This window comes from Canis lupus, chromosome 16, assembly GCF_003254725.2.
Source record: "Canis lupus dingo isolate Sandy chromosome 16, ASM325472v2, whole genome shotgun sequence".
Classification (NCBI taxonomy): Eukaryota; Metazoa; Chordata; class Mammalia; order Carnivora; family Canidae; genus Canis; species Canis lupus.
Genome location: NC_064258.1, coordinates 9,578,399 through 9,821,822, shown reverse-complemented (window position 1 = coordinate 9,821,822; position 243,424 = coordinate 9,578,399). Strand labels below are relative to the sequence as shown.

Genomic DNA, 243,424 nt, shown 5'->3' with positions numbered 1-243,424 from the left:
AAGCAGGCTCCATGCACCGGGAGCCCGACATGGGATTCGATCTCGGGTCTCCAGGATCATGCCCTGGGCCAAAGGCAGGCGCTAAACCGCTGCGCCACCCAGGGATCCCTAAGATATATTTTCTTTAAGTCTCTTTGATAGTGGTCTATTATTTTCTGGTTTTTAGGTCCAAACTCTCCTTTTTGGTTGATCCTTTGACTTCTTCATGGAGGTTTATTTTCTGCCAAGACTTACAGTTGTTAACTATGGTTCCAACTTCAACAGGAGCTGGCTTCTCTGAGAAGCCTGGCAGATGCTGGGTGGTGGGTGCCCACAGCAGGCTCACATTAGCTTCTGCACAGGGTCTGGTGGCCTCATCTGTACCAAACTTACTCTAGAAATTTAAAAATAATTTTAGATTTAGAGAAAAACTAAAAATAGAGTGCTTCTGCATATCATTTATATAGCACCCCCTGAGAGAAGTCTTAGTAATCACAGTAAAATTAGCAAAACCAACAAATTAATTTTCGCACAATACTGCTAACTACCCTATGGACTTTATTTGGGTTTCATTACTTTCTCCTCTAATGTCATTTGTTATTGTTCTTGCTGTTCCAGATCCTATCCATGTTTCCACATTTCATGTCATTGTTATGTTCCACATTTTGTTCCTTTTGCTTTTCTCAGTTTCAAGGCCTTATTGTCTTGGGTTTCATAAACAACTCCAGGTTTACCCTATTACCTTTCAAGACTGTGCAGACTTTGATCCTCTCCTTTCTCTTTCTAGATTGTAGAGTCTAATCCTTTAATTCCAAAATGAATATGCTCTGACTTGGAAGCATCAATTTGACTAGTGGGTGGCAGAAAAGCAAAACACGGCAGAAGGGGTGGCACCAGCCAAGGTAGGAGTGAACAGTTCTGCAAATTCCACAAGCGGACTTGACTCCTTTTGACTTAACCCTTGGAAAATGAAAGTCCCGGGTGTTCTCACGAGGGACACAACAATTAGATATCTTTCAACCATCACACTTTACGAATGAGAAAACAATCATGTTACACAGGAAATAAAGAGAGAAGGTCTTTGGACACCAATTCATAGCATTTATTGACATTTCCATTTAAAATGCTAGGAAAGCAGTATAAATTGTAAACATGGAAACCAAACACTTGCATAAATTATTTCAAAAACTCTACAGCACATTAGAAAACAGGGCAGCTAATTGAAGGGTAGAAACATAACCAACAAATAGAAAGGAGGGTTCGATTACTAAATCATATACCCACACTGAAATTTAAGTGCCCGTTTGAGACCAGCAAACCATGATTGTCAAATTCAAGTTGCAGTACTGATGCCACGAGTGGCCTCAATTTAGTCTGCATATTTTCGTACATTAGCACTCACAATTCAGGAATGAGAATGCAGGAAGAGTCAGAAGAACATGGACCTTGACCAAGCAGGAGACAAGTAGGCATCCTGGAGCAGCTCTGCCGAGCCACCTTTCCTGCAAGGGCAATGGGCCCAATCTCCATGCTCCCTCGAAGATGCTCTGGAGGAAGGCCAAGATGAGTTCTTACCCCCTCCTTCTCAAATGAGCCCTCTGGTGTTTAGAGCAAGTGCATTAATCAGTGGAGCCTCCTCTCCTTCTTTCCCAACATGAACAAGAGGAATAGTACTGGGTGTCTGCCTTAAACTTGGCCCTGTACTATTCCTAACTTGCATACTTAGGGAGTCAAGCCATGAATGCTTGAAACAGCGGCATGAGACCCTTCATGATACTCCAAGATGTCCAGAAAGGTTTTGTGGAATTAGGGACCGAGCGATTCATTTCAATTTTTATCTCTGTCCCTTCTACCATTCACTCTTTCTTGAAATGTGAAATGGCCCGAGAGCATTAAAACCTGGAAGAAGGATAAGCAAGGAGCCTGCATAACTACCCTGTGGGAAACTAATTTGGACTAGACCACCTCAGATTGAGAAATTCATTCCTTCTCTCACTTGTTCGCTGGTTCCTAACTTTGTTTCATGTTTCCAAAAGCATTTAATATTCTTGTCCTAAATTTCAATGCTGCTGCATGTTAAGATAAATTCCCAAATGTACTGTTAACACACACAAGCATGGAAATAGGATCGTACCGTGAGGTTTCAGTTTTCAAGTCTTTTTAATACTAGAGAGAGGAGTCCTAAACACTCAAAAGTCACCTCCAAGAATATCAAAAGAAACCTAAAACATACACATTCCTTATTCATTAGGTAGTAAGTGTGAGCCTATTACATTTTATGAGTATATTACAGCAGTTGCTCTTAGGAACCCCTCTCACCTGTTATAAGAATATCCATTAATGTGTTGGATTAAATGTAAAAACGAAGTTCAAGTTACCATTCCATAAAAATGTGTTTTGTGATTAAATGGTCAGTGTGCAGGTACAGAAGTGGACTCCCTCACGCTCCTGTCAGGGACAAATGTGGATAAGCAGGCTCTGGAGACTGGCTTTGGAGGTAGAAATGGAATGGCTAAAGCTCACCTCGAGCTGAAGTTAGTATGGTAGTTAAGACTGGAGCCCCTCTTCTCGCCTGCCCAGAACCTTAACCAGCTTTCCTTTCAACCAGCAAATTCATTCATGTCTAAGAATCTAGTATGAAAAGGGAAAGAGACGTTAATGATTAACATGGATTACTGCAAATGCAAATCAGTGTCCAAGTGACTGGGTTGCCACTGGAGCATGAAGAAGTACAATGCAGTAAACACTGACCCTGTACACAGTTAAATGGGAGGCTCATAAAAGCACAAAATTACCTGCTTTGGCCCAAAGCCTTCAGGTGCACCTTCACCTGTGCTTTGCATCACAGGCCTCATGTCCTGTAAATCCGGTTGGCAAAACCCGCTCAGTCTGCTGCTGCTCAAAAGCCATGTCCCCCCAAAATCAAAACATATTCTAAAGTTAAATAAAATTCGGAGAAAACTGTATAGATAGCTACAAAGAAGTGGAACATGTTTATTTATAACCTACTATGCTCCACAAAGGATTTAATGTGTTTGAATGGCTGACCACAGAGAGCTGCCCTACACAATAAAACCTTGGTGGAATTCTTACAATATTTTCATACTTTACAATTGATCCTCCAGCAGTTCTTGGTATCCTGCTCTTCCCTCCTTCAGACTGGATCTCTTGCTGTGCAGACTTTCTTCACAAACTCTTGCCATATTATTGTGAACACATCCTCACAGCTCCTTTTCCTCCTCTTGCACTCCCTAAACAATGCAGTTTGGGATTCTTTTTCCATATTGCACTGGATCAAGTTCATTTTCAAGGACAGCTTTGCCCACTTTTCCATCCTTACCTAGACTCACCCCCAGCTCTTCCCTTGCCATCTCACCAGCTCCCCCATCTTCATTATAGTAGCTTCTGAAGTAGGCTTCTCCCCAAGGAGCCCATGGTTTCCAAATGTGCAACTTCCCTTCTTCTGAGTACCCAATGCACCTGTGTATTTTCAGTAAATCTTTTTTTTTCCAGTAAATCTTATTGATGTTCACACCATATTATGTATCTGTAGCTTCTGTCTTTTATACCCAGCCGTGCTGTCTTAGATTCTAAGCTCTAGAAGACAGGGCTCATGTTGACTTTTTGGTGCTAGAAACGGCAAAAAGTCAGGTGCAGAAAGATGTTTGATAAATGCTGTTTTAAAGTTAAGGATGAAGAATGTGAATTTCAAGCAAATTGGGAAAGAGGGAGGAGTCACATGGAACCCTTAATTTTGCTCTGGTTACCTCCATGCAAAGTCACTCACTGGTGGATCACAGCATATCAGACTAATTCCAGTGCAATCATACAGATAACGTTTTACATTTCACCAAGCTTTGTGCACCCTCCTCAAGGGTTATTTGCTCATAAGATCACATCTGAATCTTGAAAGAAGAAATTCTGGGAGGTAGACAAAGAGAGTCTCTGTCCTCATTTGGCTGATGGGGAGAAACATGTTCAGGAAGGTACCTGACGTAGCAAGCTAGTGACAAAGCAGGCTCTGAAAACGATCTCTAACCTTCTCTGAAATTCTGACTCAACTTTATAATCTGCATTATTACCACCAACTTTTAAACTAGGAAAAGAGAATACACACAAAACTTTTCACTTTAGGGTGCTTCAGTTAATGGAACTCCAAAGCCATACGTGATCAACATGAGGACCTTTCTTTTAAATAGATCACGTTAACTGAGTGTTCAAAGACCCATCTAGGTGTGGTGCTCCCCATGACAGTTAGTCTCTCCCAAGTTTGGTGACAGGTAAAACTGCTGCAGGTATTTAGAGAAAACAAGTGCAGAGTGTGCTTTATAATCAACACAAGAGTGCTGGTGATCCCATGAGCCTGCTCACACCACACCACACACCACTGGTTATCATATGCTATCTTTGGTCATGACATTCGTTGAAAAGCCTATCAATTCTAAGCTTAACAATACAGGTTGAACCCTTTCATGCTAGTCTGAAAGGCATCAAAATCACTACCACAGCCCTCTGGAAAAGAGATGCCCATTTCTGTGATGTATAGAGGAAGTAACCATTCTTAGTACACAAGTGTGCGAAACATGAGACTGAGCAGAATGGGAGGAGGGGCCTGCATTTATTCCACTTGCTGTCACAAGATCTGAATTCACTGTAAGGTGTCCACAATGAGATTCTGCTTGGGTATCTGAAATTCTTAACATATTCAGGAAACCTGGTATTTTTGAGTGACATGCAAAGATAATCCTCCACTTTGGGGAGAGTCTGATATTAAACCAAGACCAAGAGATAAGAAATCAAGTTCAGAAAGTGGTCTTATCTCCCACAGTCCTTGGAGCCTGCGAGGACTGCCTGAAAAGGGATTTCCATTCCTTTCACATCCATGAAAGACTTACTCTCCTGCATCCCTCCCCTCTTTCAGAGGGCACAGATAAAAAGAGGCTACATTTAACTGCCCAGAACCAACACTGCCTGTAACAGAAGACTGACAGGCTTCATTGAAGAAGTGCTAAAACATGATTCTGGTCCCCAACAATTACCCTATGGAAACCTATTTTAGCTGTTACGGGGTTCTTAGAATTCAATACAGATTTTGATTTGTCAGAGCCCTGAATTGTTAATTAAAAGTATTAGTGGGCCTAACAAGAAAGGATTCATAGTAGAAACCCCATTATCTGTTTTTCTTCTGAGCTTCACTAGGTATCATAAAACAGAAAGGCCCTTGTTATTATATTCTTTAACTGGGGAAGTAAGGAAATGCTAACTTCAGGAGTGAATCTCAAGACAAGATGATACCCTCTGTCAGGCCCCAAGTGCATAAGATGGTTTTAAGAGTCACCCAGTGGTCATGCACAATAAAATCAGAAATCAGAAGCAACTCTCTCCTTTCCCTTGTGGTCCTCAAAGCTCTTCTTTACATTTCTTGATGTATTACAGAGGCTGGACTGAACTCTTTTTCATTTTCAGGTCTTGAACACAGAGAAGGTGATTATTAGAAATGTACTCATGAATAACAATTTGTTGGCCCTGGTGGTTTTTATAAATAACTTTTGCTCATGTAAGATTTCTCATTCAAACATAATTTTTGAGCAACTCATCAGCCAAGTGCAAGGCTTAGTAAGGACCTCCAGAAAGCCTCCTTCTATAGGACTGATCTTAATAATGGCATGCACTGAAATGGGATGCTGTCTGTAGTTGCATGCGCCCAATTAATAACAGCAAATACAATTAAGAATGTAAATCTAAACTCCAATATGTATTTTTTAATAACCAAATAAATATTAAGCTTTCCCCTGGAGCCCCCCATTTGGGAGGTTCGTTCATTTGTTCTTTCTTTTTTCCTTTCTTTCTTTCTTTCTACGACAAAATGAAATCTTCAACATATTCTTCCATTGAAAAAGCCAAAGTTGCATTTCATAGACATAAAGGTGAAGGGGCCCTCGGAGCTATAGCACCAGAAGTAGAAGGAAAAAATGCAGATGATGGCTTCTTTTGGAATCATCAGGCTCTACAATCTATCATTTGGTTTCTCACTAGTAGCTTTTTAAAATTCCCAAACAGTCTTAGTATTTTTGTTGTTAATGTGACTATTAAAATAAGTTCCTATGGAGAAAAAGAGGGAAATCAAGCCGTTAATAAAATGTCTTCAAATCTCTTTTCTCATAAAACAAAGCAGCAAGTTCATCATACAAACCAGGCTGAAACACATCTTCCCCCAGAAATGCTGGATTCCATTAATCCCTATGCCATCTACACATTTCCATCTTTTACCTTTAAAAAGGAGACTAATTTAGTGATTTTTGTTAGTTTCGGTTTGTGGTTTGCCTTCACGAAGTGCTGCTGGCTTTTGGCCAAAAGTACATAAATTTCGACAGAAACCCAAGTGGTCAAAAAACTGCCAACTTATTGAAAGCATCATGACCTGTCACATGACTATGGCATCCTCTAGAATTGCACCTTGCTCCCTTACATGGGCACCTAGCCCAGGAGATGTGCGTTCTCTTACAAACACCCACTTGGTTGATTTCCATTTAGTCTTGCTTCCACAGGAAGCAGATACTTGGCAAATTTGCAAGGTGAGGCCGATCAGCTGTGGAAGTTCTGCACGGCGGTCTGTTTCTGGGAAAGCCGGAGCAGCTCCTCTCGGATTGCTTTGATGAGTGAAGCCGAAGAGTGGCCGGGTTGGAGGTCTTCTGTGGAGCTGGTGGTGTAAGTCAGCCCCGCACCGGGCAGCCCCCTGTGCGGGAGGTTTCCGGGAGGAGCAGAGGGCTCCCTGCCTGAAGTCCTTGGCACCTGGAACAGCGGTGAAGAATACTCTTGATGTCCAAGCACATGCGTCTGAAAAACCATGGAAAACGTTACTGTACTTCCCATGTAAGAACAGGAGGGAAAACCCATTCAAACTGGTGGTGGGCACCATCTCAGGACTACTTCTGCCCACCCCCCACTGAACTGGACCCGCCAATGAGGCCCCCAGGATGGAATATAGAAACCGTGGAAGAACTGTGGGAGCAAGAGCAATATAGTAAAGACACCTTGGACTTAACAGGTCCTAATAAATACTTGCTTCAAGGCAGACAGAAAGAATGATGAGGTTGGTCAATTCTCTGTGCCTATGTGTGTGGAAGTAAGTGGCCCACTGGGAGAAGAGGAAGGGACCTGGAGCATTGGGGTGCCCTGTGGAGGTGACAGGTCAAATGATGGTATCTGAGAGCTGGAAGAGATGAGCAGACAGACAAGAACTGCTTCTGCTCTGGGGCTCAAGCCCTGGGAGGCTGTGCAGGCGACACACATGGGACCCAAAGAACATCAACAATGTCACAAAATCATTCTCCATTTTATTTATCTGGGCATCTACTGACTGTTCTGCAAAGCCTTTTATCTCCACTGGAACATATAATAGTTTTGCTTATATTTGCCTAATATAAGTTAATTGGGCATCCATTTGACCAGAATTATTGTACTTTTCAATGATTTTTTCCCTATCTTTTCAGTGAAAAAAAAAATCTCTCTTTAAATACATGCATGAGTACTAAATCCGTGGTTTCACTTATGCTAAAAGTAAGCCTCGTGGTAAACATGGCATTCAAGCCCTAGAATATTTCTACATTTCATGCTTCCAAACAGTGATAAAGAGGCAGTGTGAACACCGGATTTAATAGGAAAACCCAAAACACCTCATGAAAATAAGTTGGGCACGATGAAGGCAGAAAAAGGTCAACAAGTATAAAGCAGATACCTGAAATCCTAAGTATAAAAATGTATCTATTAGAGGAAAATTATATTCTAAAGTTAATTTTCTTTCACTGAGTAGTAGAAGCCTCCAGTCATGAAAAGAATTTAGTGTTTCTGCTGGAAAAACATGTAAATGAATATAAAATTCTTGAGAAAAACAAAGAAAAGCATTTGTGGAAATGACCTGTGCCCATATTGATTCTGTTCCTATAAAAGAGTGATCAATGTAATGAGAAGATACTGAGAAACTCTGTGCCTTGGAACCCAAACTGTGAGCTTGTGGCAGAAGCACCTTGTGGGGGTCATAACATAAATGACATGGATAAACCCACAACAAAGCATAAACAGTGAGCGAGTAGGTATGTAAGCTCATGCATATTTACACAACAATAATGCCAAAGATCAAGTCCAGATTTTAGTCACCTACAGGTTCAAATTCACTACTTGAAAGTCAAAATCATGGAGCCAGAAAGAAGAACAAAGTTGCCTGGTTCTGGGGGGATGGGCACGTGGCACTTAGTGTTTAACTAGCACAGACTTTCCATTTTACAAGATGAAAAATACTAGGGAGATGGAAGGTAGGGATGGTTGTGTAACATCATGAATGTATTTAAAACCACTGAACTGTATACTTAAAAATGGTTAACATGGCAAATATTATGTGTGTTTTATCACAATATAAAAAAAAAAACTGGAAAAAATTTTAAAGTAGCTGTTACTTAGAGGTCTCTGTCCAGATTTTCTGTAATGAGTTATCACTTTTAGTATTTTTTTTAAAAGGTTATTTCCAAAAAAATCACTACTTTAAGCCCGAAATCTGCCTCAGGAAAAATTATACACTTTCCAAAAGTTCAGTGCAATTATTCTACCACTCCAGGTGGGTGGGAATTTACTATCTGAAAACTGCAAGCAAAAATACATTCACGGAGAAAAAAGTGAGAGAGGTTAGAACTCTTACTTATGTAGGCTTTAAAAAGCGGTCCTCAAAGCAGAAGCAGCTGAATTAAGTGATTACATCTGAATTTTCAGTGATGACCCAAACACAAGATACTTACAGATTCTCTACGGCCAGCTTCATCATCCCCATATGAAGTCCAGCCAGGTCCTCCATACTGGCCACCTCTGGTTGGTGGGATTTCCGCTGGTTGGGCTCCAATTCTGCTTGCAATTCCCACCTGTGTCAGATGCTGAATCTGGGAACCTGAAGGAACATAGTGGGGCAGCCTGGTCAACACTTGCAAGGAAGTGAGGCTACCTGGCAAGACACTTTGGTGGTGGTTCTTCTTCTTCTTCTTCTTTTTTTTAAGTTTTATTTATTTATTTGAGACAGATAGTAGAAGGAGAGGGAAAAAGAATCTCAAGCAGGCTCCATGCCCAGCAATCCTGAGATCATGACCTGAGCCAAAACCAAAAGTCAGATGCTTAACAGATTGAGCCATCCAGGCACCCAAGACACTTCGGTTCTGACCACGGTTCTCCCTTAGGGACAAGGGATATAAGCACTGTTCAAATATGGCACCAATTCTATCTCCAGAGAATGTCATTTCCTACGAGAAACAGACCTTGGGCTTCTTGGTTCATGGGCTTTTACTTCCATTTAATACAGTGGCTAACAGTGATGTTCTTATTTTCCTGGCTAGACATCAAAGGATGGGGAATAAAGGCTATAATAGAGGGCCCTTCCATTCATTTCTATAGAGGTTACATGTAAGGATGATCTTACTTACTGGGGAGAAAGGAGAGAAAGGTTTTGGAGATGTAAAGAAGGTAAAACCTGGCTCCTGCTTGCTCTGGCTTTGAGACTTAGAAGGAGAGAAAATACAATATGCATTTTTTTAAAAAAAGGTATGTGGCATAAATCAAAGAAATATTTCAGAATGTTTAAGTCCATTTATTTTTAACTACATTTTTTCCCATAATTTAGCTATGTCATTATTAAAACTTTAAGCCACCCACCCACAGCTTCCTCAGTGAGGTATACTGATGGCAAAGCCAGGAATCTCTTTCAAGCTCATTCTCCACACTTGGACACACTATAGCATTGGATAGCTATGAAGGCTGGGGTATAAATGACATATTTTCCTCCTCTATCAACTTTTGGTATATATCCATATATATATATATATATATATATATATATATATATGGGTATATATCCATATCCCTATTCCATAGATTAAGGGAGAAAAAAGTGATCTTTAAGCACTGTGAAATAAAATACTTGTTTCCAAAAGGGCCGAGAATCATCAAATTCACCTGTGCTGTTTAGACCAGTCCTACAAGGTTCAAAGATTTCACAGAGGTAGGAAAGGTAGCCCTCTCCATCTTCCAATACTCTCCTACTCAACTTGTCAAATTAATAGCCTCCATTAACCAAATACATTTTAAAAAATAAGGAATACTACAGTTTATTTGGATATCTTAAAACTAAAGGTCAGAAAAAACCTGCCAGGTTCCTATCAGAGCAATACACTATGCAGAAGCTCTTGCCAGTTACTGAAGTTTTATAATAGTCATTAAAATTATTGGGACCATCAGTACTCTTTGCTCAATATACATTGTTTGAGCAAATCCTGCAAAGAATAAAAATGCAGCACACTGTTCCCCAGCATTTACCAAGGTGCAAACAAGTGCATAGACAGAAAAGCATACCACAGTGTTAAAACTACTGTGGTAGTTGGAATCATAATTCAGACACAATTCTGCACCTTGCTTTGTTTACATAATGATAGAAGACAGGCTTTCTCCCTGATTCAAGTGGTGCATCACACCCAGGAAACATGGGTTTGCACTCCAGCCCTGCCATTGTGACCTTGGGCAGTCGGCTACAACTCCCACCGAGCCTTGATGCCTCAATTCTCAAATGGGGATAAAAAATCAACTCCATGATGTTATTTCAAGAATTGAAAGAGATAAAATAGGTCAAGTACCATAAAAGGAAGAGGCAATTGGTAAATCCTAAATCCTCTTTTTCTGATTCTTTCTGAGCTCTTCATTTTATTATTTTTTAAAGATTTTATTTATTTATTCATGAGAGACACAGAGAGAGGCAGAGACACAGGCAGAGGGAAAAGCAGGCTCCCTGCAGGGAGCCCGATGCGGGACTCGATCCCATGACCCCAGGATCATGACCTGAGCCAAAGGCAGACACTCAACCACTGAGCTACCCAGGTGTCCCTGAGCTCTTCATTTTAAATAGCTGGACAATTGGGGCCTTCCAGAGAAGAGGGTGAAGTAGGACCTTAAGCTCACTCCATCCCACAGATACAGCTAGATAACACCCACATTAGTGTAAATAACTAGGAAATGACCTGAAGATTGGCAGAACAGACTCTCCATAGCTAAACACAGAGAAGAAGTCACATGAGAAAGGGCAAGAAGGGCAAAGACATGGTCAAGAACCAAACACATCTTCCAGACAGCCCTCAAGAGGGAAAGTCACTGCCAGCATAGAGAAGGGAGAGGAGGAGACCCCACCCCAGACACCCCAGGCATAGAAGACCTGCACTGGGAAAACAAATCCCCCATCATTTGGCTTTGAAAACTAGAGGGGCTCAACTTCATGAATTCTTATAAACAGTGGGGTTTAACACCTAGAACTTTGAAAATGAATAAGCTTAACTCTGGAAGCCAGAGGGTGAGAAGAAACTGAGTTCCCACTTGAGACAATATAGAAGCATCAGTTTGAAAAATGCCTGGGTACAGAGATGCCATTTCCCTGCCCAGCACCCCCAGCCTACGTATAGGTGACACCTGCAGGAACCAGCGCAGCACAATACTCTCCACCTAGTTTGCTATAAGTGCACTCTGCCCCCACACACTCCTGTGGACCCAGCCCCTCCAGCCTGCCCTCAGCATATCTCCAAAGAAGCTCCAGGTTCCTCCCAGGGCAGAACTGAGAAGCCCTGCTAACAAGGGGCACCCTGTTCCTCCATTCTTCTGTAGACAGGCTCCCTTCACCCTTGGCAGGATCCATCCAAAGAGCTGTCATAAGCATGACAGAGTGCAAGCAGCCATGACTAGAGTCCGCACCACTCAAAAAGTGATTCCTGTGCTGAGGTAAGAGGAAGGTAACCACAAACACACGTCCAACTGGGGGCTCCAACAGTGGACTGTTGGGGCAAACATCTGGTGTGACTATAAGCCCTGCCAATCAATGAAAGCTTCTCAGGGGACAACAAAGGGAAAGTACCCTGCAGTTCAGTGCTACTGTATCTCTGGCAAACACCTGGTCTGACTCAAAACAAGCCCAACATGACCCCAGAGTGGCCCACTAACAACAAGGGACCAAACCCTGCCCACAACAGGCAAATAGAGCCATCACAGACAACTGTACAGCCACAATAGTAGGGTGCATGCAACATACACAGGAGATATCACTTAAGCACCAGGTTCTGGTGAACAGGGACATTGCACTGCAGAACACTATAGGACCTCTTCTTCATAAGGTCAAGAGCAGGAGATATGGCTGACTTTCCTAACACACAGAAACAGACACAGAGACTTACAAAATAAAGAGACAGAGAAATATGTCTCAAATGAAAGAAAGAGAATGAAAAAAAGAATAATGAAAAATGAGATAGATTAAGGGAACTCAGCAACACCATCAAGTACAACATTTGCATTATAAGGATCCCAAAAGAAGAGAGAGAAAAGAGGACAGGAAATTTACTTGAAATAATAGCTGAAAACTTCCCAAATCTGCAGAAGGAAAAAGAAATCCAGATCTTGGAGGCACAGAGAGCCCCCAACAAAATTAACCCAACGAAATTCATAACAAAACACATAGTAATTAAAATGGCAAAAAGTAGTGATAAACAGAGTTTTAAAAACAGCAAGAGAAAAGAAAAGAGTTGTATACAAAGGAAGCACCATAAGGCAATCAGTGGATTTTTCAGCAGAAACTTTACAGGCCTGAAGAGAGTGTGACATGATATAAGCAAAGTGCTGAAAGAAAAAACCTGCAATCAAGAATACTCTATGTAGCAAAACTATCATTCCCAATAGAAAGAGATAAAAAGAATCTCCTAGACTAACAAAAGTTAAAGGAATTCATTACCACTAGTTTTACAAGAAGTGTTAAAGGGGACTCTGAGTAGAAACAAGAGATCATAAGCAAGAAGAAGAAAAGTAGGAAGCATAAAAGCAGTACAAATATATATATATATTTTATATACTTTATATTATATAATAATTTTATATATTTTATAAATAATTTTATATTTTTATATATTTATATATTTTATATAATTTACATATATATATATAAAACAATCAGTCAAAGGATTCACAGAACAAAACGATATAAAATATGAGACCATATACCTAAAACATGGGAGGGTGAGGAGTTAAAACTTAGTGCTTTTATAATGAGTTCAAACTTAAGGAGCCATCCATTTAACACAGACTGCAATATGCATAACATGTTATATACAAACATAATGGTAACCACAAGGAAAAACCAGTAATAGAACAGCAACAAATACAGAGAAAAGAATTCAAATATATCACTAAGTTAAGAGCAACAGAAGGGAATAGAGAAGAACTACAAAAAACCACAAAACAAGTGACAAAATGACATACCTATCAATAATTATTCTGAATATAAATGAACTAAATGCACCAATCAAAAGACACAGGGTGACACAGTGGATAAAAAAAGCTAGAGACTCATTTCAGACCTAAGACTCATGCAGATTGAAAGTGAAGAAATGAAAAAATATTTATCATGCAAATGGAAATGAAAAAGAAAGCCAGGATTGCATTACTTATATCAGACAAAATAGACTTTAAAACAAAGACTGTAACAAAAGACAAAGACACTACATAGTTATAAAGGGAACAATCCAAAAAGAAGATATAACAATTGTAAATATTTATGCAACCAACATAAGAGCACCCAAATACAGAAAGCAGTTATTAACAGATACATACAAATATCGATAGCAATGAAATAATAGTAGGGAACTTAAACACCCCCCTTACATCAGTGGATAAATCATCCAAACAGAAAATCAACAAGGACACAATAGCTCTGAGTGACACAATGGACCACTTGGATCTAACAGATATATTCAAAACATTCCATCCTAAAACACCAGAATACACATTCTTCTCAAGTGTACATGGAGCATTTTCCAGAATAGATCATGTTAGGCCACAAAACAAATCTCAACAAATTAAAAAAAGACTGAAGTCATATCATGCATCTCTTCTGATCATAGCACTATGAAACTGGAAATCAACCACAAGAAAAAATATGGAAAGATCACAAATACATGGAGGTTAAATAACATACTTCTAAATAATGAATGGGTTGACCAAGAAATCAAAGAGGAAATCAAAGAACACATGGACACAAATGAAAACAAACACAATTGCCCAAAATCTTTGGGATGCAGCAAAAGCTGATCTAAGAGGGAAGTTTATTGCAATACAGGCCTATCAAGAAGAAAGAAAAATCTCAAACAACTTAACCTTACACCCAAAGGAGCTAGAGAAAAAAGAACAAACAAAACCTAAAACCAGTAGAAGGAAGAAATTTAAAAATATTAGAGAACAAATGAATGAAATAGAAACTAGAAAAAACAACAGAATAGATCAATAGAAACCAGGAGCTGGTTCTTTGAAATAGCTAACAAAATTGATAAACCTTTAGCCAGACTCATCGAAAAAGAAAAAAAGACTCAAATAAACAAAATCAGAAATGAAAGGGGAAAAATAACAACCACCACCACAGAAATACAAGAGATTATAAGAGAATATTATGAAAAATTATATGCCAACAAATTGGACAATCTAGAAGAAATGGATAAATTCTTAGAAACATACAACCTCCCAAAACTGAATCAGGAAGAAATAGAAAATTTGAACACACCAATTACCAGTGATGAAATTGAATCAGTAATCAAAAAAACTCCCAAGAGACAGAAGCCCAGAACCAGATGGCTTCACAGATGAATTCTACCAAACATTTATTCTTTTTAAGATGTATTTATTTATTAGAGAGAAAGAGAGCAGGAGCCAAGGGAGAGAGAAAATATCATGCAGACTCTGCTGAGCATGGAGCCCAATGTGGCGCTCAATCCCACAGTCCTGAGATGATGACCTGAGCTAAAATCAAGAGTCAGACACTTAACTGACTGAGCCACCCAGGTGCCCCAAGTTCAACCAAACGTTTAAGAAAGTTATTATCTATTCTGGTCAAACTGTTCAAAACAACAGAAGAGGAAGGAAAGCTTCCAAATTTATTCTATGAGGCCAAATTTATTCTATGAAGCCATTACCCTGATAAAGACATAACAGGAAAAAAAAAAAAAAAGAACTACAGGACAATATGTCTGATGAACTTAATGCAAAAATCCTCAACAAAATAGGAGAAAACCAAAAACAACAATGCATTAAAAAAACACTGACCACGATCGAGTGAGATTTATATCTAGGATGCAAGGAAACAATATTCCCACATCAATCAAAGTGATACATCACATCAACAAAAGATAAGAACAATATGATCATTTCAATAGATGCAGAAAAAGCATTAGACAAAGTACAACATCTACTTATGATAAGAACCCTCATTCGGGATCCCTGGGTGGCTCAGTGGTTTGGCGCCTGCTTTCGACCCAGGGCGTGATCCTGGAGTCCCGGGATCGAGTCCCACTTCGAGCTCCCTGCATGGAGCCTGCTTCTCCCTTTGCCTGTGTCTCTGCCTCTCTCTCTCTCTCTGTCTATCATGAATGAAAAAATAAAATCTTTTTTTTTAATCTTTTTTTTTTAATTTTTATTTATTTATGATAGTCATACAGAGAGAGAGAGAGAGAGAGGCAGAGACACAGGCAGAGGGAGAAGCAGGCTCCATGCACCGGGAGCCCGATGTGGGATTCGATCCCGGGTCTCCAGGATCGCGTCCTGGGCCAAAGGCAGGTGCTAAACCGCTGCGCCACCCAGGGATCCCCTAAATCTTTTTTTTTTTGAATAAATAAAATCTTAAAAAAAAAGAACCCTCAACAAACTAGGTTTAGAGGGAACATATTTCAACATAATAAATGCCAAATATGAAAAATCCACAGGTAACATCAAACTCAATGGTGAAAAACTGAAAAAATTTCCCCCAAGATCAGGGGAAACAAAACAAGGATGTCTACTCTCACCACTTTTATTCAACATAATACTGGAAGTCCAAGCCACAGCAATTATAACAAAAAGAAATAAAAGGCATTCAAATTGGTAAGGAAGAAGCAAAACTTTCACTATTTGTAGAGATATGATACTATATATAGAAAACCCAAGACTCCACCAAAAAAGTGCTGGAACTGATAAATGAATTCAGTAAGGTCACAGGATACAAAATCGATATACAGAAATCTGTTGCACTTCTATGTACTAATAATGAAGTATCAGACAGAGAAATTAAGAAAACAATGCCACTTACTATTGCACCAAAAATAATAAAATACCTAAAACAAAGTTAACCAAAAGAGGTCAATAACCTGTATTCTGAAAACCATAAAACACTGATGGAAAAAAATGAAGATGACACAAACAAATGGAAAGACATTCATTGCTAAATGTCTATACTACCCAAAGCCATCTACAGATTTAATGCAATCCCTAACAAAGTACTAGAACAACTAATCCTAAAATTTGTATGGAACCACAAAAGAACCTAAACAGCCAAAGCAATCTTGAAGAAGAAAAACAAAACTGGAGATATAAAACCATATTTCAAGATATAGTACAAAGCTGTGGTTATCATAATAGTACTGGCACAAAAAGAGACACACTGATCAATAGTACAGAATAGAGAGCCAGGAAATAAACCCACAATTATAAGGTCAACTAATCTTTAACAAAGGAAGCAAGAATATGCAATGGGAAAAAGACAGCCTCTTCAGCAAATGGTGTTGGGAAAACTGGACAGCAGCATGCAAAACAATGAAACTGGACCACTTTCTTAAACTACACACAAAAATAAACTCAGAATGGATTAAAGACCTAAATGTGAGACCTGAAACCATAAAAATCCTAGAAGAGAGCTCAGACAGTAACTTCTCTGACATCAGCCAAACCAGCATTTTTCTAGATATGTCTCACGGGGCAAGGGCAACAAAACCAAAAATAAACTATTGGGACCATATCAAAGTTAAAACCTTTTGCACAGCAAAGGAGACAATCAACAAAACAAAAAAGCAATCTATGAAATGGGAAAAGATATTTGCAAGTGATATATCCAATAAAGGGTTAGTATCTGAAATACATAAAGAACTGATACAACTCAATAACAAAAAACCCACAAATAATCCAATTAAAAATGGGCAGAAGACATGAACAGACATTTCTCCAAGGAAGACATCCAGATGGCCAGCAGACACATGAAAAGATGCTCAACACCACTCATCATCAGGGAAATGCAAATCAAATTCACAATGAGATATCACCTCACACCTGTCAGAATGGTTAAAGTCAAAAACATAAGAAGCAACAAGTGTTGGTGAGGATGTGAAGAAAAAGGAGCTCTCATGCACTATTGGTTGGAATGCAAACTGGTGAAGCCACTCAGGAAAACAGTATGGAGGTTCCTCAAAAAATTAAAAATAGAACTACCCTACAATCCAGTAATTCCACTAGTGGTATTTACCCCATGGAAACACTAACACAAGAAGATACACGCATCCCCTATGTTTATAGCAGCGTTATTTGTAATAGCCAAATTATGGATACTATTTAACCCAAGTATCCATCAATAGATCAATGGATAAAGAAGACACAGTGTATGTATACACAATGGAATATTACTCAGCCATAAAAAAGAATGAAATTTTGCCATTTGCAACAACAGAGATGGAGCTAGAGGGTATAGTGCTAAGTGAAATAAGTCAGTCAGAGGAAGATAAATACCATATGATTTCACTCCTGCGGAATTTAAGAAACAAAACAGATGAACAACAACAACAAAAAGACACAAACAAGAGACTCTTAACTATAGAAAACAAACCAATGGCTACCAAAGGAGAGGTAGGTGGGGGATGGGTGAAATAAGTGAAGGAGATTAAGAGTCCACTTATCTTGATGGGCACTGCGTAATGTATAGAAATGCTGCATCACTATATTGTATGCCTAAAACTAATATAACACGGTATGTTAAGTATACTGGAATTAAAAAAATACTAAAATGAAATTAAGTAATTAATAATAAATGAATAGATGTACAATTTACTAATTCCCTTATTACTAAACATTTAGGGGGCTCACAATTGTTCACTATTATGAATGCACTGATAAATATCTTTGCACGTGTATTTTTTTCCTCCAGTATTTGGATTTCTTTGGGGAGGAGAATCCTAGATTCTCCAAAGTGGAATTACCAAATCCAAAGCTCAGTAAGTCAAATTGCCCAGCTGCTTTCCAAATGTTTACTGATTTATATCATCATTGAAAATATAATAATTGCAGCTGATAGTCATTCAAAGTTTACAACATGCCAGGCACCATTTTGAATCCTTTACATCTGTTATCTTCTGTTAATCCTTAAAACAACCCCAGGAGGTTAAATACTAATACATTATGCCCACTGTAGAGAGAAAGAAAGTGGATACTAATGTTATTTTGCTACATTACTATGAAAAGCTCCATGACTGAAATGGTGTCTCACCATGGTTTTACTGTGCATTTCCTTGGTAATTTTCAAAACTGGGCATTTTTCACAGGTTTACTTTCACATGATACACGCCTCACACAAATACTCCTTCTGTGAATTCACTCTTCCTGTCCTTTGCCCATTTATGCTCCGAAATATGCCCACTTGTCAATTTATATGAATCATCCTCTAATAAAAATACCTCGTGGATATATCTATCTGCTGAATACACCTCCCTAGATACTATTTTCCTTTACTTTTATACAAATTTTTATACAACTTAATCTCTTATCGAAATGATTAGAAAATAAAGGCCTCTTCAAATGTTTTATATATACCATTTCTCCATTCTTTTAGATTAAAGGTAAGTATGTCTGAATTCTGTTTGGGATATGTAATGCAAAACCGACATTCAAATAAGCAATAATTTGCAGAAGAAACAAAACTCATTGTAAGCACAGCATGTGTAAAATATATGAAATCCTATAGGATATCCAGATATATCATTTGTTTTGTTGATTGACAAACAATGCAACATACAAGAACCTTATGAGGAAACCGTAATGCGTAATTATCCACCAACTATTACTAGTTTTGAATTGGCTTAAACTAGTTCCTTGATGACTTTATAAAGGTAGGTATTACCCAGAAAGTTAGAAAATAGTAAAAATACCAACTATTTAACATGTAACAGCTCCTCTTATTAAAGCTTCGGTCTCTTATTAAATCTTCCAACAGGAAGGTGAAGAAATGAAAATAAAATAAAAAGGAAAATAAAAGAGTGACTTTGAGCCCTCGTAATGAAACATAGGTAGGTAGGTAGGTATAATGAACTTGGATTTTTCAAGAGTATGCTGAGCTGTACAAAAAAAGAAAGACTGGTATCCACAGATGTTTAAGAACAATGAACAGCACCAAACAGAGCATTCAGAGTATCAACTATTCATGAGCTGGAGTTTCATGACACGAAACAGCAATTTTTAATTCTGGAGTTCAAGCCCAGATCTCAGGTAAACTGCAGGGGCAGACCAGCCAAGTGCCATATAAGAACCTCAGCTCAGCCATGCTGGACCCTGCCTGGCACCTATGAGCAGTGTCCCTCTCGTCACCAGGACTAGAAACAAAAATCTCCCTCAGGTCACTGGCCAGCAACGTTTAGAGTTGCTTATCCCAAGCTGGAAAGGTGCCTTCTTTAAAACACACACTTGTTTTGACAGCATATCAAGTGCATGGCAATAGATCTTTCCGTTTACCATAAGAATTTAGAAATGTTTTTCCCTGGAAGAGTTCTGCTGTGACTTCCATGCGAAGGGACAGCTTCTGAGACACAGACTTAGGGACAAATCAAGAGGGTGTCCGTCTTGGGATCTCAGCCACTCTCTCTTCCCACATCCCCTGACTACACCTCCACCAGAATCCAGGGGAACAAGGTTCAGACCAGTGCGGATGTCACCGAACGCTGTGACAGCAAAAAAACCCTAGGTAGTCTGAAATGTACTCTGCCAGAATGTAGCCAAAAAAAGCAAGGGTTGTCCAGTTCAGAAATGCAAGCTAAATAGCCACACATACCTGTGGTGCCCCCGACGGGTCGTGGCCGGGCCACCGATGGCACGTCCTCAGAGTAGATCCCTCGGGTGGCAAACGGGGCTTCAGCCGATGCCTGTGGCTGCTGCGGCTCGGGAGGCAGCAGCTCTGAAGATTGCAGTAACCCGGGGCCAAAACCTGGTCTGAAGGCAAAGCAAGCCCAAGCATCAGGACCACATCTGACCCTGGCTCTGGTACTTTATTAATAAGTTCCACCTTCGGCCCTACAGAAAAATAAGACCTATCTGTCTACTGGTGTATTTTCCATCTCTTCTCCTAGAACATAAGCTCTCAAAGGACAGTGACATTTTCTGTTTGCTCACTGATATATCTCCAGTGTTAAGAACGGTGCCTGGAATATAGCTGATGCTTGATCAATCTCTGCAGGGTGACTGAAGAAGAAATGCCTTAGTTTACAAACCCCGTGCATCTCCAGCATCGAACTAAAGTGATTCCCAACCTCGGCGGCATGTTATCATGTTCTAAAAACCCCGATGTCCATGCTGTACCCTGGACCAATGAAAACAGAATCTCTAAAGGTGCAACCCAGATATGGCAGTTTTTAGAGTTCCACAGATGATCCTGATAGTCATCAAGGCTGAAAACCAGTGCTCTAACAGGGGTTCCCAAACTTTTTGGTCTCAGGACACCTCTAAATTATTGAGGACTCCTGAGAACTTCTGTTAATGTGAATTATATCTATAAATATTTCTTGCATTCGGAATTAAAAACATTTTTAAATACCTATGTTTAAAATTAATCTAAAAATAACAATATTAAGCATCTTAGCTTAACATTTTCTCATGAAATCAACTATATTTTCTAACCCCCTTCCTGCAAAAGAGCAAGAAGAGTTTTGAATTTTTTCAAATTTCCCTAACAGAAGACATCTGGATTCTCATATACTTTGTATTCAGTCAGTTGCTGTAAGTTATTTTAAGAAGAAAATCTGAACTCACATAATTACATAGTTGGACAAGGAGGACTTAGTAGTCTTTACATATAATATTCAAGTAATATTATAGACAAATATTCTTCTTTGATACACCAAAATTCAGCAGTTTCCTTAAGGTTTAGTGGCAATATGGAATCTGAAATAGTATCAGTTAACTTTTTATACTCTGTTACATTAAAACCCACTGGTCCATTTTGCACTTTGAATGGACCCATGCATGCTTTTACCATATGAGTCATTTGGAAAATATTAGTTCATTGAGTTATGCAGACTTTCTAGATATTGATACATTTCATTTGGTAGTATCCAAAAAAATGACATTCATTAATATTACCATTGAGCTCATCAGAAAAGTCTTCTAAATAGTAGGAAGCTGTCAAGTACCCAGGGGCAGACCAAAGTTTTCAAAATTCAAATTTTCACTTGAAAGCTCAATTTTATCACTGGCAACAAATCCTATCAGTTATTTTTCTTGAAGTGACAGGCTCACTTCCTTTATTTTCAAGACAGTGCCAAACAACCCAAGTCTGAATAATGATGTCTGCGACTGATCTTTCAGACAAAAAAACAGCAACGGTACAGACCAGTTCTTAACACAAACAACTGAACAGGTGCTTTTCCTTCAAAATTCCATGCACAAAATGCTTAATACGTAATTCCTTTTTTGTCCTACAAACTACTAAGGACTCAAGGGCTTAATGTTTTTAAAATTAGTAATTTTTACTACTTCATTAAGGACATGCTAACCTAACTAACAAACTGGAATTTTTTAAAAACTGTGATTGCACAGTGGTGAAGAATATGATGACTACTCGGGCCATTTGGTGCCTCTGTCTTGATGCATGCTAAGGTTCTAGCAGTTTCATCCACCACTGTTTCTGCCCCTCAGTATAGGCATCAACACAATAAAAAAAAAAAAAAAGTCAAATAATGCTTTCATATTATTATGAAACAGTTTTGACTTCATAGGCTCTCCCAGCCTCCTAAAAGGGTCTCAAAGACCCTCTAGGGGTCTGAGAATCCCACTTTGAAAACCATTCTCTGAAGAAACTCAAGAAGGAAAAAACATGATAGTCCAATTACAGTTCTTTGCAAATGACAGTCAACCAGTAATTAACAGATCAAACTAGTTTGATGAGAACATAGATGGACTTGCCCCTATTCTATAGTGTTATTTCTAGAGCACATCTTGTAAATTGAAACCTACACTATTTATATTGCTCTTTTTAGATCACTGTTACTTTTTAAGTTGAGTTCAGAGAGAGAGATGTCTGACATCTCTGACCTTACAGACCTCAGAGTGTAACATAAGGCATGTTCCTCCTTCAGTGTCTACATACTGGAATTCACCTAATCAAATCATACTCTCTTGACCATCCATCCAAGAACCAGCTTTTGCCCTTTAGTTATTTCTACTTTACCCAATTATCCTCCTCCAGCTACATTTACATCCCTTTTTTTTTTAAAGAGATGCTTTTTACATTTAAAAAAATATTTTTTTTATTTATTCATGAGAGACACAGAGAGAGGCTGAGACACAGGCAGAGGAAGAAGCAGGCTTCCTGCAAGGAGCCTGATGTGGGACTCGATCCCAGACCCCAGGATCGTACCCTGAGCTGAAGGCAGACATTCAACCACTGAGCCACTTAGGCGTCCCGATTTGCATCCTTTTTATCCTAAACTGTGTGTTCATAGTTCAGTGTGATCCAAATCCCCCAAAATCCTTTAACTTAAGTAACCATAAAACTGGTCATCAAAACCAGACTGCTTTGGAGAATTACATGTTATTAATAATTCCACTAGAAAACAGGTGTAAACTGAACTGAACTGGGCAAACAAGATCAGATGCCCCCCCTTCCCCGTCATTAACTTCTGCTCTGAATCACCTCATCCTCAGGTGCTCTCTTTACCTTTGTTGTTTTTGGACCACAAAGCAGTGCCTGGGTTGGGGAAAAATAAAATAAGCCCCTCGGAAAATGAGAGCAAATAAAGAAAAGAAAAAATGAGGAAACAGATAATATTCCTACTCCTGTGTGACTTGTGGTCATTGAAAGGATAGTGGAGTATTATTTCTGAGATTAACTCTGGTTTTCCACAATTCCTTCTTTGTAATAAATCACTTGTCTACTCATGTGTGGGTCTGTTTATGGACTCTCCACTCTGTTCCTCTGGTCTATTTGTCTAGCTTTACAGTGACACCGTATTGTCTTCATTACCTTACAGTAAGTTACAATCTTCAGAATAGTTCTCACACACTATTTTTCTTTTTCTCAAAGTGTCTTGAATATTGTTGGCCCTTTGCATTTCCACATGTTTTTTTAAAGACAATAAACTACTAGGATTTTGAATGGGATCACAATGAATCTGTAGATCACTTACTGGAGATATATATTTTTAAAATACTGAATTGCCCAATCCATGAACATCTTCTTTAGAGGGCTTGATCATTTTTGGTGAGATTAATTCTGAGATATTTTATATTTTTAATGCTAATTTATGCAGTACCTTTAAAAGTTTTTGTCTGTTGCTCATAAACAGAAATAAAACAAATTTCTGTATATTGATCTTATATCCAGCTATTTTATAATTTATCTATCTTTGCTAAATTCTCTTAATTCTAACAATTTATGTGTTGACATTTGAGTATTTTCTACCTGAAAATATATAAGAATAATAACATTATTATTTAATTCCTTGAATTCCTTCATCTCTCTCTTTCTTTCTCTCTCTCTTTCTTTCTTTCTCTTTCTTTCCTTTCCTTTCCTTTCCTTTTCTTTTGTTCATTACACTATCTAGGACTCCCAGGGCAATGGTGATCAGAGGTAATGCAGGCATGTGTCTTTGTCTTGCCCCTGTTCTCTAAAGAAGAGCTTTCAACATTTCAACATGAAATCATTTGCTGGGATAACTGTTACCTGATTAGACAAGTTCACTTCTATTCTTTGTTTGCTAAGATTTTTACCACAAATGGATGTTGCACTGAGTGAAGTAAGTCAATCGGAGAAAGACAAACATTATATGTTCTCATTCATTTATAATGAATATAAATATAAATAATAGTGAAAGGGAATATAAGGGAAGGGAGAAGAAATGTGTGGGAAATATCAGAAAGGGAGACAGAATGTAAAGACTGCTAACTCTGGGAAACGAACTAGGGGTGGTAGAAGGGGAGGAGGGCGGGGGGTGGGGGTGAATGGGTGACGGGCACTGGGGGTTATTCTGTATGTTAGTAAATTGAACACCAATAAAAAATAAATTAAAAAAAAACAAATGGATGTTGCGTTTTATCAAATGCTGTATTTATGAAGTGAGATTTCCCTCTTTTGTGATCATGGTATCTCCCCTGCCAGGTAAGTATGAGATTTCCCTCTTTTATTCTCTTCAGAGTTGTGAATTGGATTGGTTGATTTTTCAAAATATTAAATTACCCTTGCATTATTGGAATAAATCCAGTTTAGCAGTGACATGATATCCTTTCATATACAATGCTAGATATGTTTGCTATATTTAGTTTCAAGTTTCTGCATCTATGTTCATGAGTTTTTTAATGTTTTCTTTCCTACAATTTCCCTATCCTTGTCTCATCCTTGATATTAAGGTTAAGTAAGCAGTCTCAAAGAATGAGGTGGAGAACAATCTCTGTTTTGATATTCTTTAGTTAAATTTGAAGAACACTGGCATGTTTCTTTCCTTTGGTGTTTTTGGTAGAATTTACAATTGAAGCCCAAAGTTTTCTTTATGGGATGAATTTTAGGAATGATTTCAATCTCTTTAATAGTTATATAACAATTCAGGTTTTATCTTTCTAGGAATTTTTCTACTTTATTTTGAAAAAAAGAAATTTCTACTTAATTTACTTTTTGGAGTAAACTCTACCCCCAAAGTGGGGCTTGAACTCACAACCCTAAGATCAAGAATTGCATGCTCACTGACTGAACCAGCCAGGTGTTCCAAAATTTTTCCATTTTAAATCTAACAAAAATGTGTTCAAAAAATTTTAACATCTGTAAAATCTTTTAAAAATCTGTCAAAATCTCTTTAATTTCTGAAAGATCTGGATTAATATGTTCTTTCTCATTCCTCTTATTGATAATGATACACAAATTACTTGATCAAGCTTTTCAGGGATTTATCAATTTTATTAGCTTTTTTCAAAGAACTAACTTCTAGCTTTGTCAATCTTCACTACGGTATTTCTATTCTGTTTCATTTTTTTTTTTTTTAAGATTTTATTTATTTTTTTGAGAGAGAGAGTGAGCAAAAGAGAACATGAGCAGGGGCAGAGGGAGAAGGAGAAGCAGACTCCCCACTGCGCAGGGAACCTGAAGTGGGGCTCCATCCCAGGACTCCAGGATCGGTACCTGAGCTGAAAGCAGACGCTCAACCAACTGAACCACCTAGGTGCCCCTAATTCATTAAATTCTCTTCTTATTTTTATTATTTCCTTCCTTCTACTTCCTTTAGGTTTAATTAGATTTCTTTAGACATTGATATGGATGCTTAGATCATTGATTTTCAGCCATTTTTCTTTTCAAATATGTTTTGATTCATTTAAGGCATTGAAGTCCCCCCAAGCATGCCTTGAGATGTGTCTCACAACTTTTACTATGTCGAATTTTCAAGACTCCAAGCCCCATGAGTCTGTCCAAAGTTTTGCTCAGCTTCTCAGTCACCTCCTCCACAATTAGCAGGCACACTTAGGAGAAAGTTCGCTCAAAAGGTAGGGCTCCTCACTCTGGATTTCCTGGATCTTGGCCCCATACCATTTCACTGCCCTGTTAGCTATCTGGTTTTGGTTTTGCTTTATTTTAAAATCTTCTCTAGCTTTTCCAGTTACCCTCAGTAAATTATCTAGTCTGTCATTCCTGGAAGCAGAACTTAAATTCCACCTTTCTTCTCCTCTTCAGATTAGCCCAAGAGAAACACACAACTCAGAAGTTTTACATCTGCTATTAGCTCAAAGAACTGAATTTCCAAAATTTTTAAAAACAACCTATGTGAGGAAGTCCTAATGCATTTTCTCCTGAAAACTTTACCTTGGCAATGGACCTGATGGAGGAGTCATTCCATAGTCTTCGTATCTCTGGAAGAAAACCAAAAGAAAATGATAATCAACATTCAACATTTATTAGAAAGTGACAACAGCAAACTTACAAATTTAGGTTGGCAGCATCAACTTTCAAGAGAATTATTTTCTCATAAACAGCTGGCATGCCATTGAGGCATCATGCCATCCAGTAATGCCAGAAGTTTCAGTGTGGGAAACTGAGCTGCCATGCTTTAAAAACACACACAACTAATTTCTAGACCTTTCTTTTATAAAAATATGAGTTAACACACAGCCTTCCAGCATCTGTTCTTCCCTACAGGGTCATTCTCGACAAATCTGTATCTTCTGCTGAAGGCCTTAGTAGCCACACTTAGTAAATGACTTTATCAACATGGGCCATGATGGTCATCAGAGCCAGCGGGCGTCCAGCAGCAATTCAAATACACTCACAAAACTAAAGTATATGAATGCTGTACTGTGCTGTGGAACACTGTAAAAAGAGAAAATACAAGGAGAACCAGAAATTAGAGAGACTCTTAAAGATGAAGCGAACACCTTCAGTTTTTGAGTTTTCTGGTTCCTGGGAGGTCCAGCCATACTCCTGCCCTTATGTTCCAACTGATGCCCCATATCCTTCAACAACTCTTTTTACTTGAGCTTATCTCAGCTAACCAAGTGTTCTTTGGGTAAAACAATCAATATGGCATCAGATTTGAAGAAACATGTATCCATGTTGTGTTCCTCATGAAATTGACACATCCTAACCCTAACATTTGTGGGACTCCAATTTCAAAACTTCTTTCAACAACTGTGAATCACTATCTGGGAATCAGATATCTTAACAGAGCAGGAACTGTGGACAGAGTCCATCCAACTACAGTCAATTTGAACCCACTGGTTGTCTGGGATCCAGAGCTCCAAGTGAAGTTACTAATTACTAAGTCAGCCTTGCTTCTGGACCTGCTCTCATATTAGATTTTTTCTAAGCTTCTTTTTAACGAATTTGTATTTTATGGTAAGAACTATGAGCACTGACTCAGGCCCCAGTAACAGTAACAAAGAGATGAAATCAACTCACAAGGAAGTTAATTTCTTCCTAATCAATCTTTCTGATTCAAAAGACCATGCTCTTAACCACTGCACTGTACTTGGTTCCCAAACCAGATTTCCCCCCTTGAATAAATCTCTACTTTGTGAAGAAAAGTAGAGGCTTTGGAGTCAGACTAGCCAAGCTACTCAACTTCCCTGGGTCTATTTCTTGATGCCAAGAAGGACAGAATGAACTCTACCCCTCATACAGTTTGAAGGGATTATTACATATGAAACTGCTCAGATTACTTCACCTTCTGACCCTCTCAGCTTCCACCCCCGTGGCAGAGGGAGGGAGATGAGAACCATGTAGAGCTCCTCAACTGAATTAAAACAGCCAAAGGAGATTATAGAAGAAGGGAAGAATAGAAGGAAAAGGAGCTTTGATTCCTTTTCAAATAATTAAAGGGAAATCTGAGACCAGATAAAGATTATTCACAGTGACCCCTGTGTTTTTCAGCAGTTTGATTTTTTAAAAAATACTCATAGGCAAAATAAAACAAAAAAAGATCAAAGTTTACATATCAGGATTTCAGGAGGTCTGGTCAGTGATAAACTAACAAAAAAAGTGAAAAGTAGCTGTCCACTCTTTACCTGTTTTGTTAATGTGGCATTTAACTAGGCATTTCAACTCTACTATAATCAGAAAAAGGAAGTGATTTTTCCAGATACTGCATGCCCCAATGAAAAGGATTTAAGAAAAAAAAATCACAGACATAATGACAGGTGTTTACTTTAAGTGGGTCACATTCATATAAAAGTTTGGGCAAGAAAATAGAATTTTAAGGTTTCAACTAGTAATGTCAAATAAAAATCTCATTTTAATGCATCTCTTCCTTCTATTCAGTATAAAACAGGTCAACAGAGCAAGACAGTCATGTTAAATCGTTGGTGGAGTCTGCGATAGGGGTGCTATACTGAAAATGTCCTGGTTCAGGCATCCACACTTGGTACTTAGCAGACTGTTCCAGGGAGGTTAACTTTACTCAGGGATACAGAAATACCACCTATGAAGTGGCCTACTCACCGATGCATAACTAAAACTATCACACTGGCAAAAAAAAAAAAAAAAAAGAGTAAAAATGTCATTAGACGGTACACAAATGTTCATGTGGTAACTGGTGATAACTTGAAATCTACATTTTTGTAGTTTTTACTGTAGTCAGAAGAAGGGAATAAAGGATGATCAGGTTCCTCCTGGCAACAAATAGTAATTTACAGCCAATTTCAGAACATGATAAAATTATATTAGATATGCACAGATAGAGCCAATGCTTCTGATTTTCCACTAGATTAAACTGTTATTATCATCAAAACATATAAGGGTAACATCAAAGGCTGATGATGAGAAAACCACACAGTAAGAGTGTTTATAAAAATCTTGCTATTGATTGGAATTTGGATTAAGGCATTATTACGGAACTGTTCATTTCCAAAACCTATGAACAATGAACAAATAAGAAAAATAGTAACACAAATCAGTCAAAAATTATTGCTAAAATTCATCAGCAGAAACCAAACAAGGGAAGAATGGAGCAGATTCATGCCATAAACTGAGAAAAGTAGTAGCCAAAGGATGAAGGATTATGGCTGCATAATGGTAAATATGAATAGCAATTCCTTTTTAAGTTCAAAGATGAGATGATAAAACAACAGAATCAATGGAAATGAGAGATCACAGAACTGAAATAATTGGGACCAGATTATTGGTAGAAATGATGTGAGGACTGAAACAATGCCATTATGACTCTAAGAAATCAACTAGCAGGGAAAAGAATAGATATGGCTTAAAATCGAATCAACTGCCACAGAGAAAAAGGCCCATGATAATTATAAAGAAGGCAGAGAAACCAGGACAAAGTAGCTAAAGTCATTAGAGAATAAAAGGATAGATATAGAAACCAAAGATGAGCCAACACAAAGATAATTGGTATCTTTGACTCCAATAAATAGAAGAGAATAAGAAGATTATTTCAGATATAAAAGGAAGTGAATGAAAAAGCTGAATCTGAAGATAAAATGGACACTGGCTATTCAGGGAGGAAAATGATTCCGAAAAACTGGCTGAGTGCCCAGAATTATTTACGCTTCCTAGCAGGTAAGGTACATACATCCCTTACCAGGAGAGGGGAAATTAAGATGGCTACAGATTTCTTCACAGAACAATTTAAAAAGCATTAGGAGCAGTGAGAAGTAACATACAGATGCCAGCAGCAAACGAGGTCACGTAGAAAGTTAGATGAGAACTCTGCTTTGCAAAATTCAACACTAAGTCAAACGGCTACTGAAGGTCTCCCTCTTTGTGCCAAGCACCCCCATCCTCCATAGGAGGCATCTCCTACGTCAGCCTCTCTGCTTCCCAGCCTGCTCAACACCAATAATGGTATTTTACATGTGAGCCACCCACTCTGACAACCTGCATTCAAGACCAGGGGCAGACGGACAATCAGGAAGCTCTTGCAATGGTGGTGAGAGATGATGGTGGCTCCAATGCAGAGGATTAGAGAGAAGAATCTACAAAGCTGCAGCATGTTTAATGGACTCCAAATCCTTGACCTTGCCCTTCAGTGTATGGTCTACCCCCCTTTCAACTGCACCCTCTAATCTGCACATCTCTTGTCCACTGTCCTTTCATCACATTTGCCTGACAAAGCCCAACTACTCCTGGATCAATTCAACCGCCCACTGTCTCCCTGTCTCCATTTGGGTATCTGAATGCTCATCAACAAAACTACAGATTTTAATTTGTCCCACTAATTTCATGATAGTCAATCTCAACAGGGGCTACAATGCCGCTAAGTAATTATTCCTATGTTCCTAAGCAGTTGTCTTTCATTCTCTACAATCAGTAAGTACAACCTCTGCTCTCCCTCACACCTCTTGCCCTGCCACACTTCCTTCATTCTCAATAAATAACTCTGCTTTCTCCACTGTGAACACTGAAGCCACAATGAGATGGAAGGCCCCTCCACTTCCTGCCACCTACTACAAACAGGACTGCATCTGCACCCAACTCCTTCCCCCTCCTGCTATTAAACTGGAAGAAATACATCCCCTTGTTTCTAAAGATACCTCCTCCCTTGTTACTCGGATCCCCTTTCCTGTATCACCAAACTCTCCCACTGGACTGGGTCAGTGCCATCAGCAATTAAACACCCTGAAGCCATAGAGATTCTTCCTCTTGAATCCATTCACTGCATCATGCTGGTTGGGGCTGTCAACATCACTCACCAAAGATTACTATGACAACTTCCTAAATGTCTCCCTTCTTCTGGTCTTGCACTCTGACAAACCATTTTCCAGCCTACAATGAGAGCAATCTGTCAAAAAGGCACAATGAATTATGTCTTTAGACTGCTCAAAACTCTTCAGTGTCCAGCCATGAGGTCTCAGGATGAGGTCTCAGCTCTATTCCTGTCAGCTTCTTCTTTTTCTCTCCTGCCTCATGTCTCACCACTCAGTTCTCGCTCTGTAACAAGTCAACCAGAACTAATTTCACCGTTAAGAATGTTTTGGGACAATAATTTCAACAGCTTTATTTCATTATAATTGACATACAATGAACCGCACATATTAAAGTATACAAATTGTTAAGTTTTGGCAAATGTTGGTATCCACAAACCATGCTCATAAACCAGACAATAAACATTTCCATTATCATCCAAGTTTCCTGGTGCCCCTTTGTAAGCCCTCTGTCCCACACCCTTTCCCAAATTCACTCCATCCCTAGGCAACTACTGATCTGCTTTCTGTCACTATAGATTAGTTTGCATTTTCTAGAATTACATATAAGTGGAATCATACCATATGCACTTTTTTTTGGTTGGGAGGGTGGCTTCTTTCTCTCAGCATAACTATTCTGAGACCCAACCATGTTGTCACATGTATAAATAATTCATTCCTTTTTATTACCGAGTAACACTGTAAAAATACAGTACAATTTTCATTTAGCGATTTGCATATTGATGTGCAGTCTGGGTTGTTTCTAATTTGAGTCTACTACAAATAAAGCTGTTACAATGTACAAGTCTTTGTCAGGACACACGCTTTCACTTTTCCTCAGTAAATATTTCAGAATACAATGACTGGGTCATAACGGAGGCAGAGGCTTAATTTTTTTTAAGAGATTGTCAAACTATTTTTCAATAGGTTGTGCTATTTTAGATTCTTAGCAACAGTTTATAAAAGTTTCAGTTGTTCATTCTAATAGGCATATAGGGGTATCTCATTATGATTTATTGCACTTCACTAATGACTAACGAGGTTGAACATCTCTCCATTTCCCGATTTTTTGTATTTGTCTGCTTATTATCTGTATTTCTTCCTTGGTAACATTTGTATTCAAATCCTTTCCCATTTTTCATGGGATTGTTTAATAATATGAAACTTGTTCAATTTACTGAGATTATAGCCCAGAATATGGTCTGTCTTGGTAAATGAGAGTAAAAAGAGTCCCATGTACTCTTTTTTAAAATTAATTTTTAAAATTTAATTCCAATATAGTTAACACAAAGTGTTATATTAGTTTCAGGTGTACAAATATAGTGATTCAATAATTCTATACATTACTCCGTGCACTCCTCGTAAGTGTACTCTTTACTCCTCATCATCCAAGTACCGAAAGAATGTACATTCTTTCTGCTCCTCTTGGGTAAAGCACTTTATAAATGTCAATTAGTTCAAGCTCATAATCAGTATTAATTCAAGACTTGTTCAAGTTTTCTCTACCTTAATGATTTTCTATATACTCATTCTATCAACTTTTGAAAGAGAAGTGTAGCCACCTATAACTGTGGCTTTATTTACTTCTGCAGGCAGTTTTATCAGTTTTTATTTCACATATTTTGATACTCTTTTCATAGGCACATAAACATTTAGGATTTTAGGTCTTCTTGGTGAATTGACCAATGTATTATTATGAAATGGTCCTCTGCTTAATACTCTTTACTATGAGATCATTTTGGCTAATATTAATATAACCACTCTAGTTTCTTGTGATTAGTGTTAACATGGTTTATTTTTCTTCATACTTTTTCTTTCTCCACACTTTTAACCTATTTGTGGGTTTATATTTAATGTGTCTTATAGGCAACAGATCATTCGATCTTGAGTTTTATCCCATCTGATAATCTTTTCCCTGTAATAGTAATATTTAGACCATTCATATTTAATGTGATTGTTGATAGGGTTGAATTTAAATCTACCATTTAAATTGTTTTCCTTTTGTTCCATCTGTTCTTTGTTCCCCTTTTCTTTTTTTCCTGCCTTCTTTTGGACTGCAAACTATTTTTTTTAAAGACTTGATTGATTGATTGATTGATTGATTAAGAAAGACAGAATACACATGCCAAAGAGGGGCAGAAGGAGAGGAGGAAAGACAATCTCAAGCAGATTCCACACTGAGCATGGAGCCCAACACCAGGCTCAATCTGGATATCACGACCTGAGCCGAAATTCAGAGTCAGATGCTTAACTGACTCAATCATCCACGGCCCCCAAGACTGAGTATTTTTTATTATTTCATTTTTCTCTTTTGTTAGTTATTAGCTATTACTGTTTTTGTTTTTTTAGTGGTTGCTATAGAGTTTTTTTTTTATTTTTAATTAATTAATTTATTTATTTATGATAGTCACAGAGAGAGAGAGAGAGGCAGAGACACAGGCAGAGGGAGAAGCAGGCTCCATGCACCGGGAGCCTGATGTGGGATTCGATCCCGGATCTCCAGGATCGTGCCCTGGGCCAAAGGCAGGCGCCAAACCGCTGCGCCACCCAGGGATCCCCTGCTATAGAGTTTATACTCTATATTTTTCACTCATCACAGTCTATTGTCAAGTGCTATTATTCTATTTCATGCATGGTATACGAACATCAAAACAGTGCACTTGTATTTCTCCTCTCTTAGCCTTTTGTGCTATTGTGTTTTCATACATTTTACTTTTATATATGTTATAAACTCCACAATAAACTGTCATCCTTTTGACTTAAATAGCCAATTATCTTTTTATTTTTATTTTTGCCAATTATTTTTAAAAAATGTAAATAAAGAGAAAGTTTTAATTACCCATGTATTTACATTTACATTTTTACTCATTTATGTAGATCTACATCTCTATCTAGCATCATTTTACTAGTCCCCAAAGAATATCCCATAACATTTCTTAAAATGTAAGTCTGCCAGTGATACACTCTTTCAGCTTTTGTGTGTATGAAAAAGTTTTTGAAAGTTATTTTAAGCTGCTGGAGAACTGAGTTTTTTCCTTCAGTACTTTAAAGATTTATTTCACTGTTTTCCGGACAATTAGAATTTTGTTGTCATCCTCACCTTTGTTCCACTACATTACAACGTCTTCTTTTTCTCTGGATAATTTCAAAATCTTTATCACTTATTTTGAGCAGTTTAATTATATTTTTTGGTATAATTTTCTTCATGTTTGTTATGCATACGGGGTCATCAAGCTTTGTCGATCTGCAGATTTACAGTTTCTGTCAAATTTGGAAATTTTTTGGCCATTATTTCTTTTATTATTTTTTCTAACTCTCCCTCCCTTCTTCTGGGAATTCATATTACATGTATATTAGTCCACTTGAAGTTGTCCCCAGCTCACTAAGCTCTATTCATTTTGTCAGTCTACTTACTCTGTTTCATGTTGGATAATTTTCATTACTATATATTCAAATTTACTAATCTTTTCTTCTTCAAAATCTAATCTGTCACGAATCCCACAGTATATATTTTATCTCAGACATTACAGTTTTCATCTCTAAATTGATTTGTATTCTTTAATGTCTTCAGTGCCTCTAATTAATGCATTCAATTTTTCCTCCAGCTCCTTGAACATATGGAACTTCATTAATATTACTATTTTAAAATCCTTGTCTACTAGTTCTGTGTGATTTTCCTGCCTCTTCACTTATCTGGTGAGTTTTGATTGGATTTCAGGCATTATTAATTTTGCCTTGTTAGATGCTATATATTTTTGGTTTTTTATAAATATTCTTGAGCTTTGTTTGTGTTCACGTATTGCATTTATCTTTGTTGGATAGAATTAAGGAAGCTTTAATCTGGAGCTCATTTTGCCCCACTGCTGAAGCAAACCAATGCTCCTTCTGGGTAATCGAACTGGTGCTCCATGAATTAGCTCTCCACTATGGAAGGAAAGTAACTATAATAATCAGCTTGGACTGTCATAATAAAATACCACAGAGTGGGTGGCTTAAACAACAGAAATTTATTTTCTTGGAGTTCTATAGGCCAGAAAGCCCAAGATCAAGGTTCTGGCAGGGTTTTGTTTATGGTGAGAGCTTTCTTTCTGCCTTATAGACAGCCACCACCTTCCTGCTGTATCCTCTCATGGCAGAGAGAGAGCTCTAGTGTCTCTTCTACTTATAAGGGCACCAGTTCTATCATTAGAGTTCCAAACTTATGATCATTTAATCTTAGTGACCTCCTTAAAGACCCTAGCTCCAATATAGCCACACGGGGGCTTAGGCTTCAACATTTGGTTTTTTGAGGTACACTATTCATTCTATGGTAGGAATTTATTTCACACCTGAATGAGCTCTGAGGACTGTTCCCTTTCATCTTTTTAGGTGGTTCTTTCCTCACTCTTGGATAGTCTCCTCATACTATTAGACTGATTAGTACTCAGATGAAGATTCTCTGCAGATCTCTAGAATTCTCTCTGCTTTCTTGTACTGTCTAGTGTGAAAGCTAGCTATCTTTTCCTCCCCAGCCTCAAGTTCTGTCTCTCTCAACTCAGGAGAACAGTGCTCTCTGCCTGAAGTCTCCCTCCCTATACTGCAGCTAGAAACTCTCTCAAGATAGTAAATTGGGACATATGTAGAGCTCAGCTCACTTCTCAGCAACCCTTCCTTTTGCTGCCTAATGTCCAGGTTGTGAAAACCTACATATGTGTGTGTGTGTGTGTGTGTGTGTGTGTGTGTGTGTATATTTTTCCCCCCAGTGTTTTAGTTGTTTCTGGAAGGAAAGTAATCCAATCTTGTTCCTCCATCCTCTCCAGAAGAAGTTTGTACTGGACACTTTAAATTCTGTTTCTGCCATGTTTCTCTACTACAACCACTAATTAACCTTCAGACTTCTACTCAGATGTCATTTTATCTACAAAATCCTTCCAAACACCTCACAGCTCAGGTAGGTGCTCCCTGGCTGTACCTTCCCCCTGTCAAGGCATCCACCACATCGTTTTAAAAATACTCCTTCAATTTTCCACATACCCTAGCCATAATGCAGAAGTTGGGAGTGTGTACTGTGCATTGCAGTACCGACACTTAGCAAACACCAAACACACCAGGTGCTCCATATATCTACCCAGATGAATAAATAAATGAAAGAAGCTTAAGGTTCTTTCATAAGAAAGAACCCTGCTGTCTTGAGAGAGCAGCTAAAGCTACATCCCCTTTATCAAAGAGTTTGTTCAGTATCAACCATTTCCTTTAAGATTATAAACTACCAGTTACAAACATGAAGTATTTAATATTTATATCTATAACATTAAAAACAATAATGAGATGCAATGGTATTTTTCCCCACACTGTAGCAGTTATTGAAGCAAACAATCTATTTCTAACAGCATACTTTGAAAATTCAAACCAATTTCAGTGATAAGGATTCCTTTAACATATGTTCATTATCACCCAATTTCATCCTAACATGGGTAATGGGATCAGAGAACCCCATATAAACACTTCTTGAGAAATTCGGTCTAATGAGTTTCCTTCCAAGTCAAATGCTTTAATCCAATCATTTAATCTGGAATTAGCAAAGAATTTATTTATATTTTTTAAGATTTTATTTATTTACTTAATTGAGAGAGAGAGAGAGAGAGAACACAATCATGGGGGAGTGGCAGAGGGAGAGGGAGAAGCAGACTAAGCAGGGAGCCTGATGCAGGGCTCAATCCCAGGACTCCAGGTTCATGATCCAAGCTGAAGGCAGATGCCTAACTGACTGAGCCACCCAGGTGCCCCTAGCAAAAAAGTATTTAATGTGACATCTTTCAGTTTTACTTCTCTCCACGTGTTTTGAGAAGGTACATTTGAAAGGAATGATGGAATATGAAAAAAATAAAGGAAGATGAAATCCTGAAATGTTAAATCCCAAGATGAAAACAGAATATTTGAAATGGTTGCCTTTGCTTGCCTATAGGCTAGCTGCCTATAATCCTGGAGCCTCAAGGACTGCTTGAGAGAGTAAGTGGCCTTCTAAAAAGAATCTTCATGATTTGGTACATTCTAAACTGCACCTTTTATAAATACATCAATGAGAATATGCTTTGACAGTTACCCCACCTCCATTTCATGACACTGAAGGGAACCCAGGAAGGGACTCCCATAAAATATTAGAGTTGTATAAAAGGATGATTCCAACATTAAGAATAAACTTAGGGAAAAAATAATAAAAACTGAGGCCGCTAAGCCAAGTTTCAATTCTTATCAAATGAAATCAGTATTATTGTAGTGATTCTGCAATTGAAGGAGTCAGGCAACAAGATTCCAACATCTGGCCCATGAGAGCATTCTAGAAGGCCAGTACTTACGCTACACGGGTTGTTGGCCGTCTGAGCAGAGCTGTAGAAGGACCCCCACTGGGAGGCTCGCCTCTCATCCCGGGAAGGGGTGCTGTTCATGGGCAGGACAGCTGGGACCCCAGGGCCTGTGACCGTAGCACTGGCAGGCTGGCTGCTAGGAGCCACAAGAGCAAAAGCATCGTCCAGGAGGGAGTGCATGGTCTGGCGTGCCTCCTCGATCGACGGCTGGGGCGGGATGTACTGGGAGGCTGGGAAGGGTAGGCCTGGATACCTCCCCAGCTCAGCTGAGGATGGTGTCTGCACATCAGCCGGCAGGTCGGGATCGGACTACAGCAAGGCAAACAGGGAAGGGAACAAGGATCAGACATGAGCTTCTGTGGTGACTTGAAAACATTCTGTGGCCAAAATGGAATTTAACAATTTTCACTGACACTGACAGAAAAGTTTACCATAAGAATTTTTTAAATGACAGCTAAGGGGTCATGGTGGCAGGTGGAGATTAACCAGGATGAAAGAAAAAAAGTGAAAATATTCAACAATTATTTGTCCAGCAAAACTCAACCAATTATCTGAAATGCATTTCAATACCTGCAAGTATATATTTTTATTAAATTCCCCTAAGCAGCCAAAATATGTCTGAGTCTTATACACTAAAATATCAAGTCAATTTTCCATAGATACCAAAAACTAAAGCAGTCTATTGACTATAATAAGAAAAAGTCACCCTACACACCACTAGAAAAGTTCAAAGTCAACACCATATTGCACCTGTGTGTGCATAAACAACTTTAATACTTATTGTAACAACAACTTACAGTAGTAAATAGAGAATGTATATTCAGAAATCACATCTTTCAAATGGAGCTACCTCTGGGTAACATGAGTCATCAAGAAATCTTTAAATAATATTCTATACCTACTGCCAAAGAGGCAGGGATATAACTAATAATTAAGGTTTCTTACAATCTCATTTCATGATACTGCTTTATGAGCAAAGTGCTGTCGTAATCTATATGCAGTCAACTCTAAGAGACAAAAGAGGAAACCGATGTAAGAAGAGGCCTTCCTGGGGTCAGCAGTGCTGGAAGCACATCATAGTACTTCTATGACATCCTGAAAAAGAAAAGGGGCTCTGCACGAGGGGCTGGTGATCCCGTGCCCTTCGTGAGGAAGGGTAGGCACCTTTTTATCTAGAATGCTCTGCTCTCTGACTGGCCCACAGTTTAGCTCAGCGTCGGATCACTCTACTCAAGGAGCCAAAGAAGACATTTCTATCTGGATCGATGCTCGGATCAATGACTCTATTACAAAGAAAAATCTGTTCTACAGACACATCCTTACTCTCAGACAATTGTCTTAAACGCTTCCGCATGATTAGGTCCTGTAAAATGGATGATACATTATTCGTGCCAGAGTCAAACACTAAAAGGCAGCAGCTGTTCAACTCCAAACAGACATAAAACCATACTACGGACTGGCAAACCACACACACAGCCCACAGCCCTGTTTTGCTTGGCCTGTGTAGTCTAAAAAAAATAAAGAGGCAGTATTAAAAAAAAAAAAAACCTGAAAATTTCCTATTAAAACTCAGATTTCTGGATTCTCTTGGCAGAATCTGAAGCTCTGGCATCACCAGGCCCTCTACAGAAATGACTATTGTTGAGCAGTGACTGCCCTCCTGAGATGAGGCAGGTGCTCTTCCCCTCCCAGCAGCGAGTGGGTGGTCTCCTGCTCACTGCGGTGTGTGGGACACCTCGGTCCCAGAAGGCTGTTTTTCTCTAAAACTGGGCTATCCCAGGAAAGGTTCTACTAAGTGACATCTGTCACCTAGGAATCCTAAGTAAGGATTCGGGGCCCCATCTATGATAGGGCCCTGGGAGAAATCAAGGTTCCTTTCCCTGAAAGGTGGATAAAAGGTCCGCATGCAGGCCCTTCTCCCAGTCTTCATTTTCCTGGAGAGCAGAGAAGGAAGACTGTGGCCAGCAGTGTGTCACGAACCTAATGGTTCACAGTGCAGCAAAGGAAAAGTGTGTAGTGAACACATCCCACTGGTAAGTGACAGGGTCTCTCCAAAGACAGAAGCGATGTTCCTGGTAGGTTCCAGTAAATGACTAGGTAGCTATTCTTCAAAACAACAAAAAAGAAAGCAAGAAAGCAACAGTCAGCCCAAAATGGAGTCACTGACCCCAGAGAACAAACCAAGACTTCCTTGCACTTCCAGCCTCTCACAGGAATGTGACCTTCCACTAGTCAATCTGGAGATTCCTGATCACTGCTATTGAGGTAATAATCTGCACAACAGACCCCCACCCTTTCCCCAAAGAAAGGGGAAACAATCTATTCTTGCCTAAAACAATCTATTCTTTGTTAGGACACTTCTTCTCCTACCCGCTTTGGTCTATAAAACCTTCCATTTTGTATCGCTCCTTGGATTGCTGGGTGGGATGCGGCCTGAATCATGAACTGCTGAATAAAGCCAATCAGATCTTCAAATTTACTCAGCTGAATTTTGTTTTAGAACACTGTATGGCAAGGAAGTGTGTGGCCACAAAAAAAAACCAAAAAACAAACAAACAAAAAAAAGCGAGCCTGAACTGAGATTCCAATGGTTCAACTTTTATAGCAAGAAATACGCTATGAAGCTGTGAAGGCAGGACTCATGAATCCTGCCAAGAAGGCAAAGAGCTACGGAGCCATGACGTCAGAACTTCCTGTTCTTTCTTCCTCTTACAGCCTCCTCATACGGCGGGCTCTGCTACCAACAACTTATAGGCCAAGAAGAGGTCTTGTTCGCATCTCTCTATCCCAACATCTGCACAGTGTTTCACACATAGATGGTACTTAATAAATGGATAATAGTGGTCTACAGAAGTTAAGATTTATCCAGGATCCCTACTGGAATTTGAATTCTGCGCTCTTGAATCTCTGTCTGATAATTTCATGATGAGTCAATTTGCTTCCTTTGTACAGATACGCACCCACCTATCATTCCTTAGAAATACAGAGGAAGGTTTTTTTTTTTTAACCTTCAATCATCAGAGAGGATGTATTCTGATGCCTATTTTTCAATCCTTTGTAGGTAATTATGAGAGCGATCAGATACACGGGTTGGCCCAGGACAAGCTCAGTTAATGCCTGCTATCCCAATATAATCATTAACAGAGTCTTCTATCATTCTCTCAGGTGTCAGGTTTGGATGATAAATTAGATCAGCGGTAGACAAACCTTTTCTGTAAAGGCCAAATGGCAAAAATCTTAGGCTCGCTGAGTCATGTAGAGTCTGTGGCTCTGTAAGGGAACTCTACCACTCAGCAAAAACAGCCAGAAAGAACACGCAGATGAATGGGTGTGACAGTGTTCCAATAAAACTTCACAAAAACTGGTAGCTGGCTGGATTTGGCCTGACAGCCATAGCATCCTAACACTGAAATTATCATGGTAATGCTAGTTGCCAAGAAATCCAGGAATATTTCTTTCACCCTAGGAAAACAGAGCTTACAACGAGAAGATACTTTGAGGGTAAAATGTACAATTTAAGAAAAAAACATGTAGGTGTCATATCATCTTCAAGATGAAATACTACCTAAGAAAAAGTGAGTTCCACAAAAAGGCATTATCTTTGAGCGCATGTGTTTCAGAATTTGTTCAGAAACTAAAAAGTCCATCTGAGAAAAATTTCATTTTAGGGAATCTCTGAAAAAGGAAGCCAGCTGACTGAGGTGGCGCGCTCCAGGGAAGGGTTTCTTTCCACCAGCTGAAGGAGGAACTTCTGCACTTGCTGCTAAGAGAAAAAGCAAAAAGTGAAAAGATGATCCAGGGCCCCCTGAAGGCAGCCAGATTTCAGATTACCAATGAAGACAAATGGAGAGTAAGGGGAAGACACAAGACCCAATGGCATCAGATAATGGAACTCACAGCTACTTAAAAAAAAAAAAAAAAAAGGGAGGGGATTGAAATACCACTTGTGCAAATTTGCTTTAAGAGAATGAGCTCTGGCTGGCTAGGGAAGAGAGGGGGAAGGAGGAATGTCCCCTTCTTCTATTCATTGGTTTCACACATCAGGCCTGAAAGTCCCCTTGGGAGACAAAAGTCAAAGCTTCAAGTGACCAGTCTGGGGAACCAGGGGACTGTCCTCCCCAAATGAAGCGAAGCAACACAGTCGCCCAGACAACCACCTGCCCAAAACACAAGAGCAGTACAAGAGCACCATCTGCTGTAAGAACTGCCAGTGCGGGCTCCCCTATTTTAGAAATTCATTCACAGCCTTCCAAAAGGACCTGATTCATCCCATTCAGGAGCAAAGCAGCCTAATCTGTAGAACGTTGCAACCCTCTGGGACTGCACCAATCCTGACAAGCAGGCTTACCCAGTCTTTACAGATACTAGAAATACACAAGGCTGCCAAGGAAGTCTGGTTTTTTTTCCCAGATGATCATGATTCAGTGATAGTTAGCCCCAGTATCAGTATGGTGTTTGACATATTTGTGTAATTAGGTTTCACAACTTTCAGGGTTAGTTATTTGTGTAATTAGCAGACAATGGCTGACTGCACAAGCACTATCCAAAGTGATCACGGACATCACAAACCCCTTCTCCAAGGATGTTGTTGGGTTTTTTTCTTTTCTCGCTAATTTCTCTCTAAACAAGGATGCCTCTGTAAGTGTGTCTCCGGAAGGAGGAAGGGGTTTTGTGCAACGAGCCGGGACTGCATCCTGCACAAGGCTACAGGTGTCCACTGTGTGTCCTGGCACTGCTGAAGTTAGCCACATCTGGCATTCCTGCTCTGTCTTGGGGTGTCCTTGTGTCTGTATTTCTCACAGACTCTTGGAGAGGCTAGCCCTTTCTTCCCTACTCAATGAGGTCTGTGTATGTGTGTGTTCATGCTATCAGTGTCTGCCTTTAACACTTTAAGCAATTCGGAGTGTGCCTCTTTCAGTTTGAAAACAAAAATATTTAATTCTGTATTTCTTAATTTCCATTAAGCTTTTTCTTCCATTAAAATTATATATATACACACATACACACACAAATCAAGTATCTTCTTAGCACTCCAGTAAATATCCTTCCTATTACCAAGAAACCCAAACAACTCTCTGACCAGGGGAAGATAAAAAACAAACAAACAAACAAACAAACAAACAAACAAAAACCCTTCTGTTTTCCAGTTAACTTCAAGGAATGCCCATTCCGAAACATAAGAAAACAGGGCCTGCATACAGAAAGGACAGAGACAAGAGTTGCATTTCCCAGGGGGCTCACTCAGCAGCCCACTGGTCTCTGTGACTCCCCTCTCCCCTCAAAGGGGCAGCCCACCAGCCTGCCACGTCCCATGCCTCACGGCCTAGCTGGCTCTGGAGCGCCAGTCATCTGGCAATGCCACCACACAGGGCTATAGCCACCACTGTCCATCCTCCTTTCCCTAAGAGTCACCCCACCCTGATTTCAGAAACAAGAGGCAGCATTACATACTGGGCAACCAATGTAGGCAGAGTTATGGACACCGGGGGGCCTTTTGTAAGTGCCATCACTGTCTGTGGTAATGAGTCTATCCTTCTCAGCATCTCCCGGGCAGCCGTTGACCTGGTGTTTCCGGCGTGGTTTGGGAGACCGTTTTATCCTGGAGCTTCCAGGGGAAAAAGAAAAGGTTATCTTCATAGGAAACAAATCTTCCAGTAACTTATTAACTAAACACTCAAGTATTTTCTGAGCATCTGGGATATGCTGGCCACTGTAGTAAAGACCTCACAGGATATAAACAATGTGTAAGACTCAGACTCTGCTATAAGGACGCCATAGTCTACTGAGCATGTTAAACTCATGGAACAATAGAGAATCATATGAGGTAACCTAGAACCATTGATTTTCCCAGGCATTCAGAAAAGGGCAAGGTCATTGCAAGCTACTGATGTGGCTGGCTATACGGTGAATGAACTGGGTCTTGCAGAACAAGCAGGATCTGCAGAGGGGAGGGATGTGGGGAGAGGGTGTGAGGTGCAGACTCCACCATCCTGAGAAACAGGAAGCAGATGAATGTTTGGAGAGACGTTGTCTACACTGCTGGATGGCGAAAAAGCAGACAGAATGCAGAGCCTGGGTCCCCCACCCCCCCACCTGTTATAGGAACACGGGTTCCACATGGCAGGTAACCAAAGCCATTATAGGTGATGAACAGAGCAAGATATAAATGAGAACAATGATTAGAGAAAATGCATGTGCCTTGGGGGGTAGGGGTCTGGAAGACCAAGAGCCCAAGACTCTGAGGGCAGCTACGGGACAAGAAATGGACCTGGACCCAGAACTGACCTGGGTGCATGTGCAGAGGAGGTGAAGGTACTGGGAGAGAGGGAGGAGAGGACCACCTGAGAAAGGAAGGGTGACTGCCATTTCCAACTAGCTGACTTCAAGGAGGCAGAGAAAACCCAGGGACAGGGTTCTGAGGCCATTGGACAGGCAGGCCAGTGAAGGAGCAAAGCCACAGGGGCTCCACAGGCAAACCTCGGGGAGCCCTGCTGGGGATGCCCACCTCTTCCTAGGCTCTATGAACACTGAGGGCACACTGGCCGTGGGGTCCAGGATCTTGTCGATCTGCATCTGAGCCCTGCGATACACGCGGTGCCGCTCGCGCGTGTCACCCGAGGACAGGTCGTCCACCACTGGGAACTCGTAGTGCCCGCGGCGCTTGGCACGGAGACGGATCTTGTTCCGGTGGTGCTCAATCTCGGACTTGTGCCGCAGCGCCGTCTGGATCTGTGTGGCCAGGGAAGAGAGGGGAGACACATGGCATGTTCCCGAAGGCTTCTGGCCCCCATGCAGAGATAGCATCTTGGGAAGGCCTTCCTGCGGGCGTTCTTTTCCCCCAGACCACCATCCCAGGCTCCTGAGGCACCAAAGGGTGTGACATTGTCAGCCACACCACACATGGGGGCCCCATCACCCCGGGGAGTTGGGTCCCGTAGCCTATGTTTGCATCAAATACCATATTTTAAAAAGAGAGTTAAAGAAAAACATGAAGATGTATGCTATCACAGGCCTGATGAGCACATTTTCTTCTTTCTGTCTGCCAGATGGAGAATCCACTTTGGGGTGCTTACTCATGGCAGGCACAGAGGCACAGGCCTCACGGGACTGATGGAGACAGGTCTAGGTTAGGACTGGGGCTGTGCAGGGCTGGGGCTCCCCAGCACTGGTGAACAGAGAGCACGCACACCATCCTAAACCCATAGCACACATTCTTAGCAAGAAGACAATGAGGTATGGAGAGGAAAAACCCTAAGAACTCTTGACAGGACTTCTGTAAGATGATGGACTTCAAGGATCACCTACAAAGTGGGCAGGGGGTTGCAACTGTACCAGTTTCTTACTACTTCACCCCAGCAGAACTCATAACACCAGCAGGTATTTCTTAGAGGCAGGAAATGGACAGGCATGAAGCTGCCTTATGCACAATCCTAAATGGCCTTCGCTCTACTCATCATCCAGCCCAGGTCAAATCTCTCAAGTTCGAGTTAATGGTGACCTGGCGTGGCCTTCTGGTTCCCAAAATCTTAGGGGGGAAGCAGATCTAACTCACTCTTCCAGGATTCACTGGAATAGGATTTTACTACATATTACTAGATCCTTAGGGCCAGAGTGGATCTATCAGGGATCACAAAGTCTACAGTGGTCCTAAGACCACACCAAGTTCAAAGGTTCATCAGGAAAACTCAAAGGACTCTGGAATTAGTCTCATCTATTACAGCCCAAGATGCAAATCAAAAGAAGCAACAGGAAATGGCACATGGGATAAAGTCTAGAGGAAAGCAGGTGCCAGCTTCTAGAAGACCTTTCCCAGGAGAGTCACACAGAACATGCCTAATTCTTCCAGCAATGAATTGTGACAACGCATGTGACATGTTGTCCACCAGGGAAGCCCATTAGAGATGCAATGCCCAGGATTCATACTGGGGCTGGTCCAGCAGGCCCCCTCTGCCTAGCCTGTACCAAAATTCCAGAGTCCCAGAAGGAAAAGAGATGTTCAGATAAGTCATACTGTTTGCATCAACAGTCTAGGAACAATGGGAATGTTTCAGAAACGTAAGTTCCCAAACCCCAGCCAAGGGCCACAACAGGACTTCTGAAGGATAGCAGTCTTGGGTTTGCTACGTTAACTCCCTCTCCGTACATCTGCCAGTATGCCTGACAGCGTCCGTGAATAGTATCGAGCTAAACAAAAGCTACATTTAATATTTAAAATGAAGATACTTGTCAGCAGCTCCTACCTTTATTAACTTCCCGACACCAAAATTTCCATCTGTTTTTAAGCACTTATCAAAGCAGAATGTGACTTTTTAAAAAAATAAATGTACTTTTTAAAAAGAACAAATACCTCTTTGTTAATTTTGTTGGTTTCTGCCACCCGGTCGGCCAATACAGGGTGCTGAACCGGAGGTGCGGGGATGGGCTGCATGGCAATCAGTTGAATCTTATTGGGAACCCGCCGGCTGGCCTCCGAGGACCGGGAGAGCCTGTCCACATGCTCGAAGATGGAGGCTGACGAGTGCTGCTCATTGCTTGAACTGGGCAGCGGTGGCCCTGGAGCAGAAGGAAAAGCAAAAGCCTAAATAAATAAAGCCATCCTAAAGAAATAGCAAATAATTGGTCATTATACTACTTGGTGCCCAAACTTGCCCTATTTTGGTTAAAGGGGGTTAAAAGTCTTCAGGAAGGGAAAGGAAAGGGCAGGAGCCACTCAGTGTGTCACTACCCAACTTATACAACTTTGAGGGAAACACTGACAGCAGATCTGAATTTCTGTGCTCATTTAGAGAGAGAGACATTTAGTCACCAATATAATTATACTGGTGAAAAGGGAGAAGATGGAGGGGAGTGTGGACATGCAGGCATGTGCTGCTTTGCCCTGAACACATCTGGCCTTTCGGTTCTGATGCAGAAAGAAAACTAAGCTGAAGAGCCACGAGAAGAAAAAGCTGCTGCCTGCGGGGCATTCGTTCCTACTTTAAAAAAAGAAGAGTAGTAAGTACCCTGAAAAATTATCAAAGGGGGAAACTGTAAGACATGTATATTTTACTGTAACTTGAACTTTTTAGAAAAGTAATCAGAACTTCAAAAAAGAAAAGAGACTGGATCTTGGTATAATGGGTGATGGTCTTCAATTTCTTGCATTTTTTCATGTGAGGATTTTCTCTAATGAGTATTACTTTTATAGTAGAAATAATCCCGGGATCCCTGGGTGGCGCAGCGGTTTGGCGCCTGCCTTTGGCCCAGGGCGCGATCCTGGAGACCCGGGATCGAATCCCACGTCGGGCTCCCGGTGCACGGAGCCTGCTTCTCCCTCTGCCTGTGTCTCTGAGCCTCTCTCTCTCTCTCTCTGTGACTATCATGAATAAATAAATAAAATCTTTAAAAAAAAAAAAAAAAAAAAAAAAGAAATAATCCCAGTAAGCTTTAGTTTTAAAAAGGCAAAATTAGGGGGTTCCTGGGTAGCTCAGTTGGTTGGACATCTGCCTTCAGCTTGGGTCATGATCCTGGGGTCCTGGGATCAAGCCTCATGTCGGACTCCCTGCTCAGTGGGTACATAGCCCTCTTGTGTCTGTTGCTCCCCCTGCTTATGTGCTCGCTCACCGTTGCACTCTCAAAAAATAAATAAAATCTCTGAAGGAAAAAGAAAGGCAAAGAGAAAGATGCAGAAGGGCTGAAGAGATGGAGAGAGCACAACAGAGCTACTTGGAAGTGCTCCCTCTGATAAGCCACAGTCGCCCTCTGAATGCTCTGGACACTGCTTTAAAATAAATGACCAAGAGGCCATGAGAAGGAGTGAGAGCATGCGGAATCTGTTTTTAAACAAAAGCGTGAAGTTGGAAAGCTTGAGCACAAGTAAAAATATAGAGGTTTCTCCTTGATGTAAAACAAGATAGAACTGAGCCAAACAGTAAGAAATAGTAGCGGCTATTTTCGTAAGGAATACATGCACATTAGTGTATATAAGTCTTTGCACTTCCTCTCCACGTGAATTATATTCATTCATTACCCTATAAGATTTACTGAACTGTGAATGAAGGACGCTCCTCTTAGCAAGGAGGCATAGTTGTCTGGATTCAGGCTATTTGGGGCTTTCTTTCCTTGCCCTGGGCCCAGAGGGAGCCTACTTGTGCAACACAAGCACAGTCAGGCACCACCATTCATCCAGTGGCAGCTACTCAAATTGCAGGCACAATGCCTAAAAGGAGGTAATTAGCTTCACCAGATAGCCTAGCCTGGCTAACCCAAACTTACAGCAACAAATGTCACAAAGGGGGGTCCATTACGCTACTGACACTTAAAGGTGAGACAATTTTTTCCTCCAGGAGGGTGCATCTGATTTCCTCCAGGGCACACAGATGACAAAGAAAGAACATGCACCCCTCCCCCCCCACAGTGCTATCTGCCTGCCTGGGTACCTAGGAGCTGCAGGCCTGTGACCAGCTCCAGTCTGTGCCCCATTCCAGCCCCCAACTTGGTCATGGCTCGTCACTCTGTAATTCACCAAGTGCAATCACAGAAGCAGGAGAAGCCCAGGAAATCCTCAAGCTTTTTTTTTTTTTTTTTAAAGATTTATTTATTTACTCATGAGAGACACACTCTGAGAGAGAGAGAGAAAGAGAGAGAGAGAGAGGCAAAAACACAGGCAGAGGGAGAAGCAGGCTCCTAACAGGGAGCCCGATGCGGGATTCGATCCCGAATCTCGGGATCATGACATGAGCTGAAGGCAGGCACCCAATGGCTGCGCCACCCAGGCATCCCAATCCTCAAGCTTCTACACTACTCAGAACCCAACCATTCTAATATACATAATTCTAAAATATATAGAGAGATACATATCTATATATCTCTATGTATAGATATCTGGGTTATTTTTATTGTTTGCTACATATTGCATAATTTTTTAAAATGACCTGGACAACAATAACCAGTGGAAAGTACAACTGTATACAGAGAGATTAATCTGTGTGCATCTTCCTTGAGGTCAATTAGAGACTCTGGATTAAAACCCATTTCTATTCCAATATTACAAAACAAAACAAAAAAATTGTCATGATAGAGTATAGGATAACATCAACAATGCAAAATGGCAGAGGGTAGGAAAATATGCACTGTTAAAATGCTGAAGCAACAGAATACTCTTAAATACTAATTTCATTATCCATAGGTGAATATAGTCCAAGTGCATTATCACTAAGGCCCGTGGCCCCCGTTTATATCCTGTGAGGCAAGGATCCCATTTCTCTTTCTGTCTTCATCCTGTTCTGGCACCTCCCCCAACATAGGCTCTGAGCAAACATTTGCTGAAGACAGGACTAAATGACCTGGACTAAGTTTATAAAATGTTACCTCAAAAAGCCTCTGGGAATCTGCCATAATGCAAAGAATTCTCATTTATAACCTCAATCATTTCATGAGTACTCCACGATTATACCTGAAAAACTTAGATGTTACAGGTAGTCAAAACAGCTGCCCTGCAATCTCACTAAAACTATCAATTTGCTTTGAAAACTCCTTTTTTAAAAAGATTTTTAACTTATTTTTTCAAGAGCAAGCAAGTGAGAGAGAGCATGAGTTGGGAAGGAGCAGAGAGAGAAGTAGACTCCTTGCTCAAGCAGGGAGCCCAAAGTGGGCCTCAATACCAGGACTCCGGGATCATGACCTGAGCCGAAGGCAGATGCTTAACCAACTGAGCCACCCAGGTGCTCCTGGGTGTTTTTATTTTTAAGATTTATTGATTTATTTGAAAGAGAGAGCAAATGGAAAGAGGCAGAGGAAAAGAATCTTCAAGCAGATTCCCTACTAAGCATGGAGCCTGCTGCGATGCTCAATCCCAGGACTCTGAGATCACCACCTGAGCCAAAATCAAGAGTTGGATGCTTAGCTGACTAAGCCACCCAGGCACCCCCACTTTGCAAACTCTTTAGCACTTGCCAAAGTAGATGTCAGCTTAGTTCCAACTGAGACCTCTATAATTCCATTCTAGAATTCGGAATTTGTGGAACTCTCATTAATGATGTTCCAACTACTCAAAAATCACACCCTTGCACACACGTTTCGTAGCCCTTACCTACTGGGTGGATTCCTGATGACAGAGGAGGGGGAATGGAAATTACGCAAGGACACCACAGACAGTAACAGCCTGAGTGCCACTGCCTTTACTTGAGGAAGGTACATCATTGCCCTATCTCATCTCGCTCTTCACAACTCTACATGGGAGCCCATGGTAGCAATATGACTTATTCTCAAACCTCGATAACCAAACACAGTGACAATCTGAGTTGATAACCTCGTAATGGTCCGTGGATAGTCATATATGCGACATGGTTTAGCCACCTTCCAAGAATAAAGCACAACCTCTAATAGACCAAAACCAAAACAATACTCTTTCATTAGCTATCACTGCAATGTGGGTCCTGAATATGTCAGATGACTTGTGACATCCACGGAGCGCCTCGCCAAGGAGTTGGAAGGGACCCAGTGACTATGCCACCTGCTGTGTGAGAGAGAACACTGGTCCCAAGGCAACATGGAGGATGGGACCATATGGTTCTCAAGCAACTATGACTTGCCACAAAAGAAGGATTTTTACATGATTTACAAAATAATTCAAAAGCTATGATTAAAAATGCAATCTTTTCTATAGGGTATTCAACTAAGTTCTATGCAAGCTAAAGTGCCTTCATGGCAGCCTTCAAGAAACAAATAAAATCTTCTAAGTGAATTGATATGTAGAGTGAGAAAATCCTCTTCCTAAAACATGAAAATAACATAGAGATTATGGTGTCTCTCCAAATCATAATAGCAGCAGTTAAGCTTCTAGAACTCACAAGAACATCTGGTGCATTTGCCTCCTTCCACAGGCAACTCAGCCCCACACCTGACATGCTTTACTACCTGGATTCTGAATATATGTTGATAGTGATTTTTTATTTTTGTTAGCCATGCAGAATATACTAATACTGTCAGGGGTTAAATGTAGGAACTAAAAGAAAGATTTTCAAAAAAAAAAAAAATAAAAAAATAAAAAAAAATAAAAAAAATAAAAGAAAGATTTTCTCAGATAAGCAATAAACAGAAACTGAGAAACTCCAGAGCTGATCCTTCCCCCCCACCCCTCAAATATTTCCTTGCTGGGATCAAAATTAGATTTTAGTCCAGTCTATCTGAAACAGAACACCTGTTACCATGGTGCTAAATAACTTCTAAGATTCTGTGAAACTGGATCCAAAGAAAAAACTCTTCCCTTATTCTAAAGGGATTTTCTTTAACATCAAAAAAGAGCTGGAAGGAATTTCAAAAATGAGCTAGTTTAGTCCCACAGAAGCCCCAAAGGCTAAGGGACTTGCAAGGTCATAAGCATGACAGTGATAGATCAGGCCCTCTGGCTTCCAGCTAGATTCCGTTCGTTTATAGAATATAAACGTTCATTCTGTACTGCATTTCAAACAAAGAAATTTGTGATGACAAATGTTTAAGTATAAAAATTACTATTAAAAATAATATCCTGAGGCATCCCCACTTTTCTTTGCATTACCGAAACACTCCTGAAATATAAATAAAACGCCAGCAAATACAAGAGCTGTAGTTGCACATTTATTTAACAGAACCTATTAAACTAAATCCAAACTACCTTGCCATCACACCAAAAAATGCCTCTAAGTCTAGTTAGACCTATGGGCTTAGTTTTATCAGAGAGCATGAGGTTGTGCTCGCTTCAGCAACACATATAGAGAGCATGAGCTCCATGGTAAAGCCCTTTGGGATGGACATGAAGTTTGTTTCAGACCTGGCCTTGAAAGCCACTGACTACAGATACAAGTATGCTACATGATTCAATCACACTGAAGTACCTGCGGGAACAGTGATGTAGGAAAAGGACCAAACACAATGTATTTGCTCACCCATGATAAACGACTTTCTGTCAGTGACAGCTGAGAAAAATCTAGAACTGGATCCTCAGAAGGTCACTAAGTTCCAGAGGCAGTTCTTGAGACTCTGGTTTTACTTTGATTCCTCCTTCTTCAGGGAGGAAAACCATTAGGACTCTAAACTAGAATGGAATGTCGCTATTAACCTCAAAACATATTTGAATGAATCCCTAACTCCTAGCATAATCTCCTGCCTCAACACAGACACCAGTACAACATATTAGATGGTGACAGTCGATGCTGAGAAATTCACCATATGGATGATGAATATTCCACTGCAGATTTTTTTTAATGTTTTAACATTTGAAGTAGCATAAAGTCTTATCCTATTGGAATCTCATAATTAACTATGTTTAACGTGGAGAATGAGAAGAGTCACAGACCGCTCTGTGGGGCTCTGTGGGATGGGCCATCGTTCACCGTTCCTGGCGTCTTGTCTCCTGCATCCCTCTCACTGGACTCCTCACTTACAGTAGAGTCAGCATCCGAGGGAGAAACTCTGCAGTCACAAAACAAATGCAAACATTAGGAAAAAGAAAGAAAGGACCTGGTCTCGGTGGGGGCAGGGTAGGGGGGAGAGGTCACATTAATTTCAATGTAGAAGTCAGGCTTCCAGGTTAAACAGACAGAAATGAGACAGTCTACAAAATCATCTTCAAGGAACACATTGACAGCACATGGTCCCCTCTAGGAGACAGTATAACATGGCTTATATGGCTTAATAGGCTGCATTCCAACAAATGCTAGGAAGCTAAGTGCCCTTCTGGAGGACGGTCCCTGGAGGATGGTTACCAGGGCCCTGGATTCCAGTCTGGGTCTGGCAGAGGCTATATCAGAAGATGTGGAGTTCAGGCCTGGTTCCAGGTCAACTGGGACTGCAGAATTCCTAGGAACCCAGGGTGGTCCTACAGTCACCCCACAGAATCCCACAGCTCTGGGAGACACCTATACTTACAACACAAAAGCAACAATCACCCCTGAGCTTTGAGTCTATATATAAAAAACCAGGTGACATAGCACCAGGCCGCACTAGGCTAATGAGAATCATTAACAGGTTAGCACCCCTTCTCTTTGTGCTCCTGAGGGATGCTACAGTCCTACATTAACAATGCAGACTATTGAAATGTTATGTCTAAATGTTGAGGATGAGATAACCAAGGGAGAGGGAAAAAAAAAAAAACTTGGCAAAATTATACTAACATATTCAAGTCTTTAATGATTTGATTTATTCTTAGCCTGAAGATGATTAAGCAAATAACATCTCTCTACATAATTCATTTTCTTTTGTAAAGATCATGGTGTAACATCCATTCAATTGTTAAAACTAGGCCAGAACCCCCGGGGTAGGTTTTCTGGTAAGTCAGAAATTGTGACAGCATTTCAAATGTTGGTATGATCACACATTTCTTCTCTCTTCGCAGGGAATCAAGATTTGGAGTTCAAAGCTCAAAGGAAGGCTGATAATTTGAGGCTTCCATACCCTCGTGTGATTGTGCTGAGATCTAAAGTCACCTGCATAAAGCCTGATTCTGAACTTTGACCAAGCTACAGCCCTTCTCCCAGGATCAGAGGGTGATAGGGACTTCCAGGTGGGTGTTAATACACAGTCCTTCGTGCACTTTTCTTTGATAGGAGGAATGGAAATACATTGGGAATGGGGAGCTGGGCAGGGAGGAGTGGGGCTGAGTCCAAGGAAACATGCTAACGAGGGTGACAACACAGACAGCCAGAGGAAAAGCAAGCAAAGAAAAAAGGATGTGATGAAAGTCACCTGCAGACAAAGCAACGAAGTCATAGCCAGACGCTAGCATAACAGCAAGGGCAAAGCCACTATACTGACTGAGCGTGTATTATGTGTCATGCACTCTCTATACATTACTTCTGGTATCATCTCCAGAGGGCCCAGAATGATCACCCCAGAATACACACTCGAGCTAGGCAATATAATAATTGTCAGGGGGAACCACCAAAGCATCTGGCCTCCCTCCTCTGGTAGTCCACTGGAGCGGACTGGGAGCCCTTGGGTTTGTTGACTTTGGACAAGCAGTTGCCAGTCTCCTGGGCTGTAGACCCAGGGAATACTCACCATCAGTTCTTCTGATACTGGAAACTGACAAACTGAAAAGGGAAACATGCTCTGTGATAGAGAACAATACAGAAAGACCGATAAGAACCTTCCTCTGTGACGGACATTCTTAGAAGGGATCTTTGCCTTCGGGCTCGGCACATCTCCATTTTCAGAAGGTGTGGTGTGGTCCTTCACAGGTCCCGGCAGTGGCGCTGGCTCATGAATAATCAATATGTCGTCTTTATTGTGCTGACCCAGATGCTGCTTAGCAAAATCAAAGCCCTTCACACTAGGGATCTGCAACTAAAACACACACACACACACATACAAGTGAGACAGACCATCTGAAATCTGAGGACTGTAAAAAGGGATCATGAGAGCTGGCAAGATCACTGAGTGCCAACTTCGGACCCGAGATCGTGTTTGCCATCTCACCATTCTAATTCAACAAGCATCTCTAAAATGTCAACTGTGTGCACAGCACCATTTATACCTAGAGTTTGCAGAAAAGACAGATACTTTTGAAAGATTAAAGAAGAGTACAGGATCAAATGGCTAGACCATAATATAAAAGACATCACAAGACGATACCTGACTCACCATCACAGTAGCATGATCATGACTATGCAGTTCCAGAGGGATCGGCACGAGCGAGACACTCTTTACAGAGAAATGGAGACTTGAGCCAGGACTCACAAGGCAGACAGAACTGGGAAATGAAAAGGGGCAGCTACACAGAGAATGTTCTAGATCATGTCAGGCACCAGGAAACACTTGAGGGCTGGGAAGAGATCACATCAGGCACCCTAGAAGGGTCAGAATGTGGGGAGGGAGAGAAGGCTGGCTAACAACAAATGTCAGTTTCTGGAGCAGGAAACCACCAAGTATTTCTGAAGAGGCAGATTTCTAAAATCCAAGAAGACAGGACACAAAGAGATGTAAAAGGGCCAACAATACCCATGCAAGCAATAATGAAAGCCTGAGCCCCAAATCCTAGCAATGAAAATGGGAAGGAATGAATAGTTCTAGAGACCGGGCTGAAGGATCTGGAAGCCAAAAATAGACACAAGAGGCAAAGGAGGGAAAGCAGCCAGTGATGACTTGAATGACTTATACAGGCAGGCATCCTGAACAGTGGAAGGGACATTCATCACGAAAGAATGGTAACCTGAGGAGATAAAAAGACAGGTTTCACTTTAGACATGCTGAGTTTGAGATGGCAGGAAAAGCTCCAAAGGAGAGTAGCCCCGTGTTGCTGGATATGGAGGACAATGGCGTGGAGGAAATTCCAGGCTGGAGACAGGACTTTGAGAGAATCTATATAGAAGATGACAGGTAGGGGACCTGAGATTTTTTTTTTTTCTCCTGACATTTTTCAAGATGAAAACAGAGTCTGTGGATAAAATGTTGGGGAACATCTAATAGTTTGGGGCTCAAAGGAGAAAAAGGAGGAAAAGCAAAAAATAGGTGACTTCAAAGAAAAGAATTTGCCAAGTTCAATGTAATAGAAGGCAAGGGGATAGAAAATTTCCAGGAAGGAGGGACCAATGGAAGTAACAGGGATGCAAAGAGGAAGCAGAAAGGGGTCTTTGAAAAAGTCCACCTCTCATGCTGGTGGACACAGAAGTCTTACCTGAGCACCTGGTAGCAACACCAAACCCTCAACCAAGACCCCCTGAACCTGCCACCAGAGTCCAGACCTCAGCTTCCAGGCCCATGTAACACAGAAGTATACAGAACTGTGGGCAATAAAGGTGAGGCACCCTTTGTGGTGTGACACTAAAAAAGTGTTGGGGTGGGTGGGGGGATATCATGTGTCATTAATTTGAGCTTGAAGAGTATAGGAAACTAAACTGCATTTCAATAATTGTCCCAAGGGACAATTTGGCAGGAAGGCCAAATGCACAACCAAAGAAAGCCCCTAGGCCATATTTCACCCCTAAAGAAAGTCCATCAGTCAAAGACAAAGGCCAAACCAATGTAAGGAGTTATTTTAGACAACGTGCTATACAGAAGCAAAAGGTTTTGTCATATGTATGTTAATTTTATGCCAAATGAGTGACAACACCAATAACCTACATTTGTGATCTCGAAGGTCTTTTTAGCACTGCAAGTCTAAAAGTCAGTGAAAAGCAAAGTAGTCAGCAGTAATTACTTATGCCAGCAGAGGGGGACAAAACTTACTATAAATGTAGTTTAGAAAGGCGTTGCTTGGAAACAAAAGGCAAAGCCCCGGTGTGGCTGTATTTTCTAAATTAATGATGTCATGTGACAAGAGCAGGCTACCCCACCTCAGGGGGCCTTTGTGATTTGCAGACAGTCCTTGGCTCAGGAACACTGTTTCACATATACAAACCCAAACCTGTCCCTCTCAGGTTCCCCACTCCCTTCCAACCACTCAGGATAAGCTTATCTCATCCACAAGACTGTGATCTTCAGTGGGACTCCCCGAATCCCTGGGGGTATATGTTTTCCTAGGGGTATGCAGCTATTTTAAGACCATCACAGTCCAGATGGACAAGCTCTGCATGTGCTCTTCACTAACCAGTGATTTTCCTGAGTGTGTGCCTGTGGTCTGGGCATTGCGCTGATTCCCCTTTCCTGCCTCCCGTCATAAGGGTCCTTCTCCTACTTTACAGAAGAGAGGCGCACCTCTCACCCCAGCTGTACTTCATGGTAGTTCCATAAACAAGCTGCCTCTAAATGAAAGAATCACAGACATAATCAATAGTCACTGAGTCAACATCATTAACACCATTTAATAAATCTTGGTAAAATCTTTTTTAGTGTATCTCTCAGCAAGAAACTAAAATGCCTCCAATGACCAAGGATACAATCACTTTTGCAAGGTAGGTGGTCTGCTTTACCCAAATTGAAAGAGGAGCCACAGACTGCCTCCTCCAAGTAGAGATCTCCAAGTGATTAAGGGAAAAATACAAACAGCACCACTTCTGTGGTGCCTTCCGTGTACCCCAAGTCTAGGAGTTAATACTACTGGTCTACCCTGACAAACTCTCAGAGTTCGTGCAAGAAACAAGCATCTGAATATGTTAAAATGCTTCATTATTGTTGCTGTTATTGATGAAATATCAAACAGTTAATATAAATAGCTAAGCGTTCTCAGGCATCAGATAAAACCCATGAAGTTAGATATAAAACTTCATAATTTAGCAACAGGGTGTGACACATGGTCGACCATCTGTAAATATTTGATGACTAAATGAATTTTAAAAAGTCAGTTGAAGCTCCAAACTTATTGGATCTTTTGGGGAGCCAAGACAATGGCTATATGTCATCAATAAAATATATGTCCATCAAAGCCCTGTTGGCTTACTGTTGATTCCCACTAACATTTTTGAATATATCCATTAGATCCTTGCACTTCTCACCGGCAGTGTGAGTCACCACCTTTTACAATAGAATTTTGGCAACTACTCTGTGCTTCTGCACAAAACAAAAGCTATCTTAGAACACACAGAAGGAAGAAATTAGAGGAAACCTTGCCCACTTATGGAATTAGCTCCTTTTGTTTCATCCTTACTTTCCAGAATGCTTTTTCTTTCCATTTCTTAAAAAAAAAAAAAAAATCTAGAGTTAAGTCTGGATGTATTGTATCTCTGGCTTCCACATGCAGAACAAGTTTCAATCAGTAATTTATAAAAGAAGAGCCACGATTAATTACTGCCTTCAATATTTCCATTAGGACTCGTTATTTCTGAGGAAAGACGGCTCTTTTGTTCCTTCTCTCTTTAATATGTCACAGAGGGGACAGGCCTCATTGTCCGTGCCCCACTGGAATACATCACCGACAAGTCAGAGTGGGCTGGTAAAGCAGGTCAGCCAAAGAACAGGAGAGATGCCTGATGAATTTTAAAACATGTGAGCCATAAATATAATAAAACCTGGGTGGAATAAGAGTGAATCTCTAGCACTCCAGTTAGCCTGAACTCCTGAGAAGGAGCAGTTAAGGTGACAATAGAAATCACAGAGCAAACCCCAAATGTGCCCAAAATGAAAATTTGCAATCTCAAAGACAGTAGCATTGTCTACCCATTTCTTATTTGGTGGATGTGATCTGTGAAAAGCCCCCACAGTTGCCGTGCTGCTTCCATTCAGAAGGTGAAGAGAAGGCAAAGTTACTGCCGTGTGTGTCTACTGCAGCCCCAGGGCCTCTGGTCACCCTGTGGTCTAGGAGTTAGAGGAGCAGAACTCCCAAGATTCTCCCGCCCGCAGGCCACAGCAAGTCACAGCCAAGTGACCACGGGGGTCCTGAACTCTCCACATAGTAGACACCACAGGGTCCTTGCAGAGAATCAAAGAGCAACCACAGGAGATGAGATGAACTGGGCTGATGGGAGAAAAGACCACGGAGCCTCTCCCTTCGATCAGCTGTCCACACAGCCTTCCAAAGAGGCCATTTGAGGGCAGCCCGGGTGGCTCAGCGGTTTAGCGCTGCCTTCAGCCCAGATCCTGATCCTGGAGACCCGGGATCGAGTCCCATGTCGGGCTCCCTGCATGGAGCCCTCTGCCTGTGTCTCTGCCTCTCTCTCTCTGTCTCTCATGAATAAATAAATAAAATCTTTAAAAACCAAAAAACAAACTGGTTGTTTGAGACCTAAATACATTCAAGCTGCTCTCCCTGCTGAAAATCCTTCTGTGGCTGCTCCCCACTACCAACAGCACCACTGCTGACCCGATATGTCCTACAACCCCTCCCAACCTGGCTCTCGCCTACTGTCAACTCAGCTTTTGCCGCGCCCTTCCAGACAACCTTTCCTCCATCATTCCTGATATATAGGCCATTCCCTTGACCTGTGCCCACTGTAATTACCTGGCTTCATCTCCTCAACCTCTGAGCTTCAACCCCAGCATCGCCTCTTTCCAGAAGACAGAGGCAGTCCACCACCTAGAAGGCTGCCTCTCCTCTCTGCTTCCAAGACAATCTACACAGACTTATGCTGCTATGTGTCAGCATCTGGGTCACTTGTCCTTCTCCCCTACTGAAGTGCTCAAAGCAGGGATTGCATGTTATCTGGGCTTGTAACCCAGCCTGGCCCTGCTTGGCTCAGAGCAATTGTTTGGTGATACAGTGACTAAGGCAGCTCTTTCTGGCTGCCCACTGGTCAGGAACCACGGTCCCACACCAACAACAGAGAGTGGACTGTCCCCATCGGAAGGAACAAGTTTTCATGGGACCAGCAGCATCTAGCCAATGCCATTCATATCTTTAAACAGAACCTCAACAGGGCAAGGTGGGTCCAAGCCACAGTTTTTCTGATACCAGTCAGCAGTGATTATTTTGGGCCACAAGCTAAAGGGACTACAGATAAAAGAAAGATAAAGGTAGAATTGTTTTTTTAATTACTGGAAATAAAAAAGGACCCTGTCTCAAAATGTGACAGAATGGCTTCTACCTCTTGTATGTCAAACCTAATCCACTCCCAGAGAATCTGAAGAGATTTCCTGCTCATTACAAGGGGTCAGGAGGTGTGGATTTTTGGTCGGCACAATTATTGTTTGTAGCTCTGCGATTTGCTCAAGGATCGGGGAAGAGTAGTAGTGTGGCAGCATCAGGGGGCAGGGTAAGCAGGACACACAGAGAAAAAACATAGAGCCACACAAGGACAAAGAACTCTTGCAGTCCCAGGGGAAACTAATTATCTTTTCAGCTTGTCCCAAGGGACGGGCTAGAGGCCCTTCCCTACTGCCAGGTATGTCTTAGAAGACACACTTGTAAAGTAGATATGTGTTTCTAAACTAAACAGAGATCATCCTTTTCCTGTTATAAACATCTGGGTTCCCATGCAGGCAAAACAAAGACCACACTTCTGAAATGTCACAGAGTCTGCTCCCCCAGCCCTGACCCGCCTCAGAAGATGCTGACTCCCTCAGGGACTCCTCCACACAGAAGACCTTCCCACAAACATGTTGTAAAGATGTATGTACAAATCCTACAGCACATGCAAAGCAAGAGCAAACCCCAAGGGCTGGAGGTTCATATGAAACTCTGTCTGATTTACAACAACATCTGGGGCACAAAGATATTTCAGAAGTAAAAGTGGGAAAAGGAGAAAACTTGGGGGAATATCCTGTTTTGAACTCAAGGGATGCTACCCTCTGACAGCTGAATGAAGTAACAGATGATGGATGGGCTTCACAAGGATGGTTTATGTTAGGGAACCTGGAATATGAAAGACCTGAATATATAACCATCTACATTGGATCAATCTCGCTGTAACAATACTCTTTCACCAGAACAAAAACATTTCCAAACTTATTGTTGATTTTACTACAATGAAATTCACAGTATAAATGATTTAGTACCTTAAGCACTTTTTCCAGGCGTTTCCATGGCATTATCTACTCTAACAACAAAACAGTCTTAGCACCACGTAAATAATAAATGAAGATAGGTCATAAATATAATTTTAATGTGTAACATGCTTCCATTACACTTGATAACCATAAGCTTGCAATTTAGTCACGATTTTGCATTTTTAGTTAATTCATAAGAAAAAGAATACTCTTCATCTACTTTTCCAAAAGTGCAATAAATTAAGAATACCTATTTTTTCATCTAGTAGGTGTATGTTTGTAATGGGCAGATTTTTTAGACCCAGGCAAAATAAATTTAAAAGATTAACAGGTAGCCCTTTGTTTCTTATTCATCTGTTTCTTGCTTGCTTTTTCTTATCAAATTTTTAGAGTCAAGTGAGTCCTCTGTGTGAGACCCATGGAGGGTACACATTCACACAGTTGACGAACTACCACTTTCCACTCCTTTGTTAACGGCTAATCTGCATGATGTGCTAGATGTGTGGCAATACTGAGTTTTTCACTGGTACTTGGCATGTTTCTGCTCACATCAGATCAACCAAAACTAAGCACTTACCAAGAATCAATGCCTTTGCTCTGAAACTGGTATGTGACAATTAAATATTGCAGAAATCATTGAAACATAAAAGGGAGAATTGCTATTATAAAACCTAAATCGAATGTTTTGGTATGACATGAAAAAGATGTTTTTAAAAAACTGCTGTCAAATTAGGTGTAGGTGAGTTAGGTCTAAAAGATTACAGAGCTGGGGTGGGTACTGGAAAAAATCTGAAGAATTTTATACTCAGGTTGCTTGCTCTTCTCTAAAGAAACCCAAACTGGAAACTGCAGCTGATGCATTATAGGTGTTGTTTCTTTTTTAATTCTTTTAACTTTAGTTTTTATTTTCGAGAAGGAGAGAGAGTTACAAGCAGGCTCGGGGCTCAGTACAGAGCCCAATGTGGAAACTTGGTCTCATGACCCTGAGATCATGACCTGAGCCTAAATCAAGTCGGACGTTTAACCACCTGAGCCACCTAGGCACTCCTAGGTGTATTGTTTCTTACAAGAAAACCACACAGAATCCTCTTAAGTAAACCAACTGTTCAAAAAATAAAATATATTTTTTAAAAAGACTCAGTACATTGAAAGATTGGTGAATACAGACCTACTCATATATTTAAGTTAAAATGTTTAAGGCATATAGTATCATTTCTCAATGATTAAGTGGTCTTGATCAAAGTGGATAGTGGGTTTCCAACATGGTGGATGGAAAATAAAGGAGCCGTCCAGTGGAGCTCTGTATGAAAGAAATAGACACACAAATCTGATAAAACCTCCCTTGGCTCCTGTTCTTGGAAAACATCCAGGGTTAAAATAGATCAGAATTCATACAAAAATGGATGTGATCTTTGAACTAATCATCTTATAAATAAAATCACAGAACTCAGAACTCATAACATTGCTAAGCCCTGATACAACTTCATCTTCTTGGCATATAATTAATACTACAGAAGAATCGTGGTTCCAGTAAGCAAACATGAGGCAAAGAGATACCACCATTAAAGCCAGAAAATGTCCCTATGAGCTCTGTCTCCCGTCTTTCAGTATCAAGAGCCTGAACTCCGCGTAACTCCAGCCCGTAAGTCTGCCTGTGTGCCGGCTGGGGGGTTAAGCTCTTACCTTCTGACGCTGCTGGATGTTGGCCACCGTGTCAGGTTGGAAGTCTAACTTGTCCGTGCGGCAGAGTTTCCAGTAGAGGATGATGACAATCACCATTACCACCAGCACTGGAATGACCACCCCGACAATGACCCAGAGGTTGTTGCTCTGGGACGCTGGGGACGGCCTCTTCACTCTGTCCAAGGCTGCAGACAAAGAAGACAGGCCGTTCACTAATTCCTCTGCACTCATTTACTGGACAGCCCTTCTGTGCCTTCTTCGATGAGAAGCCTGGGACATCCCTGTCATTTCAGGTCAAGACAACTGGTCAGAGGCTGTGATCTCCTGGTGACCAGAAACGTGACGCAGTAAAACAAACACAACATAGAATGCTACATCCTCAATGCATTACGGACCATGGTGACATATGTGACGTGTCTAAATGAACATGGCTCATCTGATGGCAGAGCTAGGTTGATTCCAGGTCTCCTGACTTCTATCAGCACCACCCTAATCTCAATGCAGGAACGCTTCCATACTAAAAATCAGAAATCCCAGTAAGTAGTCTGCAAGCACTGTCTTAGTTTCCTTACCTGTGCCTCTCTCTCTAAACCCCCTGAAATAAGACTTAAGGTACCAGGTGTCAGTTTTAAAATTATATTATATCCAACTTCCTTACTCTGAATCTGCTACTCCCCACCCTCCTGCCCACCCCAAACACTGCCACCGACTCCCATCTTGCATGGCCTTGGATGAATATGTCTCAGTCACTCTGTCTTCACTTCTGTCGCTAGCTCTTTTCCCTAATCTCACCTCCTGGCCCTGGGCCCTCATCCTCTTCATTCTGCACTCATCTTCTCAAAGGACTCAGCTCCTCTTAAAGTTCAGGTTCCAATGACCAGATACCCCAACCCAAAACATCCCCTCCCCTCTGCCCAACCTTCTCATCTGTCATGATCACTTCATAAAAACTGCTCCATAACAAGGCTAGTGGCCTCCTCGTATAAGTTCTTTTGTTCTGGGTGCCTTTGCCTTGCAAACGGTACCTTACTATTTTAAAATGTATTTTATTACATAAATGTGTCATCTTGATATGCTGTACTACTTTGCTCATTAACATGGTCATGACTCTAAGTCTTGTCTTTTCAAATGCAGTTCAGTCTTCAGAAGCAGGGGGCTAAGTTTTAGGCTCTTTTCATATTCCATAATGGTTCACACACACTATGGGATCTAAATGTTTCTGCTCAAAGATGTAAGAACAAAAAGATCCTTAGTGCTGGTTTAAGTGAGGGCTCAGGCCTCTGGGAGACTGAAAAGGGAGGGAACAAGCACTCTAAGGCATAAGCACTATGAAGGAAGCACAAATGACACAGCAGGGACCATGCAGGAAATGGAAAAGGGGACAAGGTGTTAATCTTATTTTTAAATCTGGCCTGAACAGAGTCTATATATTAGTTCATTTTGCATGAAAACAACTGACAGTTCGTGAGGAGTGACAGAGTCAAAGTGAGGAGCTGGGGAGACAACTGTATGCTGTTCTTAGTTCTAACCTAGTAACACCCTGGGAGAGGCATAAATGGACCAAACAGGGCTCTGCTACCAGGATCCACAGCTGCACGGGGGCTGAGCCTGATGTTGGCCGAGGAGGCTCCCAACCACAGGATCCTTATCCGGTGGTTTTTAGAAGGAAACTAAGGAAAGAGAGGTACAAAGACGAGAGGGGGAAAAAAAAAAAAAAAAGAAGAAGAGTGAAGTAACTTGAAAGATGCCTATACCCTACTGCAATTCATCTTCTTTCAGAGGGGAAGTGCTTAGCTGGACTGGGAGGCACCTCTCCTACAACCAGAAATGTCCCAGGTGAAGACATAAGTACGCACTGCTTTGAAACAACATACTGAGATGCAATCATATCTCAAATACTAGCAAACCATCAACAGATTATTTGCTTAAGCTCTCCCCCACCATCATCTGTGAATGAGACAAAGTATGCCCATGGGCCCTCACCCTGCTTAGTTTCCAGGGACAAGTACAGATTTCACAAAGAATCTTCCATTACCAAGAATAACTGTGAAGCTGTCGTTTTTTAAAGGTGCCTTTACATCTTATGTGTTCTCTCTATAAAGAATTTTTCAATATTCTCTGATGCTCAATTCCCTTCTAAACACTTACTTATCACTTTAGTGTTGGGAGCAAGTATCACCAAGCTCCTATAGGATTGCTCTCTGGCTCATAAGCAAAAACATCCCCATTAAAATAGCAGTCTGATTCACAAAGGAACATTTAGAGAAATACACTCTTCTGTGACTCTCCTTTTTCTTAATTTTCAATACCCAAAATCTGGGAGTTGAAAAATAAGGCACTGAGAGCAACCACTGCCAGGGGCAGGAGCCAAGTATCTTCCAACAATAATACAGAAATATCCAAATACCTCTTTCTAAACTATGAAGTACTGTGAGGATGGGGAGGGAGAGAAACAGCACTGAAAAGGGTGAGGATCAAGGACTTCTTTGTGTTAAAAAACTCAGCAGGAAGCCAGTAAATGCAGAGGGCACCTCCCAGCTTCCTGTGTGACTAACTGTCCCCACCAACATTCAAAATATGACAGACACGGTTTTGGAATAAATACAGAGAAAACAAGTTCTTTTACGTAAGACAAGATTTTTAAAAAGAGGAATAGTACAGAAGTAGGGGAAAAAATATGACAGTTAACTTTAGCTACTAGAACTCACTCTAACCGACACAAAATGCTGGGCAGGAAAACAGCTACAAGCACAAAGCAGCTGAAATGGAAGAAAGACTTTGGCAAGTGAATTTTAACAACGGACATTTTATACAAGTGCCATGTAAGAAATATTAAGGGTCGAACATATAAATCTACTCTGTGCACCTAAGCATGCTTTAAATTCAGATTTCATTGTCCGAAAAAACAAAACAAAACTGGCTTTTGATCCCAGCATAGCACAGGCACTACTTAGGGTCTATGCCTCACACACTTACGTTGGGCAACAGCGCCTTGAATTCGATAACCCAAGATAATGGCTGCTCTCTGGATATCTATCTTGTTAATCAGATCTGAAGACTTGACTGCACTGAGTCTTTCTCCATCTTGATCCTCCACAAAGTAGATGAGCTGCACAGGATTGTCATCTCCCTCCAGCCTTGACACGTTTACCATCTGAAAGATAACAGAAACCATTAGCATTTTCAAAGCTCCTATTTCCAGATGCCCTGTCTCAAGGTACTCAATCTTAACTGTGTTATTCAGGATTCATTCCAACCCTCATAATGAGCTTGTTACACCATCCAGAACACCATTCTGGATATATTCTGGATCCCAGAATCCCCACAATGCTCTCTTGGTGGGAAGAGGGACAATTAAAATGAAAGTTACTCTATACGGGATAACAGACGTGCTTCATCTGCTCAGTCTTCCCTAAGACAAATAGGCAAGTAGGATACAGAGAACACAGGGTTGCCAGGTCCAGGCAGTCTAGAATTGCTACCAATTAGCTCCAGCATATCATGGGAGAACACTGTTGTCCTCCCAACATGAATCATAAGGGTTAGGTACATCACCGATTCTAAGAAATGATCACTGCTTCTATCCAATCTCATCTTGAATCTAATCAGGACTTTCTCTTTTTTTTAGGGCAAGGTTTCTCAACCTTGGCACCTCTACCATTTTGGTTCAATGGGGCAGGGGAGCGGGGAGGGCTATCCCAAATATTGTAGGATATTTAGCAGCAACATCACTGTCTTCCACTCACAAGATGCCAGTACCAACAGCCACCCCCTCCCTCACCAGTTGTGACAACCAAAAATGTCACCAGACATTGTCAAATGAACACATGTGGGGAGTGGGGAGGGGAGGGCACAAAAACCACTGCCACTTGAGAACCACTGCTCTCAGGATGATAAATCTCATAAATGCTTTAATACCTCACTCTCAACAATGGATGGATCACAGAGACAGAGAATCAGTAAGGCAAGCGTATATTTGAGCAACACTATAGACTAAAGGAACCTGAGATTTACAGAACATTCCATCCAATCAACAGAATACACATTCTTTTTAAGCACATGTGGAACACTCTCTAAGATACAGTATATGTTGGGCCACAAAACAGTTTCAACAAATTCAAGAAGATAGAAATTATATCAAGTATCCTTTCTGACCACAATGGTATAAAACTACAATCAATAATAGGAGAAAAGCTGGAAATTTCACAAAAACAAGGAAATTAAACAGCACATTCCTGAAAACATCAATAGATTAGGGAAGAAATCAAAAGGGAAATTTAAAAAAAATATCAAGACAAATGAAAACAGAAATACAACTTATCAAAACTTTTGGGATGTAGCAAAAACAGTTATAAGAGGAAATTTTATAGCTATAAATGCATGCATCAAGAAAAAAGAAAAACCTCAAATAAAAAACTTGGGTATCTGGGTGATTCAATCCCTTAAGTGTCTGAATCTTGATTTTGGCTCAGGTCATAATCTCAGGGTTGTGGGACTGAGCCCCACATCAGGCTCCACACTCAGTAGGGAGTCTGCTTAAGATTCCCTCTCTCCCTCTCCCTCTACTCCTCATTCCTCTAGTAAATGCACATGCTCTCTCTGAAAAAAGTCAATAAATCTTTTTTCTTTAAGATTTTATTTATTTATTCATGAGAGACACAGAGAGAGAGAGAGAAAAAGAGAGAGAGAGAGAGAGGCAGAAACACAGGCAGACTCCATGCAGGGAGCCCGACGTGGGACTCGATCCTGGGTCTCCAGGATCAGGCCCCGGGATGAAGGCAGCACTAAACCACTGAGCCACCCAGGCTGCCCCAAAGCCAGTAAATCTTAAAAAAAAAAAAAAAAAAAAAAAAAACACAAACCTAACTTTACACCTCAAGGAACTAGGAGACAAAAAGAAAAACCTAACCCCAAAGTTAGCAGAAGGGAGAAAATAATAAAGACTAGAGTGGAAATAAGTAAGATAGAGAATAGGAAAAATTAATAAAACTAAGAGTTGGCTTTTTGAAAAGATAAACAAATTTGACAAATCTTTAGCTAGACTAACAAAAAAGAAAGCAGACTCAAATGAAAGTGTTAAGTGAAAGAGGAGACACTACAACATATAAAAGAAATACAAAGGATCATAGGAGAATATTCTGAAAAATTACACACCAACAAATTAGATAACCTAGAAGCAATGGATAAATTCCTGGAAATATACAACCCACTGAGACTGAATCATGAAGAAATAGAAAATGTGAACAGATCAATAAGGATTAAGTAGACTGAGTCAGTAATCAAAAACTTCCCAACAAAAAAAGCCCAGGACCAGATGGTTTCACTAATGAATTCTACCAAACATTCAAAGAATTAATACTAATCCTTCTCAAAATTTTCCAAAACAATCAAGAGAAGGGAACATTCTCAAACTCATTTTATGAGACCATCATTACCACGATGCCAAAGTCCACTAAGGACACTACAAAAAAAAGAAAACTACAGGCCAATATCTCAGATGAATTAGATGCAAAAATTCTCAACAAAATACTAGCAAACCAAATGCAACAGTACATTAAAAAGATCATCCAACATGGGGCACCTGGGAGGCTCAGTTGGTTCAGCATCTGACTCTTGGTTTCAGCTCAGGTCATAATCTCAGAGTTGTGAGATCAAGCCCCATGTCAGGCTCTGTGCTCAGCGCAGTGTCTGCTGTGGATTCTCTCTCTCTCTCTCTCTCTCTCCCCACCTCTGCTCCCTCACTTGCACTCATGCTTTCTCTCTCTCAAATAAATAAATACAATCTTAAAAAAAAAATCATGCAACATGATCAAGTGGGATTCATCTTTGAGATACAAGCATGGCTTAACATATGCAAATAAGCAAGTATGACATATCACATTGATAAATGAAAGACAAAAATCATATGATCATCTCAACAGATGTAGGAAAAGTATTTGATAAAATTCAATTTCCACTCATGATATAACCTCTCAACGAACTGAGTGGGGAAGGAAAATATATCAACATAGTAAAGGCCATATATGACAAACCCAGAGCTAACATACTCAGTTGTGAAAGGCTGAAAGTTTTTCCTGTAAGATCAGAAACAAGACAAGAGTGCCCATTCTCATCACTCTTGTTCAGTACAGACTAGAGTCCTAGCCAGTGCAGTCAGGCAAGAAAAAGAAATAAAAGGCATCCAAAGGAAAAAGAAAAAAAAAAAAAAAAAAAAGGAGAAAAGAAGTAGAATCTGTTACCATTTGCATATGACATATTACGTATAGAAAACCCTAAAGGCTCGACAAAAATACTGTTAGAATAAATGAATTCAATAAAGTTACAGGATACAAAATTAATATATTAAAATCTGTTGTGTTTGGTGGTTTTTTTGTGCTTGTTTTGTTTTTTAAGTAGCTTCCATGCCCAGTGCAAAGCCCAACGTGGGGCCTGAAATCAAGACCTGAGCTGAGGGATCCCTGGGTGGCTCAGCAGTTTAGCGACGCCTTCAGCCCAGGGCATGATCCTGGAGTCCCAGGATTGAGTCCCACATCGGGCTCCCTGCATGGGGCCTGCTTCTCCCTCTACTTGTGTCTCTGCCTCTCTCTCTCTCTAATTCTGTGTATGTGTGTATGTCTCTCATGAATAAGTAAATAAAATCTTAAAAAAAAAAAAGACTTGAGCTGAAATCAAGAGTCAGACCAACCAACTGAGCCACTCAGGTGCTCCCAACGTTATCTATATACTAATAATGAAGTATTTGCAAAAAAAAAAAAAAAAAAAAATTTAAACAGTCCCATTCACAATAGCATCAAAAATAATAAAATAGGGACACCTGGTGGCTCAGCGGTTAAGCACCTGGCCCAGGGCGTGATCCTGGAGTCCCAGGATCAAATCCCGCTTCTGGCTCCCTGCATGGAGCCTGCTTCTCTCTCAACCCGTGTCTCTGCCTCTGTCTCTCTGAGTTTCTCATGAATAAATAAAATTTTTAAATAATAATAATAATAATAATAATAATAATAATAATAATAATAAATACTTAGGATAAATTTAACCAGGAATTAGAAGATCTGCACACTAAAAACTTTAAGACATTGATGAAAGAAACTGAAGACACAAATAAATGGAAAGATACCCCATGTTCATGGTCTGGAAGAATTAATATTGCTTAAAGTTCATACTACCCTGGGGTATCTGGGTGGCTCAGTCAGTTAAGCATTGGCCTTGGCTCACGTCATGATCCCAGGGCCCTGGGATGGAGCCCCACATTGGCCTTCCTGCTCAGCCATGAATCTATTTCTCCTTCTCCCTCTGCCTCTCCACCTCTTGTGCTCTCTCTCTCTCTCTAATAAATTTTTAAAATCTTTTTTTAAAAAAATGTCTATACTATCCAAAGCCATCTATAGATGTCATCTATAGCCCTCTGTAGCCATTAAAATTCCAGTGGCATTTCAGAAATAGGAAAACAATCCTAATATTCATATGGAACCAGAGAAGACCCTGGTGACCTAGGAGCCAAGAATACAAAACAGGGAAAAGATAGTCTCTCCAATAAATGGTGTTGGAAAAGCTGTATATTCACAACCAAAAGAATGAAACTGGGCCCCATCTTATATCACTCACAAAAAATAACTCCAATGGAAAGATTTAAATGTAAGACTTGAAACCATGAAACTCTTAGAAGAAACCTTAAGGGAAAGGCTCCTTGACATTTGTCTTAGCAATGATTTTCTGGATATAACACTCAAAGCACAAGCAACAAAGCAAAAATAAAAACATGGACTATATTAAACTTAAAAGCTTCTGCACAGCAAAAAAAAGATTCAACAAACTATGGAATGGGAGAAAATATGCACAAGATATATATCTGATGAGGAGTTAATATCCAAAATATATAAGGAACTCATAAAACTCAATAGCAAAAAAACAAAAACAAACAAACAAACCCAAACTCTCTAAAAGTGGGCATAAGATCTGAATAGACATTTTTCCAAAAAAGGTATACAAATGGCCAACAGATATATGAAAAGGTCAACCCCACTAATCATCAGAGAAATGTAAATCAAAACAACAGTGAGGTATCACTTCACACCTGTTAGAATGGCTATCATCATAAAGATAAGAGATGGGTGCTGGTAAGAACATGGAGAAAAGGGGACCCTTGTGCATGACTTGGTGGGAATGTAAATTGGTACAGGCATCGTGGAAAACAGTATGGACATTCCTTAAAAAATTTTAAATGGAACTACCATGTGACCAAGGAATCCCACTTCTGGGTATATACCCAAAGGAAATGAAATCCACTATATCTTGAGAAGATATCTGCACTCCCCTGTTCACTGCAGCATTATTTATAACGGCTAAGACATGGAAGCCACCTAAGTGTCCACCTATGGACGAATGGATAGAGAAGATGGAATGTGATACACACACGTGCACACACACATATGGAATATAATTTGGTCATAAGAAAGAAGGAAATCCTGCCATTAGAACTACATGGATGGACCTAGGAGGGCATTATGCAAAGCAAAACAAGTCAGACAGAGAAAGACAAATATTGTATGATCTCACTTATCTGTGGAATCTAAAAAAGCCAAACTCAAAAATAGAGAGTAGATGGTAGCTGCCAGGGGCAGGGGATGGGAGAAATGGATGATGGTGGTCAAAGGGTATGAAGTAAGATGAATAAGTTCTAGAGATCTAACATACAGACAGCATAGTGACCGTAGTTAACAAGACTGTATTATATACCTGAGAGGTGCTGAGAGTGTAGATCTTAAAAATTCTCACCACATCCACAAAAAAGACAACTATGTGAGTAATGGATGTGTTAATTAATCTTGTGGTGGTAATCACTTTGCAATATGTAAAAATATGTGATATTTATTTGATATATGTAAAAATACATATATCAAATCATCACATTGTGTACTTTAAACCTATATGGGGTCATATGTTAATTATCTCTCAATCAAGCTGCAAAGTTGTGCATAAATTCACAATCTCCTAGGTCAAATAGTACTTTGCTTTGTCCCAAGTTGAGCTCTCTCTGGTGTTATAGGTAGTCCTTTAACATTAGGACTTCAGAATCTGGTATACTTGCTGTATCACAGTTTTAGATAAATACACATTTCTATTTTGCTGTTCTTTCTCTAATAATATGCCACAGTTTTACTGCCCCTTGTAACTCCAGCAAAATGCAAGACTGATGTTCTGGGGAAATACCAAAAATGAGTCCAAACCCTCTATTTTGTACAAGCAATTTGAATTTCTGGTCTCTACATTTGCCACTAGCAAAATGCAGTTGCTACTTTTCTAGCCACGTGTACAGAACTGTAATACTGCCCCGTGTTTTGGACATGGCTGCTGGACTCCTCCTTCACCACTGGAATCTTTTGGCAAATCAATAATTTCATGATTTCACTGTGAATGCCTTCTTCCAGATTATTTATAAAGATCCTTATCAACACAGGTCCAAACTCTCATCCCTAGAGAATCTGTTCTTTATACCTCCCATCCTGAGAAGGGCTCATCTATCCCACCCTTTGTTTGCTATTTCTAGGCTAATTTCCTGACCACTTCTATTCCCTAACCACCTACTCCCTCCCCAAACTGAGCTGTAGTCATTAATTTTTTATTAGCCCTTAGAATGGAATACTACTATCAAAGGACTATGTGAATGTTTATTACACTGAAAAGTTCTGATATATTTTAGAAATAGTTTCATCTTGCAGAAACCAGGTCCCCATATATTTGGGTATGTAATTAAAGATTCTACAAACTTGTCCAATCAGAAAGGAACAGTCAATAAAATCTAATTCTAGCATCCTTTTTAGATGACTTCTTATCAGATTCATATCTGGAATCCATACAACCATTGTAGGATAAAGTCATCATTTTGGGCAACATTTTCAATTTCATTTTAAAAATTACTTTCTGATTAAAATCACATGTTCATTGTATAAATTATATGCTCATTGGAGAAATTTTGAAAAACACACAGAATGTATAAAAAATAAAATGAAAATCACCTAAAGTTCAATCAAGTAAATTATTATAAACATTTTGGCATATTTCCATTATTATTTCATAGGTTTCATATTAATATTTGAATGGCAGTGCATGCATTTCTTGGTAATCTCTATTCATTATATCACTCAATATGTCACTCAATTTTTATTTTTAAGAGAAAGGGATGGGGCAGCGAGGAGAGGGAAAGAGAATCATAAGCAGGCTCCATACCCAGCTTGGAGCCTGACCTCACACCCCTGGGATCATGACTTGAGCTGAAATCAAGAGTCAAACATTTAATTGACTGGGCCACTCAGGTGCCCCTCAATAATTTTTTTTAAATGACAATGGCTACATAACATTCCAACATCTAAAGATTCACTATATTGATTCATTCTTCAACTGCTGGACATTTAGGTTGTTTTAATACTTTCACTTGTACAGATTATATTTTGATGAAGAATCCTACACCATTGTACATGAATTCTTGTCTACACCTCCACACTGGGTCACACTCTAAGGGGGAAGAGATGTAGGGCACAGTCCATATGCAACCCATCAGATGGCACCACCGGCTGGAATGCCTTGGTTAATTTCCACAAACCTTACATCCCCACCTGAGGGAGCTTGTACAACTAATGGAACACTTCCTTATGTAGTTTTATGGTGCTCTATAACTGTTTTATGTGCATAAATTAACCTCCACCCTGACCTTGAAATCTCTGAAGCCAAGCTTGCTAAATAAGGCAAGACTTTCACAAGTCATTTTAATTTCTTCTTTGTTTTATGCTTATTTAATGTTACTTGCAATTTTTTATTAGTTTATAAATTTTCTTTATACTACAACTGGCAAAGGAACTAGTCTGGAAGAGGGAATCAAGAGCCATTCTTACAGAGAAAACTTGGTAAGGGGATCACAGGACAATGATCCCAGCTCAAGGCAAACCCCCACCACTATCCACTAGGTCAGTTCTGCATCTTTCTCTCTGATACCTCTCAACCACCCACCTCTCTGCCCCTGCACTTCGGGTTTCATCCTGCTAGCTTGCATCAGCAACGCCATAGCTCTAAATATCCCATTTTCCAAGCTCTGTAAGTTAGCGGTCAATCAAGAAAAAAGTCCAAAATAACATAATTCACATTGAGATGGGAATAAATAACAGCCCAAACCTCCAACTCTCTGTGAGCATGTGCAGTTTTAGTAAGTGACTTTTCCATTCAAATGAATCTTTTGTTCCTAATCTTGCTAGTTTACAAAACAGACTCTGTGAAGGTTGGTAACTAGACTTACTGTGGTAGTCACTTTGGAGTGGATGCAAATATCAAATCATTATCTTGTACACCTGAAACTAACATGATGTTATATATCAATTTTATCTCAATTAAAACAACAAAAAGTGGAGACAACTGGGTAATATGAAACAACCAGGGCAGCCGGAGTGACTCAGTGGTTTGGCGCCGCCTTCAGCCCAAGGCCTGATCCTGGAAACCCAGGATCGAGTCCCATATTGGTCTCCCTGCATGGAGCCTGCTTCTCCCTCTGCCTGTGTCTCTGCCTCTCTCTGTGTCTCTCATGAGTAAATTTTTTAAAAATCTTAAAAAAAAAAAAAAAAAAAAGAAAGAAACAACCAGGGTTGGCAGGAGGCAGGGAGGATGAAGTACTAGGATAGAGGGCACAGAATTCTCCTCTCTCCTGTCTCTTAAGGTCTCTTCCAGCTGGACGATTTATGGCTATGATGCTACTAATAATACCTACCACTGCATGAAACTGGCTATAGTTTTGGTAATTAAAAAACTACTCCAAAAAATAAGGTCATCTTGATGGCATGGCAACCCAGTGACACAATTCTTTTGCTGTGCTCCCCAATGGGTCTATTTGTCTAGACACTAGTCGAACTCAAATGATACCACATTCACTTGCTACCTGATACAGCCATCAGTCTAAATTAGAATCTTCTCATGGCATTTCCCATTTGCATGAAAATACAGCATGTTTTGGGACGCCTGGGTGGCTCAGTGGTTGATCCCAGAGTCCAGGGATCGAGTCCCATATCAGGCTCCCTGCAAGGAGCCTGCTTCTCCCTCTGCCTATATCTCTGCCCCACACTGTGCCCCTCTGTCTCTCATGAATAAAGAAATTTAAAAATCTTTCAAAGAAAAAGAAAATACAGCGTGTTTTCAGACAACTCGCTGCCCCTCCTTCCCTCCTCCCTTGGCCTTCTTAGGGTACCTGCACCACACTGTTCCCAGCAGCAATAGTGGCCCTTCTCCACATCCGCCTTCGGGTGGACACCTCACTGAGCAGCTGGGCCAGCTTGCGCTCCATCTCAGCCTGAAACACTTCATTCTGGAGCTGCTTCTCAACGACGCCCAGGAGAACTACATTTACAAAACGAAACATGCAGGCCCCAAAACAAGTTAGCAGTGGAGGAAAAATGAGTGCATGTAGAGGAGAAATTAACACAGGACTCCTATAAACTGCCAGTCCTTCAGGAGGAGGCATTAAGAGGAGAAAAAGCAAACATGAACGGGGTCATGGGGAGCCAGGAAGTGCCATTTAGGGGTCTTATTTACAGTTCTAAGCTCTATTACACAGACTGGTGGCAAGAAGTCCCAGGAACTCAGCAGCATAGAAGCTTTGTAGCTAAGAACTCCCACACAGGAGCCAACATTTAATCCACACTTCTGTCCAAACTTTTGGAAATGGTCTGAGTTCATATCTTATCTTGACTCAAGACTCAGACTCATAAACTGACCCAAGATAAGGGTGCCTGTCTTAAAACATCTGCTGTAAACAAGATTATCAAACAGATAATGGGCTTGTCAGCATATCATCGGAAAAAAAAAACCCTTGCGTATTAGCCAGAGACCGTTCTGAGACAGGACTACGGACAAGTCTCTGAAGTGCTATGAAAATCATCTGGAAAATGGGGCCACCATACCATGCAAAAAGGCAGAGCCTTTACACAGGATGTTGTATGTGAAGGAGAACCTGCAGGGTATGCGAAGCCATAAATGATGATCATGACCATGGCACATGCTTCCAGCCCACAGACAGCTACTTACTGTGCTGCTCACACACTGGGCACAGTGAGTGTGTAACTAACTCTTACACTTTTATTACCCAGTTAGAAAGCCTTTATCTGCAATGCCATAGCTATAAATATCTGACCCAGGTCCACAAGACTTTTTTAAAAACCTCCTTATTTGATCCCTGAGCTACCTTATTCATCCTCATAAAACCAAACAAATATGGCTTTTAGGGGGAAAAAATAAAGAGAGAGAGATTCTTGCTTTGGAACTCCATCCTGTTCTGGATCAGAAGACTGTTAATTCTTGTTAGACTTTCCCCTGGACTTGATGTATGAATTTTAAAGAAAGCCAATCCTTTTTGTGCCATAACTCAGTGGGACACATTCCCACAGCTGGATCCGAATTCCCTTCTCATTCATTCTTTGCCAAGAATTTAAGGGACATTATGCCCTGAATTTAGGACTCAGAAACAAGAAAGGCGGTATCATGCTCAATATGCCTGCACAGATGTCTTTATTCTTACAGTTCCCAAAACATTATGTAAGTTAAACATACCTGTTCTCACCCAGGAGGACTTCAACAACTGAGATAAGTTTAGCTGTGGGTACTGGAAGGCTATAAAAAGGAAAAGGAAAGGAGGGAAATCTGTAAAAGCACGTTTGCACCCATCAGGAAGGTAAAGTCTAGGGAGTATCCAGTATGTCACACTACAATGCCATTCCTATATCTTTTATGGATATAAAACGTATGTAAGAACAAAACGCCACACTGGTGTGAAGTCATGGACAATATGCAGTTTCTGAGCACAAGTGTCTCCAGTAGAAAGATGGAGGAAAAAAAAGTAAAAGTCTTGCTTGAGTGACACCATGGGACAGACACTGCTTCATAGAAAGCCCGCCTGCCTGTTCGCAAGCTCCCCTTGAAATCTCATTGTTCCAGAGCAATGAGTTTTCACACTGTGTTCCCCAGGGCCCTAGGATTCCCAGCAATGACTCAGGGTAAAATGACCCTATGTCCCAGCTTGCATGGGACAGTCCCAGTGTACCCCGCTGTCCAGCACACTTATTATTTTATCCATACCTGCACAGAACAAAAAGGTGCTGTTTGTAAAGAACAATATTTATCCCTGCCACGTTTGCATCTGATAAGTTATTCTTTTTAATTTAATTAACAGCACACTAAAATGCATAAAAGTCATTAGACCATTTGGCTGCTCCACTTTTGAAAAAGAATTTGATGGTTTTTGGCCTGACTTCAACCCCGGAATCTACTTTTTGAAGTGAATGTTTTCCCCACCCCCACCCCACTCCTTTTGCACCGTGATTCTAATTGCTTCAGCCAGGAAGAGTGGTTTTGTTTGTTTTCATTTATTGTTCTTTTTTTTTTTTTTTTTAGTTTTATGTGTACATGTAGTAAAATTTACTCTTTCTGGTGTACAGTCTTACGGCTTTTGACAAATGCACGAAGTTGCATAACCGTCACCACATTAAAGATATAAAGCAGGCTCATCAGCCCCTAAAAATTGCCTTCTGCTACTCCTCTGCAGTCTAGCTTTCCTTCCAGCCGTCACCCCTGGAAACCACAGGTCTGTCCTCTGTGCCTTTGGTTTTACCTTTCCCAGACTGGTGTAGTCTTTGACAATGCCCTTTATTTTCAAAAGACAGTAAGAAAGCAAGGCTAGTGGGTGAGGAGGGGGCCTGGAGGCCCACCCTGAACTGACTGTGAGAAACTCCAATTTTATCTGATTTACAGCCTGGACTTCAGCCAAATATTTCATGTGGAAAAAAAGGTCTAGCGATGAAAACCCTTGTGGCCACTTTCCCAGCACTTCGCGAGAGAGCAGTACTCACGTTCGGCGATCTGGAGCACAGGGTATCCCAGGTAGAAACTGAACTCCACCACGCTCAAGTTCCTGAGCAGCTGGCTCACTTCTGTACCATTCAAAAACCCCTGCGCACCTCTGACGGCAAAGATGATATTGACTGGGCCCCGCCGAGGAGCGGGCCGTGAAGCACCCATGGTGATATTCAAGATCTGAAAGAAGGGAGGAAGTTTATCCACAAGAAAGCAAAACACTATGCAAAAGGCCTATAATTTCTCTCTCACCACTTCTCTCATTGATTTTTTTTTATTATTATTCATGATAGTCACACACAGAGAGAGAGAGAAAGACAGAGACACAGGCAGAGGGAGAAGCAGGCTCCACGCAGGGAGCCCGACATGGGACTCGATCCTGGGTCTCCAGGATCGCACCCTGGGCCAAAGGCAGGCCAAGCTGCTGTGCCACCCAGGGATCCCCTGATTTTTTATTTTAAAGGAGGTAATGGTTTCAAAGGAACGAACTGGCTCCACAACCTGATTCCCGTTTGCAACACTTTAAAATTCTCAGTTTACTGAAAATGTTTTTTACGTGAAGGGAAGAACTGAACGTGTGTATTGTATCGTCCTCCCTACCCCACCCACCCCAAATCCCACTGAAATAACCATACACTGAACAAATGGGAATAAATCCCCAACAGCTCTGACAATGGAAGAAAATCAGGGATTCTGTTAAGTTGCTGGAAAATGGAGAGAGCATGGGATCACAATGATATAGGCCAGCATCAAGGGAATTGGGACCCACATCATACACAGGCCTGGAATGCAGGGGCCCTGGGACGGCCCCGTTCTTTGCAGGAACGGACAGCAGGGGAGCCTGTGAACAGCTATCAGTGCAATTAATCAAAGCTCGTGTCCCAAAGAGCTTAGCTGACTTTCACCTCTTCTTTCCTTTCTTTCTTTTTTCCTCCTCTTTCCTTTCTAACTGCCACAGGCAGGCCAATACAGAGGTGATGGTAGCAGCCACATCTTTACCTTGACCAGCCCTAGGGAAAAGGAGCTCCCCATCAGCACAGGCACAACGATTGTGTGGGTTTGGCCCCAACAAGAAGGTGGGTAGAGACTCTTATCGGTCAGAGCACACAAAAGACAGGGAAGGAAAGAAAACGAAAGAAAAGGCAGCTTTGGGGATACCTGGGTGGCTCAGTGGTTGAGTATCTGCCTTCGGCTCAGGGCATGGACCCGGCATCCTGGGATCAAGTCCTGCATCGGGCTCCCCATAGGGAGCCTGCTTCTCCCTCTGCCTGTGTCTCTGCCTCTCTCTCTCTCTCTGTGTCTCTCATGAATAAATAAAACCTTTTTAAAAATGAATAAATAAATAAAACCTTAAAAAGAAAGAAAGAAAGAAAGAAAGAAAGAAAGAAAGAAAGAAAGAAAAAGAAAGAAGAAAAGAAAGAGAAGAAAAGAAAAGAAAAGAAAAGAAAAGAAAAGAAAAGAAAAGAAAAGAAAAGAAAAGAAAAGAAAAAGCTTTGTTGTGAAAAGAACACTAAAGCACTCCATTTCCAGGAATCCATATCCTGCACTGGTGAGGGAGGTGGGGGTGAGGGTGGTGGGGGTGAGGGTCCCAGTGCTCCAGTGAATCCTCCCATCGGAGAGACAGGGCGGGTTTAGACACAGATGCCACAGCTGAAGGGGCAAGTTGCCAAAATTAACAACCTGCTTCTTCACTCCTAAGGGCACCTAACCAACGGTCTCCAAATATTTACAGAAAACTGAGAGCATGAACGCCAAGGACCAAGATCAACAAAGAACAATGGGTGCAGAGAAAACCAAGACAGCATGGGCACCAGAAGGCAACTTTTAAGAAATTCTCATTAACGTCCTCAGAGACTTTCCGGGTGGTATCACATTATCATTCGAGATAATCCTGCATTTTTGCAGGAGAAGCCACCATGAAAAAAAAAAAGTCAAGAACAAGGGAAAAATGACAGCTGAAAGCAAATTCAGCAGAGGGGCTGAAAAACATGATGGATGCAGCTGAAGATGAAATTAATGACAAAGTTTAGAAAATCTGTAAAAATAGGGAATTTTTTAAAAAAGATTTTATTTATTTATTCATGAGAGACACACAGAGAGAGGCAGAGACATAGGCAGAGGGAGAAGCAGGCTCCCCCTCCCAGGAGCCTGATGTGAGATTTGATCCCAGAATCCCGGGATCACGCCTTAAGTCCAAAGCAGGCGCTCAACCACTGAGCCACCCAGGTGCCCCAAAAATAGGAAATTTAAAAAGAGATGGTATTATTAGAAAAAAAATATGAAAGGTGGCTCCAGGTGCACAAAAATCTATTTATTATCAATTCTAGAAAGAGAGAACAAAGAATATGGAGGATAAAATATCAAAGAAATATAAAAACGTCAGTAGTTTCCATACAATACACACAAAGTCTGCTCAGTGAGTGGCTATATTCTCTGTTTTTGAGTGAAGCACTGCATTTCATGCTATTCCATAACATGAAATACCAGTATATTCAGGCATCCCCCCCCCACTGGATATTTAGGCTGATACCATTCCTTCATAGAACATTCTTGAGGGGCATGCAGGTGGCTCAGTCAGTTAAGCATCCAACTGGTGGTTTCAGCTTAGATGGTGATCTCAGGGTCATGGGATCAAGACCTGCACTGAGCTGCATGCTCAGCAGGGAATCTGCTTAAGATTCTTTATATCGCTGTCTGCCCCCCCCCCCCACTTGTGTGCTCTCCCCGTCTACCTAAAATAAAATCTTTAAAAAAAAAATTCTTGGATTTCGGGCATATGCTCATCTCTGTCCAGCTCACCACACCTGAGCTCCCTGGTCATCCGACTACTCCACCATCTTCAAATATGACTACCCCATTCACACTATGTGATCTCAGTGCCCTGGAAAGAGATAGACCTTGACTCATGTGAACTAAACTTCTTCTATAAGAGGGAATTAGTAACAGTGACTTGTGGCCTCAACAAAACATGTGAAATTAGTTCATCTTCAAAGGACAAAGCACCCTGTTCTGCATTCAGGGCTATTCTCACCTGCACAGTGAGGTTATGCGTCCCCTGGTGGTGTTTTCTCACTTCAGAAAGAGCTATCATCAGGCCTTTCTCGATGCGCTGGGTAAAGTTGCAGAAGCCAGTATCCACACTCTGAGGCACGAACTGAAGAACTGAGGAGAAGGCAGCAATCACAGGCCCATGAGCCAGGCACTGTTTTAGGATTGAGGAATGAGGACGCGAAAAATACTAACTCAACTAACGCATCCACAGCATGGGATTAAGTAGTGAGAGGTATAATTTAGGGGTCTCATAGCAGGGAAATGTTGAAAGCCAACTCTACACCAAATGAATATACATAACATGGAAGTGACTTGTATCACTTTAAAATGGAAAAGATACAATGTGAGCATCAAAAGATGCGAAATGCAAAGTCTCAGCTACAGGCGAAATGACGCGGTATCTGGTATTCCTTTAAAACACTCAACTCCTCAAAAAAACACAAGGGATAGATGTACAAAATTGGGGATAATGTCAATAATTTCTCAAGTAAGGATGTGTGTGTGTGCATGTACCTAATGGTCTTTCATCTCTTAGAGGCTTGGGCTGAAATATTTATGGGTGGGATGACATGATGCCATATCCACATAATGTGGGAGGAGGGCATGCAGGTGCCACAAGTTAGACTAGGAGGTGAAAATCGTTGAAGCCATACGATGAGTATGTGGGGGCTCATTCAACTACTCTGTGCACTTTTGTATATGCTGGAAATTTTCTGTAATTATACAAGTTTGGGTTTTTTTTTAAATTTTAAATAAATTTTTAAAAACCCTCCCGCAATTCTTTTAACAACATAAAGAATAAAATGAAATTTTATTTACAAATCAATCAAAACAACTATGCTCAGTTTTCTCACCCGTATGAACTTGGAACCTGGACTCTGGCACAAGGAAGGAAGGTTTCACAGCCAGGATTAATGGAGTTTGGTCACGTACAAGCTTACTATTTATAAGTACATTTATGACTGATATTGCCGTGTAAACGAAAGGCCCAGATGTTACCAGGAACGTGAAGTCAGCGAACAGTTCATAAACCTATGAAAATTTAAAAATACAAAAGACGGTAATTACCTTACTTCAGAGGACTAGAACTCAAAATGAAAGGAAGTTGTACAAAGTAGAAAAGCAACACAGCAAGTAAGGTGAAAAATAAACAGGTAGCTTTAAATGAAGGGGGAGGGCTGCACAGATAATGAAAATCTTATTTTAGCTATGCCTCTTACAGATCCACCAACCTTCTCAAAAACAGAATAAAACTGTAGGAGCAAAGGCAGCGAGAAAGAAGAACAGCCAATAATATGAACCGAATGGGGAGTTACGTAGAATTCAAAGTTGTTGTATTTAATCCACATAAAAAGGAGCATTTAGTCCACTGAGCAGAGCTGCCCAAAGGAAATTCATGAGCCGCACAGACAATTTTAAAATTTCTAGTAGCCAAATTAAAAAGCATGAAAAGAAACAGGTGAAATTAATTTCACTTAACCCAATACTTCTGAAATATTTCAACGTTTGGTCAATGTAAAAAATTATTAGCGAGATAGTTTACATTCTTTTTTTCACTGTCTTTGAAATCCTGTGTAAATTTTGCACTTACAGCACATCTCAATTCAGACAAACCCTGTTTCACATGCTCAGTAGCTATAAGGGGCTCGTGGCTCTGTTCTGGATGGTGCAGGTCTAGAGCATGGCTTTCTGTCCTCATCAGGGGAGAGGAGATATTAGCACAGACAGGGTCCACGGTAAAACGTATGGAAATTTCTCTCTAGCTCACTGAGTATACAGAAATATGCATACGTGCTCACTTTAAAATCACGCCATAATCCCCAACTCCGGTCTCAGAGTCTTTTTGTTCCAAATCTGTCAACACATTCCTCCAGTGGACTAAACCCGGCCTCATGTGGGATCAGGGCTTCCCTGACAAAGTGATGTTTAAGTGGCCAGCCAAGAATGAGCACATGTTCATTGAGAGGAGGAGGGAGGAGAGGAAAGAGAGCATTCTAGAACCATGATATGCCTTCAACCCAAGCTCCCACGCCACAGGGACCCACCTTGAGCTCTACCGCACGGTTGAAGTGAATCCTCAACACCTCTTTGATGGATGTAATTATGTACTCCTGCACAGCTCTTCTGGCCAGAACTACAAACCAAAGCCAACCATCAAATGCAATTTAGTTTCATTATGAAGAACATGGGCATCCCATTTCTGGTCCCCAAAGCAGAGAGCCTGTGTTATGCCACACTGTGACAGCAGCTCCCCAAATCACTTTTCAAAATAAGGCCCAGACTATGAAAAGGCAGAGGAACAACAGCAACAACAGAGGAACAACAACAACCTGCTGTTGTTGACATTACTAGGTTTTCTCTTGGCTATGCCTCTAACAGTAAAACACAAAGTTTTAAAACTCTCAGCAGTAATATTTCAAAACGCCTCAAGATGTTGCTCAACAAAACTAGAAGACATCTTCCCCTCTAGAATGTGGTCTCCTACCCGAACTTTTCAATGTAGTAAGTGAAGGGTATGCACCACTAATAATGGGGCAGAAAAGATTTTCACAATCCTCATGTATTAAAATTTTATGTAGGAAATAAAATCTTTCTTATAACAAAGTCCAGCTATATTTAACTCTCCTTCCACATCTAAGAAATTCTATTTTAAAATCTATAATAAGAGAACCTCTTCCCCAGTGTTTAGTAAACATGTCCTGCTCCCCTTTCTTTTCCCTATTATTTTTTCTTTCCTCTTCCATTAACTTCTCATTGTGCAGAATCTAAATACATTTGAAATTACTATCCAGTTTTCCTCTTCCTCTTCTTAATTTTTAAAACTGGAGACAGAATTACTCTGTATCTTTCAATCTTTTAGAAAACAAACGTTTAAGTTACAGTCAATTGTTTTCTCTACTGATTAGTGACCTTGATAGTCACTAAATGTGGGGAAGGGCTTCTTCATTTCACCATTAGAACAAACCCAGACTGCCCAGCTGAGTCACACCAATGGCCAACTTGGCCTGGCCTACATGGGCTCCAGGAGGACTAGACTACAACATGAGTTTTAAAGGGAAAGACAAAGGGCAGCCGGGGTGGCTCAGCAGTTTAGTGCCTCCTTCAGCCCAGGGCATGATCCTGGAGACCCTGGAGTCCCACGTCAGGCTCTCTGCCTGGAGCCTGCTTCTCCTTCTGCCTGTGTCTCTGCCTGTCTCTCTCTCTCTCTCTCTCTCTCTCTCTCTCTCTCTGTCTCTCATGAATAAATAAATAAAATCCTTTAAAAAAATGAAAGTAAAGGGAAAGACAAAAATGAGTGAGAAGGAAAAGAAGAAAAAAGGAGGAAGGGAGGGAGGGAGGACAGAGGGACATAGGAATAGAGGGAGGGAGAGGAAAAGACGGAAGGGAAGAGAGGAAGGTAGGGAAAAATTAGGGAAGAAAAATCTCAAAAGCTAAACTTGGGAAATGTAAAGACAGAGTGGAAATTCAGAGACAGAAAAACTCAAAAGAGGAAAGAAGGAAGCCCACGTTGTCCTAAGTAGCCCCATCTAAAGAAAGAACCATCCAAGTATTATTCTGAATCGTCTGCATAGCCCACCATGAAAACCTCCACCTTCTCTATTTAATCTGAGTAAGACCTAAACTATAATGTCAGGATATGAGCACAAAAGTCTTTGGGGAAAAAGGATCATCAGCAACAAATATCTCAGTTTCTTCAAATATCTAGTTTGGGCCAAGAAAGGCAAAAGAGCCCCACTGAAGAGGCCAGGATCAGGCAGGTCCTGGCTGGGAAGCCCAGCCTCATCCCTGAGAGGATACACACAGTGAAGGGCTCTCCCAAGAGTCCCCAGGGATCAACAGAGGGCTCTTACTTTTATGACAGAGCTCCATAAAAAAAAAAACCCTTTCAGGGTACAAGTAATCACCCCAACCCCCCTCCTATCTATCTCTCACTCTCTCTCTCTCTCATAAGTAATTACTAAAAAGAAACCATGGCCAAAACTAAACAAAGATTCTTATGAATGAAGTGATCCTTTCTATGCTCAAAGATACCACTGAGCCCAAACGACAGCATTCCTCTCCACTTAAAAATACAATATAACAGTAGGGATACCTATGTAAAACTCCATATGTTTACTAAAACCGTTGCAGTATACATTTTCAGTGGGTAAATTTTACCCCAAAAGCTATTTAAGATGGATCCCTAAACGAAGGACACCAAATTCCTTAAATGCATATCCTATATGACAGTTAATCCATGCTATACATACCTGATATTCTTAGAGGTACTTCTAAAATGGTTTCTAATTATGTGTAGAAAAACTTGAAAAGACACATTATGCTTTTAAGTATCATAAATGTGGGCAGCCCAGGTGGCTCAGTGGTTTAGCGCTGCCTTCAGCCGAGGGCGTGATCCTGGAGACCCGGGATGGAGTCCCACATCGGGATCCCTGCATGGAGCCTGCTTCTTCCTCTGCCGGTGTCATGGGACCTGCTTCTCCCTTTGCCTGTGTCTCTGCCTCTCTCTCTGTGTGTCTCATGAATAAATAAATAAAATCTTAAAAAAAAATAAGTATCATAAATGTCATGGAATCCAAGAAACAAAGGAGCTTTCAGTAGTTCTTTTAATAAGCTTCTTGTAGGGATCCCTGGGTGGCACAGCGGTTTGGCGCCTGCCTTTGGCCCAGGGCGCGATCCTGGAGACCCGGGATCAAATCCCACATCGGGCTCCCGGTGCATGGAGCCTGCTCTGCTTCTCCCTCTGCCTGTGTCTCTGTCTCCCTCTCTCTCTCTCTCTCTCTCTCTCTCTATCAAAAATAAAAAAAAAATAAAAAAATAAGCTTTTTGTAACTGACCATTTTGTAGTTACTGTGCAATCATTTTGCAGAAAGGAAGAAAAGTATTCTATAAGCAATAAAGTCTTCTCTCTCCTCTGGACTACTGGTACCCCTCAGATGAAAGTTCACCACTTCTCCCAACTTCACCTCCTAGCATAATTACCCCCTCCTCCCAAAACACAGTCTAATTCTCAGCCAAGCTGAACAGCGTTGGGCTGTCTGATATCTCCACCTGTGCTCACACCTTCCACCAGGACAACACACTTCCCTCCATCTCCAGACGACAGCCCTCTTGAGTGTGTCCCTCTAATTCACATTCTTCCAAACCCATCCCTCATCATCCAAAAAGTCACTCTTCTAGAACTCTACTTCAACCATTTTCACCACAGCTACCAAGAGAACATGGCTTGTGTCCACGCTACTAGAATCTAAGCTCCTTGAAGGTCAGAACCACATCATTCATGTGGGTGACCCTTAAACCTTCTAAAGGCACCCGCACATACTCAGTGCTCAACAATCTTTTGTCAGGGGATCCCTGGGTGGCTCAGCGGTTTGACGCCTGCCTTTGGCCCAGGGCGCGATCCTGGAGTCCCGGGATCGAGTCCTGCATCGGGCTCCCGGCATGGAGCCTGCTTCTCCCTCTGCCTGTGTCTCTGCCTCTCTCTCTCTCTATCATAAATAAATAAGTACATACATAAATACATAAATCTTTAAAAAAATCATTTGTCGAATTAATAAATGGTTCATTATTTGGGGGAGGGAGGGAGTTAGGAGAGCAAAGATTCAGCTGCACCCCACAGCCCCAGAGGGTAGTGGCATCTCCATGATGAGCAGAGGACGTATGGCCCACCTCACAGCCATGACCTCCTCCTTCCTCATCTCACCTTTCTCTGTTCTCCTCTCTCCTTGTCCACTCTACTCCGTTCCTCCTCTGCTTCTCTTACCATCTTCCTTCCCCCTTCTTCATTTCTATCCTCCATTCCCACCAAAATCAACACACAGAGGCAGGCTGCACATCCAGTATGATACTGTATTCAAGAATACAGTAACAGGTCATAGAGCTTAACACGCAGCCTGTCATTCCTGATAAAGAACAAGTTGGGAGAGCCTGACCAAGCAGGCGACAGTCACCAGCCATGTACCGACATGCCGTCAAGTGTGCTCCAATTTGAGTGACGAAAGCAGCTGGGCAGGTACAAGGGAAGCTGCTGCTTGTCAGCCCGTCACTCAGGCTGTGGACTGGGGCAGAGATCAAAGTTTGTGACTGGGACCAGAGAACAGTTAGCAGGCCCTGTTTCTTTCTTGGATTCTCAGGATCCAAGTGACATTTACAGGAACACGGAGTAGTCAAGTGCTCCCTCCTTTCAAGGAAAAAGAATAATATATGGGCATGAAGTTGTAGCAGGTGCCCTTACATGTTTGCCCAACTAACTGCCTGCCTGAACTAATCACAGAGGTTTTCGTTTTAACGATGCCGACTACGCATCCACTGGATTAGCATTTCCAAAGACAAAGATCCCAGCAAACGTTTCTAAGGCTCCACTTAAACCTTTTATTTCTCTTATTGCTACTACTAATATGTAGCACTTTGTGGGTGCTTCCTACGTGCCAGGCACTGGAGTAAGTACTTGACGTGCAGTCACGCATTTGAATCTTTACAATCACCCAACCAAGCAGGTGCCACGATCCTCCTTGTTCGAGAGTTGAGGAAGCTGAGAGGTGTCCAGAGAGCTCACAGGAGAAAGGCGAAGGAGTGAGGGTCACCACCCAGGGGCTCGCCGGGGCCCAAGGCCATACGCTTTCCCACAATGCTGTATATCACGGAAGCATTTCACACAAACACCTTAGAAAGATCACCCCAACCGAGAGGTGGCTTGAAGCAGGACCTTACCAGTTGTGATCAAATAGGCATCGGGAACTGTAATATCACACACATATGGCGGCTTGGTGGGGACCAGGGCTGGAGCATCCACTGTTGCTTCAGAAGTGGAGGTGGGCACAGGATACAGGGACGGGGGCGGTCGTGCCGAACTGCTCTCCTGGGAGTTGTGACTCGAAGCTGTGCTGCTCGGGGTGCTGCCAGCAGCAGGATCGGGGGCAGCAGTGGTGTTGGCTGTGCTCGGTTCAGTGGGGGTGTTCACCGGTGAATCTGTGGGTGTGAACGATGAGCCCACAAACATGGGCTCCGTAGGAAGAGGGGAGGGGATCGCCTCAGGAACAAGGGAGGAGGCGGACAACGGGTACACCTCGGTGACCAGTGGTGCGGTGCTAGGAATGGCTTTGGAGAAAGAGGGTAAGACGGACGTGTGACCATCTGTAGCACTGACCTCGTCGCTGGACGGCGTCGGAGTTGGAAAGAGAGGAGACTCCGCTAAAACGGGTGTCGTAGGGAAAGCGGTCAAAGGGGACGGTGAGGGAGTCCCACGAGTCAGAAGGTCAAGGGCGGGCTCCGCCCTGGAGGGCACCAGGGTGGCGACCCCAGAGTCACGCGCAACGGGTGACAACCCAGAATAGGAGGTAGTTTCAGTGAGGGCTGAGGTAAAATGAGCTTCGGGACCTGCCAGCGAAACTGCTGACGCCTGGGAGAACAGGAGAGAATCGGAAGGGAAGCCTGAGGGGAGTGTCGCCTCAGAGGAGCTGGGGACGGAAGGGAATGTACTCGGCGGAAGGTCTGCACTGGGCCAGAGCGGGGAAGACTCGGGGTCTGTGGAGTGAGGGACGGCCTGCGCAGCGGCCTCAACCAAGGTAGAGAAGGCCCCAGAAACCAAGGCTGCCACAGGGCTCGGTGTCCCCCAGGGCGGAGAGGCGGGGACTTCTGAAGAGGCGGCCACAAAGCTGCTGAACTCCAGGGGCGGAGTTGAGGAAAAACTGGCCCCCGAATCCAAACCCTGGGCCGCATCGGGGCCCGGAGAGCCACCGGGTTCCCGCTCAGGGACGAGTGAAGGCTCTACTGAGGGCCCCGGAGCCTCAGACGGGGGAGGACGGGGGCCTCTGCGGGCGGGCGACCGTGTGGCCTGTCCTGCGGCGCCCGGGAGGGAGGAGGCGGGGAGTGCACGGCTGGTGGCCCAGGGAACCGCGGCTGTCACCCCCGACGCTGTGACAGCGGTGTCGGTGTCGGGGACAGAGGAGGAGCCCAAGGGAGCGGGAGTGGGGGACGCTGGCGTGGCGAGGTGGCCACCGGAAGGACACGGCCGTGTGGTCCCGACGCTCCTCAGGCCCTCCTCAGCAGAAGCTGCCGGGACCGGTCCTGAGGCGCCCCCGGAGGGAGAGGACAGCGGGACGACGGGCCGCGAGGGGAAGAGGGTGTTAAAGTCCTGGGGCTCTTCTTCGAGCTCCGAGAAGCCCGCCGCTCCGCTGCCCGCGGGAGGGGGGCCGCTGGCTCCTGGCGGGCTCAACGTCAGGGGCTCGGCGCCGTCCCCCGACCCCGCGGCCTCCCCGTCCGGCAGGCTGGCCGCCGGCCTGGGCCCGGGCGACGCCACAGGGCAGCAGGCGCGCCACGAGTGCGGCCCGAGCGACGCCACGGGGCTCGGGGCCTGGGTGGCCAGGACTCGGGAGAGCAGCAGGGACGGGCCGGGCAGCTCTGACAGCTCTGACGACTCTCGGGAGCTGCCGGCCGGATGGGGGCCACGAGATACCTCAGCCAGCGGCGGCGAAGGGGCCAAGAAGGCGACAGCAGAGGAGAGGGAAGGCGAGCTTGTGCTGCTGCTGCTGCTGCTGCTTCTGGAAGCCGGCGCCGTCGGTGCCACAGCCGCAGCAGGGGCTGCTCCCGGAAGGCCGGCCTCTTGGAGACCGAGACTCAGAGCGGCGGCCGCATCGGGGTATCTGTCCAGGCCTGGGCCCAGGCCGTCCTCCGGAGGCAGGGAGGCCTCCTCCCAGGGCGGAAAAGGTTGCTGGGTGCCGCCGCCCAAGAGCAGAGGCCCTGCAGCCAGCGAGCTAGAAAGAAGGCTCTCTGCCTCCTCTGCTCCCCACACCGCGGTCCCTGGCAAAGTCCTGCTTGCCGAGCGCCCGTAAGGGTCAGGAGGATACAGCACCAAATTCCTACTGGGGGTCGGAAGTAGGCCCTCGGATGCGGGAAGCGCTGACCAGAAAGCACTGAAATGACCGGTGGCATCGTCGGTGGACGTGGCTGGTCGTTGCATCGTGTTTGGCCAGGCCGATGTCACCTGTTTGTCTTGTAAAGAAGAAATGGGGGGAGACGGGGTCAGCAGTAGCGGGCTGCCTGGGAGATCCCCAATCGGAGACACCACGCGGGAAGTGGTCCAGGGCGTTTCTGGCAAAAAGTTATCCATTTCGTCGTCATCTCTGACCACCGCGTGGCTCGTTACCGACACATAATTTGCCACAAAGATGCTGTGATCGGCTATACTCTGGGTCAGGGCTCCTTGGTTAAAAAAGATTGTATCAAAAATAGTGGCGGATGGAGATGATATGGCGTGGAGAGAACTGCTTTGCTGGGACCCTGGGGCAGTTTCTGTTAAGGCCACGTGTGCAGTGCTGTGCACGGTGCTTTTCTTCATCATGAGCTCCACGGAGGATAAAGAGAGGTTTTGCTGTTCCAGAAAGAGCTCATCTACAAGGGAAATAAAAGCTGGGTTACCTGCAAGGCAATCAAAAGTCATACAACCAACACTTCACTTCAGATATAAAAACGGACTCCTTCAACAAATATCTACTCACTGTGAATATGCGCAACTCACAGTTAGAAGTTAAACAGCTAATTGGGAGCCAGAAATTGTCAGAATGACTGTCAGGATAATATCTGCAAATACTCATAACCGTGAGCATCACCTTTATTCAAGCTTCTGTGTAAGCAGACGTTGACATTTTTTTCTCCTACTTTCAAACGACACCACAGAATACCAGGAATGGGGGAGGTTCTTAGAAGGTTGTCTAGTCCATTCTGTCTCATTTATCACACAAGAGAGAGAGTTCAGAAAAAAGAAACTACATCAATTACATGATCACCCAGACAGAAGTGGAGCTGGAATGTCAGCATAAGCCTGCCTTGATTCCCAATGTGATTCCCACATTCCTTCTCTTCCACAAGAGCTGACTCGCAAGAGAAATGTACATGACAAATTTGACAGCATCATTCACTACCCAGGTAAGAGTTCAAAAGATCCTAGTTTCGGACTGCCCACACTGAGGCCCCAGACTGCCTCGAGGCTCAGCTCTCGCTCTTCCCTGCTCCACTCTCATACCTTTCTGACTTCACTCTGGCCAAAGGAGCTACCTGCAGGTTCCAAATCCAAATTTCCTCTGGCTTAGTGATGCTGCACATTTTTTTCCCTCTGCCTGGGATGCCCTTCCCTGGCCCTCCACCTGGATCACCCCTACTGGTCCTGCAGATGCCACATACAAACCACCTTCCTCCTCAGTACTCTAAAGTTGAGTTAGTGCCTCTCCAAGGCTTCGACCTGTCATATCCCTTATCATGTCTCATTGAAATTAACTGTCTGCTCATCACATTATGACCCTCTTGAAGACAAGGACTGTTGATTTGCTTTCCTGGTGCCTAGACCAGCAAATGACACATAGTGAGGGCTCAAAAATTATCTGTTAAATGAATGAATAAATAAAGGAATGAATGGTGTCTGAGGACCAAGTTCTGATATGTGCCAAAAGCATCCTAACACCCTGTCAAAACTTTCATATTTTTTATCTTTGTGACAGCCGTCATTATCAAAGAAGTAGTTGAGATGTCCCCATCTGTAACTCAAATACAATGTAGAGAGGCAGGATATGTAATGGCCCAAACCACTAATGAAAACCCAGAGCAAAGGGTACTGTCCACTGCAGCACAGGCTGGGGACCGAGCAACTATCAGGACCCATAATAATACCCTCCTTCTCTTGCTTATCCAAACAGTCTGTAAGAACACGAGTGTGTGAGACAGTATAGAGATCATCTTGAATTCAGTCTTCTAATTTTTTTAAAGTAAACTATCTCTGTTCTATTCCTGGCAATAGGACAAACTAGAAATCTCGAAGTCTTCCCACATTGCAACGCTTAATTATCCTTAATGAATGTTTAAAAACATCTTTTACATGACTAGATGAGCCTCCAAGACAAAAAGGGACATGTGTTGAACACAGGAGCAAAGCAGAAGATGGATTAGGAAGCACTACAGTCATTGGATAAAAAGACACTAGACCAGATAGCCCAATGATCAGGCCACAGGGGAATAACGGATGAGTGCTATATCTGAACAGGTGAAGAACCCAACAGAAGACCATCTTCAAAAAATGGAGACCTGAGATGGGCTGTACTCTCAGGGAAAGAGTTAATCAGGAAGAAAAATATCCACATCTCAGAATAGTAAGAAAAAGTGTATGTCTCAACTTTGACTCTGCGCAGATACTTTATAAAAAGCATTCCCAACTTTGGAATCTATGCTATTTGTGTGGTCCTAAAAACTGTACGTTTAGAATCATCATTGAAAGTGGACCAGGAAAAAATAAAAATTAAAAAAATTAAAAATAAAGTGGACCAGGCTCCAATGCCTATCAGAAGTTAAATCATCTCCAGAACACACCAGAAAAACAGGTATCAAGGTAGTCCTGCAGCCAAAGCTCCAATAAATATGAGTGCAAAATTTAAAATTACAAAACATGTAAGGAAGTAAGGTACTATGAAAAAAGTCCAGAGAAACCCATACAAATAGTATTAGACTTGTGAAGACTTTAGATATTGTAATGTGAACTACATTTTTATTTTTTATTTTTAATAATAAATTTATTTTTTATTGGTGTTCAATTTGCCAAAATTCAGAATAACACCTAGTGCTCATCCCATCAAGTGCCCACCTCAGTGCCCGCCATGCAGTCATCCCCACCCCCCACCCTCCTCTCCCCTTCCCCCACCCCTAGTTCGTTTCCCAGAGTTAGGAGTCTTCCATGGTGAACTACATTTTTAAAAGTGTGTTTAGTCCACTGAACAAAGAGGAGACTGAAAACATGAGTAAAAAGCAGAAGACTATATAAAAATAGCCAAAAAGATGTGAAAAAGAATTAAAATAATATTTAGAAATGAAAAAACAAGAGTGCCTGAGTGGCTCAGTTGTATCTGCCTTCATCTCAGGGTCCCAGAATTGAGCCCTGTGTCAGGCTCCCTGCTCAGCGGGGAGCCTGCTTCTCTCTCTCCCTCTGCTCCCCCACTCATGCTTGCTGTTTCTCATGCTCGCTCTCTCTCAAATAAATAAATAAAATCTAAAAAAAAGACAAAAAAAACAAAATGAAAAAATAAAGGGGCACCTAGCTGGCTCAGTCAGAGGAGCATACAACTCTTGATCTCACAGTTGAGAGTTTGAATCTCACGCTGGGTGTAGAGATTACTTAAGTAAATTTGCAAACTTTTAAAAAATACATAATAGTTAAAATTTTGAAACTCAATATGCAATACATAATAATAAATAGCAATTTAGACATAACTAAAGAGAGATTTAGTGAACTGGAAGACAGATCTGAAAATTACACAGAATAGAATACAGAGAAACAAAAAGATGAGAAACATTAAAAAGAGAAGTTAAGAAAAGAGAGAAGTTAAGAAATATGAAAAATATAGGATGCCTCAATGGCTCAGTCAGTTAAAGCATCTGACCCTTGATCTCAGCTCAAGTCTTGATCTCAGGATGCTGAGTTCAAGCCCCCATCGGGTCTGCACTAGGCACAGAGCCTACCTAAAAAAAAAAAAAAAAAAGTATGGGGAACGCCTGGGTGGCTCAGTGATTGAGCATCTGCCTTCAGCTTAGGGTGTGATCCTGGAGTTCTGGGGTCAAGTCCCACATCCGGCTCCCTGCATGGAGCCTGCTTTTCCCTCTGCCTCTCTCTTTCTGTGTTTCTCATGAATAAAAACATAAAAGTATGGAAGACAGAATGAAACAGTCCAACATATATTTGATCCAAGTTTTTAAAAGAAATAATAGAGCTGAGTAGAGACAATATTCAAAGAAACGGTGCTATAAATTGTCCAAAATCAATAAGAGACATGAATCCTTCAATTTAGGAAGATGAAGAAATCCCAAACCAGGTGAATTTTTAAAAAACTCATATCCAGAGGTGCCTGGGTGGCTCAGTTAAGTGTCTGACTCTTGATTTCAGCTCAGGTCATGATCTCAGGGTTACGAGATTGAGCCCCACATCAGGCTCCACGGTGATGTGGAGCCTTCTTGGAATTCTGTCTCTCCCTCTGCCCCACCCCTAAAATATAAATAAATACATACATACATACCCTTATCTACGCACATGATGATACCACAGAACACCAAAGATGGAGAGAAACTGTAAATGAGTCAGAGGAAAGAACTGGCAATTATACTATCAGATAACTACCTCACAGAACTAGTAGCCAAGTGACAATGAAATAAAATCTTCAAAGTGCTAAAAAAAAATATCTGACATCTTGGATTTGAAATATTAACAATACTCACTATTTGTTAAAATAGGGGCATTTTCTGGTAAACAAAAAGTGGTTATACCAACTAAAGGGCTTCAGTAGAGGAGCCTCTCTAAACAAGGATATATTTCAAGAGGAAAGGTAATTATCCCAGAAGGAAGATCTGAGAAGAAGAAAGGACAGAAGATAAATAAATGATAAAGATATGGCTAAATCTAAACAAATACTGGTGGTATAAATGAACAATACTACTACTACGTAATTTGTGAGGTTAAAAAATATACTACAGAATTAAAATAGCTTACTATGATCACACAGAAGCTGAAAGAGGGCATTCAGAGGTATTCGTGACTCATTAGCAGAAACAGCAATCAAAATTAAGATAAAATTCCGTTAACAGATTTTGTGTGTACACCTAAAATTAATAAACAATACTTAGTCATGTATTTATTTAGATAAAAGATTTCTAACTGGTTCCATTAGCATCTGAAAGTCATAAACTCACACCATATATAAGCAGCTTACTTAAAAGGGTCACATTCGATTTTATGTAATGTGACTCTGAGAAATGAATAACCAATAAAAGAAGGAAAGTATTTCGTAGAGATTTCAACATTATTAGGCATCGGTTGTCTTCCTTACAACCTCTCTCTAGGATGTCTTGTCTATGCACTTTTACTATTTATCACATTCCAAGCATGGGCAAAAAAGTAATCCAATGCTTCTCACAACCGTGGTAAAGTCATTTGCAGCTGTTCTTTTCCACAGTAAAGGGTAAATAGTTATAAATATATTTATAGTAATAAGATTGATAAAATCAACATTCTGTGCATCTATAGAACATAACAGACTTTAAAGTTTTTCTAAGGAGAAATCTTTTTTTTTTTAAGGAGAAATCATTTTATGTGAGCTTTAAAACTGCTGTGTGGGCGCCTAGGTGGCTCAGTTGGTGAAGCATCTGCCTTCAGCTCGGGTCACGATGTCAGGGTCCTGGGATCAAGCCCCGAGTTGGGTTTCCTGCTCGATGGGGAGCCTGTTTCTCCCTCTTCCTCTCCCTCTGTGTGCTCTCTCTCTCTCTCAAATAAATAAATAAACAAACAAACCTTTAAAAAAATAAATAATCCGCCATGATATAATTTATTTTGAAATATAAGATCTGAACAGAGTAAGATCTCTTTTAAAATGAATCAGAAACATATTTGAAAATCACTGGAAGACTGCAAGAGATAAAACAGCAAAGAAAAGCAACATTTTTGGCTAATGTATGAGCCCAACTATCTGATGCAAGTTAGAATTCAATCAACTCTGTTTACAAAGGACAGGGAACAAGGACGGCAAAGTGGTCAAAGAGATGAAAAACTCTTCAGCTAGTGAAAAAAGAACAACAAACACTTCCCACTAAGAAATGTGAGGTACACCAAGCTGCGATATGGGTTTTTTTTTTTTCTTTCTTTCTTTTTGGCCAAGCCCCAGGAGGGAGAAACCAGCTCTGAAAAGACAGCAGCTGAGAAGTTATGGGAATTACTTCTGTAGTTAATTCAGGAAGAGGTTAGAAAACCCAAGTGAGGCTCTCCCAGCAGAAAAGACTTCATAGACTCCAATTTCAAGCCCTGGAGATCAATTTTCAAGTTCTAAAGTGTTAGCTCATCAGAGTGAAAGGCTGTCTCTGTGACGATAGAGAGAAAGGAAGAGGGCTGGGGAGATACCAGTGCTCCTCAGACTTCATGCTCGCGAATGATGCGGGAGGCACTGCCCAGCAGGGCTGGCGTGGGTGCTGAGCTTGTCGCTCTCAGGTGATGCCAGGTCTGCAACCACACTGAACAGCCAGTGTTGGGGCACTTTCTCCCATGGAGACTACACAACACACACTCATTGGGCACCTACCTTGGACCTCGACCCGGGCTAGGATCTTGCCATGCTGTACGCAAGAGAGTAGCTACTGTCCTACTGCTGTGCGGATTCACGGTGCTTAAAAATTCACAAGACAAACCCGCAGAATGCATAACAGCAAACATGAACCCCAAGGTAAACTATGGACTTTGAGTGACAAATGATCTGTCAATGTAGATTTATGCTTTGTAACGAACATGTCACTCAGTGGGGGATGTTGATGACGGGAAGGCTACGTGGAGGTAGAAGACATAAAGGAAATTATACCTTCTGCCCAATTTTGCTGTTCAGTGAACCTAAAACTTCTCTTTGAAAAAGCAAATCTTTTAAAAATATGTATTAGAAAGCTTTTTAAGAACTTTTTAGAAATCCATGAGGGAGGAGCAGCCCCGGTGGCCCAGCAGTTTAGCGCTGCCTGCAGCCCAGGGTGTGATTCTGGAGACCCAGGATCAAGTCCCACGTTGGGCTCCCTGCATGGAGCCTGCTTCTCCCTCTGCCTGTGTCCTGCCCCTCTCTGTGTCTCTCATGAATAAATAAAATTAAAAAAAAAAAAAAAAAGAAATCTAAGAGGGAGATGCCTGTCTCTAGGAATTACTGGTCTTACACACGCATGATGTTTTTTTTGGTTATTTTTTCTTTTTAGTCATATTGTTCTATCTGGGAATCATCCCCCAATACAGTAGTTGATCATGGAATCATGGACTTTTCAACCTGAAAGGATCCTTTAAGACCTTAGCCAATCCCAATACGTGGCAAAGGAGCCTCAAAGGAGTCTAAGCTGACTTGCTTAAAGTAGCACCCGGGTCCTAGGCAGCCTTAGAAAGGCAGGTTCATAAATACTCCTCACAACACCACAGCACATTTAGTCAAATCAGTCCATTTAATTACAATTGCTAATGAAGAAATTACATTGGAAGGCATGCAAAGTTATCACATTGTAAACGAGCTGAAAGCATACACTATTATTTTGTGCTACTGAAGCCCACGCAGAGGGCTGCCTTCGGAGATGTGAAGCACCATCATCCACCTGGGGAGAGCTCAGAAGTGTAGGCCTGGGTGATAGCAAAACCCAGGAGGGCTGACTTGTGAAACCCAGTGGTGAAAACCTCTAAAGAGCTTTAATCCAGATACAACCACTACTTTTGCTTGTTTGTTAAATTGTGGAATTTCCAAAACATCATAAATCATCTCAACTCATGGATATTAAGTCTACTACCAAACAAGAGCCCCCTAGAGTTTCTAAGAGTTTAGGAAAAAAAAAGCTGATAGTTAAACCACTACTCAATTCGGTCAACTTTAACAACTTCTATTGTTCTTATAGTTCACAGATTATCCTAAAGAAGATTTTGCTGCCACTGCCTAGGTGGCTCAGTTGGCTGGGCCTTCAACTCTTGATTTTGGCTCAAGTCATGATCTCAGGGTCAGGGGATCAAGCCCTGTATCAGGCTCGGCACTTGTTGGGGGTGGAGGTGAGTATGCTTGGGATTCTCTTCCTCTCCCTCTGCTCCTCCCCCCTTCTCTCTCTCTCTCTTTGATAAATAAATCTTTTTTAAAAACTCAGGGCACCTGGGTGATGCAGTCTGTCAAACAACTAACTCTTGGTTTCAGTTCAGATCATGATCTCAGGGTTGTGGGATCAAGCCCACATCAGCCTCCATACTCACAGTGAAGTCTGCTTAAGATTCCCTCTCCTTCTCCCCCTGCCTCTCCCACGCATATGCACATGCTCTCTTTCTCTCAAATAAATAAATCTTTTAAAAAAATCATCTTCCCCCCTTCCCATTTTTCTCCCTGGTTTAGAAAACAGTATCTTTCTACCCTTACTTTTTCCAAACCCAACTGTATACTAAGACCTTCTATCAGATTATTCTATCCTCCAATTGGCACTGGTTTTGTTATCAAATTATCAAGTACATAAGAAATACTATTTATAAAAATATATCAAGTACATAAGAAATACTATTTATAAAAACATATTTGCTGGGTATATAGACAATAATACAAAGAACACCTGAGTTCCCATAACTCAGTTTCCCCTGGCATCCCCTTGGGACCCCTCCCACTCCCTTCCCTTCCCTTCCACTGAGAGAATCACTCTTGAACTACACCTTTCTCACAGTCTTGATTTTCTTTCTAGTCTTACCACATGTGTGTATTGCTAAAGAGCACATATCCTCCAGCTTGGTGTGTTTTCAAACTTCATCAAAATGGAATTATATTTCATGTATTCTGCTGCAAGTTATTTTTCACTCCCTATATTTTAAATTCATCCAAGTGTATTTTTTGCATGTAATTATTACTTTCCTTTCATGAATTCCATTGTATGAATATACTAAAATTTATCTATTGTTGATGAACAGTTGGACTACTGTCAATTTTGTTATTACAAACATTGTTCTTTTTTCTTTTTTTTTAAATAGGCTGCATACCCAGTGTATGGAGCTCAACATGAGCTTGAGCTCACGACCCTGAGATCAAGACATGAGCTGAGATCAAGAGTCAGATGCTTAACTGAGTCCCCCAGGCACCCCAAACATTTCTGATAAGAACTTCTTACTCAGGGACACTTGGGTGGCTCAGTGATTGAGTGTCTGCCTTCTGCTCAGGTCGAGATCACAGGGTCCTGAGATCAAGTCCTGTATCGGGCTCCCTGCAGGGAGCCTGCTTCTCTCTCTGCCTATGTCTCTGACTCTCTCTGTGTGTCTCTCATGAATAAATAAAAATTTTTTTTAATTTTTTTTTTTTTTTTATTTATGATAGTCCTACAGAGAGAGAGAGAGAGAGAGTCAGAGACACAGGTAGAGGGAGAAGCAGGCTCCATGCACCGGGAGCCCGATGTGGGACTCGATCCCGGGTCTCCAGGATCGCGCCCTGGGCCAAAGGCAGGCACCAAACCGCTGCGCCACCCAGGGATCTCAATAAATTTTTTTTAAAAAAAGAACTTTCTTACTCATCTTTTGGTATACAAATGTATATATAAAATACAGATGTTCATTTGAGTATGTGTATGTACATATATGACGTATGTGTATTGTTTGTGTGTGCACACCTTTGTTTTAAGAATGTTTGTTAACAGGGATCCCTGGGTGGCGCAGCGGTTTGGCGCCTGCCTTTGGCCCAGGGCGCGATCCTGGAGACCCGGGATCGAATCCCACGTCGGGCTCCTGGTGCATGGAGCCTGCTTCTCCCTCTGCCTGTGTCTCTGCCTCTCTCTCTCTCTCTCTCTGTGACTATCATAAATAAATTTAAAAAAAAATTAAAAAAAAAAAAAGAATGTTTGTTAACGTTTGTGGGGAAAAAAAAAAAAAAAGAATGTTTGTGCAGGTGTCCATGCATGAGAACAGAACTGCTAGGTCATGGGGCACTTCGGTAGCTCAGTTGGTTAAGTGTCTGACTTCGGCTCTGGTCATGATCTCGGTGTCCTGGGATCAAGCCCCGCATCAGGCTCCCTGCTCAGCAGAGTCTGCTTCTCCTTCTTTCTCTCCCTCTGCCCCTCCCCCTACTCATTCTCTCTCTCTCAAATAAATAAATAAAATCTTTAAAAAAAAAAACAAAACTTCTGTGTCAAAGGAGATGTTCACCTGAAACTTTAATAAATGATGTCAAGTAATCTTTCAAAGTAAATAAACCAATTTATACTCCCACTTTTGATCATTGCAAATTCTCACCAATACTTAGATTCCTAGACATTCACATTTTTACTAATCTGGCTAGTGTGAAGCCTTATAGTTTAAGGTTTTAATTTGCATATACCCGATTATAATAGACTGAGCACCTTTTCTGTATTTGTTAGCCATTCATGTTGCCTCTTCTGGTATTTTTTCAATTCTACTGCCATTTTGCTATGGCTTTTCCTTTATGATTTAAAGGCATTTTTGATATATTCTGGATACTAATCCTATGTCAGTTATAACTTCTCCCAGTTTTGTGGCTTGTTGTCTGATTCTCTTTTTGTGGCCTTTTGATGAACAATAGGTCTCAATTTTAATATGGCCAAATTCATCAATCTTTTGTTATTGATCTGAGGTTCATGGGCATTGGTCTTAAGACAGAAGGTTTAAGAAATCCTGCCTTACATCAAAACGCATCACAATGTTCTTGTATTCTACAAGTTTTAAGGTTTTGCCTTTCTCATTTAAAGCCATGTGTGCCTGGAAGTGTAAAGGCTGTGCACGTACATGTGTGTACATGTGCATATATGTAGTATGAACATGGACAAGAGTATCCCAGACTGGTGTTACTCAAAGCAGTTGCACTTTTCATTACTGGCCTGTGGTAAGAAAAGGTGCCTGAGTCAGCATGTAACTCAATGCACTGCTTCTTCAGAGAGTAGGTCGCAGTACAAAAATACGTCAACTGAACCAGAAAGCATGCTCCACAAGGGGTCAACTCGTGCTGTAGTCTAAGTTCCTCATCTCATCATGGATAGAAGACAAGACTTTGCAGGCCAGCATATTGCACAGTAGCATCTGGGCAGAGGATGTGGAATCTGTACAAGGTCCAGTGGGGTGGGATAGAAGGAGGAAGAACGGATAATGCAGGACCCGCTGCAGAACGAGGAGGGGAGGGGAGGGGAGGGGAGGGGAAGAGAAGAGTGCCCCAAGATGGAGTTAGAGGGAGGTAGGGGATCAGAACATGCAAGGCTTGGAAGCCATGATGTTGAGGATAACGATTCCATAAATGCAAAGGGAAGCCATCGAAGGCATTTAGAAACTTGAGAATGACATAATCAGAAGAATGGTTTTAAAAATCCTCCTACTGCAGTGTAAAGAGCAGGTTAACAGGGGGCAAGAGGAGATGTGGAGAGACTGGTTATGTGCTCATAGTAGTTGAAGCTTGAGATGATGGTGGCTTACATTACAGCAGTCCTTCCAGAACTCTACTACTCAGTATGGCCTGTAGACCATCATCATCACTGAGGGTGTTTCAGAAATGCATCCCATTGGTCCACTGAGACAAGGCTTGGTCAGAAACTGCTTTCAACAAGATTCCAGGTGATTCATGTACCCCTTAAAGTTTGAGAGCACAAGCCTGAGATTTTTTTAAGAGAAATCCACATGGAGATATCAAGTTTGCAAACAGATATATGAGCCTGGAGATAAACCTGCAAAAGTAAGGAGAAATTTGAGAAGCAGGGGGAACCAGGAATATGAGATGACAAGTAGACAGAAAAGTCAGCAAGGGGTCACCTGTGTTGAACGATACAGGGAGGTCAAGAAAAGGAAAGCTTGGGGGTACCTCCTAGACGTGACAACTGGTGTCTGGCCCTGTGGTAGCAGAGCAAGGTTGCCGTGGGTTGAATGACAAGTGAGGAAACAGGGATTATGTGCAGGAACTTTTTGGGGAGGTTTAGCTGTGTGGGGCAGGATCAGACAAGACGGTAACTGGAAGGTTTCAAGGGAAGTCGTTTCTCAGACAAAAGGTAAGAATCACGAGGAGCTCATTAAAGATGCAGGCTTCCAAGGATGCAAAATGCCAATCTAATCAAGAGAAAATGTCAGATAAGCCCAAGGACATTCTATAGCAGACCTGACACTTCAAAGATCTCAAGGTCGCAAATGACAAGAAAACAGTAAGGAACTGTCACAGACTAGAGAAGATGAAGGAGAGGTGACAACCAGATGCAATACAGGAGGATTCTGGACTGGATTCCAGGACAGAAGAAGTGGGAAAACTGGTGAAATCCTGTAAAGTCTGTAGTCTAGTTAAAGGTACTGTACCAGGGATCCCTGGGTGGCTTAGCGGTTTGGCGCCTCCCTTCGGCCCAGGTAGTGATCGATCCTGGAGTCCCGGGATCAAATCCCACATCAGGCTCCCTGCTTGGAGCCTGCTTCTCCCTCTGCCTCTCTTCTCTTCTCTCTCTCTCTCTCTCTGTCTCTCATGAATAAATAAATAAAATCTTTTTTTTAAAAAAAGGTACTGTAGGCGATCCCTGGGTGGCGCAGCGGTTTGGCGCTGCCCTTGGCCCAGGGCGCGATACTGGAGACCCAGGATCGAATCCCACGTCAGGCTCCCGGTGCATGGAGCCTGCTTCTCCCTCTGCCTGTGTCTCTGCCTCTCTCTCTCTCTCTCTCTCTCTCTCTCTGTGTGTGACTATCATAAATAAATAAAAATTAAATAAAAAAGGTACTGTACCATGGTTAATTTCTTAGCTCTGATAACTCTACTATGATTATATAAGACCTCAATATGTGAGGAAGCTAATTAAAGGGTATATGGGAATATTAAAATAAAATTTAAAATATATTATATTAAAAATAAAATAAAAACTAAACTCATGTTCTCACTCAGTAGACCAGGCACAGGGCTTAGGAACTGGGTGTGTTGTATTTGCTGCTGCTGTTGTTTTGGAATCTAGGTTTTGAACCAGTGCCATAGGTAATTCCAACACAAGCACAGGGACCTTTCTTTGAAAGGTACTGGACTAGAGCAGTGCCAATGGAACAATCCAGATGAGGGGAAGAGATGGGAGACGCAGTGGGTAAACGAGGAACCCAGGTGACTGAGACTGAAGTGAAGGAAGAAGAAATGGCCTCCAGAGAAGAAATGGCCTTTAATCCTCAATTGGAGGACAGACTGAGGTAGGGAGCAGAGACTGGTCAGCTGTACAGACATGCTGGTGAGAATATAAGGGAATTCTGGTCAGAGGTAGCATGGGGCAGAGAGTACTGGGACAGGGGAGAATTGTGAAAGAGACATGGAGCAAGGAGCAGGGCTGCCTACAGACATGCACAACACGGCCAGGCTCTATCTACCATGGAGCTACAGTCTAAAACCAGAAAGCAGGTTTCATGTACCATGTGAGGAAAAGCTGCTGTTCCTAAATCAGCATTTGAGGCTACAGTTGGCTATGGGGACTTGCCAAAGAAGCATCACTGATTGAGCTCTCTGTACAGAAAAGTAGCAACCTCAGGGTGAATGGTAAGTGCTTGACTGCACAGTCCCTATATTTGAAGATCTCTACACTACGCAAAACTTCTTTTAGAAATCTTCCTTTGGGGGTACCTGGGAAGCTCAGTCGGTTAAGCGTCCAACTCTTGATTTTGGCTCAGGTCATGATCTCAGGGTCATGAGATCGAGCCCCACGTTGGGCTCTTGTGTTGGGCATGGAACCTGCTTAAGATTCTCTTTCTCCCTCTCCATCTGCACCCCCGCCCTGCTCTCTCTCCTTCTCTAAGAAAGGAGGAGGAGGAGGAAGAGGAGGAGAAGGGGAAGGAAAAGGAGAGGGGGAGTAGGAGGGGGAGAAGAGGAAGAAGAAATATTCCTTTGACATCTTTTGTTGCTCAGCTTTATTAAGTCACAGACGACATGAAAATGTCCATATTTCTATATTTCACATCTGGTATGGGCTGAATTGTGCACCCCCCCCCAAATTTACACGTTGAAGATCTAACCCCCCATAAGGCTGTATTTGAAGACAGGGCCTCTACAGAGATAGATGTGGTTAAATGAGGTCATAAGGGTGGGGGTCCTGATCCCAAAGAACTGATATCCTTGTAAGAAGAGGAGAGACACCAGAGCTCACTCTCTCTGCACACAGGCATGGAGAAAAGGCCACTTAAAAAAACAGCCAGAGATGCCTGGGTCAGCAGTTGAGCGAGCGTCTGCTTTTGGCTCAGGGCATGGTCCTGGATGCCGATCGAGTCCCACATTGAATCCCACATCGGACTCCCTGCAGGGAGCCTGCTTCTCCCTCTGCCTGTGTCTCTGCCTCTATCTCTGTCTCTCTCATGAATAAATAAATAAAATCTTCAAAAAATATTTTAAAAAGGACACAGCCAGAAAGTACCATCTACAAGAAAAAGAGGTCTCACCAGAAACCAACCCTGTTGGCCCCTTGATCTTGAACTTTTAGCCTCCAGAACTTGAGAAAATAAATGCCTGTTGTTTAAGGCACGCAGCCTGTGACATTCCGTTGTAACAGCCCAGGTAGCCAAGAGACATCTTTCCTTTTTTTTTTTTTTTTTTTTGACATCTTTCATTCCTCACTCCAACAACAGGTGCTGGGGTGGAGCAGGGATTACCAGAAACAAGAGCCCGTGGGCTGTGGGCTGTGAGCCTTACCCTGGTCGACCACAGTTAATTAACTGCCAACTTTGAGTAACTTGGGTCACATTCCTGGGTCTCAGCTCCCTCTTCGGCTTAGTAAGATAAAGAGTTCCTGAAAATCACTATCTGAAAAATGAGCATTCAAGGGTTGACTTTCTATGGATAGGCCTGAAACAGGACCCTATGCTTATGCTAGGTTTTCTCAGGGTTCTCTGTTGTTTGCAATGGCAATAATGTTGACCACATAAGCAGGAGGGGAATTCAATGGAAGGATACCAGAGGGTCACAGAATGGACAAGGCAGCTCAATTTCAGAACACAGACAAGAGCCAAGTGTGACCGGGCAGCAGAGAAGCCTGCTACCAAGAGTGTCCACTGATGGATGACACTAAGCTGGGACTCCACTGGCGCAACTGCCAAAGGACTCTCCATTCCTCTGCTTCATGGCAAAACATCCTCAAAGTCCAAAGTCCAGCTGATAGGGTCCCACTGGCCATGCCTAAATCACATGCCACATTGCTTCATCAACCCTGCAGTCTCGGACCCTCACACAATGAAAGATTTCCTGAAAAGGTAAAAGGTAGCTCCCAAAATGACAATCCACCACTATTAAGGGGGGCGGGGGAGGGAGCCTTCAGCTTTAGCTAATCAAAAGCACAGCTCTTCAGCACCAGTATAATACAATCCCAGTGAGAGAGGGAGATGACCGGGCCAAAAGCTCCAGAACATTCCACAGAGAAATGGGTTCTATTCTGTCTCAAACTTGCTCAGTTCCCCTGGAGAAATCCCTTATAATTAGCCACTTTCCATTTCCTCCTCCAGCGATGGGGACACATAACAATTAGTGACTTCACTAAAACATGGAGAAAACTAATGAGTAACTTTAGAAAACAACTACACACAATACTGAATAATGGTACCACAAAGCGTTTTTTGTTGTTGTTGTTTGTTTGTTTGTTTTAAGATTTTATTTATTTATTTGAGAGAGAGCACAAGCAGGGGAAGCAGCAGAGCAAGAAGCTGAGCAGGGAGCCTGATGTGGGGCTCGATCCCAGGACCCTGGGATCATGACCTGAACCAAAGGCAGACACTTAACCGACTGAGCCACCCAGGTGCCCACCACAAAGCTTTTTAAAAAACCCATACTACTGCAGCTTAAACACCAGCACCACACTGGTCCTTTCCCCCCTTATCCACAGTTTCGCTCCCCAATTTCTGTTAGCTACGGTCCAGCAGCAAATGATCCTCCTCCTGACGTAAGCTCAGAAGGTCAACAGTGCCCTAACGTGACATCACAATGCCTAAGTCATTCATCTCACTTCACCTTGTCATGTGAGAATTTCGTCATCTCACATCAACACAAAAGGCTGAGTACAGTACAATAAAGATATTTTGAGAGAGAGTAGATTCACATAACTTGTATTACAGTGTATTGTTATAATTGTTCTCTTACTAGTTATTGCTGTTAGTCTCTTACTATGCTAATTTTTAAATTAAACTTTATCATGGGTATGTACAAGCATAAGAAAAAACATGGGATGTCCCGGTGGCTCAGTGGTTGAGCGCCTGCCTTCCGTCCAGGGTGTGATCCTGGGGTCCCAGGATCGAGTCCCATGTCGGGCTCCCTGCATGGAGCCTGCTTCTCCCTCTGCCTGTGTCTCTGCCTCTCTCTCTGTCTCTCTCATGAATACATAAACAAAATCTTAAAAAAAAAAAAAAGTGTATATAGGGTTCAGTACCATCCACAATGTCAGGCATCCATGGAATGGGTCTTGGAATGTATGCCTCGTGGATATGGGGGGGGCTACTATATCAGCTTCATGTTGGGTCCTAGGGACTCTTACTTTTTGCATGATTTTCTTATTTGAGCAGATAAAGAGATGGAAATGTTGGCTTCATTCAAAGCGCGGCACACAGAGCATTTATTGGAAGATGCCGTTTTGCTTTGCTCTGTTCTTTCCTAAATAAAATGCAAGGCTCTTTCACCGCCCGGCAAGGCAAGACTGCCAGCGCTGCAGGTAACCAAAACAACAGAACCAAACTCTCAACTCCTGGAGAACAAAGGCAAAAAACTCTCAGTCAGCCATCTGTTTCTAAAATAATTTAATTCAAAACACGGTCCCGTAACAACAGGGAAAAGGACACCATCGGCTTCAAGATAATCTCCTGTCTCTGGTTACACTCGGGCTGGAATGGCACACGACATCCCCTGACTCAGCAAGAGGAGGCCCTGGGCCTCCGGCCTCCCACGTTTGCACACAGATGCACTAAGTGCCCGGAGACGGCACTGCCTCCCTGGGTGGGTCCAATTCCAACAGACAGTGAAGAGCTTATGCGACAGGCTCAATCCCTTAATTCAGCTCTAAATTAAGCTTTTATATTATATCAGGGGAGCAGGAGGCTTAAAAGACAGAGAGGAGCCATTCCGGCTGGAAGCAGCAGCAGAGACAAAAGGCTCCATGTCTGGACAATGTGGGATGTGTTTGCGTGACAAACACTGGTGGCTCCGGCGGGTTGGGGGGAATACTAGAAAAGTCGGCTGAGGAATGTGAGAAAAGTCCACAGACCATGAGGATCCATTGGGTATTTGGAGCAAAGCGGCCCTGTTAGCAGTTCCGCTGCAGGAAAACGGACGTGGCAGCAGCAGGGAGGCAGGACCCCTCCGTCCTACACTCAGGTACACAGTGGATGGGGGCCAGCAGCCAGCCGGGCATGATGGCCCAGGAATGGAGAGGAGGCCACAAGTCAGGGAGACCCCGGCAACTGGCGGGATGGACCGGGCAAGAGAGAAGTCCAAGGTGATTCTGAGTCACAGATGCAACTGCCCCCTACGGACAGCTCCCCTGAACGTCTAACAGGCCCTGAGACTCCCCTGTCCAGCCCTCCACGCCACTTAGGACTCATTCTCCCATCAAAGTCTTGTAGGGAGCTCTCAGATCCCCTACTCCCCATCACCACTGCTTAGAGTTTTGAGTCCTGATCACGCCTTGCTCAGAACTCCACCAAGACAGAAAGGTCCCCTGGCTCGGGGACTTTACAGGAAGAGAGAGAAGACAGTAATTACAAACTAAGAAGGCTGCTAAGGAAAGAAGCAAGGAGCTAGAGAACCAGGATAATGGGCAAAGGTCAGGACAGTGGACTCTGAGGAGCTGTGTCTGTTGGGGTTCAGGAGCCAGGAGAAAGAGGGAGTAGGAGATTGCTCCAGGCAGAGGGGAGGGTGCGTGCAAAAGCCTGAAGTGCAAGAGGTGTTGACAGATGTGAAAATAGCTGGTGTGCCCGGCACAGAGCCAGGCAGGGGAGCCTGGCTGGGCACGAGGCTGCACAGAAGGCTGGGAGCCAACCCCAGGTGGGGAGAAATGTGATTCTAGTGCTCAAAAGAGCCACTGGGGCTGAGGATATAGATTTGGTGATTATCTGCGGAAAGATGATGATTGAAGTCAAATGACCCCATCAAGGGAGAGAGAGAGAGAGAGAGAGAAAAAAGTTCAACTCCCAGTAACTCTAGCTCATGTAAGGAACAGCAAGAGAACCCTGTGTTCCGCAGCAATCAGAAGGGGCCACCTTTAGCAATCATACCAGACAGTGCTATTTACATACACTTCTACAATCCGATTCAGTCAAACACACAAATTATTCCTATCCTTACTTAATTTATTTCCATTCACTGACAATCTTTCCCAAACCCCCTTCTTCTGCTTGCTTATTGGTTTGAAGAGCCTACTGATTAGCAATTATCCATAGCATTAACTCTCTAAGTATCTATAATTATGACTTCTCTTAGTTTATTTGAGGGCTCCATGGGACTCCAGGATGGGGAATAACATGAAGTTAATGTAAATACTAATTTGCCAAGAAACTAACCAGACCAAATATGTAGATAAGCCAAAAGGCAATTTTCCAAAATTGAGGCTTTACCAGTATAAAGAGTTCTATATTTGTTTTTGCTATTTAAAGTGTCTACATGCCAGCACGAAACCAACTTCAGCATTTTAAACTTTCTATTATGAAATTTTTAGACATACACAAAAACTAGAAGACTAGAACCCAGGACCAGGCTTCAACACCAACCTTTGGCCAATGGTCACTTCATCTATTCCCTCCTCTTTTTTTTTTTTTTTTTTAGTGAGAGTAAAGCAAATCCTACATACTATTCATTTCACCAATAAATATTTTGGTATCTCTGATAAAGACTTTTTAAAAATCATAACCACAATCATTATCACAGCCAACAAAATTAAAAATAATCCCTAATATCATCTCATTATACATTCCATACTTAGTTCTCCCTGCTGGCCTCCAAATATTTTTGGACAACTGCCTTTTTCAAATTAGGATCCAAACCAGGTACACACATTGCCTTGGGTGATGTGTCTCCTAAGTCTCTTTTACTGTCTAATAGTTTTCTCCTCCTTTTTAATTTTTTTTAAGCTCACACAATTTACTTGTTAAAGAAAATGGTCTTCTGTCCCCGTAGCCAGACCACATTCCATATTTGGCTAACTATATCCTCATGGTGTCATTTAACATGTTCTTCTAACCCCAAGATTTTCTATAAACTGGTCATTACATCAAGAGTCTTCATTAGATTCAGGATTAGTATTTTTAGCAGGAATATTTTCCAGGTGGTCCCACTGCATCACATCAGGAGGTGCCTGTGGCCTGGCTCTCCCATGCTGAGTGATGCTAAAATTTATCAGGGGTTTTAGGTGGTGACATTCTGCTCTACCCGTGATAAGACTCTTCATCCACTTTTCACCTAGTGATTAAACAGCCAAGATGATTATTGCTTACATCCATTATTTCATTAGGGAGGTTGGAAGTTTTTAAGCTTGTGTTAAAAGATATTATATTAAAAGATATTCCTAACACTTCTGAGATATACTCACAGAAGAAATAATAATTATTTGGCGTCTGAAACAGTAACATGATTACATAATAACATATTTGTGTTTGAGAACATTTCTTAATCACCTGATTAAGAATTCAATACAAAGATGTTCATTTCTGCACTGCTCTTTAGAAAGATTACAGATAAATTACTACCTCTGCACATAAGAGAATAAACTCTTATGTCTGCCTGCCTGGCTCTCAAGTTCAAAGTCTAAAAGAATAAAAAAAATAATAAAGGACATCTTGGAAATTATGAGAATAATGAAAGAGGAAGGGAGGAGGAAATAAAATGTCAGAATATCTCCAAAGCAGTACATTTATTTTAGTCCCTTCCCAAAGGAGAGATGAATGAAGTACTAAAATAACCTTAAAACATGATGGTCGATTTCACTTTTTCCCAAACCCCTTAACTCGAGTTTCGAGAAAACAGCAAAAAAGAACCTCAATCTTTTTCTTCCCTGTCCCATACTCAAAGAAGTCAATAAACAGTATAATGCCTCTGAGAACCTACGCAAGAATCCTTCCAGCCTCCAAAACTGGAGACTAGTTAATACCTCCTGCAGATCATTTAATGACCCTGAGAAAGCCTCTATTAATAGCCAAGCCTCCCAGGCCCGCCTACATTTCCCCTGGGGCAGGGAGCCTGCAGCTCACTGAACAAGCCTTCCTGGCCCAAGTGGTAGGGGAGGCAGGTGGGGAGCCCTGCCAACAGGTGTGACCTCTGGGGATGAGGAGGAGGGAAACCCTACTCCCCAGTAAGAAAATATTTAAAATGTTGCAATGAATGCCACTAAGCCGTATACTTAAAAATGATTAAAATGGGGATGCCTGGGTGGCTCAGTGGTTGAGCACTTGCCTTTGGCTCAGGGCATGGTCCTGGTCCCGGGATCAAGTCCCACATCAGGGTCTCTGTGAGGAGCCTGTCTCTCCCTCTATGTCTCTGCCTCTCTGTGTCTCCCACGAATAAATAAAATCTTTTTTAAAATATTTATTAAGATGGTAAATTTTATGTTCTGTGTATTTTACAGCAATAAAGAAAAGATACTGCAATGGTCAACTGAGCCTAGAGGACTGTGTCCGCATAGACCACCACTCTGTGCCAGGAGATCCCTCTGCCGCCAAAAACCCCTTGCTCTCTCCATAGCACCCCACTGCCTCTCTGGGGAGATGAGTCTTACCTTGCACCCAAGAGTTTTCAAGGGACACTTCTAGGTTATAATTTTTTTATTATTATTTTTGAATAGCTCTGCACAAAAGTCTTTATAATTACACAACAAACAAGAATTCTGTATAAAATGGCTTCCCAATGTGAAAACTTTGCTCATTGCAAAGAATGACACAGGGGATCCCCTGGGTGGCTCAGCGGTTTGGCACCTGCCTTTGGCCCAGGGCATGATCCTGGAGGCCCGGGATCGAGTCCCACATCAATCTTCCTGCATGGAGTCTGCTTCTCCCTCTGCCTGTCTCTGCCTCTCTCTCTCTCGTCTCTCATGAATAATAAATAAAATCTTAAAAAATAATAAAATAAAAGAATGAAGGGGGGTGGGGGGTGGGGGTGACTGGGTGAAAGGCACTGAGGTGGGCACTTGACGGGATGAGCACTGGGTGTTATTCTATATGTTGGCAAATTGAACACCAATAAAAAATAAATTTATAAAATAAAATAAATAAATAAAAATAAAAATAAAAATAAAAAATAAAATAAAATAATGACACAGCAAGGGAATATCTCGGACACTGTATCCACAGGGGCATGAAACTAGCGTCCAGGGTCAGCTCTGCATCAGGACCACATAAGAGTAAGGCCACGGGAAGACCCTGTACTTGGTTCATTGGGGAGGCCCAAAGTGGGAGAGCCCAAAGAGGGGATCCGTGAAAGGGTTGGGACTTTCCCAGTGATAAGCTGTCCTGGGCACTGTGCCAATGACACATTCACTGCTTCACCTGCAAGGGTAAGTGGGAGGTGGGGCCTGAAGCAAGAAAACCTCACACAGGAACACAAAGGACCTGCTACCCCTAACCCCTCAAAAATGGCTCCCGGGAACCCCACAGTAGATGGGCAACTAAAATGTGTCTCTCTGGGTGGTCCACCTTCAACCACTGAGGACTGCTTTTAGACTCACAAGAAAGAAGCAGGGATATATGAAGAGATCTCCCCAGCTGTGAAAAGGGAGGCACGGAGAGTTCTAGCTTGCCCCAAACCCCGCAAGAGAGTCAGGACCAGGACCCCCCCCTTCATCTGTCTGCAGCTTCAGTCACAACATACAAAATAACTACCCTTAAAAAAAAAAAAAAAGACTACCCTACGTGAGGAAAACACCACCCATCTGAATAAATCTTTTTTTTTTTCAATTTTTATTTATTTATGATAGTCACACAGAGAGAGAGAGAGAGAGAGGCAGAGACACAGGCAGAGGGAGAAGCAGGCTCCATGCACCGGGAGCCCGACGTGGGATTCAATCCCGGGTCACCAGGATCGCGCCCTGGGCCAAAGGCAGGCGCCAAACCGCTGCGCCACCCAGGGATCCCCCATCTGAATAAATCTTAACTTAAAAGCAATGTAATTGCCAACAAGCGCAGGAAAAGATGTTCAATGTCATTAGTCACTGGGGACACCACAATGAGATGCCAATTCACACCCGTTAGCAGAGTCCTATTTTTTTTAAAAAAGGAAAAAAAAAAAACCAACACCACATGTGTTGGGAAGAGGGTGCAGTCATTGGAATCCTCATACACTGCTTGCTGCATCCACTGTGGCAAACAGTTTTGCAAGCCTCAATAAGTTTTTGTTTCCTTTTTAAAAAGATTTTATTAATAAATAAATATATTCATGAGAGACACACAGGGAGAGGCAGAGACACAGGCAAAGGGAGAGGCAGAGACACAGGCAGAGGGAGAAGCACACTCCCTGCAGGGAGTCTGATGCGGAACTCGATCCCAGGACTCGAGGGTCACAACCTGAGCCAAAGGCAGGCACTCACCCACCGAGCCACCCAGGCAACCTGGTCCTCAACAAGTTAAACACAGAATTACCGTATGACCCAGTAATTCCACCCCTAGGTGGAGGCCACCCAGGTGTCCCACAATTACTGGAGACAGGTGTTCAAGCAAAAAGGTACACGGCAATGTTCACCGCAGCTCTATTAACAGCAGCGAAAAGGTGCAAACTACCCAAACATCCGTCAACTACTGAACAGACAAAATGTGGCACATCCATACAATGCAATATTATTCAGCCATAAAAACAAATGAAGTACTCATACATTCTTCAACACAGATGAACCTTGAAAACATTATGCTAAGTGAAAGCAGCCAGACACACACACAGAAAGGCACACTGTATGATTCCATTTGCATGAACTATCTAGAATCAGCAAACCCAGGGCAACAGAGCAGATCAGTGGCTGTCGGGGGTGGGGGAGGGGGGAGGGGGGCAAAGAACCTAGACCTCAGTGCCTGTTGTACAACACTGTGACTATCCCCAACGCCACCGAATCGCACGCTCTCAAAATAAATGAAAATGGCAGCTTTAGGTTATGTGTATTTTACAATAATTTTTTAAAGCCATCAACTCAAGGGCTCAAATACAAAAGCTCCCGGGTACAAATGAAACATCCTTAGCCAATTTAACTTTGGTGAGCTTGCTTCTCTGAAAGCTGACTTGCCTATCTCACCACAGAGTGGTCGTGCTCTCAGAATCGCCTCAAGATCCTTTAAAAATAGGGATTTCCAGGCCCTTCTCCAGAATTTCCGGGGGGGGGGTGGGGACCCAGGAACTCAGAGCCTTAGCACCCCCTCTAAGACTCCCATCCTTCCAGCCAGTTCCCGGAGCTTCTCACGAGGAAGGTGTTAATCATCTCCTTACTACATGCTGACAGCTGCTGTCTGGGTTCTCCCTCCGAGCTGTTTAGCATCTGCTGTGTTAGCACTCAGCTGCATTTGCTAAGTCAAGCCCCTCCACCGGGTGGAGGCTGACCTTGGCCCTGCTAACCATTTGCACTCTTGTGCCACTTCTGATCCACAGAAGTGGTTCCCTTGCTTTTGAGACGGATGACACTCTTTTGGTTTGCTATGTTTGTACTTCATCTGTTAAGTTTATGTATTCAGAGTACAGTTCATATTTACAGCATGAACTCACATGTGCCATGTGGCCCAAAGACTGTGCCTGGCCTCTGACCATCTCCACTTTAAAACCAGATTACTAACATGGTTTCTTCTAGACCTATTAAAATCCTTCTTTAAGATGAGCCAATTTCCTTTTTCTTTTTTTTTTTTTAAGATTTTATTTATTTATTCACGAGAGACAGAGAGAGAGAGAGGCAGTGACACAGGCAGAGGGAGAAGCAGGCTCCCCGCAGGGAGCCCAAGGTGGGACTCGATCCCAGGACCCCAGGATCACGCCCTGAGCCAAAGGCAGATGCTCAACCGCTGAGCCACCCAAGTGTCCCTAAGATGAACCAATTTTAAAATAAGATTATATATATATTTTTTAAAGAGTGGCAATTTTGAAGTATATCTACAGTCTGGGTCAAAAGCAATCTTGGCAAGGAACACAATTTTTAAGAGTGTTCCCCCATCTCTTACTAACCTCCCTCCCCCATCCTCCACCAGCTTCTCCCCAGGGCCTGTGTTCTTATCAGCCTCTTGTCTTCGCCCTTCCCTCAACTGGTTTAACGTAGGACTGGAACCAAGTAACATATTATATTCATTGTTCCATTTACTGAGTGGGGCTTTTTATTCTCTGCGTTTAGACACTGGTTATAATTTGCTCTGTAAAAAACTTTTTTTCTGCTTGTATGTAAGCCTCGGTTGATTTCTCTAGAGGAATCAGTGGCCTCTAAGAGAAAAAGAGACTTGATTACTGACACTACTTAAAAAAGGAACACAGGGCATCCTCAGTGAGAATTTTAAACCACTCTACTGTCATGATACAATTACTCCTTCTTTTGCTCGGCTATAGGGACAGGAAGAAAAGTCTCTCACAGACCAAAGATATTCTAAAACAGAACTTTAGCAATAAATAAATAAATTAATTAATTAAATAAATAAATAAATACATAAATACATAAATACATAAATGCCTCATAGTAGTCCTACCCAGAGACCTGTAGAGGCCCCCAGGTGTTTGGAATCCCTGACCACACCGGCTGTCTGTAATGATCCTGTATTCTGATAGTGACAACAGACACCCCTGCAGGTGACACCACCCAGCTGAGAACTTGCAAGCATCTTCACGGGGGCAGCCTGGGGAGAGCAGCTGACGAGGACAGAGAAACCACCCAAGTCCCTCGGCAGCCCTGCTCCCAAGTGATACAGGAAAACCACAGTAGTACTTTCACTTGGGTTTATCCACACGCTTACATCAAATGGGAGGGAATAGAAGTAAACTCTCTCACTCCCTTCTATATGACCTCACTGTTTTTAAATCAAAGATTTTATTTACTTATTCATGAGAGACACACACAGAGAGAGGCAGACACGTAGGCAGAAGCAGGCTCCCCACAAGGAGCCCAATGCAGGCCTCGATCCTGGGACTTCAGGATCACCCCCTGAGCTGAAGGCAGACGCTCAACCGCTGAGCCACCCAGGCGTCCCCAGGATCAATCTTTATCTAGTTGTGTTTCTTGTGTAATCTGTGGACTCTGCATTGATCGGCGTCCCTGAGATGAAATGAAAAGCAACAAAAAGGGGGATCCCTGGGTGGCTCAGTGGTTTAGCACCTGCCTTCAGCCCAGGGCATGATCCTGGAGACCCGGGATCGAGTCCCATGTCAAGCTCCCTGCGTGGAGCCTGCTTCTCCCTCTGCCTGTGTCTCTCATAAATATATAAAACCTTAAAAAAAAGGCAACAAAAACCCATTTATCAACTTCATCAGGGATAGCTAATATTTACAGACTGCCTACCATAAGCCAAGTTTTGTGCTAAGTAAGCATCTTTTGGGGATTAAATCACTTACTTTTCTCAACAACCCATCCTGCAAATGAAGAAACCTAAAGCTAGAGAAGGTGAGGAAACCGCAAGGGTCATCTGTCAGTAGGACACAGAACGGGAATCTATACGTGGGTTTGCCAGCCACCAGCCCTGTACCTCTGACTCCACCAATCAGACGGCCCAGGTGGTGGTATCCAAACTGGCAGCTCATATGCTCTATTAAAAAACTTCCCGGGCAGCCCCAGTGGCGCAGCAGTTTAGCACCGCCTGCCGCCTGCAGATCGAGGTGTGATCCTGGAGACCCGGGATCAAGTCCCACGTCAGGTTCTCTGCATGGAGCCTGCTTCTCTCGCTGCCTGTGTCTCTGCCTCTCTCTCTCTCTCTCTCTCTCTCTCTCTCTCTCTGTGTCTAAATAAATAAATAAATAAATAAATAAATAAATAAATTCCCAAGTAGGGGCACCTGGGTGGCTCAGCGGTTAAGCCTCTGACTTTGGCTCAGGTCGCAATCCCGGGGTTCTGGGATCGAGTCCCACAATGGGGCTCCCTGCAGGGAGCCTGCTTCTCCCTCTGCCTGTGTCTCGGCCTCTCTCTCTCTCTGTCTCTCATGAATAAATAAATAAAAATAAAAATAAACCCACACACAAAGCCTGTTTTAATATTATGAATCTTACAAATCATACACATAACCACATTTTTTAAGTAGGCTCCACCCCAGCCGGGAGCCTCACGACCCTGAGATCAAAACCTGAGCTGAGATCAAGAGTCGGACACTTAAGTGACTGAGCCCCCCAGGGACCCCACACGTAACCATTTTTTTAAAGAATGATGTAATCGTTAGATGACATTATTCGGTATCAGTAGTCAAGGGCCAATCTCTTACCACATCTGATAAAATACTCTTGTGGGTGGAACAGTGTCCCTCCCCAAAAATACACTTTAGTTCTTCTTATCCCTAGTACCTCAGGACACGACCTTCTTTGGAAATAGGTCGTGCACAGAGGCAACGAAGTTACAGTGAGGTCAGCCCAGCGGCCCTAATCCAGGACAACTGGTGTCCTGATAGAAAGGGGAAAGTTAGACACAGCCACGCTCTGTGGGAAGATGGGTGAAGACACAGGGAGAAGACAGCCGTGCAGCTCGAGTGCTGGCATCTCCAAGCCAAGGAAGACCAAGAAGTGCCAGCAAATGCCAGAAGCCAGAAAAGGCCAACAAGGAGCCTTCGGAGGGCACACGGCCCAGCTGACACCTTGATTCAGACTTGCAGCCTCCAGAACAGTGAGCTAGGACATTTCTGTGGCTTTATTTTTTTAAGATTTTATTTATTTATTCATGAGACACACAGAGAGGCAGAGACACAGGCAGAGGGAGAAGCAGGCTCCATGCAGGGAACCCGACGTGGGACTCGATCCCAGGTCCCCAGGATCACACCCTGGGCCAAAGGCAGATGCTCAACTGCTGAGCCACCGGGGCGTCCCCATTTCTGGGGCTTTTAGCCAGTTTGGGGTACTTTGTTTGAGCAGCTCTAGGAGACCATACAGATTCTGTCCCCGTTCCTGCTCCTCCCTCTGCCTACTGCCCCCCTGCTTGTACTCTCTCTCTCTCTCTCTGTGTCAAATAAATAAAATCTTTACAAAAAAAAACAAAAAAAAAACACTACACTCTGCAAGTCTCCACCCCTCAAAAAAATTTCATTTTAAGCCACTTGTCTACTAGAGCATTCACACGCCTCCATCCACCCCATTCCACGGCAAACAGAACAGACCCACTGCTAAAGCCTCCATGCCCCAGGGATCCTATGTGCCCCTCAAGATACTTTATGTTCCATGTGTGACACAAAACCCTCTGTCATACCAACCACATGAGGGTGTCAGGATCAACCTATACATGATCTATTATAAAACTCAATCTTGATTCTTATGTACAAAATAAATATTTAAAAAAATAAGTAAAAGTTCTCATGTATTTCGCCTGCCCCATCTGGAGACCACAGGCCTCTACTGCTGTCTCACCATACAGTAAAGAGACAACCTGTAGGACTCCTCTGACATCTTAACTCTGAGTTACAAAGATCAAATAATCTAGTCTCATTGGGTCAACACTTATTTATTACCTACCAGGTACCATGTAAATTACTAGGTGCCACAGAAACATAAAAAAATAGTCACAGAGAAACCTGAAAAATCTTGGGGTGGCAAGACAATTAAATGCAATTGCAAGAGCAGCAGAATTTCCAAAAATACCGTGAGCTACACCTGGGGAAGGCCTCCAGTTGAGACTGAAGAATAGCTGAACTTACAGAGCAAATGCATATATGCCCAGCAGGACACACCACCACAAAGCAGCAGAGAGGGAGGCTCTAGGGAATAGTGGCGCTTTGGGCGACCTAGAAAGTGCACACCTGACCTCAAACATCCAGATTCAAATTACTCTAAAACTTCTTCCAGAAGTACAATATATACAACAGAATATGAGGAGGCTTAAGTATTACTATAACCTCTAAGATAGGTTGTTAAGGGATGCCTGGGTGGCTCAACGGCTAATCACCTGCCTTCGGCCCAGGGCGTGATCCTGGAGACCTAGGATCGAGTCCCATGTCAGGCTCCCTGCATGGAGCCTGCTTCTCCCTCTGCCTGTGTCTCTGCCTCTCTCTCTCTGTGTGTCTCTCATGAATAAATAAATAAATAAAATCTTAAAAAAAAAAAGATAGGTTGTTAAACGAAAAAAGGTACAGCCCAGTGAATATGGTAAGTCGCCTGCATAAAGGGATACACACATGCACGCGCATGCACGTCCACACACACGTCTGTTTGTATTTGCATTAATTTTTGGAATGATACAGAAGACACCGATACCCTTCAAGGAGGGGAATTATGTGGCCAGGGAACAGGGTGGAAGGGACACTTTGCTATTTATAATTTCTGCCTTTCGAATTTATTTGAAGTTTATCTGATGACAGTACCCATCATGCAGCCACTACCCAAAGCAAGATTCAGAACATTTCCATCAGCCCAGAAAGTTCTCTCATGCACCTAATCAATCCCACATCCCCAATTCGTTACCTCTAGGCAATCCTTTGGGACTCTCACCAACATTTGCACGCAGTTTTAAAAATTTGAATGCAGAGCATCTGGGTGGCTCGGTGGTTGGGCATTTCCCTTTGGCTCAGGTCATGATGCTGGGGTCCTGGGATCGAGTCTCACATCAGGCTCCCTGCATGGAGGCTGCGTCTCCCTCTGCCTGTGTCTCTGCCTCTCTCTGTGTGTCTCTCACGAATAAATAATTTTTTTTAATTTAATAAAATTTGAATGCCTAAAGGGGTATTTCTCCACAGGCCCCACTATCCCCTACTGTCCTTTGATTGGCAGCGTGCCACCAGCCTGCTCCATTTCTTTATTTTCTGCCTGGTTCCTCTCTGTAGGCATCCGAGTTTGTGACCTCTGCCTTTTAAGTTCTGAACCATGTGAAAGTATGACCTATTCCATAAATTAGATTAATAAAAATTTTTAAATAACAAAATACAATACCATGTCTGCCGATAGTGGCTGTAAGCTTGCCATCCATGATTTAGATATAGATTTGCTGAAAAACAGTTAACTTGCTCACTACTGAGAACACCCTAAATCAAACTCCCAAAAAGTTGTAACATTTCTTCAACTCTGCACTTTGCAACCTCAGAAGGCTCTTAGACACAAGTGCCTACAGAAGCCAGGGAGAAAAGTGGGCCAGGAGTGAACCTCGCAAAACAAGCGGTGTGAGGTCAAGGAAAGGGAGCTGCAGACCTCAGCATGGCACCACAGTCCATAAAACCGGGCCTTGGTGAGGCTGGGTATCCTGTTAGCCCAAGATGAGACTGAAATCCATGCTTTGATGTGACATCCCTCAGTTTTTAAATGTTAGTGATTTTGACAACGTTTAAAAATAAGTAAGTTTGCAGGCCAACGAACCCCCTTCTTCAGGCTCAAATTCAAAACAGGAGTACCAGGAAATGTTTGCCTCAAGATTGAAGAGTTCCTCCCTTATGCACCGTTGGTGGGAAGGCAAACCGGTGCAGCCACAGAGGAAAACAGTCTGGAGGGTCCTCAAAACATTAAAAATAGAATTACCATATATGATCCAGTAATTCCACTACTGGATATTTAGCTAAGGAATATGAAAACACTAATTTGAAAAGATATATGCACCCCTGTGCTTATGGCAGCATTATTCACAAGAGCCAAATTATGGAAGCAACCTAAGTGTGCATCAATAGATGAAAAAGAAGTGATACACACACAACAGACACACACAGACTATTATTCAGCCATAAAAAAAGAAATCTTGCTATTTGCAACAACACGGACAGATCTAAAGGGTATACTTTGGAGTGAAATAAGTCAGGGAGAAAAAGACAAATGCCATATGATTTCACTTATATGTGGAATTTAAGAAACAGACAAATGAATAAAATTTTAAAAAGAGAGAGAGAAAACTAAAAAACAGACTCTTAACTAGAGAGAACAAAGTGATTACCAAAGGGAAGGTGGGAGGGTGAGATGGATGAAATAGGTGATGGGGATTAAGAGTACACGTATCCTGGTAAACACTGCAGGATGTACCATTGGTGCATCACTACATCGTACACCTAAAACTGGTATCAGGCTGTACGTTAACTACACTAGAATTAAATTTTTTTAATTTAAAAAATAACAAAAGTATTAAGAGTTCCTCAAGTTACTTAACAATCACTTGTGTTCCCTGGAAAGAATAGAGACCCAGGGGCACTGAGGACCGGAGACAAACCCCATTGCTGCCTCTAACACCCCAGCCTCCCAGAGGCCCATGGGTGTGTCACACACAAACCCATGTGAGCCAGCCCCCCGACGAGCCAGCACAGGAACCAGGGGCAGCTCGTGCAAGGTCGAGGGAGCACCAAGCAGACCGAGCAGACTGTGCCAAGCCACAATCCTCCTAACTCATGCCACATTTTCAAGAAGACGGCTAAAATCATCTTATTTTAAGATCTGCACAAAAACAAGTTACCCCAGCAACATAAACACTTGGGTTGTCTCCATCGTATTCAAATTTGCGTCTGACATGATTACACGCCCAAATGTAATACTTCAGCTGTTATAAATCAGGATGAGGATTACCTTGCTGGGAGGGGTTTGAGACCAGAAAAGGACAGAGTAGGGCAGGGACATTTGAAGGGAAGGTAATGTTCTGTTTCTTGATCTCAGTATTGTTATTGTTATATAGCTGTATTCAGCCTCGGCAAATCCATCGAAGAGCACTTAGAGATAGATATAGATATCTATAAAAAATAGAGCACTTAGCAGTTAGAGATAGATATGTATATATGTATATATCTATAAAAAATACTATAATGTATAATAGTTCATTAAACAAGTAAAATACAAGTAAAAGGTGTAGACATATTCTATAAAATTTCAAAAACTATATTCTATCAAATTTGCAAAACCCTTAAAACCCTTCTAACAGATCCACCAAACACTCCAACTAAGCTGGTCAGTTAGTTAAGCCACTCAACTAAGCTGTTCACAAAGGGAAAGGTTGCCTATAATCTTCCCTCCAGCCTTACTAGTCTTCTAGAAAAGAGACTATGCTTTGTGAGCCTTAATTCTTTGCTGAGATGAATTCTTAAAAACCTGCATGGGAACCACCTCTGGAATCTGAATTATATTTAAATGCCTTAGGCGGCTCTTATCAATCCAAAGACTGTTTAGCACAAGAATAATCACTTCCAAATTACCTTCAGGGCTGCTCCTCCCCACGCCTTACGGCAGGGCTGAAGGCGGAGGCCACCGGCCCACCAGCTTCCAGACCCCCTTCCTCACTAGGGCTGCTGTCCTTGCTGCTCCCCGGCTGGGGCTGAAACCACACCCTCTCACCAGATCATCTCTCTCACTCTGCTAAATTATCCGCACCATCTCACATGGTGTCCCCACCACCTTAACCCTCACCTCAGCCCATGTGTGTCACCACAGTTACCTCCCCATCACTCCTTCATTCCCCAGGTCAGGAGCACCTCTCCCCTCCCCCCTACACATCTTCCTCTCTGAACCCAAACGTGGCATCACAGAATGTGGCCTCGGGGGATCTTCCCCCCCACCCACAGCTTCACGTCTCTTCCTCCTTAAAATCTCTCCCCTTCAAACATCAGGGGCCTTCCTTCCTAAAATATTCTCTCCTTAATCCTGCTGCTGTCCGAGCCTCTACTTTTTCCTTGGCCTTTCCTTCCCCGGGCGTTCTCTGGAATGCCCGATTAGCCTCTCTTCCCTGCATTTCCTCTCTGATGGGTTTACACTCACAAGGCTGGCCCTAGGGACTGTTTATATCCAACCCTGGAGTTCTGGGAGCCACTCAAATGAACTACCACTGGCTCACTCTAGTAACCCACCTGTAAGACGGTAACACTGCTTTCTCCACCAAACAAGCGACTGAAATACCACAAACTCGAACCAGTCATTCCTCCAGGATCATTCAGGACAATCTGAGTTAATAAAATACCAATTTGGTGAATACTCCTGAACCAATGGAAATTTAATATAACCTGAAGAGCACATTACAAGAGAAAAGAACTGGGGCGCCCGGATGGCTCAGTTGGTTAGGTGTCTGCCTTCGGCTCTGGTTCTGATCCCAGAGTCCCAGGATAGAGCCCATGTTGGGCTCCCTGCTCAGCAGGGAGCTTGCTTCTCCCTCTCCCTCTGCCCTCCTCTTGTGCCCGCTCTCTCACTCTATTTCAAATAAACAAATAAGATCTTTTAAAAAAAATTTTTTTAAATGGGGGAGGGGGAAAATTAAAAAAAAAAAAAAAAAACAACAACAACAACAAGAGAAAAGAACACAATATAGATGCCTGAACAATGGCCAGGACTTTGAAACTATTCATGAAGTAATGTTAAAGGGTCACCTTTATAAATACTGCAGAACATAGCTGCTTTGTTTTAATGTAACAAACTAGCACCAATGCCCAACTAATACCTGTGGAAAGAAGAGTCTCTGGAATCCGACAAACTGGATTTGAGTCACCACTCATGCTGGGCTAATCAATCTTGCCCTCAGTGTTTCTGTCTATAAAATAAGGAAAAGAATATCTATGCCTCACAGGGTCATCAGACAGATTAAATGAGTTAATGTATAGCTGTGATACTGATGCCCGGGTTCCACTCTGAGATTCTAATTTCATTTGTCTGAGTATAGGCTGGAAGTTTAAAATTTCCCAGGTGATTTCATATGCACAAGGTCAAGAGCCACTGAACAAAAACAGGGCAAGCTTTCAAAACACATGCCGGCTATTCGTATCATTATGACCTAGAAAAATAAGAACTCAGGGTCTGGGTGTGAAGATTAGGCACATAAAAGAAATCAAGCTAAGGCAAGTGAGTTAATAATCAAGAAGTTTAAGTGGAAATAGGTTTGAAGGCACATAAAAACAAACATGCTTTTTTGTTCCTGCTCTTCTCAGCAGTAAAAATTTTTTTTTTTTTAGAATGTAGTTCACAGGAATAAATTAAGGATGCTATATATCAAGTGGTGTTCATGAAGGTTGCCCATAGTTAAGCAGTAGGAACTGTAAATTGTTGATACGAATTCCCAGGACCTGAAGATCCAAGCAACTACTAATATAATCATCATCTAATGGGCCACTTTAGCAAAATACTCATACTCTAGTCTAAAAACGTATTTTTCAGCCACTGAAATTTGCACTTGACATTAACAACACTAACACTTGATCTTATCACTTTTGTCACTTTGTGATAATTGTAAGACTTTTTTAGAGCCTGGAAAAATGTTCTAGAAGGTTCTATGAGACCTTTAAAACAAGAGTCACCCTTCCTACAGGAAACACTGCCTAAGGGGGGAAAAAAGACCCACAATGAACTATCTGAAAAATCCATAGTAAAAAAACAAAAATATGATAGAAAACACAAGTGAAACAAAATGAGGACAGGCACCTTAGGAAAGAACAGAGTGTTGAATTCAAAAGGAAAGTTATGTGATTTTCATTCTCAATAAGAGAGTCCATGGAAATTTAATTAGGAATTTTCATGAAATAAAACTTTAAAGCCATTGCCTATAATATTTGTAAATGTTCTCATCTGTCTTTCACATGATACAAACACAGAAGCAAAACATGAAACAAGCCCTTATTTCTCACTTACTGTGATTCATCCATTCAAAAATGCATTTTTTTCACATTCTAAGATATCTGAAATTAGGGTGCATTTACAACCAATGGTGTGTCATGGTTAAGTGGCAGTGTTTTCTGATTCATGATAATGCTTTCTCAGAAGTGCAGGGAAAAAATGGCCCATCACGCTGCTGATGGCTTCTTAGCTTCAATGAACTATTATATTAGCAATCAGCTGTAATATTACCATGTGTAAGGTTTTATGCTGGCCAGGAGCTAACAATCTTAGCAGAGAAGTAAGACGTACATAAAAATTTCAATTGATAATAAAAATTAGTTCCTAATAACGAACTAATGATTGAAGTAGACAGAAACTGCTAGAAGACGGAAGCAGGAGCACCTGGGTGGCTCAGTGGTTGAGCGTCTGCCTTTGGTTCAGGTCATAATCCCGGGGTCCTGGGAGTCCCTGAGTCCCTCCCTCCTCTCCCCTCCCACATCAGGTTCCCCAGGCTCCCCGCAAGGGACCTGCTTCTCTGTCCCTCTCTGCCTGTGTCTCAGTCTTTTGTGAATGAATAAATAAATAAACGGAGGAGGAGGAGGAGGAGGAGGAGGAGGAGGAGGAGGAGGAGGAAGGGAGGGAGGGAGGGAGGGAGGGAGGGAGGGAGGGAGGGAGGGAGGGAGGAAGGAGAAGAAGAGCAGGAGGAGGAGAAGGAGGAGGAGGAAGCAGAGGCCACTCATGCAGTTTGATTCTATAACAGCAGAGTCAGGGAGCCGTGGGAGAGGCTGACCACTGCCACACAGAGCAACAGGGAAGACCCCAAACAGTATGGCCAGGACTCCGATGAAGTCCCTACACACACTTCCCTCTGAAGTGCCCTCAGGTGGCTGTGCCATCTCTCTTATGAACACTGACAGGCTCCTACTATGTACCACACACAGCACCAGATTTCTGACCCCAAGCTGTTCAGAATTAAAAATAAGTCACTGTAAGAGTTTTGGTACAAGATGATAATTCTGGAGATGGCTGTATGACAACAGTGGTACTAATACCACTGCACTAGGGATGCCTGAGTGGCTCAGTAGTGGAGCGTCCACCTTTGGCTCAGATTGTGACCCCGAGGTCCTGGGATCCCTGCAGGGGAGCCTGCTTCTCCCTCTGCCTGTATCTCTATGTCTCTCATGAATAAATAAAATCTTAAAAAAAAATCACTGCACTGTGCATTTGAAAATGGTTAAATGGTAAATCTTGTGTCGTGTATATTTACCACAATAACCAATCGATTGATCAATCACTAGCACAACAGGCAGGACAAAGACAGTGGAAAGAGTTGCTGCACAAAGGAGGGTCAACACTGGGTGACAGCAGACAGGACGCCCCAGAAAAGAGCCTCATTCTCCAGCTCCCATCCTCTCACCTCTAGATCACACCATCGGTCCCCAGAAAACAACATCCCCATATCCCCAGTGTGACCGAGATTCCCAAAGCCAAACACCTTCTGTCTCCTGGGCTCTGGATCTTTAAAGGTGTGTGTGCAGGGTAGTGACCTCCTTCCGGGGAAACACTGCTCACAATAAGAGATGAAACTGAACATGACCAGACAATAGGGCTGGGAAAAACATCAGTCCTGGAGAAATATACTCTTTCTGGATAACAGCTCAACTCTACAAATTATACATTTATATTCTGAAATTCCCAACACAACTGTTTTGTAATAGCTGGATAGCTGGAATGCATTCAGATTCACACACACACACACACACACACACACACACACACACGAGGGATTTTCTCTTTTAAAGTCTATCCTTTGGGGAATCCCTGGGTGGCTCAGCGGTTTAGCACCTGCCTTTGACCCAGGGCATGATCCTGGAGTCCCAGGATCGAGTCCCGCATCGGCCTCCCTGCGTGGAGCCTGCCTCTCCCTCCTCCTGTGTCTCTGCCTCTCTCTCTCTGTCTCTATCATAAATTAATTAATTAATTAATTAATTAATTAAAATAAAGTCTATCTTTTTCGACTGAGTTACTCTCTTGCTATAAACCCATCCTAAAGGAAATAACTAGAAGTTCAAACACCTACGTAGAAAGTGGTTCATCATAATATCATATGTAATGGAAACCTAAGTGCCAATAAAGATATCAAACGATTAAAGAATGACTTGAAAAATCCTGCTCTACAAAAGAATACGATGCCTTCATCAAAAAACATTTTACAGAACATGTGATAGCACCAGGAAATGTTTGCCAGAAAATGAAAATTGCAAAATGCAAAATTATATAGATAGTATGATCTCATCTTATGAAAAAAGTATATTATATACACACGTATGTACATTTCCTAGAAGACTGGAAAAATACATATCAAACTCTTTACAAAATAGGTGGTAGAAATAAAGATGCTTATTTTCTTCTAAATACATTTCCATATTTTACAAAGTATACGTGAATGAGTATTATTTGTCATCAGAGACAAATAAACCTTTCTTACCCCAACACAGAAGGAATGGGCATGTCAGAAAAACTCTAACTAGATGCTACTGAGCATTTGTTGTTGTTGTTGTTTTTAAGACTTTATTTATTTATTCCGGAGAGACACAGACAGAAGTCAGAGACACAGGTAAGGGGAGAAACAGGATCCATTCAGGGAGCCCGAGATCACGCCCTGAGCCAAAGGCAGATGCTCAACCACTGAGCCACCCAGGTGTCCCGATACTACTGAGTTTTAAATGACAATCAGGGCAGCCCTGGTGGCACAGTGGTTTGGCGCTGCCTGCAGCCCAGAGTGTGATCCTGGAGACCCGGGATCGAGTCCCACATCGGGCTCCCTGCATGGAGCCTGCTTCTCTCTCTGCCTGTGTCTCTGCCTGTGTCTCTCGTGAATAAATAAAAATAAAATCTTTAAAAAATAAAAAAATAAATGACAATCGTCTCCAGGGATTTAAGGTAAGATGTAGTTTTGAGATTCGACCACACGGAGTTGACTGATTAAGATCTTCAAGTAAGGGATCCCTGGGTGGCGCAGCGGTTTGGCGCCTGCCTTTGGCCCAGGGCGCGATCCTGGAGACCCAGGATCAAATCCCACGTCAGGCTCCCAGTGCATGGAGCCTGCTTCTCCCTCTGCCTGTGTCTCTGCCTCTCTCTCTCTCACTGTGTGCCTATCATAAATAAATAAAAAAAATTAAAAAAAAATAGAAATAATTAAAAAAAAAAAAAGATCTTCAAGTAAGAGGAGAAGGTATGAAGAGAGTTCTGAATCATGATTCAAGAGGAGAAAACACGGCACACCTGGGTGGCTCAGTCAGTTAAGCGTCTGCCTTCAGCTCAGGTCATGAACTCAGGGTCCTGGGATGGAGCCTCACATCGGGCTCCCTGCTCAGTGGGGAGATGCTTCTCTCTCTCCCCATGTTCCTCCCCCAGCTTGTGCTCTCTCTCTCTCTCACACACTTACTTTCTCGTTCAAATAAATAAAATCTTTTTTAAAAAAGAGAAAAAACAGATAAGAGGCAGTGAAAAATAACAGGAAGCCCAGCTTTATGAAGTTCAGATTCCCAAACTCACCAAGTCATTATTTATTTATTTGCTCATTTATACAATCATTCATTCGTTCATAGAATCATACTTTCAATCATCCATTTAACAATTCAACAAATGTTTATTGAGAGCTAGGTACAGTGCTAGATGATGAGGATACAAATACACATCTCTATCTTCTAGAAGGTTCCAATTTAGTTAAAAACAACTATTGCACAAAGTAGTCAGTGCTATAATAGGGATGCTCAGAGAGGGATGGTGTCTAAACAATTCTGGAATTTTCAGAAGGCTTCCTGGAGGAGGTGATATCTGGCCTGCCATTTTTGAGAGACAAGTAGAACCAGGCAAATGAGAAGAAAGAGCATTCCAAGCAGAAGGAACATATAGGAACAGCAGGTGCAAAGGCACAGAGGCATAAAAGAAGAGAACATGGTTTCCCTTATGGGCAATGGCCACAGAGCCAAGATGGTATGGTAGGAGCAGAGGCAGAAAACAAGGCAGGAAAGGGGGAAGAGGCCAACCCATTAACACAGGCAGAACAAAGAAAATGAAGATAAACAGGGAGACTGCCATTTGTGGCATCACATTGCCCTTCTGATCAAATGAACCTACTGAACATACTCACCAGGACCAGAGCCAAGAGGCCTATGAAGAACACATGCAGAAATCTAAGGTCAACGACTTTGTGAGAGCAGGTAACTCTGTTGTCCCTTTACTCTCTCTCCTTTATCCACCCTCTACTATTCAGTCTCCTTTCCTCTGCTTGTTTGCTCTCCAAGCACCGTACATGCTATGGGCATGTACTCATAAGCGTGTCTATATTTATGCACGTATTTCCACATATATATCCACAGGTGCACCTCCGTGTGTACCACTATTGCCCTACACATCTATACACACATTTTTTTATATACTCATGTATCTTTGCATATTTTGTACTTGTGAAAATATCTGTGAATGCATATTTCTGCCTCTGCTCATCTTTGCATGTCTTCCTCTGGATATACAGGCATGTTTATCTCTGATTATAGGTTTGCACATTTGCACCTGCATGACTCACCCATGCAGGCCATGGGAGTAGACGCTCGTTCCAGACTCCCCCAGTCTTGCTGGGGGGAACGCTCCCTCCACCATGGTGGATGATCTAAATACATCTGTCACCCAAGAGACCCGCTCGTTCCTGCCCAAGGAATGGGCACCAATCCTAAGCCACAGGCTCTCTCCCCAAAATTTGAACCTTGACAGAATGATAAAAAGGCTGAAATTCATCCTGTTGGCTGTGCCCTGAAGGAAGAGTCTCCAATTCCTATGGTCTGGATCCTGAAGATGCAGGCCCTGGGGCATCTTGTCAAGGCCACAGAAGTAGAAATTGACATATATATATATATATACACACACACACACACACACACACACATATATATATACACACACACATATATATATATATGATTATTTATATAACTCCCTAGCTGAAAAGTTCTATGACTCAGGAATTACTTTACAGTCTGTCACATTCGTACCATGATGACAACTTTGCCTGAGACTGTCATTTAAAGCTATATTTCTCTCGTCCCAGTTCACTTTATTGCTGCCTATCATCCCACCACGTCAGCCACTCTTCCTCTCCTGGACCCAGAGGCCCAGCTTCTGCTTAGGAACCCCCAACCAGCATGGGGTGCAGACATTACTGGATCTCTCAGGAGCGATCTAATATGATCCAAACAATGTGGTATGATCCAGAACCTCCTCCTGTCCAGGTAGGTGTACAAGTACCCTATTAAGGAAATACAGATTTGTTTTTGTGCTACTGTTAAAAGTTCTAATACATAGTTTTTGAACCAAACAACCCTAATTGTATTATAAAAACCTGGTGTGTATTAATTCATTCCCTCTCAGCAATTAACCAATCATCAAAACTAAAAGACAGCCACAAATCATGACTCCAAACAACTAGAAAAAGTACCATTCACCCATTCACTCAATCATTCATGTACTAGTATAAGACACTGAGGTGGGCATTATGGAATAAAAAGATGATTCTAATGCAGTTTCCACTACAAGAAAAAGGGAGGGGGGCTGTTCATAGTGCAGAGGCCCAAACTGTACAGGGTGAAAGGTCTTTATATTTATTTCCCATAAAAAGCCTGCAGTTAAAATCCAGATTTAAGGGCACCTGGGTGGCTCAGTGGTTGAGCATCTGCCTTCAGCTCAGGCCATGATCCCGGGGTCCTAGGATCGAGTCCCACATCAGGCTCCCTGCAGGAAGCCTGCTTCTCCCTCTGCCTGCGTCTCTGCTTCTCTCTGTGTCTCATGAACAAATAAATAAAATTAAAAGAAAAACAAACCCAACCCACATTTTATAAATGGAGAAATTCTAACCATTGTTATGATCATTTTTAACTCTGATGTGGGTTATCAGTTATTATAGCATGAACTAGGTCTTGAAAATTTGGTTGCAAAATAAGATTTAAATTTATGTTAAGTTAGAGACATTAATTGTTCTTGATTAGAGGATCCATTAACAAATGTCTTTATAGAGTTATGTAAATTTTACTGTCAAAGAGTCATATGTTGGTTACATTCCTAAGAGCTGACTTGCTGTGTCAAAGGATATGAGCCAACCCCACTTGTAAAGATCACAGACCAACTGCAGGGAACCGTGCCTCTGAATTAGATATGAGCCTTCTTAAACACAGTCTCAAGGACTAACCATTTTCCACTCCAAATGTCATGGCCTCGTGGTTTCGGGTCAGTTCTCTGGACTATAGTGCAGAGATCAAGAAGACTGCTGTTCCCCTGATGTGGATAAGATCTGGTCCGGCTACAGGCTTCAGCTTACACCACAGAACTTAATCCAAGATAGAGGAATCAAAGCAGTTATTAGACCGATGTCCCCACTCCAACTGTCAAAGGTTCATTGGGCCACTGGGGTCCAGGAGAAACAGAATTTGTCCCCTGGAGCCCTGTGGCTTAGGAGATGGTATGATACATCAAAAAATACAGACTAAAATGTTTCCAACACCAGCAAGAGGCTGAACCTCCCAGGCACCTCAGGCTGGAGCCCAAGCAACCAGGCAGGCACCTCACAGTTGATCTGGAACCTTCTGAGATAAAGCTGTCCTTCATACTGAGTGTGCTTTTCTCTAGAAATGCTTTCTAAAGCACTGTAAGACTAGAAAGACATGTGGAGATGTCATCTGGATATTCCAAAGAGATCAAACTATTACGAGGATATACTCCTATGAATCAGTCTCCAAGAACATAAGTGATAAGCACCAGGAAATTGCAGGAGCGTGACAGATCCCGCAGTATGGGCAAATCAAAGGGGTGGATGGGACACTTTGTGTGGTGGTCTCTTCCTCAACCCCCTCATAACCCCAGCCTGTGCAGTTCTGTGGAAAGACTGGCCCCTTACAGGCCACCGGTATGGCCCGAAGAGCAGGAATCATCTGCCCCTCACTCTGATCTGGGTAACAATCAATCCCCACATCCTTCACCCCACCAAAAAGAGTGGAGTCTCTTCTGGGAGGACGAGGATAGGGAAAATCCCATTCTAAGTTCTCCTAGGAGCAGTCCCAAGACTTGACATTTGGCACTTATGGGGTATCTTGACTAAGCACCCAATGAAAGGTCAAAGAACATGTGTAGGATGGACGCGGGGAGTCAGTCACTTGGCACTCTTCTTTTCAAATCTGTGATGAAAATGCTGCTTTCTGGGAGCCACTGGGGACACCCAGTGAGACTGAGGCAGTCACAGCAGTTAGAGAGAACACAGATCCATGAGACTTTTATCATGGGTTCAAAGAGCTGCTCTGGGATCAGCCCCACAGTGTCCCTTCTCTACCTGACAAACCTTGCCACAGAAAACCCCACAGGGCCCCGGGAGGGTGCTGCTGCATACAAATGGGCCTCACCTGCGTGCACCCTTGACCACTCAACAATCCCTTTATAGCTTCCTGCTCTGCCCCTCCTGTGATGATGCACAGATACTACAATTATAAACAACTTTCTTCCTGGAGCCCAAACCGTTCCTACCCCATCGCACTTATGTGATGACCACACCAACAACAAAAAGGAAAAAGAGACAGTCGGACTTTAGCTTCCTCAACAGCATGACCCTCCCAGCCTCACCTGCACCCACCACCTGTCTCAGTGGAAGAGGTACCATCCTTTCCCTCCAAGGAGTCTGAATCCCCCTCTCCCAGGTACTAGCTCTGTGACCTGAGGCAAGTTACTTCATCTCCTCATATGTTGACTTCTTCATCTGTGAAAGGGAGTTCATAATTGTACCTGACAGGGTTGTCATCAGGATTAAATAAATTAACACAATGAATACATGTTGAGTGCCTAGAAAATACCCAGCATATGGGAAGTGCACAAGAAGGACAGTTAGCTGTTATAATGCCTTGTGATCATTTATTCCTGTCCACTCTAAGAGTTTCCTCCAGTAACTGTTCCTTTCTAGGTCCTCTCCCTTTTCAACTATTTTGTGCTTGTGGTAGGTCATCCCCAAAGATGACCGCCATCAATTCATAAGCTTATACTATTCCATCCATCAATGGGTACCTCCTGTTCCCTCCCAACCCCTGAGTCTGGGCTGGCCTGGTGACTTGCTCTGACCAACAATATGCACAAGAGGCAATATTCTGGTTGCTTCTCTGGGTAGCTTTTGAACCCAGGATCTTAAGAGAACTGGCAGCTTCTGCTTCATCCCTCTTGGAAGCCTCTTGCCAAGTATGAAATGCTAGTACCCTGAGACTAACAATGCTTTGAGAAAGCCCAAAACAGTCACATGAGAAAAGAGAGAGAGGGAGGGCATGTGGAGGAGCATCAAGAAACTGCACACATGAGTGACACCCTCTTAAACCTTCCAACCCAATCCCAGTACCAATCACAAGCAGCCAAGTGAGTTACCTCAGTATTGGCTACATGGCAAAGAATCACCCAACTGAGCCTTGTCCCAATTCCTGACCCACAGAATCATGAGAAATAACAGATCACTATTGTTTCGTATCATTCAGTTTTGGGGTGATCTGTTACGCAGCAATGGATAATTAAACAATGCTCCCTTTCAGCACTAAAAGGACGCTCCAATCTTATATCCTGTCTTAAAACAAAATATCCCCCCCAGTTCCTTGATCCTACATCTACCACCAGTTATTGCCTTCTTTTTATCATCACCGTAGTCCTCCATTATAGCACTGGCAACACTGTTGTATAGTTACTTATATATAGGACTGTCTCTCCTGGGATCCCTGGATGGCTCAGCAGTTTGGCGCCTGCCTTTGGCCCAGGGCACGATCCTGGAGTCCCAAGATCGAGTCCCACGTCAGGCTCCCGGCAAAAAAAAAAAAAAAAAAAAAAAAAAAAAGGACTGTCTCTCCTCCTTGACAGAGCTCATTGAGGGCCATGACTGCCATATTTATCTTAGTATCCCAGCATCTAGCACATGGTGGTGAGCGCTCAAAAAATGTTAGCTGAAGGGGCGCCTGGATGGCAGTCAGGTAAGCATCCAACTCTTGGTTTGGGCTCAGGTTGCGATCTCAGGGTCATGAGCTCCGAGTCAGGCTCCACACTCAGCATAGAGTCTACTTAGGACTCTCTCTCCCTCTGCCCTCCCCGCTAAAATAAATAAAGAAATCTTCTTAAAAATAAAATAAAAAGTTACCTGAAAAATGCACACATGCATGAATGAATGGGACCTCCATATAAGTGGTCTACTCTCAGCCACACATTCTGGCACTGTAAACCCCAAGACAAAGACAGAAAAGCTAAATTTCCAGAACTACACCAAATCCAAAAGGTACAGGAAAGAGATAAAGGGAATTATCAGAATGGGGGAGTCCGAAGCCACAAGCTGAAATCCACTGAGATTTGAGGGTTGTTTCTGCAACACAACGTGTCTATCCGGATTAACAGAATACATATTCTACAGTGGTTTTCCTCTCAAGGGGACTTGAACCCTGCAGTTGCAAGAGGGGGAAGAAAAACCTGAAGGCTGTCAATGAGTAAAGTCAATATAAACTGTGATGAAAAAAAAAATAGAACAGTTTCAGGCCTAAAATTTCTGGAAATTATTTAGAAGGTTAAACTTTAACGCCAGACCCAGGCAAGAACTCAAGGTGTTAATACACTGCATTTTATGAAGAACAAAAAAGGCTCAGGGGCATATAAAACAATGGAAGCAGGACAGCCAGGTGCACTGAGTTTGGAACAAGGTATTTATTTTAAGGCATCGACTTCCTCCCACCAAAATTTCAAAGTTAATGAGAAATTGATTTTAAACCAGTGGTATACACCGATTTATTAACAAAGAGAACGTATTACAACCACATGCTTTCCTGTCGGAAACAAGCCACAGAAACAGTGTAGTCGAAACAAAGAAGAAATATCATCAAACCCACAAGGATATGGCCCAGAATATAAGAGAGGAAATGCAGTACAAAAATGTCACTTGGTATTAAGGAAAATGTGATTCTCTGTGCTGGAGGATGGGCGATATAGGTTCCTAAGATTAATTTTAACTTTCTGAATCTTTTTATTTTTAAAACTTTTAATTTGTAATCTGCTGGGACCGAATAAAATGACAGCCCCACACAACACTGTAGTGTTCAAAAGGCTGCTTCCTTCATTTCTCTTAGCCAATACAGTGAGCACCCTTTACGTGAGACACTTGGTCCAAGGCACTGAGCCCTGAGTGAAACACATGCACGTGGGGTGCTTAGTGTTGGCTCTTACATCACAGGTGCTTCTCTTAGGGAGCCACCCAGAAGGCCGCTTCCCAGGCACATCGGAGTTAAAACAGAAGACCGGGCACCTGGACACCTGGGCGGCTCAGTGGTTGAGCATCTGCCTTCGGCTCAGGTCGTGATCACGGGGTCCTGGGATCGAGTCCCATGTTGGGCTCCCTGCACGGAGCCTGCTTCTCCCTCTGCCTGTGTCTCTTTCTCTTTCTCTCTCATGAATAAATAAATAAAATCTTTAAAAGGGGGCGGAGGGCAGCCTGAGTGGCTCAGCGGTTTAGCACCACCTTCGGCCCAGGGCACGATCCTGGGGACCTGGAATCGAGTCCCATGTCAGGCTCCCTGCATGGAGCCTGCTTCTCCCTCTGCCTGTGTGTCTGCCATTCTCTCTCTGTGTGTCTCTCATGAATAAATAAATAAAATATTTTAAAAGGGGGGGGGCAGGGGCTCCTAAAAGCACCAATGAGCTACCTCAGTTGCCTGCTAATATCACCAATCAGGAGGAGGGAACTGTCCCTAGACCAGCAGGGCCTCCCCTCTGTTCTGGGAGGGCAGCCCAACTACTCTGTTGGTGCCATGTTTCTCTTCAGCACAAGATGTAGCCCCAGTTAAAAAAAAAATGTAGCCCCAATAAAGCCTTGTCTGTGCCTTTGACTTTTGGGGTCCGGCCTCATTTCTATCAATGTGTGGGCCCTTGGGCAAGCCTTCCCAGCCAGGGCCACCGATGACCCTGACTGCAGGGCTCTATCCAAAGAGTTCGCTCTACCAAGCAAGCAAAACCCGTGAGTGGGCATTTTAATGGTAGGGATCATGAGAGTCACCCTCTAAGTACGGACCCAGAGCAAACGAGACCCTGCCTGGGGTGCACACCCCCACCTTGGGGGTAGGAAGACTCTTGCTAGTTGTGTGACCTTGAGCAAATAAGTGAACCTCTCTGATCTTTATCATCCCTCTCCCTGGAAGGGATTAATAATAGCACATACCTCCTGTGGTTACTGTATAGACTAAAAATGATACACTGTAAAAAAAAAAACAAAAAAAAAACAAAAAAACAACCATACACTGTGCCTCCCACAATGTGTGGCACCTGGCTAGCTAGCACTCTGTGATTATTGGGTATTATGATGCCCAGGTCAGCCCCGAGATTTCCGCAGAAGAGAACCAGAGAAGCAGAGCAAAGGGGACCTCAAGGATAGGCCCGAATGCCAATCAATAGTCAAAGAGGGGGTGCCTAGGTGGCTCAGCAGTCGAGCATCTGCCTTTGGCTCAGAGCGTGATCGAGTCCCACATCAGGCTCCTTGCATGGAGCCTGCTTCTCCTCCCTCTGCCTATGTCTCTGCCTCTCTTTCTGAGTCTTTCTTGAATAAATAAATTTTTTTTAAAAAAAAGTCAAAGAAATGCATCTTTAAAGGAGCTGTTTTTACCTATGAGTTTGGCAAGTAAAGATTGGTACCAGCCAATAAGATGGAGAAAAGAAGCAAAACAGCCACTCTGATTCATTGCTAGAGAAAATGCAGGCTGCTCCAACCTTTCTAGAGCAATTTGGCAATATGTATCAACATCTAATATATGAATACTGTCGAGTCCAGCAATTCTATTTCTGGGAATTTATCCTAAGGAAATAATTAGAAAAGTATGGAAAGACAGATATACAAAGATGCTCATAGCAGTGTTTTTTATCACAGCAAAAGCTGAAAGCAATATAATTACCCATGAACAGAAAGCTGGTTAAATAAAATATAGAACATCCACAGCATCATACAAAATCATAATGTGGATTTCTATTTCCTGACAAGATTCTAGGATAAAGTGTGAAGTGCAGAAAAGCAAGTTAGCAAACAACATGGCGAGTATCATACCATTACTTTGTATGTGTATGTGCTTTTATGTGTGAACAAGGAGTCTGAAAAGAGAAACACCAAAATGTCATAATGGTTATCTCTGAGTGGTAGGATTTGGGGTGATTTTCACTTTCTATCTTACATCTTTTTGTACCATCTGAATTCATTTAATGTGCAATAAATTTTACATTTTAAGCCTCGTCATATCACTCCTCTGCTCAAAACCCTCCAACTGCTTCCCACCTTCACCTGGAGTAATGCCAAAGTCCTGCAGAGGGCCTCTGACGCTCCATCTCAGCAGCCATTTCCTCGACCCCCAGCACCCACCTGAGGACCTGCTGACCCCCACCCCTACCCACTCTGCTTTGGGCACACTGGCCTCCTCCCCATCCCCCAACACCAGGCACGCTCCCGCCTTTATGCTGGCTACTTCATCTACTGGGAACACTGTTTCCCCAAATACCTGCTTGGCTCACCCCCTTACCTCCTTCAAATCTTGGATTAAATGCCACTGTTCTGCGTGAGCCATGTCCCTCTCCACCCTCGCCAAATTCATATGCTGAAGTCTTAACCCCCAGTTACCTCAGAACGTGACCTTCTTTGGAAACAGGGTCACTATTAAGGTAATTAGTTAAGATGATGTCCTACTGGGGTAGGATGACCCCAATCCATATTTATGAAAAGGAGAAATTTGAACCCAGACATGCACACAGGGAAATGGCCACATGAGGACCAGACAGGTGCTGCTGCAAGCCAGGCAACAACCAGAAGCTAGAAGAGACACCTGGAAGAGACCCTGCCTTAGCGCCTTCAGAGGGAGCGTGGCCCTGCCGACCTTGACCTGGGCCTTCTGGCCTCCAGAACCATGTGACAATAAGCTGTTCTTTAAGCCACTCAGTTTGTGGCATGTTGTTACGGCAGCCCTGGCACACTGAGACACTCACCTTCTCAGTGAGGCCTTCCTCATGCCCGAGCCCTTTCTCTGCCGGGTTCCTCCCTGGCTCTGACCATCTAGGAACACAGCATACAGTTAACCTCATTCACATCATCCCGACGCCCACCATGGAGCCTGCACAGAGCAGTCACTCAAGAGACATGGGAAGAATAAATGAGCAAGCAGCACAGAAGAAAACAGATATCCTGCCCTGATGAAACTTACTGTCTAGTGGATGCAGACAGGGAAAAAACAGACATAGAGAAGATGGCGCTAAGCACTATGGGGGAAACAAAGCAGAGTCGGGAGCAAGGAATTAGGAAAGAGGTCGCTGCATTTCTAAAACTCAGTTAGAAAAGGCCTCTCTGACTGCATGGGATCTGAGCAGCCCTGAAGGAAGGGTATAGTAAACCATGTAGATAATATCAGAGATAAAAATGTTCTCAGCAGAGGCAACAGTACTTACACGTCATCACAATGAACACATATTATATTTATAATCAGGAAAAAAAAACAATAAAGCTATTGTAATCCTGAAAATGCATAAAAATATTTAAAAGCCACATTCCAAGGGCTAGGGAGAAGAATCAGATTGCATAAATTCCTAAGACTAAGACACTATGCAGTCTCCATTTAGGCCCAGGGTGAACACTCCACCCCTTCCCCCAGACCAGGCCCAGAGACCACCCTCTATCACGACTGTCCGGGAGAAAAACATTCAATAACATGAAGATGGTGAGGTGAGGTGAGAGGCAAGATGAGGGAGGATGGGTGAGGTGAGATAGAGGGGAGGGGGTGAGGTGAGGAGTGTGAGATGAGAGGTTAAGGGGGAGGTGAGAGATAAAGGGTGAGGGGAGAGATGAAGACTGAAGGGATAGGTGAGGTGAGAGAAGAGGTAAAGGGTAAGGAGTGAGGTGAGAAGCATGACATGAGAAGTAAAGAGTGGAGTAAGGGGAGGGGTGAGGTAAGGAGTGATGGGTGGGGTGAGGGTTGAGATGAGAGGTAAGGTGAGGGGCAAGGTGAGAGGTGAAGAGCGAGGTAAAGGGTAAGATGAGGGGTAATGGGTGACGTGAGGAGTGAGATGAGAGGAGAGGTGAGAGGCAAGGTGAGAGATGAGATGTGAGGTAAGAGTGAGGTGAGAGGTGAGGGGTGAGATGAGAGATGAGGTGAGGGGTGACGTGAAGCAGTCCTGAGGCAGAGAGGCCTGGCAATCCTAGCTGGTGCCACGAGCCACGTGCAGGAACTGTGACTCCTCTCCTGGCCTCCAGGCCCTGACCTCTGAAGGTCTGCAGAAGCCCTTGCATCCCTGTGTCACCTCAGCCCACCCACCTGTCCCCACTGAATGCCTACTGTGCGCTCCTGCCCTGTCCCCAGTCCACTGTGGCTCCCAGCTCTTACAAGCCTTCACTTCTGCTATCCAACCAGCTGGCTCTGGGGTTGTGTTGTTTTTTTTATATAGTTATAGTTAAAAAAAACAAAACCACACACCATAAAATTCACCATGTTGACCTCCCACTTCCACGTGTACAGTTCAATAACGTACGTATGTTCATGTTGGTTGCGTAACCAACCGATCTTCAGAACTCTCCATCTCGCAGACCGGAACTCTGTCCCCATAAACGCTAGCCCCCCCTTGCCCCCCTCCCCTGAGCCCCTGGTGAGCACCTTCTCCTCTCTGTGTCCCTGATCCCAACAACTCCAGGTACCTCATGCAAGTGGAATCATACAGTGTCTTTTTGTGACTGGCTAATCTCACTTAGCAGGATGTCTAGGTCCAGCCACAGGGCGGCATGTGTTCCCAAAGTCCTTTTTTAAGAAGGAATAATTGCATTGTATGTATAAGCCGCATTTTGTTAAGCCGTCCAGCCGCAGAGGCACCTGGGCTCCTGCCACCTCCACCTCGGCCTTGGCCTTGACACCCGTTTGTCCCACCGATCCCGGCCCCACGTGCTTTCCTGACCCTCGCAGCCAGCAGCCCTGCCTCCCGGGCCCACGGAGAACTTGAGAGACTAGAAGAAAGGCTTCCGAAGGTGCTCAGGCTTGGAGGGGGGGATGCGGAACAGGACCGACGGGGACCCCGCAGCTGGGCATCGAACGCGCTCCTGCTCCTGCTCCTTCCCACCAGTCTCCCAATCAGCTTAAAACCTGCACTGCATTTTGGCAAGTTCAAGACCCCTGGAGAGGGGGCATCTGGGGTGCTCAGTGGGCCCAGGGCGTGATCCTGGGGACCTGGGATCGAGTCCCACATCAGGCTCCCTGCAGGCAGCCTGCTTCTCCCTCTGCCTGTGTCTCTGCCTCTGTCTCTCACAAATAAATAGATTAAAAAAAAAAAAAAGAAAAAGACCCCTGGAGAGGGGACATCTGGGTGGCTTAGCAGTTGAACATCTGCCATTGGCTCAGATTGTGATCCCAGAGACCCGGGATGGAGTCCCACATTGGGCTCCCTGTATGGAGCCTGCTTCTCCCTCTGCCCGTGTCTCTGCCTCTCTCTCGCTCTGTGTCTCTCATGAATAAATAAATACATAAAATCTTTAAAAAAAAAAAAAAAAAAAGGCTCCTGGATAATTAGGTAACAAGCAAAGATCTCTGACATGCATCCAACCTCCAGAGACACCACCATGGCCTAGCAGGCTGGGGCCTCCTAGACCTGGGTGTGCAGGGCCTGGTGGAGCAGCCTCAGGAGAGTGGGGGGAACCCAGAGCCTCTGCCTCTCTAACAAGTTCCCAGGGGTGGCAGGGGCTCAGTGGGCCACCCCTGGAGGAGTAGCAAAAGCCCAGCGACTTGCCACCAGTTCCCACCTGTCCCCTGGGCTTTGCCCACATTCCTCAAAGCTGGCTCCAGAACGGGCTTGTTTCGGGGCTGAGGCTTCCCTCTTTGAAAGCTCCCCAGCAGCACTCACCCAGGGTGTGAAGGCAGCGCTTCCACAGGCCCCAACAGGAGACAGGAGAACAAAGAAAGAAGCAAGGAGGGTTTCTAAAGGACTCCCCGGGCTGGGCACTGCCCCCATCACCCAGGCAGCCTCCTCCGGGACCCACCTGGCAGAGACTTGCCAGGAGAACAGTCACCCGCTCCCTCCCCACCCAGGGCTGTGGAGGGGCAGGCACGCACAGCCTTCACCTAGTCTCCGTTTCTTCTGGAAGCCAGCTGAATTTTCTCAAGCCCCCAGTGCCACCCCTGCTTGCCATCCTCCCGAAAGACGGTCTTGTCTTCTCATAGCACCCGGGTGGCTCAGCGGTTGAGCGGCTGCCTTTGGCCCAGGGCATGATCCTGGAGACCCAGGATCAAGTCCCGCATCGGGCTCCCTGCATGGAGCCTGCTTCTCCCTCTGCCTGTGTCTCTGCCTCTCTCTCTCTGTGTCTCATGAATAAACAGATAAAATTTTAAAAAAAACCCTGGAGAGGGGACCTCTGGGTGGCTCAGCAGATGAGCATCTGCCAATGGCTCAGATCGTGATCCTGGGTCCTGGAGTCAAGTCCTGCATTAGGCTCCCCACAGGGTGCTTGCTTCTCCTTCTCTGTCTCTGCCTGTGTGTCTCTCATGAATAAATAAATTTAAAGAAAAGATCATCTTGTCTATCTCTCTCCACAAAGCAACCCTCCTCAATGCCTCTAACTCCAAATGAAGCTATTTCTCCCTCCTGCCCCCTTTCCACCACAAGGGGCCCTTACCTTTCCACCCACTCTTTTACCACCCCCTGGCTTCCTGCCTTATTTCACTTCTTAATCAAACACCCCCCCACACACACACTCCTCCCCAAAGTGGAAGGTGGCCCTCTGTCAGCTGCTGGTCTGTCACCACGAGGCGCACCCTAGGGTTGAAAAACCTGTGTGCACTGACCCTCCATCTAAGGAGGGTACAACTCAGTCTTCAAATCTTGAGCTCCCGAGGGAGGGCAGGGAGACCCTAGGCACTTGGAGGGGCTGCAGATGCTCAGTATAGCAGTGATTTACCAACTGGTATGGCGTTATTCCAGTATTTTCACAACCAGCCAAATGTCCCTAATGAATGAATGGGTTACACATCAGGTCTGGGCACCTGGGTGGCTCAGTGGTTGAGCATCTGCCTTTGGCTCAGGTTGTGATCCCGGGATCCTGGGATCGAGTCCGGAAGGAGGGCGCCAGCTTCTCCCTCTGCCTGTGTCTCTACCTCTCTCTGTGTCTCTCATGAATACATAAATTGAATCTTAAAAAAAAAAAAAAAAAAAAGAGAAATCAGTGCAGGTCTAAAGAATCATTCTGTTTTAAAGTTGCCTAGTCAAATGCAATAGGGCTCTTGCCCACTATTCACACAGACTGAGTCCCTCAGGTGGGTGCATCTCAAGGTCTCTGAAGATCTGGAATGGCTCCAGAGTAGTCTGGGCTGACTCAGGCCCCGGTGATCCAACACCACTTCTCCCCAGTTGGGACAGGAGGCACTATCTCTAGCTCCGTGCTTCCCAAACTTCAAGCGTAGGTACGAAATCAACAGAGGACCTGTGAAAATGCAGATTCAGACTCAGAACGTTTGGGGTAGGACCTGATATTCTGGATTTCCAACAAGCTACCAGATGGTGACGATGCTGCAGGTCTGTGGCCACACTTTAATGGTTAAGTAGCAAGCTCAGATTTTCACTAATGAGAAGCAATGCTTGAAGCTATAAGCCGCAGCACTAGCATACCTAAGGCATTATCAATGAAAGTGGATAAAAGGAGGAGACAAAAAGAAAAAATGAGAGAGTAAAGTATGTGTCCCAGGAGTGGGGATGCAGAAGGGAAGAGTAGAGGAGGATTAAAATGAAGAAGGGCAACCCAGGTGGCTCAGCGGTTTAGCACCGCCTTCGGCCCAGGGTGTGATTGTGGGGACCCGGAATCGAGTCCCATGTCGGGCTCCCTCCATGGAGCCTGCTTCTCCCTCTGCCTGTCTTTGTCTCTCTGTCTCTCTGTCTCTCTGTCTCTCTCTCTCTGTCCCTCATGAATAAATAAATAAAATATTTTTTTTAAAAGTATTTAAAGAAAAAAAGATGAACTGCCTTCAGCAAGTCCCTGGACATCTACAGGACAGGCAGACAGTGCTACAAACATTCAACAGACACAGGACTGTCCCTCTCTATAACAAGTGTATTCCACGGTACCCAACATGTGAACATGAAATATAAGAGCTAAAAGGGAATTTAAAGATCATCTCAGCGACCCCTTCTTACACTGCTGAAGAAGCCCAGAAGCAGGTAACTGGCCCACAGTCGCAAAGCAAGTTATCAGCAGAGAAGGGCACACTTGGGTCAGCTAGCTCACAGTTCAATGGGCCCTCCAACAAATCATCCCACTCAAGCACAAGAGATCAGTCACTGGGAGGTGCAGATGAAAGGTGGGTGGTCACAACTTGGAAACAAATTAGATCAGTTACAGCAGCATCTTCCCATCTGAGAGAACCAACCTAGTGTAATTCTAATTACAGTAACTAGCTGCCTCAAGCACCCAGGGCACTGATAGAAAACCTGTGGCTCCCAGGTCCCTGGTGAGTTTTAACAACTCCCTGGCTGGGTTCTGTTTTCAGGATTAAGTGAGGCATTTCCTGAAAGGCGGCAGCAGCTGTTCCCCAGTGGCCAGGACTGAGAATTTAAAATGAAGTCCTCCATGCCCTTTGACTCCCAACCCAAAGAAAAAACAAAGCAAACAAGATAGAACAAACAACTGCAACAACACAATTTTAAATCAATTGTTCTAATAGTGAAAAGGCGACTGCAAGATATTAAAGGGTGTGTCCCCCAAAATGCTATTAATTTTCAGTTACTGGGCGTACAGTCTCTAGATCAGAGGTTCTAAAGTTTAAAGTGCCTAACAGGGATCCCTGGGTGGCGCAGCGGTTTAGCGCCTGCCTTTGGCCCAGGGCGCGATCCTGGAGACCCGGGATCGAGTCCCACGTCGGGCTCCCGGTGCATGGAGCCTGCTTCTCCCTCTGCCTATGTCTCTGCCTCTCTCTCTTTCTCTATGTCTATCATAAATAAATAAATCTTAAAAAAAAAAAAAAATAAAGTGCCTAACAATCAGCGGTGAACTTGTTAAAAATGAAGATTCCCAGGCACCACCACCAAAGATTCTAATATAAATGGTGGGCCCCAGAAATCTAAATTCTTTTTTTAATTTTTTTTTTATTTTTTTTATTTTTATGATAGTCACACAGAGAGAGAGAGAGAGAGAGAGAGAGGCAGAGACACAGGTGTTGGGAGAAGCAGGCTCCATGCACCGGGAGCCCAATGTGGGATCCGATCCCCGGTCTCCAGGATCACGCCCTAGGGCAAAGGCAGGCGCGGTTCAGGCGCTAAACCGCTGCGCCACCCAGGGATCCCCTAATGTTATTGATGCCGGAGGGCTAGGGAATCACACTTTTGAAACATTTAAAGTCTTTGTTCAAAAAAATAAACAAAAAAAATAAATAAATAAAAATAAAGTCTTTGTTCATAGGCTACTAAACTACTCAAAAAGTACAACAAATGTTCACGTCAAAATGGCTAATAATAAAAAAATGGCTAATAATAAAGAAGTACATGAAGATACAAACTTAACATGCCATGAGAATAAATGCAATGAAAGAAGTTACAGAAAGAAAAGCAAAACAGCAAATTTTGCTAATCAAAATACTCAAAACTTCTGATTTTCTAAATTATATACAATCGAAGAGAAAATCCATTGGAAGGGGGGAAATGCAACAAACAGGAGAGAAAGAGTTGCTATCCGTAACATATAAAGATTTAAATATATGCCCAAAACATACACATGAGCAAAAACACAGAAAAAATTCACAGCATACAAATACAAAATAAACCAAAAAACAGCCAACCCAAAATAAAAAAAAAAAAAACTAACAGATTACAAATTTATTCTACAAGAGTTTTAAAAATAATATCCCATGCTGATGATGATGAAGTGAAACAGGCCATGGCATAAATTGCTAAGGTCAGCCTTACAGCTTTACAGAAAAAGTTGATTCTGTCAACAACCACTTACAGAGCATCTAACAGGCACCCAGTACACTAAACATGCAAAGATTCAGCCCGGTGGGTCTTAGATTTAAATTGCATTCTAATCTCCTTTTAGAAATGTATGCTAAACACACACACACACACACACACACACACACACACGCAAAGAAATACAAAGCCTTATCTACATAGCTATTCATCATAGCATTATTTATAACAGTCAAAAAAGATGGAAATAAAAGAACAATTAAGGAAATTATTAGGATGGAACACTGTGTTTTCATACACTATTTAATGATAGGAAAATGCTAAAGTTAAATATTGAGTGAAAAAATTAATGAAATTGTGCATATAATTCAATTTGCACTTTTTAAATGTTAACAAAGAAAAGAACTACGTGTTATCTACGGATTGTGGGATTATGGGTACCTGTTTTCTGTACCTTCTAGTAACTCCAAATTCTCTGCAAAGTTACCAACTTCATAATAAGTATTATTTTAAGAAAGATTTATCCCTGAATGAGATGAAGAAAAGGAGAGCACAGTTCTTTCTGTACACTGTGGAGGTACAATCGCCTAAAAAAAATCCAGTCAAAAGCAAGTCCAAAGTACTCCAAGTTGTTTCCACAACAGTGAACAGTCAAGACCAAACTTATAAATGTTTAAACAAACCAAAAAAAGGGCACATTCAAGCTGAATGAAATAGAAATAGACAAGAAATTGATAAAACACAGAAATTTAAATAAAGACCAAAATGAGAGGACCCACTGAAAGGTGGTGGACTCCATTTAACGGAAGTCAACAAGGAAAAAGAAGCCTGCGGAAGGAGGAGATCCTTCCAGCCAGCCACGAAAGGGACGGCCGCCTGGCCCGGGAAATCCCACACAGGGTTAAGACAGGCCATTTTCTGAATAAGGCTTTTTAGAAAGAGAACCACCACAGGCTGGGTTCTGCAAGCCTCCCCCAAACCTCACTCTGATGGTGAAAAGAGCGCGCTCAGGATGGGGAGCCAGAGGGTCCTAGTGGCACAGAGAGGACACGTGGGCCAACCTCTGCCCAGGATCAAGCAGCACTCGCCCGGCCGGGTCTCCTCCATCCGGAAGCTACCCTCCACGCCGACGGCTCCGCACAGCCTTCCAGCAGTGGGTTAGGGGCCACCTTTAAGATGTTCTTCTCTAAGAACACCTTAGATCTTAGATCCCCTTAGGTGCGAGGATCTGCACCTGCTCTGAGTTTCCAACTGGATCCCTGAGGACAGATGCGGTGTCCTCCACTGGTTCACGTGCTATTCTATGACCCGTCCTGGAAGGAACTATCCAAACCGGAGGAGCTCAATCCGCTAATGAGCGAAAGGACCAAGTCTCCACTTCTGGGATGTCAGCTCTAGTGCCGAAATAGGACGAATTTCATGTGTCCGGGTTGAATATTTGTACTGGGGGTTGATGGGAGCCAGAAACAACTTCTAAAGGCAAGAAACTTCCAGAGGGGCAGGGCAAACAGCTGCACTATACACTTTCAACGTATCGAAAGAATTACCTATTCTCTCTGCAACACCTGCAGAGTGTCCAGTGGGCCACATTCCCACGGGGAAGCTGTGCAGAAGCGAAGTGCACAGTTTGGAATCAAACTAACCTGAACTCCTGAATTCTTAGTCTCCTCATCTGTAAAACGGGGCTAATCATGCCGAACTCCTGACATGACTGGGTCATGTCTATGAAATGCAGCATCTGGCACAGAGGAAGCACTCAAGAGATGGAAACGAATAGTGTGCCGATTCGTGTGCCAGTGCCAGTGTGTCGGGTCCCCTCGCAGGCGAGTCCATTAGCATCAGCTGGGCCCCCAGCTCTGCTGTGGCTCCTTGAGGCCGAGTTCCACCCCGCTGCGGGGAAATCTCGGGGCGGGGGCTCAGGTGTGCATAAGCCTACAGGCCACAGGGCCGCAGGGTGTCACGGCAAACCAGGAGTCTGCACCAGCGACCCTGACCAAGCCAATTCTCCATAAGAGGAGTGGTTCCACTCCATGATCCGTGAAGTCCCTTCCAGTGTCTCTACTGTACCATTCCCTGTGTGGCACTGCTGATCATTCCGACAGGGATGTCCAGGGGACACCCTCAAATGCGTTCCATTTCCTTCCAAAGCCACTTGGCAGTCCTCTGGCCCTGCTCCCGCGAAGGGAGGATTTGGAGGAGCTTCCATGGCTCGGTTTGTGTTCACTGTGCAGCAGCTCGCCACCCAGGGCTGCTCCTTCCACCTTTCCTTCTCTGCCCCCAACAAAGTGGTCGAGTGTGTGTGTGTGCTGGGGCGGCCACTGGCTTAGAGTGCGTCAGCTCAGAGATGGTTTCCAGACCATCCTGTGTGTGTGTGTGTGTGTGTGTGTGTGTGTGTGTGTGCTCAGGGTGGACAAATAAACATTTCAGAGAAGCAATATGAATTAAATCATTTCAACAACAAAACCCGCCCACATGCTCCTTCCTAAATGATGCCTCTTAATTCCATGCTGAGGAGGAGTCAGTAAACTGCCTCTGTTATAAAGCCACCCTTACCCCTTTCATGCCCTGACACTTCAGAATCACAATATTTTCACACTCTATTGTACTGATGCCTTTGCAGAAGTAATAGCACTAGCTGTTTCCCTGGAAAGATGCACGGCCAGGGCGCTTTCCAAGAGATTTTCTTTGAATGTTCTTTGTGTCCTGGCGCACTGGGGGACACGGCCAGCCGGCCTGCATCTGGGGGACGCGGGGCTACTCGGAGTAATGCACTAGTGTTCTTAAAGCCCCCACCCCCCCTCCAGGGAACGTACCCCTTCGCCCCTACAATGAAGTATCCCCAAACATTCGACAGACCACACGGATCCAGCCATGCCCCCAGATAACAACCCCGGCGCCCGCATTTTGCAGAGAAAATAAAGGCACCTTCGGGGAAGCCACAGACCCGCCTCGGGCTCCGTGAATAGCAGGAGAGCTTTAGCAGACCTTTAGCAAGACCGGCCGGAATCCGTTCCCTTTCTCGTTCTATTTTCGCCGTGCCTTTCATTTGCTGGGCCCGAGAAGAATGGAAAAGCATCTCCAGAAAGGAGGGCTGGGGAGCGGTGGAGAATAAAAGAGGGCGGGCGGGGAAAGCAGGATTTTTTGAAAATAACAGCGATTTAAAAAACGGGGGGGGAGGGAGAGGCAGGGTCGCGGCCGAGGGTCGCGGCGGGGCTTACCTGGGGCGCACGAGGCCGGCCGCGCCAGCAGGAGCAGCAGCAGCAGCAGCAGCCGCCGCCGCAGCCAGAGGCCGGGGAGCAGCAGCCCGGGGCGGCGGCGGGCGCGGAGGGCGGAAGGGCCGCGGCCGCTCGGCCCCGGGAGCAGCGCGACCCCGGCGCGGGGCTTCCCCTCCATGGCCGCGCCTCGGCGTCGGCGCCGCGCCCCCGGCGGTCCCGGCCCGGCCTCGCGGCGCGGCGCTCTCGGGCCCGGCAGGGGCGGCCGCTGCGGCTGCGGCGGGGACGGGGACGGGGACGGGGACGGGGACCGGGCGCCGCGCACCGGCGCGGAGGGAGGCCGGCGAGGCGGGGGCGGGGGCGGGCCGGGCCGGGGCCGGATCGGCGGACGGGGGCCGCCAGCCGCACGCCGGCCTCGCCGCTCCGCCCCCTCCGGAGCCTCGGGGCGCTGCTCGGCGACGCGCGGGCCCGGGCGCGGGGAGGCGAGCACCCCCTCCCGGCCGGCCGGGCGCCTGCTGCCTGCTGCCTGCCGCTGCGCGCGGGGCGGCGGCGGGGCTCCCCGGCACCCGCCTCCCGGGAGGGGGCGCGCGGGGGCCGGGAGCGCGGGAGCCGCGGGAGCCGCGGGAGCCGCACCCCCGGGGGCGCCGGGACGGACGGGCCTCCGGGTCCTGGCCGGGCGCGGGGCGGCAGGTGCGAGGGGGCGCCCGGCCCTCCCTCCGCGAGGGCCCGCCGTGCAGCCCAGGGGTGGGACGAGCGCGCGGCCGCAGCCGTCCTTGCTCCCGCCTGTCCGGGTGGCTCTGGAAGCCCCGGGAGCCCCGCAGCCCCGCAGCCCCGCGCGCACGTAGGAGGCCTCCGGGAGGCGCCTGCCGAGCCGGCCGCGGAGCTGCCGGGAGGGCGCACGGCCAGGCCCCGCCAGGGAGAGCGGCTCTCCTTGGGGACAGTGCCCGGTGTCCGAGGAGAGGCGTCTGGGGGTGGACGGGGAACCGAGGAAAGCCGACGAGGGACTGGACGTTTGGGGAGCACCTGCTGCGTGCCAGGCGTCGACCTCTGAAGACACCTGCTGACGGAAGGGCCGCGCCCAACGTGCAATTGGCGATTTGGGATCTTTGCCTCCTGTTAGGATGCTCGCACCAGGCCGGGGACTTAAAGGTGTGAGTCGGGGACACTATTGTCTGGGAAACTATAGGGGTTGGTGGAAAATGTGGATCACCTCCGATGACCAAAGGGCCCCGGCTGCGCTCCACCTGGGTTCCTCTGCTAGGCCCAGGCGCGCAGCTCCAACCCACCCAGGCACCTCGGCCCCTGGGGACGTGGAGAATCAGTAATAGCCCTTCCTCTGAAGCAGGCTGCAGCACCCTCCCAGAAGTACCCACCTGTTAGCTTCACGGAAGATGGTTGACAATAAAAAGTTAAAGATAGCTCTTGTCGATGTTCTCTTTTGTTGTTGTTATTGTTGTTGTTTAAGGTTTTATTTATTTATTCAGGAGGGACACAGAGAGAGGCAGAGATATAGGCAGAGGGAGAAGCAGGCTCCCCATGGGGAGCCCAATGTGGAACTCGACCCCAGGACCCTGGGATTACATCCTGAGCCAAAGGCAATCCATCAACCACTGAGCCACCCAGGTGCCCCTCTTGTTGATGTTCCTAATTTGTCTTGTGCTTAATTATGCTTCCCCATCATAAGCAGCAGCCGTTCTTAACAACTGATTCCCCACCAGCTTGCGAACGGAGGATCTTGCATACCTTGCCTTCAGCCCGCAATCCCCAGGTTGAGTAGCCCTGTGAAAACACTGCCTATTCAGGCACATCTGGCCCGGGGATACCCTGGCCCTAGACCTAGGACGTCTTGTTCGTGCCTTTCTTCACCCTCTGAACTCATTGTATGAACACATCACTTGCCTCCAAACCACTGCCTTGAGGTGATCCTTATATTGTCTTATCCTATTGTATTATCTTTTATGAATTGACCCTCTGCCTCTCCAACCAAATTAATACGAAGTTCGAAGATGGTGTCATCCTGCTTGGGAATTCCCACAGCACTGGTAAAACGCTCATTATACATTTGTTGACTTGAGCCAGAGTATCCACCTGCCCAGGGAAGTGGTTCAACCTTTCAGATTTGGCTCCAGTCTGCGGTAAGCTCGCACCTACACTCGTACCCAGGTCCTAGAGGAAGAAGGCTCCCTCTCAATTCAGAAAAAAATAAAATGTTTGCTGAGCCGTAAAGAAGGGATTGACATCCGTGGGAAATAAAAATTGCAACTTTGAGATATTAGAAATGACTCAAGGTCACCAACTCTCTATAGAAAGACCCCTAGGAAGGGAGAAGAAATGTGTGGGAAATACCAGAAAGGGAGACAGAACATAAAGACTCCTAACTCTGGGAAACGAACTAGGGGTGATGGAAGGGGAGGAGGGTGGGGGTGGGGGTGAGTGGGTGACAAGCACTGAGGGGGACACTTGATGGGATGAGCACTGGGTGTTATTCTGTATGTTGGTAAATTGAACACCAATAAAAATAATTTTATTACAAAAAGAAAGACCCCTAGGGTCTCCTAGTTTCCAAGCTCTGAAGGCATAAAACTGAATGTTACCTCTGTTAGGAGTGAATGCATTCTGCTGGAGTGTCTAAGAAGATGTCTCCTGGGGCTCTAACCATCCAGCTAAGCGGGTTGTGTGGTATGTAAGTCCAAGACAGAGTGAGTGGTACAAGTACGGGCATATGCATGCCCCCACATGTGTAGACATGTGCACCCATGCACACTTCTGTCTGAGAAGAGAGATTAAGACAAGGCCTTGGGGCATTCAGACCAAATGATGCAAAAAAACAAACTGCAGCAAACACTTCTGAGCACCTTCTATGACCTGTTAGTGCTGGGGGGAGGCTGTAAAAGAAGATGGAAATAGTGATTTTGGAGATTACCTCATACAATTTTCGTTGTATAGATAAACAAATCAGAGAGATTAGTTTATTTACCTGGGGCTGAGCTCCAGCTAGAATTCTCCTGTCCTGTTTTCCAGTAAAATACAATCTCTCCCGGGAGGAGGGGGGAATTAGCCTGGGTCCTCGAAAGGTTTGCTGTCTGGTTTGGGGAGGGAGAGAGTTAGGATCAGTGCCACCCTTAGACCTAGGCACAATGGGCCCCAGGTTTCGGGAGGCCCCCAGAGTGGGTCTCCTCCAACTGCACCTCTCCCCGCAGGACAAGGAGTCTGAGAAGCCAAAGGAACACCCCACCAAGAGCCCACATCCCTCCATGGTCTGGTACCCACGACCCCAGAATTCCCTGCCAGCTGGCCCCATGCTCACTTTCAGGGCCTACATGGCCCCTTCCTTCCAAAGTCCACGGGGTGTCTGGTCCCAAGAGGCAGCTGTAGGTAGTTGTTTGCAGGGGAATGATGGAACTCAGACATGAAGGTAGGGTGAGAGGAACACGTGAAGCCCAAATGAATAAAGCCAAGAACCAGGAGTAGGGAAGAGATAGTAGAACAAGCTCCATATTCATATTTATATGACTTGGCTGCCATACTATTGCTCAGAACTTCAAGGAGTCTGGGAATTCTGCTTTTAGTTTCTTGGGTGTTTTTTTTTTTTTAAGATTTTATTTATTCATGAGAGACAGAGAGAGAGAGTGAGAGAGAGAGAGGCAGAGACAAAGGCAGATGGAGAAGCAGGCTCTATGCAGGGAGCTCAACGCGGGACTGGATCCCAGGTCTCCAGGATCACAACCCAGGCCGAAGGTGGCACCAAACCAATTGAGCCACCTGAGCTGCCTGTTTTGTTTTGTTTTGTTTTGTTTTTAAGATTTTATTTATTTACTTGAGGGAGAGAGAGGGGGATAAAGAACAGAGGGAGAGGGAGAAGCAGATTCCCTGCTGAGCAATGGGCCTGATGCAGGGCTCCATCCCAGGACCCCAAAATCACAACCTGAGCCAAAGGCAGCTGCTTAGCCGACTGAGCACCCAGGTGCCCCTCTGCTTTTGAAGCTAGCCTACCAGTTCGTTACGAAGGAATGTTCATCAAGGGTGGGTGGTAATATTTAATAGATTGCTTGTGTGGCATATAACTTTCTGATATTTTAACGAATGCTATGTGAGCCTCCCATTGTATTTTTGACCTAGGCCCCTTCATTCTTTTTTTTTTTTTTTTTAAGATTTTATTTGTTTATTCATGAGAGACACAGAGAGAGAGGCAGGGACACACAGAGGGAGAAGCAGGTTCCCCACTAGGAGCCCGATGTGGGACTCGATCCCAGGACCTCAGGATCATGACCTGAGCCAAAGGCAGACGCTCAACCATTGAGCCACCTAGGCATCCCTAGGCCCCTTAATTCTGAGGAGCAGAATAGATATGGGAAGGACGGACTGACAACCTGAAAGGTTGGAGATGGCTGGAAGACAAGGCAATAGGGGCTAGTACGGAGAGCCCTGGACTGGGTATCAGAATTGCTGAGTTCTGAGCTCTGCTCTGTCCCATAAAAGTGTATCATCTTGGAGAAAAGTTTACTCTCAAACCTCAATCTTTCTTATCTGATGACAGGCTTGATTATGCCTACCTTGCCTGATACATCCGTGTATCAGATCTTCACATTGTACACCTTAAACCGGTACAGTGTTCCGTGTCAACTCTACCCCCAAAAAGCTGGAAAGAAAAGGGAGTAATGACCATTGAGCTAGAGGTTTGAGTCAACATTTTCTGCTAAAAATGAGAAGACAGTAACAGAAGAGAGAAAGTAGGAGCTGGGGTAGAACAAGGACTCAAATATCTGGCTAAAGGGTCTGGACATAATTTTGTAGGCAATGGGGTATCGTTAATAAATTTCGTGATATTATTAGAACTAGGCACAAGAAGGATTAGTCTATTAACAATATATAAGATGATTTGGAGAGAGAAAAGGCTGCAAGTGGAGAGACCAATTAGGACAAGATCTTAACTGTGCAAGCCTGAAGTATCAAGATCATAACATTTTTCACCATCAAATAGACAGAACTTCTAAAAAATTGATTATATCCATTTGTGCCATAGCATGGGAAAATAGGCACTCTCAGATTCTATTGGTGTAGGTATAATTTGGTATAGCCATTTTGGAGAACAATTTGGCCTTATCAAAATTTAAAATCAAAAAAAAAATTTTAAATCAGCTCACCATCTGGCATATAAATTCTATATATAGATATGCTTTTGCTTATCCCTCTTTTCTTTCTACCTTTCTTTCTTTTTTCCTTTCTTTTTCTTTCCTCCTTCTATTTTCCTTGGTGTTTTGTTTTGTTTTGTTGTTATTTTTTAGTTAGGCTTACTTCAGACAGGTAAATTCAATCCAGTAATTCAATCAGATAAAATTCACCTTTTTTCAAGTTTATACTTTAATGACTTTTGGAAAATGTATGACATCCTACAGCCACCACCATGTATAGAACATTTCTATTGTACTCAAAAGTGCCTTTAGGCCAGCTAGCTAGTTCACCCCCTGCCTCTACCCCAATCCCTGATAACCATTGATCTAATTTCTGCTTCTATAGCTTTGCCTTTCCCAGAATTTCATATCAATGGAATGATACAGTATGTAGCCTTTTGGGTCTGGTTTCTTTTACTTATTATGTCTTGAGATTCATCCGCCTTGTTACATATATCAGTAATTTGTTCCTTTCTATTGCTAACTGGTATTCCATTTAATGGATGTACCATGGTTCGTTTATCCATTCACCAATTGATGGACATTTTGGTTGTCTTCAGTTTATTGTTTTGGGGGGGTAGTTTTGCTTGGTTATTGGCTATTATGAATTCAGCTGTTACCAATGTTTGCTCTCAGGTCTTCACGTGAACATATGTTTTCATTTTTCTTGGGTAAAATATCTAGGAATTGAATTCCTAGGTTATGTAATAATTGTATATGTGACTTAATAAGAAACTGCCTAGTTGTCTTCCAAAGTGAATATCTTACATTCTTATACATTCCAGCAATGTATAAGAGTTCTGGTTGCTCCACATCCTTGTCAACACTTGCTTTTGTCATTTTAATTTGAACAATTCTAGTAGGTGTGTAGTGGTATCTCCTTGTGGTCTTAATTTGCATTGTCCTAATGATGAATAACATTGAGTGCCTTTTCATGTGCCTATTTGCCATTGATATTTCTTTTTTGGTGAAGTGTCTCTTCAAATCTTTTACTCATTTTATAATTGGATCTCTTGTCTTCTCCTTATCAAGTTGTATGTATCATTATAAATCCTACATACAAATCCTTTCAGATAAGTATTTTGAAAATATTTTCTCCTGGTCCATAACTTTTCTTTTCATTCTCTTAACAGTATCTTTCACAAAGCAGAAGGTGTTTTTTTGTTTGTTTGTTTTTTGTTTTTTGTTTTTTGTTTTTTAGCAGAAGGTTTTTAATTTGATAAAGCCCACTTTTCATTTTTTCCTTCTTTTTTTTTTTTTTTTGGCTCATGCTTTTTGTGTCCTACATAAGATATTTTTACTTAACCCAAGGTCATAAATATTTTCTTCTATGTTTCCTTCTAGAAATGTAATTTTTAGCTCTTATGTTTAGCTCTGTGATCCATCTAAGTCAACTTTTATATTTTTGTGAGATAAGGGTTGCAGTTAATTTTTTTTTTTTTTTTTTTGGCGTATGTCAGTTGTTACAGCACCATTGGTTGAAAAGACTACTCTTTCTCCATTTAATTGACTTTATACCTTCTCAAAATTAATTGCTATATTTGTGTGGGTCTATTTCTGGACTTCCTATTCTGTTCCATGGAAGATCTATATATTACATCTGGGAGGGAAAAAAAGCAAGACATTGTATTGTATAATCCCATTAATGAGAAAAAATTTGATTATAAATCCACTATTTTAAAAAAGCATATGTGGGGATCCCTGGGTGGCGCAGTGGTTTGGCGCCTGCCTTTGGCCCAGGGCGTGATCCTGGAGACCCGGGATCGAATCCCACATCGGGCTCCCGGTGCATGGAACCTGCTTCTCCCTCTGCCTCTCTCTCTCTCTCTCTCTGTGTGTGTGACTATCATAAATAAATAAAAATTAAAAAAAAATAAAAAAAATAAAAAAAAAATAAAAAAGCATATGTGGATCACTGGGCAAAGAAACAGAATTTGGGGAGGGGTTGGGGAATAAATATATGAAAGGGAAACATTTGCTTTTTACACTCTATATTAATGCATCTGATTATAATAATATTACACCATTTGCATTTTTAACACAAGTATGTACTACTTTTGTATTTAAAGTTTTTTGGGAAAGATAGGCCTCATGTAAGCGGGGTATGGGGTAGGGACAGAGGGAGAGGGAGAGAGAGAATTTTAAGCCGACTCCACGCTCTGCACAGAGCCCCACGCTGGGCTCCATCTCACAACCTTGAGATCATAACCTGAGCCAAAACCAAAAGTCAGTCACTTAACCAACTGAGCCATGCAGTCCCTCATGTATTTAAATTTTTTTAAGATTTCATTTATTTATTCATGAGAGACAGAAAGAGAGGCAGAGACATAGGCAGAGGAAGAAGCAGGCTCCCTGTGGGGAGCCCAATGTGGGACTCCCGGGACCCTGGGATCATGTCCTGAGCCAAAGGCAGATGCTCAACCACTGAGCCACCCAGGCGTCCCTAAATTTTTTTAAAAAACATTTTATTTATTTATTCATGAGAGACACACAGAGAGAGGCAGAGACATAGGCAGAGGGAGAAAGAGGCTCCATGCAGGGAGCCGGACGTGGGACTCAATCCAGGGTCTCCAGGATCATGCCCTGGGCCAAAGGCAGCACTGAACCGCTGAGCCACCCAGGCTGCCCCCTAAATGTTTTTCAATAAAGACTTTGTGGGTTTGAATGGAAATTATAAAACAGATGAGACATATTCTGGATATTATATCAACTAATAATTATGAGGAGAGAAAAGAATAAAGGATAGATGATTCAGAAGCTCTGAGGCCATGACTTCTCAGCCCTTTGGCTAAGATCAAGTGCAGAGGGTCTGAGGCTATATATGTAAGGATAGATAACAGGAAGTCAGTTGGAGAGTCTGGGTTAGGGGGAAAGATCCTCGAGGGCAGAGTGGTTGGCTGTGGGAGCTTGGCCAGCACCCAGAGAGCAACATTAATACAAGTAGTGGGTAGTGAGGGTGAGCACCAGGCTAGGGAGGTAAGGCAGGTAGGGCTCAAAATGTATATATGGAGGGCAGCCCTGGTAGCGCAGCGGTTTAGCGCTACCTGCAGCCCAGGGCGTGATCCTGGAGACCCAGGATCGAGTCCCACGTCAGGCTCTCTGCGTGGAGCTTGCTTCTCCCTCTGCCTCTCTCTCTCTCTCTCTCTCTCTCTCTCTGAATAAATAAATAAATAAAATCCTTTTAAAAATGTATATATGGAGATCATGTGCACAGAGTTGTTAGCTGCAGATGTGAGGGTGAATGACTGAGTCTGGAAAAATGGGAGAGAAGAAATGAAAAGGGTTGAGGACAGGCCCTTGCTAAAGAATTTCATTATGGAAAAGCTGAAAGGGAATAGAAAAAGGCAGAGAGACTCTGAGGAAAGCTGAGGAAAATAAGGGAAGTGTGTTGTCACCACCAACACCCTGGATGGAAGCTTCAGAAGGGAATGGTCAGTGCCAGGGTTGACGAGGACTGAGAAAATCTCCTTGGGCTTGATGACATGATCACTAAAAAGAGACTTTCCATTGAAATGGCAAGTGTGAGGGGCAAACAAGGGGAAATGAATGAGCTGAGCTGCTTGGGAAATAATGGCAGTCAGAGGATGGTACATAGCAGGGTGAGACAGATTTTAGGATAGAGAAGACTGAACATCCCTGGTGACAGAAGAGAAGGTGTCTGAAGACAGTGAGAGAATGAAGTGCAAGGGAGGGATCATCAAGTACATTCTCAGAGCTTAGAGGAGATGGAATCAAGAACAACATGGATGTCTTTTGAAAAGGCAGAGCCAATGACCCCATGTCCAGTATCATGAGAACGGCTTGATAGAATCATATTGCAGTAGGAGGGAATCCATCCTTCTGTTACAATAACTGTAAAGATGCAGGGCATGTTTGGTTATAATGTTAAATGGGGAAAAATACTAAATATAAAATATTTTGTGAGTTACTATAAAATAGGTATGACTAGAAAGGAATTGGACCACACTTTAGATTGTTGTAGTAAAATAAGGAATTATGAGCATTTTATCCTTTGATGATGTTGTTAGATTTGTCTTTTCGGTATAAAAAATGTTTGTAATGTCTTCCTCTAAGAGAAGATGGTAACGGATCAAGATGGAGGTTTAAGGTGCTTTCTCCCTCTTCAACACCATAAGTTAGATGACAGGATTTGGACTTGAAGTGTGAAAATCCAAAAAAGGAAAAGATTGGCAGGAGCTACAGTAGGTAGGGAAGGTTTCACAGACTGCATGGGTCTTAAGTTGGGTCTTGAACAATGGGAATGATGGGTTACATTTGTTTAAAAAAAAAAGAAGGAGAAAAGGAGAGATGGTTTGGCAGAGAAAAGAACAGTAGAAAGGCAAGACACAAGCATAGAAATGAATAGAATGTGGACAGGGGCCACTTGCCTATCTGGAAGAAAAGCTATTTAGAAGGGATCTGGGGACACCAGAACAAATACATAGGATATGGTGAGATTGTAGCAAGCAAAGAGTTCAAGTCAGCCATGATCTAAATGAGATAAGGTTTCCCCCACTATTCAAAAGTAGGGCACTGCTATGAAACCTTTCTTTTTGGAAATGGCATAAAGCGGAGAATATATCCCACTCTCAGAAAACTGGAAAGACATACATTAGTACTGTAACAACTATTTTCGTGAAAGTGAAAATCCTCTTTGGATTTCTTTCCATTAGCAAAAACAGGTACTAATGTAAGTCTTCCGTAAAAGCCAAGTGGCCTAACATGAACTTTCAGGAAGTGTAGGGTACCTGTTATTACCTTAATTTACCTATGGGGGACCTCCTGGCTATCAAAGGGAAGGCCAGTGCGGGGAGTGACATTGTTAAGCACTGATGACCACAAGTACAATGTTTGTTTGTTTGTTTGTTTGTTTGTTTGTTTGTTTATAAGAGAGAAGAGTTTGGGGGTGGGGCAAAGAGAGAGGGAGAGAGAATCTCAAGCAGACTCCCCAATGAGTGCAGAGCCCAACATGGGGCTTGACACGGGGCTCAATATCACAACCCTGAGATCAAAACCTGAGCAGAGATCAAGAGTCACTTAGCCAACTGAGCGACCCAGGCGTCCCCACAAGTACAATGTTTAAACCCAGGATCCTTGTCCTGGATGGAATGGGCTGGAAATGTCTGTCCTTCTTGCACAATTTCGTGGCAAGTGAGAATGTTCCTAAGGCACAATCCCAGACTTGCCTCACTGTCCATTGCAGTTTGCCTCACCTCCTCTCCCCCAATTCCTGCCCCACCAATATACAAGCTGCCACAGATCAACTGGCTCAGTCCTCTGCCCACACTCTCTGTGGTCACTTCCCACTATAGCCCCAAACCCGGCAGCTCTCCTGAGGCATGCCAAAAATCCACATAAGAATCACGGCAACAGTTGGTGAAAGCTGTTTTTAGAATCATCCTCATTCTCTGGCATTCCACTAACTCCAACTCACATATGACTGTGTTCTAAAACTCATCGACTCTGGCTCCAATTCAGAAGGAGAAGAATGATGATAGTAGTCTAGCTCAGTCTCTTCTTCCATCTTGTCATGAGTTCAGATGAATTACATGAATAAACAAAGCCAAACCACAACAATTAGGTATCTGTCCTGATTACCCTGATTTTCTAGAAAACTCCTTCTTCACTCAAAACCTTCCATGGACACCCTTCCAAGGACAGATCTCTGCTCTTGAGTCTCTTGGAGTTGTTGGCAGAGCACTCCTTCTCCAGGAAGTCCTCCGTGACCTGCCGAAGCTGGATCTATTGTCCCTCCTCTGTGCTGCCATGAGTCCCTGTCATGCCTCTGTCACTGCATTGACCACGCAGGATAAAACTTCATGTATCTCTACGTTCTTCAAGGGCAGAGACCTTCTTATTTTCATCTCTTTATTCCCTAGTGTCTGGTGCGGTGCTCGGCAGATTGCAGGGCTCAATTAATGCTTGTTGAATGAATAAGGAGAAAATACAAAAAATAAGCTCCAAGCCAGCCTCTTCCCTCACCTCATCCCTCCCTTCTCCCCGGTGAACAATTAACCTAATTAGCTAATTAGGTTAACTTAGCAAATTAATCTAATGGGAGCATGAGTTTGCCCACAGTTCTTTGGTGCCAGGGCCAGAAGGGATGTTCTGTGTGACATCTACTAAATCACCCTTACACTGACACAGAACTTCTCAGACTTCAAAGTACATCCAGAAATGCCGGATTCCTCTGCTATGCACTTTGAAACACCGATGGAGAGTGCATGAGAAACATAAAAGGTCACTTCCGATATGACATTACCCTGGTCTTACACGGGCTTCGTGAGCTATGGTAATTGGCACCAGCAAACATTTATTAAATTTAGTGAACTAACACTCTTCACAGAAGTAGAGGAAAAACACAATCTCTGCCCTTTAGGATATGGCAATCTCCAAACAATAAAATATGCTTACAAAATTTGAATTTCATAGGCTCTGGGTGACAATTGTAAGAAGCTGGATAAAATTATCTGCCCACAAACAACTCTTTGTGGAACTCATCTGCCATTTAAAAGGGCAAGTTAAGACATTTCTAGACCAGCACTGTCTAGAAGATAGAACTTTCTGCGACAGCGCAACTGTTCCACTGAAGTAGCCCCTAGCCACAAATGGCTATCAAGCACTTCAAGTGTAGCCAATGCAACCAAGGTACTGAATTTTTAGTGGGTTTTTAAATTTTTTTAAGTTAGTTTAACATTAAATGTCCACATGTGCCTAGTGGCCATCATATTGGAGAGCACAGCTCTAGACCACTGGAACAAAGTGCGATGACTGCCATGTGATAAACTAAATCTAGAAACTGCCAATTTGTAGCACAGAATTCAGATGTGATCACAAATCCTGGACGTGGCACGGATATCCATGACAAACACAACTTTCTATACCAGAGTTTCCTCATTTGTAAAATGGAAATGATCATAGACACCTCGTACCACCCTCAGTGCTGTATCCCCCTAACCTTCTGAGCATCAACTTGAACTTCAAGGTTTGGGTATGATGGGCCGTCTACCTGACTCGCAAATCAGAATTGAATGCAGCCACCATCACCCATGACCACAGATGTCTGAGGGACTTCCACGTGCAGTACAGATTAGGCACCAGGTGGACAAAAAATAAATCGTCTGCAAATAAAGCATCTCTAGTGAAGACAAATGCTTCGTAAATATTAAAACTTTGAAAGCTCCCCCATCACGCTTCAAATAAAATCCATTGCTCAGCACGCCCTGCAAAGGTTCTCAGACTCCTGCAGGTAAGTTGAGCCACTGAGACCATCCTTCCAGTGGCTGCCCCAGGGCTTCTGCACCTGCTCCTCTCCCAAGGCCCCTTGTCCTTCACGCCCCACCCCCACTGTGATCTGAACGGCTCCCCTCCATGCCAGCTCTCCTTGACTGTTCTATGCCCATCTAAGGAGTCATTTTTTTATTTTTAAAAAAGATTTTATTTATTTATTCATGAGAGACACAGAGAGAGAGAGAGGCAGAGACACAGGCAGAGGGAGAAGCAGTTTCCATGCAGGGAGCCCGATGTGGGACTAGATGCCCTAAGAAGTCATTCCTGTTAGTTTCTTATTCCTTAGCACTTACTACTTGAAACTGCTGATTTCACTCTGGTTTCATGTCTATTTTGCCACTAAACCATAATCTCCATGAGGACAGACACTATTCTGGTTTAGAGAGTGTTTACACAAAAAACTGATGCTCAGACTCTTGGGCCAGGACTATGTATTTGTGTTACAGCTCCACTACTTACGTTAGCCCCTTTGTGCTTCAGTGTCCTCATCTATAAAATGGAACAATAGGGATCCCAGGGTGGCTCAGTGGTTTAGCACTTGCCTTCAGCCCAGGGCGTGATCCTGGAGACCTGGGATCGAGTTCCATGTTGGGCTCCCTGCGTGGAGCCTGCTTCTCCCTCTGCCTGTGTCTCTGCCATTCTCTCTGCATCTCTCATGAATAAATAAATAAAATCTTAAAAAAAATAAAATGGAACAATAATAGTAACTACCCTATGCAGTTGTATGAAGATTAAATGAATTCACATACATAGAAAAACAGCCTAGCACATAGGCTGTACATCAGTGTTAGCTATCAGCATCCTTTGCCACTATTGGATCAGTACCTGGTACAGTGCCCGGCATGAAGTAGGGTTTCAGTAAACATTAACTGAATGATTGAATTTCCATCAGGCTACTATCGTAAGGTTTTGATCTTTTTCTTTCCAACCAGTTTTGCTATCTTGAAGCAATGACAATAATCTCTAAAAGCATGCGAAATAATTACAACAGTAACCAGTCAATTTATAAAGTGATTTTCCTGGTTTTTAAAGATACAGAACACCAAGTTAATGAAGTATCTACTTGCTTCTAGCTTCTGAGTCTTTTAAATATTACACAGTGACTTTGCAAGATCTACAAAGTAATCTTCTGATGTTCATTATTCATTCTGTTGACATGATGAATATATTTGGAGTTCTGTGATCTGCTAGTCTTGTATTTTGGGAAGTAAGTTCTACTTAGCCATGGTGTAGTTTGGAACACTGGGTTTAGATGAAGACAAACTTGACTTTAAACATTGGTTTACCCTTTATTAACCATGTAACTTTGGCCGTGACTTTTCTGAGCTTTGGGTTCCTTACCTAAAAATGGAAATGTTAGTAGAATTCCCACTTCACAGTGTTATAAGAAAGTAAGTTAAAGAACTAGGTAAATCACTCAGTAGAGTAATTGGCACTAATGATATATCAGGATAATTATTATTGTTCAGTTCTTTGCTGGAATTTTATTTAAGAATTTTGTAACTACATTCAAAACTGAAACTGGCTTCTAATGGAATTTTTAAGGAATTTTCCTTGTCGGTGTTAAGAATAGCACCTATTTAACTCACAGAATTAATGTGGGATCATGCCATAGTCCTCATTTTTCTAAAAAGAACTTTAATTTTTTATTACACATTGTAGAAAAGGTAGGATATACAGAGAATCAAAGTCATGAATAGTAACATTATCTGTAATCTCACTTCCCCAAAAGCAGCATTGTTGGCATTAGACTCTATGTTCTTCCAGACATTTTTTTAATTTAAATTCAATTTGCCAACATATAGTATAACACCCAGTTCCCATCACATCACATGCCCTCCTTTATGCCCATCACCCAGTTACCTCTTCAGATACTTTAAATGCATAAATGCGTACACATACATACCCACATATAATGCTGATAAAAAGTTGGGATCGGACTGTACATAAAATTTCATTGCATTTACCAATATATTACGAACACTTTTCACTTTAATAATACTCTCAAAACATCACTTTTCATGGTGCCATTCCAAGATATAGACCTATCCATAAGTTGTTCAGCAAATTCCCTAATGCTGGACAACTAGGTGATTTCCTTTATAAGTAGTGCTGCATTCAGACATTGGGCTAGATATACATATTTTTTAAAGATTTTATTTATTCATTCATGAGAGACACACACAGAGAGAGGCAGAGACACAGGCAGAGAGAGAAGCAGGCTCCACGCAGGGAGCCCAATGCAGGATTCGATCCGGGAACTCCAGGATCATGCCCTGAACCAAAGACAGACGCCCAACCACTGAGCCACCTGGGCATCCCTGAGCTAGTTTTTTTTTTTTTTTTTTAGTTTTTTTTTTTTTTAAGATTTTATTTATTTATTCATGAGAGAGGGAGAGAGAGAGAGAGGCAGAGGAGACACAGGCAGAGGGAGAAGCAGGCTCCATGCAGTGAGCCCGACGTGGGATTTGATCCTGGGTCTCCAGGATCACGCCCTGGGCTGAAGGCAGGCGCTTAACCGCTGAGCCACCCAGGGATCCCTGGGCTAGATATTTTTATTAGCCTGCAGTTCATCCTCTACCTTTCTCCACCATACTGTTTGCTTTCCTGATCCTTGCAAGACTGCCTCATCAGGCTCCCTCCGTCTTTGGCTTCTGGTGCATTTGTCCAAATGTGGGGGATAGGGGTGGGGAACATCTGCAAGAAATCTGATCATGGTAAAAAGAAAGGCAAGGGTATTTGTTCCCCCAGCTCTTACCCTGAAAAGACTACTGGTTGGCTGTGTCCTTGAACATAAGACCTTGAATGCATTTGGTGGGAGGTTCTCTCACATGGCTACTCTCCCTGGGTTCCTGTAACCTCACCCCCCTACCTTATGCCTTCATGCTTAGGGTGATACGGTGTCCCCATCACTGCTAGCCTGGGATACACCACCAACCTTTGTCCGTTTCTCTTATTCCTGCTCACCTCTTCATGCAAAGTACTTCATTAAATTCCAGTTTAAGTATACCATCTGCTTCTTGCCAGGACCTGAGCAAATACACACAACTTTGTAAGTAGATTCCTCTATACATCTTTTATTATTATCATATGATAAATGTCTCAGCTGGAACTATTTATCTAAGAGCATGCATATTTTTAAGACCTTTTATGATATTGCCAACCTGTCTTCCAGTATACCTTTCCTCCAGGAGGGCAGGAAAGCATCCACCCTCAGGCCCTGGTTCAACTGGATATTGTAACTTCATTTTGTCTTCTGCTATGTTCATAAGCACTCCTATACTATAGAGATCATCTCATCTATGAAATTCTGTGTTGGGGAGAGATTACCTAAGTAATCATCGCAGTCTCTTTGTTTTAGTTTTCCCTGCATCTTTCTTGGTGTTTTCTTCTACTATTAATTTTTATAAATTGACGTGTTTGGTCTTCTTTTTAATATTTTATTTAATCATGAGAGACACAGAGAGAGACAGAGAGGCAGAGACACAGGCAGAGGGAGAAGCAGGCTCCATGCAGGGAGCCCAATGTGGGACTCGATCCCGGGACTCCGGGACCATGCCCTGGGCTGAAGGTAGGTGCGCAACCGCTGAGCCACCCAGGCTGCCCACAAATTGACATGTTAACCCATATTTGGCCTGTAAGAATTCGTTAAAAATATACCTGATTTCATCCTACCCGTTTGTAAGGGGAACATCTCACCCCCATGCTCTATCAAAGCTGAAATCATTTTTATGTTACATCTCTCTGTTCAGAACCTTGTCATTTTTTGGATTTCAGTGAACTTGATTTATGACGGTCTCTTATGGGCTCGAGGAAAGTTACAATTTTGTAGGTTATCTGGTTGTTCTTGTGACTTTCTACATCCAGAGCTGAAGCCTAACTCCCCCTTTAATTTTTTGAAAATTTAATTAAATCAAGAATATTTTTGAGGGTAGGCCAGGTGGCACAGCGGTTCAGTGCCACCTTCAGCCCAGGGCGTGATCCTGGATACCCGGGATTGAGTCCCACGTCGGGCTCCCTTCATGGAGCCTGCTTCTCCCTTTGCCTGTGTTTATGCCTCCCTCTCTCTCTCTGTGTCTCTCATGAATAAATAAATAAAATCTTAAAAAGAAAAGAATATTTTTGAAAAGACATAAAACCATATATCCAGTACCACATTTGATATGCATACACTTGCCAATGGAGGAACTAAATCCTGCCTTTCACATGTTACATGGAAAATGGCTTATATAAATATTGAAGAGTAATAGGAGTTGTTTCATAGTGCAAAAATGGTCCCCCGCTGTCATGTGTACCTGTAGCAAATACTATACAATTTGCAGGTACCCTCAGAGCTACCAATTAGAAGACAAAAAAGGAGGGAAAATGGACACCAGAAACTACTGGGAAAGACATTTTATTTAGTAAAAATCTATCATGTCCAAACTCTTGGAAAGGCAGGCCTAGACAAGTGAATTTGTTTTTGCTTACCCAAATGTTTCTACCACAGAAACCCCCCACAAAGTCCAAAAGTCTATCTGTTTCCAATGATGACAGTGGTTCAACCCACAGATCTGCCCAGTGTTCAGAAGCAATCATGTTTTGCATTGAGGATGTAGGAGTAAGAGACATGAAGCATTTCCCTGGGGCTTGACTGGCATAAATCATAAGCAGAGAAAGCCTTCTAAAGCAGAGGCCCAAGGCAGGGTCCCCTCTTGCCTAGGTCAGGGCAGTACTGATTTAACTCACCTCTGTTTTGATGACTAAGCAAGGTAGTCTATCTAAAGAACTCAGAAAAGTACTATACAATGGTATTATGGGGATTACTACTTCCTTCTGAATACAATTCCTGTAGACTCCTCAATTTCCATAATGATATGTCATCGTATTTTCCAAAAAATGTTTTAGAAAAATTTTCTTACATAAGAATAGAGAAATTCAAGAATACAGTAATGTATTACTTTAAAAATAATAATCAGGGCAGCCCTGGTGGCACAGCGGTTTAGCGCTGCCTGCAGCCCGGGGTGTGATCCTGGAGACCTGGGATTGAGTCCCGCGTGGAGCCTGCTTCTTCCTCTGCCTGTGTCTCTGCCTCTCTCTCTCTCTCTCTCTCTCTGAATAAATAAGTAAATAAACAAATCTTTTTAAAAAATAAAAAATAAATAAAAATAATAATCAATGTGAGGTGATGGATGCACTAAATTTATTGTAATAATCATTTGACCATGATATACATGTATGAAATCCTCACCTAGTATGCCTTAAACTTATAAAATGCTCTATGTCAATAATACCTTAATAAAGCTGGAAAAAAATTGTTAAAAAATGACATTATAAATCCATCTGCAGAACTCAAAACAGCACTTAGAATAAAATGTATACTTTGAGCATATAGCAATAAAAATAAAAAGGAGGGACCCCTTGGTGGCGCAGCGGTTTGGCGCCTGCCTTTGGCCTAGGGCGCGATCCTGGAGACCCAGGATCGAATCCCACGTCAGGCTCCCGGTGCATGGAGCCTGCTTCTCCCTCTGTCTGTGTCTTTGCCTCTCTCTCTCTCTCTGTGACTATCATAAATAAATAAAAATTAAAAAAAAATTAAAAAAAAAATAAAAATAAAAATAAAAATAAAAATAAAAAGGAAATGACTACATACACATATAAAATATAAATGAATTTTATTTATGAATGTATAGATGCATAATTATAATAAAAATAACCAAATAGGGAAAAGCAATACATTGAAAGAGCATATGCCATAATCAAGTAGTTACTCAAAATTTAAGAATGTGTTAATATAGTAACGCCAGTAATATAATCATATTGATTTAAATGATAAAAATTATGTGATTATACAAAAGATACCAATTCTTACTAAAAGCTTCTAACAAACAATAAATGTAATTTCCTGTATTAAATAGAGAACATTTTTTAAAAACAATAATTAACTTCATATTTAATGACAAAATATCAAAAAATATATTTTCTAGCCACAATTTTATTTAACACAAAACAAATACATAAGACAAATCTTTTTGTAGCCATGATTTTATATTTAGAAGGAAAAAGGCCATCTAACATTGTTAGAACAAAGATAATTCAACAAAAGTCAAATATTTTTTTTTTTTTTTCATTTTAAAAAAGTCAAATATTTTAAAAACCAATAGCATTCTAGAGATTCCCATACTGAGTAGCAATACAGATGTCTTTAGCTAAGAAAAAAAGATCAATGTAATGAGGAATATACATATATATTTATATATATATAAAGAACAAATTTATAATGAAAGAAACCAAGGAACCCATTAGCAATGAAGAGCCTTAATTTTTTGACAGAAAGATTAGTATCATAAGTCTTAAACAATTAATTTTAGCCCTAGATGATTCAAATTGAAGCACCAAAAAAATATTTACCTTAAATAACATATTCCTTAAAGGAAAAAGACTTCTTGAAAATGAAAAATATATTATGTGGGGAGAAAAAAGAACAATAAAGACCAATATGGTACTGATAGATTCACAACACAGTTTGATTCATTATATGGCAAAAAAAAGTGTCCAAAAGAAGAAATAATGGTTTTGCTTTTGCTCAAAGTTAGGGAAGAAAAGTAGAAAGCAGGGCAAAGTAAGTGCTATGCTAGAACTTTGAGAATGCTAAGTGAACCGCCTTTTGTGGGGTCAGAAAAGACTAATGTAGCATTTTAAAGAATCTGATTTTGCCAGATTTTGAGGCAGGAAGAGGGAGAGAGTGGCACTTAATGGGAACGTCATTTATAAACACAGAGAGTCATAAAATAAAACAGCACATTCCAAAAATTGCAAGTAGTTCAGTACATACACTATTGTTCTGCATTTCTAAAACTCAATCTAAGCCAGTATTTCAAAATCTGAAAATGTATCATAAAATCTGGATCGAGCTTCTTTCAACTGATTGGACACCATGACAAAATGGGCCCACATCCCCACATGGGCACAAGAGGCAGGAGGGACCCCCAGAGCTACCGATTTAAGTAGCTGGTGGGACAACTTGCTAGGACACTTCCTCTTTCCCCCCATTTCTCTTATATCCAGCTCACATCATCCACTTAGCTCACCTTTCTCATCTAAGAAGGCATCTGAGTTTATGACTCCTACGTTGCATAATGGGGACCAATGAAATTATGGCAAAACAAAGCAATGTGATTATGTCTGCATTTCAAAAGATTGGCCAGGCACAGGATGGAAGGGAGGGGCTAAGGAGATCAATGAAATCCGTAAAAGCCTATTTTATAAAAAAAGATTTTTTTTTTAAATATTTTTTTAATGGGACTGTCGTCACTGAAGGAGAGCAGGGGGCCACCTAGCACCTGCTATAAAAATACTCTCATGAGACACGACTAGGAAGCCGCTGAATCCACCATCTGTGCAATAATGCAAGAGGTGCTGAGGGTTAGAAAGAGGGCAGTGTGTCAGGGATGTAAAGAAAGAGGCAGAAAAGGATCAAAATTTGAGATGTTAGAAGGGAAATTAATCTCCAACATTGGGTCACCGGTTTGACATCAGGAACCGGCGAAAGAAGAGTATGTGGCAATTTGCAGGGCTTTGGTTTAAGTCAGTAGGTGGTAACACACCAAAATAAAGAAACCAAAGGCAAAATGAGTCTGTAGGAAAGTTAATCATTTAACTTAGGATATGCTGGATCTATGGAGCCTATCGATGTGCCGCTTCACCTCAGAAGCCTTGATAGATGACCAAAGAAAATTCATCCCCAATTTTAATGTGATAACTTTCCCACAGCTGTATAATGAGATGAAAATGAGGGTCAAGTAGGATTATATAAAATATTTTTACAGAATGAATACTAACGGAACTAAGCTTTATTTGGAATATTATAGAATTGAATAAAATATTGTAACAAAGATTACAGAGAGTCATTTTTTATGTGTATATAAGCATATCTCAAAGACACAATACTGAAAAAGTCCACCAAGTCTCTTCATGTATAGGATATACATTTATACCCTACATTGCTTCTGTTAAGAATTAAAGATGGCTTATAGCAAAAATACACATAGTAAAAGGATAAAATGAAAATAATAATAATAAAATGTAAAAATAATTCTTAAAAAAATTAGCACCAGGAGATATGAGAACAAGGAAAAAGAAAACAAGTTATGCAGAACATAAGGGTTTTCAGATAGACAACCACTTTGGACAAACAAAGTGAAAAGATTCATTGAAGCTGCAGGGCTCTTACTGTCCATTAGGAGAAAACACAGCGATTTCTCACTTTGAAAAGGATATTTAAAAAAAAAAAAAAAAAAGGATATTTTTGCACACCTCCCCCAGTAGAAAAGACAGTGTTTCATGATAAAACATTGTTCTAAACTAAAGTAATTCAGCTTTATGAAAAACTCACTACCTTGTCCCTCTTTCCCAAATGTTGTGCTCTTGCAGCAAAGTTAAAATTAAAAAAAAAACAAAACAAAAAACACAACACTTTACACACCAACATTTGGGGATATCACAACAGCAAACACAGAAAAAGATTTCATCACACTGCTTCTCTGTGGGACTCTGATGAAAACAAAGAACCAAACATCTAAGTGTAACTGGATGAAGGAAGCCACGTGTTGGGGACAGGGAGAGGAAACCTGAAATGGGCAAGGTATATAGGTTTCTGAGGGTCCCTCTCGATCCACAGAAAGAATGGAGACGACTTTGAGGAATGGATGAGGAATGGATGAACAATACTAGAGCAATGGGGCTTTGGTGAAAAACTGAGTAAGAAATGCAGAGTAGACACAGTGAGGTAGAAATCTTTGGTGAGCACGCAAAAGTTAGAAACTCTGTGGTGCTGGCTGAGGATGGATCCAGAGGATGGATCCACGAGAGCTGGATATCACATGAGCACGGTACAACTGGTATCCTTTTATGAAAATTAAGGAACCTATTTAAAGGCCATCCCACATCACACAGAGGAGGCCCCAGGATTTGAAGGGCAGGCACAAACCGCACACAGAAAAAGACAAACAGAAAGCACGCACACAGAAAAACATTCATTTGCATATATTTAAGGAAATGCAAATTAAAAGATGTTATCGTTTAGCACCAACGGGCTAGGCAAAGGAATACCCCAGCTGGGTCACAGAGCAAGTCAGCAGAACCCTGCTCGTGTCAGAACTCCCGCCAGCCTGGGGGAAGCTGCCAGGAACTACAGGCAGACTGTGCCATCTTCAGAGTTTGCCCTGGACTGACCCCCAGCCACACTCACGTTCTCCCCTCGCCACCGGCTCGGTGTCCAACCACGTCCCCAACCACCCATCCCGTGTTATCCTTCCAACCTGATGTTTTCCCCTTCTCCGTCTTCTTTAATTTTTACAACAACTTGTGAGGTAGGTAGTGCTATGACCATTATTGAAAAGTGATTAAATGAATGAACTTACAAATCAAGCTCAACAGAAGCTTTGTTTTCAGATCTTCCAATTGGATGAGCTTCATATTTCACGGACATTCTTTACGGTTTACCTGTGTGTGGCTTCTTGGCTGACTGAGCAGGGACAGACGCCAGAGGACTGGCTTCTGCAGCGCCAGCTACATGTACTCCTTGTTTCTCAAGGCCCTGTGCATACTCAGCAGAAGAAGCTGAATTATCTAAAAGGAAGAGGAAAAAGATGAGCTTTCCTGAGACACCCCTTTTATTTATTTTCAGTGCTTTCAGCTAATGGCATCTATCCAAGGGTTTGCTAAGCTAGGGGCCACGAAGTAGCTGATAGCACTGAAAATAAACTCTATCCCTTCCCTTCTTTGGTTAGAACCACAATTTATTATTCTCATGAATAAATAATAAAATTAAAAAAAAAGAAAAGAAAAGAAGGAAGAAGAAGAAGCTGATTCATGAGAATACACAGAGAGGAGACAGAGAGAGAAGCCGAGGCACAGGTGGAATGAGAAGCAGGCTCCATACAGGGAGCCGGACGTGGGACTCGATCCGGGGTCTCCAGGGTCACGCTCTGGGATGAAGGCAGGCGCTAAACTGCTGAGCCACCCGGGCTGCCCTTTTCTTTTCTTTTCTCTTTTCTTTTCTCTTTTCTTTTCTCTCTTTCTTTTTTTTTCCTTCTTTCTTTCTGTTTCTTTCTTTTAAATGATGTTATTTATTTATTTGACATAGAAAGAGCACAAGCAGGGGGAGGAGCAGAGGTCTCGAGAGGGAGACTCAGGCTTCCCACTGAGCAAGGAGCCTTGGTGTGGATCTTGGTCCCAGGACCCTGGGATCATGACCCAAGCCAAAGGCAGACGCTTAACTGACTGAGCTACCCAGGTACCCGCTCACCTTGATTTTCAAGCATCTTGTGCAGCTTCATGTGCTTGTAGGTGGAGATGATCTGAAAATTAATGACACTTGGAATATTCAGTCCTTGGTCCTGCAGCAGTGTCAGGGCTGAAGCATGAGTGAGTTGATGGGACCGTTTGCATTTCGGAAGTCTGCACTCCCCTCTGACGAAGGATTTGCACACATGGAACTTGTTGCATTTGTCCTTGAGGTTGCAGTAGCCATAGAGTGCTTCACCTTTGTTGTACAGTAAACAGACCTGGTCCAGAAATAAAGCAACACTTAACACATTTGTTTTCACTGTTTTTTAAGGCAATTGTAGAAAAAAAATTTTTTTAAGTTTTTATTTTTGAGTAATCTCTATACATCGCATGGGGCTCAAACTCATAACCCCAAGACCAGGAGTTGCTTGCTCTACCCACTGCGCCAACCAGGTGCTCCAAGAAATAATTTTTTTATTTAAATATTTTATTTATTTGACAGAGACAGCGGGGAGTGGAGAGGCAGTCTTCTCACTGAGCAGGGAGCCTGATGCAGGGCTCGATCCCAGGGATCATGGGATCATGGGATCATGACCCCAACCGAAGGCAGACGCTTAACCAGTGTGAGCCACCCAGGGACCACAAGAAATAATTTTTGAAAAAGATGTGTAATTGGCACAATGACTTGTACCATTATATATTAAAATACAAACTACTTTAATTGAACAGTATGATCCTGGTTTAAGAATGTGTAGGAAATCAAGAAAAAGAGATCCTAGACCTAGTTCCCCAATCAAAATAATCTATTCTTTAAGATTTGATAGAGCTCAACAAACTATATGAGCCCAATATTTTCTTATAGAAGATTTCTAAAATTTTTTAACTTTTTTATTGTAGCAAAATATATATATAAACATAAAATTTACCATTTAGCCATTTTACATTTGAGTGTGCAATTCAGAAGCATTAAGTACATACACACTGTTGTTCAACCATCACTATTCTTCTCTAGAACTTTTTCATCATTCCACACTGAAACTGTATCCATTAAAAAGTAGCTCTCTGGGTGGAGGGGATGGGGTGACTGGGTGACGGGCACTAAGAAAGGCACTTAATGGGTTGAGCACTGGGTGTTATATATGTTGGCAAATTGAGTTTAAATTAAAAAAATAAAAAATAAAAAGTAGTTCTCTATTCCCCCCTCCCACATTTGCAAATATTTTTTATTTAAATTAAATTAATTAACATACAATGTATTACTGGTTTCAAAGGTAGAGTTCAGCAATTTATCAGTCTTATGTATCACCCAGTGCTCATTACATCACATGGTCTCCTTCATGTCCACCACCCAGTTACCCCATCCCCCCACCCCCTTCCCTCCAGTGACCCTCATACCTCCAGTTTTTTTCTCTTATGGTTTGTCTCCCTAAGTTCATTGTGTTCTATTTTTTCCTCTCCTCCCCATGACTAGTACTCTAGTTTTATGATGTTTTAAAATTTTCATGTTTAATGCTTTTGTCACTCAAAAATAAAGACTATTCTGGATTTCTATTCTTTCTTGAATCAGTTTTTTCTTTCTTTCTTTCTTCTTTCTTTTTAATATTTTATTTATTTATTCATGAGAGTCACAGAGAAAGAGAGAGAGAGAGGCAGAGACACAGGCAGAGAAGCAGGTTCCATGCAGGGAGCCCGATGTGGGACTTGATCCTGGGACTCCAGGATCACTCCCTGAGCCGAAGGCAGGTGCTAAACTGCTGAGCCACCCAAGGATCCCCTCTTTCTTTTCTTTTTAAGATTTTATTTATTTATTCATGAGAGACACAGAGAGAAAGAGGCAGAGACACAGGCAGAGGGAGAAACAGGTTCCCATAGAGAGGCTGATGTGGAATTCTATCCAGGACCCTGGGATCACACCCTGAGTGGAAGGCTTCAACTGCTGAGCCACCCAGGCGTCCCCTTGAATCAGTTCTGATGAGTTATACTTTTTTTTTTCTAGAAATGTGTCCATTTCATTGAAATTTTCAAATGTATAAGCATCACATTGTACATATTTCCGAAGTCAGATGCCTTATCCATTAGGCCACGCGGTCCCCTCAACATTGTACATATTTCCAATGTGTGTTTCTTTCAACACCACCAAGTAATTCTCCGCAGACAACAACCAGGTGTCCCATGTGGAGCTTCCATGCTCTCTCCTGGGTTCCCACTCTCCCAGCACCTCCACACGCTCAACCTGGAAGCTATCTGAAAGTCTGTCCTTTGGTTTTTTATTTTTTAAGATTTATTTATTTAATTAATTAATTATTTATTTATATATTTATTCATGAGAGATACACAGAGCGAGGCAGAGACACAGGCAGAGGGAGAAGCAGGCTCCATGCAGGGAGCCTGACGTGGGACTCGATCCCAGGTCTCCAGGATCACGCCCTGGGCTAAAGGTGGCGCTAAACCCCTGAGCCACCCAGGCTGCCCTGTCCTTTGGGGTTTTTATGGAGACTTCATAACATAGGTACAATCGATTCAATCAGTTGGCCGCTGGTGAGTGAACTCAATCTCTAGCCCCTCTGCCCTCCCAGGAGGTGGAGAGTAGGTGGCAGAGGGGTAAAAGTTACCATTGTCTAATCACAAGATTGGTTCTCCTGACAACCAGCTCCCATCCTCAGGTTACCTAGGGGCTTTCCAAAAATCACCTTTATAAAGGTGTTAACAGACACCTTTACAGCTCTCATCATTTAGGAAATTCCAAGGGTTTTAGGACCTCTTTGCCAGTAATGGGGATGAAGACCAAATATATTATATTTCTCATTATAAATTACAAGATCACAATATTTGTTCCTATTATCTTTTTATTAAGTGGTTTATTTGTATTATGTATTGTGTCTTTTTTTTTTTTAAGATTTTATTTATTCATGAGAGACAGAGAGAGGCAGAGACATAGGCAGAGGAAGAAGCAGGCTCCATGCAGGAAGCCCGTTGTGGGACTCGATCCTGACACTCCGGGATCACGCCCTGAGCCAAAGGCAGACGCTCAACTGCCTAGCCACCCAGGCATCCCTATGTATTGTGTCTTTAGGAGAGTGATGGTAAAGGGTCATGGGGCATTTTTATACAACATATGTATAAAACATATATGAAGCATCATTCCTGCCTCATTCACTGTTTGTCCATCATCCCTGCTACCTAAGTGGCCGTGCTGTGTGCCACATAATACACACCTCCAGTCCTGGGTGATAGGACCAGGGGTGGGCTGCTGGCATAGATGCAGCCAACCCCACTGGCTGCTCATGAAACACTGCAGTAGTCTGATATGACACAGTGAGGCTGGACCCAGGACAGTAGGTAGAAGTCATAAAGAAAAGGGTTCAATAAGTTAACAACGTAACAACATTAAACTTCCATAAGTCAAACAATATCATAAAAAAACTAAAAGGTAACTAGAGCATCACTGCCCCTTCTCTCTGAGAGAGGAAGGACTGGACCCAGTTGCTGCCCTTCCCCTCTCCCTTCTTGCCAATAACTTGCTCCAGCTGTTGCTTGGAGTCTTTTTGGCAACATGGTTGGAATGTATCTGCCTTATAACCATGCCTGACCAAGCCCAGCTTCAAAGCCCAAAGAAATTAGAAAAGAGACGGATGTGAAGAATAAACCTCTTGGCTCTTAAGGCTGACACCAGCACTATCTTTTGCATACCGATTCTGCTGCCTTGAGGGCTAATCACAAAGGCTCCAGCTCATATCTTGTGAGTCCCTTCCCTTCCAAAGCCTAAAATACCTTAGCATTAACAGAGGACTAGAGTCACAAACTACCCTCTATTTTCCCAACATCCTCCTTTCTTCCTACTCCTCTTATGGCAACTTGAGTGTCTATGATGGCATCATTGTGCCAGAGTAGAAAATTCTACTTTCAACGGGTGGGCTCTTGTAATATTTTATTTTTGGATTCCAACTCTTTTGTTTTTAAGAATTCTTTGTGGAGGGGCACCTGGGTGGCTCAGTTGGTTGAACATTCAACTCTTGGTTTGGGCTTAGGTCCTGACCTCAGGGTCATGAGATTGAGCCTCGTGTTGGGCTCTGCACTCAGCAGAGTCCATCTGAGATTCTCTCCCTCTCCATCTGCAACCCCGCCTGTCCCCACCCCCATGCTCTCTCTCTAAAATAAATAAATCTTAAAAAAAAATTCTTCACTTATAGCTAAACAGATACAAACATGCTAATTTCACCATGATAGCAGTTCTAATAGGCACATGTTAAGCATTTGCAACCAAATCATTTCAAAGCAATTAAAATTAATATCGAAAGCCCCAAGAAAGTAAATAGAGGAAAATACTTACAACAAATGTAACCACAAAAGGGACTGGTATCCTTAAAGACATCTTATAAATTAATAGAAAAAGACAAATGCCTCAATAGAAAAATAGGCAAAAGCATAAGCAGGCAAGTAACAAAACACAGGCTTCACAGACAGATTTAGATTCAAATCTGCCATGTACTATGTGACCTTGGCCAAGTTAATATATCTGAGCCTCAGTTTCCTCATCTGTAAAATGGGGACGTTATTTTTTTTTTTATTGTAGTTCAATTTGCGAACATATAGCAGAACACGCAGTGCTCATCCCTCCAAGTGCCCCCGTCAGTGTCCATGACCCAGTCACCCTAACCCCCTGCCCACCTCCCTTTCCAACATGGGGACAGGTTATTAATGAAGTTATATGAATGGCTTAGCTTTCAGTAAACAACCAAAAACTAATAGGAATTATCATCATTTCTTTAGCACACACGTTCATCACTCCCTGTGTATCAGAGCTTGGTAAAATCACAAAGACTCCATAAAGGTCAGCACCGCACCATTACCTTCACGCATACACCTGCTGCCCTCTTTAAGCAGACTTTTGATGTTCTCCCCTGACTTCTTCCATCTTGCAGACAACATGAGGGTGAATTCTTGGTAACTCACCTCTGGTAAAAGGCACGGGTCATTCTGTAAAAGCAGGATCCGTAGCTGGGCCTCATTGAGGCCAAAAAGCCCATGGTTTTTCAGTACTTGCATGTTGACAGGTGTGTGGATGTCATGGGAAAGGGTGCAGGTGGACCTAGGAGAACGCAGAGCTCTGGATCAGAGGCCCGGGTGAAGAAGGGGCCAGTCCGCCGAATGCCTCGCCTGGGGTCGCTTGTATCTCGTGAAGCTGAACAATTTCCCATGAACCTATAGATACTGCAGCCTACTAGGAGGCACTGATGCCGAGAGAGGGGAGTTGAAGCAACTCTCCTCCCAAGGTCATTTTCCCCTTCAATCAGGATGCTTTAAAGCCGCAGGTTGCTCTGCGGGGGCCTATGCTCGCCTTCCCCACCCCAGGCACCGCCCACGTCGGGGGAGACCCCCCCCCTTCTGCTGTTGGGTAAACCAAGGAAGGCCAGAGCAGGAAGCAGCCTTAAAACGCCTCCCCCAGGGCAGCCCGCAGCCCGGGTGGCGCAGCGGTTTAGCGCCGCCTTCAGCCCAGGGCGTTGATCCTGGAGCCCGGGGATCGAGTCCCGCGTCGGGCTCCCTGCACGGAGCCTGTGTCTCTGCCTCTGTGTGTGTGTGTTCTCATGAATAAATAAAATCTTAAAAACGCCTCCCCAAGTCCCCCAGCTCCCGGGGTCCCTCTAGATGGGCTTTCTAAGCCTGGAGCCGCACGGACTCACTCCGGTAAAACTCTGAGGAGCCGCGGAAAGGCGAGGGGCTCCCTGAAGGGGCCACGGACCTCACAGCCCCCCCCGCACCCCCCCCCCGGGCCCGCCGGAGGGAGCGAACCGCCGAGTCCCAGTGCCGGCTTTCCGGCCGGGCTGCGGACGGCCCCGCGGGCAGGGCTGGGCTTCGAGGGCCCTAGTTAGGAGGGGCAGTTGCATCCGGGCTGACCCGACTGTGGGCCTCCCTCTGCCCGGCGCTGGAGGCTGGGGGGGGGAGGGGGGCTCCCGGGGACCCTGCGGGGCTCGCCCTCTGCCCTGGGGGCGGCGCGGGTGGAGGGGTGCGGCCCCGAGCCAGCGCTCCCTCCCCCAGGCCCGGGGGACGCCGCCGCCCCGCCTCACCAGCAGTCGCGGTTCGGGCACTTGCCCAGCATGTGGCGGCGGCAGAGGTGCAGCTGGTCGCAGGCCTGGCAGTCGCCGCGCTGGTAGCGGGCGCAGAGGCGCGCGGAGGACACGGCCACCACCCGCCAGGCGCGCGGCCCGCCGCCCGCGCCCCCCGCGCCCCCCGCGCCCCCCGCGCCGCCCGCGCCGCCCGGGGCGCCCTCCGCCTGGGCCTGGGCCTGGGCCTCGGCGCGGGGGCCCTCCGTCTCCTGCACCTCCTGCAGCAGGAAGCGCTCGGGCCCGGCCTGGCGCAGCACGTCCCGCAGCCTGGCCTCGGACAGCTCCACGTGGCCGCGCAGGTCCTGCAGCAACATGCGGCCGCCGTTGGCGCACAGCACCTTGGTGAGGAAGGAGCACACCGTGGGCTCCGCCATGGCGCGGCCCGCCCGGAGCCCGGGGCCGCCAGACTCCTCCCAGCCACGTCCCCGATCCGGGCCCCGGCTCCCGGGCGCCGCGGGGAGGAGCGGGGAGGGGGAGGGGGAGGGGGAGGGGCGCCGGGAGGGAGGGGGAGCGGGGGAAGGGGTGGGGGCGCCATGGGGGGAGGGGAGGGGAGGAGGCGGGGAAACGGAGGGGGGAGGGGCGCCGCGAGGTGAGTGGGAGGAGGGGGGCGCTGCGGGCCAGGCCGGGGAGAGGGGAGCGGGGAGGGAGAGTGCGGGAGGGGGAGGGGGCGCCGCGGGGGGATGTGGGAGTGGGGGTCGGGGAGGGGAGGGGGGCGCCCGGAGCCTGCGGTGGGGGGGCCCATGCGCACGATCTCCCCGAGCACCCCCGCCGGGAGGGGCTTGCTGGGCCAGTGGGGAAGTCGGCGGGCGGGCGGGCAACTGAGAGAATCCGGGGTGCCCGTAGGACGTAGGACGGAAAGGTCACACGGGGAAGCAGGGCGAAGGGGCAGGCTGGGCTCCAGGGAGTTGGTGGTGGGAGGCCTTGGAATGCTGACCAGTTCCACCCGAGATGTGATGCCTGCATCTCGCAGATCTGGGATGGGAAAGATCTCGTTAATAACTTCGATCGGGGCGCCTGGGCGGCTGAGCCGTTGAGCGCCTGCCTTCCTCCGGCTCCGGGCGTGACCCCGGGGTCCCGGGATCGAGTCCGCACGGGGCTCCCCTGGGGGAGCCTGCTTCTCCCTCTGCCTGCGTCTCTGCCTCCTTGTGTGTCTCTCTCTTGAATAAATAAATAAAAATCTTAAAAAAAAAAAAATAGCTTCATTAATCATGCTCGGTTGATGCTGTTTAAATAAAATGTTCTTACAATTTCATCTGTTTCTTTACTTTTCTAGTGTACCTATGAGAAAATGTGAAATTACCTGTAGGGCTCACACTTTATTCCTGTTGGACCACACTTGTTTACTAGACCTGTTTACTAAGCAGCGGGCCTTTCTGTCCCCCACCCCCTGCTCATTCCATCCAGGGCGCTTGAGCCACTGCTAATGAAAGGACAGTACAAAGACACAAGAGACCCAGTGGAGGAAATCAAACAGCTACCTTACAGGGTGGTTGTGAGGATCAAGTGAGTTGATGTCATGTAAAGAAGCTAAAGAGGAAGGCAACTGATTGGCCAGGTGCCAGATGATCTTCTCCGCCAGGATTAGAAGCTTGGACTTACACACTGAAGACCTGGGGAAGCCACTGATGGAATTTCAGCCCAGAGTGGCCCAGAATGTTTCTCCCTGCTCTGGATGTCTCCCTTTCACCTCTGAGCTTCGATGTCTTCTCTTCAGCAAGACCTTTCTGGACCTCCCAATCAGAAGTAGTTCCCCAGTCTCTGCATGGAACTTACCACCCATAGTTTTTCTCCTTTTTTATTTCTGTATTTGTAGAACTCAAGCACGTGAAAGCAGGAATGAGGTTTGTCTTGTTCATTGTTCTATCCTCGAATCTGAAAAAACAGTGCCTGGCCATACTTAGCAGAGGTGTTTTAGAAATATCCCTGGCAGCCATGGGAAGAATAGATTTCTAGAAAAAGCAAGACATGGAATAACAGAAGAGAACTTGAAGGACTATAATCCCAGCTTTTATTGTGTTAAGTTTGCAGAGGACGATCCAAGGGAAGACGCTCAGTAGGCAGTTATATTTAGAGATGTAGAGCTGACAAAAGATGGGAGGAATATAGGTTTGAGTGACGTCAGATTATTAGATCATTGAGGCAGTGAGGGTTGATCATCCAGCAAAATGGAGCATGTGTAAAGCAAATGTGGGAGAAGAGAACCTTGAGGAATGGCAACAAGAAAGGCAAAGGGAAGAGAAAAATCAGAAGGAAACTGGAAGTAGCTCTTAATGCCTCATCCATGTCTTGTGACACTTGGCATTTGCACCTGGACTCTCTCTCCTCGAAGGAGCAAGCTTGCCAGCAATTGAGGGAGGCTGGAATTAACCAAGGCATTGACACTCCAGGAAGAGTCCCTGATGAGTGATGTTAGGGCAATAGTGGTGTGGGGCCCACTCAGACCCCCCTGAGTTGGTATGAAGATTATTTTAAACTAAAGACCGTTGAGATTCAACAGATGTAGAGAGAAGCCTTCTTGGAGCTTCCCTCCCTTATTTCATGAAAAGCAGAGAGTTCTGGAACTGAGGTTGTCATAGATCCTCTCTGGAGAAGTCTTATGGCCATGAAGAAAAAAAAAAAAATAAAACGGAGATCACTGGCACCTGCATAAACATTATCACAAACTTCCGTATCTTGTATGTTCCTCCAGAAACCCATTTATTTGTCCTTAGCACAGAAGCCTTTTCTCTCCCTTCCTCTCCCCTATTAATTAAGTATGCAGACCCCCATCTTTAACCATTTAGGGAGTCACTTTGTTTCCAGATGGCTGTGATAAACTTTGAGGGGTTTTGTCCTGTTAATCTGTTGTCAGTTAATTTGCACTCCTGAACCTAAGAGAAAAAAGGAAGTTTTTTCTCCTAGTTAGTGGATAAATATCCCAAGGCATTATTATTCCTCAGATAGAATGACTTCAAGGTGTATGTATATTCCTTAGTCTCCCTGAGGTTCTTCAGTGGCATCGAGCTTCAGTTGCCCACAGCTCTAACTTGCTTGTTAAAATGCCTTCCTTTAAAAAAAAAAGGAAAAAAAAGATTTTATTTATTTACTCATGAGAGACGCAGAGACACTGGCACAGGGAGAAGTAGGCTCCCTGCAGGAAGCCCGATGTGGGTCTCAATCCCAGGACTCGATCATGACCTGAGCTGAAGGCAGATGCTCGACCACTGAGCCACCCAGGTGCCCCCTCTATAGTGCCTTCCTTTCCCTGTCTTACCTCCCTACTTCTCCACTGGTGTTTCTTGGGCTCATCTCCCAAATCAACTGCTTGCCTTCAATCCTCTACCTGCTTCTGAGGGAAGCCAGCCTAACATATAAACCAATAAAGAGATGAGAGAGAAAAATGAGTCACTCAGGGATGCACAGAGGGGAAGTTTCAAGATCTTCAGCATTACAAAATGCTGCAGGAAGTTGCCTTACAAAGGTGTTGATAAACTAGGTGAGTTTATTTCAGAGGTATAACGAGAAAGGGCAGATTGCTGTAGGCTAAGAGGGGTAAAAAATGGGAAAGTCCAGCTTTTTAAGATGAGTTATCATAAAAGGTAAGGTGGTGATAAAATGATTAGAGAAAGACGTAAGGTTGAGAGCACTGTTTTATTATAGGAGGGGCAAGCATAGTTCTACAAGTGAACAGAGCCAGTAAGAAGGGAAAGTTGAAAATTTGGCTGAGAAGAATGATAATGCAGCAGGTGATTTTCCTAAGGCAGTGGGAGAGGACAGGACCCTGGAAGAATTCATCTCAGGCAGAAGGAGAAATACCTCTTCCATTTAGGCAAGAGGAAGAGAAGCAAGGATAAGTACATGGAAAGACAAGTTTTAAGATGAAGTAGAAAGGTCCAATAGCCATTTGTGTTGTTAAGTATAAGACAAGACTGAGAATGGGTGGGGAGTCCTGTGAGGAGGTTGGTGGAGGTTTAACACAGCTATCCTGAGGGGATGGGGGAATGTGCACCAGGAGGACAGGTGGGCGGTACAGAGGGCTTTGCCAAAGTTGAACACCAGGCATGTGGAGTGGTATTCACCAAAACAGCTCTGCTAATTCTAAAAGTACTCAGTGTTAAGAAAAAAAAAAAAAGATAAGAAAGTACTCCATGTTCATAGAAACAGAATTTGATGAACCTTCTGCTAGGTTTGGCAAACGAATGGGACATTAAGTCCAGGGATTCCAGGGGATTGAAAGTATTAACTGAAGGAGCGGTCAGGGGCCTCATGGGCTCCGGGGTAAAGTCAGGAAGGAAGTGAAGACCAGAAGGGGCTGCATGTGTGTGAGAAAGTAGATACAGGAAATGTAAGAGCAAGAGAGCTAAAGGGCTCAGTAGAGGTAGTATATATTAATTTGCAATTTCAGAAAGAGTGGTTCTACAGCAATTTTCCCAGCAGTAGGGCAATGGATATGGATGCCTAGAAGTAAAGATAAAGATGTTGGAGACAAGAGTTACAGACACCTCTGAGACTAGGAGTGTTGGCTGGGCTTTCCACAAGGAATGTTTGAAGGAAAGATGGGGGACTTGAGTGGGGAGGTAGGCTGTGAGCCAGAACAAGTCTCTCCCTCTGGGAAGTGAGGAGGCGGGACCAGGAGTCTGTGCAGGAGTTAATGGGAGTGTGGGAAGTCAGAGGGAAGGGGTAGCGACTGTTCCCTAGAGAGGAAGCCTAGCAGTATGGTTAATCTATAGGTTCTAGAGCTAGACTCCAGGGGTTCAGAATGCTGGTTCTGTTCCTCATTAGCCATGAAACTTTGGGCAAGTTATTTGAGCCCTTAGCAGAGGTACAGATTCTGGAATCAACAGTGTGTGGTAACTAAAGTATGGGAATAAATGAGCTTCATGGGGAAGCGTGTTAAGGGGTCGGGATGGGGGGATTGGGAGAAGATCCCAGAGCAGACTACTGGGGAATGTAGGGTTTCAGGGAGCAAAGGGAGACGTCAGGAAATGGGTGAAGAGGACAAGAAGATTCACAAGAGCATGGAAAAGAGAAACACAGAAGGTTGAGGTTGGAGTGGTATTTTAGGAGTTGAGTTTTTAGGATTCAGGCAGTTCCTTGTAAGTTCTGATATGTCCTCCAACTCAGATTCTGAAGCTAGTTCTCAAGGAAACTGCTGACCCCTCCAGGCACACTCGTCTGGCACAGGCTTTTATGAAGTCACTCCACTGGTAGGACAATTTTGCCAATACCCATTGATATTTTTAACTTTTGTGTTTCAGCCAGGCCTTGTTGCCATGCCTGGGGCCAAAGGGAAAGGTATATTCATAGTTGCCAGCCTCTCTTTCTCTAAGCCCCTAGGCCAAAGATGTGCCGACCAACCACGGTCACGGGTTCCTCCATCACCATTACCCTGCCTCTCCCTGGCAGTGTATTGACAGCTCCTTGGTCAGCAAGTCCTGGAATGAAAAAGCCAGAAGGAAAAACCACATCCTCTAACCCCCCATTGAATAAATTAGTGTCTGCAGCTGATTATCTTTTTGGAGATACCTAGAAATAAAAAGTCAATTCAGGCAGCAAGGCAAAATTAATGTTTCTCTTTATTGGAGAGTCTTGAATTACACTTGAAGAAGAAGAAATACAGCTCAACCCCTGAAATGTAAATAGTTGAGCTTACTTTATTCGACAAAATATATCCAACGTATCAAACACTCAACTAAGTATCAGGTATGGCACAGTGAACAAGGCTGTTGACTCAGCCCTCAAGGAGCTTACATTCTTATGCAGAAAGCAGCCAACAAGTTGGACAGATGCCAAAAAGTGAACAAAGGAAGGCACAAAGTTTTTTAAAGATTGGGTGTTTGGGAAGCAAGCATCGAATCTATTCTACAGAAGGACTCCTTACGAAGGTAAAAGTAAACTAATCTGGGGATGCTAGACATATAACTAAGTCAGTGGTTCTCACTGCGGTATTTTGGAAATGGATGGGTTATTGGCTTCATAATCAGTGGGAACGATTACTACCATTGAGTAGATGCAGCCAGGGAGAACGGATGACCTGTATTGGATGGGTTAGTCCCACAAAACGAAGAATTATTCTGTACTCTATTCGCCTTTTTAATGTCCTTCTAGACATTTATGAAGGACTTGCAGCTCGCCAGAGAGTATCATTCACTTTCTCGTCTTAGACCATCTGTTATCCTTCTACCAGTTAATTTTGCTCTTTTCCTAACCACATACCTTCTCAGTATGTTATGACTTACCCTAACACTGATTTTCATCCTAGTGTCACCCCTACCTCTCACCTTTCATTTTCCTGTACTTCTTTATAAGAAGTAGCCTCTGAATGACTCTGAAATTCAAACCTATTCACTGAAAGTAGGAGTAAATGTCTATTACATGATGTCGTAGAGCATACTCATGCCTAAGCATTTACACACTGAAATTCATTTTCATTACAAATTTTTTTCCTGATGAATGGATAAAGAATATGTGGTCTATACATACAGTGGAATATTACTCAGCCATTCAAAATGACGAATACCCATTTGCTTCCACGTGGATGGAACTGGAGGGTATTATGTTGAGTGAAGTAAGTCAATCGGAGAAAGACAATCATTATATGGTTTCATTCATACGGGGAATATAAAAAATAGTGAAAGGGATTATAGGGGAAAGGAGAGAAAATGAGTGGGAAAAATTAGAGAGGGTGACAAAACATAAGAGACTCCTAACTCTGGAAATGAACAAGGGGTAATAGAAGGGGAGGCAGGTGGGGATGGGTGACTGGGTGACGGGCACTTGGGGGGGGGTACTTGATGGGATGAGCACTGGCTGTTATACTATATGCTGGCAAATCAAACTCCAATGTAATAAAATATATGTAAAAAAATTCTTTCCTTCTGTTTCTCCATTATAATTGAGTCGGTGTGTTAAATGGGTTTGTAAAGAAATTCACGTGTATAGGTAGGTTGTATCACCTAGGAGTCCTCTCAGGCCAACAAAGGGGATGTGACAAAATGTTACTGCTCTGGAAAGGGTGAATAGATCTGATGGGGTTTGCAATCGCCCTATAACTGGGGGGAGGAAAGGGTGCTATCGGCACTTTGTATATGAGAGCCAAGTATGCGGAACATTTTGCAATATACTGGACAGTTCCCCATGATAAGAAACTATTCTGCACCCTACACGAATTTTGAATGTCTCGCTAGACATTCTTGTATGACCTACAGTTCGTCTGCAAAAAATAGAATATTTCCTCATTTTCTCCATTTCGACAATCTGTAGATTTTCTTGCATAGTATCTTTATTTCAATTAAGGCTATTTCGATATTTCTCTTATAAGTACTATCATATGTAATAAGTTATGCATCACTAGTTTTTATTCTAAGGTCCACTCCTATCCCTGCTTTTTCATTTTCACATACTATGTATAAAATCAGGTTTGATCTACCTTCTTGTAAATTTGCTCATTATAGGTAGGTGTAAATATCTGACTACTTAATTAGGTCTTCTAATAGGGTCGTGCCCAAGTAACGTACCTTTTGTTTTCCTTTTATGTTCATGTTAATTTTGATTCATTTTAAATTTACTTCCAAAATTATATGTACGTAGAGTATATTACAATTGGATTGCACTTTGAGGATAATAAAACAGATGTTACAATGTATTTGTCCAAAAAAAAAAAAAAAAGGCAGGCTTACTCATTGAGAACCACTGAGCTAGGGAAAAGGAGTACTAAAGAACTGCAAGTAAACTAGCCAAGAGTGGCTTGGGTGGAAGAAAATAAATAATAGAGGGCAGGGAAGGGTGAAATCATGTGGGGCTGTAATAATGATTTTGAACTTTATTCTAAAGGCATGATCAGATTTGTGTTTTTAAAGATTGTTATATAAAAAATGTTAAAATACGACCATTCTTACTGCTAAGTAAAGAACACCTCAGAAGGGGACAAAGAAATATCTGAAAAACTGGACTTCCCCCAAGCTTGGGGGAAGGAGAGGAAGAAGTCAATGATGACTTCTGGAAACAATACTAGGGGAGAAAATGATTCGTTTGAAGGAGGCTGATTGAGAATTCCATTCGGGACATGTTGCTTTAGAGGCATCTATGAAATATCCAACTAGAGATGTCTCATGGACAACCAGAGTTGGACAAATTGCATCTCTGAACACATGAGAACCGAGATCAAGAAATCAAAACTCCAAAGCATACCACCATTTAAAAAAAAATAATAAAGTGAATGAGAGTAACTATTTGTGACAAGCCTCCCAGAAAATAACTCTGCCTTAAAAAATCTCTATACATTTGTTGCTGGTGGAGTCCTTTAAACCAAGGGGTTGTGGAGATGTTTGAACTGATCTACAATCTGATATAAAATCAACTCCAATGCTAAGTAACTTTTATAACATGTCTGCTGGCAGGAGCCATAACAGGAAACTGGTGAATGCTGAAAAGGAAAACCGGAAGGAAAAACCTGCTTCATGATAAGGAAAGAACTCTTGGTCCAGGAACCTCAACTGCTTTGAAAACTGATTGTACTACAATGCTGTACAATCCGTTATATTTAGAAAAAAGCCCCTTTGCAGGTGCAAGACCTGTTTGAGGCATTATTCTCTTTGTTCTGATTCCGTGCTCACCAGGAAACAAATCTCGACTCCTTAAGGAGCCCATCCTTCAGTGGGGATGGCTTGCTCCCAATTCCTTGGTGAGCCTCATTTGCTACAGCGAACGACTACAATAGCACTCAGGTTTATCAGTCACGCTTCTGTGAATCTGGTTACTGCAACTCAGACCTCCCAAAATACAGACGCTTTCATTAAAGTTGAACCTAAAAACCTTCTCTATAATCATATATTAGGATATACATGTCTACTTTGCCATAATTATATAAAGAACCCAAATGGGCAATTAACTCCAGTGGGTCGCTTTTCTCTGAGCCACACTTTGCGGCTCTTTTTATTGCATTCTGGACAATCAACCTGGATGGAGCCCCCTAAGTAAACGTAGAGATAAAGAAATGTGTGCCCCAACTCAGTCTTATCTCGAAGGTACAGTACAGTTATACCTGTAATGGCATTTATTTTGTTTTGTTTTCTTTTTTTGTAGTGGCATTTAAATGATCTTTTCTTCTCCCTTCCCCCAGCATTTTTCTAAACCCCACCCCCACCCCCAGCTTTCCATAATCTTCTATCCAAGGTGGGACGGTCTAATGTGCTTACTTACATAGGCAATTTTTAGATTTCTCTCAAATTGCCCAAATTAATTTTCTTTCAATTAAACCAAGACAAAACCATGCCATACAGTAAACGAAGAATAAGTAGCTGGGAGAGAAACTTGTTGCAGTTAAAGATGTTTTAGAAATCCGACTTTTCCCAGTTCTATCTAAGACGGTGATTCCCAAACTTTATGACACATTCGAATCCTTGCAATTCAAAGATTAACACTGCCCAGCTCTCATACCGGAAACAGTGGTTCAGTTGGCACAGGGTGCAATCTGAACACTGGAATTCTTAGCCTCCCACATGATTCAAATGGGTAGCAAACTTTGGGAACCACTGATCTAAAGCAGTTGATAACTAAATGAGAAATGTAAAAAGTGTACTATTGGGGCAATCTGGCTCTGTAAGTGAACAGAATGGTGATGGCCTCCTTTATGACACTGTATTCATCATTTCTAACTAATCACACAGGCTTTCTCTGGTTCAGTATATTCAATCACGTATTGTGGGTAAATCTGATCTTTCTCGTAGATGACAAAAATGGAAGGATTCAACCTTACATCCACATAGCTGTCATACGGTGGTGGAGGAGGGTTTAGGCTTTCCCTATATCCTTGAGTAAAATCTCCAACCAGGACTCGAGCTACAAACATAACCATGTTTTTGGTATCATCCTGCTGATCTTTATGGGAATAGATGGCATCCTTTGTGAAGTAAATTCCTAGAAATAATCAGAAGAAGAAAAAGGGTAAGAATTATTATGAAAAAACATATATAGTTTGCAAGATTATTTACGTACCATCAGATGATGGACATTAACTAAGCACGTGGCAGTAACACCTTACTGGTACTTAGAAACTTTCCTTCATACTTAAAAGTGTGTTTTGGGGGATCCCTGGTTGGCTGCTGGTTTGGTGCCTGCCTTCGGCCCAGGGCATGATCCTGGAGTCCCAAGATCGAGTCCCACATCGGGCTCCCTGCATGGAGCCTGCTTCTCCCTCTGCCTGTGTCTCCCCCCCCACCTCTCTGTCTCAAATAAATAAATAAATAAATAAATAAATAAATAAATAAAATCTTTTAAAAAAATGTGTTTTATGCAAGTTAATTTGAATCCAGTATATAACCCTACTGAAATAACAGAAACATTTGCTACCATGCAGGGGCTCTCAGTGAAGGTGTGGTGTGAGCCACTCGCTACAGTGAGTAGCGATGATGTCACAGCAGCCCAACTCATGCAAATCATGCAGGGTGAGTTGAATTGTAACCTGATGAACCAAAGCTACTCCAGCAGAGACCTTTTAATATTATGTACATTTTAAGGGACAAAGGTCATTTACTACTGATGGGAAGGTCCTAGAAAATGTAAAAGAAGGATGTGTAGCATAAGCAACCAACTGACCCTGGTAGAGCTTTTCAAAGCAGTTGATCTATTGTCCTCCTCGAGCATAAAACAACCTCTCTATCACGGAGGTCTCCCTCCCTTTTATTTTTTTTACACTTTATTATTTATTTATGAGAGAGAGAGAGAGAGAGACAGCATGTATGCATGGGGGGGGGGGGAGAAGGAGAATCCCAAGCAGGACTTCACAGTGTGGAGCCTGAGGCACGGCTCCATCTCACATCCCTGAGATCATGACCTGAGCTGAAATCAAGAATCAGACATATGGGATCCCTGGGTGGCGCAGCGGTTTGGCGCCTGCTTTTGGCCCAGGGCGCGATCCTGGAGACCCGGGATCGAATCCCACATCAGGCTCCAGGTGCATGGAGCCTGCTTCTCCCTCTGCCTATGTCTCTGCCTCTCTCTCTCTCTCTCTCTCTCTGTGACTATCATAAATAAAAAAAAAAAAAAAAAGAATCAGACATATAACCCACAGAGCCGCCCAGGCACCCCCGCATCACTGAGGTTTCTATACTCAGCAGAACAATGATTTCCTGACAAACTGAAATTTCTTTTTTTGTTTTTGTTTTTAAAGATTTTATTTATTTATTCGTGAGACACACAGAGAGAGAGAGAGAGAGGGAGAGAGAGAGAGAGAGAGGCAGAGACACAGGCAGAGGGAGAAGCAAGCTCCATGCAGGGAGCCTGATGTGGGACTCGATCCCTGGTCTCCAGGATCATGCCCCGGGCCAAAGGCAGGCTCTAAACTCCTAAGCCACCCAGGGATCCCTGAAATTTCTTATATTAATTTTTGTCACTGCCAGATACTTTTCTCTATATTTTTTATTGAAAAGATTTATTTGAGAGAGACAGAATAGTGTGGGGGCGAGGGTTGTGCAGGGGGAGAGGGAGAAGCAGACTCTTGCTAAGCGGGGAACCTGACACAGGGATCCATTGCAGGACCCTGGGATCATGACTGGAGCCAAAGTCAGCTGCGTAGCCAACCATGCCCACCCAGGTACCCCATTTTCTCTCTTTTTAAAGAAATGTGGGGGTGCCTGGGTGGCTCAGTGAGTTAAGCGTCTGACTCTTGATTTCAGTTCAGGTCATGATCTCAGGGTTGTGAATTCGGGCCCCAACTCAGGCTCTGTGCTCATCAGGGAATCTGCTTGAGATTCTTTCTCCCTCTCCCTCTGCCCTTACCCCCACTTACATAATAAATAAATAAATAAATAAATAAATAAATAAATAAATAAATAAAATATTTAAAAGGAAAAAAGAAATGTGTATGGGGCACTTGGGTGGCTCAGTCAGTTAAGTATCTGACTCCTGATTTTGGCTCATGACCTCAGGGTCATGGGATGGAGCCCCACATCTGGCTCCATGCTCAGCAGGGAATCTGCTTAAGATTCTCTCTCTCTCTCTCTCTCTCTCTCTCTCAGGAATGCCTGGCTGGCTCAGCAGTTGAGCATCTGCCTTCGGCTCAGGGCATGATTCCAGGGTCCTGGGATTGAGTTCTGCATCAGGCTCCCCACAGAGAGCTGGCTTCTCCCTCTGCCTATATCTCTGCCTCTCTCTCTCTCTCTGTATCCCTCATGAATAAATAAAGTCTTTAAGATTCTCTCTCCATCTCCCTCTGCCCTTCCCCCACTGCTTGCACTAAATAAAATCTTTTAAAAAATTAGATATGTGTGTATATTTGCAAATTCTGATTTTCTATGAAAAGTTAATTAGTAAAATGAATTTGTTTCATTTATGTAACAAGTGTTTAATATTTTTTCATGTATCTGGTTTATTTTTTTATTACTGATTTTAAAAAAATATTTAGATGTTTGAATTCCAGAAATACTGCTTATCCTGAGTAGATCAGATGCTGGATATTCTGAGTAAATGATGTTCAAATATTTGGAATAAGAAATGAAAGTCCAGGGTGCCTGGGTGGCTCAGTCTGCTTTTGGCTTGGGTCATGATCCTAGGTCCTGGGATTGAGCCCCACATTAGGATCCCTGATCAGTGGAGAACCTGCTTCTCCCTCTCCCCTCTACCTCTCCCTGCCCCTGGTGCTCACGTGCACTCTCTCCCAAATAAATAAATAAAATCTCAAAAAAAATAGAAAGAAAGAAAGAAAGAAAGAAAGAAAGAAAGAAAGAAAGAAAGAAAGAGAAAGAAGAAAATGAAAAAAAAAAAAAGAAAGAAAGAAAATGAAAGTCCACTTATACTGACCTACCATTTTCCTGCCTGCAGTCCCTCAAAAACACAGTCACCAGCTTGGTGGGGATCCTCTGACCCATTTCTAGGCATTTACATACATATATAACACATTTACTCTGGTAGTTTGATGTTCTTTTATTTGTTAATTTTAGGATTATACTGTATGAACTGTTCTGCATTTTTCTACACTCTAGTCCTGGAAATTTTGCTGTCACTCCGTTTAACTCCACCTCATTCTTTTTAATGGCTGCACAGGATTCCATTGTATGGATGTTCAATTTAACTACCTTTGTATTGATTAAAATATAGGTTGCTTTTACTTTTTGCTATGTTTTTTTTTTCAAATATTTTTTTTAAATTTATTTACGATAGAGAGAGAGAGAGAGAGAGAGGGAGAGAGACAGGCAGAGGGAGAAGCAGGCTCCATGCACCGGGAGCCCGACGTGGGATTCGATCCCGGGTCTTCAGGATCGCGCCCTGGGCCAAAGGCAGGCGCCAAACCACTGCGCCACCCAGGGATCCCTTTGCTATGGCTTTGAACCAAGAACAGTTCTAAATAAATACTTTTAAGACATCCTAGTAAACATACCTTTGAGAGCCTGTATAAGCATTTCTATAGAATAGATTGCAAAACTATAATGGCTGAGTCAAAGGACATGTGCATATTATATTTTGACAGAGATTACAAATTGTCCTCCAGAAACAGTTTATTTTTTATTTTTTTTTTCCAGAAACAGTTTAAAAATTTTACCAGCAATGGAGAAAGTCCCATTTCTCCAAACTTTGCCAACATTGGATATCAACGATCTTTTTAATTTTTGTCAATACGAAGTGTGAAAATTTTTAATATGTGTTTCCCTCAATACTAGTGACATTAAGCATCTTCTCATATGCTTATTGGCATAATTCATAAGCTCTTTCTTGCAACTGCTTTTCCCTTTCTTTTTTTCCTGTTGTATTTTTGTCTTTCTTTTTTTACTGGTGTGTGACCAAAATAAGCTTACATTTAAAAGACAGTGTCCATACAGATCCTTTTTTTTCATACAGATCTTTTTATAATCTTATTAAGTAGGCCAGTAGATGATTGGAAAATGATCAAGGACAAAAGCAAAAATCATCATCCCACCACACTTCTATTGGGTCACCAGCCTTCCCTCCTAGCCGGTTCCCACTCTCAGTTTTACCAGATGGCCAAATATAGATGTATTCTATACTACTCTGCTATCCCCTGAGTATAGAGGCTGTGCCTTCTTTATTTTGCTTTTTAAAAAAGATTTTCTTTATTTATTTGAGAGAGAGAACTTGTGCACAAGCCAGGAGAGGGAGCAGGAGAAGAGGGAGGGGAAGAAGTGAAGTTCCCACTGTGTAGGAAACCCAACAAGGGCTTGATCCCAGAACCCCAGGATCATGATCCAAGCCAAAGTCAGATGCTTAACCGACTGAACCGCCCCGGCACCCCTGTGCCTTCTTTATTTTTATTATTTCTCATTTGATGGACGCCCACTACAAACTCTCGATCACACTACCCACCTCTGTGCATCATAGTATAATCATAAGTCATTTCTTTTTTTTTTAATTTTTTTTTACTTATGATAGTCACAGAGAGAGAGAGAGAGAGAGGCAGAGACACAGGCAGAAGGAAAAGCAGGCTCCATGCACCGGGAGCCCGACGTGGGATTCGATCCCGGGTCTCCAGGATTGCGCCCTGGGCCAAAGGCGGGCACCAAACCGCTGCGCCACCCAGGGATCCCAATCATAAGTCATTTCTAAGTGTCTGCAAAGAGCCATTCCTAAAGCCATTCCTCATAGGTCAATTTCTGGAACTACTAAACAATTTTTTTTAAGATTTTATTTATTTATTCAGGAGAGACACACAGAGAGAGGCAGAGACACAGGTAGAGGAAGAAACAGGCTCCCCACAGGGAGTCCAAAGCGAGACTCGATCCCGGGACCCCAGGACCATGCCCTGAGCCAAAGGCAGACGCTCACCCACTGAGCCACCCAGGTGCCCCACTTCTAAACAATTTAAGCTATTTTGTAAGGAGATCTTTCTAAAACATATATATTTCTCTGATTTAAAAAATAGAACAAGTCATTTTGCTCTTTTCCTAATGCATCAGATGTAGATATTAATTTTGATATACGGTGTTACAACATAGGGGGCCCTCTTGAGTTACTAAGGGGGACAGAGCCATTTACTCCTTTACTAATGGTCTATACACAGCTTGAAAACAATGTTAAGCTGTGTTTGTGTCTCGTAGATCATTTCCCCTCTCATTCTCCACTTAAAACTGCTAACTTTCTTCTTGCTGCCACCTCTAGCATCTCTCGACTCCCACTCCACACTTGCTAGGCTGAGAAAAACAAAAACAACAACCACAACCACTGTTTTGAAATAAGACCACATGATTCTGCGAAGCTCCCAAGAAAAAACATACATAATCTTCAGCACAGGAATTTTATGACAACAACTCAGGCTATTCATAACACAGTTGTTCACTCTTTCCAATTCCAAGTTATCTTTCAGAAAGCGAATATTTCCAGATAAGTGAAATCCAGCTATGCATGTAAAAGGTGTCAAATAAATAGTATGGATTTACTGGTAAAAATATATTTGACTTAAAGCAAATGGAATAAAATCAAGAGACAAAAATTTCATCCATATTTTTCTTGAATGTGCATTTTTATCGCTTCATAAAGCCATAAAACTTATTTGCAACATTCAGAGATAGTTGTGTATATTTCAATGGCACAAAGTTACTTTTATACTTAAATTAATTTTTTCTATTTTATAATAAAGTCTGAGTACTAATTTGATTATTCAGCTATTTTTTAAAGATTTATTTTTTAAAGATTTATTTATTTATTCATGAGAGACAGAGAGAGAGAGAGAGAGAGAGAGAGAGAGGCAGAGACACAGGCAGAGGGAGAAGCAGGCTCCATGCAGGGAGCCTGATGTGGGACTCGATCCTGGGACTCCAGGACCACGCCCTGGGCCAAAGGCAGGCACCAAACCGCTGAGCCACCAAGGGATCCCCCAAGATTTATTTATTTATTTTAGAGAGAGAGAGAGGAGAGATAGAGAGAGAGGGTGGGGAGAGAGAGAGGAGAGAGAGCACACGCAAGCACAGGGAAGGGCAGAGAGAGAGAGAGAGAGAGAGAATCTCAAGCAGGTTCCACATCCAACACAGAGCTGGACCTGGGGCTTGATCTGATGGCCCTGAGATCATGACCTGAGTTGAAATCAAGAGTCAGACATTTAACCCACTGAGCCACCCAGGGGCCCCCAACTATTTTTTAAAGTAATCTCCATGGTTAATGGTTAGTATGGGGCTTGAACTCACAACCCCCAGAAATCAGGAGCTGCACACTCTACCACCTGAGCCAGCCTGGTGCCCCTATTCAGCTATTTTTGTTTACCAGTGATAACCAAACGAAAGACAAATGAAGCCAATGACAAAAGATTCTTTATACAGGTATTCTAGGTCTTTGGAGGACAACTTTATCATTCACCATTCAGAAAAGAGTAGCCATTACCCTAAAGAACTGATTTTTTTTCCCAAAGGATCATCAGTTGTTTTTAAAAATCACATTTCTATAATGTGGAATCAATATTTAAGTGAGCCAACCCTAAGACCAACCCTGTAGCCTGCTCTCCTAAGACTTAGACTCAGTCTTCTTGCAAATACCTCTTTCAAGTGATAGAGTTCCTGAACCCCAGTATCCTCTTCATCCCTCTACTTGCATCTAGACCACCCTCATTTCTAGCCTGGACTCTTTTTTTTTTTTTAAGATTTATTAAGAGAGGGATGTCTAGGTGGCTCAGTGGTTGAGTATCTGCCTTCAGGTGGGGTCGTGATCCCAGGGTCCTAATGGCTTATATCCTCCGTGGGGAGCCTGCTTCTCCCTCTGCCTAGTGTCTGACTCTCTCTCTTTCTCTTTCTCTGTCTTTCATGAATAAATAAATAAAATCTAAAAAAAAAAAAAAAGATTTATTGAAAGGGAGGAGAGAATGGCCGAGGGAGAAGAGAGCATCTTCCACAGACTCCACGCTGAGCACAGAGCCCAGAGTGGGGCTCAAACTCATAATCTGAGTTGAGGAGGATGTGAACAGAAACCGAGAGCCAGTTGCTTAACCAGCTGAGCCACCCAGGTGCCCCATGGACTAGACTCTTAAATTGACCTCCTTACCTGCTTTCTCTCCTATAGGCTTGGTCCCACCTATCCTTTCTCACAACGCAGCCAGAGTCATTGGTACTTCCTTCTCAAAGCCATTGGTGGTTTGTGATTGACCTCTGGATAAAAATCCCTCCCCTTAGCATGGCTTCCATGGTGTTTCAGGAGCAGACACTGACTTCCTGCTCCAGCCTTATCCTCAGTCATTCCCACCAGATCTTAAATGTCCTGTGCTGCTACAGCCTCCCCAGCCTTTGGCATCTCCAGTCTTCATAAACGCTCTTCTCCCAACTTGTCCGTTTTGTTTTGTTTTGTTTTCTGCCAAGCTAGCTTTTGTGAATTGTCCTACAGGTCATACTTAGGTCATACTTAAGACTTCACAATATGCTGTCTTCCTGTAATCTACTTTATTCATTTTTTTCATTTATTTAGTATAACTGACATAATGGTATAACATTGTGTTTTTTCTTTCTCTTAACAATTCTTTATACATAACCATCTTTTATTTTGGCCAGGCATATTCTTTGTCTCAGAGAGGATAAGAATCACTATGGAAGGACTCTATAAGGAGAAAGAAAAAATCGTTACCAGCTTTTGACTACTAAAATAGGACCTGGATATACATTGTAAAAAATGGACTTTGTTAACTAGAACTCTGAATAACACCAGGGAAAGGAACATTCTTCTAGGTTGGGAGTCAGAACAGGTCAAGTTGGCTCTAACTCAGTTATTCGGGCATCGTGGGCTCCATCCACCATGCTGGGCCTGTCAGGGATAACAGAGAGGAGTCCTGCGGCAGAGGAATGCATGTGTCCCACTTCCTATGTGGAATGCCAACCTTCCAATTCCCCATAGATTCTTTTGGGTTTTCTACATAGACACTCATATTACCAAAAATAGTATTTTTGTCTCTTTCTTTCCAACCATTTAGCATTGAGAGATACCTGGGTTGCAGAATCTTGGGAGATGTTATAGATGTCGATGCCTGCAGCACCCTGGATCCCAAACAAGTTACCTGGCCTCCTATGCCTCTCATCGGGCCTCTTGAATCCAGTTTGTAACCAGGACAGGTCCTTGTTTGCTTAGCTACCTTAGCACAAACATGTGCTTCTTTTGCTAACTTCACCTCACTTCCACTTTTTATCCAAATCTGAGTTTTTATCATCTCCTTTGACTGTGAAGTTGGGTGGCTTTTACCTAACTGTTATTATTCTCAGTCCAGACTGCTCAGCAGGTCTGGTTCCGCTTCCCAGCTTTTACCAACTCTCCAACTAACCCGTCTTCCACTCTGATCTTCCATCTCCCAACAGATGCCCTCTTCCCACCTCCAATTTATCAAAAGGTAGCCCATAACCCTTCTATCATTCCAGGCACATCTTACTCTCCTGACACTCTCCTTAACACAGTCACATACAAAATCATGCCATCTAACAGCCTAACTGGAGTGGTTTCACACATGCAAAGGGGGGTCCTTTGTTTTCCCTCAGAGAGGAGCAAGATCTCTAAAGTCTACCAGTTGGCTTCTTTTAGGACAACTGCCCAAACTTTTTAAGATTGTGGGCCCAGTGAGGTTGCCACCTGGGTGGCTCAGTCGGTTCAGCATCTGCCTTTTGCTCAGGTCATGATTCCACATCCTGCGATCGAGCCCCACATTAGGCTCCCTGCTCAATGGGGAGTCTGCATCTCTCTCCCTCTGCCCCTCCCCCCGACTCATGTTCTTGCTCGCTCTGCTCTGTCAAATAAATAAATTTAAAAGAAAATCTTCAATAAACAACAACAACAAAAAAGATTACAGACCCAATGGTTTGTATCTATCCAGGACTGATACCATCAGTGGATATCAGTGATAGAAGTGAAAAGTTGGGGCAGCCTGGGTGGCTCAGCGGTTTAGCGCCTGCTTTCTGCCCAGGGCATGATCCTGGGGTCCTGGGATCGAGTCCCACGTTGGGCTCCCAGCGTGGAGCCTCCTTCTCCCTCTGCCTGTGTCTCTGCCTCTCTCTCTCTCTGTCTCTCAAGAATAAATAAATAAAATCTTAAAAAAAAAAAAAAGAAGTGGAAAGTTGATACTAAAAATAAATACAAACAAAACAAAAACACCTCCCAACTCTGTGAAACAGGAGGCAGGCCAAGTGGAAGGATCACTGTCTTCTTAAGGGGAGGTGGCTTGGGAACACAGGGCAGAAATCCCGGACAGACACCTTGTCTATCTGTGAGAACTGCAGACTCCATCTTTGCCCCCTTGTTCCACACCACTCACAGGGGTTTTTCCTGGCTCTCAAGAACTCTCCTCTTTTGCCAACTTAAAGGAGAAGTGATAATAAGTAACATGATCAAACTGTCAAGATAAATTTCAGAGGGTTTCAGTGCTCTTTCACATACAAAAGAGGAAAAACAGACTACACGCCCATGTATGCCACTATCCCAGCCAATTACAGCCAAGACCTATGAACACTAATGTACCATGTGTCCACTTCCTCTGATAAATATTCCTTTGCGTTCTAACATAAGAAACATATTTCACTCAAGGTGGACATCCCTCTTTCCCCAAACATTTCTAGGTAAGTTTTAGTGATGCAGTTTTTTTTTAAGTTTATTTATTTAAGTAATCTCTACACCCAACATGGGACTTGAACTCATGACCCCGAGATCAAGAGTCGCATGCTCTTCCAACTGAGCCAGTCAGGTATCCCTTTATTGATGCATTTAAACCTAATAAACATGAACTTCCTATCAAATCATTCCCCAGCTTAAAATCCTTCATTAGCTTCCTGTGCCCTCAGCATCACGTCTCAACTGTTTCCTGTGTAGCCATACATTATACCATTCATTGCTCAGTCTCCACAGGGACTCTACAATGTAGATGATCCTTCCTGTGCCTTTCCTTCGGAATACCTCTCCAGCCAGGTTCGGTGTCCACAGGACCTGTTCACTCCCTCTACGGTAGTTGCACATTTGCAACCATTTAATTATGTGAAGTAATTTTGCTGGGAGGCCATGTCTACTTTGTTCACTGCTATGTCTTCAGTATCTAGTGTATAGAAGTCACTCAAAAATATTTGTTGGCTGACTGACTGGTCTCTTGCTTTCTGCAATGTGTGTGAATGTAATCATAATGAGTTAAGCACACTTCAAAACTTGATATACTATTAGTTGTTCTCTTAAGATGAGTGATTCGTTGTGTTTGCTTGTTTCAAGAATTACATGGAAGGTATGACCCAACACCAAAAAGTAATCTTATTCAAAAATGAGCAGAGGGGGGTGGCTCAGTCAGTTAAATGTCTGCCTTTGGCTCAGGTCATGATCCCAGGTCCTGGGATCGAGCCCTGAGTCGGGTTCCCTGCTTAGTCAGGAGTCTGTTTCTCTCTCCCTCTGCCCCATCCCTCCTGCTCATTCTCTCAATCTCTCTTTTTCTCTCTGGCTCTCTCTCACAGTAAAATCTTAAAAAAAAAAAGAAAGAAAGAAAGAAAGAAAAGAAAAGAAAAGAAAAGAAAAGAGAAAAGAAAAGAAAAGAAAAGAAAAGAAAAGAAAAGAAAAGAAAAGAAAAGAAAAGAAAAAAGAAAAGAAAAGAAAAGAAAAAAGAAAAGTGGCAAAGGCAGGCTACTTATAGCAGCGTCACAGGGTTGGACTTAAGTCAGGAAGAGCCATAGGTAGAAATGAACAGTAAATGGTAGACAATGTAGCCAACAGTTAGAAGAGTTTGCAAGCATGTAAGAGACTCTCCCATACTTCCACCCCCAAAAAAGCCTAAGATGGGAGCAGGGCTCTGATACAGCAATCAAGTCCCAAGCCAATGTGCCACTCTAATTTGGACAGTTAAGGTGAACATAAGCTTAACTCTCCATGCATGCAAAATCCACACATGCTGGTTAGTAAAGAATCATGACATATACCTCATAACAGAGCCTGAGTTATGATTCTACTAGTTAGGTTTCTCTATTCCAGCACAAACCTTTTCCATATTTGGTATCAGAAGATCCATGTATGATCCAGTTGAAGTTATCCTTACAGATAGACTCCACATAGGTGCGTCTTGTTGCACAAAACAGGATTTTTTCCGTTCTGTTGTTCATCTTCAATTTTTTCCTAATACAGGAAATGTGAAACACCCAGAGCATTCCTCTTCCACTCCAGTTAATGACATTAATCCCAACTAAGGTCTAATCATCTTAAAATTTTATTCCACCCACTTTCAGAATGGAGCTTCTAACATTAATGCTCCAGAGGCAAAAAAGTTAATTTATGACTTTTAAATGATAGATAAATTAAATCAAAGAGTCATAAAACTAAAGCTGAAACAGAGAAGTTGGAGTTTACAAAATGAACAAAACAACTAGACACTGAAGAAACTCTTGACTTAAAATAAACCAGTGGGTAGGTTTTAAAGTGCAGCTCTTAATGAATCCTTTCAAACTTTACATTAAAAAAAAAAAAAAAAAAAACCCGAAACCAAAAAACAATCCAATAATACAGCCACCAACCTTTCAAAAGCATTCAAGAGCTTGGTGTTCTTGATCTTCTTTATGTTTTCAATCTTGAAATTTTTCATGGAAGCTTTAAAAGACTCACTTATCATGACATATTCCGGATTCTGGTTATTGATCTCTACCAACTAAAAAATTTCAAAAATATGTAAAATGTGAAACAGGAGACATTTAAAGCATGCTATGTCCACACACGTGGCCCCCTATGCCATGGAGTACCCTTGCCAGGCCTCCGGTAGCAGGTGGGATAAGCTGGCTTAGGGTTTCCACATCTGGCAGGTCATCTTAGTAATGAACTAGCTGGCACTGGGCCCATCTGCGCAGGCTGAATTCTGGCTAGCGAGGCATTATGCCTAAAGGCAAAAGGATGCCCCCTGGAGGTGTCCGATTTAGTCTAGGGACCTGGTGAGTTCCTCACACCCACAGAAACCTGCCCTTTACCTCCAACTACCAGACAAGGCACTTTTACTCTCTGGTTTTCAGCTTTGTCCTCCATAAAGTGGAGATGATAATATCTATCTCGTAGGGTCTTTTGTAAGGATGTGCCCATAAGAGACTGTGCGTGGCTAGACAATGAGGTGCCCTGTAGAGGGCAACCATTCTCTGGGAAGGTAACACCGTTACCATCTGGATGCCTTTGAATCTTGATCCAAGAATTTTACAGAAACCATTCATTCTTTCATCCAAATACTATACATCTATGGCTAGGTACTTTTCCTCACCTTGAAACAATTTACACACCAAAAGGCAAAAACCAAGTACCTCATATCCATTCAAGCTAAAGTCTGGCTGAGGAGGTAGTGTTGAGATTAAAGGCTCTGACAGGGTCTGCATCAGCTGATAGCTACAAAGAAGACAAAGAATTCACTTGGTTCCCTGTTCCATATGCCGGAGTTCCATCCCGAAATTCCAGCCACTAAACCAAGAATTCCCAGAGAATTTATTCTTTGTACTTTATTTTGGATTATATTCTTGCAATATTCCTGGTACAGACATCCTCGTAACCATAGTTCTTTAAAAAAGACAGTCATAAAAAAAAAAGTCATTATTCATAATTTGGTAAATTAATGTTATTTTGGATAAAAATTTATATAAATTTATATAAATTTTATAAAAATTTATATAAATTAACTATAAAGATCTCATACTTGATTTTACACCCATTTTGGGTTTTATAAATTTATTTTTTATGGGGTTCAATTTGCCAACATATAGAATAACACCCAGTGCTCACCCCATCAAGTGCCCCCTTCAGTGCCCATCACCCAGTCACCCCCACCCCCCATTCACCTCCCCTTCCACCATCCCTAGTTCGTTTCCCAGAGTTAGGAGTCTTTCATGTTCTGTATCCCTTCCTGATATTTCCCACTCATTTTTTTCTCCTTTCCCCTTTATTCCCTTTCACTATTTTTTATATTCCCCAAATGAATGAGACCATATAATGTTTGTCCTTCTCTGATTGACTTATTTCACTCAGCATAATACCCTCCAGTTCCATTCACGTTGAAGCAAATGGTGGGTATTTGTCATTTCTAATGGCTGAGTAATATTCAATTGTATACATAAACCACAGCTTCTTTATCCATTCATCTTTCGATGGACACCGAGGCTCCTTCCACAGCTTGGCTATTGTGGCCATTGCTGCTATAAACATCGGGGTGCAGGTGTCCCTGCGTTTCATTGCATCTGTATCTTTGGGGTAAATCCCCAGCAGTGCAATTGCTGGGTCGCACGGCAGCTCTATTTTTAACTCTTTGAGGAACCTCCACACAGTTTTCCAGGAGTGGCTGCACCACTTCACATTCCCACCAACAGTGCAAAGAGGTTTCCCCTTTCTCCACATCCTCTCCAACATTTGTGGTTTCCTGCCTTGTTAATTTTCCCCATTCTCACTGGTGTGAGGTGGTATCTCATTGTGGTTTTGATTTGTATTTCCCTGATGGCAAGTGATGCGGAACATTTCTCATGTGCTTGTTGGCCATGTCTATGTCTTCCTCTGTGAGATTTCTGTTCATGTCTTTTGCCCATTTCATGATTGGATTATTGGTTTCTTTGCTGTTGAGTTTAAAAAGTTCTTTATAGATCTTGGATACTAGCCCTTTATCTGATACTTCTTTTGCAAATATCTTCTCCCATTCTGTAGGTTGTCTTTTAGTTTTGTTGACTGTATCCTTTGCTGTGCAAAAGCTTCTCATCTTGATGAAGTCCCAATAGTTCATTTTTGCTTTTGTTTCTCTTGCCTTCATGGATTTATCTTGCAAGAAGTTACTGTGGCCAAGTTCAAAAAGGGTGTTGCTTGTGTTCTCCTCTAGGATTTTGATGGAATCTTGTCTCACATTTAGATCTTTCATCCATTTTGAGTTTATCTTTGTGTATGGTGAAAGAGAGTGGTCTAGTTTCATTCTTCTGCATGTGGCTGTCCAATTTTCCCAGCACCATTTATTGAAGAGACTGTCTTTTTTCCAGTGGATGGTCTTTCCTCCTTTGTCGAATATTAGTTGACCATAGAGTTGAGGGTCCACTTCTGGATTCTCTGTTCTGTTCCATTGATCTATGTGTCTGTTTTTGTGCCAGTACCACACTGTCTTGATGAGCACAGCTTTGTAGTACAACCTGAAATCTGGCATTGTGATGCCCCCAGCTATGGTTTTCTTTTTTAATATTCCCCTGGCTATTCGGGGTCTTTTCTGATTCCACACAAATATTAATTTTGAATGTGTTTTATATAACCACATATCATCCAACAGTGGGGAATCCATCTCCAAAACCGTTCATGAACAATATAGATTTTACTGAGCTTCTTTCTTTCATTCATTCATTCATTCATTCATTCATTCATTTATGACAGACACAGAGAGTGAGGAAGAGACACAGGCAGAGGGAGAAGCAGGCTCCATGCAGGGAGCGCGATGTGGGACTCGATCCCAGGACCCAGGAATCATGATCATGCACTTGATCACTTCCGGGGCACACCCATCAATCCAGCCATTCACAGTGAAGATGCTGAGGCCCAGGTAGGAGAGGCTTGCCCGAATCCCCTGTGAGTCAGAGGGAGATTGAGTTCCTGCTCGCCTACACCTTTGGACAAGCTATACTGCTTCACGAGTACAGATGATGCAAAAGGAAACTGCCATGTAATGTAAGCAGGAAGATTTCAAGAAAACAGATTCAAGAGTGATTTGGTGAGATCAGTGGGTGAATATCTTAAACATCTGCTGGTAGGCAGTGCTTCAGAACACTTACTTGCTTTTAATCTGCTCCACATCCTTGTAAGACATAAAGGTTGGCCTTCTGACAACATCCTTTTGGGTCTTGGAAGCTACATTTGTCTGAATCATCCCTTTAGACAGAAAAAAGACAACAAACAAAAACCAAGAATTAGTCCTAGAAAATGATGTACTGTTATTTTCTGTAGGCTAGTAACACAGCAAATATTCACAAGTGAGCTGTAACATGCATGAATAGAGAAAATCCTTCCAGAAGGGGATTGCTCATGATTAAAAACTCGTATCCTTTGCTGACTGCCCTTATGATAAGACCCAGAAAACAAAGAGGCAATGAGATGAGCAGTCAGCAATTAATCTAATCTTTAAATCAAGGTCAGATAGTAAAGGGAAGAACTAGGGCAGTCAGATAACAAGACATCATCCATGTAAGCTGCCCTAAACCAGGCATCAATGATTATGGGTTGGAATGTGGTAGCTATATATTGAAGGATCTTTCTAGATCAAGTGTGAAATGTCATTTTCAATTGATGCATGTTGTAGACCCAGGCCAAAGTTACAGCCAAAGGAGGTTTTTACTTTTTATTTTTTAAAGATTTTATTTATTTATTCATTAGAGACAGAGAGAGAGAGAGAGAGAGAGAGAGAGAGGCAGAGACACAGGCAGAGGGAGAAGCAGGCTCCATGCAGGGAGCCGGATATGGGACTCGATCTAGAGACTCCAGGATCACACCCTGAGCTGAAGGCAGACGCTCAACCGCTGAGCCACCCGGGCATCCTCAGAAGGAGCTTTTAAAAAGTAAATCATCTGGGGTGCCTAAGTGGCTCAGCCAGTTGAGTATCGGAGTTTCAGCTCAGGTTGCGATCTCAGGGTGGTAGGATTGGGCCCTATATAGGGCCCTGTGCTCAGCGAGAAGTCAGCTTGGGATTCTCTCTCCTTCTGCCCCTGCCTCCCCCTTCGCAGACAGACTCATGGTCTTTCTCGCTCTCTCAAATTAATAAATAAGTAACATCTTTAAAAAAAAAAGAATAAAATAGGGCAGCCCGGGTGGCTCAGCAGTTTAGCGCCACCTTTGGCCCAGGGCCTGATCCCGGAATCCTGGGATTGAGTCCCACGTCGGGCTCCCTGCATGGAGCCTGCTTCTCCCTCTGCCTGGGTCTCTGCCTCTCTCTCTCTGTGTCTCTCATGAATAAGTAAATAAAATCTTAAAAAAAATAGAATAAAATAAAAAGTAAATCATCTTACATGGCTATAGAAAATACAAAATGGCATAGCCACTTTGGAAAACAGTTGGGCAGTTTCTTATAAAGTCAAACATACATTACCTATGTGATCTAGCATTCCCATTCCTTTGTACCCACGTAAGAGAAATGAACACTTAAACCCACACAAAGACTTGCATTGAAATGTTCCTAGTAGCATTATTCTAATAGTCAGAAAGTGAAAACAATCAAAATACATCAACAGGTGAATGGATAAACAAACCATGGTATAGCCTTATAATGAAGTGTTACTCGGCATTGAAAAGGGAAGAATTACTGTATAAGCAACAACATAGGTGGGTCTAAAAAACATTCTGAGTGAAAGAAGTCAGCCACATGCAGAGTACATGCCACAAGATGCTATTTACATGATGTTCTAGAATAGATACAACTAATCTATGGTGACAGAGAGCAAATGGGGGTAGGAAGAGACCAGTTGCAAAGGGGCATGAGGAAACTTGGACTGATGGGAATGCTCTAGATCTTGATCAGGATAGCAGTCAGGGATCCCTGGGTGGCACAGCGGTTTGGCGCCTGCCTTTGGCCCAGGGCGCGATCCTGGAGACCCGGGATCGAATCCCACGTCGGGCTCCCGGTGCATGGAGCCTGCTTCTCCCTCTGCCTGTGTCTCTGCCTCTCTCTCTCTGTGACTATCATAAATAAATAAATAAAAAAAAAAAAAAAAAAGGATAGCAGTCACATGGACTTTGTCCACACTCATCCAACTGCACACTTAAAATGGAAGCATTTTATCGAAGCAATTGTGCTTCAGTAGAGTTGATGTAAAGTGAAACAAACATAAACAATAAAAAGATAAAATGAGATGGTGTGGAGCACCTGGGTGGCTCAGTCAATGAAGCATTTGACTCTTGATTTCGGCTCAGATCATGATCCCAGGGTCACAAGATCTAGCCCCAGTCCAGCTCCTCACTCAACAGAGTCTGTTTTACTCCCTCTCCCTCTGCCCTTCCCCCTGCTCATACACGTACATTCTCTCTCTCAAATAAATAAATAAATCTTTTTTAAAAAGATTTATATATTTATTTATGAGAGACACATAGAGAGAGAGGGAGGCAGAGACATAGGCAAAAGGAGAAGCAGGCTTCTTGCAAGGAGCCTGATGCGGGACTCTATCCCAGGTCCCCGGGATGACCTGAGCTGAAGGCAGATGCTCAACTGCTGAGCCACCCAGGTGTCCCAAAATAAATAAATCTTAAAAAAAGAATAAAGAGGAAGAGAAAGATGTTGCCACAATTCTGCTCCACACCTCTCAGCACTCCCATCTCTTACCAGCCTTCCCACTGTTCTATGAAACCAGCTTGTCTGCAGGTTTGGGGGGCCCTGCTTCCCATGTGCATGGGCTGCTCCCTTCCTTCCACAGTCTCTTCCTGGGATAAAACTAGATACTCTCGGGGATCCCTGGGTGGCTCAGCGGTTTAGTGCCTGCCTTCGGCCCAGGGCATGATCCTGGAGTCCTGCGATCAAGTCCCACATCAGGCTCCCTGCATGGAGCCTGCTCCTCCCTCTGTCTGTGTCTCTGCCTCTCTCTCTCTCTTATGAATAAATAAAATCTTAAAAACAAAACAAAACAAAACAAAACTAGATACTCTCCTAGATTCTCTGGCTTCTTCACCACACTGCTTCATTTTCCCCAGAGCTATTATCGCTTTCAGAAATTGCCTGCTGCCCGCATCTAGAACAGGGCAGAGCTGCGACTCCAATACTAGTTTAATGAATGTCAGAATATAAGAAATGGGGGGAAATTCACCCGGAATACCAAACTGCTCTGGACTAGTTTCTATGAACCAGGTGAACAAAATTGCCAGTCAAATTTCTTCAGATTTGGGGAACAAGGTACATTATTGGTTCTCCCCACTCCATCACCTTCTTTTTTTTAAAGATTTACTTATTTATTTATGATAGACATAGAGAGAGGCAGAGACACAGGAGGAGGGAGAAGCAGGCTCCACTCCGGGAGCCCGACGCGGGACTCGATCCCAGGACTCCAGGATCATGCCCTGGGCCGAAGGCAGGCGCCAAACCGCCGAGCCACCCAGGGATCCCCTCCATCACCTTTTTAAATTGCCAAAGCAATAGAATAATATCTAAAGAAAAAAAATTTATTTAAGCCATTCTTAATCTCACCATCCAACAGAAGATATTTCTTTTTTTTTTTTTAAAGATTTTATTTATTTATTCATGAGAGACCTAGAGAGAGAGGCAGAGACCCAGGCAGAGAGAGAAGCAGGCTCCATGCGGGGAGCCTGATGCAGAGTTCAATCCCAGGACCCCGGAGTCACATCCTGAGCCGAAGGCAAACGCCCAACTGCCGAACCACCCAGGCATCCCCAACAGAAGAGATTTCTGTTTCTTCCTACTCTCTTCTGCTCTTGGTCCACATGCATACATTGTTGCATTTACCATGCATATTACATTTATTTATTGATTTTTAAGATTTTATTTATTATTTATTTATTTATTTATTTAAGACACAGAGAGAGGCAGAGACACGGGCAGAGGGAGAAGCAGGCTTCCTGCAGGGAGCCTGATGTGGGACTTGATCCCGAATCCCGGGATCATGCCCTGAGCCGAAGGCAGATGCTCAACTGCTGAGCCCCAGGTGTCCCCATATTACATTAAAAAATATATATTTTATTTATTTATTCATGAGAGACACAGAGCGAGAGAGAGGCAGAGACACAAGCAGAGGGAGAAGCAGGCTCTATGCAGGGAGCCCGACATGGGACTCGATCCTGGGACTCCAGGATCACATCCTGGCCAAAGGCAGGCGCTAAACCGCTGAGCCACCCAGGCTGCCCCCCCCATATTACATTAAAAAACAAACAAAAAAACTTTCCATTTGAAAAAAAAGAAAACCTTTTCATTTGAATACAACATCTAAAAAGAAAGGCACAAAAACATACATTTGGAGGTTTGCCTTTTTCACTTAACAATATTAAATTTTGCTTTTACTGTGCAGGTTTCATAATCAAAAATTTTAACCAATACTCTACTAAAATTTAATACCTAATTGGTTTGGTCACTATGCTAGTACCCTAAAGGACATACCTCTACTGTAGTATGTCAAATAGGCTTTACTAAAAATCTTCATGCTCATCACTTTCCTTTTCCTTCTGGTGAATTCACCAGAATTCTAATTATTCCCTTAGAAAGATTCCTAAGAGAATGAAAAGCAAGCATAGTTTAGCATTTTTTAAGTAGGCTCCATGCCCAACATGGGGCTTGAACTCACAATCCTGAGATCAAGAGTCACATGCATTACTGACCAAGTCAGCCAGGTGCCCCAAAGCAAACATATTTTAATATCTCTTGATATGTAGCATCAGATTGCTTTCCAAAATACAGCAGCTGGTCTGATGTCCTTCAAAGCTATATTACTTAATACACAGTAATTGGCACAGGGCCCGAAGCAACCTGGAATGTCAAGGACCTGAGAAAATCTTCTTTACCTCTTTCAAAGCACCTGTAGGGATCCTGAAAGGGCAACTATCTGACCATATGCAATGAAGTGTGCCAGGGTGCAGCTGGTGAGACAGTATATTCGGAGGGAGGCCAGTTCCTGCTCTGATTTCTTACTAAACACAATAGATTGGTAGAAGCTAAGCTGACGGCCTTCCCATGGAGCTCAAATCAACATGGTGGAAGGGAAAGTCTTTAGAAAAGGTGATGGATAAAACCACTAATCTAGATGATGAAGCCCAAAATGAACAGCAAGGTTCTACAATTCTGAAGGCACCCATTGGACCAAGGTCTCTATTGGAGTCACCAGCCCCTGAACTTCTGCCTCAGCCTGGGATAGAGCCCATCCAGAATCAGAAACTTAGAATGGCCGAGCTAGAAGTACCCCTTAGAGACCACTTCATCCCCTGCCCTCATTTCATAGAGAGAGAATGGTGGCCTAGAGAGGCCAGGTGCTGTTCCCTGTGTTACATACTACTATGTGGTCAGAGCCAAGGCTCTCGAGCACAGGCCTCTGCTGACAGCCACTGGCTTCCACCCCATCATACTTCATACCTTACTAAAAAGAATCGTGATCCTGGGTACAGCATGCACCTCCACTCTGCTCCCACTCCCACCACATGCCAGATTCGAGTAATAGGCACCACTGCCAAATGCGAAGTCTCACCTATAAAACTCAGCTCGTAGTTCCGTGAACCCGCCTGAAATGGCACAATTCCCCTTGGATACAATAGAAAGAAGGACTCCAGGTAGGAAGAGTCGATGTTTGAAGCTTCCTGATTACCAGCCTAAAAAATAAATAAATAAATAAATAAATAAATAAATAAATAAATAAATAAAGTAAAGATACTTCAGGGTAGGCTTTTAAGAAATCTCTATCATATGTCTTATACAACTGTACTTCAGCCATGGGATTTGAACTGGAATGCATCTTGCCTCCCAAACCAGACTGTAAAGGCTGCCAGGTGGAGGCCATGTCACATCCTCTTGTAGTATCCCCATCATGGAGCTAGAAGACAACCGTCTACCTTGCAGAAATGGACTATACACTCAGGGGATGCCTGAAAAATGGAGCTCGTTGCAATATCCTTTTTATACCTTCTATAAAATATGACCTTAGCGTACAGAGCAACTGACACCCACGGTACAGAAATCATGTCTGCCCTTGCCATCTAACAGAATCCAACACTCTGGCATCGAGTAGAACATGGTAGCTATTTTTAGGATATCACATGTGAGAATGCAGTTTCCAGTGGGTGTACTGCTGTCCAAATGTAAATGACCTCCCTCTTCTCTGCCCTGAACCAGAGTAAGCAAATAAAATGGACCGATCCCCCAGTCAGTCAATAACACTGCAAAAGCATCTGGATTTTCCACTCACTGTGGCTATTAAGAAAGAGGCACGGAACACCACCCCACAAATGTAAGGATACAATCTCTGCTCTCAAGGTCTGTACAAAGGGTCTAAACATCAGGATGAGTGGGTAAAGGTAAGTGTTGATTCTAGCAGACACAAGCTAGGCCACCACTCCACGGTCCACACGGGAGTGGCAGACCAGGGCAGATCGGATGTAAGCCCTAATAGCACGGGTTCCCGATATTTCATGGCGAAGAGACACTCGTTGCTTATGATCTAGAATGGAGGAGCTAATGACAGCAAATTCGCAGCTGGTGGCAGGGAGAGGCTCCCTGTCCCTTTAATGAGACTGTGGGCTCTGCAGCTTTCAGCTACACCTCTGCCCCTTCCCCGGTGAACATGCCGGCTGGATGTAAGGGGAGGAGGCCGCAATGAAAGCCTCCGAAGGAAATGTCCTGGATGGAGAAAGGCCTGAACTAGGTCTCTTCAGCCTGGAGAGGAATATGGTGAGGGCAGATGTCTGCACAGTGTAAAGTGGGAATAAACGAGAAAGGGGTTCAAAAGGTAGAAATGGGACAAACAGGTGGAAGTGACAAGAAAGCTACCTTTAGTAGAACTTTCTAAGCTATAGATCCTAAGTCACACCATGAAGAGGTTTGCTGCAACAGCTGCTGGGACATTATCCACCAGGATAATTGTAAACGAGATTGGCATCCTCAGGGGGCAGGAGGAAATGAGGTGGCTGTGATTAGATGATGTGTGGGTGAGCCACGTGCCTTCCTAGGACCCCAAAGAGCAGATGATGTGGGCAAATGCCTACAAACACAGGGGGCAGTGAGTCACCTCTGGGGACTCTGGGCTGCCATCTCAAATCACTGTCCTGATTTCCCTTTTTTTGTTGTTTTGAAAGGTTTTATTTATTTATTCACGAGAGACACACAGAGAGGCAAAGACATAGGTAGAGGAAGATGTAGGCTCCCCCAGGACCCTGAGATCATGACCTGAGCCAAAGGCAGATGCTCAACCACTGTGAGCCACCGAGGTGTCCCCTAGCTTCCCATTCTGACAGCTGACGTTATGGGACATCCGAAGGCCAGCTCAGCAGAGCCAGTTCCAGGCTGGAAGGATAATCTACAAACTCTAGGCCAGGCCTTTCAAACTCTAATTTGTGTGTGAATCACCTGGGAATCCAGTTAAAAAGCAGATCACAGAATACAAATTCAGGGAAAGGGTATTTAATTCTCCCAAAGGGCTCCCAGGGTGCCCACGTTGCTAGCCTGAGGGCCTGACTTTGCTGGCAAGGCTTTTGGGTCTAGATCAGGGTTGTCCCCTGGAATTTTCTGGAACATTTCACTGGACACATCCTCTATGTTTTCCTATATGAAAGCCACTAGCTCCATGTAGCTGTAGAGCACTTAAATGTGACAAGTGTGACCATGGAACTGAAGTATTCATTTTATTCAAATTTAATTAACTGAAGTTTAAAATGAAATATCCGGGCAGCCCGGGTGGCTCAGCGGTTTAGCTCTGCCTTCAGCCCGGGGCCTGATCCTGGAGACCTGGGATGGAGTCCCACGTCGGGCTCCCTGCGTGGAGCCTGTTTCTCCCTCTGCCTGTGTCTCTGCCTCTCTCTCTTTCTCTCTGTGTCTCTCATGAATAAATAAATAAAATCTTTAAAAAATAAATAAAAAGTTTAAAAAAATAAAATAAAATAAAATAAAATATCCAAGGGATCCCTGGGTGGCTCAGCGGTTTGGCTCCGGCTTTGGCCCAGGGCTCGATCCTGGAGTCCTGGGATCAAGTCCCACCTGGGGCTCCCTGCATGGAGCCTGCTTTTCCCTCTGCCTGTTTCTCTGCCTCTCTCTCTCTGTGTCTCTCATGAATAAATAAATAAAATCTTTAAAAAATAAAAAATGAAAATAAAAAAAATAAAATGAAATAGCCACCACAAGTGGTTGGTGGTTGTCATACTGGACAGGACTAGGCAATTCCAGTGTCTGAGCATGTGGACAGCCTAGCGTGCTTCGGGCCCTTCCTTCACACTGTACTCCAGTTCTGAATAAGTGAAGGAGTGATGATGAGTGGTAGAGACCTCAATTATTTATTCTCCCTAAAGACATGAATGTGTGTCTCCACTGCAGTAACCAAGTCTTGGCTTTTGTCCTGTTCCCGCATGACTGCCTTGATCTTGGTTTCTAGAGCTCTCATCCATGGACTCCTGCCCCTCAACACCAGCTATCAGAGCTACTAAGCTCAGCTCCCAGCTAGTAAACATCTCTGGCAGGCTGGATCTGCAGGCACTGCCTGATGCAAACCCCAGGAAGACCTGCCCTGCCGTCACTCCTGCTGTCACTCTGTCCTGCACCACTGCTGCCCACCTGCCCAACTACTCAACCATCACTCTTCCAATGCCACATCCTCTCCCTGCCTACCATCTATGTAGGGACAAGTCCTGGCTAAGTGCCTTAATTTCCATAAAATGATATCAAGTCTACATTCCAGAGAGTTCACAGTCAAAGCATATGTACTTACCCTTGGCTGGCAAAAGCTGTTCTCCCAGTTTCTACTAGGGAGGTTCCTGACCCAGAAATCTTAGCTGCCCCAACTCTTACTAAAAATTCAATTACAAGAAATAAAACCTGCAGGACTCTCCCTGTCTGAAGGCTATGCAGTCCACTCTTCTCTTCAAATATTCTAACCTCTACACTGGATCAAACCACACTATCAAAGAGCTGCAGACTTGACCCATCCATACACACTGAACTCTGAAAGAAACCAGGCTGCTCCTTCTCTTGTGGTTCAAATCTCCTAGAACGATCAATTTTTATGTCATTGGGACAGACAGCAAGGAAAACACTAAACCTACGGCCTATTTTCCTTCTTCTTTTTTTTAAATAGCAGAAGAGCCAACTCAAATTTATGTAATAATGGGTCTAATTAATATGAGACTATAATAATTTATTCAAATCACCCAGAACATGTGCCACAGATTAAATGAATCCAACAACATTTTACGTGTTTGCATCAAGTTCCAAGTTATGTTCTAGGACTTTGCATTTAACACAGATTGAATGTCCCATGGAGAACTTTGTGTCAAGTAGTTTGTTGCGGGGGATCCCTGGGTGGCGCAGCGGTTTAGCGCCTGCCTTTGTTTGGCCCAGGGCGCGATCCTGCAGACCCGGGATCGAATCCCACATCGGGCTCCCGGTGCATGGGGCCTGCTTCTCTCTCTGCCTATGTCTCTGCCTCTCTCTCTCTCTCTCTCATCATAAAAAAAAAAAAGAGTAGTTTGTTGCGTTCTAAAAAAGATTTTATTTATTTATTTGAGAGAGATAGCGTGAGAGAGAGCACGAGCAAGGGGGAGGGGCAGAGAGGAAAGCAGGCTCCCCTCTGAGCAGGGAGCTCAATCCAGGGCTACGTCCCAGGACCCCAGGATCACGACCTGAGCCAAAGGCAGATGCTTAACTGACCTACGTGCCCTGTATCAAGCAGCTTTATCGGAAGTTGCTTGATATTTTACTAGGGAACACGAGCAATGGAATTTGTGTACGTTTAAATATCATCTATTCCCCACCGGCATTCTTCCTTGGTCTCCAGGACCCCTGAGGTCACACAAATGTAAATCTTTTCCAACCTTCTTCCCATCTTACTGAAAAGTATTTGCCAGTATTTGACACATGAACCACCGAAGCATATAGTTTATTTTTATTTTAACCAAGACTAATTGAGTTTATAATATCTATTTCCACAGTCAACTCACAGGATCACATTTACAGAACTGCCCTCTGACATCATCCTTGGCTTGACCATGGAAACAACCTGTACGATGCTCAACGTCAGGGGGGTTGTCACACCATATTGCTCCACAAGCCACCACAAGAGAGAGAAGAGCAAAGGGGACAGACACCAAGAGACCAGGCTCTGAGCCCCTCTCCCCCGTGCCACAGGCAGCTCTGCTCTACTCCCGTCTGTCTATCCGGGTTCTGTGAATGGTTGTTTGATGGCATAGATGTGCTGCTAGGACAGTGGGGAAACCACTGCACTACGTGGAGTCAGTAGGGCTCATGGGGAGGACCTCACTGGCTGCAGCATATGTGCTCTCCTCTCTGTAGCCCCAAAGGAGAGGTCTTCCTCAGGCTCCACCAACAGAAAAAAAGCAATGCTTCTCCTGAGGAATTGGTGTGTTCTTCCCATAGAGGCACAGGTGAGCCTTGACAGATGGCGTTTCTCTGTGTGCTTTGGAAGCAAGGCGGCTCACAGCCAAACTCAGGGCCCATCAGCTTCTTTTGCTGGCATTTCATTGTTCTGCTTCAGCTTTGGTTGCATTTTTTTTTCTCTTCAATTTTTGTTTATTTACTTATTTTTAAGTAGAACCATACCCAGCGAGCCTGACACGGAGCTTGAACTCATGAACAAGACCTGAGCTGAGATCAAGAGCTGGGTGGACGCTTGACCAACTGAGCCACCCAGGCACCCTGGCTTTGGCTTCATTTTAATCTCTCGCTTTCCTTTTTTCTTTCTTATCGCTCTCATCTCATTGCCTTCTCTCTCTCTCTCTCTCTCTCAATTTAATCCTGTGAATCAAAGAGAGGAAGAAACACTAGATAGAAGCCGTGCTTATCTGAACTTCTATGGTCTGTTACTGTGTCCTTCTGTGGATAAGCCAGTTCCAGCCTTCAAATCCATCTGAATCCAGAATCCTAATGACCATCTACCAGTCTTCTGATTTCTCACCCTGCCTGCTGTACTCCACCGGCTGGAAGCAGTAGTCTCTGTACATTTACGAACTAACACAGAGGAAGCTAGCTCAAGGTTCCACCTCAGTCCCTGATCATGAAGAAAGAAGGGTACTGAAAATAATTCACAGATGCTGTCACTTATGACAGCAATCAGAGTAGACACTTGCTGGGGCCCCTGGGTGGCTCAGTGGTTGACCATCTGTCTTCAGCTCAGGTCGTGATCCAGGTCTGGGAATTGAGTCCCACATCGGGCTCCCTGCAGGGAGCCTGCTTCTCCCTCTGCCTGTGTCTCTGCCTCTCTCTGTGTGTCCCATGAATAAATAAATAAAATCCTTAAAAAAAAAAAAAAAAAAAGAGTAGATGCTTACTAAGCAAAATGCAAATAAAGCTGTGTATAACGTGAAAAAGTATGACTTCCTCTACTATATCGGTGCTCCATGGGTAACCAATTAGGCATCAAGCATTTTATCATTAGTTTTTGGGGTTTTTTTGGATTTTATCATTAGTTTTATCTGGAAGTATCAAGTCTAAACTAGAGCCTCCACAAAGAGGAATGGTACTCACCTCCTCCCCATATTGAACCCATATGTCTGATTCTTTCTTCCAGTACCAAATCCATTTTGTGGCAAAGACAAAATTGGTCAGCGTCGTGACAGATGAAGGCGTGGAGATGCGTCGGATAGGAATAGAATTACAAGTCATTTTCTGGAAATCGATGCTTTTATTTCCAATAGAAAAGCTGAGAGGGAAAAGTTGAAAGTTAACAGCATACTTTACTGAACTTGATCTTCTACAATCTGGTCTTCCCTAACAAAAGCACAGAATTAAGATCTTAGAGATGACAGGGAACTTCAAATTTTCTTTATACAACTCCAGGTCTTATACACCAAAGAAGAAAAAAACTGAAATGCAGAGAGGATGGGTAAGTTACTTGTCCCATAGAGTTAATCATGTCACAAAATATAATCCATCCTCAACAAATATGTCAGGATAAAATGTGCCCACAAAGCAAAGGATTGGCTCAATGTTAGAAACTCATGTAGGTAAGTTTTCTCAAATATTATCACTTAATTAGTTACACTATGTGGTCTGAGACCTTTGCAGGAAGTTATTTTCATAATAACACTAAGACATGGGGATCCCTGGGTGGCGCAGCGGTTTGGCGCCTGCCTTTGGCCCAGGGCATGATCCTGGAGACCCGGAATCGAATCCCACGTCGGGCTCCCGGTGCATGGAGCCTGCTTCTCCCTCTGCCTGTGTCTCTGCCTCTCTCTCTCTCTCTCTCTGTGACTATCATAAATAAATAAAAATTTAAAAAAAATAGTGAAAAGTTGAGGAAGCCAGCTTCAGATTTACCTGGGGGGTGCGGGGGAAACACACCTCCAAACAAGAAAGTGGCTGATGCTACCCTCTAGTGGCAAAATGCAGTAACACAGAATCTCCACCAAAAATTCACTCTAAGACGATGGAATGTACGCAATCCTTCCCTCCAATATATACACAAAATTTCCTTATTAGAGAAAGGAAAAAAGAAGAAAAGAGGAAGAGAAGGAAGAAGAGATGGAGGAAACAGAATTATAAATATAGAAAACAAAATTAATGTTGCCAGAAGGGAGAGGGTTGGACGATGGGCAAAACAGGTGAGGGGTAGTAAGAGGTACAAACTTCAGTTATAAAATAAGTAAGTCACGAGGATGAAAAGTACAGCATAGGGAATAAGGGAAAAAAAAGAACTTACTTTATAAAACTAGGATGCACCTTATAAATATAATCATATGTGGTATCACCCAGTTCATCACTGGCAGAAACAGAAATATAAGGTATCCCCTTAGATACCTCCAAGATAGAGAAAATAGCAAACATAAAGAAAGACATAAAATGCTCAAGTAGACAACATTCTGCACGACAACTATATGAAATTACTCAACTCGTGTTCTATAGCTATCAAACTAAGCCAGAGGCTCTTTTGACCTATAATCACCATACTTATAATAGTCCTGTTGTGAGTTTACAGTATTACAAACTGACCTCTGCAATGTGTTTTTCTGCAGGACACACTCGTGTTCATATCACACGAGTCAGCAAAGAGTCTCAGAACCCCTAGTATATCGGCCAGGTTCTTTGTGACTTCAAATCTGGCGTGTTTTGTTTGTTTGTTTGTTTTTCCTTCCTGAATTTAGGAGGCATCTGCCATTTTTTATCTCAAGAGTTACCTGAAACTTGAATGGGATTCTGAAGGAAATTTTTTTTTCCTCTTGCCATATGCCCAGCACTATGCTTTCTTTTGATGATGTTGTGGATCTCAAAAGCCAGTCTGGCCCCCAACTTACATGCGGATTTGGGGGTCACAATAGGCCTTCTCAATATTTTCCATGGGCTGGAGGTCCATCCAGGTGTTTGCAAAGAACATCTGCCAGCGGTAGGGCAGGTGGAAATGAACTTTGTTGCAGTTCTCTACAAAGACAGAGAGGAAGTCTGAGGGTCTGTTGAGTGGCGGTTCTTTTTTTTTTTTTTTTTTTTTTTTTTTTTTTATTTTTTTTTTTTTTTATTTTTTTATTTTTTTTATTGGTGTTCAATTTACTAACATACAGAATAACACCCAGTGCCCGTCACCCATTCACTCCCACCCCCCGCCCTCCTCCCCTTCTACCACCCCTAGTTCGTTTCCCAGAGTTAGCAGTCTTTACGTTCTGTCTCCCTTTCTGATATTTCCCACACATTTCTTCTCCCTTCCCTTGTTTTCCCTTTCACTATTATTTATATTCCCCAAATGAATGAGAACATATAATGTTTGTCCTTCTCCGACTGACTTACTTCACTCAGCATAATACCCTCCAGTTCCATCCATGTTGAAGCAAATGGTGGGTATTTGTCATTTCTAATAGCTGAGTAATATTCCATTGTATACATAAATGAGTGGCGGTTCTAACCAATTCAACCAAGTTCACTGCTGCCTTTCCCCCATTTAGGGCTGCCTTTCCCGCCATGCTGCACCTGCATGCGAGCACACTTCCTTCCAGTCTATGCCTTTGCCCATGCTGATTCCTGCCTACACCGCCCCATAGCTCCAGCTTCCCTTGTCACCAATAGAGACTCACCAGAAAACAAAGCTCCCCACTCCCCAGAGTCACTCTATCCACATGGAAATCTGACGTCATTACAAATGTATGGTTACCCCTCCTGCACCCCCAAGGGGTACATGGAGACAAATTACTCTCTAGTGTCCACAGCTGTATGCATTTTCTTGAAGCCCTGGCTTAAGATTTGGTTCTTCCAGAAAGATTCCCTCACTCATCTCACTCTGTCCTGATCTGACTTATAATTTGTATTCCCTTAGCCAGTACTCAGGACCCAGTTGGTACTTAGGTTAATTTATGTATCTACTTATCTTATACAGTTTTCTCATTAGTGGGTGCTTTGATGCCACCTCGACCACAAACCCACTGAAAAAAAGTTGGCATCATTGTGCGACAGGACATGAACTGTGAAAGCATGTTGGCTGGATACTTTTTTTTTTTTTTTTTTTGTCTTTCATTTGTTTGCTTTTAGTATATGAAAAGATAGGTCCTTGACTAAGTACAATAATATTGCACCTGAAACTGAACTGCAAAAGGAGAAAGTATAATACTATACCGGGGCAAAGAACACAGGCTGGGTGGGCAATTGAGAGTCAAAAGTCAACTTGGCCACTTGTGTATGTGAGGTCTTAAGCTCTCTGTGCCTCTAGTTTCCACATCTTAAAATGGGTTAACCATAGAACTTACTTCCAGGCTTGATAGGACATTTAAGGGCAATACACCTAGGGTTCTTGGCAACGTACCAAACATACAGTAAATGCTCAGGAAATGTTGGCTTCTAGAAAGCGCTTAAGTTACTCACCAGTTTGACAACCCTTACACAGGTGGTCAAGACAAATTTCCTGTGGGTCACAGTCATCCATCCTGGAAGAGCTGGTACTACCAACGTCAAATGCAGAATCTATAAAACAAAAGGTGTGTGTATGCTGATCTTAGTGTTTAGACCAAAAATCAAGAGAACCTTATCTCATAATGGGAAAGAGTATCTGTAACTGGCCCCATGTTTAAGAAAATTGCAAATTCACGTGTTGCTCATGAGAGCCTAGACAGCCCCTCCATAAAAGCACACATGGACCATCAGAAAGGATGAAATACCTGCTACTTGCTTCAACGTGGATGGAACTGGAGGGTATTATGCTGAGTAAAGTAAGTCAATCGGAAAAAGACAATTATCATATGGTTTCACTCATATGGGGAATTGAAGAACTAGTGAAAGGGACCGTAAGGGAAGGGGGAGAAACTGAGTGGGAAAAAATTAGAGAGGAAGACAAACCATGAGAGACTCCTAACTCTGGGAAACAAACGAAGGGTTGCAGAAGGGGAGGTGCATGGGGGATGGGTACTAAGGACGGCACTTGATGGGATGAGCACTGGGTGTTAATACTATATGTTGGCAAATTGAATTTAAATTAAAAAAAAAGCAAACGTGGATCTTAGGGTCATGTGAGAGTTATGTTTATTTTTTAAACCATGACTAAACTACTCCTGTGCTCAGGAAATGTGGCAGCTAACTCCCCATGATTCAACTGTTGACACTTTGGTCTTCAGGTCAGTCTCCTCACCAGTATCACCCCTCAACCAAACCCTCCAACTCTCTGCCCTTTAGTGACTACTGGGGAACGTCCAGAGAGAGGCCACCAGCCGTAACTGTTCTGCAGCAGACACAAGACCTGGCCCCCCGCTTCGTCCCTCAGTGACTTACATGGAGCACATCTTGGGGTCCTTGCAAACTCACTGGCAGGGCTAACTGGGGTCTGGGCAGAGTTCTGACCATGGCTTGCATAGGCTGCAGCTCTGGTGCCTGAGGAGGACATGGAAAGTGGCATCTCAAAACGAGTGCGCACTTGTACTGTGGGGACAGTGGTCTCCTGAGGTGTCGGCAGGACAAGGGTGTACAGGTTCTGACTCCCAAAGCAGAATGCATTTTTATCTCCTCTGAAGGTCAGTGTTATGTAAAAACCAGGGGATCCCTCGGTGGCTCAGCAGTTGAGCACCTGCCTGCCTTCAACCCAGCGCGTGATCCTGGGGTCCCGGGATCGAGTCCCACATCAGGCTCCCTGCATGGAGCCTGCTTCTCCCTCTGCCTGTGTCTCTGCCTCTCTCTCTCTCTCTGTGTTTCTCATGAATAAATAAATAAAATCTTTAAAAAAAAAAAGTCAAAACCAGAGGCACCAGTATTGACACTGGGGGGCTTCCCCCCACAACTTGACTAGAGCCGTCTGGTATGCCGTGGACAGATTTACTGGCCCAAGGTGGCTTCACCTTACCGTTAGCAGGTGCCGCTGCTGGATCATCACCACCCATAATTGTGCCAGTGGTCTGGACATTACCGGGAGGAGTTCCCGCGTCCTGATTCCGAGGTAACGATTTTTCTCTCTGTCCTCTGGTTGTGGTTTTGTAATTTAAAGATCTTGCGGAAGTTCCATCCGTGGCCATTCCATCAACGTTATTATTAAAAAGCGGGAAATACTGGGCATTTTGATTGCTACCTCTGGCCTCGGCGCTCATGCCGTCTGGGGAAAGCAGGCCTGTGCTCTTTCTGGTGGTTATGGTTTCAGGTGTTTGCAGAGAACCTACAGAGCCAGAAGTGGCCTTACTCCAGGAAAACACAGACTCTCTACTGGTGCCTTTGTCATTCAGCCCGGAGTCAGGGCCCTTCCGGTTGGAGGCAGGCGTCGAATCAGAAGGAAAGAAAATGCTATCTTGATGCCCATAAAAGAGATCCTCTGGACTGCCGTTCTCTGAAAACCGCCGGCTTCCTCCCACTTGACCTGCTCCTCTGAGACTATTGGCCTTAGGTGAGACCGGGGAAGGCTGAGGGCAATCCTGACTTCCCAGACGCCCAAACTTGTGGGCCAGATCCTCGACGGGCACATTATCCAGGGGAGGCCTGTGGCCCACTGGATCTGGACTGGACGAGCAGGACTTCTGAGCAGGAGCTGGAGCAGATGGAAGAAATTCTGTACTACCCTGAAATGATCGGTCTCTGCTCTTGCTTCTACCTCTGTATGCCTTGTCTCTACGATAGGAGGGAGGAGCTAGGAAAAGAAAAACCAAACAAGGAGAATGAGCATTAGCACGTTTGGGTTCTCGCCACTGTTCCTCCTCAGCTTTTCCAAGTTTGTGATCTACATTCCATCAAAATCACGTGTCCCAATCTGGTGTGTAAAAGTCTTGGGAAGGATGTTAAAGATGAAGGAGGAATCTGCTATTCTGCTAGCAGAGCAGGAAACACCCCCCGCCCCATGGCCCAGGATGAGAGTCAGAGTGACCCTGGCTGGTCTCAACTTCTCTCCTGGGCCTCAGATGTAACCCCAAGCCCCCAAGCTCTTAGCTGGGGGTGTCCACTATGCTCTGGTTCCCGTCAACATTCACCACTCTGAGGAATGGAGATGCAGACTAGTGCAGGTCAGGGAGTATTTTCCAAGTCATTTAGGTTTTGCCCATGTTGTCGAAGGTCCCCCAACAAACTAAGGATTCACACACACACAAGAAATAAATTAATAAAAATGAAACCACAGTAAAAAGGTCTGATTTCATTTAAACTAGAAATCTTTCCAGAGTTCTTCATCTAGTCCCCAAATATCCAAGCTTAGGTGAGAGATATCAAGAAGAATTAGCCTCTCTCAAGAAACTTGATGAGTCCCTGGGGAAGAGGAGGGAAGGAGTGGGCACGGGTGCTTGCAAGTGCGTGTGAAGTGTGTATGTGTGGTAGGCACGTCTGTCACATTTATGTGTGGTGTGTATTGTTCTGGGTGTGCATGCACACATGAGGTGTATATGTGTATAAGATGTACATATGCAGTGTACGTGTGTGAGACATTGTCAGTAAGATGTGCATGTAGTGTGAAGTATGTATGCATGTATGGTGGGAATGCATGTGTGTTTGTGTGTGGTGTGTACAAGTGTGTGGTATGTATGCCTGTATGTGGTGTATGTGTGTTGTGTGTGCATGTGTGGTATATAAGCTGGCTATTATATGTGTGGGGAAGGGCAGGAAGAGGGCCCTTCTCTTCCAAACTCAAAGGGCAGGGGTAATAGAGTAAAAGCAAACATACTTCTCCTGCCAACAAAATAGTTAATCAAGTAAATTAACCAGAAGGGATAATACATAAGATCTCTCTCACATACCATGAATTTATATTGGGAAACTACACCAGAACACATCCCTCCAGGTGTTCCCCTGTTCAGAGAGCATTACAATGTGGGAGAAAATACACCAGATGAGGGAGCAGAACACGTAAGCTCTGCCACTATCTAGTGGTGTGAGGCCTTGAAAACATCTCTTCTATTTATTCATAGTAAAAATGATTTAAGACTGCTTACAATAAAAGTCATTTAAGAGACACCTGGGTGGCTCAGCGGTTGAGCTCTGCCTTTGGCTCAGGATGTGATCCCAGGATCCCGGGATCGAGTCCCGCATTGGGCTCCCTGCGTGGAGCCTGCTTCTCCCTCTGCCTGTGTCTCTGCCTCTCTCTGTGTCTCTCATGAATAAATAAGTAAAATCTTTTTAAAGAATAAATTAAAATAAAAGTCATTTAATATTTCTGACCCTCAGTCTCCTTAATCAATTGAGGCTAATAATACGCCTGTCTTCATGGCTTTGCCATCAGGAAGAACGATGAGATATTTTGGGTGAAAAATTCCTGGTTAATTATAAAGAATTTCTCAAATATAAAGAGGTGTAATTGTTTATTACGTATTATAGAATCTTAAAATTATGTATTCTATCCGCTTTATAAAATTCACCTCCTCTCTCCCTGCTCTCTCTCTCTCAAATAAATAAAATCTTTTAAAAATTTTTAAAAAATTAAAAAAGGGGTGCCTGAGTGGCTCAGTCAGTTAAGTATCTGCCTTTGGCTCAGGTCATGATGCCAGGGTCCTGGGATCCAGCCCTGCACTGGGCTCCCTGCTCAGCGGGGAGTCTGCTTCTCCTTCTCCTGCTTCCTCTGTGCTCTCTCTCTCAAATAAATAAATAAAATCTTGACAAATAAATAAATAATAAAATCCACCTCTTTAACATCCATTTCAGAAAGGCATAAAAAATTGCAAGTGTTGATATTATTAAACAATGTGAAAATGATTAAGGAATAGAACTGACCATTTCATACCCATTAGGATGGCTGTTAACCTGAAAATCGAAAATAACACGTATTGGTGAGGAAATGGAGAAACTGGAACCCTGGAGCACTGATGGCGGGAATACAAAATAGCGGAGCTGCTATGAAAATGGGATGACAGTTCCTCAAAAATTGAACATAGAATGACTACATGATTTAGCAACTCCACTTCCAGGTGCATACTCAAAAGAATCGAAGGCAAGGCCTCAAGCAGATATTTGTACAACCATGTTCACAGCAGTATTATTCATAGTAGCTGAAGGTAGAAGCCACTCAAGTATCCAACCACAGATGAATGGATAAACAAAACATGGCATATACACACAGTGGAATGTTATGCAAAGTGAAATAAGCCAGTGTCATAAAAAGACAAATCTCATACGATTCTATTTGTATTTGGTATCTAGAGTATTCATCTTCATGAAAACAGAAAGTAGAACGGTGGTTGTCAGGGCTGAGGGGGAGGAGGAAATGAGGTATTGTTTCATATGTATAGAGTTTCAGTTCTGCAAGATAAAGTGAGTTTTAGAGATGGGCCTCAAAACAAAACAACATAAGTGTACTTAACACCACTGAACACTTAGAAATGGTTCAGATGGTAAATTTTGTTATGTGGGATCCCTGGGTGGCGCAGCGGTTTGGCGCCTGCCTTTGGCCCAGGGCGCGATCCTGGAGACCCGGGATCGAATCCCACGTCGGGCTCCCCGTGCATGGAGCCTGCTTCTCCCTCTGCCTGTGTCTCTGCCTCTCTCTCTCTCTCTCTCTGTGTGACGATCATAAATTAAAAAAAAAAAAATTTGTTATGTATATTTTTACCACAATGTTTAAAATTGTATGTATAATTTTGTATATATTCCTTTTTTTAAAAAAGGAAGGATATGCTATCACATGGGTGGGTTGAACCTTGAAGACATTACATGGAAATGAAATTAGCTCATCACAAAAAGTATAAATCCTGTATCACTCCACCTCTATGAGGATGTTGGAGAAGTCAAATTCATAGAGACAAGAAAATACAACGCAGTTGCCAGGTGCAGGACAAAGAAGGGGGGTCATTGTACTGGGGTACATAGTATGCATTTGGGAAGATGGAAAAGTTCTGGGGATGGATGGTGGTCGTGGCTGGCAACATTGTGAACGTAATACCACTGAAGTACCACTGAACTGTACACTGAAAAATGGTTAAAAGGGTCAATTTTATGTTATATCATAGACAATTTAAAAGGTAAAAATAAATACATTTTTCAAGAAATAGTACTGAGGGGCAGCCCCGGTGGCGCAGCGGTTTGGCAGCTGCCTGCAGCCTGGGGCGTGATCATGGAGACCCGGGATCGAGTCCCACGTTGGGCTCCCTGCACGGAGCCTGCTTCTCCCTCTGCCTCTCTCCCTGTCTCTCTCTCTGTGTTGCTCATGAATAAATAAATAAAATCTTAAAAAAAAAAAAAAAGGAATAGTACTGAGGACTACGAATTAAATTGTGTATAGTTTTGCATTAATGCTAGATTTCCTGTATTAATTGTATTGTCGTTATGGAAGAGGGTGGCCTTGTTTTATTAAGGAAGTGCATGTTTATATATAGAGATGTGGAGGTATGACTGCATACCTCAAATGCTCTAACCACAAAAATGTTATGTGTGTGTGTGTATCAGTGTGGATATGTGTACAGATACTGAGAGAAAGTGACAAAACAATCGCAACAAAATGTTATTGGGACAAAATGCTAACAGTTGGTGGGGGGGGGAAAGCTTTATGATTAGCTTTTAGAAAAATTATAAACATTTTAACAAAGTGGGGTAAGTGGATAGTGCTTAGCATGAAAATCAAATTGCAAAATTGCATACATACTGTGATTATAATCAAGTAAAAATTATGTATCCATAGAGACAAGGTCTGCAAGCAAAAATAGCTTGACATGGGGAGGTAGAAGGATTATAGGTAAAGATACACTTCCCTTGTGATTTCTGTTTATTTCTGTTTCTTCTGTTAATGAAAAAGGAGAAAGCATGTACCTCTGTACCCGGAGTGTTTCTTTCGGCTGTGCTTGTTGTTGAAGATGTCCTGGATGTTCTGAACCACGCTGGGGCTCAGGCCGTGCTCCCTCATGATCGCCAGCACCCTTCTATCCATCAGGTTATGGGACCTGAGGCAGTTGGCATACCCACAATTCCCTCGGGTAAAGTGCTCACAGATGTGGAGCCTTTCACACTGTGGATACTTGTCACAAATAACTCTTCGACCCTCTCCCTTATAATTTTTGCATATCTGCAGAAGAGAGAAACAGAGACAACTATGTTGCCAGAGACAATACACCTTCCCGCACCTGCCACATATTCACTAGGGAAAGCCTAAGTATACAAAAAAGTTAGCTGTAAGCAGAGATCTACTGAAGGAAAAAAATATATGTGTCTTCCACAACCTGTGATGAGTTGTATTCAACTGATTTTTTTTTAAGATTTTATTTATTTATTCATGAGAGACAGAGACATAGGCAGAGGGAGAAGCAGGCTCCATGCAGGGTGCCTGATGCGGGACTTGATCCCAGGATTCCAGGATCACGCCCTGGGCCAAAGGCAGACACTAAACCACAGAGCCACCCAGGCATCCCGTATTCAACTGACAATTTATTTGCAGTAGAAGAGGCCTGCAAACTAACTGAAACACGAATTTAATAACTCTTTGGAAGAATTAAAATAAGATGGCCATGGCCAGCCACAGATAGGACCAAATAGGACCCAAAGGGAGCCCTATGTTACAAAGGAACCCCAAGGAGGAAGACTATCAAGTCATTTTACAATTAAAGGGACATGTGAAGGGCACCTGGCTGGCTCGGATGGTGGAGCATGTGTCTCTTGGTCTGGGGGTTGTGAGTTCAAGTCCCACGCTGGGTGGAGAGAGGACTTAAAAATAAAAGCTTTGAAAAAGGGGCGCCTGGGTGGCTGTCAGTTAGATGTCTGCCTTCAGCTTAGGTCATGATCCTAGGTCCTGGGATAGAGCCCTGTATCGGGCTCCCTGCTCAGTGGGGAGCCTGCCTCTCCTTCTCCCTCTGCCTCTCTACCTAGTAATTTCTCTCTCTCATGAATAAATAAAATCTTAAAAAAAAAAAAGCTTCAAAAAAAAAAAAAGGGACATGTGGGTCTTACCGCAACCGTTGTCTCTGCTAGGCAAAACATGACAAAGTCTCTTAAAAGGTCAACTAAAGAAGGTAATTTTCACATTCCTATGTAAATAGATATATCTACCCAGCTAGCTCTGCAGACATAGAGTCCTTGCTGAAAAGAAGGCATAAGTTGGGGCCCTGGGTGGCTCAGTTGGGTAAGCGGCTGCCTTCAGCTTAGGTCATGATCCCAGGATCCTGGGATCTAGCCCCACCATGGGCTCCCTGCTCCATGGGGAGCCCGCTTCTCCCTCTCCCTCTGCCTGCATGCTGCCGCTCCCCCTGCTTGTGTGCTCTCCCTCTCTCTTTCTCTATGTAAAATAAATAAATAAAATATTAAGAAAAAGAAGGCATAAGTATTTCTTACTGAAATACTGTCCCAGAGGCCAGACCATATGATTTTAAAGTCCACAGGCACAGAACCAGCTGTGGGGACCTCACCTGAATTATTACTCCCAGTCTCTGTTTCCTTCACTGTGACGGAGGAAAATAGTTGCTCTGTCCACATAACCCAAGTTATTGAGCAGATTAAATAATAAAATATGTAAATACATTGTGTAAAATATAAAATGTGCTGCAAATGTTTGAATCACTACATAAAAGAATCCTAAAGATCAAAACACGTATACATTGTTTCAACACACTGAGTACATCAGATCGTCCTGGTTCACTGTGATTTCTCTGGGTGGCAATGACATGAGAATCAGACTCCAGCAACGACAATTTAGGTACACCCTAACCCTAACCCTAACCCTAACCCTAACCCTAACCCTAATGAGAATCAGACTCCAGCAACAATTTAGGTACACAGACGACTTTGAAAACCTGATTCAAACAGGCATCATTGCCACGAAGCCTACTATACAGATTCTAGGCTCTAGAACCACCAGGGCTCAAAGTGTGATTCCTGGGGGCACCTAAGTGGCCCAGGTCATGATCTCAGGGTCCTGAGATCCAGCCCTGCATCCCATCCTTCCCCCAGCTTGGGCTCTCTCTCTTTCAAAAAAAATAAAGAAATAATCTTTTAAAAACAAAAAGAAAGCCAAAAAAACCAAAAACAACAACAAAGTGTGGTCCCTGGACTGGCAGGGTCAACTCCACCTGGAAACTCAGCAGAAATGCAAATCCAGGGCAGCCCCGGTGGCTCAGCAGTTTAGCGCCGCCTTCAGCCAGGGCGTGATCCTGGAGTCCCGGGATCGAGACTCACATCCGGCTTCCTGCATGGAGCCTGCTTCTCCCTCTGCCTGTGTCTCTGCCTCTCTATATATATCTCTCATGAATAAATTTTACAGTCAGAGCCCCCAGAGGTGGGACCCAGCACTCTGGTTCAACAAACCCTCTAGATGATTCTGATGCTCACTAAAGTTCCAGAACCAAGGCCCTGGGAGAAGAATAATTAGCGGCTTCACAAATGACATTCTGGTTAACAATCCTAGGACTGTCCTAATGAATAAGTAAGAGTGCTCCTGCCTTTATTAGGCTAGAGCAAATGACAGCATTTCTACCTTTAATAAGCACATTTAAATTTTACAAGCTTATAAACCAAGAAGTCTGGTTTGCCTGATGCTTTTATGTTCTCACAGGTCAAGGCAAAATGAAAAAGTGAGGACACTTTCAGGTGTTAGGGCAGGAATGTGTCTTGTCCACAGCTGCCCTCAGGATTTAACTCCATGCCTACCACCTGCAGGCACTCCTAAATGTTAGCTGAACGAATGTAAAACATCAAATGAAGTGAGACCCAGGATTACATGCTTTGTCCGTGATCACAGAAGTAGTTGGTAGCAGAATCAGGACTTTTTTTTTTTTTTTAAGATTTTATCTATTTATTCATGAGAGACACACAGAGAGGCAGAGACACAGACTGAGGGAGAAACAGGCTCCCTGCAGGGAGCCGGATGTGGGACTCGATCCCAGGACCCCAGGATCATGCCCTGGCCTGAAGGCAGGCGCCAAACCGCTGAGCCACCCAGGGATCCCCTGAGACACCCCTTTAGAGACTTCTCTTGCCCAGCTTTTTCAAATACACATCCATGCTACCAATGTTCTTGTCGATTTTCCACTATAGGAACCAGCTCCTCAGACCTCTAGTCCGGTAAACATTGCAGTCTCCCCATCTACAATCTCAGCCCTGACAAGTGGTAAATGGTAAACAAGCTATTAGCTAAAAAGTAAACCAGGCATGGACCTCCCCACCCCACTCACTAATTCTGAGTACTCAATTCTTCCAACGAAAAGGCACTCTCTTCTTTGGACTCTCTACGTGGTAAAAGGGTGGTAAGAGGGCCCTCACAGAGATTTTGTCAATAGGTTCTTCTAGGATCCCTCAGCAACAGCAACGTCTAGTAGGTTCTTTTTTATTTTTTAAGATTTCACTTATTTATTCATGGTATCTCTTCCATTCTCTGGGAAGCAGGTCAGCAATTAAGAACCTACTAGATTCGGGCACCTAGGTGGCTCAGTGGTTGAGCCTCTGCCTTTGGCTCAGGTAATGATCCCGGGAGTCCTAGGGAGGCTGCTTCGCCCTCTGCCTATGTCTCTGCCTCTCTCTCTCTGTGTCTCTCATGATTAAATAAATAAAATCTTAAAAAAAAAAAAAAAAAAGACCATCTCCTTCCAGGAAGCTACCTAGATGTAAAGCATCAACTAGTTCTAATACTGTATCTTCAGATCACCTCAAATGGGAAGGAAATTGCTGGAATCTATAGGTCACTTAGCAACAGTCACCTGTTGATTGCTATCTGCAGAGCCTGGTGGTGATTTTGAGTCTTTTGTGGTCCTATTCCAACCCATCCATGACACAACACTGCCAATAATATTGTCTCTTGTGGCTTATAACGAAGGAATCACAACTTACCTCAGGCAAAAAAAAAGGGTCACTTTGGATGAGGAGCACTGCTAATTCCTCTTTGTTCAGTCCAGAGAGCTCATGGTTTTTCAGGACCTTGAAGTTCTCTTCTGAGAGAACTTCATGAGAATATTTGCACAAATTCCTGGAAGAAAACAACAATTGTCAGTGTTTCCACTTCACAGAAGTAAAGAAAAACAAATCATTTGGGCCCACATCCTTTGGTATGGAATCCTGCCTAAAGAAGACACTTTAAAAATATAAATTGATGAAACACCTAATGGGCATACCGGAATTGTTTTTAATGATTTTATTTGTTTATTTATTTGAGACAGAGTGCGCACACATTGTGGGCAAGCAGCGAGCAGGCTCTCCACTGAGCATGGAGCCCTATGCACAGGGCTCAAGTCCACAACCCCGAAATCACAGCCTAAGCTGAAACCAAGAGTTGGACATTCAACTGAATGAGCCAAGCAAGTGTCCCTGGGGATGGTTTTTTTTTTTCCCCACAAATTATACACATCTATATTTTAAATTGTTGCAATACTTCTTTTTTTTTTTTTTGCAATACTTCTTTAAACAGTATCTCCTCTAGTATACATTACTAAAGGGAAAAAACTGGTGAAATAAATTTATTGGAAATGATTGCCCACTGAGGGACAAAGAATAATTAGGATAATACATCTATGGACTTGGGGCACCTCGCTGGCTCAGTGCATAGGGCAAGTGACTCTTGATTTCAGACTTGTGAGTTCAAGCCCAATGTCAGGTGCAGGGATTACCTAAAAATAAATTTTTTTAAAAAAAATAAAATCTTTAAAAAAAAACATGCATCTGTGGACTGAAAATAAAGGTCGATGGGAAAAGAGACTTCATTTATCAAATGTTTTAATGATACAAAATTATTCATTGCTTTATTTCTATATCTTATATACCAATGTATACCTATATGATCTGTGACTAGAAAGGAATGGAATGAGCTCTTAGTTGTATGTTTCAAACAACTCTACAGAAAAAGATAATAATGCCTTCCTTTTAAGACATTGATGATCTAGGTCCACACTGTCCAAGAGAACACACTCTATGATGATGGAATTGTTCTATAATCTGAGCTTGCCAAATATGGCCACCAAGTACTTGAAATATAGCTAGTAAGACTTAAGAACTAATTTTCTATTTTACTTTTTTAAGTTAATAAATTTAAATTTCAATAGCCACCCATGACTAGTGGCTACCATCTGGATGGCAGAGACCTAGGTCTCCTGTATCCAAAGTATAGTGGGATAACCTATCGCATCACCATCACCTCTCTGGGAGCTTGTCAGAAATTTAGAGTTTCAGGCCCTAGCCTGGTTATACTGAATCAAAATCTGCCATTCAGCAACATCCCCCAATGACTTAATGACATTAAGGTCCAAGAAGCACTGATTTAGATCACTGAGAAACCGTGATAGCAATGTTGTTTTCATTAGGCAAACATAATTTGGCAATTACCAGAGTCCACATAACAAACTCATTCCATTCTTTAACTTATGTATGCTACCTACAATTATTGCCAAAGTCCTCAGATTTATGGTTTTAGTGGTTATTAATATGATGGGATATTAATACTTTCTAGTTTGTACAACCATCATCAAATTATAAGGTGGTTAGGTAATGGCCGGATTTTCACTACATAGGTAGCATGGCTACGATTGCCTTTCTACAAATAACCTTCCATCTTTTACAATATTTTCCTGAGATTTATTCCTTTGGGAGTATTGCCTCAAAGAACAGTAATTTTCTTGGCAGCTTGTTTCATTTTGATCTACTGCTCTCCAGGAAACATACCAGCAATCTGAGTGTGTCTATTTCCCTGCAAACACATTAAAAAGGAGTTTTATCACTTTTGCTACTTCAGTAGGTAAAAAATAGACTTATGCTTTTAATTTGCACTTAATTTATTAACAAGACTGAAATATTCCCAAATGTTGGCTTGATGCTTAATTTCCCTACTTACTCCTTAGGTTCCTTACATCTTTACTATTTGTTCACATTCTTTAACTGTTTACCTATAGTAGAGAATGGTTTCTGACAGATTTATAGTTGTTCTTTATACTTTCATTATTTTTTAAAATTTTATTTATTTATTTGAAAGAGAGAGAGCACAAGCTGGGAGGGGGGGCAGTGGTGGAGCAGCAGAGGGAGAGGGAGAAGCAGGCTCCCCGCTGAGCAGGGAGCCTGATCCAGAGCTTGACCCCAGCAGGATCATGACCTGAGCTGAAGGCAGATGTCTAACTGCCTGAGCCACCCAGGTACCCCTGTCTTTATACTTTTAAAAATTAATCATTACCAGCCTTATTTATTTCAAGTAGTTTTGCATTTTTTCCCTTTCTACTGAGAACTTTAATTTGCTGTTGCTGAATTTCTTTCTTTTTTTTTTTTTTTTAAGATTTTATTCATGAGAGAGAGAGAGAGAGAGGCAGAGGAAGAAGCAGGCCCCATGCAGGGAGCCCGAGGTGGGACTCGATCCTGGATCTCCAGGATCACACCCTGGGTGGAAGGCGGCGCTAAACCGCTGAGCCACCCGGGCTGCCCATTGTTGCTGAATTTCTATATAATCAGACCCTTCCAATTTGCCTTTCAATTCCTCCACCATAGTGGGATAAATAGAACATTTTGTTTCACTTATAAAAGAGATATCTTCAGCTTTAATTCTTTAAAACATCTGGAGCTTATCATGACAAGTAGTGTCAGAAAGGGACAGAAATGCTTTACATCAACTTTTCTCAATAACAATTCTATTCTTTTTTTTTAAGAGGGGAAGGAAGGGAGGGGAGGGGCAGAGGGAGAGAGAGAGAGAGAGAGAGAGAGAGAGAGAATCGTAAGCAGGCTCCATGCCCAATGCAGAGTCCGCCTCAGGGCTCAGTCTCACAACCCTGAGATCATGACCTGAACCAAAATCAAGAGTCGGACACTTAGCTGACCGAGCCACCCAGGCGCCCCTCAATAAGAATTCTATTAAATAGGATTCTTTTCTTTTTATTCTGTTATCCTGGACTATTTTGTGTTAATCTTGTAAAAGATTTAGAACTGTCACAATCTCTATTGCAATTTTATCAATCTACTGTTCTGCTTTGAATCTAATACAACTTAAATCTCCTTTGCACAATATTTTAAATATTAACAGAGTAATTTGTCACATCACTGGTTTGCTCCTTTTCCAAAAACTCTTTAGTGTGCTTACCTATCATTTTCTCTATAGAAATTATTATGATTTTGTCAATTCCAGGAAAATATGATATTGAGAATCTAATTTATGTTAACTCCAGAAATTAGATCAGATATTATGCCATCTTAAGTTCATTAATTAATCTTCTGATTCTGGAACAGAAACTCTCTCTCCATTTATTCAGGTTCTATTTTCCTTATAGAGAATTAAAATCTTTCTTTTCTTTTTTTAAGATTATTTATTAATTATTTATTTATTCATGAGAGACACAGACAGAAAGAGAGAGGCAGAGACACAGGCAGAGGGAGAAGCAGGCTCCAGCAGGGAGCCTGATGTGGGACTCGATTCCAGGTCCCCAGGATCAGGCCCTGGGCCAAAGACAGTGCTAAACCGCCGAGCCACCCAGGCTTCCCAAAATCTTCCTTTTAATAGTTTTCTTTCATTTCCAAAATATTAAACATTTATCTGTTGCCACTATTTTTTAGTTGTTACTAATAAGCAGAAATGCAAACAACTTTGCAAAATTATCTTACTGAAGCTTATAATGTTTTTAATGTAAACATCTAGATAAAAGTCTTTCTCCATGAATTAATCTTTACAAGTCATTTACTCTGGGCACCCGGCTGGCTCAGCCAGTAGAGCATGCAACTCTTGATGAGTTTGAGCCCCGCATTGGGTGCAGAGATTACTTTTTTTTTTTTTTTTAATTTATGGTAGTCACACAGAGAGAGAGAGAGAGAGAGAGTGGCAGAGACACAGGCAGAGGGAGAAGCAGGCTCCATGCACCGGGAGCCTGTCGTGGGATTCGATCCCGGGTCTCCAGGATCGCGCCCTGGGCCAAAGGCAGGCGCTAAACTGCTGCGCCACCCAGGGATCCCCAGAGATTACTTTTAAAAAATAGAAGCCACTATTCAAATGCTGCTTGTGTATAAGACATTTCTGAAACCCTCTGGAATTGCCTTCAGATCTAGCTGTGGAACCTCCTAAAATTTTTTTAAAATCACAGAATCAATGACTGTGTCTGCTACCATCTGAGCCCTTAAACCCCAACCAGCTCTCCCTTGCACTTTGCTTCATAGAGAGAGAAGTCACGGGCCACTGGTCAGGCTCTGGTAACAGCCTCCATCCGAGCCATTTCCTCAGGCGGGCCCTTCTAGGTCTCTGGCACTCCTGGATAAAGCTGACTTCAGCTCTCTTAGCTGGTTTTGGGGTTCTGTGATCCCATAACTGCTCCCAACAGTCTCCACCCGCCCCCCCGAGCCCTCAGCAGCTGGGCTAGACTCCACCCTAACACTCCTCCCACGGTGGGGAGAATCTCAAGAGAACTTACAGCAGGGGGAGGGCTCAGCCTCCGGCCCAGGCCCCCCCATCACCAAATGAATGTGAGACCCCTTAACTATAAGGCCTCTCACTCCACTGGCCAGTGCCAACAATGATCCCCTTGCCCTGGAGCTGACGATAACCTCGTTGAAACAAACACCCCACTGCGAGGCAGGTTCCACCTCTGTCTCAGAGATACATGACAACTGTGACTGGAAAGGAGTTTAGAACCTTTACGTTCCCTTTAGCTCCATCCAGTCATCCTGAACTGGGTGCCAAGACTATGGCACCCCTCTGACGGCCAAATGAGGATCATAGAAGAGCACCCAGCCCCTCTCCAGGTCATGGCTAGATGCAGCAATGGTCCTATCTGTCCCAGCTGAGGAAGAGGAAGAGGCGACGTCCAAGGTCCCTGAAGTCAACGTTTCCTCTAAATAAAGGCCACCAGGCAGCCTAATGGTTCTGTCTGGAGCCCTGAGTCTCTAGGCTTCTCCAAGCTCACCGAAGGCCCTCATGTTGGCAGAATGGCCCGCCTAGCACACACTTGCTGGCTGGGTCCCTGCTGCTGCCTGTCTGAAGGCTGGGTTTCCCTAGTCACTTCTTACCTCCATCCTCAGGCAAACTGCTCATTCCTCCAGATTTGGGACACTCACCCTGCATCCAGCTTCGGTCTCCAACATCTCTGTTTAGTTGTTTAGCCCTGGTGTCTGACGAGCAGCCTCCTCCCTGGGAGGCCCTACTCCATTTTCCCACATTCCCCTGACTTCTCCCCACTTCTCGAAGGCTTTTTCTTTGCCCTCATTTCAGCATATTGGTCAGCCACGAGGCTGGGGCAGTTTGTGCTCATCTCTTTGGGAGCAAACCCGGGAAGACAAAACAAAAAGACATTTATTACATGCGCACTAAGTGCCAGGAACTCTGCATCTATTATTTAATAAGTAACATGGTAAGCCTCTGAGGAAGCAGTTTACTTTTTATACTTTGGGAAACTGAGGCTGATAAAATGAGAAATGAGAAAAACAAAACAAGAAATCAAAGGCAACTCAAATAAGAGGAAGACCTGATATGTGAACCCCGATCTCAAAAACAAATAAACAAAGCCTAATCTGGAAAAACAAAAATGGATCAAAACTTTTTCAAACCAAAAAAGGGAGGGGGGCAGGAGAAAGAGAAGAAAAAGAAAGACAACGAAGAAGAAGACGAAGACAAAGAAGAAAAGAGAAGGAGGAGGAGGAAGAGGAGGAGGAGAAGAAAAAGAAGTCATTCTGGATTATTTAAACCACTGTTCCCCAGCTATTAATGGAAAATTGAGAGCAGAGTATAAGGAGAGCAAATGCATGTAAATCATGTAGATGAGGTAGCAGGGAAAGAGCAAATGACAGAAACTACTTTTTGGGGGGCACCTGGGTGGCTCAGTGGTTGAGCATCTGCCTTGGGTTCAGGGTGCGATCCCGGAGTCCTGGGATCGAGTCCCACATTGGGCTCTCTGCGAGGAGCCTGCTTCTCCCTCTGCCTGTGTCTCTGCCTCTCTGTGCCTCTCATGAGTACATAAATAAAATCTTAAAAAAAAAAAAATCACCTAGAAGGTTTGTTAGAACAGATTGTTGGGCTTCACCCCCAGAGTTTCTGATCAGTAGGTCTGGGGTGGGGACTGAGGATTTGCATTTTTAACAAGTGCCCAGGTGATGCTGCTGCCCCCCTGGCCCATGAGTCCTCTTGGGAGTCTGGAGGACATCAGAGACTGCGGAAGCACAGCCACGGGGCTCCCCACCTCCCGGCACAGAGGCGAGCACTCCTACAAACCATTATGTACTGCCCAGGGAAAAACAAATGTTTGCAGAATTTTGCTGCACTTGGAGCAGATAAACTTCAAACATGGTGAGTTGGGATAGGAGACGATAACTTTTTTTAAAAAGAGCAAAGACAGCCTTGAAAGAGCACAATTGTCTCTGTGTCAGGATCTCTGGCCAAAGCCTAAAAACAAATGACCTTTTCGCTTTTCTCTTCCAGCCACAGAACAAAATATTATTTTAACCCTGGCAATAAATCCTCCCCTACACCTCAGATGAGGTCTGGGCGGTAGAGTGGCTCTCATCCTTGGCTACACATAATAATCAACTGGGGAGTGTTTGGAAATACCTAAGCCTAACCCTCGGAGACTGATTTAATTTGACAAGGGGTGGCAGGTGACTCTACTGTGCAGCTGGAGCTGAGAACTGCTAGCTGGACTAGTCCGATCAGAGTCCAAGCTAGGTTCCAGAACGAGATGGTCACCCCGGAGCTCTCGGACTTCACCAGCCAGTAAACACACAGCCAGACCTGGGCTCAACCACCAGACCAACAAGGAAAAGATAACAACCTAAGGGAGAGTCTTGTTTTTTGACAGGAATCTGTCTCAAAATTACCCCTCCCCTTCTCCCCCCCACAACACCTTGTGGGGAGGGGTTGATAAAAACAATGATATGTTGATTTGTACAGAAAACAGGGAATAGCTCACAGTGATATAAACCAGGTGAAAAAGAAACCAGGACATGTAAAAGATAAAATCTAGAGAACGCTGGTCTAAAGAATAAAATGTCATCCATCATAAACAACTGTAATGAAATATGATTTCAAAGCCATGAGACTCCCATTCTCTGTTGTTTGTGCTGCTGACGTTCAAGGTCAACCAGCCTCGCTACTAGATACAGGGGCAGCTCCGAGAATCTGGAAGCCCTATTACCAGGGGAAGGATCAGAGTAGGCCAAGAGAGAACACAGGGGCAGGATAAGGGTAAGAATGGGGGTGGTAGGGGTAGAGAAAATGTGGAGCTGAAGAAATGAACCAGCTTTTTTTTTTTTTTTTTTTTAAGATTTTATTTATTTAAGAGAGAGCACAAGCCGGGGGAGGAGGGGCAGAGGGGGACGCAGACTCCCCACCGGGCAGGAAGCCTGATGTGGGGCTCCATCCCAGGACCCTGGGATCATGACCTGAGCCAAAGGCAGACGCTTAACCAACAGAGCCACCCAGGTGCCCCAAAAACAAAACCTTAAAAAATAATTATAACTGGAAAATTTCAGCTTCTTCCTTGTTGATCTAATTTTTGTAATTCTTTATGGTTGAAGGCAGACACTTAACCGACAGGGCCACCCAAGCACCCCGAAATGAGCCAGCTTTAAGCACAACTGTACTATCTGGACCCCACAAGGTGCAAAGAAGAGAAGGCCAGCCGACTGATGCCACAGGGTGAGCTCCAGCTGCAGGAAAGCACCCGGTTGGCTGCAAGACGCTGAGCAGCAGAGGGCATCAGGAGAGGACCAGGCCTGCGGAGGATGGCAGGGGCACCAAGGATCCGTGTGCAGCCTATTGTACTGAGAGTAGGGTGCCCAGAAATCACCTCTCTGTTATTGCAGACAATGCCTCCAGTCTCCAGTGCTCCAATTAGTGTCGCCCATTAGAAACACCTAAGGGACTTCTAAAAATCTCCAGGTGGCTCAGTGGTTGAGGGTCTGCCTTTGGCTCAGGTCGTGATCCCAGGGTCCTAGGTTTGAATTCCACATCAGGCTCCCCACATGGAGGGGACACATGCCTGGGTCTCTGCCTCTCTCTCTCTGTGTCTCACATGGATAAATAAATAAATGTTAAAAACAAAACAAAACTGAGTCCAGCTCCTCTGCTCTGACTTGTGTGAACTGACTCCTCACTGGGTCTGAAATCCCCGGTCCTCCTGGATTCCTTTACCCCTTTCCCACCCCCATTCTGGGGCCTCGCCAATTCCAGAATAACCTGTAGGTAAAGATCAAAGATACCTGTTTGGAAGTAAATGTAGTCAAGGAGCAGTAAGCAAATTAGAACGGGAGGAAAGCAACCCTGTATTTGTTTTCATTGTTCACTCTTGCCATCTCTAGATTATGTAAAAAGTAGAAAACATTTTGTTATCAGATGCTTCTTTGTCACTTACTCAACGTTTTATCAAGATTCACAGGATCATTTATAATGTCATTATGTTTCTCAGTTTAATTTCTGCAGGAAGCTGCACTGAAGCTGCAGATTCAGTCAAATGAAAATAAACATGAAGCAAATCTAAAAAGAGACACAAATTCCCAAATGATTCTTATGGGGCACACGCCCCTCTCTGGGCCCTGATGTCACAAAAAACAGCTCAGCCTCCATGGCCATCAACCGGTCAACTAGACTCCACGGACCAAGCACACGCAGTAACAGAAGGAACTTCCAGGAAGACTTCTCGATAAGTACAACACACAAATGACACGGAACATGCAAAAGTGAAAGGCAAACCTTGAAAACATTATGCTGAGGGAAAGAACCCAGGCACAATGGGACAAATAGTATGATTCCATTTGTGAGAAACATCCAGAAAAGGCACACCCATGGAGACAACAAGACAAGTAGATTAGAGGTTGCCAGGGTTGCCGGAAAGAGGGGAGAACAAGGAGACTGCTGATTGGTGTAGGGTTTCTGTTTGGGCTGAGGAAAATGTTCTGGAACCAGATATGGTAATGATTGCACAACATCATGAATGTACTTGTTGCCATTGAACTGTACACATTTTTTCCCCCAGTTTGAAGGTCATTCCTCTTTGTTTTGTTTTGTCTTGTCTCTTAATTTTAATTCCAGGCAGCCCGGGTGGCTCAGCGGTTTAGCGCTGCCTTCCGCCCAGGGCCTGATCCTGGAGACTCGTGATCGAGTCCCACATCAGGCTCCTTGCATGGAGCCTGCTTCTCTCTCTGCCTGTGTGTCTCTCTCTCTCTCATTAATTAATAAATAAAATCTTAAAAAATAATTTTAATTCCAGTGTACTTAATACACAGGGTTCTATTAATTTCAAGTGTCTGTTCCACTGATTCAGCGATTCTATCCATTACTCAGTGCTCATCAAGAGAAGCGTGAAGGATACCCTCAAAAATGGTAAAATAAATAAATGACTATCACAAGCAAAAATAAAGCAATAAGACCTCAAAAAAAAAAAAAAAAGCAAAATGGAAATAAGAAGTAAGTGCTAAAAATTTGACACCAGGTAAGACAAACCTAAAATATGAGCATTAGGTCTTAAGACACCTAGAGACCTAGAAATATATAAAGAATTAAAACCACAGTGAGGTACAATTTCCTTGTACTGGCACAAATTTTTTTTTTAAGATTTTTTTTTAATTTTTATTTATTTATGATAGTCACACAGAGAGAGAGAGGGGCAGAGACACAGGCAGAGGGAGAAGCAGGCTCCATGCACCGGGAGCCCAACGTGGGATTCAATCCCGGGTCTCCAGGATTGCACCCTGGGCCAAAGGCAGGCACCAAACCGCTGCGCCACCCAGGGATCCCTGTACTGGCACAAATTTTAAAAGGCTGACGATGTCTCCTCCCCGCAGGCTTGTAGGTGTTTGCTGCAGCTTCCTTTGCCTGACAGAGCAATAAAGCTACTGTAGCTCTTTTGGCCCTGCTCACCCCTACCACATGACAACCCCCCTAAAGGCCGATCTTGTCAAATGGCAAGAATATGAAGCAAGGGAATGCTCGAATGCTTCTGATGGGAGTAAAATTGGTCTACACCCTTGGAAAACAATTTGGGATTATCTCATAAAACTGAAGGTAAGTCTACTAGTAGCTATCTAGGGGACCCTTGCACATGTCACAAGGAGAGATATACCATATGCATATTCAATGCATCACAGTTTGTAATAACAAAAAATTACAATCTCTATTTTGATAAGAAAAATTGATATGTAAGTTGCACATTCATACAAAAGAAAGCTATTCATATCACAGAATGAAAGCAGTCCCTCTCCTAAAATGTAGGGGACCCAGGGCAAGATAAAATGGAAGTCTACGCACCAAGTGCCTAAGCATTTAAAAGTAAAAAAATCAAGCTACAAAATGGTTCAATAAAATATGATCTGTCTTCCCATCTTGACAAATATACTTTCAAAATGACCTGGAAAGCCAAGTGTGAATTCTTCTCAGACTCCTCTGCGTTCTCTGATGAGCTATATAAGAATGAAGCAAGTCGGCCCTGGCTTCCAACTCTGGCCACACTGCTAGAGCCATCAGATACAGGCGATGAACATGTCAGCCACATGGAGGAAGACCTGGGGAAGAAGCCCTGGAAGTGGGCTCTGGAAGTCCAGGGTCCCAGGAACCTGGATCAAGGTCTAGAATCAAAGTAAGCACTATAGGTTCTAGATGGGCACAATTCCTTGGCCCCATGGACTCCTCAAAGAGCGAGCAGGGATGTAACTAAAAGACAGCTACAGGGATCCCTGGGGGGCGCAGCGGTTTGGCGCCTGCCTTTGGCCCAGGGTGCAATCCTGGAGACCCGGGATCGAATCCCACGTCGGGCTCCTGGTGCATGGAGCCTGCTTCTCCCTCTGCCTGTGTCTCTGCCTCTCTCTCTCTCTGTGTGACTATCATAAATAAGAAAAATAAATAAATAAAAGACAGCTACAACTAGGATTGTAAAGCAGAGGGCTCAGGGAGGAAGTCCATCTTGTCCAGGTCTACAGGTGAGTCTCAGAATCATCATGCTGTGCACACAAAAGCAAATAAGTATTTGCATACCTAGCATTGATATGATTTATAGGCTTGAAAACAGGCAAAACAATACTAAATATTGCTTAGAAATGCACACATAGGGCACCTGGTTGGCTCTGTTGGTTGAGCATCTGTCTTTGGCTGGGGTCATGATCCCAGAGTCCTGGAATGGGTTCCATGTCAGGCTTCCTGCTCAGTGGGGAGTCAGCCTCTCTCTCTCATGCTCTGTCTCTCAAATAAGTAAAAGCTTTTTTTAAAAAAAGAAATACATACATACATATTTAAAAATAAGTGTATAGTAAAAATAAAAATCAAATTCAGAGCACTATCAGTAGGATTATAAATTGATACAGCCACTATATAAAACAGCACAAAAACTCCTCAAAAAATTAAAAATAGAACTACCGCATAATCAGCAATCCCACTTTCAGGTATATACCCAAAAGAAATGACATCATATCTCAAAGAGATATCTGCACTCCCATGTTCAAAGCAGCATTAGTCACAAGAGCCAAGATCTGGAAACAACCAAAACATCCACCGATAGATGAATGGATAAAGAAAATGAGGGATATAGACACAGACACAGATATATAGATATACAAAGGAATATGTGATTCAGCCATAAAAAAGAAAAAAATCCTGCCATTTACAACAACATGGATAAACCTAAAAGACATTATACTAAGCGATACAAGGCAGATAGCAATTACTGTAATGATCTCTCTTATACGTGGAATCTAAAAAGTCAAACTCACAGAAAGTAGAACGGTAGTTGCCAGGGACTGGAGGTGAGGGGCAGGTGGGAGTAATACACTGATATTGGTCAAAGGATATAAAGTTTCAGTTATAAGATGAATAAATTCTGGAGATCTAAGGTACGCTATGGTGGCTATAGACAACAATAACGCATACTTGAAATTTGCTGAGAAAGCTGATCACAAGCGTTTTCATCATTAAAAAAGGGGGGGGGGTAAAGAGATAGGTTAATTAGCTTGATTGAGGGAATAATTTCACAATGTATACGTATATCAAAATACCACAGGAGCACCTGGCTGGCTGGCTGATTCTGGGGAGCATGGGACTCTTGAGTTTGAGCCCCACTTTGGGCATACAGATTACTTAAAAAAAAAAAAAAAAAAACAAGGGACACTTGGGTGGCTCAGCGGTTGAACACCTGCCCCTGGCTCAGGGCGTGATCCACGATCTCAGGATTGAGTCCTCCATTGGGCTCCCTGCCTGGAGCCCGCTTCTCCCTCTGCTTACATCTCTGCCTTTCTCTCTCTGTGTCTTTCATGAATAAATAAATCTTAAAAAAAAAAAAACAGAATATCATATTGTACACATTAAGTATATACAATGTTTCTAAATCAATGATACCTTATTAAAACTGAAGAGAAAAAAAGAACAGTATTTATCTCTATCACCTCTAAGATGGGGGAGATGATCAACAAAGGGAATTCAGGGGCCCCTGGGTGGCTCAGTCGGCTAAGCATCTGACTTTAGATCTCAGCTCAGGTCTTGATCTCAGGGTTGTTAGTTCAAGCTGCATGGTGGGCTCCACGCTGGGCATGGAGCTTACTTAAAAAGAGAGAGAGAGAGAGAGAATTCGGGGGAGGGTTAAATGATTAACATTGTATTTCTTTCTTTTATTTTATTTATTTATTGTAGACGGGGGGGGGGGGGTGGTGGCGGGAAGGGCAGAGACGCAGGCAGAGGGAGTAGCAGGTTTCATGCAGGGAGCCCAATGTGGGACTTGATCCGGGTCTCCAGGATCACACCCCAGGCTGAAGGTGGCGTAAACCGCTGAGCCACCCGGGCTGCCCTTAACATTGTATTTCTGAAGCTGATTCATGGGTACACAGATAACTCATTGGATGCTTTATAATTTTTCATAAGACTTGAAAATCCTTTCAAAATTAAAACGATAAGATATCATGTTATGCCCTTCAAATTGGCATAAATTTTTAAAAGTCTGAAAATACCCAGTGCCAGCTGGCCCTGAGATGGGGAAACTGGGACTCTCGAACATGAAAATATTTGTCAGAATCTGGAAAAGTTGAAGCTGTGCAACCATTCAACCCAGCAATTCCACTTCCTAATGATCTACTCTGGAGAAGCACCAAGAGACGTGTAGTCTTGGCAGCATGGTTCGTTATAGCAAAAAACTGGAAATATCCCAAATGACCATTTCTTTGACAACAGGTACTGAGCTGTGCCATAAATTACAGGATGAAATACTAAGGAGGCCTGGGTGGCTCAGGGGTTGAGCGTCTGCCTTCAGCTCTGGGCATGATCCCGGAAGCCCATATTGGGCTCCCTGTAGGGTGTCTGCTTCTCCCTCTGCCTATGTCTCTGCCTCTATCTCTCTGTCTCTCATGAATAAATAAATAAAATCTTTAAAGAAATACTATATAGCTGTTAAAATGAATAAATTAGATCCTTATATGTCAACAGGAATAGATCCCCAAAACATAACATTGAGTAAAAATTCTAAAATACATACAACAATACTATATTTCATACATGGATACAAACATATATGTGAGGAAATTATAAAATCATGAAAGGTCAGAACATACACCACAATCCCAATCGAGGTTACTTCTGGGGAGAGAAGGGAATGAGACTAAGAAATAGAAAATAGTTTTAGGCCCATTATGGTTTTTATTTTACTTTGAAAGATATGTGAAAATGAAAAATGTTAGTATTTCTTTATTCTGGGAGGTGAGTTATAAGCTTATTATATTGTAGTTTCTCTAATATAACCTTTGTTATATTACATATTCAGAATATGTAAAATACTCTGATGCGGGGCAGCCCTGGTGGCACAGCGGTTTAGTGCCGCCTGCAGCCAGGTGTGATCCTGGAGACCTGGGATCGAGTCCCGCATCGGGCTTCCTGTATGGAGCCTGCTTCTCCCCCTTGCTGTGTCTCTGCCCCTCTCTCCCTCTGTCTCTATGAATAAATAAAATCTTTAAAAAAATAAAAAATAAATACTCTGATGCTTGTTATATTATTCTTTGCAATTTGGGCTTTTTTTTTTTTTCCAATTTATTGAATAGTCAATTAAACCTCTTCCCATCTACCCACTGCACCCAAAGTTACAATTAATCAAACAGGAAAGGCATACAAACAGGAAAGAACCCAGAGGAAACACCCACATTGGCAAAAACCGCAAAGCTGGTTGAAAATGCTCAACAGCCTGCTTCACACAGTTAAACAGTTATTCTAGAAAAAAAAAAAAAAGCACCACCAACAACACACAACTTGAATTACTGAAAGGTCCTACTTCACACAGCTACTACACCACATGAGTAGCTGGTTAAGAAATCATACAGATGGATCTGGGTTCAACAACTCTGCAAGTTATCTGCTCTGTGGACTTCAGTACTTTTCTAAATAAATAAATAAATAATATTTTTTAAATGTACATTTCTAAATTTCTAAACAGCTCTGGTCTGAGTTGCCTTATATTAAGATCCTTATATTAAGGATTTACATTACCTCCCTCAGGAGCCACGGTGAAGACTAGCTTGGATACCATCTCTAAAGTGCCTGTTACAGGGCCTGATACATAGTTATTTGTTCAATAAATGGTAGTTATTGCTTGCCTTGGAACTGGGATTAGAACTCCCTGCTTGGGCATATATTTCAGCAAAGCAGATAGAAATATCCAAACTGGGGGAGCCTGGGTGGCTCAGTCGGTTGAGCGTCTGCCCTTGCTCTGGTCTTGGTCTTGGGAGTTCTGGGAGCCGCAGGCCATGCTTCCCTGCTCAACAGGGAGACTGCTTCTCCCTTCCCTTCTGCCACTCTCCCTGCTTGTGCTCGCTTTCTCCCTCTCTCCCTCTCAAATAAATAAATGAAATCTTAAAGAAAAAAATATCCAAACTGATGCACCAAAACAAGAGAATACCCAACATTCAAGCAAGCCCCTGTTGACTAACATGTATAGCTAAAAGCAATATAAGAAAGACTAGAACTGCAGGATAAAGAGGAAAAATCCAATCTATGAATATAAAGGAATTTTTATATAAAGGAATATAAAGGAAATTTTATAAGTCCAGCAAAATGCAAACTGTCCTCAGGCAACTGATAGGAGTATTAATTGGTCAACAGATCCCATTAACTTGTAATCCACAAAGTCCTTAGACTTTAGACTTAGACATGTCAAGTTTTAGAAGATTTTATAAATTTCTAAGAAGGGGAGAATACTTTTAAAACATATTTGGGGGATGGGCACCTGAGTGGCTCAGTGGTTGAGTATCTGCCTTCCGCTCAGGTCCTGATCCCTGGGTCCTGGGAACAAGTCCCACATCAGGTTCACTGCAAGGAGCCTGCTTTTCCCTCTGCTATGTCCCCGCCTCTCCCTGTGTCTCCCATGAATAAATAAATAAAATCTTTTTAAAAAATAAACAAACAAACAAACTTGGGGAAAAAATTGTTCTAGGTTTTGAGTAAAAAAAAAAAGTCTCTCAAGAGCCTGATTATGAGGACACAGTACACTTCAATGGATTAAAAATTTGTAATGCTCTAACTCAAAAGTGATGAAAAAGGAAATAAAAGGTCAACTAGACCAATAAATGTAAGGAGAATTTATCACTTCACTAAAAGAAAAAAAGTCTTTAATGAATTCCCCAGAGGATCCATCCAAATTTTTTTTTTCCAAATTTGAATAGACCAAATTATCTCTGTATTTTATCTCCCCTTTTAAAACACACAAAAATTCTGGTTAACAATTCAATTTAGCAGTTTAAAATGTGGTCTTGATGTTTCAAACCATACACACAAAAATACCATAATAATATTCATAAAACAAAAAACTAAACTTTCTTAAAAAGACCATACAAAATTAATGTGTCTAAACATATGGTATAAGAAATTGAAAGTTTCTAAATAGGGATCCCTGGGTGGCGCAGCGGTTTGGTGCCTGCCTTTGGCCCAGGGCGCGATCCTGGAGACCCGGGATCGAATCCCACGTCGGGCTCCCGGTGCATGGAGCCTGCTTCTCCCTCTGCCTGTGTCTCTGCCTCTCTCTCTGTGTGTGACTATAGTAAATAAAAAAAATTTTTTTCAAAAAAAAGAAAGTTTCTAAATATATTGGATATGTAACATATTTACACATTATGGATTGTCTCTGCGGGTTTCTTCCTGAAAATGCAAGTCCTATTATGAGGCAATCAGGGAAATCTGAATGCCAACCGGATATTAGATTATATTAAAATTGTAACTGCAAAAAACTGTGATTGTTATACTGTGGTTATGTTAATAAATTAGAGTCTACCCTTTGGAGATACTAAAGAATTTATGAAACACATAATCTCTGGAATTTGGCTTAAAATAATACGTTGGGGGCAGCCCGGGTGGCTCAGTGGTTTAGTGCCACCTTCAGCCCAGGGACTGATCCTGGAATTCCCTGGATCTAGTCCCACGTCGGGCTCCCTGCACGGAGCCTGCTTCTCCCTCTGCCTGTGTCTCTGCCTCTCTCTTTCTGTGTCTCTCATGAATAAATAAATAAAATCTTAAAAAAAAAAAAAGATAATACGTTGGGAGTTGGGTACAGGGATGGGGAAGGAGGACATAAATGAAACAAAACTGGCCATATTTTGAAAATTGCTGAATTGAATTGATGGGTACATGGCAGTTCATCATTCTCTTTTCTCTACTTTAGTACATTTTGAAAATAATCTAACATAAAAAATTAAAAGATAAGGGACATGGTATTTAAAACTAAAAGCCAACTCTAGTTGAAGAATTTTTAGGAACAGAACAGAAAAGCACACATACACAGAAAAAAATCATCTTTTCAACACTGTTCTTATTCAAGTACGGTACTAGAATGTTCCTTCCCTTTCTATCCACCACTTTCTGCCCTCCTTCCCTCCTCCCAGATTTCTTGGGTTTCTGTGACTAGAGGATTTCCTCTATACTCATTTATAATTCACCAAAACTTAGAAACAGATTTTCAAATTGGTGCCTCACAACACATTCAATAAGTACATTTATTTTTTAAAAGGTTTTATTTATTTATTTATTTATTTATTTATTTATTTATTTATTTATTTGACAGAGAGACAGCCAGAGAGCACAAGCAGGGGGAATGGCAGAGGGAGAGGGGGAACCAGGCTCTCGATGATGAGGCTGATGCCAGGCTCCCTTGGGATCATCACAGGGGCAGAGGGCAGACAGGGGCTTAACCAGTTGAGCTACCCAGGCGCCCTCAATAAGTATTTTTTTTTTTAATCATGGAGCACATTCAGCGCTTTTTAAAAATGTTACCACTTTGTCCTTTAAATTTTTTTTTAAAATACTATCTCATCTACGTCATCCATTTAAAGCACCCGTCTTGGGCAGCCCGGGTGGCCCAGTGGTTTAGTGCTGCCTTCAGCCCAGGGCATGATCCTGGAGACCTGGGATCCCCTGGAGACCTGGGATCCAGTCCCAGGTCAGGCTCCCTGCATGGAGCCTGCTTCTCCCTCTGCCTGTGTCTCTGCCTCTCTCTGTGTGTGTGTCTCTCCTGAATAAATAAAATCTTAAAAAAAAAAAAAAAAAAAAGCCCCCATGTTTGGCATGGTTTACTACACATACACCGAGGGTGAGTCATCCAAAGGTTGTTGCTAAGAAGCACAAGATCAAAAGATTGACGGCCACCATTGTGGACACCAAGACAAACAAACCACTTAAAGTTTTCAAGGAGGGGGCCAAGTGTGAAAAGTACTATATCAAGAAAAATAATTGAGCAGAAGTGCACAGGGACAGAAAAGATGGGCAGAGAGAACCATTCACTAATTGAACAAGATTTCAATCCGAAGTGGGGTGGGGTGGGGAAACCAAGCAGGAAGGGGACAGGAGGCCTCCAGAAAAAGGCTTGGTAAGGAAGGTATTGTGAAGGGTGAAGAAAAGGGGGCGGGGGCGTGCTAGAGACCCTGCCCTGGAGGAAGGAAGAGGAGTGTGACAGGCTGGGTGCAGACGTTGCTCAGGCACAGGGAGAGCAGAGCCCAGATGTAGCAGGGAGGCCGAGGCGGCCGGCAGACACATGGAAGCCATCTCTGCAGATGTGACAGCTGGGCCCAAGGGAGTGGGCTGTCCTCGGGAGAAGAGACGGGTCAAAAGGCTTAACCCAATCCGCGGGGCACACTATATTTAGGAGGCAAAAAAAAAAAAAAAAATGAACGAGTGTAAGAAACGCAGAAGCAGCTGCCTGAGAGGTACGCCGCCCTGTTTCAGAGGGGGTCCCAAGGGCGGGCAGTCACCAGCTGGGGCCACCTCGGGGACCCCGGGGCAGCAGCGCTGGGAGAGGACCCGACATCATCGGGAACCTCGAGGAGGGCCATTCCGCTCAGGGGGTGGCGGCTAGCTTCAGGGACCCGACAAGTGACCCCGAGGGGCCTGGCGGCGGCCAGGGATGAAGGGATGGGGGGGGGCAAGCGCAGGGCCCCCTCGCGGCGATGACGATCCGGATGCGCAGGGACCACGCAGCAGAAAGGGAAAGCCTCCGGGGTCCAAGGTGCCACATAGTGGAGGCGCCGTCCTCCGTTCCCAGACCTGCCTCCGCTGCTCAAGACCCAGCGGACCCCCCGCCCCCAAAAAAGCAACGTATTCCCCTGGGGGTGAGGAGCGAGGCGTGGTCTTCCCCGGGGCGCCTTGGAGCTACCCGGGTTCGAGGACAGGTCTGGAGGCGCCGGGCGCGGGGGGCGGGGGGCAGGCTGGAGGCGGAGGCCGGCGGGGACGGGGTCCCCACGACGGCGCGCCCCTGGCGGAGCCGCAGCCCCTGCGTCCGCGCGCGCTCACCTCTCCGCCTGCGAGTAGTGGCACCGGCCCAGCAGGTTGAGCTTGCAGAGGTGCAGGTCTTCGCAGGGCCTCTGGCAGAACTTGCGACGGCAGACGCGGGCGCGGGTGGCGGCCACCACCGCCCGGGTGACCCCGGCCCTGTCGCCCGTCTCCAGCAGCACGAAGCGGTCGGGCCCAGCCGCCTCCAGCACCTCGCGGAGCTGCGCCTCGGAGAGCGCGATCTCCTGCAGCAGCGCGTCCAGGGCCATGCGGCCCCCGTGGGCGCACAGGATCTTGGTGATGAAGCAGCACACCTCCGGGTCGGCCATGGCGCGCCGCGGGCCGGGCTCCGGCGGGGAATCGAAACTTAGGGGAGTCCGCGCGCGGGCGCGGGCGCGGGCGCGGGCGCGGGCGGTGCTGGCCGGGCGCGCCCCGGGCGGGCGAGCGCGCGCTCCTCGCCGCCGCGAGCCGAACCAGCGGTTTCGCTTTCCCGCTCTGGGCCGCGGCGGGAGAGGTCAGAGCTCACGACCCAGGGCAGCCCCGGGGGCTCCGCGGTCTCGCGCCGCCCTCGGCCCCGGGCGTGATCCTGGGGTCCCGGGATCGAGTCCCGCGTCGGGCTCCCCGCACGGAGCCCGCTTCTCCCTCCGCCTGGGGCTCTGCCTCTCTCTCTGGTCTCTCGCGAATAAATAAATAAAATATTTTTTAAAAAATTAAAAAAAACAAAAACAAAAATACAACTCACCGACCCGATCCCGGGACCGGATCGAAATCAGCCGCGACGGCAGCCGAATTGGAAACCCGTCCGCGGGCGCGCGAGCCCCTCGCTGGGTGCGGGGCGCCGCCAGGGTGACTCCCCCCGCCCCACCCCCGGCCAGGCTTCTCCCCAAAGAAGAGAAACCTAAAATGACCTGGGGCTCCGGTGGAGTGTTTGAAAGCCAGCCGCGGTGGCGAATGGCGTGAGCGTTGGGAGCCCCCTTGAGGAGCTCTCTGATCCCCTCCGCACCCATCCCGGGAAGAGCCCACCCCTAGCGAGCGCTCCGCGGGGAGCCGGGCGCCCTACCTGCGCTGCAAGCCGGTCTTCTCAAGGAACCCCAAGGGTTAGGTACCATTATCCTCTGTACTTGAGGAAGTAACTGGAGCAAACACAGCCATCGAGGTGGAACCTGAGAGCACCCCGAGGTCCCCCAAATCATGGGCCCCAGATCGTGGTCCACCCAGCCCCCCAGCACCATGCCCTCTGAAAGAACAGCGAGGATTGCTCTCCCTCTCTTTGGCCTTCTCAAGGGCTTTTTGCAGAAACACTTTTTTTTTTTTAAGATTTTATTTATTTATTCATGAGAGACACACACACACACAGAGGCAGAGACATAGGCAGAGAGAGAAGCAGGCTCCATGCGGGGAGCCGGATCCCGGGTCTCCAGGACTAGGCCCTGGGCCAAAGGCAGATGCTTAACCGCTGAGCCATCCAGGTGTCCCCTGCAGAAACACTTCATAAGGCGTCCTTACCTGCCTCTGGTCGGTAACAGGGGTGCCACTTTATTCCCAACAGCAAACGGTCACAGGCATGTCTAGACGTACCCCAAGATTTCAGGTAGGTTCCTCTCTTCAGATATTTGGATAAGGCCTCATCCCTTGTGGAGACCCTCTTGGAGCCCCAGGGTCAGTATAAAGATTATTTTATTTTTCTTTAAAAGATTTTATTTATTTATTCATGACAGACAGACAGACACACACACACACACACACACACAGAGAGAGAGAAGGCAGAGACACAAGCAGGCTCCATGCAGGGAGCCTGATGTGGGACTCGATCCCTGGTCTCCAGGATCATACCCTGGGCTGAAAGGCAGCGCCAAACCGCTGGGCCATCAGGGCTGCCCTAAAGATTATTTTAAAGTGAAAACATCAGAGCTACAGAAGATGCAGAAAGAAAATTTATCTGAAATTCTCTTAATCTGAAAGCAGAGCCTGCTGAAGATGCAGCTACCATTAATCCCCTTCAAAAGGAGCTTCCTGCTAATTCAGCTGCCCAGTAGAGACAGACTGCCCATTCCATTAACATTAGAAAGCGGGACAAAATCTTCCATACTCTCCCATTAAAGCCCTAAAATAAAGCCCTCTTTTGTTAAATTGAGGTATACACACTTGGGCTATTCCCGGACTTGTCCATTACTGAGAGCTCCCCACCCCACTCCAACTCAATGTGAAAATAAACCTTGTCTTTTCTCCTGTTAATCTGTCTATT

General features: G+C 43.3%; 3 protein-coding genes and 1 long non-coding RNA gene across 7 annotated transcripts; 1 reads left to right on the top strand and 3 right to left on the bottom strand.

Moving 5' to 3' along the window:
• Nucleotides 1-1,059: 1,059 nt before the first annotated feature.
• On the bottom strand, nucleotides 1,060-145,897 carry KIAA1549 (KIAA1549 ortholog). The gene is made up of 21 exons (XM_049095268.1): nucleotides 145,820-145,897; nucleotides 143,842-145,000; nucleotides 85,233-87,911; nucleotides 80,570-80,658; nucleotides 79,379-79,556; nucleotides 78,505-78,635; nucleotides 75,470-75,653; nucleotides 74,175-74,234; nucleotides 72,817-72,965; nucleotides 63,570-63,747; nucleotides 60,594-60,778; nucleotides 52,702-52,898; nucleotides 50,911-51,026; nucleotides 44,944-45,149; nucleotides 43,102-43,325; nucleotides 42,048-42,201; nucleotides 36,588-36,905; nucleotides 25,928-25,974; nucleotides 19,922-20,079; nucleotides 8,769-8,914; nucleotides 1,060-6,816 (listed from the first exon to the last, which is right to left on the bottom strand). The coding sequence occupies exons 1-21, from the start codon at nucleotides 145,895-145,897 to the stop codon at nucleotides 6,565-6,567; spliced, it is 6,888 nt and encodes a 2,295-aa protein (XP_048951225.1). The 3' UTR covers nucleotides 1,060-6,564.
• Nucleotides 145,898-158,710: 12,813 nt separating this feature from the next.
• ZC3HAV1L (zinc finger CCCH-type containing, antiviral 1 like) lies at nucleotides 158,711-173,125 on the bottom strand. Of its 3 annotated transcripts, none has more exons than XR_007402813.1 (5): nucleotides 172,631-173,125; nucleotides 171,519-171,654; nucleotides 166,585-166,843; nucleotides 165,698-165,905; nucleotides 158,711-159,326 (listed from the first exon to the last, which is right to left on the bottom strand). XR_007402813.1 is itself a non-coding variant. In XM_025433848.3 (4 exons), the coding sequence occupies exons 1-4, from the start codon at nucleotides 173,041-173,043 to the stop codon at nucleotides 165,769-165,771; spliced, it is 945 nt and encodes a 314-aa protein (XP_025289633.1). In that variant the 5' UTR covers nucleotides 173,044-173,125; the 3' UTR covers nucleotides 161,934-165,768. The 3 variants fall into 3 exon arrangements, 1 of the variants encoding a protein (XP_025289633.1); XR_004805701.2 differs by lacking the exon at nucleotides 158,711-159,326 and adding an exon at nucleotides 161,934-164,048; XM_025433848.3 differs by lacking the exon at nucleotides 158,711-159,326 and having other exon boundaries at nucleotides 161,934-165,905.
• LOC125752695 (uncharacterized) lies at nucleotides 172,873-180,318 on the top strand. The gene is made up of 2 exons (XR_007402814.1): nucleotides 172,873-173,011; nucleotides 173,943-180,318. It is a non-coding gene; the product is annotated as an uncharacterized LOC125752695 (long non-coding RNA).
• On the bottom strand, nucleotides 178,206-241,605 carry ZC3HAV1 (zinc finger CCCH-type containing, antiviral 1). 2 transcript variants are annotated; one of them, XM_035699953.2, is made up of 14 exons: nucleotides 241,201-241,605; nucleotides 222,360-222,495; nucleotides 218,361-218,613; nucleotides 213,499-214,269; nucleotides 212,934-213,032; nucleotides 212,034-212,132; nucleotides 210,485-210,608; nucleotides 208,719-208,893; nucleotides 202,726-202,846; nucleotides 197,335-197,431; nucleotides 194,854-194,935; nucleotides 194,089-194,219; nucleotides 193,560-193,693; nucleotides 178,206-182,566 (listed from the first exon to the last, which is right to left on the bottom strand). In XM_035699953.2, the coding sequence occupies exons 1-14, from the start codon at nucleotides 241,506-241,508 to the stop codon at nucleotides 182,301-182,303; spliced, it is 2,796 nt and encodes a 931-aa protein (XP_035555846.1). In that variant the 5' UTR covers nucleotides 241,509-241,605; the 3' UTR covers nucleotides 178,206-182,300. The 2 variants fall into 2 exon arrangements, with proteins under 2 accessions (XP_035555846.1, XP_048951195.1); XM_049095238.1 differs by lacking the exon at nucleotides 212,934-213,032 and having other exon boundaries at nucleotides 241,201-241,601.
• Nucleotides 241,606-243,424: the final 1,819 nt, after the last annotated feature.

Excerpts from the sequence above, each read along its gene's own strand:
- KIAA1549 (XM_049095268.1), bottom strand. The coding sequence starts at position 145,897 with ATGTATAATGAGCGTTTTACCAGTGCTGTGGGAATTCCCAAGCAGGAT. Across the intron at positions 63,748-72,816 it reads CTGGGAACAGTGTGGTGCAG|ATGGTAAACGTGTCAAGGCT; the intron begins GTACCCTAAGAA and ends GTTATCTTTCAG. Across the intron at positions 20,080-25,927 it reads CCATCAGGTCCATTGCCAAG|ACCAGGTTTTGGCCCCGGGT; the intron begins GTAAAGTTTTCA and ends CTTTGCCTTCAG.
- ZC3HAV1L (XM_025433848.3), bottom strand. The coding sequence starts at position 173,043 with ATGGCGGAGCCCACGGTGTGCTCCTTCCTCACCAAGGTGCTGTGCGCC. Across the intron at positions 171,655-172,630 it reads TGCCCGAACCGCGACTGCTG|GTCCACCTGCACCCTTTCCC; the intron begins GTGAGGCGGGGC and ends GCGTTCTCCTAG. Across the intron at positions 166,844-171,518 it reads ACCCGTGCCTTTTACCAGAG|GTCTGTTTACTGTACAACAA; the intron begins GTGAGTTACCAA and ends TTTCTGGACCAG.
- ZC3HAV1 (XM_035699953.2), bottom strand. The coding sequence starts at position 241,508 with ATGGCCGACCCGGAGGTGTGCTGCTTCATCACCAAGATCCTGTGCGCC. Across the intron at positions 210,609-212,033 it reads GTGTAAGGGTTGTCAAACTG|AGAACTGCAACAAAGTTCAT; the intron begins GTGAGTAACTTA and ends CTGTCTTTGTAG. Across the intron at positions 193,694-194,088 it reads CTCTTGAATGCTTTTGAAAG|GAAAAAATTGAAGATGAACA; the intron begins GTTGGTGGCTGT and ends TTCCTGTATTAG.